This window comes from Pithys albifrons, chromosome 15 (assembly GCF_047495875.1).
Source record: "Pithys albifrons albifrons isolate INPA30051 chromosome 15, PitAlb_v1, whole genome shotgun sequence".
In the NCBI taxonomy this organism is placed as follows: domain Eukaryota; kingdom Metazoa; phylum Chordata; class Aves; order Passeriformes; family Thamnophilidae; genus Pithys; species Pithys albifrons.
This window is the reverse complement of record NC_092472.1, coordinates 12,674,246-12,962,603: the sequence shown is the minus strand read 5'-3', so window position 1 is coordinate 12,962,603 and position 288,358 is coordinate 12,674,246. Positions and strand designations below refer to the sequence as shown.

At 41.1% G+C, this 288,358-nt stretch overlaps 1 protein-coding gene across 5 annotated transcripts; it reads left to right on the top strand.

Annotated features, from left to right (window-relative positions):
* The first annotated feature begins 49,469 nt into the window (after positions 1–49,469).
* SGCD (sarcoglycan delta) lies at positions 49,470–267,594 on the top strand. Of its 5 annotated transcripts, none has more exons than XM_071570080.1 (8): positions 49,470–49,580; positions 123,347–123,532; positions 177,212–177,313; positions 197,504–197,591; positions 199,810–199,929; positions 214,612–214,684; positions 243,004–243,127; positions 267,519–267,594. In XM_071570080.1, the coding sequence occupies exons 2-8, from the start codon at positions 123,347–123,349 to the stop codon at positions 267,522–267,524; spliced, it is 699 nt and encodes a 232-aa protein (XP_071426181.1). In that variant the 5' UTR covers positions 49,470–49,580; the 3' UTR covers positions 267,525–267,594. The 5 variants fall into 5 exon arrangements, with proteins under 5 accessions (XP_071426181.1, XP_071426179.1, XP_071426180.1 ...); XM_071570078.1 differs by lacking the exon at positions 267,519–267,594 and adding an exon at positions 244,600–254,191 and having other exon boundaries at positions 49,470–49,575; XM_071570079.1 differs by lacking the exon at positions 267,519–267,594 and adding an exon at positions 244,600–254,191 and having other exon boundaries at positions 123,347–123,403.
* The last annotated feature ends 20,764 nt before the right edge of the window (positions 267,595–288,358 follow it).

Here is a 288,358-nt window from a genome sequence, read left to right as displayed (position 1 = left end):
CAAAGCAGCACACCTATAACACGAAATTCAAGCCTTTGGCTTTACACTTACCAGGTGTAGACCCGTTGTGAGACAGCACCATAAGTGCCTGTGACAGCAGAAGATGTCACTGAGGATGCAGTTGACTTGTGCTTGGTTTAACCAAAACTTGTAACCTCACAGTGAAGTCTGTGGTTTGTGAATCCAGCAGCCCACTGAGAATTAATGTCACTTCTGTTGATGTACGTTGGGTGTACCAGAGGAAAGAAGAGGAAGACTCAATTTTATGAGAAAATACATTATGAACCTGCTCATTAGAATGTTCCATAAACAAATTTGCTTTCTTTTGGTCATTTCCAGTGTGAAAGATAACTGCCTGGTGTGCAGATGTGGAGAGTGTGGGTTTGAGTCCCAGCTGCTGCACACCTGGAAAGTCTCTGTGTATGACAGGCCCAGCAAAAAGGGGTGAACTAGTGGTTTGCAGATCCATGCTTCTGCATCCATTTATCTTGAGGACTCCAGAGCTCCAAAGCTTGAGCAAATCAGGCTGAGGAGCTTGTAGATATAAGAGGCTTGGACAGGAGGAAAATATGTACAGTCAGGCTTTTACAATGGAAACCTGTGTTTCAAGGCAAACAAAAAGTTTCTGTTGCTGCTGTAGCCCCGACTGATACACAGTCAGTGATTTAAACTCTTTTTACAAAGGGAATCTATTGCTGTTCTGGATTGCAGTGGTTCTGAGTGCAGCAGTTTGCCTTCCTACATCGATATCAAGTTTTTCTCAGCTATTACCATCACCAGATCCTTGTCCTCACTTGATGATTTCTAGGCTGCTCATTCCTGTTCTCCAGCATGTGTGAGTTTTCTATTATTTGCTTGCTGAATGTAATCACTTGCAATTTCCCAGGTTGAAAAAATGAAGTTCTTTGAAAAAAACCGTAATGGAACATCCTCAGGTTGAAACGGGCCCTGAGCACAGCTGATGGCATAGGGACTTTAATTTGTTAAACGTCAGTGGTTTGATGGCAATTCAACATGACTGGTGATTGCCTGCATCGTGTTACTGCTGGAGCTGAAAGGGCTGTTTACCTTTGGAAGACAGAAATCTCAGCTGAGCAACACGGAGGGCAACCTCCTGTGACCTGCTAATTTTTTTTTCCCCCCAAAGACCCCCCAGTTGCTGAGGAGCACAAACCCCTGGAGAAAAAATTTGTCTTTGTGCATATGCTTGTTTATATATCAGTTACAGTAGGTCAGATCAGAAAAATGGTGTTTGGATCTAAATTTGCAAAAGAACACTTTATATCGGGAGCTTTCTTTGCTGCAAAGTCATTTCTAGTTTGACCAGTGGAAGATGTTTCCTTTTCAAGAGATTTCTCTCACATTTATCACCCCAATTTGACATAGCACTGAAATATTTCTCTTTATTTCTGATATTTGTTGTGGAACTTCTTAGATGTGTGAGTGGCCCTGTGCAAGTTGGAGAGCAATGTTTCAAAAAGAGAGAAAGCCATCTGGCTCTCATTAATTTGCCAAAATGATCAAAATGTTTCCTAAGAGAGACCATACATGTAGGGAAGATAGAGGCAGGGGCTCTTCCATTTGAAATAATGGTTTGGTGCAAGTGGATGCAAACTCACCTGCCTAAGAGTGATCACATTTCTAAAAATGACTTTAGGGTCCAAGGTCCTTAGATAACATCCGAATTGATGGTCTTTTATCCCTAAACTGCATTGCAGGCAGTCTCATATTATCTTCCTCCCACTGCCAGACAGGTAATTATGGAGGGAATATTTTTTTTATTAAAAAGGCAGCTCGGATCTTGCGTAGTATTTGAAGAAAGAAGTTAATAATTTAAAAAAAAAGATGTTTTTAGAAGTGCACATCTACAAGTAGAACAGCTGAAGCTGAGATGTGCCTACACTATGTTTGGGTCAGCAGCCCCAGAATTGCAGGCTCAGAAGCTGCACATGAATTTCTGTGTTTCTGATGTGTTGCCTCCCTTTTAACATTTGGCCTTTAGGCCTTGTCTTCTGGGCTTTTGTGTGTACAGAGCAATATCTGTTGAAATACTGGTGTGTTTGCTCTTACTGGAACCTGAGGAGTTCCAGGCTCCTCCAGCCTGTCGTGGCCCATCTGTGCTGGGGCAGGTCCATGGACATGACTCGTGTTGCTCTCGAAGCTGCTGGTGAATCCATCGAAGTGATTACCAGCTTGCTAAAGATGATTTTATAGACTCTGCAGCTGGTTTGTTTAAAACTAGATTACTGTCACATTTAGAAACATTTAGCACTGTTGGACCAATGAGGAATAATAATTTAAAGAGGCTGACTAGATTTAATCAGTTTTTGGGAGATGAGACTTAATCAAACATAAGAGGTTTAGAAGGCTGATAGAGCTAATGAATTTGAATATGTGAGACAGACCCTGCCTGAACCATAGCACATTTTCTCTGGCCATGGTTGGTTCATAATAATGAAGAATTTGCAAAAGTTACCAAGTCTATAGGTGTGAAGTCCATTGTGTGAGGAACCTTAGCAGGGGTGAAGGAAACTGTCTGAATTGAAACTCAAAGTAGACCTTGCATGAGATTTCTTTCAATATGGGAATTCAAAGAGTTAATTTTCAATATATTTTCATAATATGTAAGAAAACAGAACTGTGAAACTGTCTTGAAGAAGAAAGACATCCTGTGAATTATATCCTGCTCAGGTCCTGCATAGCTGCTCTTGATATAGACCTCCAGCATGTACTTACTGGAAAGCCCTGGCACGTGTTTTAACGTCCCTGGCCTTCTGCTTTCCATCTATAAATTGGATGTGCTAAACCTTTCCTACTCTTTTTTGTTTATTTTATGTGTTACAGCTAGAGAAGTGTTGACTTTATAAAGAAAGGCCAGCTGAGTTAGATGTTATGAAATGCTTGCTACAGCAATCTCTGCCCTCATACAAGCAGTCTTCCACCTTTAACTGACCCCTAAGTCCCCTCCTTTTTAGTGTTAGTCAAGGACAGGTATAGCATTAAGATTGAGGTTTGTGTGAAAAGTAATCTTTTTTGTAATTTATAAATTAGGAATGCTTTCAGTGAAAAAAAGTAACTATGTAAGCATATCATGTGGAATCTGTGCTTGTATCGTAGGAGCCTGACCCATTTCTTTGTGTTTTCAGTGAGAGCAAAATCCTGCCTGTCATTTCTTCAGCGAAGGCAGCAGTTGTAAATGGTTTTCTGTTTGTAGTGAATTAATTGTGAGAGATGCTGGTCTTTGCCCACCTCCTTCTGGCAGTGCTGGCACAGCTTTGCTGAGCTTTGGAGGGAGTTTTGTCTCATACCTTTCCTTAAAGAGAATCATGGAATCATAGGATGCTTTGGTTTGGAAAGGACCTTAAAAGTCATCTCATTACATCCCCTCTGCCATAGGCAGGGACACCTTCAGTAGAGCAAGTTGCTCAGAGCTCCATCCAGCCTCGAGCAGTTCCAGGCATGGGGCATCCACAACTTCTTTGGGTGAAGAGAAAGTGATGTGACAGCAGAAGGACCAAACCCTAAGATGTCCTTTTAAAACATTCAAAATTTGGGGTGCCTGAGATTTTTTTACTAGTGGCAAACACACTTTCAGCTAAAAAAGCTTGTGGGGAAATAGGAGGTAACTCCAAACTCATGCCTCAGTCAGGTCAGGCCTTCACACCGCTCAAAGAAGGGATAAACTGTTAACTGTTGACATCAAGGTCCCCTGTAAAAGACAAATATGCCACAGGAGCGCAACGAGGGGAATTGGATTGGGATAGGGATTTTTAATCAGCATCAGGCCTGACAGTGAGCTAACACCACAACTAGCTGGATGATTGAGAGTCCTGAAATGGTGAAATATTCCGTAAATGCCGTATTTTGTGTAATACTGGAGCAGTTGCTGAAGTTGTGGCTTTGCTTTTTTTCTAAACCAAGATCAGAAATGCCTTGTTCTATTCTGGCTTTTTGATATGCTTTTGTCAGTGCTCAGAAATGTTGAGGATCCTTGGTGACTTTTTTAAAATCACTGTGCTTATGTGAGAATCTTGGTTGCTGAAAACATCAGGAATTATAGAATGCTTTTTTTGTTGTTATTTCATCAGTAATATAAAGCCTTACTTGAAATTAAATCTTTGTTGTGCCATCCAGTGTTGAAAGCTGTCTCTTTTTCATATTTTAATCCAAGGTTACCATGGTCTTTGTGAATCATGAAGGGAGGTGTGGTATCCCTGCCTTGTACCTGCAGATTTGAGATGCAGAGATGTCTGTGGCCAGCTTATGTTCACTGAGGCGTTTGCAGTAAAACCAGACTTAGTTTAGTTTTAGCCAACAAAAGCTGCCTAGTAATTTTTAATTTTTTTTTTGGTATTCCGTCTATAGATGTTGAAAACAAAAGTACATCCAGATGCAACTGAATCCCTTTATCTTAGACCTCTGTCTTAGGATATAATGAAATGCATCCTAGACATGGTGCTCTTTCTCCACTGACTCCAGAAGGAGCCTCAATAATCACTTTGGATGGAACACTGAGAAACCTGGTCTAGTGGACAGTGTTCCTATTCATGGCTGGGGAGTTGAAACTAGGTGAGCTTTAGTGTCCCTTCCAATGCCAGGCATTCTGTGATTCCATGACTCTCCTGTAGATGGTAAAGGTGAGTGTCACAAGCCCCATCTCAAGGAGAATGGAGAACAGACTCCAGTTTCCTTGTGAGTTCCTGGTGAACATCACATTTTCCTTTTCTGTGCTCTGACAGTATAATAACATGCACATTTTATTACCAAAATTGTTTAAATGCTAGAGGTGTTGTTGAAACTTCCAAAGTCTTTCCTCTTTGAAGTCATGTTTTTGTCCCCAAAACACCCAGCTTTAGTCCTGCTTTGTATTTTGCCTCTGCAGTGTAAAAAAGGTGCCAGTTGTGTCAGTCTCATTTTGTTAGAAGCAGTGCACATGTTCATTTGTAGTTTCCTTCATGTTTCTAATGGCAGGCAGCATGCAGAGCTAATTAGTGGGCTACAGGAAGAAGTCACTGATGAGTACAGACTGAATATCTCCAGATAAAAAAAATCTATGAGTTTCCTGTTGAGTTTAAAGAACAGCCCTACTGAACCTTTGATGTGCAACCAGATGCAGTGTGTAGAAGCAACCAAATCAAGGGTTAGAGGGGATGAAATTAGTTTACTTCACTTTTATTTTCTTTGTATATACTTCCAGAAATCATTATTTCCTTGTGGGTAGCCAATCTAAATACAGAGGTGATTAATTTTTTGCTCCCTAGTTATAGAGATTGGTACAATAACTTTTATTATATCATTCAAGGTTTTCTTGAAGGGGGCAAACAGATTTGGACCTTCTTTATATTCAGCCTATCAACCTGTTTTGATGCCTTGCACATCCATTCCATGAAAGTTAGAGGTGGGTGCCCTTGATCTTTTCCACCAGATCTATTCCATGGCAAGTGTCTGCCTTTTCATTTTGGGGAATTCCAGTCTATTCTGCTTGGACAACTTTCATTTTTGCACGCATTGCAGTTTGTCACAGTTTCTCCACCTTAATCTCTGCCCAAATCCTTGTCCTGGTGTGGGGAAAGGAGGTTTATAAGGAACAGAAAGCTTGGGAAAAGAGATAGAAAGGTTTTCATTGTCAGGGCTTGTCTATACCGTTGCAAAGACTTCCTGAAGCTGTTGATTTGGTATTTGTTCCAGCCATCAAATCTGGAAGGATATCCCTAATTGGATGTATGATTTCAGGATATAAAGTGAACATGATTCAATACTCAATGAAGGAGAGCATCAATGTTACTCTTTCCAAACCTCAGTTTTTATATTTACATGAATTTGTACTCTAAAGAACTTGCCACCAGGATAACAAGTGGCCTCACAATTTGCCATGAACAGTGAGAAAGATTTGCTGTTGGATGCAGTTCAGCGGTGGGGCTTTGAGCTAATACTGGATTTCTCCTTCAGAGAGAATGTGTTTGCTGTATATCCTGCATTGACTAGTCATTATTGATATCTCCATCTTCCCCCTGCTCTCTCCTTGACTTTTTGGTAAGGTCATATGCCTGGGATTTACAGCTTTTTTTGTATATGGTGACTGTTGTAGCAAAGATGAATGGGAAGGAAAGCTCTGGTATGTTCTTCTGCCTGGAAATTTTCTCAAGGTTAGAGATCTCAGGTGACTTTTATTTTTACCTTTTCTGACAACAGCCTCTCAATATGAAATATAAACTGAACTGTAAGACTGGCAACTAAGTGGAGATAGACCTGAAAGAACTGGCATGGAGATACAAATTGCTTATTGTTTATAGTATTTGTCTACTTAAAGCCCACTTCTCTCTTGAGAGCTTGGCTTACTTAAAAAAGAATTGCTGCACTGAGAGAAGTTTCCTATATGGTAACAGTGTTATGGAAACATGTTGTGAAAGCAGTTGCCATGAAATTGAATTACAGGTGTTGTATTCTTCATTGCTTAAATTGCTCTATTATATCACAGGTCTCATCATTTTGTTTTGAACAAATAACTGCAATTTAGCAGGAGCCTAAGAGATGACAGTATTAGCAGTCAGGGGTTTTTTTAAGGCTTCCTTAATGATGGAAAATTGTTCATAGCCATCTAGCACATGAAGTCTTTGTAAAAATGCATGTGCAGTGAAAGGAAAAGGAAAACTATTTCCTCGTGACATGTTTTTCCCAAGTTTGTTCTTATGCTTTTCAATGTGTGAAAGAAACCCCTGTGGGTTTTTAGACTACTCAAGGCAATATGGGCATTCATATGTAACTTTGATAGAGTTCTGATATATCAAATTTTGGCAGATATTTCACTGTATCCACTTTCCATTGGCTGGAATTAAGTACATGTTGCTCAGCCCAAAATTTCCCAGGTTTTCATGGAATACTGTTTTAAAAGATCCTTCAGATTATTTTTTTTAAATAACTCAGTGCAGAAAGCATCATAATTCCAACAGAAAAGGGATGCTTGCAGGGATCTTGGATTTCAAAATTAACCTTGCTTCCTCTATGACCTACCTAGGTCTATATTATGCTACAAAAAGCACTCCAATCTGAAATTCAGAAGGAAAACCTGCTGTAACATAGGGCTCAGAACAAGCCTTATTAGTGTGTGCTGTTCCAACTTGTTACTAGTATAAAGATTTGCTAAGGTGTTACATATGTGTGTTGCTCCAGTTTCACAGAAAAAATGAGGTTAGAAAGGATAGTGAGAGGTCAGTTTGTCCATTCTCTTGCCTTCAGGCAGGACCTGTTCATCCAGATCCTGCTTTATTCTTGACAGATGGCTGTCTAATGTGTCCTTAAAATTCCTTAGTGATCAAAATTTGCTTACATGCTTTGAAGTGTCATTTGTGGAAAGGTAATTAAATCTGCTTGAATGGTCTTATTTTGCCCACGTTCCATTAGCAATTAGGATCAGTTTTCTAGCTTGTTTCCTTTGGGGTTTTTTTTTGTATACAGGCTTTGTGCGTGTGTATTTTTATTTTATTTTTCCCTCTCCTGCTCCTCTCCTGGTTTGAAGTGTGATTGTCCTACATTTGCTTTTACCCAGTGTATGTGTCAGACCTCTCATGCCCAACCCATTTGACAAGGTATTACTAAAGTCCCCTTATATTTCAGAAATTTCAATTTCATGGCAATCTTTAAGAAGAGGGAGGAAAAAAGAAGAGGGAGCAATTTTTGGAGTGAATTTTTTTGAATACATATTTTTGCTGATAAACCTTACATGGGTGCTTTGCTAAATCCTTTCCTCTTCTCATATGAAGTGTGATATGAGAAAATAAAACTGCTTCACAAAGTTCTATGAAAAATTAATGTTTAGTGTAATTTAGAAGATGGATCACTGAAGGGCATTTAAGTGTTATGTTTTGGGTTTTTTTCTGCAAATTTTATTTTAAGTGAAACCCAATATCTAGCAAGGACTGTTTCAGAAATTCAACAAAGTGCTGCTGGTACTAAAAGAAATAAGAGGAGAAATGAGGGGCACAGACTGCACAGCCTAATGAGGGGACATAAGCCTAACAATGCAAAATTGCAAATTGCACAGATTACAAAGCAATGTCCCTTGCATCCAGCTCTGCTTTTAGGACTCTTCAGAGCTGCAATGCCAGACCAGGATTCAGATGTGCTGGCAGCATCATGTGTCTGGTGCCACTCACAGCATCTGCAGTCTCTGTCTGACTCCAGCCAGTGCTGGCACATGATGAGTTGGTACCATGTGCTGATACAAAACTTCCGAGGCTTTGAACTGTGCTGCTGGATGAAGTTGCTGAGGGGAACCTAGGGAACAGCCTTGTGGGATAATGGGGAAAGGAGTGCTGTGGTGTAATACCAGAGATACAGATTCCCTTGGCCAGCACTCTCCTGATTCTCAGCTGTTGGAGTCAAACTGGTGCATAAGTGAGGGTACAACTTCAGCTTCTCCAGTGTGTGAGGGGAATGATGTCTGGGCTCCTGCCTGCAGCCAGGGAAGCATTTGGAGCAGCAGCTGCACTGCAGGGTAAGTGTCCTGTCCTGGGTAAAGTTGTGTTTGGTGGGACAGAAAACCCAGAGCCCAAAGTTGGAGATATTAGAAAAGTAAAAATGCACTTTTACAGAGGAGTGTTTACTTTCTCACTCCCTGCTCTTCCTGGCCCGTACCAGCTGCCAGCTGTGGTGTCAAGTTGATAAAATGTTAACGCAGCTCTAGCCAGGGCAATGAACTATAAATAAAAAGCAAAGAATGTTTGGGTTTTTTCCTTTGCTTTTGTGAAAAAATCAAGCAAAAGTGTAAAAATGTATTTTTCTCACTGGTGTCACATTGTATTCCTAAAATCTACCCATATGAGCATGTCTTGCCTTTAGGATGCTGGTTATTCCTGCTCCTTTAGTTTGTACAGGTCAAGGATGAAACACAGCCGTAGCTTTGGTTCTATCAATTTTGCTAATAATGAGGTACCTGATAGTCTTATGCAGCTTGTCTACCTTGGACATGTGATAGCCAGATATTTCTTCACTGATGGCTGACTTCTCATCTGAGTAAACTGGGATAATTCAGGGGAAGTGTTAGGTTTTTTTTCCTTTCAAAAAGAACAAAGCATTTTGCATTGAATGCAAAATCATTTGAGGTAAGTGATGAGATTACTCAATCAAAGCAGAATAAAAACTGGGAGAGATGTTATTCATTGTTTTATTTTTTCAAGCTGCTGACATGATGTGAGAGTTGCTAATGCAGTATGAAGTACTAATGATATGCAAAATTCCCTGATAACTACCTGGGAATTCTCATTCCATCAGCAACTTCTGTATTATCATAAATGAGACAGCTTGAAAGGCACTTGTTGCATTTTGTATTGCATGCAAAAGTCATTTACACTTCAAATGAACTGGCCTAGATTATTTTTGATGGGTTTTTTCTGCACAACTTTCATAAGCAATGGAACAATGCTGAATTACTACTCTATAACATTTAGCAATTCAAAAATCTTAGGGTGAGGAAACATGACAAATGAGCAGCCTGGTGCAAGCTGCTTAGCAGCTGGGATTGTGAAAACTGAGTTTCAGTGAGTCAGATCAGGATGTCTGATCACCTTTGAAAATTGACAAATGTTCAGATTTTAATTGTAATCTGCTTTTATGTTTCAATAACAGCTGGTACTGCTGAGCTCAGAGTGTGAATGTCTGTGAAATGTGTGTGTTTGTCTCTTGGGGACTCCCAGGCTCAACCCCAGCAGCCAGTTTCTACCTAGAGGGGTTGAGGAAACATCGTGGAGGATGGAGGAGGATATGTTTCATTCATGGACTCCAGAGAACACTGTAGTCACACTCACACACAGGGGTAGAGATGCAGTCACATCCAGTGATTGCTTTGGACACCAGGAGATTGCATTACTTAATATTTCCGGGTCAAGTTGTCTGAAGTAATGAGGGAGCTGTGCTGCCAACCATTGTGGTGGTACCTCCTGTAGCAGGAGCTGAAGGGCACGTGTTGGATGGCATGAAGTGTGCTGGCCAACCCCAGGCAGCAGTAGTCTTTCTCCATAAGGGTGCTGGAGGGTCTTCAGGCAGTCACTGCCACAGCAACAGCCAGCTGGAGTTTTCTGGAAATTGGTTGTTTCCCTCTCCAGAACATACTGGGAGGAAGCTGCTGTGCATCCAATTTGAATGGTCAGGTCATGACCTCAGGAGTGAAGTGGAGAGGGACGATGAGCACAGAGTTTGGTCTTCATCTAGGAGGCGAAAGAAAGCTTATAGAGTCTCTCCAAAGCTACAGTGCTCAATTGTCAGCTGTTTAAAACTGCTGCAGTACAGTATAACTGAGACTGAGGATCTGTCCACGTGACTTTATCTGTGCAATGTACAACAGGTGATGAAGTACAAATGCACATTGAGGTGATGTGGGCTGTAAGGATGAGGCAGGAATGTGCCTAAGAGCCTCCTAATCTGCAGTTTGTTCATTCCCTGCCATTTATCTCCCCATCGCCATTCCAGTATCTCTGTATTAATCTGGAGTATTCTCCATGCTGCATATGATGAATGTACAAAAGTCCAAAAAGGCCTGGAATGCTCATGGCTGCTGTGTTAAAGATAATTATACAGTGTTTCTAGCCCAGATGAAATCCTGGAAAGCATGAGTACAGCCTGGGATATATGCTCATGGTGCTAGGAGAGGTCAGCAGGAGGTAGATGCTCACAAACTAATTGGACTTCTGGGATTCTGTTTTAAGGAGTGCCTTCATCTAAAACGATGTACATACCCAGGATATGCTGCTCAGTTGTTTCCTAAACTGACAGTTGATTTAAGATAAGAGATGTTTTTATTTCACTGAAGCCCTTTTTCTCCAAGTCCAAAAAAGCCTGAAAACTATTATCTCATGGAAAAATACCTTGGGGTATGTGTGTGAAAAAGGTGATGCGTTCTGCAGTGCTGGCAGGGTCACCCTGCATGCCTCAGTCTTCTTTCTGAATGTTGTTTATGAAGGAGAAAAACTGACTTGAAATGCAAAGGATGTGAGCAACTGTGGGTTTTATCTAACACGGTACAAAGTGGCCCATCGTGAATTGAGTGAGGTGTTGCTACCTGGGGGAGGTACTTCATCCTCCCGGTGTGGCTGGAATGATATAAATGTTATGTGTTGACTTTTAATGAATATTCATCAGTTTGTGTGTGTGTGTGTGTGGAGGACTTTTATAGCCTGTCACTGCAGCCTTATCTTGGGCATTAGGGACAGAAGGCAGCTCCTATGTTTGGTGTCTGATGTTAGGCAGGGTAAAATACCTTACCCTGTGAGCCTGGAAGGGCCAGGGCTTGTGAGTATTGAAAGGGAGCCCTGCAGTGCTCAGAGAATACCAAACAGGGAGCACCCAAGGACAAACAAACATAGGAAAATAAAAAAGAATACTGAGTAGGCAGTAAATATTGTACTTCAGAGGCTTCTCTTCTCATCCCATAAATTTATGGCCTCAGTGCCTGCACTTTCCATCTCACATGCTGTTGTTCTGCACCTGCCTAGGTGATTGTGCCCTGATCTTTTTCATGGTTTATATTACTTGCATTCCAGATCATTGGGAGGCAAACCCCCCCAAAGTTGCTTCTTTTTTCCCCTCTGATGGTGTTACCCATCAATGTTACCCATTACTGTGATGGTTTCTACTCTAAAAGGCCCTTGGGTTCTTTCCAATGCTCTTCCATAAACACGTGGAAGGTTTTGAGATGTCAGGAGGCATTTGGGTCCTGCTGTCTTGGGCAATGCCCTCTCTTTTGGAAGCCTGCTGCTGTTCTCTGGACTTTACTATGTAAGATTTAATAGTCTGGCCTAAACTACTTGTAGGTATCCTGTACAGTGAGTGGGCAGAGGTGGCTGCAGATGCTGCGTCTGCTGAACACCATCTCTTTTTTCACTTTTGGACAGGACTGAAATACTGGTTGCAATAGTACAATTGGGGAAACAACTCCAACACCAAGGGGTCTCTGCTCTTCCCTTCCAGGCTTCACCTTTTCTAACACAAAGTACAGGGCAAAATACAGATTAAATTTAAAGCAGAAAGTTCATTTTGTAACAAGATCGCTCCACTGAATATTCCCAGAGCCCTGTGTAATGCAGCGTTACAGTATCCTTGTTGCCGAGAGGGAGGTGCTGGGGTGAAGAATGGAAGAATATAAAGCAAATTGCCTCCATAAAGCAGTTACTGAGGTGGATGAGCCAGATTTGTCTTGTCATACTTGGCCTGTTTATTTCAATAGGTTTTGCCTGTGACATTGCAGGGTAACTGCATTCCAGCTGATTACACCTTTTCTTTTTCTAATACCTTGTGTTTGCATAGAAATGTGCCTATTATTATTTTTTTTATTCTTTGTATTAACAACAAATCACTGTTTCTTTGTTAGGTGATAGTGAAGGCTTTATTTTTCCATGCTGAAAATCATCCAGCAGCTGTTTAAATGAAAAATCTGTTTTGTAAGAAAAACAGAACAAAACAAAAATTAGTAGTAGCTAAAAAAAAGTGTTCACAGCATCTGTTGTTTAACTGTATCCATGTTGCAATAACAGCAAACTGTAATAACATATCAGCATTCAACTCCATTAGGTTTTTTGCATATTACTTTATTATTCCTTCAAATGGGTTTTCCAAAGTTCGAAAGACAGTAATAATACTTAATAAATGAATAGACAAGTATATAAGCTTATTATAGTCATTTGCAAAGTCTGTTGGAGTTGTATAATTATTTTTAAAGTAAACAATTTGATACCAAATTGTAACACTTCCAGGAAAAAGGCATATGAGCACTGATTAGACTCACATCCATTCAGCCACTAAAGCTTAATTGCTCTTGGTTTGGTGTTTGAGCTCTCCATAAGTCACTCTTGTCATGCTGTTCAATTTGGGATCTGTGTCTTACTATTTTCTTATTTCTCACTTACACATGGCTATAGAGACCCAGAGGTATTGCCCATATGCAGCCATATGCTCTGTGAGTTATTATGGTTCAATATCATATCAGCCCCTGAGTTTAGGTTTAAACCTCTTTCAACTCTGCAAACTGGCCTAAGGTTGGCTTAAGTAAATGATCGAGGCAGCTCCTCAGGCACATTCCCAGACCACTCGCCCTGCTGTGGAAGGGCATCCTGTCGTGCTCATGGGTCTGACTCATCTCTTAAGTGCCCACACAGCCTCTGACAGTAATTTAGCTAATTAGCTGAAATATAACACCTGAACTTAGATGAACCCCTGTGTGCAGGTAAAGTCTGGGACTCCCAGGTTTTCGCAGTGCCTGCCAACATCAGTGTGTGCATGGTCTGACTGATCATACTTCTAATTTGTAAAGCAGAGTAGGAGACTACTCATTCTGTGTCTTCCACTTGCAAACAGTTGATTGTTGCTTATACCTATCTGCAGAAATATGCTCTCCACATAGATAATGCGGACACACAAACTGGTGTTCTGGTTTATTCTACAGCTGAGATGTGTTTTAATTTCTTTGGGTTTTATTTTTTTGTGTGTGTGGTGGGAAGATGACACGTCATGTATAAACGTCTCTGTGATCCACAGTATTAAATGTAAGGTCTGTTTATAAGTGCAGCTAATGAAATTGGGGACCGTGTGGCCTCAAACCATTTAAAATAATGGCATGAGCAATCTCACTCCATTACGTTTGAGTGGAAGCAGTTCATGCTAAAGTGCTGGTTCCCTGAGGAGCCAGGGAACCCTGATTGAATCTTACTTATAAAATGGCCAGTGAAGATAAGTTTGTTGCAGGGCAGGTGACAGCTCTGACTCAACAGAAACTGCAGTGCTCAAGGGAAGGGCTGCCTTGAGCTTGTTAATGCATTTTCCTTTCTGTTTCTTTCACTGCTATTTTGCAAGCTTTGCAGCAAAGGCATCTGCCCCGTGTTCATGTTTCCTGGAGACACTGAGGTGCAGCACCCACCTATGACCTGTGGTGCCAGTAGGGTCATGCTGGGTGATGCTGGTTTGCTCTGCTCTTGGGTGCAATGGCTTTGGGCTTTTGTCCTTTCAGCCATGTGGTTAAGAACAAATAGTTCTATGAGAAAGGTGGTTCTCTAGCATTAAAATCTCTGTCCTCTCTTCTGGCATACTTTTATCAGATTGATTTATATAAGTAGGAATTTTCTTGACTACTATAAGGCACCATGAGGTCCTTCTAGCCAAGGGATGGCCAGACCATTAAGGAGTAACCCTCCCTTTTTCTCATTTTATCCCTTTTTATGTTTCAAAGTACAGAAATTGTTGGGAGACACTGAACAAATGAGTTTTGACACAGGTTGATGTGCTGATGTGTATTTTGCTGCAATTTGTCCATCTGGAGCAGTGCCCATCACTGGTGGGTGTGTTATTTCTGTGAGGAGGCAGACCATCCCCTCGTGACAACTTGGCAAGGAGCACTGATTTTTTCACCACCACTGCTTATTTAGTATCGAGATGATAAGCCTGACCTCTCTTCAAGGTTCACTGTGGGTTCTAAGCCTACTTTCTGTTCCTGCAGAAAAAGCACTTGGGGACTACTTCAGCACCAACCACCAGCATAATACATCCCCGTTATTGCTGAGGGAAAATGAAACTGCTCTCAAAAAAACCTTTAATATTTGAATATTTATACATCTGACAAAAGTTGCAATGGCATGCATGTCAGGACAGGGCAGTATTGACTATAATCGTGAAGACTTGACTGAAGATACAGCACCCACAATTCAGTAGAATGCTACAGAAATGGGCTTGCAGTTACTGGCCTCTGTAGAGAGGAAACAGGACTCCTGCAAGACAAATAACAGTTCCCAAATGCTTATCTAGAAATAACACATTGAACAAAATAAACTTTATTCTTTCAATGGAACATTTCAGGCTGATGAGAAAACTTGGTGGTGTTTTAAGTGATGGAAAATAACTGGAGAAAGGGAAATTTGGGAGGGAGAGAGAGGAGTGGAGTTGGAGATGCAGATCTAGAAGAGAGGCAAAGAAGCTGCAGTTTCTTTCAGAATCCCTTCACCCCTCTTCCATCCCTGTGTGGTTGTGGGGTTGTGGACAAGAATATGATGTGGGAAGCACCTAATGGAGTAGTGATGTATGTCTGTTGGACCTGTGGACCCAGTGGATCATCCTGCCCTGTCTCATCACTGTAGTTGCTAAATTTGTGTTTTCTATAGTGACATTACGCAAGGCAGGTTCAGCCTTCACAGAAGCTCTGGCTGTTTTCATGTATAGTCTCCAGAAGTAACCCTGTGCTCATCCAAGCTCATCCTGAGACTACCTTTTATGTGCAGCTTTTCCCCAGCTTTCCCACAGTTTTACAGGCATACAATAATTTTACCAAAAGAAACATTGCTAATCCAAGAAATTCATAGTTAAGCTTAAGTACAACATAAACCTCGATTTTGCTGTTCTGTTCTGTCATATTGGGGAATTAATTTATGAGAAGTGAAGAGAAGGTAGGTGCTTCTCTCTCCTATGTAGCTTAGAAATGTATGGGTGAATGTAATGGTACATCTCCATTTCCTAGTGTTGGAGTGTGATGAGATTTTTTGAGAGTACTGAAGGGCTCCCACTCTAGTGTATTTTATTGAAAGTGGCATGTGAACAGTGTCCCACAAACATGGTTTGTAGAGCCTTGTATTTCATTGTCAAGCTGGAAGCTTTTAGGCTTGAGATTCCCTTTGCAATTTTGGGCAGGGAGAAGGAACACTTGGAAAAACTTTTTGTGTTCTGAGTGTAAGGGGTTGAAGTTTATTGGTTCAGTTAGCCTGACACACTCACTGGGATAAACCAGGATGGCACATGTTACATGTTGATGTATGGACACTATTACATTTGGATTCCATTTGAAAAATGTGATGGTTTTATGCATAATTGCAAATTATCTCATGATTTTATAATCAGCTCTGCCAGTGTAAAATGCAGTTAAACCCAGTGAAGTACAATATTTGTCCTCCTGTTAGATAGTGATTCATTTAATCACAGCTCTGATGAGGTGTTAATTTCTCTTCTCAGTTTGTTTCCAGTTTAGTTTCTACTGCCTTTGAAGATGTGATGGCTGCTGATTTAGGGGATCACTTAGTATTCCTGTCTTGTGAGAGGCATGGCAAAATACTGGGTAATATGAAGACTCTTGAAGCTATGATTCACTCCCTCAGATCATATTAGAATTTGGATTTCACTTGTGTAAGGACAATAATTATATATAAAATAGATTTCTGAACTGTGTCTAAGTTTGATGTGGCTTGGATCTGAGTTCTTCGTTCACACCTGTTCAAACTAATAAGTTTTGAGTTATTAATATTTTACTAATAACTTTCAAAGACATAGAAATATAATCCAGTATCCATATTACCTGCTACTGTCAATTTGAACATTTTTAATATTTAGCACACCGTGACACCAAATGGGCTTGGGAATTAGGACTGAAAAAAATTTAGTGTTTCTGTGTTTCTTCTCTTGGCTGTGCAGGTAGTTCTCCTCCAAGCCCCTGTGAATTTAAATATTAAGCCTAGGACAGATCCCAAGGCTTTCACTTTTACTATTTGTGTGAGGGCTTTGTTTTGACCTGATGGAACAGGCATAAATCAGGGCAGTAGTTTCCCATCACTGTCTTCCAGGTGAACTCACCTTTCAGGCTGTCCATAGTGTTCTGTGGTTTCCTCGTGTCTCACACTGCTTGTTTTCTGATCTTCCCTCTGTCCTTCCATTGCAACCATCTACTTTATTTTAATCTTCTTGACAGGACCCTCTTATCTGTTCTTGCCAAGCTCCATTTAACCCAGTCTGCCTTGAGCAGATTTGTCTTTCTGCCTTCTGATTTCTCTCCAGGGTATGCCACGAGCAGTCCCTGCTCTCCCATCATAACGTAATTTTTTGATTATTTTAGACTCTTGCATTTAAGGTCTGAGTTTTCCTGGAAATATGAAACCTGGACCTGGCCATGGGTGGGAAGCATTGACGTTTATCAATCCTTCACTGTTTGTCTAAATCCAGTCCTGGCCTCTGTCAATCTGAGACCTGGTCCTTTGCCTTTCAAGCAAAAAAAAAACCCCAAAAAAACTGCACCTCGTGCCTCCTACTGAATTTGCCCCTCTTGTTTCAAAGACCAGGCTGGCCACTGGCTCTGTTTGAGTGGTAAGAAATGATTTTGTAGAAGTGAATTATGGCAGGGCTGGTGGCCAGCAGCCTCTGTCTGCAGCCTCTTTTTTGGAGCATGCGAAGATTTATGGACAGCTCTAGCTGAGCACGCTGTTGTGTGCTGGCCCAGCTCACATGCAAGCATCTGAGTTAAAGATCTTTTTTAGCAACTGAAATAGATTCCTTGGGGAGCCTGAAGGGGTCAAAAAATTGGGGTTTTTCTTGTTTATTTTTTGTGGGTTTTTTTGAGCATCCAATGATACCATACACTTAAAAAGATGTGTGAAATTAGAGCATTAAAATTTTCTCTCTCATTTTTTTTTCAAAATTAAAGGGAAGAGACTGTTTTGTTTTGTCCCTTGTGGCTGAATCTTTCACAGCAAAGAATTGCACTTTCTCTTCTAATTCTTCTTATTTCACATATACCTTTAAATTATAATTTCCACCCTTTCTTGGTAAATAAAGAATTTTCATTTCAGAACATATTTGAATGCTATTTTAAAATAAAATTGATTTTCCATCTTTCTGTAATTAAATTGTGTGGTCAGAAGGAAATTGGATTGGAATAATAAACCTGGTGTGTTATTCCCTCTTCTTTCTGTGTATGTACTTAAAAAACAAAACTAAACCACAAACAAGATATGCCTGCAAAGGAAGCCATAGAGGCTGATGCAGCAAGGAATAAAGACTTTAATCTCTAATATAAATGAAGGGGACTTGTTTTTTTTTCTCTATTAACAGAGTGAGGTCACTCTGAGACCCTGGCACTGGAGTTGCTTCATGTGGTATAGATTTTGAAACTGCAGTGTGATTTCTCACTTTTTAATAAGCAGAAAATCGCAGGAGAACTTTCACAAATTAGCATCACTATCCAGTGACCTACTGAGGGGTGAAAAAGGAAGAAAACCCCATGAGAATAGGATGATTAATTGGTTGAGATATTATATATTGAAAGAAAATCCAACTTGGAGTCCTGTTAAAAGCATGTCTCAACTGGTAGCATCCACACTAGTATTTATTATGTTTATTACCACTGTAATGCATTAAAAGGAATATTATGGGCTGCTCTAGGTGTATTCTAGTAGCTGTTTCCATCTTTATTAGCATAAATATTAGCCATGAGGGAGCAAGCATAGTTTAAATTTCTCTTCATTCCCAACAAAGTGTGTAATTAGCCGAAGTTTATCCTTTGTTGAGGGAAAAGTACTGCACTTGGGCTTTTTTTCCCTTCCTCATTACGCAGCATTTGGCCAGAGGAGTGTGCTGTGGCCCACCAGCACTGGGGTGTTTTGCACATCATATTTTGCATATTCAGAGCTAACTAGAAATAATACCAAATTTTTGCCTCGGTGTGATCAGAATAACAGGCAGGTACACTGTAGTAAACCATCTGCTTTCATATATTATGAATGTAGGTTTTCTATTTCTCCATTTGTTCTCCTCAAAAAACAAACAAACAAAAAGAACCCAAACCAAAATGCAGAAAAAACAACCAACAATAAGAAAAAAAAAGAAATGGGTCAGTCCATAAGAATGTTCCTTCCCATGCAGCTCAGTGACTGTCCTGACTGAGTGGCTTAAGACTCCTGGATGTTTTGGGTTTCATTGCTTCTTCTTTTTCTTCCCCAGCCAGTTGCTTATTACTTTACCCTGAAAAACAAAGACTTTTTTGTTCAACATGTAAATTACATTAGGCTTGTCTCTGAGTTAACATTGGGTCTTGTTAGACATGTGATTTGAACGCGTCTTATGCGTGTGAAAATATGCCAAAATGTCTTGAGCTTGAAGAAAAAGATAAGCTTTCTGCAATTCAAATAATAGTGGGTACTTTGTGTGTCATATTGGTTCCCAATTTTCTTCAAAGAATTGTTCCTTATTGCTAGTTTTTGTTGTTTTGGTGACATAATGACACAGTTGGGAGCTGTAATTTCCAGCATTTGCTTTCAGAACAAACCATACAAAGGCGTTTTGGATGTTTAGCTGTGCTGTTTCAAGGTAGCTTTGACAGTGAGTTGATTCCAGCATCCACCGAGATGCCAGTGGGAGGCTGGGCAGGAGCTGGAGCCAGAACCAGAGAAGAGAGGGAGGGGTGGCTCAGAACTGGGCATACCTGTAGAGGATTTTTCAGCCTACACTGGTTCTCCCAGAGGATACAAAAACTACATGTTGCTCTGCTTCACTGAAAAATAGCCTGTGAAATGTGAAGATTAGGTTAAATGTGCCTTGTCAAATTAGAAAAGTGATTTAAAAATGGTAAATTTTGTTTTGAAATAAATTGGTGATTGTGTTCAGTTCCTCATCAGAAGTGGGAAGCAAAAATGGCAGTGACAGATCTTCAGGTGTGAAATACTTATTTTCCCTTTCAGTCCTTTTTAGGACCAATTCAGCAAAACACTCATTTACTTTTTCTTCAGCTTTAGCCCAGGTTAACTATGCCTTTCAGCAGACTCAAAAAAAGAGTTAAGCATATTCCTTGATCTTTATTGAAAAGTTTGTTTAATATGCTTTTTCTTAATTTAATTCTTTCCCCCTGTTTTGTCCAGGGGCAAACCTTTTGGTCCAGGGTATTCGCATGTTTTTCCGTAAGTTTTTTAATCCTTGCATTAAAACATTTATTTGAATTTATGTAAGGATTAAATAAATTAGCATAACCCATTTTCTTTGAGCATCCTGAGGTGCACAGGTGGCTCGAGCTAACACAGAGTAAAGCCACATGTGTACAAATAAACACTTGGCCAGGTACATTGAAATATTATCTCATTCTGTAAACGTGGGACATTGGTGATGTAACTGAAATGAGCAAAGGGGAACTTGTTTCCCCAAGAGAGCTGAGAGGCATCTCCTGCAGCTTTATGCAGTTTGGAGCTTGTCTTTATTTTTTTAATCTAAATTCAGTCCTGAGGGCGAGTGACTGGCAGCCAAATTAACATGATGGTCTCTAAAGGCTCTGAATAGATTTCAGCTCCTCTTTCCAATGATCTGTGCAGTAGTATTTACCTGTAGAACAATAGTTATGACACACACTTTTAATTGCAGTTTTAAAAAAAATATGTATTCTGGGTTTAAAATCCTGGATTTCAGTAGTGTTTTTGTTAAAGCAGTGAGTAATATCTGAGTAAAACTTGTCAGCAACACAGTAGTTCTTTTATTGGGAAGACAAGTGAAACATGCTGCTTATAGCAACACACCTTCTAGCTGAACAGGCATAGAAAGGGAATTAATTTGCTTCTGGAGAGGCAACGATCATCCCTTCCCTGTGTACTTATCCTGAACAAGGCAGGGAGCAAAGTTGGCTCTTGGAAACTCTTGTTCTGGGCTTGGCATTGACTGGCTGATGAACTGGCTGTAGGTCTGCCTTTTAATTCTGTTTTACCAGCTTGTTCTCAGTATAAGACAACAGCAACTGGGACGTCAGCCTGCAGACTGATGTACTGGTTGTGTATAGGCAGTTCTGAACCTGCCATAATCAGAAGTTCACTGCAATTAAAGTCCCATATGTTTAATGAGATGTAAGTAGGTAATATTGCCCAGTATTTTAGATAATACTCAAGATGTGAAAAGCTGCAGAAGGAATTAAAGGTAAAGCCAGTTATTCCTGCTGAGGACAGAGTGGTTGTTGAGGGAATGCAGCTGCATCCCGGTGGGGTGGGTACCAGTCCTTCCCTTGCCCTGCCCAACATTGCTGCAGACTCAGATCACACACTTGGGAAAGTGGCTATAACAGCAAGCTGTAAAAACAGCACAACTGTGATTCTCTGCCTCCCAGGGATCTGTGAGAATACATCTGTCAATGATCATGAGGTGCTTATGGATACACCAGTAACAGGGCCAAACAAGGCTCTTTGGGCAGTGAGGTGGGAGGGGGCTGAGAGCAGGGCCTGGAAAGTGACTTTTTTAAAAAGAGATGAAATTTGCACGTGGGAAGTTTGTACCCACACAACGAGCTCAAAATCGCTGCCCATCTCACCTGCCTAAATCTTTTCCTGCATAGGACAAGTGAAGCAGAATCAGTTTCTTCAGCACTCCCCTGTGTTTGTGATTCAAGGTAAAATCAAGCACTGAAGTTTACTGACTGCCTTGTGCTGCCTCTCATTCCCCTACCCACCACCTTGGATGTGCAGAGGAGCCAGTCTTTCTCTGTGAGAAATCTGAGTGTTAATAATTTCTGGCAAGTGTTGTGCTGAAGCAGACAATTTTGTAACGCCTGCCAGGCATGTTGAGCAGTTACACTGGACAGTGCAAGGAAAACACTTCATTCATGTTTGAATTCCTCGCCCCTCCGCAGCCTCCCAGGGCAGTGGTGTGAGCCAGGGCAGATCTGTTTCACATGCCTGCTTTCCCCTGGAAATGCCTCCAGTGATGGTCTGGCACGTGGCAGTGGCTGCTTATTTCTGTGACAATACAGCCTGGGTTGGCAATTTATTTTTTTTTACTTTTTTGAAGGTGATAATCTTGCCTCATGATTTGGCATCTGGTCCCTCAATGTCACTAGATTGATGGGAAGTGTGGGCCATGTATATTCAACTGGGTGTATTGAACATGTTTGTTTGCTAAATATAAACCTGGTTTGTTATTTTTTATTATTTTTTTTTAAATTAGGCCTTCTCTTCCTTCTTGCCCCTAGTATTTCTAACTATTGTTTTTCTCCAAAACATTTTTAAGTTGTTTTGCAAATGGATGTTAGAAATTAAATTGACTGGGAAAAAATGATTTATGATAAAGGAAAAGTGTTGACTGTGCTTTCAGTACTGTTCTATTTTAAAGTCACTGGGGAAAAGACAAGCAAGGTGGGCTAAAATTTCCATCATTTTCTTGTGGTATTTTTTCACTTCAGAAAAATTGGGTGGTTTATAACTAAGTCTCACTTGGAATTCCTGTTGCTTCCCTGATCCCCAGGGGGATTTCTTGAGTGTGTTGTCCATGCCGCATAAGGATCTCTCTTCCCTGACAGACATGAGATGTGTGAGAAATTAGTATCTGTGCCATGAGAATAGCATTAACTATGCTGCTTGAATCTAGGAAGACCTTTTTATATTCTTTAGGGATGGCATCTTAGAGATATACCCTATTGATTCACCTCTTAAATCTAAGCTACTCTGGGGTCAGCATGTAGGTGTGGGCTCTGGGATAACGAGCTGCTGTATCCCACTTAATCCACAGTAGCTCCCCATGGGTAAATGCGAGGTAGCTCAAGGCTGCTTAACTTAGGTTTATGAAAATATTTGTACTCACAAATATATTTTTAACATCAGGTTTTTCTAGGCCAACTCGCGTCAGTGGTTTATGGAACTGTTTTAGGTTTCCATTGAATTGTTTAAGTAGGATATAAACACCAAATCAGGTGTCTTTTAGTGTTTATGTTCCCAATGCAAAAGGATATTTTTGTAATAGTGATTTTTAAAAGTTGTTGAAAGCAGTGGAATAGTTCTGTTTTTAAAATGTAACATATTCTATGCAAGAAGATATCAACATAGTGCTGTTTAATGCTGTGTAAATATTTGTATATAAATAGAATAATCCTTTTAAATAAATAACTGAGGAGACTAGATTTATTTTGTGCAAAGATTGTGTATGTAATAGTTTTCACCTCCCAGTTCAGAAGTGCATTCAGGTTGTAATTTGATTTGCACAGCTCTGTATTGTGCAAGGGACAATGGCAGAGGAAGCAGCCAGCTCTACCCACTGTATGATAACAACACTTTGAACACTCACAGGTATTTTGCCAGTGACACTTTCCCTGTCTTCCCTTTTCCTTTTCTAATGGCTCTGTGATGGATATTATTACCCAGTTTGCAGAAGGACAGTGTGTGGCAGTTCACACTTCACTAAGAGGTTTCTAATGAAGTAGAAAAGCTGTAAAGTGAGATCGAATTTCACTAAAATTCAGCTAAATTAATTTTTTTAAATAATGAGATGTCTAGATGGACTGTACTCTAAAATTGATGCCCTTCAGAAATCTAGAATGAAATAGCATTTGTGTTTAATGATACTTAATTTTTATTTCTCTCTTTTTGTTTAAAACAAGTGAAAGTGACACATTGCTGTAATGTTTCCAGATTGCTGCATTATTCTCACAAGGTGGGAGGGCGCTTCGTATTTCCCCTGGCAGTTCTGAATAACCATTGCTAATGACTTAAATTAGAAACAATTTTCCCTAAATGCCTGTAGAAGTAAATCTGTGCAACAGAGGCACTTTTTGAGAGCAGGATCCAGCTTTCTGCACAAAGGTTCCCTATGGCCAAGCAGGATAATACAGGTGATTGATGTCTGAGCTGTTGTTCGGGTTTGTTAATTCTTCTCCTCCCTATAATTTCCTCTTGCTCCCACCTTATGTCATATGAGGTGGCAGTGAAACAGCTGTCCTAGGATCTAATATGAGATATTTTGTCAGCATATGGTGGTAGTCTTAACTTGGGCTGTGCTTTGAATACCAATAGCTTTTGCTGCTGCTGTGGAATACACGTGGTGAGATGACTGCTGGGCAAACACCGAGTGCTGCTTGAGAGAGACGTAGTGGAGCATATCCCAAAGGCAAAATCCAGCTGCCAGGGTGTTTCTTCTACTCTAAACCCAGCTGATTTCTTAAATGCATTCATCTATTTTTCTTGGTATTAGAGAGCAACTGCTAATAACGAAAATCAGGTCTGTAACATGAGCTTTGAAACAATTCACATCCTGAAAATGAAGTGCGAGCTGGAGTTGGTTGGCAGAGCAAAGCCCAGCAGTGTCTGGGCTGGTGAGTGGCAGAGGAGCCAACACAGAGGCAGCAGGACATGACAGAGATGGCTCTCACTGACTGGCTGTAAATGAAGTGGGTTATTGTTTAGTTGGCAGGTCCCACTGCTCTGCTGAGGTGTTCTCAAGTCCTTGTGCCCAGCATAATGATGCATCTATTTGAGGAATAGAAAGAATTTATGTGAATATCCAAGCAAAGCAACTGCTTGGAGAGCATTTAAATGAGCAAACTAAAGAAGAGTTATCTGGACTGGGATGTGACTGAAAGTTAGTTAGGAAGGGACAAAAGGTTATTGAGGAGCTGGAAGATAAGACACATGAAGATGTCAGTAAAGGCCTAAGTTGTTTGTTGGTGGTTTTTAAGTTTTTTTATTTTATTTTGCTGTTGTTCATATACCCCACTCTTTGACCAGTTAAGAGCTTGCTCTAAGTTATTTGAAGCCCACAATTGTTTGCATACTCACTGATTCACCTGTCTGTGAGGGGCAGAAACACCTATGTGCAGTCAGTTGTCCTCATGCAGCTGAATGGCTTTAGTGCTGCTCTTCTGGAGCTTCGACATGAAAGCTGCTTCATTTTCTTATACAATTTTAATGCTGCCTTCAGATATACACATATGGCTTCTTCCTGAAGCTCCTGCTTCTGCAGTTCTGAGGTAGTAGAAATCTGCACGGATTTGCTGCCTTCAGGGAGGTGATGTAATTAACATGACCTGAGATCTAGCCCTTAAGGGATTCTTAAAATTTTTAAGCCAATTTGAGTATAACTTTCAAGCCAGTGACAGATAAAATTAAATTCCTGCTTTAGGAAGGTGTTCTTTTTGTTCATCTTGTTTCCATATTCTTGTAATCCAGTTGTGCATGAGTTGGCACATCAGAATGAATCCCATAATGTTGATCATCTCTGGAAAGGAATGCTGTATGTTGACTAAGAGAAAATACTGAATTATTAAGTAGTTTTCTAAATATGTTGCCCGTCAGAATAAAATTAATGGGATGGCAGATGCAATTGTTACACTGAGGGTAAGACCTGAGATTTGTGGGTGGAATAGATATTACTTTCATGTACAACAACAGCGTGAGTTTATGAAATATTTCTGTTTAATAAAATCCTTGCTGAAGTCACCAGAATTTGGTGTTCCTTCATATGTGAATGCTTTGTTATCTTGCACTGAGTTTTTTCTCCAGAAAGAACCTAAATTTTATCTAAAGCACAACGTTCAGAATAGTTTTCTAATTTGTAAAGGCAAGCCCATGAAACACTTTTATTTTTGTAAAATATTTTAAAGGTGGGGATAAATAATCTTCTGTAAAAGGCATGTGTTAGAGGCTACAGATGATGTTGGTAATGGATGGAGGGTTTTGACCTGTCTGTGTCATAAGATATCTGGTTTTAATTAGCAAAATCAAGCTCGTCACTGGCCATTAAGACTCTGGATGCCATTTAGTGCCTACTGGAATTGCCATTTTGTTGGTCATATATTCTGTGGTGTCTCAGGACCATTACTCATTTGCTTACATTAATGCACAATTTCCATTCTGCTTATCCTTTAACCTTATTTAGAAACATCACGTTGTTAATGAGATTGCTTGGCAAGATGGTGTGTGGTGTTTGGAACTGCTCCTGGTTCTACTGGGAATCTCAACTGCCTGGCAGAGGCACTGCTGTAAAAAACAGACGATTAACCAGAATTAATTTACTTGCAAAGCTTAAGGTGAAGAAGAAATTTTTCTTTAGATCAAAGGCAAGAGCTGTCTTCATGTTTCCTTTGGTTTGCCTTTTCTGTGTAGGACCTGCTGTCTTCTGGGATCATTTGGGCATTTTCATCTGACTTCTTTCTGCTGATGTCTGTCTCCTCCGTGGGGCCCTTCCTGGTTCAGTCAGGGATCCTTGGTACTCACTTGCAATGTGCCACTGGGAGCGTTGTGTGGTGGCTGTTGTGGGATGGCAGAATGAGCATCCCTGCTCCAGAGAGGCCAAGACTGCTTGTTCCAGGCTTATCTTTCTGGAGCTTTGCATTCCAGCCATTACCCCTCAGCTCAAGCAAGCTTGCAGCTGACAGCTATGTTATTTTAAAAGCATGACTCTCCCCTATCCCCTTGCCAGGGTACTTTATGTACTGGTGTAATTATATCAAAGTACAGATATTTGATGGTAGGGAATAGCATCTGTAAATTCTCATTTGTTTGATGACAGAATGTTGGAAAGGCCTGACAGTGCCATGCTAATCATCGTATATATTTAATAAAAGTGGTTGTGTGGTGTCAACTGAACATTAAAATCATATTATTAAATATGGATCTGTGCAAGCTGCTAACTGCTTTTTATCAATTTATATAAACATGATGTAACATCTAATTGTATTAAATTTCAGTAAATTTAACAATTAATCTTCAGTTAATTAGTACTGCAATTTTGACAACCTATCATTTAGTGATTGCTGTAGATTCTTTGAAGCAGTCAAACCAAATGCTTGTGATTAATTAATTAATTTTCACTGCTTTTTGAGAGGATATGTTTCAAGGAAGCACCTTATAAGGCAGAAGCTGGAGAAATCATTTAAAGTGTGTGTGTAGTTAAATATTGCCCTGACCAGCTGATCTGGCATTGAAAGCATCATGCTGCATTACAAATACACGACTAGCTTTAGTTTTATTCTCTGAAACTTGTTGTTCACAGAGACTGTATGGCAAAAAAAGCCCATTCCTACTGCTTAGGGAATAAGTGCAGAGCTACAGAGTTGAAGAAAGCTTTATTAATCCCACCTCTGGTCCTTCAGCCTCATTGATTTTTGACATGGCTACTGGAAAACCACTGGCTTTTCCTTAATTCACTATTCCTTCAGCTTTTTTTTTTCCGACTCCCTGAGGCAGAAATGCTATGGGAGGAATTTGGTGAACATGAAAGAAACAGTAATTTAAATTATGGAGAAAAGGTAATAAATCACTGTTTTTAGTACTCAATCTGAACTTCATCTCATTTTTAGAAACTTTTTTCTATGTTGACAGAATTAAAGTATTAATTTGATTTTCAATTATTCTCTTTCAACTGTGCTTTATGTTTCTGCCTTAGGTTTTTATAGATTTTGTCACTTTAAAAAATGTGCTCTGAAGGGCAGGGTTTTAATTATCTGATTTCCTTTTCCATTTAAACTTCCAGACTGATTTTCTTCTAAAGATTATATCTACCATGCATTTGATTATTGGATGTAGATCAATCATATGGAGATATTTGTGTCTTGTGAATTACTCCTTGAACACTCGATGTGATGTAAATCGCTTTAGAAGTCCAGTTCTCTGTGACAGACAAAATGGGATGTCCCCACAAAGGAATTGCCCCTGCAGCACCTGCTGCAATGATTACAGTGATGGTTGATTAATCGTCTTACATTCTAGGTTGGTTCACATTCTGGACTTTTTGTTCCAGAATATATGGAAAATGAAACACCAGTTACATGTGATGTTAAGAGTTGATGAACTTGCAGCTGTTGCATCTGATACCAGAGGCAAGCACAGTTTGTGGAGATGGGAGATGGAGAGGAAAGAGCTGAGATACAGGATAATGCCATCTTAAGCTTAATAAAATACACTGGCTCTGAATATTTCAGTTCACCACCTGGCTGTTCTGCTTTGGAGGGTCCTGTGTGCTCATCATGCACACTGAGGGTCTGAGATACAGACTTGGCTTCTGTGTCCCTGACACTAATTCCACACACAATGAAAACTTCTTAATTAGGCCTGTTCCACAGGAGCACTTACTCTCCACTTATGCAATGAATTTTCTGTAAGTAAAAGTGTAGTACAATAATTGTGATGCATGATGGGCGTGTTTAGATAACCCTCCTATTATTTTAGGAAGTGCAGTACTTCAAAGAAAACTTATCCCAAGGTGTCCCTTAAACTTTTCTTTTGTGTTACCCTCTGGATTACTCTCCTATCTCCTTCCTTTGATATGTTAAACCAGTCATTTTTCCTACCAGGGCTCACTGCTCCTGCTTTATCCTTTTTTTTTTTTAAACTGTAATATAATTTTGTGGAGAGTTAATGCTTACCAGTCTTATTTTACTATTTGACAATTTCTGTGACCATTTTTCTTCTTTGAAATGAAAGTCTGCATACTCTTCTGACTGACTTTTGTGTTTACTAGTCTATTATGTTACTATTTTTAACAGTTCCTCTTTATTGCTATTTATTCTTCCTGAAAGAGCAGTGCTAATTTTTTACTTGGTTTGAGTTTGAGTTGTTTGAGTTCCTGACCAAAAGGTTTTGCTAGGCTCTCCTCCAGACACATACTTGCTAACTTTGAAACTTTAACCAGAATTAGTCAAATTTACCCCTGGTTCATGAAAGTATGACTCTTGTGGGAAACAAACGTTTGTTGGATTTTATACATGGTCACAAATTAAGCTTCTGGCTTTAGGAGCTTCTGTTTCTTGGCCAAAAGCGTCACCTGTCAGATTTCACCAAAGCTTGTGCAGCATATGAGATCTGACTTGTTTTCCATCAGCTATACAGCAAATGGTAAGGAATTAATTTACAACTCATTATTTAAGCCCTTTGAGCAATAGCTTTAAATATCCATCTACTGTTGTCTCAAAACTTAAGTACCCAGCTCTGCCACCCGCGCACAGTCCAGATGATGCAGATTCTGCAGGGCTGTGGTTGACTCATAAGTGAATTTTAAAATTCTAATTCTTTATCCCTTTTTTACTCAGTGTAAAGCTGATAAATTGGTTTTATTGTTTGTGCTTCAAATTTAGAAAAAGTCATATGGTTTAGCAGAAGCTTAATTATATTTACTGACAAGTTCAGTCAGCTCTTCCAGTGTTTTTTTTCCTCTCATAGCACTGCAGAAACATGGTGGCAGTACAGCTGAAAATATCCCTGCTCAGTTCCTTCCTGGCAGACAGTGTTGCCTGTATAATTACAGCAGTGCCAGTGCACTAATATAATACAGCTTTAGTCACCAGAGAAAAGAGGGAAGGAGGGAAAGCCCAGGTTTAGAAGTTCATTGCCATGAGGCCTTTCATGTCTCTGCAATGATCTCAGTGAGGTGCTGCTATTTGGCTCCCTTGGCTCTCTGCAGTTTTCCTTTTATGGTATTGGTGGCATTTACCTTCCTCTGTATTATTTTACTGATTTTGATCTTTACTGTGAGGGTAGTGAGGCTCTGGCACAGGTTGGCCAGAGAAGCTGTGGCTGCCCCATCCCTGGAAGTGTCCAAGGCCAGATTGGACCGGGAATTGAGTAACCTGGTCTCATGTGGGATGTCCCTGCCCATGGCAGGGAACTTGGAACTATATTATCTTTAAGGTTGTTTCCAACCCAAACCATTCTGGGGTTCTATAATACTGTATTTAACAATACTTTTCAGCTTGTTAGAACTGTACTGTGTCTTTGCCTGTGGGCACTTGAATAGCAATTAGCCGTATCAGTATGTAATGAGGTACTCTATATAGGTTGAAAGAAAAAGTCCTTCTTTTCCACTTATGTGTCTACAGAACATCAAATGAAATTCAAACCTCTTGGGTTACTGGTTTTTTTCGCCACTCTTGTGCTTTCTCTTGGTGTAAGTGAATCCTGGTGTCCAGGGATTATCACTCATGCTGATGGAATTGGGTATTTGTGGTGCATCAGGACAGGAATTCTCCACTGAATATCTCTTTGTAAAGCTGGCTTACCATCAGGAGCCAAAATTGGACAAGCCCTGAGCTTCAGGAATATCTTGAACTTTGCTGACTGACATTTTTTTGACTGGAGCTAGATCCAAGAGCCAGCTGTATTCAGAGGCAGGGAAAGTTTGCATCTGGAGATGGATTTCAAGTCTTATCTATGCTTGATTTTTTTCCAACTCCTCCTTGAGGTACCCTGTACTACTGTGCAGTTGCTCTGACAGGCAAGACAGAGATTTTGTAATTAGGAGCCTTCCATCATATGGTGTCCCTGCTGCGTTTCATCGCCAGCTGTCTTCCCGGGGCTGAGGAAGCTTTGCCTTTACCATGCTTCACACAGCATTAAACTGTGTAGAAAAGGCTAAATATTGTAGGCCAGATGCTGCTTTCCCTTTGCCTTTTATCAGCGTAGAGAGTAATTTCACTCCTGGGATGGCACTTTGCTCGTGTTAACTGGTGCGTGACTGCGAAGGGCTCTGGTTCCTCCTCAGTCCTCCTGGTCCTCTGGCACAGAGAGGACTGTTGGCAGAGGATTATTCCACTGTGAGCTGACTGTGTGGAACCACCTTCCCTTTTTTATTTTGATATCTTTTGGTGGACTTCATTCTCACTGCAACACAAAGGCTGGCAGAATACTTAGTGTTTTTTGTTTTATTTTTATTTTTCTTAATATTTTTTTAAAAAAATCAGGAATGACAATGACATCTTTTATCATTATCATGTACTTAGACTGGAGCTAACCTCTCTAATTATTTATCTAATAAAAGTGAAGTTTTCTGCAATGTCCACAACACCAAGAGATACTCTTTGAAGTCCTCCTCCCCATTTCCTTCTCCATTTCTATTTGGAGATGCTCCTTACCCACTTCTATCCTGCGAGGGAGGAATTTTTTGAGCCTGAAATGAAGAAGCAGCCCCTAAGGGGACTTTAATACAGAGAGGTTACAACTCAGACAATAATTTGGGTCAATTTAAATGGCATGTGGGTGTGGGTTTAAATAAATAGCTTTAACCTTTAGCTTACTGATGGAACTGAAAATAGATACAGGGTTGGGCACATTGGAAGAAATGTGCCATTGCTGCCAGCATTACTTTGAATAAATAGATCTCTCTTCAGGGCTGTCAAACCAGCACCTTTGCCAGTAAGAAGCAATATCATGTTTTTTCATTTTCTTTTTTTAACCAGCAGCCAAGTCTAAAAGAAGCTCTTACCTTTTTTGTGTGTATGTTTTTATTCACAGGCCTATACTTTGCAATTTTCTGGTCTCAACTGGACTTTTAATAACATTCATAAATCTTTGTAATTATTTAATTGCCCAATTACACCTGTATGTAGACTTTCCCTAAATATTATAATCTAAAGGCAAGAATTAGAGCATGTGTTGATCTTTACTCAATGTTTGCCACATTTCAGGCAGGAACTCTGTGAACTGCTTTTTTCCTCACCTACTATTTGTGGCTCAAGACCTAGAGAAGAGCTCATGGAATTATTTACTTGGTTTAAAGGCCAGAAAGTGAGGGTCATGCTCTAGTTTAGTGATGGTGTTCTGTAGTTTGAGCTCTGTCACCACTGTTGCCCCGATAGTAGATGTGGACTAGATATGATTTTGCATACCTTGCATCTACAGGAGGAGAGTAGAATTACCAGCAGAACTTTCAAACCAGCATACAAAGGTGTACCTGGTGAAGAAATATGAACTTCATCATTACTTTAAGCTCTTACCAATATGGAAGTCTCATCCAGAGTTTTGTAGGTATGTGGCAGGTACTCAAAGTCATTCACAAAGGGTTTGTTTAAAATCAACATTTGTAGTTAGTTGGTAGGAGAGGAAGAACAAGTTGTTCTTTTTCTGAGAAGGCTGAAAAACCTTTTTGAAAATCAAAACAAAGAAATGCGCAAAACAAATGTTATGGAATAGTTTTATTAACATATCAAAGCTGGTGGGCACTAAATAGCAGCATTGTAAATGTTTGTTGCATCCTATAGAACTAACAGTCAAGCAGCTGAATGCCCTCTCCCTTCAAAGCTGGAGCTGCATTTTCCTTGCAAAGGCCAGTAGCCTTAACAGCAGTGCATGTCTCCCACCCTTAGTAATGATGCAGCCCAGCAGCGTGGGAATTGCCTCAATAAATAAGATGCTGATAAAGAACTACCAGCTTAAGGTTTTGTAAAGGCAGTGAGATTTCTTGGTGGAGTGCAAAGCTATTTTCAGCTGCTGATTTGCTCCTGTAGCATAAATGTAGTCATGATAAAATATGCAGATAATGTTTCATAGTAACCATCTGATAGCTAATAATGGCAAAGAAAAATAGAGTCATAAGTTTGGTGTGGGCTGCAGTTTTAGTACCATTTCCTTCTGCAGGTTGTTACTACTGGCTGTACCTGCTGAGTAGCAGATACAGAGTTACACAGCATGCCAAGGACAAATAAATGCATTTTCACGTTTTATGTTTGCATAGGCTGTTGCCCCGTAACAAACAGGTTGCAGCCTTGTGTTCTGTAAGACAAGCTGCATTGTTGACCCTATGTAACTGTGTCACCCCATGACAGGATGAAGCTCTGTGGGAAGATATTTTGGCACACATTTCCATAATGAAACACCTTAAATTTACTTATGCAAAACAGATTGGAAGTGATTCACTAATGTGTGAGCAAATTTTGCGAGGATCCTCTTAGAAGAGCAGCACATTGGTCATGAGCTTGTGAAGTTTTGTGGGTGTGGGAGGAGCTGTGGAGTTGCCAAGGCTGGGGGACAGATTATGACTAGGTGCCACCAGGGACAAAAGCTCAAGAGCTGAAGTCCAGAGGGTTGGACCTGATTTCACAGCAATCAGACTATTCAACGTACAATGTAAGGACTGAAGGGGAGATGTTTGAGAGGTGGAGAAATTCTTCCTTTTCAGGTTATCTGCCAACTCTCTGATGAATCAAGATGGGGAAGAAAATATTCCAGGTGGTTTAATAGTTGTGCAACTGTTTGCAGAGGTTTGTCAAACCCTTCCCTGAAGATACTGCTTTTGCTGCTGTCTGATTCACGTTTATGGTCTAAACAGAGCAGTTGTCTGATCTGCTATGGCAAATTCCAAATTCTAAATGTCATATAGCATAAACCATAAGGACACAGTGATATACACTTTAAGGTGTTTAGCTTCCAGGCCCTAGACATTTTTGTAGTTTTACTTGCATCCCTTTGAGACTTCTGTACTGCTTATCAGTGTAGTATTCAAGGATCTGTACAACTGAGGAATACTGGCCACAGTGAGCTCTGCAGCCAGGCAGTGTGTTATCTTTAGCTGTAATTCTTGTATTATAAGTGGTTACAGTGAGTGTTCTCTTGCTAACAGCAACCTTAAACGTGCCCCTACATCTGTGTGTTCGTGTGTATCTGTGTGTACATGCAGGGGACAGTCTGCTGGGTGCATGTGCTTGAGCATGTACCTGTGCCTGCCTGTTCACAGATGGAGGGCAGTTTGTCTGATATATAACACGAGCAGGTGCAAATTTTCCGTTGTCTGTGGGGAATATAAATGCCTATGTCTGTGTGTGTAACTGTCACGAGTTAGCACAGAAAGGTGAATATTGCAGAGTGCCCTCAGGGAAGTGGTGCACCCTGCAGTGACAAAGCCTGTCCTGGCTACACCACCTGATGTGCAGAAATCATCAACCACTTGCCCTCTGACACTGAGCGCTGGGTTGGGGTGGGAAGGGTGAGTCTGGGGGGAGATGTTGGTTATTCATGTAACACTTTGTGTTAAGTAAGCACTTTCTTGTTCCTTCCTTTTGATTTTTTTTAGATACCCTAATTATGGATACAGTCTTGACAAGGATGATAAAGGGCCTCAGGGGTTATAAAACAGGAGGCAAGGTTAAGAAAATTATGTTTATATTCATTAGAATAGAAGAGATTAAGAGGGGTCATGACCAAGGTGTACAAAATCCAAAAGGTGTTGAAGAAAAAATTATACCACCAGAATATTCAAAAGGGAAACTCTGAAGATAGGGTAAGTGGAGGGCAGCCAGCATTTTGACTGGAATTGGCTGTGGGACATTTTTGCAAGGATATTGCTCTTGGTGAGGAAAATAACTTAGGCTGATCAGTTGGCTGTAGGGTGACAACTTATGACACAAATATACTGATGGCCAGAAGTATAGGATATATCATGTAGCTTCTTTTTGAAGTGTCTGAGCAGGTTGAGTTTGGGCAGAGGATACTGTATTAACAGAGGGATTGATTTTTTTGAGCTTTTTTGGAATATAAACTGGAGTGCAAAATGCTGGGAGAGGGAGCCCCATGCTTTCATATTGAATATGCTTTTGCAAACTTGTTATTTAAAGAACAGTGGTGTGGAGCTGAGGCTTTTGGGGGTTCTACTTCACAAAGACTAGGTAATTTTGGATCAGCAGCACAGCAAAGAAATAAGATGTCTGATTGTTTTTTTCCCTGTGTGCCCATTTCCCACTGCCAGGATAGCACCAGCCTCTCTGTGAGCCCCTCCATGTGAGGGTCCCATCTCTCTGTGCTGTTTATCTGAAACTCTTCATAGGGGTGAATTCACGATTCTCAGTGTCTGGTGGGTACTGTGTTTTCCACAATGTAAATGGCTACCTGAAGTGTAGGGCAGGGATAGACATGAAATAAATTGCTAGTTCTTGGCTCTGTTAAGTGACTGCAGTCCGAGAGGAGAAAACAGTTATTTTTAGACTATTTTTATTGAATTTGAAAATATTTTGTGAAGGAGATTGCAGTGATGATTTGAGAAAATGCATTTAACTCAGACTAAGGAGGGTGGCAGGCTCCAACCAAACTCTACAGATTCTTGAGATCCAGCCCAGAATTCTGTAAAGCTGGCATTGCTGAAGAGTTTAGTTTTCAGGCATATGTGGGATAGGTTGTTGGCTGTGTGTAGAGGACATGAGGGATGTGGGTCTAGAATACTTCCATTCTATCCTGTGATTATTCCCACAGTTAGTAATTGCCTGGAAATGTGGCTGTTTGCTATGTCACTTCTAATCACTGCATGTGATTACAAGGAGTAAGGAGGGAAAAATGGAGAGGCTTTTTGCTCAGCGTGTGCTGTTCAGTCAGCTGTGCATCACTGGGTGGGAGGTGGACATTGATATAGAAGGGTACATCATCTCTTCTGGAGCATCGCATACAGGAGGCATATTGTGGCTTTCAGAGCTCCTCTGCTTGGTTGCAGAGGGTGGTCCTCTTTTGGAGCTTTGTAACCAAGCCCCATCTGAAAGTCAGTACATCTATTGGTCTTAGTAAAATAAAAATCATAAGGAACTAGCATGGCTACACCAGGAGCTTTTCAGTAATGTGTTATGGTACAAACCTGACTAAACAAAGATGTGCGGCCGAGAACACCACCAGTGATGCAGCTACATAGGCTAAAATCAGAAGGACCTACAGGCAAAGTCAGAGCTATAAAGGCTTTTGAAATTACTTACAAAAGCACTGGAAGTAAGAGGAAGGGAGAGGTCCATCAGGAAGAAAGGGAAGTAAATAAATAGACTAGACAGAGAAGACAGAAATACCAAATGCCATTATTTTGCTCTGCTCTTCACTGAAAGGTTAATAACTGTGTCAGATCTGTAACAGCATTCCCTGTAACAAGGGGTTATGAGCAAAAGCAAGACCAAGATAAGGAGTATTTAGGGAACTGTGATATATTTGGGTCAGTGTGGCATTATAAAATATACCCACCAAGTTATTTACAACTCTCAGAAACTTATGGAGAATGGGGCAGTTGTCAGATTTTTGGAGGAAGGTTAACATAGTACCTGTCATCCAGGAGGACACTACAGGGGAAACAAGAGGTTTTTATATACCCGAAAAAATACAGAACAAAATATTGAACTTACCTGTAAGCACAAAGCTATGAGCAGCACATAAATGACATGCTTGAAGCCCAAACTAATCTGATTTCTTTTTCTGTTTGTGTGACTAATACAAAAGAGGAGAAAAGCAGAAGCACTTTATCTGGAGCCAGGTGTCTGATGCTTGTGTAAGCACCATGTTCTCATACCTGAGAGAAAGCTGAGGTCAGACTTGTGGCCATCAAACTCTTTGATTGATGGATGGGTAGATCTCTTTTAGCAGACCTGCATATTCCCAGATAGCAAAGATTTCACTACCCAAAAACTAGTGCTGGTTTTAACAAAATCTAAGAGCAACTTATTAATTTTTAACTCAAATGTTATTGGACATTTTAGCTATGGGATGTGAGAAATATCTGCCTTAATAATTTTGATTAATTTTTGTTTGATGGACCAGAAAGTACATTTCCCAAGTGTGGATGAGCCCCAGTCATTACAAATCAAACCCAACTGCACATACAGAATTGCTGTATAGGGACCACTGCTTCAGGAGAGCTCAGGGGATGTCACTGTGGACCCTGAACTGAAGGAGTGTTAAACAGAAGCTGCTGTGACACAGCGTTCCCAAGGATGTAGACAGCTCAAGAGGGAAGCAACAAAACCAGGATTAGTACCACTAGTGTTAGCCTGGGGTTTACTGTTTTGAGAAAATGCTGCAACTTTACTGAAGGCAAGAAACAGGGGAAAGTTGGATAGACAGTACTGGCACTTTTGTGACTATCTCAGAGCAGCTACTCAAAACTGAGTGATGGCCTCCTGCTAACAGACTCAAAGGTGTTCAAACAGGGAGAGAGCTACCTTGATAACAGAACCAAAATTTCAAACTCCGTGTGATGTAGAGAGATTTATGCACTGGTAAATCCAGTTAGGGTCCTGATTTAGAAAAACACTGAAGCATCTGCTTAACTTTACCTCTGACAGGTTTTAACTGGTGCTAAAAGCTCTTCCCTCAATGAATTGCTTTGCTGAATTGAGACCCAGTCAAGCATATGCTTCTGTTAGGGAAAGGATATTTGCAGTGCATAAATTCTTTGAAGGGGAAGAGGAATATACATTAGGATATTTTTAAATGTCTATTTTTATAAATGATTCCTTTGAGTGGAAAATGCATATATGGCAGAATACTTGTCTTTGCTCTCTCTCTTCACCATCTCTTTCCCCAGTGTATTTACTATGAAAGAGCTTTGCCGTGGGCAATAGCCTGTACTGCAGTGGAGTATCACATATGGAAAACTTATCTAACATCATACAAAAGTGTGATAGATGGGTGGAGGATGGGAAGGTAGAGGTACACCTTAAAAAAGTTTTCTTAAAGATAATTATTTTTCAACACTTCTTGGGCTTTTGCATAAAGATTGCAGAGTAGGCATTCCAGCAGCTTAGGCAAGCACTGGATTTATGCTCTGTAATAAATGCATCCATAGGGTGCTGCATTGTCGTAATGATAGTGAATGACAGTAAAATTAGGAGAATTAATAATGACCCAGCTGGAATAATTTAGCACTGTGATAACTAAACTCTAACCTAATACTCAATTTTCCTGCAGAACTATTTATGAAGCACATTGAGTGTGAGAGTCTGAGGGGAATCTTCTATAGAAAACAAAGTGAAACCCTAATCACAAACAAATGCTATAGCATGTCATTAAGAGGATTAAGTGGCTTGAAATTGATGTCTAAGGCATTTTGGTTGATTGTTGCTAAAAATACCACATGCTTGACAATTATCTTCTGTTTGCCATCCTCTCTCCTGCTAGTTGTCTGTCACGCAGTATTATCCTTGTTTACCACCACTGCCTCATACCAGGTCTTTATCTGTGAGGTTTGCTGCTTCACGCCAGACCTGATCTGGAATTTGCAGTCTGATGTGTTGGCATTGGTTGGTGCCAAACCATAAATACCTGGATAATAGCAAGGGAGAGGCCATACACTGGGCTGAAAACAAAATGGAACTGCACAAAACTTCTGGAGTTAAAATTCATTTCTTCTGTAGCTTTTTGAATAAAACCACTCAGGTTCTAGTTTAATTTTTTTTCTGTAAGAAATATTTCTTACATCGTAGCTAACAAACTTCTTAAAAAGATTTAAATGTCAGTGAAACATTGCACACATAAATGAGTTTTATATGAACTTGAACTCATACTAGCTTTCTGAATAATTAATATTTCTGACAGTTTGACAGTTTTTGAAGTTAGAAAAACTTCCTCCTGTGCCCTGCTTTGTGAGTCCTGGCTGTTGTCTCATTGGGCTGTGCTTTGTTGTAAGAGAGAGGTTGCAGATGTAATTTAGCATAGTCAGATATTTCTGGGGCAAAGCCTTAAAAGTGATGTTGTTTCTCAGTGAATGTTGCCATATACAGATCACCCTCTGGTCTGTTCAGAGTGTCTGACAGCCCATGGAGAAGTGTGTTGTACCAAACTCCTGGATACACAATAACCCAAAGCATGGGATATGGTGCCTTCCATGACTGTGTAATGTGTGTAGGTTGGTTGCAGCCCTGAGCACAGCAAGCAGCAAATTCCAATTCTAATTTAAATACAAAAATTAATGGGGAGTCTTGCGCTCTGTGCAAATGCCCATGTGGAAGTTTGCACATGGAGCCTGAGGGTAAGAGCCTTCATGTCCAGCCTGCAGCAACCTGCCATGCAACCCCCATGGTGTTTTGGATGTGTATCTGGAATAGCTCCAGCTTCAACCTGATTTAACATTTTCATGTGAAATATCAACCTTTGTTGTTTTGGGGGCATTGAATTAAACTGTCAGAAAAGGTATCTTCAGCATCACAGGTTGGATGTGTGTATTAGTAAATTCTTCTGACTCTTGCCATTTCTGTTTCTTGTATCCATACTGAGCTGCGTTTCTTTTGCATTTAGAGAAAATTGGCACTGACAAATACTGGTGTGTCTGCCCTGTTGGCAAAAGGATCAATATCCTGCTTAGTTTTAGAAAAAGTAAAGGTCTGTTGGATTATGATGGGAACTGCACATGGACAAAGAAACTCCAGGTTTTCAGTTATAAGTTTTGTTGCCTTTTTTTTTCTTGCCCCTTCATCAGTTTTATAATAACAACAACAACAACAATAAATAATGTCAAAACCAACAGCAATAATAATAAAAACACCTGTATATCCTGAATCCAGCCTTTTGAGCAGTGTGAAATGTTGCTATTTAAAGCCAGATGATGTTTCCCCAAGACAGAGTTTTGCATTTTGCATGTTGCTGTACTGCAGACAGAGGCAGAGGAGTTGCAAGAAAAATATGAAGGACAGCAAAGTTTTAAAATGGTTCAACCTATTCCTCCTCACATGACATAAGATGCCAAATCCACTGACCTGCTGCTTCTCTTTCTTGGATGCTCCTGTCCTTCCTTTGCAATGTAATTACAGCATGGTTGGAAATTAGACTGTAATCTGGACGTAATCATCCTGTTCTGAGGACATCCATATAAATAAATATTGAACATTCTAGTGATTGTCTCTCTGAGTGCTGTCTCAGGGCTGGCTCTTTTATTCACTTTGTCTTGTGACCCTGCAGACCAGTTATTAGTAGACCTCAGTTAAAGAGGGCTTTCACCCAAGCCTCAGGAAAAGTGAAGGTGACAGCAGTCCCTCCTTGTCTCCTGCTGATGGCCATGTTGCAGCAGCTCTGTAGTAATTCTGTCACTTGCTGGGAAAGTCACATATTTAAGGAACATAAACAGGAAGGGAAGGTGTGTGGTGCTGGGGTGGAAAGACATTGCCAAATGGAATTAGAATTTGTGTCTAGGCAGCAATCAAAATTAGCCTTTCATCATACATCAAGGTAATACACCAGTTGTTCTGTAAGTATTAGTAACTTCATTGTATTACTTTGAGGATGCATGCATAAACAAATTGAATAGATTTGTTATCCTGCAAATGGAAATAAAGCCAAAATATTAGTGAAGGTGGAGATTCCTTACTAATGTGTGTCGTGTAACAGCTCTGCTATTCAGGCTGTGAGATGGATTATTCTGAGTTACTGTTTCCCCTTTCAGTTGATTTAACCCAGTGTAATCCTACATTCAGGGTGAGTTTAGATGACCAGGCGAGATGCAGTCTTCATAAATTATCACAGACCAGTGAAAGTCCATCTCTTTGCTTAAAGGATTTTGGGTGCAAAACAGTAAAGGAGCTTGTTCTGAGTCAGAACTGGCATATTTATTAGGGAAAATAATCTTCCAAAAATACTGTATGTAACAGTCTATAAATGAAAGAAATGTTGTTGTATATCAGAGCAATCCATTAAACATGCACAACCTGCTGAGAGATACTACAGTATCACTTCTGTATAAATCAGTTTATAAACTCGTTTTTAATTTTTTGGCAGACTTATGAAGCCAATTACCCTGGTAATAAATATTCAGCTTTAATGGGCAAGTAAATAATTAATGTTATTGCCTTTGTAAATTTAGCTTTTCAGTTATAAATTAACATAATTAAAATAGTAATGTTTCAGTACGCATTTAACCAGCCACATCTAAATCATGCAATTAAACTGTAGGTTTTTCACATCAAATGAGCTGAGTTTATAATGATACAAACTGTGGGCATAAATTTGTTTTTTCTGGTCAGATTCATTACAAAAACATGAAGGAAAATATTCAGCAGTAGATGTAATCAAGTATATTTTTGAAGAACTATTAATATATACTTCAAATAGTTTTTGTTGTCCTTCCACAGTGAAATAGGAAGGAGAAAGCATCAGTCTCTGACACTGCAGTAATTGCCTGCGTATAATTGTAACGGCCACTATGAAATGGTTGTGACACCTCTTTGTTTGATCGATTGGATAACCACAATACACAGTATGGATCTGAAAAGGTAAAAATTACTCTGTAGTCATTAACTTTTATTAACTCCATTCTAACTTACACAAGCTGAGAATTTGATCATCTACTTTCCTTCTCTACTTTTCAGTTCATCAGACTGTATGAACTTGGGATTTTCTCTATTATTTTTTGACTGGGACTTCCACAAGAGTGTTTCAGTTTGTACAAGTGGTGTCAGTTGTGACTTTAAAAGACTGCTCTTCATTAGAAATGGGAAGAACGCAGAAGAAGCAACTCTAATGTTCACATACAGACATGTGGATGGAAATATAAACTCTGAAAATTTGGCTCTGGTCAGAGAAGTCCTGAAAGCTCCTACTGAAAACCGAGAGCTACAGACATTTCTAGTCTTGCAGTCTTCACAGATTATAATTTATCATGCGCTGAGCAGTCTATTTATAGCTCTTCAAAATGTTTCTAAGAGCAGCATTTTGTAAACTGCCAAAGGTTTGCAGATTTGTAATATGAAGAGTTCCTTGATGCATAAGCTTCCCCACATCCAAACCTTCTCACTGACATTTCTACGAGCTGTGATTTCAGTCCTTTCATGTCCCAGAACCCAGTGGGCAAATTTATCCCTGGCAAAAGCCCACTGAAGTCAGTGAAGTTACACCAGAGATAAATTCAGGTCAGTGAATTTTATTTTAGTGGTGTTCAAACTGTTTACAGTGCTATGCAGATAGATAGCTACAGGCTTGTTTTTGCAGTATCCAATTGTTTGAGCTTTAGTGAATGAAAAAAAAAAAGAAGGACCTTTGAGCTGAATTTGTGCTAATTGGCTTAAATATATGCAGAACTGCAGTATGGTTTAACAAAGATATTATTTTGGATTTAGAAGGACTTTAAAAAGAGTCAAAGCACGCTAAACTCTCATGCATGATATTTATGGGTTCATATTTCCAAAGAGATTTTAATTGAACACAATTACTTGCTGGCATGATGAACTGTGAGGGGGAGAGTGGGGATCCAACCACCTGATGGTACAGGCAGTTGACTTGTAAGCACTGCTCTGTGTGTCAGTGTGTTTGTAGAAGATCAGTGATAAGGCCAATTTCTGTCTCAATGCTGCCCTGCTAGGAATAGTTTCAATCTGTATTTCATTCCTGTACTTTGGCTGTGTCTTGATTTAGATGGTGTTCAGGAGCCTTGCGTGGTTTCTTTTCATGCCAAGCTCTGCCTGGGCTTGGTGACCTACTTCGTTCTGGTTGGGGTCTACTAATCCTAGGCTCCAAAGAGGGCAGCCTTGAGCCATGTCTGACAAGAACCCAGCATATTTTGTAACAAGGTTATTCTAAACTCCTTTATGTTTGATGGTCCCCTTTTAGGTGTTTCGGATTTCAGCACAAATCAAAAGATTGCTCTGAGACACCTGAGCACTTGAGACTGAAGGCAGTTCAGGCATTTGCTGTTCAGGCTGACTCTGCCAGGTGCTGTATTTCTTCTTCCTTCCTTAGGATTTAAAGCATGCCAAGGAAAGCAGCCTTTACCAAAGGGAGCAATGTAATGCTGCCTTGTTTTATGGGTGAATTAGAGTCTATCAGATAGTTTACTGACTTTTTGGAAAAGTCCAACAAACCTTCTCACTCTGAGGGCAGAGAACAGGAGGTGTTTGCATGGGTGAACTCAAGATCTTGCCCATGTGGAGTCTGAAAAGTGTTGTGTGTGTGTGCTCGGAAAGGGGAGAATACTTTAGGGAGGCTTTGATTTGGCATTGCAAATGCATTGCTGGCTGTGGACCAAAAGGCCAACTTTTGCGTCTTGCAAGGGTTCCTTTTTTCTTATGGTCCTTTTTAACTTGGTTCAGCTTCCTCCAAAATTCTGAAAATTCTCCTAGAAAGCTCCTCCCTGATTCTATGCCAGACCCCAGCACAATCTCTTGTGTGTCCTCCTGCTCTGCCCTATGTTTAGTGGTGACTGAAACTAAAGCACTTAAATTCTTCAGAGTTTTACCAGACTTTTCTGCTGGTTACCAGCTCAAGTTCTTCAAATACATGATCCATGTAGGAAAAATGACATTTTAGAAGTTACTGTTTTTCAAGTGTCATTGAATTTGATATACTTTCCAGGCTAATGTATCAGATGTCTTCACTGATAGAGGTGCCTTTCTGTCATTCATAGTCTTTGTTGACTCCTGCCTTTCCCTTGGGTTGTAAGAGTGTAGAACTAGAGCCAAGGATGTGACTTCAGAGTGACAGCACATTATACACAACAGATTTATCCAAACTTTTGGAAGTTTGCAAAATCACTAAACCCAATTGTTTTTCCTAATACAATTAAAGTTGGCTTAAAACATCAAAGGATAATCATGTTTAGACTCTCAGAAAATACTTCAGAGTTTGATGCTATGCATGGCTTTTAAAATCAAAAGTTTGAAAATAATAATGTGAATTTATAATGGAAAACCTTGCTAAGATTCTGGCTTGACAACTGACTGGCAACTGATTCCAGGTGCCACAGAATCCAATATACTTGTATTTTCTCTATCATTAGGTATACCAGCTTATCCCAATATGTTCCACAAAGATAAACAATAACATTACAGAGTTAAATAACTTTAGTGATAAGTAACTTAAGCAAAGGATGAAAGGCTGCTTCGCAATGACATTTAACAGTTGATGGAGAAATATGCATTTATTCATTAATTTTCCAACAGAAAATGAGTTAGAAGTGGCAGTAACACAAAGCAGAGTATCTCTGAACAAGGACAGTTTAGGACAGCAAAGGCATTTTGAGCCATCTTAATGCAAGTCAGTCACAAAACACTGATTCCAGTGAGAGCAGAGTGCAGCCAGTGCCAGAAATGTTGGGAAGTTTTATCCGAAGTGTTCAAAATAGAGAGGTCTTTAATAAAAAAAAAAACAAGCAAAAAGTTAAATTAAAAAACAAATGACAACAAAAAGAAAAGGAAAAAGGGAGGTGAAAGTGTGTCTGAAGGATACAGAGAAGTTAGTTTTGGGTGACAAAATACAAATGCAGTGAGTCCCAGTGAGATAATAGTGGTCAAGTTAATACCTTTGATACAGAGAAAGAGAAGTATAGTACGTATATAAAAAGCTTATGCTCTAGTGTCCTGATCCTGTAATAGGATCCATTTGTGTGCTATCAGCTGTGGTAAAGAGATCCAAAGGTATTTGAACCTTCTAGTAATAAATAGTGTTCTTCATCCTGGAATGTACCTGAACTATAGAATATCCCAGAGTAGACTAAGTGCACTTACTTTGCGTGGGTAGAAGTTTATTTTGGGATGGCTCAAATAATGTTTTTTTCCCTAGTTAATGCAATTTACTATGCATTGTTGCACATATTGATAAGTTTTGTTTTCCTTGTGCTGGGATTTTCGCAGCACGTCTCACCTCTGTGATTCTGTGGTTGCAGAGTGAAGTCCTAACCTTGAGCACACCCTGACAGAGATGTGGGAATGTTTGAGCCACAGGAGTGGAAGGGAGGCTGGAAAAGAGATGATCTGTCCCAACTTTTCCAAAACAGCTGACCCTGAAAAGGGGATAAAGAAACAGGATAAGGGAAAAGAAAGGCACTGACTTTGCCTAAGCAATGAGTTAAGGACTCTGTCATCCTAAATTTGGAAATGAAGCTTTTTAGTGAGCTGGGAAACAAGTTGGTGCTGGAGAAACATGCTTTGAATTTGCAACAGAGACACCTGACAGAGCCAGATACTCCCCACTCAATGTGAAAGTAAGGCTTGTAGCTTAACTGTGGTACTAAGGTGAGTGATGGGATTGTTTTCTAGTTAGTCTCCTTTTGAGTTCAAGTTAGAGGAAATCCAGTTAGATACTGTTCTATCAGCAAAGGCTGTGTCACACAGCTGCCTCTGGTACAAACCTGTCAGCTCTTGTTGGGAGAACTGGATTAATTTCATTACTCAGTTATTTTGATGAACTGACCAGTTCAGTGCAAGCTGTTTGCTACTCACTCTGTCCAGGAAGTGAGTTGAGTATTGCTTTTTTCCCCCCCACAAATGTGCTTCCAACCCTTTGAAAGCATTATTTGACAAGGACACATGCATTGCAATAACTTCATTATTGCTTTCAGTTGAACTGACAGAAGAAACAATAATCTCATGAAAAAGCTTCAGTACAAGGGCAGATGTAAATGTCTGAGCCTAAGGAGCCCAAGAGATCTTATTTTATAGTCTAACCAGACTGTAGTAGTAAGAGTAATAATAATAAAAACACTTAATGGTATAATGCAGTGTTGGCAGCTGGAGAGTTAGATAGTAGCCTGCAACTTAATGCTTTTGAACTTGAGAGGCAGCTTTGGTTAAAACATGCCTGCTGAAGAAATCATCTTATTTTGTTTGAAATTGGACGTATGTCCACTGCACTTCTTGGATTCATTTTCAGAAAGTATTTATTCTCATGCAACAGCAGTAAGACTTAGGCAGCGTTAAAGTGTTTCATAATATAACATTGATACTATTATGATGGGAACAGTCCCTACAACAAGCATGATTAACCACTCATTTCCTTTGTCCTGAATACCATTAGTTTGTATTTGGATGACAAAACCCAATGCTGATCTTCAGCAACATCACAGTATTTCATTATGTTATCAGTCAATGCATTCTTTAATTGAGTTAATTTCCTATCACATCACCAGCTCCTACCAGGTTTCTGATCATGGATGTTATCATTTGAATTGTAGTTTTCCTATTTCACTATTTGTTTTGTTGGCAGGGAAGGAAAAAAAAAAGCCTGCAAACAGCTGAGTGCCAGTAGCTGGAGATTTCTGGTTTATTTATGTTTTGTACTGAGCCATTGTGAATGATGAAGTATGTCTGGGACACGGCTGTGGGCAATGCTTTAAGTGTTATAGTTGGAAAGGTGCCAAAGTTACATTGCTACCAATTTTTTACCATTAGCCTTCTGGAAGGAGGGATTCAAAGTCTCATTTTATTCCCTTCTTCACCAGTGTCACCTTTACACTAAATTAATGTGAGATCTTTACCAGAGATGGAGCTGACAGGACAAGCTGTTGATCCCATAGCATTCTTGATGTGGCAGGAGTGGAGGAACAAATTGTATAAAATATAGGAGCTGACTTCCCTCAGGACCTGGGCTGTGAGGAGCCAGGAGCATCCTTTGAGATAACAGAGTACCTGTGCTTTTTGTGGTGGCATTGGACAAAGCCATGCTGTCCTGGAGCTCAGTAGGAAACAGCAAGCTTGATCCTGAGTATATGGCAAAAGCAGCAGTTGTTCCCTTCTCAGCTGTAAGGGGACTCATGTCCGAGGCTGTAATTAGAAGATATACCTGCTAATGAATTGCTATAATCCCCTGCTGTGTTCAGAGTCTGCTGTGGGATCTTTTTTCCTGCACTTGCAGAGGTGGGTGACCTTGTTAAATACTTAGCAGTAAAAATGTGTTTTCCCTTGCCTGTTTCACAGCCTTTCTTCTGGCTCTGCCAGTGGGCTTCTCTATATTAGTTAAAAATATTTAACTGAGTTTGGTTCTAGGGAAAGAGGGAAGTTTAGGGGACTATACATGAAGATGTTCCATATACCTGAATGTGTCATTCACGTCTGCATGGATGCACACATATATGGAATTTTGATTTCTTAATGGCCACACTAGCAGTAGAAAAAAAAAAGTAATTTAATATCTAAGCAAGGAGTTACGGTTTCAATTATCTTTAAGTCATCAGCCTTTTTAAATATTTAATCTTTTCTATGCCCAACTAATTTATTCAATTGCAGCTAGGTAGGTTGTAATTAATTTTTGATGAGGCAAACTAATACTAATTTGAATATCAACTACACTGCAATATTTGCTTGGAAATACATTGTTTAGCTTCTAGATACTTCTTTTTGCCCTTGAAGTTGCACATGCTCACCCTTATTGTCATATGTAGTCACAAGGCCCAAGCCGCGCCTTAGGATATATGACACAGAAATATAAGGATGACTGTGCTGGGTCAGAGAAGAGCCCAGACGGCTCCTGTCCTCACCCCAACAGTGGTTAATAGCTGATGCCTAAAGACAAATATGAAAACAATGATATAGAAAGGCTTCCAGAGAGAGAGAGTCTCCCAGCCTTCATTGATTTGTGGTCTGGAAGCAGCTCAAGATAGAAATGGTGTCTTCAGATTTAATATTTTATCTTCTTTGTTATATAAAAATTATATAGTTATTTTGTATAATTTATACTTTCCATCAGTAAAGGATTAAGACTCCTCCAAGGGAAACACTCCCTTTTTACTGGAAAAAATATCTTGTCTGCCTTTTCCAATTAATGAGAACATCCATATGCTGGCTTTTGTGACTGGAAGACAGATCTCATACCACTTAACTATGTTAACTGAATGTAAAAATCTGAAGTGGTGGGATAATGAAAGTAATTTGCAGTTTGTCAGCAGTTCCCTCCACATATCTGATCAAAGATGAGTGGGGGAGCACAACTTAAAAATATCAGAACAAAATTGTGGAATTTCTAGTACATGGGGCTTTTTTTGTAAGTTCAGACTTGAACTTCAGTTTTGTTTCAGGTAAGAATAGTGCCAGCTTCTGTAGCAGCTGCAGATTGAAATGGATAGTTTTTTTATCAGGGATCACAGAATCATAGAATGGTTTGGATTGTAAGGGACCTTAAAGATCACCTGCTTCCAATCCCCCACCCCCCACCAACTTCCACTAGACCAGGTTTCTCCAAGCCCCATCCAGACTGAACCAACATAAATTACAGCTACACGTTTCCTTGCATAAATTTTTGTGGCCTTTTACTTTACTCTGTAGCCTGAATGCAACGTGCATCATCTGAGTGTGGAGGAAGCAAGTCGTGTTCAGGCTGGAGCATCTGCACTTTGTTGCCTGCTGTAAATTCGACCAATAATTTAATTTCATTTTGTTGCCCCATCTCTGTTGCATCATGAGAGATAAGAATGGTGCATTTTGTTATGATTAAAGTTGTTTTCTCCTCCAAGTCTGCAGGTCCCATTATTTCTCATTCTTCACGTTACTTCATGTTCACAGTATTTTGTGCTTTCAGTCTGGATCAGGGAACTGCTTGGCAGCAAGAAGGAGGAGGATAGCTTTGTTTTTGTCTTCTCCAAGAGCTGGAAGTGAGTGCTTCTGCCTCTGCTGGAACCTGTGATGCACCCAGCAGTGCCAGAATTGGAAAGGCACAGGAACTCTGAGTACATGCATAGCAGCATATTAAGGCAACTTGCCAACGTCTTACCACAGAGATTTACCTCCGATGAGCACAGACAAGCTGTACTAAAGAAGAACTTTCAAAACCAAATCTTTTCTAACCTGAGACCAGGCTCCTGCACTCAGCTTGCAATAATGATCTAGTCCTATTACTGTTACTTCTCCTACTCAGCTGATGCTGTGGTTAATGCACAAAACTGTAGCACTGATTTTCTTTCTGACTATTCTGTGTTACAATTTACGAGTTGAAATGAAAAAGTAATTGTAACTGTGGTCTCCAGAGATAAAATCCCCTAAATGCAGTAGAATTAGGTCTTGCTGCTGCCTGCAGATCAAGCTACTGCAGCATCAGCCATTTCTATACCCATAAGTCATTCAGCAGCCATTTCAGCTGGCAGTCTGATTTTTCATGGTTAGCCTGGAAGAGGACAGAACTCTGAAGGTCCACTTTTGTCCTTCATGTCTGAGTCCAAGAGAAGCAGAAAGTCTGAAAGTGTGTACCAAGAAATGCAGGGCTGGGGTCTGCCATCCTGTTGTGGGTGTCCACAAGCTGTTCCACTTGTAGAGTCTTTAAGTGTGTCTTTAACATAAACCACTTATATGAGGCCCAGAAAAGTAGTTAGTGCTAAATAAAGCAAATATATTTGATCATTCTGATTTGTGTGACCATTCTTGCTATGAGGAGTTTTGGTGAAAAAAGGGGGAAAAAAAGGTATGTGTCTGTCTATTTATCTTATCCATCTATTTATCCATCTATCTGCACTGGGAGATAGCTGTTATTATGCACAGTTTCACATGCTAATCTCTGAAACCTTCCTTCTTGCAAGGCCAAAAGCTAATGTGTTTTCCAGATAGGTGTAACCTGTTTGTGAGTTCAGGACCTTTTGTGAAGATGTAATGGGATTTTGTGTATTTTGAGCTGCACAGGCTTTGTGCTGTGAAGGAGATCTGTGTATTTTTTTTTTCTGTGTGTTTTTTTGCATTCCTAGGCAAAGTTAGAATATGTTCATAGCTGCTGAGTTAATCTTAGAAAGGCATTTTTGAGCTTGTTTTAAGGACACAAACTATGTAGTCTGGATGTACCTGACATAGGGCGTTCTGATGCTGCTCTTTCCTCAGTCCTCACCTGTTCAAGTGGCTGTGCCTGGTTTTGCTTCATAGCCTGTGTTATGTGGGTGTGGGGAGGATGCTCCTTGTACTGTTTTCCCACGTTCCAGGAACTGGGATGAACATTTGAACTTCTCGTTGTTTTCTCTGAGGCAGCACTGCTGCCAGGTGATCATCTCCCCATCGCTGTTTTTTCACCTGGGTGTCTGCAGTGAGGCCCCGACATCTGTGTTCAGTGCCAGGGTCTGACCTCTTGAAAACGCTGAGCACATGTTGTAGTGATAGTGAGCTAGAAAATGTGCTGATGCTGAGCCCTCCGGGCCCAGACAACCCCAGAAGATTTACCTGTCTGGACAGTTGCACTGGAGGCAGAATACTGGGAACTGCTGTGTGCAGGGCAGACAATCACCACTTCCCATCTGCTGTAAGCTCCTAGAGCTTTGAATTCCTTGAGTAAGAGCCATTTCAATGTGCAAAGTATTAAGATTGAGGTGAAGTCTCTGCTTTTAATATGAAAGTCCTGTTATTCTTCAGAAACGCTATTATGAATTAAAATATTCCCTGTGGAGAAGTGCATTACTTACTTTTGTATTATGATATTTTTATATTATGACCGGAATAAAAAACAGCTAGGCTGTCTTTCATTTCCTAGTCTAGGGACACTGTATAAGTACTGTAAAGCAAGAATAGCTCTGCACCACAGTTGTTGAATTCAACGATTGCCCTCTGAAGGTGCCACATATGATGGATTGTCACAGACTTTCTGTCCTGCCTTGACATTTCATTCCTATCCAGTGTTGTCTTGTGTTCTGCTCTGAATCTGCCAAACAACTGACCCTAGAATTTAACGCCACACCTTCTTCTCTTTCCTTTTTCTGTGCAGCATCTTCTGCAGCTGAGACTCTGAAATACTGGAGGACACCTCATCTTCCTCAGGGACACAGACAAGGGAGAGCTGGAACCTTTGTGGGGCTCAGAAAGGAATTGCAGTTGGTGGTCACCTGAGGAACTTACCTTCACACCAATGTTGCTCTGAAACAAGTTGTGTCCAACATTCAGCTTTGGTAAGGTATGTATTTTTCCCCCTGCTTTTGTATTTTTACTCTTTTGTGTCTCCATATGGGGAGAATAGACCATTAGCAGCCTTTGTGTTTATTGCTGTATATATACCATGCTTGCACTGTGTCTGTAAATAACCTTTGCTGTCCCTGAATCTGGAAAGCGTTCATCAGGATTGAAGTGTTTTTATAGTCTTGGTCTTGAGGGGGTGCACATTTATTATGAAATGTTTTATTGAACAAAATGCTTGCTGATGGTTGTGTGTTGCTGTTGGTGATCTATACTTGGTGATAGGCATGCACATTTTGAAAGCCCCACTTGTTGTGGTGCACTAATGTCTGCAATTCCGAGGGTCAGAGATTAAAAAAAAAATTAAGTAGCCATTTTTAATTCAGCCCTGTGCTTTCCTTTGTGCTTTGTATATTCTTGTTGTTTGTCAAAGATGGAGATACCACTTTCAATTTCTTATATAATCGTATGTCCCCTGTTTTGTGGAGCACTTGAAATTTTTGCCTGTGTGGAGGTTTTCATATCCACATAAACATTTCCTTGGCTGTGCTGGAATTGTGACAAAGCAATATGCAATTGTCTTTTAACAATAAATTGTAGGCCAGGACTTTAGGAGTGTACTGCTGATGAAGATTATGCTATATAAGCTTTTAGGGTAATACAGTCTCTGATTCTCTGGCTTCTTTTATCTAGGTCAAGTTATTCCTGGGAAGGCAAAGTTTGCTGATTAAAAAAAAAACCAAACAAATTTAAAGCAATGACTCCCACATCACAGTAGAATGGTATCAGATGAGACTATCCGTTTCCATTTAACACATGGGTATTGACTTCTCTTATACAACTGAGCCAGCAGTATAATCTTGTTGAGAAAAGTACAGCAGCAATGTAACACCTGCACTTTGTGGTAGTGGAGGAGGGGCTAAAAACAAGGCAAGACTTTCTTAAAAACCTCTAAGAAAACATGATGCATCCAGATGAGTGTGTACTAGTTCTCCTGCTTTTGATCTGGTTGCACCAGTCATGTTACCTCTGGAAACTGTAGACTCAAACTCTCACATTTCAGCAGAGCTCTGCCTGTCTCCAGCTATTGCAGGGAAAAGTTGGTGGGAATAGCTTAAATTAGATGCTTAACTTTTAAATGTTGAGGATCAAGAAAGGTCAGTTCCAACCACAGCATATGCTGTTAATTTGTGCAGGCTTTTCAGGAAAACAACACGGTTGTCAGGGAGAGGTTCCCATCATTAAACCACTGCAGTGTTTGTTCCGGTTGTGTCTCTGCTCTGGTTTCTACAAGAAGAGATTGTTAAACATTGCTCTTGCCTTTTTATCCTCTTCACTTTTGTTTATTTCCAAGCTACTGCTCCTGTGATTATACCACTTAAAAGGGAAGGTTGTAGGAGAGGTATTTCATAATCAAGAATGCTTCTTGACTCTTACATAGAAAAATGTTGTGCTGTTATAATGTAAAAATGACAGCAATTTTGTTTATTCTTTGATTGATTTTGAGATTTGTAAGTTGAAACTTAATGAGGATATGAATTTTCCTGGGTATGCAGGAGGCCCGAGGGCATTTGAGTATCCACTCCAGAGATGCCGATTGCTGGTGTGACTGTGGTGATGCCCTTTCCTTGGATAGGGTGGTGATTAGATGAACTCCCCACATCCTTCCCACCTGAATCAGTCCAGCTCTCAGTCTAAAGTTCACATCTTATTCTGCAGCATGAGATTGTGCAGAACTTTGCAGAACTTCACCGTTTCGGAGAACAAAGAGCACTTTCCATAGAGTTGATTTACTATTATTTAGGCATTAAACGCTCAGTTGGACTTTGGTTATATTTTTGCATTTTGCTTTGTGACCATCAGATCTAAAAACTTAGTTCTTATTTGTGGAAACTTAATGTTTAAGAAGAACATTGCAGACTGAGAAGATTGTGCTAAAGGACAAAGATTTGACCAAACTGTTGTTGTTCACTTAAGTAGCTGAGACCCTTCATGAATTCTGTTCGTCTTGAGGACTTGTGATTACAAGAATACTTGACTACCATCAACTTTATCTGTTCTCACAACACCCTTGTTAGACAGAAGTGCTACTTATCCCCATTTTATAAATGGTGAATAAGAAACAAGTCAATTCCAGGTCACTTTTAGGTGGCAAGCATCTATTCTGATTTGCATGTAATCAAAGTGCAGAAGGTTCATCCGATACCTGCAGCTGGAGGCACACAGGTAGTCTTGGCTGAGCATCTGAGTCTGTAGTGCAAAGCACAAGATTTGGAGATCACTACTCCAATCCAAGCCAGTTCTTCCATGTGTCCTGCTTGCTCAGGTAGAGAGGTTTTTAATTGTTTACAGTAACCCTAAATGACATCAGGACTCAACCATTTGCTCCATATCTCTACTGGAAACTGAAACATCTGTTCTAATAATGTGAGCTGAACTTATTCATCTTTGCAGCAGAGTGTTTGCTCATGTGAGACAAGCAGATTCCCTTTTAGCAGCACTTCTGCAATTGTGGTGATGGTAATCTTATTGTACAAGGAATTATTTTAAATGGATCTTCAGATAACATGCAGAGTAATATTTTTTTCTGAAATTGCTCATTTTTGGATTAGCAGAATCTGGTTAGTAAAATGCACTGTTCTACTGAAAAGGTATATTTAATAAATATGTAAGAGAAAAATTTTAAATAGCCATTAAACATAGTTAATAAAATTTTCCAATTCTACTTGCAAGATAAAAACCTGTTCATTTAATGTGTTTTATGAGTCTCGTAGCAATTAATTGTCTTCATTACATGAACATAAATCCTCAATATAATTCACCTCTTTCAGAGTAATTACTGTGGAAATTTTCCCTTTGCTTTGTTTAGACTGTAATATTATTTCTCTTTTCTAAAAGTTGACTCTCAGCATCACATTTTTTGCCTTTTCCAGATGTTCTGTGAATCAGTTCCACTTAACAAAATCCCTTTGCATTACAGGGCAGTGCAGAGGTGGTATTGCAGCTGTGATGCTCTCATGAGGTGAAGCAGAGACTTACTTTGCATAGCCAAGCCCTGCTTGACCTATAGCAGAGCAGTGAGCAGGTGGTGTTCTCTCACTTCCTGTATTATGTGTTCTGATGGAAATTTTTTTTTCTTTTCAATTTTTTTCTTTTTTTTCTTGTGGGATTTCGTTTATTAAATCTGAAATAAACACTGATTTATATATCTGTGGGTTTGGCTGTCAAAGCAAGACCATTGTGCAACTTTTCAATGACTTGCTGAGGGGTGCAGGTCTACTGGCTGTGCCTGCAAATGTGTCAGTAAAATTGTCTTCTGATATTGTTGAGGGAAAAGTTCAACTGGAGCATCACAGGATTCTTGAATTCCCAGAGTTAAAATCAAAGTTTTATTTTGAGTAAAGCCTTGATTCTTCTTGGTTGAATTTTGCACACCAAACAGGGAAACAGGACAACATGTTGGATCACGTTTTACAGATGTTTTATTATTAGTGAGCATGGTGAGCTTGTTTGCATGAGTAACATTTATGCAAATGTTTTCTAGTGTTTCTCTGAACTGTTTTGCCAGGATGATGAAATAAGCACCTATTATGTTTGCATGTTTTGTTGCAAGATCAGCAGACTGGCTGTTAATGTATCAATTCCCTTGATGACACCACTTCTGCAACCCTATTCACTCAGCTTCTCCTGACAGGGCTTTTATTGAATCCATCAACCTGACACATATCAAAGCACAATTTCTGATAACAAATATCTTGTTGTAAAATGAATTAAAAAGCTGATAGCAGCAGCAGAACTGAGTTGAATTTCTGAAGGAAAATAAGGAACTCCAAAACTAACATGAGATTCTTAAGATATCAATCACAGACCAGTAATATAATAGTCCTTTACCTTGAAGTACTGAGAATTCAATGGGTTTGCCCAAGTTGTATAAATGGCCTTGCTCCTGGGCTGTCAGCCTGTGGCTCTGCCTTCTGAGCTCTGATGTTCGTAGTGGTGCTTCAGATGATGAAGTAGTGGTTTATTTTCTTCTGGAGACCTTTGCCCTGCAAGGACCAACAACCTCCTTGTAATTACTTTGCACTCTGGTCTTTTAGAGGTTTGGAGACTGAGGAGTGGAAAATGCTGCCTCTGAGTAGAGCACACCTTCTTTCTCTCAGAAGACAAATCAGTCTGGAGCCCCTTGTCCTCTGCTGAACTGCTGCCTGGCAGCCCATGGACCACATGTCAGGCAGAGTCCAGTCGGGGCGGAAAAGGGCTCATGTTTCTTCTGGGCTGCAGATGTTTGGAAATTAGTTGGCTCAAAACCTTTGTCTGAGAACACATTTTCTCTGTCTCCTTACAACCTTCTCCTATCTGTCTTGCTTTCTTCATCCTGTTTTTCTTTCCCCTTTAGTTTTGCATCTTTTAGATGACAAGCAGCTTCAGGCAGGGCTGCCTTTGTGGTGGTAATAATCTCACTATGCTCAGGCTTGCTTACCTCTGATTTTTGGCTAGCACACACTGTAAAATACTAGCTAATAATAATCTTACTTTTTGCTCTGTGGCATGTCTGCTCTTTGGCTAAGTATCCACTGATGGTTTGCAGTGTAGCAGAGGAAGAGGAGAGTTCATTGAATTATGAACTACAGTCCTGCCATATAGTTAAGGCAGTTCTGCATTCCAAGCTTTACATCCAGCTGTGCAGAAAAAAAAAAAAAGAGAGAGAGAGAAATACTGCATTTCCTTCTGCAAATAGTGGGAATGTTGCCAGAACAAAGCTTAGTGGAGAATGTCTCATATGGGACTGATCACTCAGGATGCTCTGGAGCTTTTACTGCTCTGCTTGCAGCTGTGACACCACCTAGAGAGTAGTTTTTACCTTCTGTTGGACAAATATTACCTTAATTGTGCATCCAAGTTGATAAAGATAGGGAAGTCACTCATGTCCCCTATGCAGTCAGGGAGCAACATTTCATGTTTCAAAATGTGAAAATAGTGGTGACTTGATAATGTTCCGGTTCAGGTGAGCTGCAGCTTGTCATATTTTCATCCTTCAGGATGACATATTTATTTCATAATAATCCTCAAAAACTGGCCTCTTGCATGGTGGGGGGAGAGTTTGATGGGCACTGGGTAGCACTGGGAATATAATTACCTAAAGAAGTAATTCTGTCTCTGCACAACCCCTGTCTTCAGGATCACTGAAGTAATTGCTGGAAGCCCCAGCACTGGGTGTACTTCAGAAGCTTTCTGGTCTCGTAATTGAAGACTGGGTCCTACTAACTTAAGCTGAGCACTGCAGAGCCAGAACAGCCCAATCTAAGTGCCAAAGATACCCTTCCTTAGGGAGCTCTTTAGGATGCATGAAAGAGCCTGAACGAAATCAGAGCTTGGAGAGCCCTGACAAATTTGTAAGTGACTATTTGAGGCTGAGCTAAAGAAGTGAGTATTTGGTGTGACTTCTCAGTGAAGCCTTTGCTTAGTTCAGAGGGTATTGAATGGTACAATGGAAACAGTCTTGGAAAGCCACAACGGTACCAGGTGTGAAGTGTTATGGAGATACTTTGCTCTATAATATTTTCCAAGGAAGATGGTTTTGGCTCATCAATTTTCAGTCAAGGTACCAGAAGTCTCCACTTGGTACATTTTTATTATGAAATATATTGTCACAGTTGTTGACTAATTTGAAAGTTAATTGAGGGGTGGTGCTCCAAGAAATATCTAGGATTTTGCAAAGGGCCAAATTGCTGCCTAGTGAAAGTCACTGACTCAAATCATAATAACGTGGCTTCTGTTTTCCTGAGCTCTACCGTCTGATTGACACAAATGCTACTTTCTTTCTAGTGCTGTCATGCTGACTTTTTGCAGCTAGGGAACTGTATTTGGAAGCGCAAACCTGTTCTAAATGTTTAGATGTGCTGCAAATAATTATGAATGTCTAATGAAGGGAAATTAAAACATACTGAAAGTGTTTGGAAATAAGAGAGAATGTGTGCAGCCAAGCGTTAGCTGTGAATGGAGAGTTCTTGTTGGCATCAGTTAATGGGAACTCTCCAGCTTGTAGTTTCTGTGGTGAATATATAGAAAACAGCAAAAACTAAAAGGCAGGATCACTGGAGGTGAATGGGAGGGGAAATGGCTGCCTTTCATTTCTAGGAGAAAAGGGACAGTGAAGTGAGCAGCATTTTTGATGCTGGGCTGACACCCCTGTCTTTGCCTCTAAGTTAGTGGGAAGGAGCTGGCAGAGACCCTGCTGGCACTGCCTCCTCTGAGAAAGGTCTTATTCCTTTACCACAGCAAATGCCATCTGTGGTTCTCTCCTGAATGGCCAGTTGATAACATGGAGAAATTTTTAAGTTTCTTTTTTTCCCCTCCCTCTACTATATGGGGTAAGCAGAGCTCCATTTATATCTTGCCAGACAAGGTTGGTGCCTTTCACATTAGTGACTGGATGCCTTTTCGTCCACCTGTGGAAGTGGCCCCTTACCTTTGCAGAGATTCCCCTCTTCCTTTCTTCCCAATGCTTTTCTGCTTTCCACTCTCAATGTTGTGACAGAAGGAACACTTCAGTTTTGCATTAGATATAGGATAACGACTTGGACTGGGGAAACCACCAAGCTGATGTGCCCTCAGTCTGTGTTGTGATGGTGCCATCATCACACGGAACCAAAGCATTCCAGGTAAAGACTTTAAAAGCCAACATGAGGCTGAGGACTGGTCCATTTCCCTGGCAGATCTCACATTTCTGTCAGGTCCCAGATATTCTCAGCTTCTCTCCTTCTGCCCCAGTGACACTCTAGTGGGTCTGCACCAGCATGTTGGGGTAGAGGAAATATAAATAAAGAGAATTCAGGAAGTTTTTACAGACCCCTTTGCATTTTATCTATCAAATTGGGTGCTGACTGCCACTGCAGCTGAAGGATAACACCTTCCAAAGTGTTAGTGAGTTTATGACTGAAGTAGGAGGGTTGTAAGTCTTTCTCTGCACTGTTGTGCTACCCTCAGGGATGACACCAAAGCACAGAGGAACACTGGAACTTTCCTCTGGAATGCTCTTAAAAGAAAAACATGGAAAAACAACAATAAAAAAAAAAGTCTTTCTCCTTGTTGGCAACCTCTCCCTGGCTTGGGAGCATGGGAAGGGGGATGGGCAGCCCTGCACTCTGCTCGCTTTCTGTCTGGGAGGAATTTCTAGTTGTTAATGATTAATTCAAACGTTTCTTGTCATGAGTACAGTGTGCACAGAGTGATAAATCTGTGGTGGGTTAGAGGTGGAGGTTGCTCAATGCTGACAATTAGTTTGAGCCACAGGCTTTGCTTTCATTGGCATTTTCATGGCATTAACCTGGACCTTGTCAATTAAAATCCAGACACATTTTGATGAGGGACATCTTCTTATAATGATAATTGTAATAATATCACTTTTCTTCATTTAAAACCTGTCAAACAGGCCATGTTTCCTGGAAAATAACTGCCCAATTTTTACATTGCCTAAATAAGTAGGAAGTATCTTTCGGTTTTTTGAGTTGACATTTCATCACCAATGACTAAAAGCATATGAGGCCAGAGCTGTTAATCTTTGAACACTTACCAACTTCAGTCAGGGTAATTTGGCTTTATCTGCTAAAATAAGCAGGTTTATTAGCCTTCACTTGGGAGGCTAATAAACATTTGATAATTGCCTGAAGTCGTTGATGGGGATTTATACTATTAAGCTCTTCTAACTATTTGACAGCGTAGCTCCAGAGCATGTCCTGGGCAGTGATCCATTTCTGAAGCTCACCTGTTCATTAGGTGGGGGAGGAAGCTTTGTGTAAAGGTTGATTAAGGAACTTCTCTGAGATGCACAAGAAGTCTGCAGTTGAATAAACCCCAGAAGCCCTGTGTCTGATCTTGTATATAAACTGCAGTAGTGTTTTTTAATGTGTTTATGTGTCTGTTAATGCTACATTTAGAATCTCTTTCAGGCCATAAAAATGAGTATTTAATAGTTGGAATGGGAGTGATATATCAGGTACTAACTGGAAAGACATTGGGGTCTTTGTTTAGCATGACATGAAAAATAAAAAAGTGAAAATCATGTTTAATTTGGCATGGAAAAATACTTTTATTTTTCTGAGTGAGGAGCAAAAAGGTATGTCAAGTGAGACTGTCTAGATCTTACCAGGTCTTTGATCTGAGCTTATCTATATAGGTGGAAAATGCTGCACCTTTTATTTAGATGTTCTCTGGATCACTGGCCTGAAGTCAGATCACATATATTTTTCCTTTATTTATAATCTCATTTCTTTAAAATTAGGTTCTTCAAATGGTCAGCCCTTTTGTATTTAAAAACTTCATCAGTATTACAAACTTTCTTCTTCTCTGGTCCTTTTCTGAGAGATGTAGAAGAAGGAATTCTAATTATTTATGAGCACCTCTAGTTAATGCCATAATGTAAATAACAATAACCCACTTTATTTCTATAGCAACTGGAATAATGTCATCAGTTGCTCATAGTTCAAAATTCAGGGCGTAGCATAGACTCTGAGTAGGAAATCCAGGCACAAAATATTGCACTGAAAAAAGATTGAGGAATGATAACTGAGAAGTAAATGGACTTAGGCTGCTCTGACTGTGTTCTAGAAGTTTATAGTTGTGCTTTTAGTAAATGCAAAGAGTAATCCACCTCATGCTCTGGTAGGGCCCTTCTTTTCCCTTTCCAGTATGAACTGGCAATCCTGTAATCTGCATTCTTGTACATACAGAAATTTCACTTACAACAGCATAACTTGAAGGCTGGAAATACTGTCTGATATTTTTCCAGTGAGCCTTTATCAACTTAGCAGTGTATCCCACTGCTCTCATGTTTTTTAAGAGTGCATTATAAGCATTAGGGGTGATCAATAAAACCTGACCTACCTTTGCAAGTTAAATAGGCCTGATTTGAAACTACCAGACTTAAAGAGATTAAGATTTGCCAACAGTGATTTAAGGGCAGGCGAGATCCATTTACATGCCATTTCTTTCCCCTCTTTTGAGGTTTGAATTGCATCGGGAAATCTGTCATATTGCATGTTGAAGCATGGCAGCTAACACTTTATTGAGCATGTCTTTTTGTAGGAGCTGCCTTTGTGCCCTGCATTTCACTATCCCTTACTGAAAACATAATGCAATTAATAGATATGGAACAAGCCTGACTGTGTAAAGTGAAGTCTCTGAACTTGAAATTTAAACAGTATTTTCTATTTGTTGTTTTTGGTCTCTGGGAGATATCCAAGGGGAAAAAAGGAATGTACAATAAACAAATAAACAAAGGGACACTAAATAATAATTAAAAATATGTCTGTTGTATAACCCTTTGAGGACAGTGTGAAAGTGGAGGTTGGAAGTCCCCACAATGCAGGTCTGTCTGGGCACAAGGAAGGGCTATATTGGTGCTGTAGAGCAGTATTTTATTTCCCCATCTCATGACTTTTAAGCATTTCATTTAAGAACCTGAAAGCCATTTAGAAATGTCTTGTGTCGTGAAAGACAGCTTTGGTTATACAAATGAAATACTTCATTGCCTTAAAGTTAGTCTGAAAGGTGTTATAATAAGTAGGTGATTGAGTCAAATGCACTGAAATAAAACCTTCTGTCAGGAATGCTGTATCCTGCAGATGTTATCTCTGTTACAAAAAACTGGTTTAGGATGTTTAAAATTTTATATGGGATTCATTTGTCCAACTGTCTGTCTGATGGGCTAGTTTTGATTCATGTGGTATGTAGTGTGATGCCTCTGGAGATTCCAGCAGAGACTGGGAATTGTACGTGCATTTACTGATGGCATGTCTCTGTTTCACAAGATAATTATGTACCCAGCTGCTCTTCCTCTCCTCTCTATGGTTCATATTTAGAGTAAGAGGTGTGTGGACTCAGTAAAAGCCATCAGAAGGCACTGTTGCTCAGGTATTGATGTATGCCTCTATTCTTTTATGTGGAGTTTGTGTGTATTAATTTAAACTTTAAGCTTTTGTTGCATGCATGCTCATACTCTGTAGGGCTAGCTATTAATAAGGATTATTATTAATGAGCCATTTTGTACATAAATGGTTTTATGTCTTTATGACCCTACTTTGAGACCTACTATGCTCAGTGCTGGATAGCGACGTTGTACATGAGAGTCCTTGGCCCAAAGAGCTTTTGTGTTAAAAATCGAAGTATTGTGGGAGAACAAGACACAATTGCCAGCAAATGTGGATGCAACAGATGGAGCTCAGCGGTGGAGATGAAGGATGTGCAGAGCTTCATGTGTTGTGGGGCATTGATGATCAAAACTCCTCTTTGTTGTGGTGCCTGTACAAGGCTCACAGCAATCAGGGATTTGGTTTGCTGAGACTAACTCCTGCCTTGTTAACTACTGCTTCTTGATTATTTCTGTCTCTATCCATCTGCTGCCTCTTTGGTGTTAGAGCTGCAAATTCCTTAGGGTTCAAACAGCTTTTTCTTTTAGTGTTTGTGCAGTAGTGAATTCAGTGGAGTTCTGGCCCTGGCTTAATGCTGGTAGCTGTTAGCAGTGGCATTTACACATGGAAATAAGGCATTAGGAAAACAATTATTTTCACGTTATGATTATCTTTATTTGCATTGCAACATCCTCTGAATCTTTGAGACTGAAAAAATTATTTAAATTAAAATACATGATTAAAATTATTATAATAATGTTCTCTACCACAAATAGTTCCATGCAGGAAATGCAATTTTTTTGCAGTATGCGGTTGTTTATATATGTGTCTGTATTTGTCTGGCAGACAGATTTACTCCTACAGCCTCTGGCTGTTGCTTTCCTAGGTGCTTATTCATGTTTAATATAGCCCTCCCACGTATTTGCATACATAAATACACACTTATTTATAATAACACCTGTTTGCATCTTTTAATTATAGATTGACCCTGAGGCTGTTGGCTTTGGGGTTTGTGCAGCCGCAGGTAGGTGGTTGTTACATATTATTCTTCTTTCCCAAGACCTGAGCCTGCTTCACACTGACCTGCCAGCTGAAGTTTCCCCTTCTGGCACCACGCCACAGCTAAGTGCCTTTCAGCGTGTTCTCGGCTATAATCCTGAGCTGATTTCTGGGATGCAATTCACTGCTATGGTTATCATATCAAAAGGGGAGTGATTTACATTTCCTGCACGTCTCCGTGTTGCCAGCCTTGGAGAATGCTGCAGAGAGAAAGTTAATGTAGTTTGATAAAATAACAAAAGTGAACCTATTTACAGTGTTCCTTCTTACGCTGTGGAGAAATTTGATACAGACACAAAGTTGGCACTAAGTACAAATTTAGGCTGTGCACAGAGATTAATTCTGGGGTTTTATTTGGCTCCCAGGGAAAAAAAAAACAAACCAGAAAGGTTGTCCCTAAAGGCGGAATATGTACACCCGCCTTTGTGCACCATAAAGTATATTTTTATCTTGATTTCTTATTGTGTTGCCCCTTAAGGACTCTCTTCTCCTGATATTCATCCAGAGTGGCTCTGCACAACATATTATCTTTCTTTTTTATCTGACCTCCTCAGCCCTCTATGGTTTCCTCACTGAAAAGGCATTGAGCAGCCACACCAGCATCATTTGTACAAAGTGAAACACTTTATGTTGAAATATGTTAAGCACGTTCATACTGGAAATGCCATAGGACTGGCAGGGCTGCAGTGTTTGCTGCTGCTGCGCTTTCAGCTGCCGGTATTTGTATGCAGGAGCAGAGGCGGTGGTGGCTTTGCATTCATTTCCTGTGTATCAATTACTTATTAGTAATCCACAAGCCCAATTAAGGAGCTGGACGTAGGATGTAATGCTGAGAGTGTGGTTGTGCCTCTCTCAGTTTGAGTCTGGAGAGGGAAGGGATGTATCTGGTGGAGGGGACTGAACTGGTCATGTTTCTTATCTCTCAGACAGATTCCTGCAGTCTTGTCTAACTTTGACTTAATTTCCTATATTTTATGAGCATCTTTCTTGGACGTGTTGACTGTGCTGCAATGGGGAGTTTTGTAAAACAGGCACTCAATGAAAACAGAGTAGGCAAAATGGTCTTGGATTTACTGCACCTTGTCTTTGTCATTTGAGGTTTTGATATTGTCTACTTACAGCTGCAAATGCAAAAGTATATACTAGTTTCATAAGCCTTCCAGGACTGGCAACAGCCCCTCTGCAGGGTTTGTAGTCCCAGGTCAGATTTTTTTAGGAATTAGTGGTAAGAGGTCACCAAAATTCACCTTCAGGTTCTTCAGGACAGGGTATGCTTTCTCTCCCATTTTATTTTCCTTTTCTTCCTCTCACCTCAGCAAATAAGTATCTTTGTTCATGCCTACATTTTACCTGGCTTTGAAAGCCTTGAAGCTTTGTGTAGTTCTCCCTTAGCTTTAGCTAGTCTTTTAAAAGCGGATCATAAGGTTTGGCCACACCAGGAAAATATCATCATGTCACCTTGATTAGTTTGTGTGCCTGACCTCCTCTTCCTCCTAACTTTGACTATTGCTTCTTGTCATCTTTGATTTCATCTTTTTTTCTGTTTTCCCCTCTTTCTCTTTACTGTCTGTGAAGATTTGCACTACCTGATGCTATCACCTCACCACACTGTTTGAATCTTAATGCAAGTGCCCTGGGATGAGATGACACTCACCCTTCAAACTGATACATCTCTTCTAATGTATCATGTCCAAAGAGAAGACTGTTTCTGGATCCTGGAAATTAAACCCAACATGTGAACATGTTGCTTTATCCAGACAAATGTATACTTCAGTGGAAATCGGACTGCAGCATGGCTGGCATACAGCAGGTCAGGGCACTTCCCTGCATAACTCATCCCTGATGAAAAGGGAAGCTCTGCATCTTTCTGTCCCTCTCGCTCTTTTTTCCCCTATTCTATATTTTTTTAAGAACTGATTTCCTTAGGGAGTTGTTAATGTTCAGGGCTTTTTACCCTGACATTTTGGACAATGATGTGACAACACAAGTGCATTTATTACTCTTCTGCTGGAAGCTGACTAAATCTAAGGACTTGATGGATAATGGCCACATTTTCCAGCAGCGCCTGATGTACATGTGAGAAGAATGACTGAGTGACCTGCGTATAAAACCAAACTATATCAGGCATGAAGTCTGAGCACAGAACCCAGAGAGAAGACTGAGAACATGAGCCTTTCATCATGAGGTTCTTATTTTTCTCCACTTTGTTGGTAGAAATCTGGTGCTCTCTGTGTAGCAGTAGTGCAGGTTGTGGTGTGGGAATGCATAATCTCCTTTGTGGGAAGGGAAGGCAATGGGCAGCAGGCTTGTATGGTATGGGGTGCTTTGGCAAAGGGAGGCTGCACACCTGAAAATAGAGCATCACTTCACCCTTGGCTGCTAAAGAAAGCTGATTCTCCTCTGCTTTGAGTAGTCAATTTACACCTGTGAAAATTGAATGTAAAACAACACTGGCTGGAGCTTGCATTTGATGCTGCTGTGGGGGCCCTTCAGGGAGAAGGGGAGAGAACTGGAAGCTATTGGGGATGGCTGGCCTCTGAACCTGAAAGGCAGAGGCCATTTGAGCATCACGTCCCACCAGAGTGCTCTACCCTGGCAGGTGAGGTGTACTGGTATAGGATTCTGTGTGTTTGGTGTTTTGCTGGATGCTGTAGACCTTTTGCTGAAGCTGATACTGGTCTGGTTGATCTTTCACAGCATAGGCTTGGCCAGAGGGTTGGGAAGGAATGGGGGTTACAGTGGGGCAGGGCTGGGGTGCTCTCCCCTCCCAGCACATCACTTAGGCATGATCTCCCTGTCCATTAGCTCAAGTGTTCTTCCATTTCCTCTCCTGCAAGACCACTATAAGAAATGATCAAGGACTCAAATAGCTTTCACAGAGCTGGAGAAGGAAGAGTGTAAGGAGGAATGTAAGATAACCACATTTTGCACCAGGAATACAAGTGTGCAGGGAGAGGATGGATGGCAGCTCTGCCCTCAGCTGTATCATTCTAATGAGCAGAACATCAGACTCCTGTGGAAGGGTGGGAGTCCCCAAACCTTTTTTCTGCTGCAATGCTCTGGGATATAATGACAATACATATTTTTAATGTCTTTCTTTAATAATTATTAGATGGACTTGTAGGCTCAGAGAGTGGCTTACAGGTGAGATTTCTGTGACACAGTGAAGTCCATTGAACTCTTGATGTTGTAGCAGCCCAAGCTATAGTGTTGCATGAGAAGTCTCCTCCAAGCAGACTAATGCTCAGTTTTCACAGAGGACACACTCATAAATGTTTGAGAACAAACAGGAAGTTGCAGTGTGCCAATAGAAATAACAGAATGGAAAAAACAAATCCCAGCTTGAGTATCTGTTTCTGGAACATATTTTCTGTGAAAAATTCACTGACCTCTCTGTGATTCAGATTTTCCATCTTTCCAGGGGTACTCCCTCACCCTTACCTGGTATTTGAGGAAGACTAGTACCCTCTGTAGCACTGCCTGCTGTCATACTTTTCTTCAGTTTGTATAAGGCAGCAATGTCCGCAAAGCTTCTTTTTCTCTACCTAGTGTAGGTTATAATTGCAATAACATTTACTTTAAGTGAAATAGAATAATAGAATACTGTAGTTGTGGTTGGCATCTGCGAATAATCAAAGAACAAGAAAAAATCACATACGGTTTCAAAGAACCGTGAAAAATTCAGAAATATTCTCCAAAGAAATTAGGATATCCCATGTACCATATTATAGAGCACCTTGCCAAGTAATTTGTGGCTGTAACAAGGAGGTTGATAAACGTCCCCACTGTCACAGCATTAAAATCTAATTGCACCTGGATTTATTTGATTATCTCCAACACAGCTGTCATGTTGCCCCTTTGAAAAAATAATCTGACACCACATGCACAAACTTCAAAAGGTTGGGTTTGGTTTTTTTCTGGAAACAGGCAAAATTATTTTCAAGCAATCTGTGGTATGTTTGCGAAACTGATTGGAATATATTGCACTGAACTGGGGACCTGTTGCTTCCATATCCCAAGTTAAGTGATTATTCAGATTTCTTGTCAGACTTGGGCATTACCACACCAGGACTCCTGCCAGTATTTTGTACTTACTACCTTCATATGTAAGAGTATTATTTATTAGCTGTGGCTGGAGAAGGGGCTCTGTGTTCTCAGGATTTAGTTCTCTCTCTCACTGCAAGAATGGTGTCCTTAGAGACCTCACTGTGGCTCCTGTTGTGCCCCCTGTAAAATGGGAGCAGTGACATTGTCCTTTCATATTGTTTGTGTTGCGTGTTCCATCCTGGAACAATGTGTTGCTTCTGTTTAAAATGGGCCCATTTTCCAGAAAAGAAAGGAATACCAGAATAGTAAAAATAGGTTATTTTCTGAGCTTTTAACAAGCACAGACTCACTTTCTAAATAACAGAATATAGTTCTTCCTTTAACTGGAGATATTTTCAACCTCTCTTGGTCCTTAGAATAGTCCCTGATTGATAAGGAGGATTTTCAAAATGTTCATCACACGCTTCTCTGTGACTTTTGGTAGGAGTTCAGCGGCTGATTTCCCTTTGTGGCTTTACCATTAATCTCTCCTTGACCTTATCTCCCAGTCAGGTACATGTGCTATACATGCAGCTCTCCTGGTTCCAGCATGGTGGCCATGGATAGTCCCAACCCTGGCACCAGCATGGTTTTAAGGCTCAATAAACCATTCTGGGCTGCTCAGGAGTGTTACACTTGAGGTCTTTTGGTGGCAGAGGAGCAAAAAGGGCTCAATTTTAGGTTCAGTTGCCATTCCACACTCCTGCAAGAGTTGAAATGAGATTTTTACAATGGCCAAAATGGATGTAAAATGAACACTTCAGAACTTTGTGAACCTTCAAAAGGCTGAGTATTTGGTCAAATACTTTCTGAATGATCTTCTGCTTAGCATGTAGGAGGTATGGCTGCCAGGGGTCAGCTCAGAGCAGCGTGAGGGTAGTGTTGTATCAGGACTTTGGCCTCACAGTCTGGTCCAGGGCTAGTGGGGATGGGGAATGGGCAGAGAGCACAAGGTCTCCCCTGGGTCTGTATTCACTCAGCTTTTGGAGCCTGCTGGGCACAGCCCAAACATCACTCTTACCTTGGTGCAGGGAGAGATTGCAGATGGCAAAGATTTGGAGAGATTGGTTTAGTTTGAAAACAAATCTTCCTCTCTCCTCCAAATAATTCATGTTTATTTTTGAAGGAGGAAAAGCAATCAGCCAGCTAAAAACAGCATAGTGATGACAAGTTGGTGATGCCTAGCTTTTTCCAGAAGGCTTCCTTGTGTGTAGTACAAAGTGTTTCTGTTTGTGCAAATGAATTACTAAAAAAGAAAACAGATCATAGTCTTTTGGAAGCCATACTGAGACTGAAACAGGCAACGAGGGAAGGAGGAAAATACCCCAAAATGGTGGAAAATAGTGCATGGTGTCATCCTGGAGGGACTCAGTTGCTTGCAGGGGATCAGAAGAGGGGTTTACTTGGCGATCAGAGTTGGTCTTCAACCAACTAGCCTGCCTTCTTTGAAGCTGGAAGGTAGGAAGAAGGTTCTTCTGTCTTTTCTGGAGGTAAAGATGGAATTGAGCACTGTTGGTATGAACAACCCCCTGCATGGATCATGCAGGTGCATATGCAGGGGGAGAGGGAGTGTGAAACGCAGCAGGGCACCAGCTGGCAGACATGGTGATAGTCCTGTAAATGGAAATGTTTGCAAGTGAGAAAAGATGAATGTGTGTATGTGCTTGTAGAATCCTTGTTATCTTGTTATCTTGGATCTTTAGGGACAAAATAGCCACTCATGCATGGAGAGTAAACAGACAGTATGTATAAATAATGTGTGGAAGAGCAGCTTCTGAATACAATTTCCATCATTATTTAAAAACCAGCTACTTAGAGCAAATTATTATAATTCCAGTGACATTAACTAATCCATCAGTAATTAGGATGGGAAATGGGAATATATTCCACGGAAATGATCTTGATATTTCACCCATCCAATTGTACAGTAGTCTTCTTGAAGAATAAGCTGTCATTTGCCCAGAGTTTTTTGGAAGGTGATAATTTAGTTGATTTAAAAAAATAATCAAGAAAATTACCCTGGAGAACTCCATGTTGGGTTTAGAACACTAAGGTTAGAATAATGTAATTAATAGTACTTCTGCTGCCTTTATTGTATCTTTTCTTAGTGTGGGTGATTATGTAAATAGTTATAATAATTCCATCTTTTCTTGGCATCAGTGGGCTCAGTCCTTCTCCAATTTCAGTGAAGACACATGGCTGCTATTTTACCATGGATGGTTTGGCTGCTCCCTTCGGAGAGCTCTTCTCTGGCATTTCAGCCTTTCAAAAGCACTTAACTAACAGGAACTTAAATGTATTTAGTAGACCACTGGCCTGCTGAGAAGCAGCTGGGGGAGCTGGGGGTGTTTATCCTGAAGAAAAGGTGGCTAAGGGGAACCTTATTATTGGCTGCAACTGCCTGAAAAGAGGTTGGGGGTGTTGGTCTGTTCTAGGCAACAGGCAATAAGATGAAAGGAAAAGGCCTCAAATTGCACCACTAGAGATTCAGGATGGAAATTAGGAGAAATTTCTTCACCAAAAGTATTGTCAAGCACTGGAACAGGCCAGCCCGTCACCATCCCTGGAGGTATCTAGAAGATGTGTAGACATGGCATTTGGGGACATGGGTTAATGGTGGACTTTGCAGTGCTGGGTAAATGGATGGACTCAATGATCTCAAAGGCCTTTTCCAACTTAAAAGGTCCTATGATCTTTAAAGGTGTAGGCATGCTCTTCCTGGATTTGAAGGAGAGATTATTTATTGGATGGGTTTTAAGTCTAAATTGTAGAGAAATGTCTGTGTGCTTGTGTTTATAGTCTTTGTAAATGACTTTGCATGCTGGAGAAATACACTGTTTTGAGAGGAAAAAAATTAAAAATAATATGTTTCTACCTTGTCTGACAAGTGCTGGCAACACACTTATCATTGTTTAGGTAATTAAAAGTTATATGAAGTAACCCCACTTATTTCTCATCAAAATAGCCATTTTGCCCTTATGCTTTTGAGCATGTTTGACCAACATTAGGGAAATGGTTTAAATTACAGTTATGAAAACATGAGCAGCTGCAGCCTTGATGTCAAGTCTCCTCTGGCATCCATCACTAAGGACTGTTTCACATTGCCTGGAATACCTGCTTTTAAGTAAATACAGGTTGCCAAAATAACCATGTAGGTGTGCTGGGAGAAATGGTTTGTGAGACCACATGAAATGAGGAGTAGAGTTCCCAATGCTGAGATCTTTAAACCTTGCCCCTTCTAATCTGCCAAACCCTGTAGCTGTGACTTGTATTTTTTATCTACTTTTAAACATGCCAGAGGTATCAGCTCCTCTGTGCAGGAAAGTGTCCTTTTCATACCAGTTTCAGTATTTTGCACAGAACCTGGTAATCAAGTGAGTTTGTTCCTTGGCTTTGCTCTCTATGGGGAGTAGATTAAGATCATCAGACGCATTTCACTAGAAGCCTAAAACAAGTTTAAATATCTGTTTTGGAGAAGAAAGGCAAATGCAATTCCTACCTTACATTGTGTGCCCCTATTGAGGTAGGTCATTTTCAGTGAAAAACTCTCTCACTAACCTTTAAATTTTTTTTTTCTGTAATTCTAGTTCTGCTGAAGGGTAGAGCTGTGTACAGTAATTGAATCGGTGGTGCATGCAGACTGAAATTTTGCAGGATGAAATTACGGGGCTATAATAGATTGGCTCTGTTTTCCTTTTTTTCCCCCTTTCTTGTATCTTTTTCCTCTTTGCTTTTCCTTCTTTTATTTCTTGATGTTGGAATTATTATCTGAAAAGGTTGAGTGGTTCAATGAGAAAAGCTGAAATTGTGATTAAGGAAAATTTGGATTTTTTTTTTTAACTCCTTACATCTTGGTGCCCTGGTCATCTCTGCTGTCTACATTAGGTTGTAGCAACACGCCTTACTTTTCCTTCACCCCAGTCTATGGGAATGTGTCCTACATATTTTCAGCTATAACATGAGTTATTTCAAATGACTTATTCCTCTTGCTAGAATATCAGGGAAATACAACATTGAACAAGACTGTGCTTTCTTTTTTATTTTGTTTTTTTCCCTTTTTTGCCTTTTCTGTTGGCTGTTCTCTCATACCTTTCCTAAGTCACAAATCATAATGCCATACAAGACAGTTTCCAGGAAGCCCAGAATTGAATTCCCAACTCCTAAAGCAACATAAACTGCTTTCTCAACACCAGATCAGTTATGGATGTTGGGTCAAGGGTTTCTCTGGGTGAATAAGAATCACATCTCAGACAACCTAGTGCCTCAGACAGAGCAGAGCCCAGTGAGAAAGCACCCAGGAGATGATTCTTGGTGGAGCTATGGCCAGAGCACATGGCTTAGGATTGCAAGCAAAGCAATGGGTTTATTATTATTATTATTGTCGTTGTTATTGCTATTGTTATTATTACAACAAAAGATCATGCTATGCTTTGTATTTGGAGTGGAGGTGGCTACACAAAAAAAACCCCAAAAAAACAGAACCCAAACAAAACCTAAAAAAAAAAAAAGCTGTGATCAGATTCTCTTCATGCAGCAAATAACCCATAAAAGCCCTGAATACTGAATAGTCATGTGAAAAAGAGAGAAAACAATCACAGCTGCTTGTTCCTTGATGATATGTGCTGAACTGCATCTCACCTGACATTTTGGCTTGTCAAAGTGTTCACTTGCACCTCTCTGAACTCTTTCATCTCCAGGCTCTGAGGGCTGTCCTGCATCAGTCCTTTTGGCCATCCATCCCCTTGCCTTTGCACTGTGTTGATCCAGCCTTTCCAGGGTTGTCCTTTGCTGCCACTGGCAATAAATCCCAGTGTACAAAGCAGGAAGGTTTGCGCAGAGCCTGCTTTCAATTCTACTATGAAAAGCAAATTCAACCATGAGATGTTTTTTTCCCCAGTATGTGCTGGGAGTCTGCATTAGGATTTAGAAATAGGACTGAAAGTTTTAGATCCAGATGAGCAGCCCTCCGTTCATTAGTGAATGCCTTTTATTTAGCAGTAAATAAATAAATAAAAAATCCTTCCTTTCTGGTCTTTTTGCCTCATATGCCTGTGTCACAGCCTTTTTCCATATAATTAATCAACTCATATTTCTCATGCAGTTCTACTTGTCAGCAGGGATTAAAGCCTGACAGTATTTAATCATCTTATATCTCATAGAAAACTAACAATCTCCCTTTGCTTCCTCTTCCCTCCGTTCTCTTTCATTTCTTTGGCTTTTTTGGGTGTGTAGCACAGTGTCTGCTCTGCCTGTCTGAAGTTTTTATACAGGGAGTGACAGGTATAAAATTTCTTTTCTTGGCTTTTTATTTCTGTGACCCATGTAATTCCCTCATTGCTGTGACATTTTGGGTGTACTGTGACCTACCCTGTTAACTCAAAGGCCCACCAGACACTGAGGCTGTAGAGTAGATATTGAATCATGTTTTACTAGTACTTGTTACTCTGGGTCTGTTTAGCAGTTTCTTTTGAATATACATGGCCAGCTTGGGCACTGACATGGATTCATTTTATTAATTTAGGTATCTCATGAAAATTATGGATCTCAGCGTTTGACCTACTCACAGAGATCCCCTTTGTAATCAAGAGATGAAAACAGATCCTTCCTTTAGGTACAATCCTTCTATTTCAAGGTATAAATCTCAGTGGATGGATGACTCATCTCCTGGAAGGGCTTCTTTGTCTCCATTGACTGTAACAGATACTTATATAACTCATCCAAAAAGATATGTTTTCATTATAGATGTAGAGTGAGATGAATAACATGATGAGTCTTAAGTCGTTGCCACTGCCACAGGTCTGTCCATCTCTGTGCTACTGTGGGATGGGGTGGGGTGGGAGACCAACAGGGGAGCTGTCCATGGTCCCACTCTCCTGGATGTGGAGCAGCTCCAGGGGACTGTCCCTGCTGAGCGCCGTGAAACACACAGAGGGAAGAACCTGAGGGGTTGGCTCTCTGTGGAGAAAATGCTCTGTCTCTTTTTGTTGCCATTTTCCCAGAGTATAGATTGCTAATTCTTCAGAGTTAAGTCAAAACAATCACTGTCTTAATTTTATTAGACACCCTTTGTAGCAGGAATGATGTCAGATATTATAAGGTCTGTAGATCGAATGGATTGAATGTATTCTGTTTCATTTGAATTTGCAGGTTAAGTGGTGTTGACCCTGGATAGCTTTTATATGGGAGATTGCCAAGAAATCCCAAGTACCATCAATGCAAACAGTATTTTGCTCGCCCCACTCCAAATATCATGCCAATGAAACATGTTTGCCTTCTCCTGCTTTGCTGCCATTGCAGTATTGATGGATGAAAATTGGTGGAGGAGAGGAGAGAGGGAGAAGAAGACACTTAGAACAATTAAAAAAGCAAATTATTTTCATGTCTTAGGTAAATGTTTTCTGGCTGCAGAAGAAAGTCCTATTTATAACAGGGTTCAGATACTGAGAGAGTTCATAGAAGGCAGTGGTGTAAAACCTTTGGTGGATGCTGTTGAACTCTAGAATATTGTTTTTTTCCAAATTCAGTAAAGAAGACTTTACCTTCACTGATTCTTACTGTAGGAGGCAGCTTATCGTCTTTGGCCTCTTTTAAAACCAAATGGTGGATGGAATGTTTGGTTACAGTTTTGATAACAAAAGTAAAAGAATAAATCACAATCATTGCTGAGAACTAGGTGTTTTTCTTGGTTGACTAAAGTAGTATAGTGGTGCAGTGATAACAAAAATAACAAACAGATCAAAAGACAGTGAAGAATGTAATATTTTCTGGTTTCTTTTAGTTCTGGTGTGGGCAATTTCAGGGCATCAAACTGAAAATCCATACCTAAAAGCAACCAAGTGGCTCTTAAATGGAATTAGCACGTGCCAGGAATCCCAGGGACAAATGTTTTTTTGTGTTGTATGGGCTGTCAAACTAATGATCAGAATAGCACTTTTTGGCCTCAAACCTTTTTGATCAATACAGATGGTTCATTTTTCTTCTAGAATTGAATTGAATGGATGTTTCTATTTTATGGGAAATAGCAAAACCAGCAAGTTAAGGTAGAAGCTAACAACAGTACCAGAATTTGGTGCTTTTTTAACGGAAGGATTTATGAGGTTTAAGCCTTGAGTTATTAAAAAAAAGGAGCACAAGCAGTGGTTTTTTTCAAGCACATTTTCCAAAGAAATGGAGGTAGAAAAATGCAGAATAAAAATTAGGAAGTGATAAATGCAGACATCACTTAATGAAGAAAATTAATTCCACAAGCAGAGCGATACAGAAAGGAAACATCCGTTACTGAGGAAGGGGCATTGAGGCAAAGGACATTTGTCATCTCAAGTGACAATTAGATGAGCTCCAAACAGAGCAGGGTAAGGAAAGTAAAAATATGCAAGGGAAGAAAATGAGGCGAGGAGAATTGAAGGAATACAGAGCAGGCTTTTGCAGGTCTGTTGGCCTGATTTATGCTTTTACATTCTTCTTAGCATACAAACATCTCTGAAATGAAGAACCTCTTTTGCTCTTATTACTGTACAGTCCTGTGACCACCATGTCAGGTGAATGTGCTTGGCAGCAGAACCTGAAAGCAGCTGTGGGACTGAGCAGAAGGTGGTTGAGGAGCTGAAAGGTGAACCATGTTGGATGCCTTGCTCTCTGCCTGCTTTCCAAAGGGCTGTGGACAAGGCGGCAGCAGCCAAGGGAGCTTTTGTAGTTTTACAGAAAGTCAAACTTGGCCCAGTTCAAGATTCACTTAGAGCCCTTGGGGCTAGACTCCTGCAAAAAAACTTTTCAGGACTGCAAGTCATGGACTTTCATATTCTTTTGGAGTTAATATACTTGTGATTTTTTTTGCATATGAAGTGGTAGAAAACTTAGTTATTTAACATTTAGTCATTTGTCCTTATCTTTTATTCTGCCTATCTTATTAAAAAATAACAAAACAAAAACACCAATACCCCAAACTTACAAAAAAATTACCAAAAATAGTTTCTTTGGGCACATGCAGAAGGATATATTCAGTCTTGAAGTCAGCAAATGCAAATTATTATTGAATTGTAGTAGAAGGATTACAGGGAAGACCTATGTGGTGGTGTTAGGCAGGAGAGCTTCCATTTTTCTGACAAGCGACAACTTCATGGTCTCTTCTCTATCTAACAACTCTAATTAAAAAAAATAATCTTTTTGAGATACTAGACTGGAGTTGTTCTCCTTTTTGTGATACACACCATAGGGAAAGATTCTATGGTCTGTGGCTCTGCTGTTTCAATCCTCTTCATACATCATTTATTTCAAATTAGTGAGACTTAGCAGGAATCCAGAAATTTGCTTCTGCTCCAGCATCAGGGCTAACAGAGAGAAAAATGGAGCAAAACCACAAGGACAACTAAGAGTCTGGATAGCATTGGTTAAATGAGGTTGCTATGTCCAGGTAATACATTTATCTCCACTTCCCCGTTACCTGTACCAGCTCTGTGACCAGACATATAGTAAGAGTGTGCTTACATGGAAGCTGCCTTAATTTGGGGCAGTAAGGAGAGTATTTTCAGCCCTGTGGGTTCTTGTAGCTGCCTGGAGCTGTGCTGGGTTACAGACACCTCCTGGGGATCTGCTTACTGGCATTCTGTGTCATGCCAGGAGCTGCCTGAACAAGGCGTTAATTATACATTACTGTGCATTCCTGGTTCAGATTAATTTATGAGCTTAATCCTTCAGTTTGGTTATGCAATTTGCTCCATGAAATATCACTTGCATTCTCTCTATTAATGAAAACCCACAAATAATCCCCATGCCCTAAGCACCTGTCCTGAATATCTACCGTGTTCATAAGTGCCGCTTGCAGAATTATTTTGTCTGGTTAATGTTTGATTTCATATTTATTCTAATTGCTAGTGTTGCTATTTTAGAAGTTGATAACCCATTGGTGGATATTCTGGTTTAATCCTTTTTGCCATTTCCTAGCAAGCTCCAGGTCGCCTGTTTTACAAACCCATTCCGAGTTTCCACACAGACACAACTGTTCACTGGGGCTGGCCCCTGCTTCCATATGGAGCACATTAATCACAATTTAGCTATGTAAACACAAACTTGGATTTTATGCTGCATACAGTTGCTCAGTTGAGGTTGAATGAAAGATTTCATTATAGTAAGTCATATAAACACACCTGAGACTCTGAATACAATGTAACATGGCTCTCTGTTCTGTAGAATACATCAGGTTGCTAATTAAAAGTCTGCTCTTATGGTTGATGCTCATTTCTTTTTATGAAGCCCTGGAATGCTGTTAAGCAGGTCTGGAATGGTGGTGTGGAGTTTATTGTTTTTTCTTAAAATTGTTTCCTGCCTATTCTGTCTCTGATTTCATTGTGTTGACGAGTCACTCTTTGCTTTTCATTTATGGTTTCCATAGAGTAAATCTGCAAGTATTGTTTATAGTTGAAATGTTCTCAATTGTATATTTTTTGAACAGCTTGGATTTAATAGCTAGCTTATGTTTGGAATAAACAAGTGGGAAAAAAAAGTAAAGGGCTACAAATCAACAAATGGAAAATAAAAACAAAGTCTTTTGAGAAATAAGTAACAAAACTATATACCTCCTAACCCAGAAAATTCATCAATCCTTTTGTCCATGTGTATGCTCATGTTATTTTGCTTTGATCTGTGTGTAGTTCAGGGACTTTCATGCTTACTCTAGGTGGAACTATCAATAGAGTTATTACAACAGGACAGCAGAAACTCAGTCTGTCTCAAGTATTCAACTCTGAGGCTTTTTTTCAAAAATATTGCCAATAAATAAGCTGCAGCATGTTACTTGGGCATAAAGTTAACCTGATTTAAGAAAGACAGGTATAAGTATAGATTAAAGAACATTTTGGGTTGCAAAAGCAACACTTATAGCAACTAAGAAAATTAAAAAGAATAGAAATATTTCATTTTTAGAAAATTACATGGTCTTTAACACTTCAAGTTAGGAAGAGGATTTCCCAGGGAACTGGTTACCTGATGCCTTCAGCATTTCCAGCCTCATCTTCTGCACCACATGACTTACATTGTGAGCTGAGTGCTCTTGCTTTGTCAAGCACAACTGTAGCCTTCAGTGTACAGCATGCTTGTGTTGAAACATATGTGTTGGCCAAGCTCTTGACTTTAAAGTTGGAGAAAAAGTAGATTCAACTCTGTGCTGTCCTTCTGGATTGATAATGTTAGGAGAGCGCAAGGTGCCCTCAATTATTACTGATGCTGATGGTGCAAGCAGAGTCCAAACACACCATAGGAACAGGAATGTATGTTTACAGGGAAGAGGGAGGTCATTCTGTCCCTTATAGAGAATTACTAATGAAGAACAGCGTAGGAATTCTATGTATATGAATACACAATTTCTGATATGTCTTTCTATGCTGGTACCTTCTATATAATCTGCTGTGACCAAGAGAGGCTCCTTTCTGCTGTACTCCCAACATTTACACTCCCTTCCACCCCAGTCACTTTTAGTAATTTTAAAGTGCAAGCACATGAAAAACCTAGTTTTGATCAATAGTTTTTATTGTAAAATCTATAAAGAACACAGTCCCTTTATACAACTCAAAACAAATAATTTAGACGACAAGCCTTGATGCAACTTCTGTTTAAGCTTGGCTGGAGGATGATGCTCTACCATGCAAAGTGGAGTTGTATCACATTGACATTTAAATATCATCATAGGAGTAGATGGCTGAGAGTCCAACAAGAGCCACAAGTGACTAAGTTGCTGGCAGAAGAGCTGATGGGAAGGACTGCAGTGATTGCAAATGAGGCCTGACCAGGAGGTAATGTGATTAGTGTTCTCTAAGAGCAAAGTACGTTGCAGAAATTAAATGAAGCCTGGAGTGAGGTGGAGGTGGGGGACAAATCTCATCATTCCTCCAGTTTTATCTCATAAGAGCTTTATCACTTTCAGTTGTGGGTTGTTGGTTTTTTAGTGTTTTTTTTTCCCCCAGCATTGTGCTGAGAGTGTTTGAGAGTTATTGTGAGATTTGAAAGAATGCTGAGTTTTTGATCTTGTCATGACTGAAAGTACTTTATAAACGTCAGAGTTGGTGTGTGAAAATCTGGGACAGCGCTTGGCTGCTGTGCTTGCGAGAGCTCAGCTAATGAGGCCACCAGAGATCTGACTGCTGAGCTGCCCTGTCGTGGTGGCCCTGCCGCTCGAGCCCCATGCTCACCAAGCTTTCTGGAGAGAGAGGAGGTGCCTGATGTGTCATGGCAAACAAACAGCCATCCATAGTCAATAATAAGGTTTTGCATCCCCATCATGCTTGGCAATGTCTACACAGGTGGAGATTTCCATAGTGTGCTTCAGTGTTTTTTCCCATTTCTGTCCTGACTCTCAAGACATGGAGGTGAGGTCTTGAGGTCTTGTTAGTTGTATGACCTGTCCTATGCATCCAAACTTCATCAGAGCAGGGTGAGATGACCAGAGCAAGGTATCTGGAGGGGCCATGTGGGGATGGCAGTTGTGGCAAAAGCTTTGTTAGACTTGTGGAGGTTTTAATCCAAGTTTAGCCACACAAGCAATGTGATGTGGGGAACATCTCACTTCAGCAGACACCAAAAAGGTGAAGTGCCTGGAGCCAGATGAGATGTAGTAAGTTTTTCTGGACAATTTTTCTGAAATTTCATAAGCAACTCTTTTAATGCTCCCAAAGGAGTGTGCTTTTTTAAGAGCATTGATTTAAAATTTTCACAATCTGCTTAAGAGGAACAGGAGAGTTGTTAGAGGAGATCTCACCAGCTGCCACTCACATGCCTGAATAACTGATTTGCTTTGGAGTCTGGCAAAACTATATTGTTGAAGGTATTGAACAAAGATAGTAACTTTTTCCTGGTATACCACAGACATATATTGATGGCTAGTTTCTTTCTTCCAATCTGCAGCTCTGACTTAGCCAAGCAGTATCCTCGTTCAACAGCATACAGAAGCCCAAGTCTTAACTTGGCACACAAATAATTTCCTTGAGCTAAAGAAAACTTCACATATGCTTTAATTTATCTGCTTAAAAAGGCTTGGGGCTGAATTGTGGTCAATGAGGACTCACCTGTCCCACAGACATGGTGCTACCTGAACCTCTGCCAACATCTGTCTCTACTGATATGGAGAAACTCAGAAGAAAAAGCCTATGTTTGAAGTGAGAATAAAGAGTCCTCTACTATAATGCAATTCAGGTGTACAGATTGGGAAAAGATTTTTCTGTTGGCCCAGAATGTCACTTTAACCTGCCTAGAAATTGGGTGCTCATGTTCTTCAGTGATTTTGGACGTGGTGGGTGTCAAACTCTGTTACTGAACTATATTTTCCTCAAGACCAGAGCAGGACTGTCTCAAATGCTTACTGTGCAAGGTGTAGGTGTGTTTTAGACAGGAGGTTTGCTCTAGAGGCAGCAATACAAATGGGGTTGTGTCTCAAACATCAGCCTGTGAACCATGACAGTGGTCATGTAACTCTTGGTAGATCTATTGAAATGTCTAGAGATCACACTGTAAGACAAAAATATTTAATATCAGTGAAATACACATAAACCAGCAAGAATAATTTTACTAATTAAATAATTGGGCATCCCTCCTGACTTTGTCCTGTCCTGCTTGATCTGTCTATCTTACTTCATGTAAGTTAGCATGATCTGAAGTACAGAAACAGGATTAGATTTTGGTTTATTGTATAAAATTGAGTGTCTGGCTGGCTCATCAATTAAATGGTGGTGCATGGCTTTGTTTTGGCATTTCATGCCTGTTGACTTGGAGCCCTTTAACACCACATCCATTTAATAGGTGTAATTTAGGGTAGTATCTGCTGAGAGAGAATTCAGGCCTCACCTGAAATCTGTTTGCTGGCCTTTGCTGGGCATATTTGTTGAGTTGGGGTTTTGATGACTGAAAACAAAAGCCACAGTATTTAGGCAACAGCAGCCCTATTAAACCATTGCAGTCTGACATTGTCGTTCTGGAATCCCTAGAGGACCAAGAATTTGGGGAGACAAATGGGATTCAATCACTTTGGCACTTGCTCTTATGTCTCTCGTGGTAAAGGAGCACTCAAACAATGATTTAGAATTTATTTCCTCTACAAAATGGATCTTTGATCCCAAGGCAATAAACAGTAAAAGAGCAAGCAGCAAAGAATCAAATATTACAGAAGCTCATGTTCAAACAAAACCTGAGATTTCTATTGGGAATTCTGTATGGCTTTTCAGCAGGAGAATCTTAGATGCATCAAACACTTGCAGTATGATATTTTTAACAATTACAAGTCCAAATATGTGCAATTACTGACAGTAGGACTTCTGTCAGGAATGACTGCACCAAGTTTAATTTAATGTACTCAGCCTTGTAATTGTTTTTTTTAATCTTGCTCTGCCAAATGACAACTTTTTTTTTCTTCATAGTTTTTATGTTTTATATCCTTTACAAATCTCATGTTTAAGACAGTTTTGTTTTGCAACATCTCTGAAATGCTGGCTTATTAGCAAGCCAGTCCATGCCAGATTATTTTAATATTGATAGACTGTATAAACAGTTGAGATAAAGATGCATTCCTTGTGCTGTTTTGTTAAGGTTTAGTGGGACTAAATCACAAAACATTGCTTTGCTTGGAAATTGAATTGAAAAGATCCATCTACACTAGGATTACTTGTTTGGAGAAAGCTGGTCTTGCATTCTGAAGATTTTGGTTGTTTTTACTTGCAGTTTGGGTGCCTGAACAATACCATGCAAATTTGAGCTGCCTCAGTGCTCCAGCACTCTGCTGAACTGGGATCTTACTTACAAAGAATATTTTCATTTTTGCTTCTCACTGCTCTGTCTTTGTCATAAATAGGAGATAGGAAAGCAAACTTGAATTTAGAGTTATATATAACATTAATTTTCTGTGCAATGTAACCAACTAGACCTGCTGGTGATAAATGAAGCTGGTGCCTATGTGTTTTTACTTAATCTTTGGAGGCTGCACGATTATAAGGGTTAGTCCTGCAGACAGGATTATTTTTGTTTTTCTGGTTTTTACTTGCATTGCACTGAAACACTTGGATGTGCATTCAGGATATTACTTATTTCATTCTGGCACTTTTAATATGAAACTTGCCAGATGTTTATCCTGGGCTTGATAGATGATTACCTCTGGGATGTGAGCAGCCAGCGTGCCATGGATCCGTGCTGGGGTGGTGGAAGTGCCTCTCAGCCTCGTGCACCTGGACCTCCACCAGCTTGTGGTTGCTTATGGGGGATTACAGAAAGTAAGTAGCAAAAACAGGCCTTCTGACAGGATTTTTGAAGACAGTCCTTTGGTCTGCACTTTCTTTGGAAATTTTGTAGGGTTTTGTCAGGCAAATCAGGTTGATCACTACTGACTGTGACTTCTTTTGTAAAACAGATTACAGGGTATTTCAGCATGTAGCATGTTACAGTGCTTGAAGTTAGCTGACTAATGATCTGCATAATCTTATATATACGCCTTAGCAGAGATACTGTTATGCACCTTTAGCTTTAATTACTCAATACATAACTCTCTGTATTCTCGGTCATTAAAAAAAGTAAAAATTCACTGTGATAAAAAATTCAATGACTGCTTCTGAAATGTGGAATAAGAAGAAAAATTGTGGGAGAGACTTTGCCGGCTGCGTTTCAGATTTAGGAAAAGTCTGGCTCATTGTCTTTCATGCTGTATGTCAGCCCTCTGACATTAATCCTTTATGTCTTCTGGCAAGTATTTCACATTCAAGAAGGCTTATATGCCTGGGGAAAAAAAAAGAGAAAGAACAAGAAGAAAAGACAATTGGAATGACACAGGTTAAACTAATAGAGCCTATGGTTTAGAGAAGGTATGGAAGTGTGTTTACATTTCCCATGTGCTGGTGATTCCTGCCTGGACCATGGCCCATTGGATCAATATTTCTGTTCTTTAGTGGGTTTCCCTTGTGCATCTCCCACTCGTGTGCCTGCAGTGGGCACATCCAAGCCCTGGATGCCTCTGCACATCCCTTGTTGTGGCTGGGACAGCTCAAGAACTTTGTGATGGGAATAGACAACCCAGTATGCCTTCTTTTTCTGTGCTTCATCCTCACAGACTGCTCATGCCTTTAGAAATTGTGGAAACTCCCTGGCTGCAAACTGGTAGTCCAGGGATAATAAACCTGGCTCAGAGACTGCTCCTTCCTGCAGCTTTGAGAAGAGATGCAGGTGAGATGGGCAAGAACCTGCCTGACTTGGCCTGCAAAGAACTTGAGCCTTGGCCCTGATCTTGCTGGGATTTTTTTTTAAACTCTGAGACTTTGATATTGTTATCTGCTGGAGTAATTTTCTGTGCTCCATAATATTACTTTACAGCAGCCAGGAATATGTGCTTCCTTGTAGCACAGACACTCAGTTTATCCACTCTCCTTCATCTGGTAACTGCCCACTGTGGTTCTTGTGTGGAAGAAAAAGGTGGAGGAATTCCTTGACGGAGGAATTCACATCCACACTGAGAAATATGAATTGCTGTTTGAACTGTGGCTGATGTATTTGGAAGACCCATCTCGAACACCAGAACCTGTTATGTATAGGTGCTGCATCTCAGTGGCAGAAGCTTTGTTGAATCTTCAGGAGATGGTTTGCCCAGAAGGGCTTTAAAAAAAGGCTTTCTTGCTTTTTTTGGCAAAAGAACAATGTTTTTTCATTAAAAAAAAAGAAAAAAAGGAAAAAAGGGTAAAAAAAAAGGGCTCATGGTCTCATTTTGAGTCCTAAAATGCAGGTGTTGATTTCATGAATATAGACCATGACCAACTTCAATAAGTTCTTCAGTGTACATTGACTTTATTCTTCAGTTGCTCAGTTGTTAAGGGACAGAGTTTTTTAAAGCAAAGCAAGATTGTGTGTTTTGACTGATTGTATCCAGTGGTGCTGTGGGCTCTCAGGAGGCATAAAGAATTCCCAAATTGGTTGACATTCTGGTATGTGTTAGTATTTAGCTGTTACAAGTTAGTTACTGTGTGTCATTGCAGAAAAGTGCAAGACCCTCAGTCTTTACTTGGATATAAAAGTCTCCAAGAAACACAGACTGCACTTTTTCTAAGCTGTAGGTCCATCCCCCCAGTGTGTATTTCTGTGTGAATTATAATCAAAGTCTAAGAACTGGCCGGTGTTTTGCTACCTGCTGGTGACAGCTTTTGGCTTTTTTGGAAATATTTTAGCTTCACACATAACATAGCTGCCGATGTGATTCAGAGCTTTTGGAAGCAGAGCTTCTTCTTGTATTTGTTATTTGCTTAGCAGAGCTTTGACTTTATGGCTATGTATTTCAGAATCTTTTATGCCAGGGTATCATTTATATTTCAGAGATACGGGAAGGCACCTTGGAGCTTGCTACATGTCTTGATTGTTTTTTAACCTTAGCCCAGTGTGATATTCTCTCTAAAGAATACTCTCACGTAATCCTGCAGGGAAGAATAAAGGTAGCACAGTTGCCTGGCATTAAAACTGTAAATCAGAAGTACATAATGGCAGGTCTGAGAAATGTACTAAAAATAATAATAAGACAGGCTTGTTTCTGAACAGCAAATGCCATTAAACTTTGCTTTGAATTCTGACTTCCATCTAAAATCTGCACCTACAACCCACAGTTGTGTGTTGAGGGGCTGTTTGCTGTTTTGTACTTCAGAGGAGCTTAACTTTATGTGCTAGCCCAGATGTGGCTCTCCTTGGGGCTATTCCTTGGCCAGGCTGCAGGCAGAAGTTTCTGAGAGCCCAAAAAGAAATATAAAGCTGAAAAACTGTCTAACACTGCCTCGTGGGCATTTCCTGTGAGAAAAGCTGGGACTGGGGAGGGACGATAGCCCATTTTGTATGACTGCAAACAGGACGCTGTTTTTACAAGCTGGAAAGCTTGATGCAGTCTGAGCTGCTTCTCAAGCCCAGCTTACATGGACAAGTGTGGTTGTGAAGTGATTACAATGAGGATTTCTGAAGGAAAGCTTAGCAGTGGGGATTTCTCAAGGATTTTGGAAACCCTGTGTATAGTTCTGATTTCCCTCTAGAGGTCTTTCTCAGATTCTGTATCACCCTGTCAGGTACAAAGATATTTTGGAGAGAGATTATGCTCATCCTCATCCAGGTCAGGATGCTCACCTGAGCCTAAGCAGGGCAATTATGGTGGGAACTTGGTGTAACCTTCCCTGGGTGCTGGAGAGTGGGGAGAGAGATGTCCTGGGGGAAGGGAGGTGGACTCCACATTCCATTATACTTTAAGGTGGTACCATTTGTTTAGTTGGAAGAGACATAAATGTTTCATTAGTGGTGAATAGATGTGGTTTGTATGTAGAAATAAAAATCCCTGGGAGTGATGGTGTGACGCCTCTCAGTTTCAGGTGGAAAGCTACACACACACACATCTTGCCTTTTCCTCTTTGACTTGAGTGTTGAAGTGTTCCAAGTCCATGGCCATTTTGAGATGAAAAGGCAAGAAAATGAACAGAGCAGATTCTGGAAATGATAATAACATAGTATGGCCTTAAAAAATTCAGTGCTAACTAGAGTGATAGGGAGGAGAGCTGCCCCAGCAAGACTCAAAGGCCAGCTGGCTAATTTAGCCATGAGCCTAATCAACTGGCTCTAATTACCATGTAAGGAATAAGTGTCTAAAAACTGCTTTTTAAGTTTGTCTCTATCTCTTTTGTCAGCTGCTCAGCAGTGTATGATGATCTAAATCCAGGAGACCGTGTTGGCTTGTTGGGACAGCCCAGGCCAACCTCTAACCTATATATGCTTCATTTCCATGTGAATATAATTAGGAGGTGGCCACGAATAATGGATTGCATTTATTTCTCTAGGAAATTGAGTCGAAAATGCCACGTGTTGAGCAGCTTCCACCCATGCTGCAAGAGGGGGGCTTTGCTGACAGAGCAGCTCATGGCATAGAGGTTTTAATTGCCATCCCAAGCTGATGAGTCACAGGCTTCTTTCTTTCCATTCCCTTTTCCTTGGCAGATCCTGGATGTCCTGTTGACAACTGAAGCCCAACAGCCTCAAGCTCTTTATCTATCCTTCAGAATCCTCCCAGCCTCCTCCTTTTCCCACTGATGTTGACAGCTCCACCACCACACCGTGTCCCCACAGGCTCACAGCAGTGGTGTCACTTCTCACTTTTCCCCATCTCTGAGGTTTTGTGAAATGCTTCTGCTTTTCCTGTGCAACATCTCTTGAAAGTATTTTCTCTCCTGCATTTCTGCAACTGACACTAACTACGGCATCCACCCCTGTGGCTTTTCTAACTCTTTGCATTGTCTCTCCATATGTAAAGTTGCAACCTGCATTTCTGTCCCCTTTCCACACTTCCCCACACCATGAACTGGTGCTGGGGGAGGGGACAAACAAGTGGTAAGGAAAAAGAGAACTGATTTTAATTTCAGAAGACCACAATGCTCTTGTTATGCCCAGAAGAGAACAGGCTTTTGTATTAATACAAACATGAGATTCCTTGAGTTCTTCAAGCTTTTGTTTCACTTCGGTGATAGAGACTGCTAAGTTGGGGGTTTTTTTAACAAAATACAGGAGATAGGGAAATGTGAGTTGCTCTTAGTTTGTCTGAATTTCACAAATGGATATTGATGCCAGCTGGGGGGTTGAAAGGTTTGTGTAAATGAATCAATTATTTTTTGAGATATTTAAGTGTAAAAAAAATCACCTGGGAGTATTTCTGCCCTCAATTACACATATAAGACATATTCAAATAGCCGTAGTATATTCAGTTCAAATCCGACCTTATTCCTACAGCCTTAGGCCACCATTTTTATGTCAAGGATTTCCCAGGGAGGAATATGCATCATGCTCAGTGTAATGTCTGCAGAGGAAATGCACAGCTTCTGAGGTGCATTTATTTGCAGCTCTTGGTCAACCATAATTTGCATAATAACAACCATATTACAGTCTTGCATGGGTTTGCATTAGATAGCAGGTGTTGTTTATTTAGAAGTATCTAAACACATTTTTTATATAAATGAGAGACACAGAAATCAGCTTTTTGTGTTTCATAGGGTTGCCAGGGTAGCAGTAGCAAAATATAGCAAATCAACAGTGAGATCTGCAAGAACGAATACAGACTATGCCCAGAGGCTGTGGAAGGCACTGAGACATATTTCAGGTTTTATCAGGAATGAGGCAAACATTTCCAAGACCCTGAAAGAGCTTCTGGCTTTGCAATGAACTTCCATAAAGTAGTGTAATTAAAAGTTACATTCTGCTTGAACCTTTTTTTACACTCAGTAATCAAACACCATAATCAGAATGAATTATTGTATTTGTATTCTGCCATCCACTGAAAAAGACACGTTGCTTTGCTTATAGCCTGATCTTGATTTATTGCGTCCAATTTCAGAGACTGGCACAAAAAAAGTGAGTCGGATTCCTGCAGGTCCTGTTGCATTGAGGCAGTGAAACCTTTAAGCTGCATGTGCTTTTTTTGTGTGCCTCTTGTTGTTTAGAGCAAACTTCCAGTTTGTTTTTTAAAGCTGCTTGGAATATGCAGACAAGATGAAGGTTAAGCCAAGGAAGGGTTGATCAGGACATAGATGTGCACAGGGCACTGAGGTTGGCAGCTTCAACTCTGTGACCTCCAGGTGCTATGAATGAAACCATGGGATTAGTAACAAGGCACTTGCTGAGCTGCCAAGTCTCCTGTAACAAGACAGAGAGATGGAAACAGCATTTCTGCTCAGAGTAACAAAATCAATCCTTGAAGCATAGTATTTCTGGCTGATGGCAAATAATGGAGCTGCAAAATGATTTCTGCATAGGAGTGTACTGTTTGGCTGTGCTGCAAACTATTTTCCATACTCGTTTCAATATACAGCTGGGATGTGATGACCATAAATTATTTTGTTTGGTATATGTAGGAGTTTTCTGAGAAACAGGAAAACAGAAATAGAAATCCAAAGCTAATGTTTTCATGTAGAAATTCTGCTTTTAAGAAAAAGTAAGTTGTGCCTAATCTAGCAAACTTCTAGGATATCTGGTAAAGCATCAAGCCAACTCTGTCCTTTCTAAAGGACACACTGTGGCATATTCTGGCATTCATCAGTATCTAGAAATTACCAGAAAGATGTAGACAGTAGTCTGCTTTCAAGTGTTTTTCAATAGATGTATGATGTTCAAATTAAAATAAACCATTTTTAAAAGTGGCAAATATGCTGCAACTGTTGGAAATATATGAGAGTAATAGTCTGCAGCAGGCACTACAAATACTTGGCAAAATAAACTTAGTGTTGGGCTGCGGCTGATGATTTTGTGATTAACAGTTGCCAGTTGTTTGAATAAAGGTCACTTTTCCATCACAGTCTGCCAGACCTTTGTGGAGAATTTTCTTACTTGGTTCTGAACTTTTTATTCACCCTGATTTCTGTTGAAAGCAGTCTGGATAGCTAAATTCATACATCAAATCCTAAAACTGCAGGTCAGATCCAAAGAGCTGGGACTCCAGTAGAGAAGAGGGAGTTTTTGAAGAGGATAGAGAGCTTTCTTGGGTTGTCTTTCTCCATGATCCTCCCTCACACCTAACCACAACCTCCATGAGCAGAGGTTTGCATCTGTAGCTCCCTCTCTGATCAGTTTAGCACAGGTTAATCATCTCCAGATCTCAAAATAGGCAGCTGCCTGACTTTTGGTCATGCCAGCTGTTTAGCTGGTGCCTCTTTTCTTTTGTTCTTTGTCACCTTAGCCTGCCTAGTTTGTCAAGTTGAAGCTCCTCTGGGGAGGTACAGATTAAACTTACTGGATGCTCTGCCCAGGGGCTGTGATTTGTTTGTCCCTGTGTGTTTATTAAATGGAAAATTGCCTCACTCTTCTCACCATGTGCAATGCCCACATACTTCATCTTCTGCCAACATTTCAAATGCTGGGACTTGGCGAGCACACCCAGCTTCTTAAAATGTAGGCCTTAGAGGCAAAAGTTTTTTGAAACTAACAGGTGCCTCTGAACTTTGATTTAAACTTGTAACTGTCACCAGGGTTTTGACAGATGGGTAATGAAAGATCAAGACAAATGCTGGTAGGAGTCTTTTGAGATGTGCTGCTATTAGCATTTGCTCTGAGCACATTTTAAAGAGAACAGAAGACTAACAATTTAATGTCTGTTAGTCATCTCACACTGGAGAACTTCTGCCAGAGGAGGTGAAATGTCTAACTCAGAATTGATGACAGGGGATTGGTAATAAAGAAGAGGGAAAGGGAGGCACCAAAAGATTAGCTATAGCACTGAACCAGGAAGAGAATAGAAACCAAGAAAGAGATCAAGTCTGACTTCTCAGATATGGAGCTAGTCCAGTTAAAACTGTGCTTTCTGGGGTATGGGCTACAAAAAACCACCTGTAATGAAGTGTCTGCTGGGTGTGGTATTAGCTGGAGATGCATGGGGTGCAGTGGTGGAAATAAGATGTTTCTTAGAATGACTGTTAATGTTGTCAGTGGAGAGTGGTACAGAATAATGCAGATAAGCTTCTTAAGTCACCCCTGGATGGCAGCTTAGTTGCACCTCTGCTTGCCCTGGATCTGGCTTCTACATATTCTTTGATATAATACTTCTGCAAGGACTCAGAGTGTGATAGTTTAGCATGCTCCGGTAGCCCCATATTCTGTAAGTAATGAAGTGCCAGTGAAGCCAGAGGGATTGTCTTTTGAGGAGGGAATTGCTTCACACAACCAGCTCTTTTCTGCTGTTGGATTTCATTGCATTTCTCTTCCATAGCACTGAGATGTTTCATAAGCTGCTAAACTCTGGCTCTAAACAAGCCAAGTAATTTCTCTTTGTGCCAATCTGTGTGTGTCACCGATAACGTAAATCCTCATGTGCCACAGTGATCTGTGCCCAGATGTGGGAGGGAATGAGCCAAGGGATTGATAATGTGTAGTGCTCTACTTTTTCCCCTTGAAAAACCTGAAGTGCCCCGTTTCCTCAGAGAATGGAAAGGAAGGGACAGAGAGACTGTGCTAAATCCTATGCTCCTCCTCTCCATATCCTGCCAGAGACGCTTCGGAAAACCCTTAGGAAGAGAAGGCTGCCCAAAGTGACACTGACTTGTGCTGCTGCTGTATGGGAGTCCTCTGCTCCCAGGAGAGCACATGGGCCTCTCCACTGAATCCCCCTTTTGCCTTCCATGAGCTTTTGTGTCTTTAAAAGACCCAAAACAAGAATAAATTTAGTGATAATAATTTTGCAAAAGACTCAGACTTTTCAGTTCACTTCTTCAGCATTTCCTGGCATCTACCAGTGTATTTTCTAACAGTGTGTCTGTCATAAAATAACAGATCAGGGTGTGAAAACCTTCAGACCCTGGGAAAAGTGTTGGAGGTTGCAGGGTCCCTTCTTTGGGGCTATCAGCATAATTCAGAGCTAGCAACACCCACAGATTAATGGCCCTTTTATTGATTCTGAATTGACTTCCTTAATTAAGGAGAGTGCCACTTGGTTGCATGATTGCTTTTTTCATTTTCAAATTATTAAAGCCAAAGCTTGGAAGTTAAATCCTTTGCTGTGTATAAGCTCTTCCTTGGAAAATATTCTGATGTATTTAACCGACGTCCTTGCCTAAACTTTAAATTTTCTTACACAGTTTAGATTAATTGGTGTGACTATTTTGATATAAAGTGCACTGAGACAACTTGCAGCATCTGGGGCTGCAGAGGCAGCAAGGGGCCCCATCTCTGTGGGATATTGTGATAGAGATGCTTTCCTCAGAGGAACCAAAATAACTGGCAACTTGGAGAAAAACGTTCCCTTTTCACACAGCTTGTCAATATGTTAAGTGCTCTGGAGACAGTGCTTTTGTGCTACTGCAGACATTAAATCCTGTACATTTCATGGGCTGTGACAGTCCTGTTTTCAAATGTTTTAAGCATTGATTGTACTCAGGGTGACGTACCTGGTGGTGGAAACTCTGCTGAAGGGGTAATGGTTATGCTAAAAAGAAGAGGGTGAAGTATTTTCCTTCAAAATACTGTGGTCCTTCCCTCAGGTTTTTCTTTGCACAGATGCTTAAACTGTAGAATTAACACAGAGATTGGGAAAGGGAAAATAAAAAACATAGTTAAGTATTTTAAAAATCCCACATCATTTTCCCCAACTCTTCCCACCAAATCTGAGGTGGTGCCAGTTTGGGTTGATTCTTATATGGGGTTTTCCTCTCCTTTTCCACTTGACCAAGCCCACAAGGAAAGAGGTTATGTTCAAATGAATGCTGTTAGTCCTCAGGCTGCAAAGCTGATGGGGATTTTGTTCCTTTGAAAGGTTTTGTCCAAACTGAAAGGGAAAAAATGCAGGAATAGTCTACAGACTGCTCTCACTTGCTGGCACCCCTTATGCAGCAATAGGAAAGACAGAAAACTGCCATTCTGGCAGCGTGAAGGAGGAGTTTCTTGGGGCAAAGTTGTGGCTTGGGATAAACACAGTGCTCTGCAAAGCTGTTTTTCAGGGAAGCAAGAAAAAAAATGAAAAATCAAGAAAAAGTTCTGTCATTGCATATCTTCTCTTGGCATCTCTGAGCATGCAGTTCCCCAAGGACCTCCAACTCACATGGAGTAAGACTTGCTTTTGCTCCCCTTCTTCCTCCATCCTGTTGCTGTTGGCATCCACTTGCCTCTTGTGTTGGATCTTTCATGTGCTCCAATTGCTCAGTACAAATAATTGGTATGGGAGAAGCACAGTGCAGGATAAAGCTGTCCAGGGTCACCTTCCAATATATTGTTGTTGCCTTAGAGACTGTGACTAAGGAGAGTAACTTGTGGGTTTGTAGGATAACATGGAGCAAGTTGGGTGTTCTAGTTAACTGGAAAGTTTTAGGAATGCCATCACTGCAGGTGATGTGAAATTAGGTGGTTTTTTTGCTCTTCCCATCTGCAGGATTTAATGTCAGAACAGCAATTTACTCTCTGGGGACAGATCAGGTGCAATCCCTGCTGCTTACTCTTAGTCAGAAGCAAATCACAATATTCCTGCTTTTAAAATAAAAAGCACCCTGCAAATGTATTATTCATTTTTAAGAGGTAAATGTTGGAGCTAAAGAAATAGTCAGTCCAAAGACATTCAGATGTATTTCCATACATAATAGCTTTCTGAGTGTGTGTATACATATGTTCTTCACAGTAAATATATATTCCAGTTAAATTTTATTTGTATAGTCATAATCAGGCTCTTGTGGTAACAGGTGATTTGCTTCTTTATTGGTTTGAGCTCTAGTAGGGTAAGAAAAAAAAGGATTTGATTTTCACTGAGTGCAAGTTTGTGTAGCCCTACGTTGTTATTTTCGACTCAGTAGTCCAGTATGAGTGTGATGACTAAGCCAGAGAAGGAACAGGTAAGGTGACCTTCCTTGGCTTTTTTCACAGGAGTGTGTTCAGGAAAGCTGGGACTGGATGCCCAGAGTTAACTGGCATTTAACTCAGTTTGAAGAGGATGAGAGCTGCCAAAAGATGCCCAGTGGCTGCAGTGACCTTTGGCAACATCTCAGAAGTGCAGCCATGATTCTAACAAGCCCAGTTCTACTTTTTGGGTTTTTGAGGCTACTCTGTCACCAGCTCAGAATTCTGCCATAAACTTGCCAAAAATCCTTGTGGAAGTGTTTTTGTTTTTTTGTTTTTTTTGTTGTTTTTTTTTTTTTATTCTGCTGATACCTTGTAGAAAGCATCGTTCAATCCACATGTGTGACAAAAGTTCCTTGGGGTTATACTGCATTGATGGCACAGTCCATCCCAGTGCAGCATCTTCCATAGGAGATGCAGCAAGGCCAGTCTGTGTCTGAGAGATTTATGCAGAGAAAACTATGTGGAAATGTAACTGGCCCAAGAATCCTCAAGATGAAAACAAATCTCAACTGAAGACAGCATAACTGGCTCTTTAAAAAAAAAATTAAAGGATTTATCTTTTCCATATTTATATCTTTTCACAAACTTAGCTGTATCAGACACAAGTGAAGGTCTTTACTTTGCTGAAGTTGTAAGGAAAGACATTTGTATGGGTACCAATATGTACCTATTGGGTATAATGCAGTAAGAATGTGTCTTTTGCCCTCCCTGGTGGCTGAGCCGTAAAAGACAATCAGCCTTCTACAGCTGCTAGCCAAAAATTGCACCTTTGGGGTAAACAAGAGAAACTCTTGCTTTTAGGTTTTAATTCCATAAATTATTGAGATGCTTCAATAAATCTATGTGAATTTGGTAAAGCACTTAAAAATAACTTTGCCTTTAGGCACATTAATGAGCCTTAAGAATATATCTCATAAAGCAGATGTGGCTTTATGAGTCCAGGTTAAAGAGTTTTCACCCTCTTCTTCCAGAAGCATGGTACAAAATGTCTCTCAGGCAGATCTCTCTTCTCAGACACTGTAGGTGTGCTGGGTTGACCTTGCAGCACTGTCCCCCATCCTTGCTGCTCTCTGGCCTGATGGAACACCCTCTAATTTGCTTTGTTCATAGAGAGGTTATGCCTGGAGGTCCTGGGTTATGAAATGCATAAGAAACATTGTACCAGCCTGGACAAAGTACAAAATGTTCCTACTTCATCTGTCAATGGTAGTGGATGCTGACACACCAGCAATAAGCAGGATAGATGAAGTGATCCATCCCAGCCCATATGCTCCTCATTTCCGACAGTCTGTAGTGCACAAAGACTTTCTGAGCCAGCAATTGTATTTAGATCACCATGGACCTGCCCTCTAAGAATGTGTTTAACTCCCTTTGAAAACCATTTAAACTTTTCAATAGTTCATGAGCTTGCAAAATATCCGCTGGGATGATAGTTTTGCTAATTACAGTAGTTGCTACATTTGAAACCCGTGCAGTTGCTTTTGTAGCTGGCCAGAGATTTGAGGCTGTAAGCAGGTAGGAGAAGTGCAGGAGTTTGCCATCTGCTCATGCTGAAGTCTGTTGTTTTGGGTAAGTGGCTGTCCATTGCATTAATGGCCCCTCATAGTAGGCACAATACCTGGCGGTACTGGCATACATTTTTTGCTAATAGAAAATATCGTAGTGTAAGTACCATGTTCTAATTGCATTGGCCGATTTCCATCACAAGCATTAATTCAGGGTAATGCTGTTTGGAACCTCAATGAATTGCTGACATGAGATTTGCCAGCTGCTGGAGGTGCTGCCGCTCGCCTCGTGTCGGCTGTGCTGTTCTTGTAGGAGCAGTGCAAGGGCTGAACTGCAGCAATGTGTCTAAACATTTAAAAATAGCAAACAGAATATTTTTATGAGTGGAGCCAGGGTAGGAAGAAGCAGTGCCAGCTTGCACTGGGAAAGAGAGCAAGACAGAGGGGTTTCAACTTTTATCCAGAGCTGGATCAGTTTTAGAGCAAGGTGATGCCGGTTCTTGTGTAAGCTGTGCAAACCCCAGCAGATCTGGTGTGTCCCACTAACATCAAAAGTGGCAGAGCTTGGAAGGAGGGATGATTTACAATCAAACAACAGCAATTAAACTAGGGATACAAATTACTTTATAATGAGACTGAGCCAAGGCCACATGTCAATGAATTAGGGTTCTAGTTCATGTATAATCATAAATCTTCAGTGTGAAGGTTATAAAACTCTTTTCACCAATATTTGTCTGCCTGAAAAATCTATGAAGCATTAGCAGCAGCTTGAAGCTATGAAGAGGAACCACTCAGCTTCATTTACATGTAAAATATATACAGTACAAGCCACAAAAAGATCTCTTGATGTTTTCCCATGGTATAAATATTTGATGTTGTTTAGATTCCTTTCCTGTTCTTTTATGGAGGGTTTTCTACTCAATTAGGCTTGGGTGGAAACACATTTTCTGCCCAGTGTTGTACCAGAATCATGGAGAATGATCAAAATGAACAGATTTAAAAATCAAATTTGTTATTGCAAATGAGATTTATAGATATTTTCTCTTTGGGGAATATGTTACTTTATTGATTTCTTCAAAATAACAAATAGTGATACGGACTATTAGAAGTTGTAAGGTGGTGAATCCAATTTCTGGCAATTTTATTATTCCATCACTCCGAAAAGAATTTGTTCAGCTAATTCTTGTGATTGCTGGTATGGACTAAAGGTGAAGGCCTCTGTACCTTGATGGGTGAATCGACATCTTCATTCCTTACACCATAATAGAAGGGACAGTACAAAATACTCTCTAAAGAATGTTTTGGGAGTTTTTAATGGAAAAGGAGTCTTGTGATTGCCTGATTTTCAGATACTGAAGAGCATCTTTACTGGGTCCAACAGTTGGGCTGCCCTGAAACTTCTGAAGAAACATACCTGATGCAATGTTTCAATGCTCAGTCCTGAGCTGTGCATACTTAGTACTATAGCTGGAGTGGAGTCCTTCTAATTTGTACATTTTATTGAAGGCAGAATACCATAGTTACTACCTGATAGAAACCCTGCTTTCATGGCCATAATTAAATGATTTTAATATATATATCATATTTATGCAATGCATGGAAGAAAGAAATTCCTGAATGTGTGGTGCAGTCAAAACCAGCTGTGCAATGGTGCGAGTCAGGTTCATGAGTTTCTACATATTCTTGTAATGAGCCAGTAGACTCCAGAAAAAAATCCCATTGCAAAGAAATACAAATAAAAACAGAAAGGAGTGGAAATCACTGATACCTACTAATTATATCTAAATAATGATGATTCCAGTAAGAAACATACAACTATTTCTGGCATCATCATTTTCACTACAGCAAAACAACACTTTAACAGCATTCCTAATCAGCATATGCAACAAAACAGAACCTCGGCTCAGTGCTACTTCACTTGATGGGGTTTTTTCGTACAGTGTTTCATAAATATCTTTAGGAAGTGAATCTGATGATAATAATTATGCTGCTGTATGCAGCTAAAGACTTCTCCCAGAATAACAAATAACCTGCTAGAAAAATCTCTAGGAGCTCCCCATGCCTGCCTACACTAATAATACAGTAGTGCTTTGTGTGTACATAGCCTTTTTAAAGGCACTTTCATGATAATTATCTAATTAAGTCTTACAATTCTCTTTGAAAGTAAGTAAGTATGATTATACTTATTTTATGCAGGTGGAAACTGAAAAATAAAGGCTTGATATAATTTTATCCAGTGTTCTTTGGCCTTGCCTGACCTTCTCCGACATTGATTAGATTGACTAGAGGGTTAACATGGGAGCACAGGCACCCAGAATTCCTCTTTAGGTAGCAGAAGCAGCAGGACTCTCCAGAAGGTGATTTAATCCACCTGAGCTCTGCTAGAATCTACCCTGGGATAACTCCTGGGAAGACTATCATGTTATGTCTGAGCTCACTGTCACTGCTGCCTAAAATATTGGGGGGGGAGGGGGAGGGAGGGGCAGAGAACTCAAAGTCAAATCAATAAAGCTCCCAAACTTGTTTCTAGCAGAGGTCCAGTGTCCAAGTTATCTGTAGCATCCTTCTAGGTTTTTTAAGGTCTCAACATTTGTAGGATCCACTTGCATTGCAGGTGATCTGCTGGGTTTTAGGAATGAAGCCACAACAAGGGTTTTTCAGAGGCCTGTGGCAGGATTCCTCATTCACCTGCAACATTATAGGGTTACATCTTGAGTCCTAATGTGCAGTGGAATGAGGAGGTGGGAAGAGAGAATTCTCTCACTACTTGTTCTCAGGAGTGCCAACATTTCTGTGCTGTCAGCAGGGATCTGGCCGTGAGCAGCAAAGGATCTCTACGGGTGCCATAGACCCCTGGGCTAACTTCAGCACACGTAGGGTGTCTCTTTTTCAGCCAGGCATCTCAGGCAGTGTTGTATTATGTATTTGGTGGCACAAAATTTGGCAGGGAGAAGTATCTCTAACCCTCCTACTCCTGCCTGGAAGGCAGTGCCTGCCGTAACCAGCTTGCTGCAATGTTTGCAGTGTTTTGAAACAACTTGTGTAAGCATCTGTGAAAGTGTTATGTGTATAGTTACTGATTAAGCTTCCAAATGAGTAAAAAAACCCATAGGAACAGAAATGCTTACATAAGAAAGGAAATATGTTTGGTAGATGATAGTTTATAGTTATGTCTCCTTAATGAAGTGGTCTGCAACCTTTCATGGGTCACAGGTGTGTGATGCTGAAGGAGCAAACACCACAGGCAGTACCAGCCTTTGCCCTTCTTACTGTTTTGGTGGAAACTTCCTGATTGCCCATGGTTCCTGGTAGCACTGAAAGATCTCACAGGCAAAGAACAGGCTGTGGGCCAGTGCCTTAATAGCTGTATTTGCTCTGATGTTCCTGTACAAATCCAATAAATAATTTATGAAGTGATTGAGGCTCATAGAGCTTTCTTTGGTGCTTGCAATGATTCAGACATCACTTTTATCTTTTCTAAGTCCTAACACACAGTTAGGGAGCGACTTCACTTCTTCACGGGAAGCCAAACTGCTGGAAATTTAAAGCTTGGCTGCTTAAGCATAACTTATAACCAACTTAATCGAGCTGTGATTGACCTGAGAAAGTGCAGTGATGGAGGAGATCCAGTCATGTCCATGCATAACTAGGGAGAACCACTGCAGCTGGCAGCAATTCCCTTGGCATGGAGGAGTCAAGCTGTGAGCAGTGGTGGCCCCATGCACCGAGCTGTCCCTACTGGAGTCCCCATCCCCTCCAGCAGTTTGAGGCAATAGCGATTTCAGCTGCAACTACTAAATCTACCTGTGGAGGTGAATTGGTGCCTTTCACTGCTCTCGACTGTTACAGCAGTGCTACCAAGAGAAGTGTGCTGTGATCGAATGGGAGGAAAGCTACTCATTAAAATTGCGCATTCCATAAAGAAATGGTGCATTTAACAGCTCTGCCTGAACCTGCCAAATGTGTTTATTTATTTTTGTCCATATTGAATTGTTTCCAATAATGAAAAAGCAAATATTGTAATAAAGTTATGTGTCAGAAAAGTAGGCAAGTCTTATAGGAGGGACCTCTTTAAGGGGTTATTTGTATTTGCTGTTCCTCTGGAAACCTCAAAGGATGCATGCGTTAAGCTGAAAAGAGAGCAGAGCTTTTCGGTTTCCTTTCAAGTGCTGGCTGGAGGGGAAACCACAAGGACTTTCCTCTTATGTTGACTGATGTAATGATGTGCTGTACTATTGAGTTTCCAGGTCTAACTGACATGGATCAATTATTTGAGTTTGATGGGCCACCTGTTAGGAAACTTCTGTGGTATTTATAAAAGACCTGGCAGAGTTCTCCTGGCAGGAGATACTTTTATATTCACTCCTGTGAAAGTGCTGTTCAGGTTGACTTATAAAATGAATCAATGCCATGCTGGCAATGGGATGCTATTTGGGTTTTCAAGTTCCACAGTATGACTTCCTCAGTGTGTAGTGCTGGACAGATAATTAACTTAAAGTATGTGCCAGAGCTTGAGACCAATTATATGTTGCACATAAAGGCTTCTTTGTGTGAGAAACACTTGAATATGTGTCAATACAGGATAAATGTATTGCAGGGTATCATCTGGAGCTCATGGGTGGCAGTATCAGTTGTATTTTTGCAATAACTTTTGCCAGCTTTTATCAACACATATCCCACGGGAAATATCATCCCTACTGCTCAGCAGCAAACTACTTTGTTGCTCAGGAGCACTGGAGGAATGCCTTGCTCCTGCAGAGCCCTGGCTGCATGTGCTGCTCCTTTACAGGTGTCTCCTTACCAGTCATTGGGTGCAGAAGAGGAAGGTGCAGCACAATTCTTTCTTAGCAAAGGAGATGGGTTTGTTTCTGTTTAGTTATGCCTTCTGTGTGGTTAGTGAGATGAGCCAGGAGAAAAAAGTGTGAAATTTTTCTTATACATGTTTTGGTAAGGTTGTGTTTAATAGCTGGGACAGAATTTTTTATAGTTACCCAACATGTGAGACATCTACAGTTTCTTCCAGCACTGAAATTCTTCAGCACTTTTCTTGCTATTACCAGAATTTGATGGACATTCTTTTCCCACAGGGTTTTTCTGACAACAGCATAAGAATATTTTAAATATTTTACTTGGAAACATCTTATTGCTTTAACCAAAAGAGACATCCCTTTGGGATTAGTTTCATTAATTTAAATAAAAGTTTTTAGTTGTTGTGTTTTGGTTTTTTGTTGACTAAGAAAATAGTCTTAAAGTATACAGTGATTTTTGTGAATGTGCCTGCTTTGTGCTTTCTGTCCTTTGAACATTCGTTCATGTAAAATACTGTGTTTTGATTTCTGTGAGCAACCTTATGTCTGGTAGATTCCTTTTTCAGGGTATCTTCCTGTGCAAGGCACAGTGACAGGTGTGGAAAAATCTTTGAATTTTTCAATTCTTTCATTAAATGGAATCTTTGCACTCCTGAAGGTGCAGCATGTGGAGATCAGACTGCTTTGAAACACAGAATTGGAAACATTTATAGGGTTAGGTGGTTTTTTTTAGCTTGTTCAACTTTGCTTCAAAGAAATTGAAGCAGTGTATATAATGTATGTATTGCTGGTTATTTGTTATTTTCCTGGGGGAATAAAAGAGTGTGACCAGATTCCATTTTGGCTGTTAAATCAGTGCAGCCCTGAAACCACGTTAGTATTCCTGACATTTCATCAAAGCACTGATTTGGCAGCTCTTGACATTTGGATCAGTGACTAAACTTGTTTTCTTGTTGATAGCAAGTCATCCACAGTTAGAGCAAAATATGGCTCCTAGACCTGACAGATCTTCCTTTGCCTTGAAAGTAAATCCTAACATTACAAGGTCATTTGAGAGCTCTCACTGGGAAAAAGATTTTGCTCTTAACCCTTGTCTGGGTCAGTGCTTCTTTACATTTCCACGGTCTACTTGAGGATCTGAAAGCACTTTATAAATATTAGATAGTATTAGATAATATTTTTGCTGAGTTTTATAAAACAGCATTTCCTTCATTCCATACTTCAGGCTTGCAGTAGTTAAGTGACTTGCCCAAAGGAGTCTATAGTAGAGCTCTGGATAAAATTTATGTTGATACGAGTTTGGCTTTTCTGTACTGTGGTACTTTATTCAAAGGATGTATTAACTGGCTCTACTGATTGCAAGTTAAAATAGGATATAATACACTTTATAAACAAGTTCAGGAACTGACAGGAGGGAGAGAAAATTATTATTTAAACTAGAGCAAAGTACATAATTTTTTCCAGGACAAGGCAGAAAGGATAAGAACATCCAGCTGCTCCCTTTGCCTCCCTAACACTGGGGCTGAATGCAGGAATAAGTAGGATCCTGGTTAGTTATGGACATTAAATGATGTTATAATCCCTTTTTGCAAGACCAAGTAGTCCTATCCAGACATGTCTGGAGAGTCTGAGGAGTGACATTTCATGGTTACACTACTAAATTCCTATTTTTCTGTACAAAGGCAGAAAAAGTCCCTATAAAAGCTAGCTTTATTAATGGTGTGATTCTAATCTCACATACAATTGTCTACATAATAGTTGTATTCTATGTACTCTGTTCTCCTGGCTTCACCTTAATCAGCCTCCTTATTGATGCTTGATTGGCAATTTTGTGATGTGGGATGGAATTTAGCTCAGCAGTGGATCCTTGACCTGGAGTGACTGGTTCCTCTCAGCATGAATGTATTTTTTCTGTAATATATCACTTTTGCATCAGCAATTCTCTACATGACCTCCTTGCTTTTGATTTCTTATTTGCAATATCAGCTTTTTCAGACAAAAATCAATGATGAGCAGTATAATTAATTTTTACATGTTTTAATTAAGTTTCATCTGCTCCAATGCTTTTCACTATCTTAGCATGCTCTCGTGCTGATACCAAACATTACAATGAAAAAACCTGTTGATTAAATAAAATATTATTTAAAAAGTCCCCTACAAGTTGTTAAAGTAATTAAAGTTCAGTGATGCAAAGTGAATATGCCAGATACTGAACAAAGAAATGTCAGGTAGGGCAAGGTATTTAAAAGGTCTCAGGTTTTGTCAGCCCTCCAATGGTTTGTGTGTCACATCATCATCTATCTGACATCTGATGCCATTATGAATAGCTGTAAGGCAGTGCAGTGGTGAGGTCTGTGGTCCCTAAGATGCTTCTGCAGGTCTGTATGAAGGTACACGCTGGGAGTGTGCTGAAGGGACAGAGGGGCACTCAGAGGGGAAGAGGAAGCTGAAGGGGATTTAATCTTTCTGGGCCATTTCCTTGGATCAGTTGTTTCTTTGCTCTGGGAGCTGAGTCTGGGTAGAGGGACACAGCACTGCTCCATGTGCAGTGTGACTAGTGCTGCTGGATTCCCTGTGCAGGGTAGAAAGTCTCACTTTCATGGGACACCAAACTGGAACTTGTCTGGTAGAAGATACTGTTATCCCAGTCATAAAACCAAAGGACACATTGATATCTTCACAAGCTGAATTTGCAAGTTAAACTGAGATCACTGGTATTAATATGGGATGATACAGAAAGCTTTGAATTCTTGGCAAATTTTGAAACCCTGCTTTGCAGAAAAATACAATATTTAACCTGTTACTAGATAGGAAAGGAATTGATGGTGCCTTAGCTCTGCCAGGGTTTTATTTTTAGAGGAATTCATCTTGTTCTATTTCATTGGTAAATTAATCTGTTCATTGGGTTCTTGGGTAGAAGACAGACATTGCTTGCTGTTGGCTGCTTAATAATACCCTGTAGTTTTGATTGACAGTGGAATGTGCATTGAAAAGCAGCTGGAAATGTCTGCCAACTAGTTCAGAAACTGGTGAGGAATCTCTGCCTCCTGTAGTAGCTGCTTGCTACGCTAACCTAGACCACGTGAGAGGTTGGTAGATGGATGGAGAGCAAAAGCAAGCCGCTATCACCCTGTATTGAACAGTCAGAAATGAGACGTTTAAACTGTGCCACAGCTACTTGCAGCAAACACTGGGCTCCTGCTCAAAATCTGAGGGTTAAGCATGAAGAGCTTGTGTTTCTGTGTAAGGCATTAATTGGGATTTCTCTCTGCTGGAGTACCTGTGAGGATGCTTTTACTGTGTTAACTTGAGATTCTTATCATGTGTTGGGCTTTTATGTGTGGCTTTTATAACTGATGCTCAGTATTTCCGTAAATTGTACAAGATTCCAAGTCATGAAGGTAAAGGCACTTTCAGTGACTTTAGGGGGTGGGAACGATGGGGGAACAGGGGAAAGAATGATGAACACATTTAGTTGAAAGCTGTGAGCTATAAATGGAAAAAATATTGAACATTAATGATACTGTGTGACGTTGGAAGCCATTAAAAATGACTGGGGAAACAGTTTGTGCAGGGACAAGCTGGTGCTTTCAAGGCTATGTGCAGCCATGTGGTATTTGCCTTGTCTTCATCTTCCATCTTCTTTGCCCATGATATTCTGCTGTTGCATCACTGTTCTGTCTCCTCTTGGTCTCACCAGTGTTGTGGGGGAGAAGGAGGATGAAGAGGCTGTCAAAACTGTACAATTTTTCCCAGCAGTCGCCATTTCCTTTCTTTGTGAGTTTCATCCCAGGACAGTGGTGAAACCAGGACATTTTTGCAGTTTTCTGTGTTTGCTGAGGAGCTGTGAGGCAGTGACTGGTGAGAAAATAACAGAGGCTGATGGACATGTAAACCTGGGGGGAGGTTTAGTGAATGTCACCAGCTCAGAGGACTTGCCCAGACCAAGGCAATACAAGCAGTGACCCCTTCTTTGGTGAGCATTACTCCGAGGTTTGTTGCCAAAAGGGAACAGGAGAGGGGGAATATGTCCATTTTTTTAGGATGCTGTCTGTAGGTCTGGTGCAGCAGGGAAAGGAGAATGAGAGCTGTGGGGGCAACCCAGAGACAAATTCCATGAGGTGCTCTTTGCAGCCAAATCACAGCTCTCCTTTTTAAAACCTTTAAATAAAGTGCCATACAAAATAAACAGGATTCTCCATTCAAAACAAGGAGTGTAGCTTACAAAGTGATTTAAATAACTGTTCTTTCAGAAATGTCTGTGCAACATGACTTGACTGATTTACCTTATAATGGCTCAAAGCCAAGAGCGTAATGAAATTGTGAGCAGAAGAAATTACTCTAGTGCTTTTTCCCTTTTGCTATCTGCTGATTTATTGGAAATGCCTTTCATTCAAGTAACTGTCCTATTAACCCATGTGCTGCCAGAACCCTGGGAACGATAAGAGAGGCAAAACAGAGGCAGTGACTGTTCTGTAAGACAGAGGAGAGTCAACAGGTTTAAGCATTGTCACACGGTGTGTTTGCAATTTTGGAAGCAGGGGAAAAAAGTTTACAGTTTCAAGCACAGCTGTTACTCTGGGAAGCTGGAAGCTAATTGATAGCTAATAAAAAAATTGTGATGGCATGTCTCAGCTCCTCTGACATGGGCTATTTAAATCCTACACTTGTATTGCAGTAATAATGAGATATTCCTCCCTGATATTGATTCTCTGCCCAGTTTGGGACTGCCTGTGCATCCCCTCTCTGCAGTTCAGGAACGTGGATTTGGATCTTCATGACTGAATTTCATGAGTGGCTACATCCTGCTAATGTCAGACTGTGACTTACAGCAGTAGAGATGAGACTGAGAACCAGCATCACATTAGCGTGGCCCTTGTGGTACCCTATGACTGTTATCTTGCAGAAAGCAAAGGACAGAAGGAGGGGATCTCAGAGCTGGCAGGGAGGCTTTGCTGTAGCACTCTTGGTTCCAGCTCCTGATACAAAAGCCTGGCTGCCTGCAATCCTTTTTGTGAGAGACAAAAATAAATTGCTGCTGTTGAACATTTTATTTTCACTCACAGAATATTCATCCAAGGAGCAAAGGAAGCACCAGGGGAGTGTGATGAGGGCACGTTTTTTCTTAACAAGCCAGTAGGAAATAATGCCAGAATCACACACAGGAAAAGATTCCTGACAACATGGAAATTTCTCTTTGTGCATTGCCAACTCACTCCAGCTCAGTGCAATTCCTCTCACCTTGAATCAACAGCAGCTCCTAGCACTGCTGCAATTTCTTAATCAGTAGCTATTCAATACAGCTTCATCATTTGAACCTTTCCATTGTAGACAGACAGAGTGTGGCAGCTAAATAGCTTTTGTTTCTGCTCTTCTGGAAGAACAGAAAGAGACAAATACTGGCAGAATTTCTGGATAGTGCCTCTCTTGGTAGCTGTAAATAGTTCTGAAAGCTATGAAATTCTTTTGAGGGAATAAAAAAAAAGTAAAGTTGGTGGAAAGAGGTGTTGCTTATCTGAATACATTTATACAGAAAATTAGATTCTTTCCAGTGGTGAGAATTTCTGGAATGTTTTCCTGAAGAGATATTAGAGAGTATAAGTCTAACAAATTTTGTTAGTTTGGGGTAAGTTTAGGTACTGGACGAAATTAAATTGTGTCTGAAAGACCAAATACCACATCTATCTAGATGATGTTCCTTTTGAAATGGAAGTGTTCTGTAGTCTCTCAAAATGGTTCTGGTCCACATTGTGCCCTGCTGGTTTCAGATATTGCTTTGTGTGTCTCCCACTTTCTGCATCAGCAGATGGTCACTGTGTCCACGGCACTGTGTCCAGTGGCAGATTTTGCAGCTGCATCTGTTTCTCACTGGTTCGAGTCTAAACAGGCATTTGCTATTTTTTTTCTGGTGGGTGTCCAAAAAGAACATTGAAGTATGCCAGTAATAATCTAGCCTTGGGTTTAAAAAGTGCATGTGCAAAAGGAAAGGGTCATGGCCACCGTTTCCTGTTTCTTGTCTTAGTTACATAAGTTTTAGGGTCCTGTGCTGCTTAGAGGATTCTTCTGTAAAATGATACCTTCATTTTTTTTAGTACATTTTGTTATGCCTACACTACAGAACAAATAGAATTTCATGTGTTCGATGTCCTACTGATTTCATGACTTTCTGCTTCCGTGTAAAGGGTGTTTGAGAATCCACAAAAATGTAAAGAAAGCAACTCCCAAAACATGAAGCCTTCACAAGCAATGTGAAAATGGTATTCCAAGAGGCTGTGAACTTTGCAAAAGGAAATGAACTCTGAGACTACAGCTGGTGATTGCAGGACAGAATTCAGATCACATTTAGAAACTTGTTTGCAGGAGTTGAGGAATGAAGGTAGACATGAAGCAAGGGTTGGATTAGCAATTGCAAGAGGTTTTGCCAAAGTGGTCCAGCTGCTACAGTCTGTACCTGCAAGATGAAAGTGTAGAGTGTTACTCCAAGCCTGAGTGCTCTGGGGAGTAAAAGGGTGAACTGTCAGGGGAAAGGCACAGAGAGAAATCAAAGCGTCGCTGACCATGCAAGTCTTGATGTGACAGAATTCAGTAGAAGTTTTCTATCCCGTTTGCAGTCTCCAAAAGATGAGAATACACAGATGTTCTTGGTTCTCTGAAATAACACAGAAACACTCTTGATGCTGCCTTTGGGGCTCATTTGTTTTAGCTTTGTGTCTTAGCACAAAAGACATGGCTGGGAAGACGTAAGGGAGGAGGAGCTCTAGGAGGAGGGAACGCAGGGAGCTCATCCTCCGTGGCGATGGAAATCTTTCTCCTAGATAAACAACAGTATTGTTAAGGTTTGGCACAAGTCCTTGGGGTGTGTTTTGAAGCTGGCTATAAATCTGGGTCCACTTGGAACAAGAAGAAGAGTATAAACCTCTTTACAGTTACCAGACAATCCTTGGAAACTGGTCTCTACATACAGGTAAGGGCTGGGGTTAAGTTGACAGTGTAGCCACTTACAAAGCTCACTGAGCTTGGACTCACTGATCAAGACAGTCAGGGCAGGTTGAAGAATCCCTAAGACAATGTGGAATTTGACACAAATAAAGGTGTGATTTTTATCTTGCATAAGAGAGCATCAGCTTGCAGGAGAAGAATAATGATAGTTTGAAGTTGTGTAGATACATGTTGTTCCTCAAAGTTGTATTGGAGGGGGAATTTTAAAAGCTTTTTCTGCAGCCTTGCCAATTAGAAGGAGTGATAAATATTTGCATTCATGCATGCCCTGAAATCCTTTCTTTGAGAAAATAGAAAAGGCAGAACAAGTTTTGGAATTAGGTGCTTGCTAAAAAAATAAAGACTTGGGGATCTGCACAGCTACTTACTCAGTCCTTGTTGTATTTGTTGTTTCTTTGACACTTCTTTCTGCTACTTCCACTGATGTCTGGTAGATGGCATTAGCGTATAACAAATTTCTGAAGTTCTTTTCTTATTGGAGGGGGTTTATTTTTCATCCATTTTACAGATAATGTTGTCTTTTTCTGGCTAAGCTTTGAAACACTTTTCCCCCTCAGTATTTCAGTTATGTTTTGACTAAATGCTTATTTTATTCAACATGCCTTTTTTCCTCCTCCTTGTGCCACATAATTATTATTTCTTCTAGAGGGCATCAATCACCAAGAAAGAAAAACTTGATATCTTCAGCCGAGTCTGAATTTAGAAGCTCTGTTATATTGTGCACTGTTTATGTGCAGTGCCATATTTATTTCATATTCTTCAGGCTTCAAAATGGGGACAGTATTCTGAAGGAGGAAGAAAAATTTCTCGCACAGAGAGAAAAGATGATCAGATACTCAGAGTAGTAAATAGAGGTGTTTATATGTAGGGTTGAAGACATATTGGACTGCTCTGGAGAGATGGTAGAAAGGAGCTCCATAAATACACTTTGTCTTTTTTAGCACACATAAGCATTTTTAGCCAATTTTATGCACTCACAAGAAAATTAATAGGACTTCCATGACACAAGAGCCATTTTGCATAGGGAAAACAGTCAATTGTTCACCAGCTCCTAGGGATTTTCTTTATCTGGACCAGGAGATGGAAGTTTCATCCACAAGTAAACTTTGGCAATAGGATTTATGAGTCTACCAGTAGCTTTAGCTTCACCAGTGCTCCCTCATTAAGACAGCTTTTGTGCTGAGATATACATATTCATCCTTGCTTTCAGCTTCAAGCAGCAGATAACATTTTGAGCAAACATTTGGCTGAATGCTGATTGAAAGTAATTTGGAGCAGTGGACTACTCTTTCTCTGCCCCGCCCCCATTCTTCCCATCATGCTAACAAGACTTATTTCCTTCATAATTAACCAGGCTTCCAACAAAAATCACCGGTTCCATAATTGGTTTCTTCTCAGAACAAGCCAAAGCCCATAATTCTCCAAGCTTTGCATTACAGTAGCGGAAGGGAAAAGTGAAGTGCTAGGGAACAGGTTTTAGGCAAAGTAATGAAATAATTCTCAAGTTACCTCTTTATGAGGATCACCCTTTCCAGATCAGATGTGGTTGAAGGCAAAGAATTAAAGAATGATAGAGATATCTTGAGATTAATTTTGTATAAAGAATATACAGATGCAAAACATGATAAACACCAGGTTTTGTTGAATCTATCTAATTATGAGAAAATGATCAGCATAATTTCCTTGCATTTTCAACCACATTTCCTTGAGATTGAAGTATTTAAAGCAATTATAAAGAAATGCCAGCACATAATTGTGACAAATTTTATCTTTAAGGAATCCTTGGGTTTGTCTTTCTATAGAAATGCAAACAATTTCGGATAGGCAGGGATAAGCTCTCTCTGGGTCCTGGTGTAAGAGGCATTATTGTGGTGCAGACTTGCCAGCCCTTACTCTACAAGCACAGTTCCAGCCTTTGTGCCTGGACTGCCTGTTCACACCTTGTGCTGTGTTCTTCAGCTGGAGAGTTTGGGCCTTGCCTTCACAGCTTTAAGGTTGGAAAAAGATTAAATGGGCAACCTGGCTTACTTAATTTTGAAAGTCAGTAAAAAAAGAGGAGAAAGTATAAGGCTGATCTGTTTCTGGTGCTCATTTCATGGAGTCACTGAAGCAGGATTTTATTGAAATATTTTATTCATGGGTTACTCCAGTTGTCTGTGGATAGAATTGCATGTAATTTGAGTTATATCAAATGCTCATGTAAGCATCTATTATGGAAAGTACTTAAAACATGACCTGTGCTCAAGTGCTTTGCTTGCACAAGGTCTGCAGTCTGCTGGGTGCGTCCCCAGACCCTGGACACTTGGGTTACACCTTCAGTAGCTCAGTGCAGCTGGGCATCCCAACCACAGCTGCACCAATCCTGCACAAGCTGACGTGGTCATCTGCTCCTTGGCAAGAGTCAAGGTTTGTTCAGCCTTTGTAAGACTGGTGTGGCAAATGCCTTTACCCCAGTTCTGAAGCGAGTTCAAGGTTCACTGCACCATTAGAGAATTGATGGGCCCCAGTGAAAATCTCTCATCATAAGGGCCTTAGAAGTCCTTTACAGATATTTGTGAAGCTTAAGTGTCTGTTGAAGATTTGCTACTCACTGCGCTGCAGTGAATAAAGAGATGAACACACATACTCTGGTAGCCATCTTTCTTCCTCCTTTTTTTTTCTTTTTTTTTTTTTTTTAAAACATGTTGATTTGGAGAGCATTTGTCTGAGAGATGTTTCAATGTCTGCAAGCATTGCTTGCTGCAAAACACATGGCCAGCTTGAGTGTACAGCAGATGGGGAAAGTGTGTGGGTGTATCCCTGTCCTTTTGCCCGCAACAACTTGTAACTTTGAGCATTAAGGTGTTGTTTCTCTTAGGCAGACAGCAGCAGGGCTTCTGAAACCTCTCAAGGATGGACTAATTTCACATTGGGATCACCATCTGTCTGAAACACGTGCTGATCTGCTGCAGCACAGCAGTATTTCCTTGGTTTCCCAGGCTGTAGCAGATGGAGGTGTCCTTGCTGGAGTTTCTCTGAATCTTCCCAGTTTATTTCCCTTCTCTCTCCCATTCCATCTTTATGGTGGTTTTCTACTATTATCTGAAGGCAGGTTGTCTTACAACTGTTATTACACCTTTCCTTGGCCTCTGTCATACCTTACAGTTACCAAAATAGTGCTGATTGTGAACTGCTATCCAGTATAAAAATAGCATGTTGTTGTAATGTAGAGCATTAAAATTCATGGACTGTAGCCTGGCTGTTTCTTGCACTTTCTGGACAGGCCTGTTAACCTTTGAGAGATTTGCCATGGAGATCTTGCTGCACAATAATAAAAACAGGTAAGTAACAGGGAGCCCCACTGGGAGAAAGTTTATGTGTTTGGATGATGAACCCATAAAACTTTGAGACTGTTCCAGACTGTGCTCCCAACACGTGCATTCCCACACCTGCTCTCCTTTAAAGCCTAATAACTGCCTGGGTGATTTAGGTTAAAAGAAAGGCACTGGCTTTGCTGTTGTGCTTCAGGGAGATCCGTTTAACTTCTGTGTGGCAGTCAGGATGGAGACTTCTGTACTACCATGCTAAGTTCCTCACAATTTTCTGTGATGATGATAAATAGCTGCAAGGGTGAGAGGAGGAGGCTGATGCAAACATAGGACAGTGCTGCTCCAGTAGAGCAGTGTGTTGAGAAACAGGTGCTACAGAATTCACATCTAACCCCACTGTTACAATACATCCCTTGTTACTTAAATATCACTCTACTTAAATATATATGTAAGTTTTCACAGGCAATTAAGTGTTCTGCATTGATTTCTTTCATGCTGATATCCTGTAAGGCAGGGGTTACAAAAATACCAAGCCATTTATAAGAACCATAGAATCATTGAATATCCTGAGTTGGGTGACCCACAAGGATCATTAAGGTCCACATCCTGGCCCTGTGCAGGAGAGCCCCAAGAATCCCACCATGTGCCTGAGAGCATTGTCCAAGAGCTTTTTGATCTCTGTCAATCTTGGTGCTGTGGCCACAAACGCCAGGGAGCCTGTTCCAGTGTCTGACCACCTTCTGGGTGAAGAACTTTTTCCTACTGTCCAACCTAAACCTCCCCTGAGACAACTTCAGACCATTCCCTCAGATCCCATCACTGGTCACCATAGAGAAGAGATCAGTGCCTGCCCCTCCTCTTCCACTGATGAGGAAGCTGCAGACTGTGATGAGACCTCCCCTCAGTCTCCTCTTCTACAGGCTGAACAAACCAAGTGACCTCAGCCACTCCCTGTATGACTTCCCCTGTCATCTTTGCATTTGAGAACAGGTTTTGTGGGAAAGGGATTTAATTTTTCACTTTGCTTGTGTTCTGCCATTGTGGATGCAGAATTTACTCCAGCTTAAGTGTGTCCCTAACCCACAGAAATGAAGGCAGGGCAGGTCTGGACGATGAGAATAAGCCACATGGGCACCTCAGAAGAAAGAAAAAGTAAACTTGCTTTAATTAATTTAATTTAATTACCAGCTAGTGATTTCATAGAGTTAAACTGTAATTGAATATTTATCTCTGAGTGAGAGATAACAAGAAAACTGTGCTACTCTTTGAAAATCATGCACATGAACTTTTGCCATCATTTTTGAAGAAAAGCAGGGCAGGTAAAGTCCCTCACATTTTAGAATGGAACATCTCACTTCCCTTCTTGACAACTACTTTGCTCAAAGAGAAAGTCTGGATGAAAGACACAAAGTGCTTCTCTCTTCTTTTCTCTCCTTGCCCTCTCTCTCCTTTTGTGATGCTCATTGGACAGTATCAGGAAATCCAGAAGGGTATTTTTAGCCTGAGCGAATGGAGAATTTAGGGCAGAAATGATGTTAACATTAATCACAGCAGTGATGAAATTTCACTTCAAAATATACAAATGTGGCAAGGTTTTCCCTGTGTCCTACTAATGAAAAAAATATCCTGAGGCTGCCAAACCACAGGATACTTTTACTTATGCAGAGGACTCGAGCAATGAGTCATTTTTCTGCCATGTAGAAACAAATATTGCAAGAACTTCTTTCCATTCCTCTACTTCTGCAGTGAAGATTTCTGCAGTGTGGTGCTTGTGGAGGCTGCTGGGGTCACTGTGCTCACGAGTAATCCAAGAACCTAACTATAAGGTTGTAGGATAAAAACATAGTGCCAAGGACCATATCGTATGTTAGCTCTCCATTTTGTGGAGGAAAGGACAGGACATTTGTTTCTCTTTCATAGTTATGGGACCAAACACTTTTACAGTAATCCTTAACATAAATCTTTGTCTCAGAGAGAGATTTGAAAGCAGCAGCAGCCCTCCATGACACAGCAGGGAGGGTTGAGCCATATGAGCTGCTGAATTAGGTAAATATTTGGGAGAGGACCGAAGACCAGGTGCAAATGGTCTCATCAACTTTCTTGGACCTTGCAGCCCCTATGGGTGCTGTTGAACACACAGGAAAACTCCATAGCCCAGGCTCCAAAAGCTGATTAGGTATGGGAAAGCACAAGGAATCCTCTCAGAAATTGGGAATAAAGGGATTTCCCAATTAAATGGCTTTTCCCCTTGGTGACATCCTGCCAATAACTGAAGGAGAAACACTGAGATTGAGAGGTCCTTGAGTACATCTCTTCAAATAAATCCAACTCTGGAATTTTTGCACAATGGCCTTTTCATGGTCCTTGGAGTAAATATCCTGATCAATAGGGCTCTGCCATATTCAGTTCATATTCAGCAAAGGTCAGGCATGACTACTGACATATAAACATGTGTTTCTTTCTCAAACCATTGCATCTTTTTTCCTTCCCTCTGGCTCACACAATCTCAGTGTAGCTTAATTTTCCTATCAACTTGCTTTTTAAACCTTTCCCCTCATTCTGTGTTGAAACTCAAAATATGTATCTGTACATGTGTGCATTTGTTTATACATAAGCATAATCATAATCATTCTTTGCTGCAGCTCCAAGTGTCTGCATATTGTCAGGAGCTGCTTTATGAAGAGCATATAGTTCACCACCTCTTGCAGAATATAAGTAGAGAGAAAGAATTTGCAAAATTTGGCAAAAGATTGCTCACCATTTTAATTACCAGAACTGCTGTTTCCTTGCTGCTTATTCTTGAGTGGATTTGTACATCAGGTTTTAAAACCATTGAATAGTTTGGATTGGCAGGGACCTTTAAAGGCCATCTGGTCCAGTGCCCCTGCACTGAGCAGGGACATCTTCAACTAGTTCAGGTTGCTCAAAGACCCATCCAACCTGGCCTTAAATGTTTCCAGGGATGGGGCATCCATCACCCTTCTGGAAAACCTGTTCCAGTGCCTCTCCAGCCTCACTGTAAAAATGTATTCAACCATATGTAGTCTGATCTGGATTTATCTAGTTTTAGCTTGATGGTGAGTGGCCGATGTTGTCATGGGAAGGGGAGGGCAAGAGTTCTCCTTGGGTTCAGGTATTATGGATGAAGGTCACTGCTGCTCATCTCGGGAGTCTAACAGGGCAATGCAAAAGCCTCACTTTCCAGAATATCACACCTTGTTAAAACAGATGGCAATGTCCAGGGCTGTTGACGGACTGACAGTCTGCCTTGTTAGTGTTCTGCAAGTCCTGCTAATTGCTTTGTGAAAATACAGATCTGCCGCCTACAAAAATTCTTCTGTAGAGCCAAGTTTGGGTGCATAGGGTGGTGTTAAACTTCGTGATATAATAGGATACCTAAGTGTAAGAACAAGCAGAGCTTCTTTCTTGACAGAACAAAAATAACTGGGAGTGGAAAGGAAAAGACTGTGATGAGCACGGGCTCCTGAACAGCTCTGCCTAACCATCAACCGTGCTCTGCATCAGATGTAAGCAGCATGGCATATCTGTACTCAAAAAATCTGCACCACAATAGACCTAGCAGAGAAACTGAATTGCTCCCCCAGAAAACAATAATTGCAGACTGAGGTGGTGATGTCTCTGCACTGGGGCATATATCTACCCACAGCTCTGTGTCTTGAACCTGATTTCTGAAAGAACGAAGGGTGAGGCTGCTCAGATAAGAGTAATAGATTTGGATGGTGTTAAGACTTTAATGGAAGAACAGTTACTGGCCTGGCCAACTGAATATTTGCTCCTATATCCATATGGAATTAATCTTTGCAGTTGTTTTTTTTCCTTGCATTTCTCTTTCCAGAGGATTAGAAGTCAGGGATGTGGCAGGTCTTTGCCTGATAACAACCATCTTTCTCTGTTGTCATGCTGCAAATGAAGAGGTTCTATTGTTTGTAAATGAAGACCTTTCCGATTATTGATATATGACCTCTGGATGGGGAGTATGACACATGCTGGCTGGAAGAACAGGGCTCTGTAATAGTAATATTGCCTTGAAATTACAGCCCACATAGTTGAGAATTATTCAGGATAATTACATTAATGTTGCCAGAGAAATGAAAAGGAACACTTTCCATTTTACCTATTAAAAAGCTCTGCTGGCCTTAAATTATTTCTGAGGAGAGCCTGAAAGTGGCTGAAATCATCAGACTAATTACAAAGCAGTGGTTGGGCTGGAGGGCTGGGCTGGATGAGGTCCTCACTGTGGTTCTTTGTCCGATGGGTACACAGTGCTGCAGCTTTTGTGGGAAAAGGGGCACAGCACAGAGGTTTCAGATTAGGAACAGTGCATCCTGCAAATGGTCTCAGGGACTCTGCAGAGAAGACTAAGGAGAAAAGAGTCATTAGGAGAAGGTTACTCTGAATGTAGGTGTTAGACATTGACCTGTGCAAAGTTAAGCATGAGCCTACTGTGGTTTTGGCACGTTGGATACTTCCATCCTTCATCCTCCCTTGTCTACAACTCTCCTGTGGAAGGTCTCTGCCTTTGGTGATGACTTTTTGACACTTTGATCCTTATAGCAGCAGCAGAGATGTGGATGTTTCTGAAGTTCAGACCTTGAGCAGCAGCTCTCTGGGTCTGGCCTCTCATAAAAGCTCAGTCCTTCACCTGAACTCACACTGTTTTCAGCTTTGTGCAAGCAACACTGACTCCTGCCCTGACCTGCCAATGCCCAGCTCACCTGCAAAACTGCCATGAAACCTGGACTTTTTGTTGTGCTTTCTTCCATTTGTTTGTGCTGTTGTACTGTTTGCTTACTCCAGAGGAATATAAGGGGAAATTTAGTACTCAGATCTAAATGACTCAGTGTCGTGTGAGTAGAGGCCTCCACTTCAGGGTCACCTCTGCCATTACTGAGGCTTCTCATCTGCATGAAAATCCATCCTTGGACACCTGTCTGCGAGGGCAACCACAGCAGGATTAGCTCTGCCCCTCTTTCTCTTTAGTTTCCAGGAATTAGCAGATCTTGCATCTCATAACCAGACCTATATTTATACTTCTTACTAAAGTGTAGCCATATTTATCTCCTCTGAAGAAACTAGAGCAGTGGGTGAGGATGTGGGCATTGTAGGTCTGGCTGTTTCCAGCACACGGTTGTGTACACACATGCACAGACACCTGCACAGACACGTGCACAAACACACACACACATTCTTTTTAATTTTCTCCCATTTCCTTTTCACTTGTCCAACAAGCCCATCTCAGCCCTGTGTGTGATTACCTGATGCCCTGTGTGCCTTCAGCATTTGCAGCTGCGGCACTTAAATAGGATTTTGGTGTCTCTGCCATCAAATCAGACCTTTGCTCCGTGCACACACACGGGGATGAGTTTTCTCCCTTCAGTGAAACATTCTGCTCCTGCATCTACTGCCGTTAGCTACACGATTTTGGGGAACCCCTTCCTCTCCTCCTTTTCTCATTACATTGCCCTCCATCCTCTCTGGATGCTCAGGGCTGGGTGAATCCATCAGGAGTACCAACTGCTGCCTTCCCTCCACTTGCTATTCCTGATCCAAAATAGTTAACTTTCTTATCTGTCAGCTCCCTTAATTCTGTATTTAAGGAGATGGAACTGAAATGAGTCTTGGCTTCTCTCTTTACACAGGAGTACTCAAGAGATCTCTTTAAGAGTCCAAGTCTGAGAGAGATTTAAAATAATAATAATTAGGTAGATGATTCCTTTCAGTTGAGACTTTAAAAATATTTAAATGTTTATATTTATTCTGTTGTGATATTTCAAGCAATTTAATGGATTGAAAAAGAGTGTTTTGGAAGGAAAGCTCAAACAAGGGATTACTTAAATATCTCATTCAGATATTAAAATTTTCATTTTGACTTCTTCCTCCACTCCAGGTGCACACACACCTGCGTTTACATGCTGATTCTTTCTGCACATGGTTTGCCTGATTTCTTTAGGAAGGTTTGGGGAATGTCTCAGTGAGTCCCTGGAAATTTGCACAGCATCAAAATCCCAAGTGGCATTTCTTATGCAAATTGATATTATTTGTAAAATGAAATTAGTTTTGCATATTGATAATTCAACAGTAAACACTAAATAAATTTTATCTGCTTTTATAAAACACTGGATGTCAAAATGCAGAACAGGTATAAATGGTAAAGAAGGATCTTTCATTCCTATCTTTTAAGTTTCTTGTTTCTTTGTGTAGGAATTCATGGATCCAGGTGGATTGGATCTCCCACACAAAATGGAAGTCCCTATGTGTTGCAGTCTCCAGCTGCAAAGATATTGAAGCTTTGAGGGGGGTTAATTTGTTTTCATCTTCCCAAAGAGCTCTACTAGGTTTTTTTAATCCTCATAACCCTGCCAGTTCTGAGAAATAATAGCAGTTACGCAGATAGTTATGTCAACATCAACTTAAGGTTTATGCTTGCAAGGTTCATATATTTTTGGTAGTGGTGGCACTAATACGAATGATAGCTCAATAACAGAAAAATAGAACAGTCCCTGAGCCACAGTTCTGATGCTTGAAGCATCTTTAAACCCTGTACCCAAATGAGAAGGAGATAAAAACAACCTACTCAAAGTGGCTTAGCTTGAAGGAGCATTTTATGTGTTACTTGATGACAAAATAGTGAGGCATTAATGCAGTTTACAGTAAGACACCCCTGAAGTTATCAGTGAGGTTGGTGTGATGCCTGACAGATTTAATGTAAATATTTATAGACTTGGCCTAGTAATTATGCCAATGGAAAAAATGCAGTATTAATGCTGTCACCTCCCCACGTCTCTACCTGCCAGCATGCTACTAGCTCACAAAAATATTCTGAAGATAGAAAGTATCACATAAACATAAGAGATGGTTTAGATTTTTAATAAGGGATTAAGTTATCTCCAGCGGCGGTTTCCAGCCTGTGGTCCACAGATGTATGGGAGGCCTGTGGACTATTCCCAAGGGAACTGTGAAAAATTACAAGTAAAGAGAGTTTTTTGTAAGGTACATAGAAATCTCTCTCTGTGAAATGATCACAGGGGTATGCACCACCTTTGTCAAATATTTAGGGGTCCACATGGAGAGAAAAATTTGAAAACCACTGATTTACCATATTTGTGCAAAGAACTGAGAAATTTCAAAGTAACATACTGCCGTGTTTTAAATGATTTGACTATTGGTCCTGCCACAGCCAGACTGCCTTGAAAAGTCCTGGACCACAAAGCACTAAAGCATGTGCTTAACTCACAACACATGTCGATCCACTGAAGTTACTGCCTATCCCATACATAACTGGTTTGAAGAATAAAGGCCATGGGGAAATTTAAGACAGAAGGCATGGACTTGCAAACAGCTCTGCAGATGCCTGATTGTCTTGTACAACCGAAAATCTAATTATGTGAATCTGCAGTTCATATTTTTCTGTTTCATTTTATTTATACCAAGAGACTCCAAAGGTTTTAGGCGCCGTTGGTTTCAGCTGTTACTGGTTGCCAACCCAAAGAGTTATCATTGCTGTGGCAGCTCGTTTAGGAGACTCTCTCTTAGCTGTATGGATAGCTCTCCTAATTTGTGATCCAGAAGTATGTGGTTTCTGTTCTGGCTCAAACAGACTCCTCACAAGCTGTGCAAATAGAAATGAAATGTTGTCACCAGTGGTTGTTGTGTGTGCGGCTTGTGTGCATGACTTTTTTTGAAAGTCTGGAAAACTGAGGCAAAATGACCATGTGGTTCATACTGTCCTGTCTTCTACAAAATAGTATCATAGTACACATCCATCACCACTGAGGCCAGCTGAGGGGCTGATTCAGGTTGCCCACATCTGGCCTGTGCACATTGCCAGGGCACATGGGCAGTATTGCTGACTGACGTGGTTCTGGGCAGGAGGAGAAAAAGCATTTTGGTAGGAGAGCAGAGTGCAGGAGAGAGCCACTCATGGCATACTCACAGCAGCTCTCAGAACAGATTGGATGGGTGAAGAACTGCAGGCTTTCCATACAGGAAGCCCATATGGGTTTTGTGAGATCTCACTGCTGGTAGGTGAAAGGCAGATCTCATATCCCTGTGGTTAAATGAGTCCTTGCTATGGACCAAACCCACAGCCCCTGGAAGGCAGCAGCATTCCTGCTGCCTCCAAAGAGCGCTGGATCAGATCATACGTAGGGCTCTCAGTTACTTCTAGTCATTGCTGCATTTATCTCTTGTAAACATTCACCTGGCCACCACACCTCTGGAAATCACAGAACAGAATAACCCGAGAGAAGTAGAGTGCATAGAGTGCACAGTTTGAAAAGGAACATTAGGAGGGGAAAATATCTCTCTCTCACTTTAAACTGTCTCTTTTCTATATTGTTACCTTGACAACTCTGCTGCTGTGTTTCATCTTTGGTGGGACTTAGCTGTGGTGGAATAAGGGGGACATCCATGTGCGTTTCCACATCTACTCCAGCTCTGCTTCACAGGCACATGCCAGGGGCAGGGCACCCCGAGCTGCAGAGCCCACGTTTGCTGCCTTGACCCATGGTGCTGTCTGGAAATGATTACAGATATTAAGAACTGGGACCCATTCTGATAAAAGGTATAACATTACATCTTCTATTTCTTTTCCTTAAGCCAATGCCAGAGCAATGTTAATGCTCTCTTTAAAGAGATGCAAGGTGCTTAAAATATTTTAAGGGTTAGGACCGCTGGAAAGCAGAGAGGGATGAAAGTACTCAAAAATAGTTGTATTATTTTTAGTATGAGCAGATACAGGAGTATGTGTCAAGATTAGGATACAGTTCTGATGTGCTGAACTGAGTCTAGAGATGCTAAAAATATGCTTTCTTTTCTCATAGTTTTAGAAGAGACAGGAGTAAAGGTAAGAGGAGACTAGTGGTGAACTGAAATTTTAATTCCTTGCTTGTTGGGGTTTGGCAAAGCTGGTTGTTAACCTGGGTGCCCATGACCCGCGGATCTTAGCAAAACACAGGAGGCAGGATGAGGTGTTATCCATGGCAATGGGGTCCCTCCCACCCCCATTTTGCTTTTCCAAAAGAAAATCGTCACAACCATAATACTTTTATTCTTTTTAGCTGAAATGGCTGGCTGTATAGCTGCAAAGGCAAGACCGGCAGACTCTGGAGCTGAGTGTGGATGGGGGTGTCTGTGTCTGAATGTGTGCACGGAGAAGGGGGCTTTTAATGCAAAACACATGTGTTTTCAATTGCTCTCTGGAGCCAGCCCAGTAGCTGTAACTTGGTCTGACAAAGCCCTATTGAAGTACAGACAGTGTGGTTTCAAAGCAGTTAGAAAAAGAACGGGAATGCTGTTCAGGAAATTCTTCAGGCATGGGCAGGGACTTGGCTGCAATTCTGCTGTTGGAAAATCTGACAGGGGCAGCTCATGAGCACAGGCCAGGCCTCGTGCTGCTCCAAACGCTGTGCTGCATCTTCCCCAGCCTCCCGCACCCTCCGGGTGCTCATCCACCACCCAGGGAGAGGTAAGAGCTGCCGTGCTCCATCCTGCTGCACTTGGGGGGATTTTGTCATTCTCTTGTGCTCGTGCAAAGGGGCTTCTTGCTTTCAGACTGTTGTTTAGAGCAAAAAAAGTCAAGAATGGGAGGGAAGTTGTGGGCATATTTGTGAAGGTTTGGGAACAGTTTGAGGTTGGGTGGTGGTTTCTGGCTAAATTTGTGTCGATAGTAATGCTGCAGGCAAAGCAACGCCCGCACTGTGTCTCTGGCTGAGGGAATGCTGTACCCAAATAATCCCAAACTTTTTCATTTTGGGGAATAAGTATGTATATAACCTGAAGCCACTGAAAGATTGACTCTGTACCATGTGGCACTCACAGACGTGAATGAAAAATGCGCTTTGGTCATGATAAATACATTTATAAGTACACTGAATTGCAGTTGTTTAATGAGTTGAAAGCATGTTTGTCTGGAGGTTGTTTGGCAATTCCTGGTACAGGGAGCTTGTGAAGAGAGGCAGTAACTCAGTAATAATCATTGCCTTGTGATTTCTCTACATATTTTTTCCTGCATTTTATAAAGCATGACCAAACTGCAACAGACAGCACAATCAGAAGCCATATAGAGCAGATTAGAAGGAAAAACATTAATTTAGGGGCTGTTCTATCTGCAACTTCTCTTCTGATTTGCTTTTCTTTCCCCAAATAACTTGAGAAACATTTATGATGAAAAAACTCACTCTCTCTTTAGAAGTCTGCCAGATTTAGGAAATGTTCTCTCATCCTTTTAGTTGCAGCATTAAAGCTTGTCTTGCCTTTGCAGAGATATCAGCACCTTATATGGCAGGCTTGGGCTCGGGAGTTCGGGAACGTGCGTTCGTCAAGGGATGGAGGTGTCAGGAGGAGTCCGCCTCGCGTCGCTTCACAAACTTCCTTGCCTTTGCCAGTGCCTCTTCCTTGGATTTTAAGAGCAATGCTATTTGATGTGTTGAAAATGCTTTTCATCTATGTTTTGTGGTGGTGGTAGAGCTTTTTCAACAAGGAATGAATTAAGGGTATTAAATTATACAGTGGGACAGCGCTAAGCGTTTCCGAGTGGTTCATGGGAGTAGACCCACGGTTTGCTTTGATGGCGGGACTGCACATACAGGGCTCAAACATTCATCTTGGCAATCCAAAAAATTCAGTGACAAAGAGAGGTTCCTCCCCAAAGGGCATCAGATTCAATATGTGGCAGGGCCAGAGCTTACTCCCACTAATGCTGCTGAAGCGTGCTGAGTTAGTGTGGGCCAAGTGAGGATTTTGTGGGTTTGGAGAGCAGGAAGGGCATCCTACAAGAGACATGATTGTATTGTGGCTTCCTGGAGGCTGATGGGGGCAAAGGGAATGAGAGGAAGGACAGAGATGAGCTGTGGAAGGGAGAGACATGTGATGAAAATGTGATGAGCTTGATAAGCTCAAAGTTTGCTTTGCATAAAATACACCTGCAGTGAAAATGCTGTGTTAAATGCAGGTCTCAAATGATCTGGACTGCTTGAGCCTTCACAGGCTGCCATCTTACCCTGCAGACTTGGAGCTCTATTGCTTTTCTCAGCAGCTGTTAATTTAGGCACCCAGTCAGCCTATTATCTTCTTCACTGCTAGTTATAAGCTTCTTTAAAAAAAGGATAAAATAAAATTCAAGTTCCTGCCTCTGATCATGCAGCATCCCACTTCTCAAATCTGATCATCAGCACTGAAGAGCCGGAGAGAGGAAGAGACTGGAATATGTTTGTTTTAACCAGTAGCAGGCAGGGCTGCACTGATGTGCCTGGCTCTGTGGAGGTGCTCCAGACCCAGGGGTGTGTGCAGGTGTTTGATCAGGTATGGGACCAGTCTGGATCATGGGATGTCCCAAGTATCCCACTGACCTGTTTGCTGTACCCACTCCTGATTGGACCCCAGTGGAGATACTGGTGTGTGGGTGTGAGCGCAGGAAGGGCAGGGGAGGCTCTTCGCAATGCCCTGGGCTGGGTTTGGTCCAGGGAGTTGATGTTTCCTCCCTAAATCTGGCAGCTGCTCCTGACCCTCCCTCTGCCAGAAGTGAACTTTCTGCAGCTCCACCTGGGTCAAATATTCAAGCTTTACTTTGAAACCAGGAGAACTGAAGGGTGTGTGCATGTGTGGACAAAGACCAGAGGCTCTGTCGATTTTGGAAACTGTAGATAAGAGAGCCGTTAGCACACCCTAATATGTGTATTCCCTCTCCTGGTCCTTCCCAGGAGCAAACCAGAATGCAAATGTGTCTGTGTGAAAGAACAAACAGATAAGTAGAGAAGGCACAGCATGTAGAGGGAAGATGGTGGAGGGAAGATGCGGTAGAACAAGTTTTGACTCGTATGAGCAGGATCACTGCAGAGACTGTACTCTGGATCCTGCCACATGCTCAAGCCCACAGTTCCCAATTTGTGCCATGCTGGTTGGATTCCAGCTGTATCCATATTACAGGCCTGCTTTGCACATTTCTACAAGCCATGTCTCTTTTCTTGGTACTGTGGGGTGAGAGTGTGTTGGGGCAGAAGTCTGTGAAGTATCACCTCCTGCAGCTTGCTCTCTGATTCAGGCTCAGTTGATTATATCCCTCGTTCTGTTCCCAGAGCCTCCTGCAGTCACACCTGCTGCTGGCTATTTTGGTGTAGTTCTTATATTTGTTCACCCTGTTTTGAGACACACTGGTGGGAAAGAGCTTTTATAAACTTGGCACCAGTGGACAGAGGCTTGTGATTGCTTCACATCCTCTGAGTGGTGCAAAGGAACAGGCGTGCGAATGCAGCAGCGCTGCTGTGGTGTTTGCATGCAGTGTGAACATATTGCAACAAATTATGGGGCATTTTGTGAAAGACATTCTCTGGTGACTGGCTCAATACATAAAAGAACTCACTGCAGAAGCTTTTTCTTCCATGCTAACTTTCTTTTTTCTTCTTAATTCTGAAAAAGTATTGAGAAAAGGTAACTATCAAGAAAAAAGTAAAAAATTTAGAAGAGACTCTCATAAATAAGAAAGCAGACGTGTTTCTCTCCTTGGAGAAGAGAAGCAAAAGTAAAATCACACTGCTCACAGACTCTTGCAGCATAATAAAATACCATTTTTTATTTTGGGGATACTATTCAGAGATGGAGCTACCTGTTACTTTGGTTTGTTCTGGTGGACTCTAATAGGTTTAAAGTTTTACTGTAAGTACTCCTTGAATGCAGAAAAGTGACAGGGCAGAGTAGAAGTCCCATGTTCAGCTTATTGGTTGAGTCCATCTGCTCAAAGATACTGTTTTATAAGCTGAGGTTTTTGCAATGGACTCATCCTGAAGCACATTTATTGTTGAAATGCTGTCAGCCTTGGCAACTGGGGAAATTACTTGAGCTTTCAAGATGTTAGAGGTAGGGGGTACCCTGGAGCATTCAGAGATCTGGATGAGAGATGCTTTACCAGCAGATGAATCCCCAAGGTCCCCGCAACTGCCTGTGCTGAGTGAGTCCAACTTCCACAAGATACAAGAGATGGGGTGGGAAAAGAGATATTTTCCAGTGCAGTGTTTCCAGTGTTTTCCAGACCATGCCCCGATGGACTGTGCAGACTCAGAAAAGCTTATTGATGTGCCTATGTTTGCCAGAATCTAGATATTTGAAGAATACTACATGTGATGTACTCCACTGATAGTAATTAGTCATAAAAGAACAGAACCTTCCTTAGGATATTTCCTTTTACTTTTTGTCTCTCTGGTCATGTATCACATAGTGCTGATACCTGAGAAGTGAGCAATGAGTGATGATGGTCTTCCCAACTCATGGGAGAACTGCTCCCCACGTGGAGGGGTGGGAGCTGTTGGCAGAAGCAGAGGGACAAGTACAGAATGAAGATTTCAGCTTTGCAAACACCAGTGGCAGTGACAGAGGCCATATTGGCACAGCCATCAGGGTAGAAGAGGTCAGTTAGTTTCATGGCTTTAGATGATCCTGGAGAAAAGTGCTGTGAAATTTAACTATCCCAGAAAGTATTTCATCCCTTGTGCTGTTCCCCAGTACTCAACCCTTGCTGGCCAAGCTGCAAGTGATAAGTCATTTTCCAGAGCCTGATCCTTTTTAAGGAGATCTGGGCTGGGGTCTGACCCATGTGCGGGCCCATAAATCAATTTTGGGCCATGAAATGGTAGATTAACAGACCTGGGGGTGTCAAACTTGAAAAAATTTTATGGGGAGCAGAGATGTAAAATGTCTTGTTGATGGATGGCTCAAAACACTCTTCTACATGCCAAGTTTTATTCTCAGTCATGCTCCAGAAATGTCTGTTCTTTTGAACCTGGTGGATACTGTGCACTTAAAAGACAGAGAAATTAAAGAGGATGAATCTGCTGAGCATTTACAGCTAGTGAATACAAGTACATTGCCTTCCAGTGATATGGCAGAGTGCACCTCTGAGGGTTTTTAGGGTTTGTTTTTTTCTTTCCTTGTTTCAGCCCAAAAGAAAAGGTTTCTGTTCCAGAAAACAAAGAGAAGGAGAAGAGGATGTTCGTGATACGGACATAAAGAGAGGGCAAATGTGGGAGATGTAGGTCCAAGACCCAAGGGAATTTGAACCCCTCTCTCATCTCCAGAAACACGTACCCATCATGATATGCTTCAGGTTAGCCTGGGGTCAGATGCTCTTTGTTTTTCTGATGAAGCTGTTATGCCTTGGTTTTATGCAAGCAGGCAGGAGGGGAGATGCTGTGTCGGCTGTGCAAGGCTCAGGGGCATTCAGTCCCTGCTGCAGTGAGCTGTTTCCATGAGCTCTAGGTCATTTTCAGCAGCAAAATTTCAAGAGGATTCTTAAGACAGAAGCTGCCTTCTCAGATTGCATCCCCTTTCAGTTTAAAATTGTTCTGTTATTAAACATACATCATTTAAGTGCTGATCAAATAAATGCCCATGGCAGAGAAACCTTTTTGATTCCTTGTGTGGTATCTCACCCTGCTTATGGCCCTCACTAAGCCTACAAAGCCAGCATGGACAGGGAATGTTACAGCACCAGTGTTTGCATGGGAAAGGTGTTAATTCATCGCTGGGCATGTAAAACACTTTCCTGCCTGATGAATCATTAATGTGGGTTGCACACCCTGAGTGAGAAACTTTCTGCCAGGGCAGGAGGACATGGTGGAAGGACGGAGAGAGGGAAGGAATAAAGATTAGCCTTAACTGGTGAGGTCTGGCAGCGTTTTTGGAAGCTCAGTCCTGGTTCTGGTTTGCGGTGCCTTTCAGCTGAGCCTGAAGGAAAGTGCTGAAGCTTCTCTGCAGAAGTACTCGGTGAGCCGCCTGTGCAGATCAGCAGATGTTGTGACAGGGCACTTCCAGTGGTCTTAAAAAAGCAAATAAATCTCTCTTGTCATGGGCCATATCTCTAAGGCATGCTAAAGCAAAAGGATGAATAGCTTTTCTAAGTGGACTGAATTTTGTCTCCGACCTTGTTTGCTGTATTTATATATAAGGACTCAGTGTACAGCTCTTGTGCAAAAACTTACTCCTCCCTTTTTTTCTTTTCTTTTTTTTTTTGAGCAGCACAAAGAGTTTCTTGAAGAATTACCCAGGTTCCAGGCTACTTTTGTAGTCATGGTTGTGTTGTCTGTGGCAAAACTGCAAAGATTTGACATGCTGCATTTTTTGTGTTGTAGATGGGATTGTCCATGCACTAGTCCAATGCTGTGCCCTTATGTCTTTAAGCCTTCTCAGGTCAGGCTGACAGTTTTAGGTTTCTTTTGGAAGGTGTACTTCTCCCCTCCGATTTCTATATTTGTTTCAGTATTATATTTTCTCTGCTGTTATGAAATTAGGTCGTAGTTCCTAATATTTTCCTGAAGAAGAAAATCCTAGTAAGCAGCAGCAGCCTTTCCCCTTAGTTCAGTAATTGAAAGCAAGTGCAGCCACTGGATGTTCTTTCACAGCAATACTTTTTTCCTGGTGCCTTAATTCTTTTTAATGTTTGAGTCAGGAAGAATTGCCAAAATGTAAATTATGACTAGCATACTTCTCCCTCCCACACAGTACTGATTATTGATAGCGGATATAGCTGGTTCCACATGTAGTTGCCTTGCAGACCTTCTTATTCTGCTCATTTGTTTAACACACTTCAGCACTCTGGGTCCATAATTTTGTCTTGTCTTCCTGAAGAACTATAAACATGAGCATTTTTTGGGGGGAGGGGGGAGGGAAGTGGGGCAGCATTTACAATTCAGGGAGGAAACACTAGCTCGAAATTATATATTGTTTTAAATGTGGCTGTGTGAGAGTTTGTATAGAAAGAACATGCTATCTACAATTGCTGTGTTATTGTCTTATTATAACTTGATCCTGTATTACTAAGTCTTGCTCATCACCCATAGTACTTTAGTTGCTCTGTCTCTACTAGGGCAGCTGTGAGCTAAATATTTTATCAGAACTAGAGATACTCTCAAAACCAGGCTGCTGCATGGATGCAAGTTGGTCTTGGTGGTTGTGTTCTGTTGCTATAAATTCTTTTGATGTATTTAAAGTTTTGCCCCAACTGGATATATCTATTTTCTCCATCCTAGACATGGCAAGTAAAAAAAAGGAGCAAGAGCAGGAAAGAGATAAAGTGAATAAACAGGTTTTGCAATAAAGAGGTATTTTTAGCTGGGTATTTCATATTGTTTCTCCTTTGTCGAACTTCTTCCATGGTTTGAGAGTGTTAGCAACGCAATTTATTCATTTTCTCCAAGGGAGAGGCTGCATTTAGTATGTGCTCTCCAGGATACCCTGTTAAAATATTAGGCAATAAAATCCTTGACTGTACAGTAGTTGCAGTTATAATTTCCCCCAGGTAGTGGAAACTCTGTAATTTATTGTTGTGTAAGTTTTCCCTTTGTACAGATCACAGTGGTCGTAGCAGCGTATAAAGGTCTGTTTCTCTCTCAAGTCTGTGTGTTTGTTGGTGACCCAGCTCCTCTCCCTGATGAGCATCTCATTTCTACCATTGCCTCATTCTCACCTAGCAAATCACACTCCCATAGGGGAACTCACATTGCTCCCTCCTGTGATGTAATTTTTGTAATTCACTGCATACAAATGTCAGTGCCAGATACCGAGGAAGATGCTCATGCTGTGGAATTAGTAGTGCAAGAACACATTTGGTGGGTTCTTACCTTTCTAGAGTCTAAAATGCAAAAAACTCAGCCAACTGTGTGTGACTAGAGACAATATCCTTAGTCTGTGCATCAGAAAAAGTCTGAAATTACCCTGTGGAAGCCTGTGAAAGTGTCTTTCCAGAACCTGAATGTGAAGGATGAGAACATGAATACTTGTGTGGCACTTGTGTGCCACTTGGGTGGCACCAAATACCTCCACAAATCAAGTGCACACAGTTGTAGGGAGGTGGCTGTAATCCAGACCTCTGTCCCAGCTGGTTGTGATGCTCTTTAAAAGCATCCCTTTCTTGGTGGGGGCAGTTATATTTCAGACTGCCCTGAGCCAGACAGGTACCAGGGTACAGGAGGGGGTTGGTGTTCACCTTGAGTAGGTCTAAAGCAGTTCTTCCTGGGGATGCTGACACGCTGCTTTCCTCAGCACTAGCTTGCTTTCTTTCCCTCTTTTCATAGTTCTGGCCTCTGCTGTATAAGCAGGCTCACCCTCTCAGGATATCAGAGTTCTTGTTAAACCAGCATAGACACTTGAGAATAATTTGTTAGGGATGTGGCAACTTGAGAAACTCATGCTTCACAGTAACTTATTTAGGAAAGGCTGGGGTGTGTGAAGGGGAAAGGCAAACATTTCCCCTTTGCCTTTTTTCTTTGGCTGGAAGGAATGATTTTGCTTGAGATGATTTTTTTTTTTAAATTAAACCTCTGAGAAGTCATATTGCGTCTTCCAAACAAACTGCTGAACTCGACTGCTTTTACCAAATGCATGCAAAATTTTCCCCTCAGGATCCTTAGAGGCCCTGGAGTGCCTGCCTTGCAAAACCTGGGGCGGTGAACAGAGTCACTCCGGAGTGATTTCTGTAGGATACCTTTAGACAGCGTGCTTACGTGTATTTATACATATATATATACATATATATATATAAAAAAAACACGTAAAATTCTCTTTTGTTATGTTACCGCATACAGTGAGCAGAAGGAGAAATAGTGCAGAACTAAGGTATCCAAAGAGCTACTGCCCAGCTGGTAAACTCTGAAAAAGAAAAAAAACCTCTGAGAGACACAGACACAAAGAGTTTTTATCATCAGCTTTCTCTTGCCATTGAATACACGTGGTGATTTCTTTGTGGTCGTTTCAGATGCCTCAGGAACAGTACGCGCACCGGAGCACCATGCAGACCTCAGAAGGACCCCAGGTATACAAAGTGGGGATTTATGGCTGGAGGAAGAGATGCCTCTATTTCTTTGTGCTGCTCCTAATGATTTTAATCCTGGTGAACCTTGCTATGACCATCTGGATTCTGAAGGTTATGAACTTCACAATTGTAAGTAGGGGTTACCCTGAAAGGTCTGGGGATGATGAGGGAGGGTGGTGGTCTTTCCACTGAGCATGACTTCACACACAGCTTCAATAATGGGGTGTTTAGGAGCTATGGATAATCCTTATTACAGGGAGGAGCAAATTTATTCAATGATCTTCCCTTTTTGCTGGAGATGTCTGTAGTGTTGCCAAGCTGAGAAGTCAGCTCAGCATTGAAAATCACATTCTTTGTACCTGTTATATATGTACATATACATGTATATATATATAAACAATATACACAACTCTTCCCCAGTTTTCAATAATGAAATGTTTTAAAATTAATGAAATAGGTTATTTTGAACTGAGGTGTGGGAATGAGTGTACCAGCAAGGTGGGTTTCAGCCTTTCTATTAGACTTTTTCCGCTTTTCTCCACAACTGGGAAGGTGAGAAACTTGATTTGCTTTTTGAGGGGAAAATTCATGTTGTTCCATAATTATGTGGTTCTGGAAGCTTCATGAAGAGAAAATTCACAGGGTAGCTCCCTAGGTATGGTACTTAGGTGAAGCATGTCCTTATCCTTGTCACACTGTGCTTGGTCCACATCAGTCCTGCCTGGCCAGAGGTAGCCTTCCAGAAGTCACTAGAAAAATATCGGGCAGCAGCAGTAGGAGGTAGATTGCAGTGGGGCAGATGATGCCTTCTGGGCCCAGAGTACTCTGCATCACTTAAAGTCTGTTCAAACTCCTTTTGAGATCCTAAGAGGTGCCTTGACCTTGAATTGCCTTTTTACAGAGTGAGCTTCACCTCCTCTGCTCAAACACACTGAGTCAGGACATGATGAAGGGGTTTGCAAGCCTTTATAGATGACTTAGGTTTAGGTCTTAGTTTTTCAATAGATAATTTGGCCAAGCAGAGTGAAAATGAAATGGTTGGTCCCTTCTTCAAAGCAGTCTTTTCCACCTTGCTCAGATGGGGATATTTTAAAATCATCTGAGTCTTCAGGAAAAACTAAGTTTGTGGCTTTAATCCTGGATTTACTTCATGAGAGAGCTGTAAGGCTAAATTCCCCTACACAACTTTCAAGGACTTTCCCAGCCAGGCCCTGATATGAGCTGCATGTTTGAACTCTCATGGCATTTCTTTCTCTGCCTTGCTCTTGTGCAGTCCTGAACAGCTGTCTCCAGCATTATGTCATTAATGGGCCATGAGAATTTGAATAAACAATCTCTAGTTTACTGTATCCAGCAAATAAAATGCTGTGTCAGGGGAACGTGTAGTGTTCATTTGCTGTAACCAGGAGACTGTCAAGGTGTAGAGAAGGTTGCAATGCATGTGTGCTTAGGGAGCAAGCAATTATAAAGCAGTAATCCACAAAAAGCTCCTGTGAGTGGACAAAGAGTGACCAAACTGGAGCAATTAATGCTTAACCACACTAATATTTCATCTTGTGAAATTGATGCCATTTTGTTACCCATTTCATGCTGAACTATGGTCTTTAGATTAATTTTATTTGAAAAACAGATGTTTTTAAGGTTCTGAAAGAGTTGGTCATATGCTCATCATACAGGAATGGTGTGGGTACCAGCCCAGGAACATAATAGAATTTTGAAGTATCACTTTTCAGGAATACGACTTTATTTCTTTGTAATAACATAACTTCAACTACATCAGCCATGTGGTTTTTTGCCATTTTTTTGTGGTCAGTCAACTCTCTACATATTGCTTGAGGAGTCAGATAAACTTCTCTGCTCTTTCGTGATGCATTGCATTTTGCAGGCCATGTGTTGGAGTGCCTTCTCCTAGGGATATATACAGAAACCTCCCACTTCCAGCAGCTTTTCTCACTAGGAGATACACTGACTTTTGGGGGGATACATTGGTCTTCAGTTTCTTGTCTGATTCTGTTTCCTGACTTGCCCTCTGATTACTGGGGATTATTCCAGGGTAAAGTATATTTGTACAAGGTTTTAGTTAATTCATGTCTACTAATGCTGGTAGGTGATAGCATTTGGTGATAAAACACAGTCAGTTATGCTGAGTCCTGCAGTGGGAACAGCTTTATGGCTCTAGGCAAGGCCAAACTAAGTCAGAGTGCGTGTCTCTGACACAGCCAGTTGGAAATAAATATAAGAACTGGGCATGTAAAATGTGATCCTTGCCCCAGTATGCACCCATTCATCTCCTGATCTCCTGCTGCTTCTGCAGCCTCACCAGCTGCTTTGGATCCTGCTCTGCAATCCCTCCTGCACCATTCCCTGAGGCTGAGAAAACCACTTTGCTAAGTGAATTTTTAGAGGCAGACTTTTATCTCTAAATAACAAATATAGGAGAATTATCAAATGAGCAGATGCATATATGGAAAAATCTTTAATTTGTTCCTGTTCTGATAAGAGGACCTGAGAGCCCTTGTGGGACAGGGGAATGATCTGAGTAGTCAGTAAGCAATAGCTGCTGCTTAACAGGTCTGAGTTACCCCAATGCTTGCAGAGCAGAAAGAAGGGCCAAATTTGTGTTTCTGTTCTTCTGAAATATGTAGCATTTCCAGTATCTTCCCACTGCTGAGCTATCCTTCCAGAACCTGAGTCTGTTCAACTCCACAGCACTATCCTAGCACTTACCAGAATTTAATGATGCTCATTATAGCCAATAAGTGCTCACAGTATTTTAATGAGCACAGCAAACCTGCTCAAGAAAGCTTGGAGGTGTTTTAAATGCTGATAGTGGGGAGTGGAGAAAGGGGAGGAGATGAAGCAAGACAATCTCAGGTAAAAAAAAAACCTCTCATGCAGGTTGTAGCAATGTCCATCTATTCCACTTCCAGCCCTGACCTCTCTTTCTCTCTCCTTTACGTGCCCTGCTGGCTTGTGGTTCAGGGGACAACTCCTGTGAAATCAAGCCATAAGCTTCCAATCAGTGGCTTTTAACTAGCAAGGCATCACTAATTTATTCTAGGTTTTGCTTTTATCTGAACATTCAAGGCTTAAACACATTTATGTTTGGCTGTTGCCTTTTACACGGTGCTGTCAAAGCAGTGTCACGCTTGTGTGGGGACAGCTGGTCACTGTCTCCTCTGTCTTCTGGCACAATCATTCATTTCTTGTGTAGCATTTGATACTCAATTTGTTTTAAATGCCTTTGTCAGGCACAGGCTGTATGAAAAAGAGGCCTTGAGGGGACCTCAAATATCATCTGCCTGTCCCACAACTGGTTCCCATATCCAGGTCCATTTACCGTGTTCATTTACATCAGGACTGTGCTGCTCTGGGACTGCGGGAAGCTCCTGGAAGGTTGCTACCTCTAAACCTCGCTTGGATTTTTAAGCCAAACCATGGAATGAATCTGGATTGAAGCCACCAATTTGGGTTGAAACCCAAATCTACCCTGAAGATGGCCTAACCTAACTGAGGTAGAAACCACCATCAGCTTAATTTCCTGATGAAATACTGGTACAGGGAACTCTATTCAGGTCTTGGATAAGCCTGATAGTACTGTGTGGTTTGCATATACTGGGTTTGGGGAGAAGATGTTAATGCTTGTGGGCTGTGTGTGTGACTCAGCCACTCAATCTGCAGGCTGTGGATGCGTCCTGCTGCCTCTCCGGTGTGTTGGAGGACTCAGCCTCCAGCTGTGTTGCGCTCACCCTCAAGCTGCACAGAGCTTGGCTGAGGTGGGCACAGCCCCTTCAAGGGTTCTTATGTGTCAATATAATTATAAGGCTGGAACCAGGGCTCTTAAACCTTTCCTCTTTATGATGATGGGGCTCTTTAGCAGCAGGATTGCCCATGGCTGGGCATATTAGCACGTGCATATTTTATGCTGTCCAACAACAATGTGCTGGGGATCTCTATTTCAGCTATTACTAGTGAGCTTAAAACTTTTTTTAAAAGCTTCGTCTTGTATTAGTTTCTGAATATTACAAGAAAAGACATGCTTATATAAACATGGCAAACCAATATCCTTATTTTAAGCAAGAGAAGGCTAGAAAGCTCATGTAATGGGCAATGACACTGCATTGACCTCGTTCCACCAGGGTAGCACACAATGCCTGGTATTTTAAATTGTGTTAGGAGTTTGAAGCACTACTCATTAGTACCCCTTAGGCAGCAGGCAGAGCTCTAAACAGGAGAGATGAGAACTGTGTCCTGTTGTGGATGTATTTAAATGTCAAACACTCATCTATTTGTCAGCCCATCAAACCAATTTGGACCCTTTGCTTTCCCTTTGCCCTTCCCTGGTATTTCTATCCGTTACTTCTGTTACATGTTTTGGATTGTATTGCTTTGGGACAGAAGTTGTTTGCATACAGCTTTCTGTAGTCCTAGTTAGTGGCAGGTTCTACTAGACTGTAAACTGTAATAGATGGAAAAATAGAATTTTCCCCCTAATCAGCCTACAAGGCTTGAAATTCCTGGAGAACTATTTTCTAAGAATCATATAAAGTGAAGGCTTCTGATTAGTTTTTGTATGGAAAATATTCTGCATCTTGGTATTCAGGAGTGCCTTTGTGAGCGAAACTCAACATATTCCTCCAAACTGGGAGAGCACCATCCATGGGAGTATTTAAAAGATGTGTAGTTGTGGTGCTTAGGGACAGGGTTTAGAGTGGACTTGGCAGTGCTGGGGTAACAGCTGGACTCAATGATCTCAGAGGTCTTTTCTGATCAAAATAATTCCATAATTCTATGTGCTGCTTTCAGGTCTGTACAAGTCTGTGCCAACTTGTGCCACCTGTGTGTGTGTCTTCAAGGAAATGCAGTGTGGAAATGGGCAGGCAGTGACCTCACTCATTCCACCTTCCTTAGGGTGCAGAGAGGGGGATTTTCCCCTCCTGGCCCATCAGGCTGAGGCTGGAGAGCCCCAAACCACACCACGTGCCAGCTCTGTGTTCTCCTTCCATAACCACATGACATTTTTGGAAGGTTTACTGTTGGAAACTGCCTTTGGCTCACCAGCCTTAAAACTTGCATGTTCTCCATGAGGTTCAGCCATATTTTATTATTTTAATTGACCAGGAACAAATGACTGCAATTGTTCAGATTTTCCTTTTTTTGCCTCAGGCTGTGTTCATAGCTGAAGGGTTCTGTTTTAGCATCATTGAATGAAATGTTGGCAATTTAGAGAGACGAAATGCTGCTGTAAGTGGCACAAATGCCATAAATATCATTATTATCTTGCATTCTTTATTAAAAGTTGATAAGAAAAATGAGCTTTTAAAATTTGATTATGAACAGTTATTTCCAATACAATTACTCCCTCTTGTGTGTAAACTACCTGCCACATTTCAATTACAGGAAAACAGTGGGGTAATAACACAGCAGTAAAGATGGATTAGAGTTAGGAAAGCTCATTGGCCCAACAGGCAGGATTTTTCTATTAATGATTTAAAGGAATAGATTTTCTTCCAAGTTGTTTTGGTTTTGGTTGTTTTGTTGTTTTTTGTTTTTTTTTTTAAATTAGAGATTACCTCAGAAGAAAATGACTGTACTGTTTATATTCCCTTTACATGATTTCTCCGGGGTCTCTTTAGGTGCAATGGTAAGGCTAAAATGGTAAAGAAATTGGATTGGTTTTTCAGGTTCTGCTTTGCAGTGCAACTGTATTCAGTCAGATGAAATCCATTGGAGTTAGAATTAATATTACTACATCCTTAGGAGTGAAGTTCTTTTTCTCTCTCTCACTCTTCCCCTTGCACACTCACACACATGAAATTGTGCACTCTCCCACCCTAATTCATGTTGCTTTTTCTATGAAACAAGTAATTGTTCTGAGACTGCCTGCATGACCCAAGAGCTTTTTGTATTTCCCTTCTTTCCTCACTCACATGGACTACATCTTCTGATATAAAGATGTTAATCTTGTAGTTGTTTGACAACACCAGCAATACTGTGAGTGATTGTACTATTAAGTGAGGAAGTTTCTCTGGATGAAATCCTTACTGACTGGAATTTAGCTGGAATCTTGGCACTGACATCAGTGAATCAAGCTCTTCACTGTAATGCTTTTTATTTGCAGGGTTTTTTACAGAAATTTCTAATTTATTTCCTCTAGAATGACAAAACTTTTCTTTTGCTCTTTTTTAGAAATCTGAATTTCATTCCTGGAGTGTTTGTGTTTCTTTGTGTAAAGCAACTGGGATTGTTTATTTTTTTAAAGATACATATAGTACTTTTTTTGCCTTTACTTATTTGGAGTTTAGAATAATATATTCAGTTTTAATTGGTTATTATGTGAAACTCCTGGAAGTTTGACCCCTGCATTGTTGCATCCTCCAAAGTGTCAAGCATTTGGTAGTGGTGACTTGCTGAATTATAGTGCATCAGTTTCTTCTAGTGCTACACCTTTGAAACGCCAATCTCTGATAATATTTCATTTTTATTATCCTAATAACCACATTTTCTCAGCCAGCACAAGCATATAAACTTTCTTCTTCCTTGTTACTGAAAGCTCCCCATATTTTTACCTCACTGTGTCTATCCTCTGCTGAACCATTGAGTTTTTCAGAGGCCTGCCATGGCATTGGATATGCTGATAGATTATGCCATGGAAGCAAAAGAAATAGTGAAATACTAAGTCTTCTACTAGTACCACTAAACCAAGCTGCAAATGCTGCACTGCAATCACTTAGGTAATTCTTTATCTTTGACAATGGCACAAGGCAGTCTGGGGTGTACAGTGCTATGATGGCAGATGGCCCTTTTCTTTCAAATGTTTTGGGTTGGGCTTCGTTTAGAATTGAGGCTTATGTGATTGTGCTTTCATATCAATGCTCAGGCACCCAGCTCTCAGTTCTCAGATGTTTCTGAGCCACTGTTCATACTCAAGCCATCCAAGCAGAAGTATGCATCCAGGAGAAAGGCATGTCTCAAGCATATTTAGTTTCTGCATTTTTCAGAGGCAAAACAAAATGGTCTTTTTTATTAGCATCTCTATTGTGAAAGAAACTGCTGCATAAGCTCTGTACTTACTACTCACTGCAAGTGAGAGGTACTGTAAATGTCCCCATACCACAGAAAAGTTTTGTTGGACACCAGAGAATTCAGTTGTGGCATCCAGATACCTCAGGACCCAGGATCTCTTGGTTTTTACTGCTGATTTGAAAGAAGCTGTTGAAAACTCAGGAAATACTCATCTCCTCATACTTGCAGTTCGTTGCAGGCAAACCATCATCTGGCATATGCTGTATGGGCCAGGCTGTTGAGCCTCAATAACTGGTCTTGTGTTTATCCACAGCAGGAAAATACCTCATTGCATCGAGAATATGTGTTGGCTTTGTTTGGTCCTTCCAAGAACAGAGGGATACAAATAGATGGAGAAGGGGGAGAGTGGTAGGGATTTGGGTGGTTTGCAATGTGAGGTTGATCATTGGTCTCTGGAATAACATTTCGTTTCCAGGCATTTCTGCCTGTGAGCAGAGAGGGAACTGTCTGCTGTTGCCCCACGACCCCACTGTGATGTGGGGAGCACAATGAGAAGTGTTAACAGCCTGGGAGGAGCTGCTCACTGTGATATAGGGAACAGCAGTGAGGGCATGGGTGGGCTGTGCAAGGGGTGAGTCATAAACTCTTGATCCCAGATCCTGCCTCCTGCCACCTTCCTCCAGAAGGGATTGTTCTCAGCTTCTCTTTCATCTGAAGAAATAAGATATTTCATATTAACATTCATCTCAGTGCCAACAAAAGATCTTCAGACTAGCAGTTCTGAAGCAGAGAGAGATTTGTCTCTTAGAGAACATGTAAAAGGTATTATTATAAATGTGCAGAAGAACAAAAACAAGCTTGCTGCTAAAATGTCGATAATCAGTGATTCCTCTGAATAGCTTACAATCTGATCCCTCCCCATATTCTCACAGTACAGTAGGAGAAATGATTTAATTTAGGAATCCACACACAATTGACAGGCCATGCTGAGCTGTAGAGTAAGTTTTCCACTGCTGCTTCTCATGTTCCTTGGGTTCTTTTTTTCCTTCTAAGCTTCCCAACATCCCTCCTGAACTCTGCACAGCAGAGAGCAATGACCTTGTGGGCTTTCAAAACCCAGCAGCTACTGCTGTAACAAAAATACAATTCTTCTGAAGCACCTCTTCTGCATGGTTGCCTTTAGGCTGAGGTGCTGTTTGGAGTAGCCTCCATGCCTCCTTCCACTTGTCCTGGAACTGCAAAGCCATCAGCTTTTCCAGAAAATGTTTCATGGCGTTTGATCTCAAACTCCTGCTATTTGCACCCTGCATTGGAGCACAATCCATGGAAAGGGAAGGGAGGACTGTGAATGACTGAGGAAAGCATGAAGTGCTGAGCAGCAAAAGCCTTCTGCTCTGGGTGAAGCCCCACTGCTGTCTGTTTGCTGGCACAAGCTCATCTTTGGCTACACAGAAAGAGTAAGAGAGGAGTGTCCTATTCTGCCCATACTTGTGCATTTACTCGGTTTACCTTCTGAAACTGTCAGAGCCTGCTGTGACGACTGATAGTTTTGAGGACAGAACTACAGCCCTGTGGTTGTGCAGAGTCTCTTTCCCCTCCTGCAGATGCTGTATTATCCCTTCTCCATTCACCCACTCCCATGCCTGATTTGATAGATGTATTTAAAATAAGTGCTGCTATTTCCTGTGCCTGTTCTTCCAGAGCTCTGCAATTGAGATGAGCTTGAATATATCATTTGCATTCATCATAGCTTGAGGTTTAGTTCTGGTCATTTCCACTTGAGTTGCACCTTCCCCATTAACCATCCTGCCTCCGCTGCTGTGGTCAACAGCAAGATGGACTGAGGTAATTATTTGTATTGAGGCCTGAGTTTCTATGGAATTACACTCCAGTGGACTTGCATGAAGGACAACCTGTTAACACTGAAATGATGTGGTTGCAAACAGACTTAGAGAAGAGGAATAGATTTGTGCAGGTAATTCAGCCTTGACCTCTCGAATTCTCATTACTTCGCATTCGCCCAGCACTACTGCCCACCTCTTCCCTTTTTAAATGAGATCCAGTAGCTAACAGAGAAATTATGGCAATCCACTATATGAAATTTGTGATTATTTGCATTTAATTAAAGGCTTCTTTTGGGAAAATGAAGGGCAGCTTAACCTCAGAGAAGCCTCTACATCTCCAGTAATTGCTTCTAATTGAAGTCTTTAGAGTTTCTACCCCACCACAGGAAAAGGAAAAAAACCAAAACAACCCAAACCTGAAAAGTTTACTCCCGCACACAGGGTCGCTGAAAATTATTTTATCCTTATGCAATTAAGGTGACTGAGGGTTCTCACAAATGATTCTTCAATGTGGGTTAATCAGGTAAAATTAAAGTTAAATTACTGCAAAGTCCGCTTTGTGGTGGGTTTATGAGAAGTCCAAGGGCACAGCCTATGCTCCTGAGCTGCTGTGCTGTGTGACAGTGTTGCTCACAGAGGGATGCAGGGGTGCAGGTGCCTAAGTCCTCCTGATGGTTTAGTTTCCATCACAGGTTTCTGGTTCTGTACAGTTCTTGTTGACCTCCAATGGTACTTTGCTTATTATTGGCTAAACCTTTTGGCTTGGTGTGTTCTGTGAAACTCAGAGAAGGGACTTTGCCAGCTGGAGCTGTTTGGGGCTGAGCAGCAGTGCCGCCTCTGGGGCTGGGAACATCTCAGACATCTTCCTGCACAAGTGTTTGGAACCAGCCCTGCTCCTCTGACCGAGGGGCTGCAGTGCTGGGCTGATGCAGAGGTGGGTGGTGCTGGAGGGGTCTGGAGTGCCACACCTGGGGAGGAGCGTGGCCCCTCATGATAAAGCCACCACCTCCAGCTCAAGCATACGGCACTTCAGTTACCCATTTTGCCTAATTACAACTATCAGCATTTTGTGCAGGTTCTGGCAGTGATGTCTCTCTGCTTGCACCCTTCAGCTCTTTTATAATCCCCTCCTTGTATTACGGATCTGAGAACAAGCGTGACAAAAAAAAGTGTGTATGTTGTAGCAGCAGACATGGCCATTTTCTACTGTTCACTCTTCCCACTGAAGATACCAATGTTGAAAAACAGGAGAGGGTTCTGCTTTCTTGCATTCCCATCCTGTTTGTTACCACTTTGTATCCCATAAGTCAGTGGGAATGTGCGTCTGATTTCTGCTATTTATTATCCTGAAGGTTCTCTTTAATGCACACTGAAACACATAAAATGTGTAGATGGACTGAAATATTTCAGAGTGACCTCCAAAAGGGCAATGAGTAAATTGTCAGAAATGGAAACATCATTGTTTGTCAGCAGTAGATTTGTCATATTTTTTTGAAGTTGCAGCTACAGGTGAACACATGACAACTTTTGTGACCTGCCTCTGTTAATTCTTCACAAAAACAGTCTTGGAAAAGCACACCTCTTCATTTTAGGGGGAAAAAAATTGCTTTAGTTCTTTATGCGGAGTCCTGAAGTACTTGTACTTCGTGTAGGTGCAAGTCATATAGACGTGTGTAGGTGCTGATTTTGATTCAGGTTATTTAGTAGGGTGGCATTGTTTCTGACAACAAATATTCCATCTTTCAAAACAGGACATTAAGGAATTTTTTTAATGGGAAACTGGAGATGAAATGCCTTTTGTAGTCTGTATTTTCTCTGTATACTGGAAGGGGAATTCCTGCTAATTACGTATTTGTACACACACAGCATTTCTGAAGCAGGCACTTATTTACGGGGAGATATCATCAACAGAGATTGATGGAAGTGTTGCAGCAAAGCCTTGAGCTTTGTGAAGGGGAGGAACTTCAGCCTGAGGAGCTGATGGCTGGGTTATGGGAAGAGAGATCCCAGCAGTTCTGCTGTGGTTTTACAGAAAACTGCTTTGTCTAGAAGGGAGAACCATTCAGTTCACCAGCAAGTAGAGATTAAAAGACAAAATTCATCTTTATTTGAAGTTGCATTTCAAGACCTATTGACCAAAGATATTTGTTAGTATCAGGATTCAGTATTGTTTGTGGCCCAAGAGGAACACTGTATGTTTGAAGGCTGATGTAATTCCTTTCTTCCCAGTGGAGCTGTATTTACTGCCATTACACCTTTTGTCTATTAGGAAGCTTTTCTGCAGAACAGTTTGCCTTGTCAGCTGTTTTATATGGAGTTGAGAATGAGGAGTTTTTAAATATTCAGGGCTAAAATAACAATTTCCTGGGTAAGGAGGCTAAGGCCAGTAGAGACCCTGTTGTTCTTGTGATGTCAGAAGCCCTGCAGGGCAACAAGAGCTGGGGCATCCTCTGCTACCTTCTCACAGGAGGTCATTTCCCATCCTCCCAGCTGCCATCCAGAGCAGTTCACTGTAACTCATAAAGAATTTGGACTCACCAAAATGGCATTACGAGATTTCCTTACAGGAGCAGTCTGCATAAGGGAATGGCTTCCCACTTGAGGGCAGAAATCTGTGCTGCAGGTGGGGTCAGAGCCTGAGGCTGGGAAGGTACTTAATTTCTACTTTTGCCTGTAGAGTATGTTGAATAAACATGGAGTAGCCAGTCATTAGAAGCATGGCTCAGTTCTCTTACAGAGATGTCAAGACGTGGCATCTCTTTGGGATTACACAGGTATAAAGGAGAAAAGAGCAGATTGGCAGCATACAGCTCCAGAAGAAAGGCTGCAAAGAACAGGGCTTTAAACTTTGAAATATAGATTATATCTGGGCAAGTGGAAGGAAGAGTCTCTCCTGGTTTCAAGATTTTTTGGAACTTTTTTTCCCCCTCATAAGCAGCAGAAGAGACTCTTGCTTTTGGGTTGGTAATAATCTACAGGGTGACATGTGAAATGGATTTCACTCACCTCTTAAGTTTGTCAGTTTAAAACAAATGCATAGGTGCTGTGAGGATTTATTCAGTACAAAACACATTCAAGGACCCAAGAGAGCTCTATGGACAGAAATAGCTGGAAACAGCTACAAATCCATGCTGTGAAGTCTTGCTGAAGCAGGTTTCCAGCTTTGGAAACATGGCACAGGAACTTTGGAATGGTGGACAATTACACCCCAGTAAATAAGAGTAAACTAATCTGTTGTACTCATTTCTTTCTTTCCTCTTCCTCACTGCATGTTTTCCTGTTCTTAAAATTAATCCATCCCATAAGAAATGTGAAGCTCTATGGCTGAACTGGCTGCTCACTCACAATTATCACTGATGCTCATATTGGAGGAGCTGGCTGAAATGCTCGCTGAGAAAAAGTGTAGCGAGATGATGAGATCCATGGTGAGGAAATGACCACCATTCATCCAAAATGTTTTCAGTAACAGCATTGGGAAGGGAATACACTGGTGCAATCTGTAGTTCTTTTTTCTGTTTTAAAGGTCTCTAATGAGCCATGTGTGCAATGCATTTCACCCTGGGAAATCCCACTGAAATCTGGCACTTGCATTTCATTTCTTACACTGCTATATTTAGGGCAGAAAGCAGATCTCCCAGCATGGCTCCTTCTGGCTTATAGAATCCCTGCAAATTGTCTTAGTAATATACACTAATCGGTTACCAAAGCTGCCAGCTTCCTGTGAAAATCCTTTAAAACGATGGAAGGTGGAAGCAGAGCAGGTGCCCACATATTCCAGCTGCAGTCACGTGGCAGTAACCAGGCATCGTGTCTGTGCCATGGGGATGAGGGACAGATGACTTTGATGGATGTGATATGGTCTTCCTTACTGGAGGCTGTTGCTCAATCAATGTCTTTCTCCACCTCCTTTTTTCCTATGGCTATGGAGTCCAAGCAGGATTGCCTCTATTTAGTTTCAATGAGCAAATTAGATGTTTTTAAAAACCCACAGTTGAAAGTAGTCTCAGAGTGTACCTATTCCCTTCCTCATCATCCCCCTCTATTTGCTAGTAAAAGCAACAAGCAGTCTGATATATTTATTTTTAATAAGTTCTCAACCTTCTTGACCTCAGTTCCATGAAAAATCATTCACAACCATGCCAAGTCAGGCATTCAACAGCATCTTGATATAAGTGAAGGAATGAACCTTTCTGTTCAATACAATCTTTTTCCTGTGCCGATGCCTGCCAGCCCAGCTGTACCCAAATTTCTACAGCTGAAGTGACAGAGTGGTCCATGCCATAGAGAAATGTGGTGGCATGGATGTTTTTAAATTACGGGGAGAAGAGAGAAGTAATACATGTCAGTATTAGCAGTGTAAGGTAAGAATATGGTATTTTTATGTTCTGTTTTTTTGAGATGTATTTCAGGTATTTCCCACCCTTTCCAGTCTTGTCTATATAGAAGAAAGAAAAAAAAATCTTTAAAACTTAAGAGTATAGCAATCACTACAGTTTGGTAGAAATTATATTCAAAATCTACTAAATTAAGCAGAGAACTTGTCCATCCCAGCAGTTTTCTGTTATCTTTCACAGTTCTTTGATAGGGATGTAAATTTCTGTAATCACTCAGAAAGATGGCTGGATATTTTTTTCTATTAAATTCTGAAGGGCTTAAACCTTTTCTGGCTTACCTTTGCTATTTTTCATGTTTATATACCACAGTATAATGCATCAGCATTTTTATATGTTTCCCATATAAAAATGAGCCATGCTTATAGAGGCTGTCAGACTTTCTATTCCACAGAATAACTGAAGCATCACTGCAAGTTGACACCAACCTAAAAATCACGTATAGTTGCTGAAATGTCTTATTTTATGGCCCTGTTGCTATTTAATAGCTAAGCTGTGCCCTTTTCTTAATTTACTGTTGCTATCCAGAAGTACATTGGTGTCTGGGGATGCTGCTGCAGAGTCCTGGGGTAGCTCTGCTTCTTTTGTGGGTGCCCTGATCAGCAAAGCTGCATGTTAGCTGAGGAACTGGCCAAGCTGTGATAATTAACTGGGGAGGCAAGCAGGGATAAGGAGACTGACCAACCTACACTGCTTTAACCTTCTTTCAGCATGTTTCTCCTACCAGGAATTGAAATATAAAATTACTCTTTTTCTCTCTTCTCTGTATTTAGCCTCAGGAGATTTCAGATAGGTTTTGGCTATTACAAACACAGTAAATGCCTAGCTGGAAGCTATCTGGTGTTCATAACCTTAAGCTATTTAGGAAATCAGAAAAGTTGAATGGATGTTTTTTTTTGCTGGGGTTTTTTTTGTTTGTTTGGGGTTTTTTGTTTGCCTTTTTTTTAAGAGAATAGCTCCAAGAGCAGAAGGCGCTGCCTGCCTTTCAGATAAATTCCACTCAGGATGATAAATTATGTCTGAACTGAACCAAAATGCTCCTAATGGCCCTAGTCAAAAGGCCTATTACAGGATGTCTAACTCACTTAAATTCCTTTTGGCTTTAAATTGTTAATGATTACATGTTTTAGGGCTAAAGTGATATGCACTTAAAGGACACTTTGCTTAAGGTTAGCCAAACTGAGCACCTGAACTGAGGTATACAGAATTTACTTGAGTGACTTTCAGGTGAAGGAATCAGGATATTGTCTCTACAGGTGGGTAATTTTGCAGGAATATTTGCAGGACACCAGAAAGGTTTGTGAAAAAGGAAGCAGAGGAACATTTTGGAGCATAGAGGAACAGCAGCTTTTCCTTGGCCTGGTGGTTTTTAAATCGCACTTCTGATATTGCAGAGAGAAAATTTAGTTGTCTTTCAGTATGAGATTTGGAGAAGTAAACTATCTGATGATATCAAGGGTGTTTTCTCAAAGGAACAGCTGGTCAGTTATAAGTCTCCAGTCCTGTACTGACTTGTGTAGTTACCTGGTTTTAAGCATGGTTTTGCTGCAACGAGAGTGCTAAATCTGTCAAGTAATCACAAAGGTTTGGACTCCTGTCCAGTTCTGTGCTGCTGACCAGTGAGCGATGCCACATGCTTAGGATGTGAAATTATGTCCTAGATATCGCTTCAGCTTTATCAGCTGTAGGAACTTCTCAATTTCTTATGTTTGTAATGTCTACTGACAGTGACTCACAGAAATTTCCAAGTCACTTCGCATTGTATTGGCTCTTGTGGGATCTGCTCATGTGGCTGTTAACGTCTGCTGGTCCAGTTTGGCTTTCATTAGGCTCATGGATGAGTTATTGGAATTTAGGTTTGCCTCCTAATCCATTCCCTTGATTGTTATCAGCACACAGATTCAGTAATTACACACGCTTCTGCTCAGGCAAAATCAGATGTGACCTGACGATCCTGTGTCTGTGATCAGACTCACACACACCTTCCTCCAGCCAGGGCATTGGTTCAGGGCCAACAAACAGCACACCCAGAAGCAGATGTCAAGCAGAAATAACAGGACTGGCCCCATAGTAAAGCCTATGTCCGTGCACATACAAGTGGGTTTGCTTGCAGAAAAAGCTGAAAGAGCACATTTTCCAAAATATCTACATTGCTCCTTGGGTTGTACAGGCAGCTTCCAGGCATCAAGGGCTGTAACAGTGCCATCTTCTGTCATTTTTATTGCAGAATAAAGGACATAGTTTTCATAAATTTCAAAATACGCTTTTTTCCTTTGTCTTTTGCTCTCTTGATGATGCTGCTCCTCACTGGGGATTTTAAGCAAATATTGTTCCAAGCTTGTTTGGGATGCTGTTAATGGGAATTCCTGGCCCAGTGCATAGCAGACGTCTGGTTCCTTTAGAATGTTTCTATTCCCCACTGTGTCACTTCCCCTTTGATATCTGATGAGTCAGCAGGTCCTTAATTGCTGTTCCTCTTAGCAGGGAGTTCTCTCATTCAATACGTTAAATATTTGATTGCTCCAGGTCTCCAGATAGTGCAGAGCACACAGGAGGATTTACAGCTCCTGACACAAAGCCTGCTTCCCTTCCAGACTGCAAATTTGGGAGCTCAGCCTGAGGCCATGCCTGGGAAACATTGCCTGGAGCCTGGAGGGGCCAGAGAGATCTGAGCAGGCCAGGTGGCTCAGGCTTCTGGGAGTGGGTTTGGAATGGCAAGACTTGCTCCAGGAGGGTCTGCACATTGTCTGGGAGATCAGGAGGTGAATGTGGCTATAAGCTCTGCTCTCAGCTGCTCCCAGAACTCCTTTCTGCTCTTTTTTAAAGAAGCAATGTAGACATACCCACTGGGATACTCCTGTGCTTGCTGGATTGTGGAGTGTCCCTTCAGGGACTGAGTAAGATGGGCTATTATAGCAATAAAATGATCTTCTGGTATCTTTCCTGAATGTTATGCATGTATTTCATACTCAGTGAGCTGAAATAAGGGCATTTTTAATAGTGTTTTCCAAGTACTTTAGATGAATGCACTGTATAGGGACAATCTGAGTGCATAAGGAAACCTGGCTTCCAGGTGAGGCTGTTACTGGCATAGCCCTTGGGCAGAATTGGATCTTCAGCCTTGCAAATGGCTCCTTGAGTGGAGAAATCGAGTTCAGCATCCACAATCATGCAATAAACGCTCGTGAAAAGCTGGGACTTGCTGATTGTCAATGCCTCCGCGCCTTGGGGAGGTATCGCTCCACATGGGGCTGCGTAGGAGTGTGCAGAGTCTCACATCGTGGCAAAGCCTGAACAGTCTTGAGGATTGTCAGCAGTGTAGGCTTGAGGCAGTAGCTGCAATGCAGTCTGTGGAGGAGAATATCCCAAATGTACCTCTCTACATCTGCCTTTGGGCTTCCTGTTCCTCTGAAGTCTCACTGCCTCTGTGTTTCTAGTGGAGCATGGAGTTGTGTTAGTAGTAGTATATAGAGCAACACCATGAAATGCAGACAGCCATGTGCACTTCACACACACATTTCACTCAGTTTTCTGGTGAGTGGCACTGGAGAGAACGAAGACCTTGACCAGAATAATGGGGAAAAGAAGAGCTCTAGAGCCTCACTTTGTTAATCCTACTGGCCTGGTCCTAACATAAGAGAAGCTGCTACAATGCACATGCTCAAGCAATAGAATGAAAAAAATTGCACAAGTTTTCCTCCCACTGAGTCAAAGAGAAGCAATCTCACCCCCACTGAAATGAAATAAATGTAGCTGCTATTAGAGCAGAGCAGTGAACACCAGAACTATCATTTTGTAGAGCAGACCCCTTAAACAGACCTTCAGATTAAGAAAAATAGGTGCAGAATAAAATTCTGTCCTGAAGCAAAGTTGGCAGTACTGCAACACTGAGACAGAGGAACCCTGTGAATAGATATGTGGTGTTTTCCCACATTATTCAGAGTGCCCACTTGCTGAGCAAGTGGAGCAGAAAGTTCTCGGCAGATGAGGAATGGGCAGAGAACAGTACATCTGTGTGGAGCCTTGACTTCCGCCAGGCCATTAATATCAGAGATGTTTATGACCTTCCAGTCAAGCAAGGGAGAATAACTCATCAACAGTCAGGTTCAATCCAGCTAATGTTTCCAGGATTAAATGCTTACTTGCAGGCTAGATCCGATTGCCAGTTTTATGGCGAACCCTTTCTGTCCTTACTATTCTCAGTCCGCTGCCTGCTGCAGGTTTTGAGCTCCTCGGCATAAGTTATGGCATTGTATGCAAAGAGAAAACTGACAAGAAATGTGGGAGAGCTTGAAAGTCATCGCTTGCACTGAGCAGTGCAGAGAATTCCCACTATGATGCCTGGTGAAAGCCATGCTTCACCTCAATATCTGCATTCAGCAGATACCCTCGAGGTGAGACAGTTGCCCTTGTGTCCCTTCAGCCACATCCAGCTCTCCAGCAGCTCAATGCCAGTGGTCCTGCCAGGACTATGTTATGTCACTGGTGGGGCAGCTGATTAGTGAAGACAACCCTACAGAGCCTTCAGGGATGAGTTTGGCTGTTGTTGACCCATGGCACTGCAAGGCTTTATTTTTGAAGCATGCCTTTTACAGGTTTGGCTATATCTTCATTAATGGAAACCACTTGTGTCCAGCCCTGCCTAAGATAATTGAGCACACAAGGAAAGCTTGGTGACTGCTAACTTTAACCATAAGCCAAAGCTACAGATTTTTATAGCAGTAATACCTACTGTGTTCTAGATTGGAAAATCAGGGAGTTTGCCAGCATACACAAACATCCTGGCTCTCAGGAATGGAATTGTAATGGAGGTGAGCTGAGTCACCTACTCAGTGCTCATGTCGGGGAAGATTTCCATAGAGCCAGTTTACCTGTCTCCTGTTGATAAAAATAATTGGAATTATTGGACCTTCAAAGCCATGGAGAAAGTAATGGATGACCAGCTGCCCTTCAAATGAAAAAGTAATCTGTGGAATAATTGCTGCCACTCAGCCCGAGCCCAGCTGTGAAATATTAATGGGTTGCTTGATCAGTCTATACAGAGCTCTCAATCATCCTCCTAGAGAGCAGCACAAACCCAGCAAACAGCTTGGGGTTTGTGGTCAGACAAATTATTGACAGGGGCAAAATAAGATGTTCTAATGTGGTATTTGCTATAAGCAAGTAACACTTGTTGGGTGCTAATGGAAAACTTTCTCTTAATATTTATAAGTTCAGAATGATCTGTCTTACTCCTCTCCCGGCACCCACCATCTCTTTCACAGGGGACAAGCAGCAACAGCCTTGTGCCTGCAGAGCTGTGGACGGTGCTGCTGTAACACCCGGCAGCAAGTGACAGTCTCAGAAAAAAACCCCCATTGAACAGAAGGCTTGTTATATTTAACAGTAACCTGTGTGCCCCAGAGCTCAGGAGCACTGATGGGAAGCGAACTGCCACCCTGATGCAGCAATGGGCTGCGCTTCAGGCATGTGAACACTCCCGTTCGCTTCAGAGAGACTTTGCATAAGCTTAAGCACTTTGTGAGATAAGTCTACTGAGTAGGAGTTCATAAATAAAAAGAGAAAGATCTGCACTAGATTTCTCTTTCAAAGCCCTTGAACTTAAGGGAAGTTCAGCTTCAAAACAGGAAGCCAACCAGAGAGTGAGCACAGGCTGCTTTGATTAGGAGTGCTGATCGTCCCATGAGATATGGGCCTCATGCTGCATTTGTTAATAGGAATGATCATTTCTTTGGTGTCTCTTCTCTGTCTACCTCCTCCTAGTCCCAGCAGATCTGTGCATCTCAGTTTCCATCCTCCCACGTTGCCTAGATGTAGGAACAGGACAGTGCCAAACCTCAGAAAAATCTGGTTTGTCTCTGAAGAGGGTTTCAGCTTTGTGGTTGGGGTCTGCCTTCATTATGTGCTGCAGAAGAGGAAACAAATGAAATATGAGCATGAAAGAGGATCTGCGGGTAATCTAGCGAGGGTAAGGGAAAGCTCTTCCCAATTTTGTGGGACTGTCAAGTAAGCAAATGGAGAAAGTGGATCAGAACCATGACTTGTCCTCCGTTGGTTCTGTCTGCCCTAAAAGTCAGGGAAAAACGTTCCCTACATAATGTGAAGGTCTGTGACTGAGTGGGCTCTATGGGCACAGACAGTTCTTTCTTTGGACAGTGCCTGTGTAGGATGTACAGCCTTAATAAATGAACACTCAGCAGTAAGACACAAGAAGGTATCAAACCTGTCTGTGTCCCCTAGCTGGGTGTGAGGCAACTGTTTCTGTTACCAACCTGTTTTCATGTCTAATAGCAAGGAGGAGGTGAATTCCTTCTGAATAGCCAAGAGAGAGTATTAGGATTCTTCAGAAAACAATTTGGGGCATCTAAGTTGTGTTTCTGCACTGAATGTCACATCAACTTCAGAAACTTCTGTTTAAAACAAGGAAATGAGAGATTTGGATCTCTGTAATCTTCGTACTCTACAGCTCTGTATGTGGATGATTTTTGACTCCCTGACAACCAAGTGGCCCAGCCATCATACTGGGTAGTGCTGGGCTTCCCCTTCTTCCTGCAGTTCCACAGCTGTCCTTTTGTGTAAGCTCACATCATTCTCTGGCCCTTTTGTCTCTTTCCAAATCCCTTGCAGATTGCTACTACGAGATTTTTTTGGAAGGGACTGCTTTTGTATAATAAAGCACCTTATTTTATTAGGTTGTAATATTTATGTATCATAGCAAGCCTGGGCTCAGATTTCAGTATTAAACAGTAGACTTCATCCTCAGTAGTCTCTTTGACTGTGGAACGAGTAGTACAACACAGAAAACTTTACTCTTCTGGGCAACATGGCCTGGAGTAGCAAAGTCTTCCAGTGTTTGCAGGCAATGTCAGAGAGCCTGTTGAGCCACATGTTTAAGATGATTGCTGTAGGTATTATTGCATTATAAATAGCAGCTAATAATAGTAGAATAACAGCAAGGTTCTCAGCTGATGTAAATTGGAAACTGTAATTCCGTAGAAGTTAATGGAGCTCAACTGATTTACACTAGTTGCCTGTCTGGCCCCTAGCAAATGATTCTAAATCTGATAAAATTAAATGAGATTCAAAGCTTTCTCACATAAGAGAATATTAAACTCTATCTCTGCTGTCAGATTTTTGCACGGCTGTCAGGCTTTGTAGCTAGGGCTTTAGGATCATGTTTTAAGTTCTTGATTTTATTATTTGATATTTTTTCACTTCTCTCTCCTTTATTTTGTTTAGTTGGTTAAATCTTTACTTCCCAAAAAGGAGAATTAGAAAAATCACTCATTTTGATGCATCATTAGGTGCCATTTGTTGGTATTCACAAGTTGTTGGCAGAGATCTTAAAGCCACTGAGATTTGTGCCCTGTAATTTCAGTTTAAAATGCAAATAGACATTGAAAACATCTGTTCAGCATCCGTGCTGGAGAGGTCTGCAGCCTGAGTGTTTTTTCCTTGTCCTCAGTAAAGTACTGTATATTTTATGTAATATGACCACCTCTGGCCTATAAATTACAAAAAAGCAGGTCTTCAAACATGGTGAAGGTAAAACTGAGTGTTGGATTAGTTCATGACAAGCTGTGGGCTGATGTGGAGCATGGATAAACAAGCAGACTGGTCCTAGGGAGGGTACACAGTGGTCAGAAGTGACAAGTAGATTTGGGAGAAGTTCACCCTTTGAGGATTTCTTGCTTGTCTCTTATCTGGCATAAAGGTACAAATCAAGGTTCCTTCCCTCAGTTCTGCTGCAAAGATCCAGACTGGCTTGCACAGTTTGGATAGCAGGCTTTGGAAATCCCGGCTGCTTTGACAGAACTGGGTCGAGGGCTGGCTGGGTGCCCTGCGTGGGGTGCACCGAGAGCTGCTGTGTGTGGGTGTGAGGTGAAGGCTTTGCAGGCGCTCGGCTTTGCGCAGAGCAGCACATCTGACCGCAGCGTCTGTTTGGGGAGTATATTTAGATTTGCTGGGTCTGAAACAGAAACCTAATCTAGCGATTGCCCCAAGAGTCCCTGTGGAGCAGTACCTGTGTGTCTGAATCAGAACTAAGTCACTCGAAATGTAAAGCTTTGCTGTGGAACTTCCCTGAGGAATAAAACGACTGGAAACAGCCACAGGCAGGATCTCTAAACAAGTCCCAGGACTCAGACTACTCAGATGAGTGGAAAGCACCTCTCACTTGCATCTATGCTGCTGTGAATACTTTGCAGCATCTTCCACAGATGTTGATGTGAGATAAACCACTAGAAGTTTGTTTGAAAACAAGCGTAAAGCTCAAACCATAGATTTGTTTTCTTTAGTGCATTGCTTCGTGCTGAAGTCTCCACTGAAGCAGAAGGTAAATGAAATCATCAACATAATCTCTGCTGAATTTGATTAAAAAGTTAATATATGTTTAAAAATTCATGGCACAGACCCACATTTGCTCATGCAGACATGCAGGGTGCCATCAGACTGCCTATGTTTGCTGTAGGAAACCAGCACTAAAAGTTGCATCCATCCTTTTTTTGAATTAGAAGATCTTGGTGAGGGTTTTTTTAGCCATAAAGTTTCTCCCTGAAGTTATCTTTCCAGTCAGTCCATTGTACAAACAGCTTCCTATTGTGTCATTTCTATTGGATTCATTCATAAAGCTGAAATCTCAGGGTAGACTTGAAAGAATAATACATAGCCTGATTCACATATATTTTTCCTAATTCTGGTAGTGAGCTCAGAAAATCTATATTCTTTGAAAATACCAAGCATTAGACTTCCTAAGGCATAAAAAAATCCCTGGTGTGTATCTTGCTGTAAATCAGAAGTGGCATCTCTGTGCTGGTGTGGCTCCTTTGGTGGTGGAGTGGGCTTCACACTTGGGTCCAAACAGCCGTTGCAGGATGAACTGTGTTTCTCTTAAGACCCTCTTAATGCTGTGGTTTGTTGGTGAGTAAAGTTCATAATTGCTGCAAGTAAACTTAGAGTAAACAGCAATAAAATATGTGTATATAAAAGAAAATTTCATCTGCAAGCCTAATGGAAAATGAACCCTGCGTGGGTCCCTAGAAATTATATGTTACTGGGTTTTGTAAGACTAAGCAAAAATGCAGCAGCGCTGCATGCTCAGATCGTTGAATTACTGTGTGTGAATAAGGGTAACAGGATTTGGACAACACTGCGAGGGAGACAGGGAAATTAATTTTCTTGGTGTGCTGCCTGTAACTTTCAAACAATTCTGGGAGACTCCTGATAAGGGCCGATGAGACTTGTTCTGGGAACAAAATGATGTTAACCAATCTGTGAGTAAACTCCGGCTCGGCACTCCACTTGTCATTATTCAATCTGTCCTGACGAATAACACAGATAAAAGGATGCTCTAGTCCCATGATGCAGAGGACTGACACACAGAGTGAATCATAATCAAGCCAGGGACTCATTTTTTCCCTTTTTTTTTTTGTTATTTTTTTTTCAGGTAAGAGAAGCAGTTACCAGCTTTTAAACAACATCATAAATTATTTGTTCTCTTTTGGCAAAAATGCTTATTTGCATCTCATAGCAAAAATCATCTGGGCTTTGGAGAAATTATTTAAGGCTTGTTTTAGAGTGTGTTGTTCTGTTTTGCTTATCCAAGCTCTGGGCCAAGTGTAATTTGCTTGATATTAATTAGTCCAGAGTCGTGAAATGGGTATACTGAGCCAAACTGTTTTTGTGCTGTATTACTCAGTTTTAAAAAATGAATACACAAATGCCCAAATCTCTCTCTTGTCTTGTATTTCAGGTCAACTGAGTCCAAAGTTTTTCTTTGTATGATATAATTTCCTTATTGTTAAATATACTAAATTTATTAATTTAGCCGTTGCCTTTACTTATTGCATACATTTTAATAAATGTATTTTTAGACCTGTGTGTAATAAAGGTATTACAAAGAATGCTTTTAGGACTTTTAATGCCACTCCAAAGACAGAAGAAACACTATTCTTCTTATTCCAGCTACAATACAAGGTCTCCTCTACCATCTTCCTGAAGGAAAGTAGTAAGAAGAGAAGTCAAAGCATAACCCTTAGAAATCTGAGAACAGGCAACCTTGGGCATCCTTATGTCCTGGTGGTGTTCCCCAGGCTGGCTTTGGTCATCAGCTCTTGCTTCCCTCAGCCATTGCCCTGAACCCCATTGTGCAGCCCTCAGCTCTTCTGAGCTGATCCTGTTGAAATAAGATATTCCATTAAGGAACGCATTAAGGAAGACATTGGCTTCTTTTTCCTGTGATTGTATATTAATTCGTCTAGACCAAAGACATAAATATTTGATTTTCATGGAGTTACCACATTAACAAAACTGTGCAGAGTTCACTTCTGTTTCATTTGTTGCAATAAACTAAGGCAATTTTAATTCATAAACAACAGTTTTTTATTCTATTGGCATGGCTTAAAAACACATTTAAAATCCTGTTACTTGAGGTCTATAAACAAAATATAGTTCTTTTATCTAATTTATGTTGTCAAGAGCAAAGTAATTTACATAAGAGGGTTGATAGACTATCGGGAACAGCTATACTTTGAGAGAAAAGCCTATTAGATCTTAATCCATCTGATAAGCATATTACTTCCACCAAAGCTGAACTGCTTTCGTATTCTGTATAAATAATTCCATTTAGTGTAATTGATTATTTTACAGCAGGAACCAAGATAGATATTGTTGGAGGAGAATCAGCCTATTAGTCATGTTTTGGAGGTTGTTCTGGAGAAGACGGATTTCGATAAGCTCGAGCCAGTCTGAGCGATTTGTGGAGTAGATCACCAGCCAAGTTGTCATTGTGCAGCTTCTGTTCGCTCTCAAATATCGGCTGAGCTGTTGTAGTTTGGTACAAGATAATAGCAGTAGCTGCACACAGAAACCAACTTCAAAGTGATGTAGCGAGCTGTCATCATGCCTTGGTCTGGACCCGTGTTATACCTTGGGGAAGTGTTAGACAATCCGTGCAGAAAAGCTGGAAAAGGCAACATTGGTTTTGTTTCTGCAAAAGTGTGATTTATGGGTGCTGCAAATGCCAGAACACGTCAGGAATAGCTGGTCCCTGCCTCGGGAACTCGGTGGGTACTCCAGCAGCTGGCTGCTCACCTGTGGTGCAGCAGGATTTGGGGGAGAGTCATCCAGGGCAGAAATGGCCTCGCTGCAGTGCAGCTGAACTTACTTTATGTGATTTTTATGGTGTAATGAACAGATCAGCATGGAACAACATTTGTCTATCTGTTTTGCTTTGCTCCTTCCTTCTTGTCCCTGCTTTTTGGTTTGTTTTTTTTTTTCCTTGCCTTAGTATAACTTTTTTCCCCTGGCTGCATGATTACACATTCGCCTTTTGTTTATTGCACTCCCGCAGCAAATGGAATCACACACTTCTCAGTGAAATGTGTTTCTGCCAAAGAGCATGAAGCCCTGTTTGTGTGTGAGGACTTCTAAAGGTTCTGTTTGACAGAGCAGGCTGTGGTTAAGCATTAGTATAATCCTTGCGTGGGGACATTTCAAGGTTATAGAAATCCAGAATTGGTTTTCACACTCAATATTTAAACTTCAGCAATGGGAACAACTGTTGTCTTCAGCTTGGTGGGCTGTTGGCTTCATCATGGTGGGAGAAAATAATTTGAAAAGGTGGTTTTCCTTGAGGGAATGCTAAACATGTTTTTACTTGTAGTTTAAATATGCTTTTGCCTTTCCAATTCAAGCTATATATTCATGGAAGGTTACAGAGTGCCGAAGGGCCCTCCATCATGACATGTTAGCCCCTCAAAGCAGTTCTGAAATACAGATGTAGCCCTGATGAAGTAGTAAAATCTTTTTACTAGCTCTTTTTAAACAGATGAAGAATTAGAATTTGATGCATAACATTTCTTTAGAAAAGTAAGTTTGAGGGTTTTATTTGCATAAACTCCAAAAGGCTTCCAGAGCAGAATGAAAGTAGATGTAATAGTCCATTAAGAGCTAGAGAAAGGAAAATAATATGATATAGTTGAAGGGTTTGAAATAGGATTTTCTTTCTTTTTCTTGGCAATGCTAGGTGTTGTGCTGCCCACAGGCTCAGCAGTGCTTGAGACTGAGGCTTATATTTCAGGTAGGTTCAGTTAGTTACTGTAAAGACATTGAATGAGCTTCCCCTGTGACTGTGGCAGCAGATCAGACCCTTCTAATGAGCAAAACGTGGCTCTGGAGAAATACTCCTGAGTTAAGATACTCATCTGAGTGCTAACTGGGAGTTGGCTCATGAGCAACCCATAAGCTCTTTGCAGAACATCTTGTCAAACCATTATCTTGCCCTATTTAAAAAAAAAAGGTGCAAATGGTTCTTGTATATGTAGGAGTGACTCTGTCCCATCTCCCCCTGTACATGCCATGCTGCAGAACATGTTTTGGAATCATGGCATACATGGAATTGTAACAAGCTGGTCTTTGGCTGTGGGTTATTCTCCACCAGCCAGATTTTGGGGCTGAGCACAAGAGACCCTGGTTTATGCTCCAACCTGAACTGTAAAGTGAATCTCATTGCTGAATTCATTCTTCTTGCTCTGCTGCTGTCTCTGAAATGCACTTTTTTCTTTCTTTGTGTATTTTTTAAATGAAGCAAGTTAAACATCAGATACGAGTTCACATTTGCAGCTAGTGATATGAAAATGATGTTTAATGAATTTGTATCGGAAAAATACTTGAATGAAGGTACAGTCTAGGCTTTTTTTGAAAGTTGGGGTTTTTTTATATTGCAACCTAAACATGAAAATTTACCTTACAGAGATTGCTAAGAAATAAAGGGAAATTAATATATGAGTGGGATGTTTTATATGTGTTGTAGTCCTGCCTAAGGTCCAGACTGGTTTTCCTTGTACCTTAGATTTTGAACTGTGGCTTTCAAGGAGTGGGTAAGTTTGCCTCATCTACAGCCAAGCTTTTGTGCTCTATCTTGCAAGGAAGGGAAAAGATGATGAAGTGACTCGGATAAGTAGTCATGGATTTATAAGAACACATCAATGGATTTGATTGGAATGGATAGGGAATCAAATATCAATTAAAGGCTGATTATTTCTTCCACAAATTGATTTCAGATTTTGGCAGCATTTAGGAATTGTTCTGCCAGGTAAAATGAGCTTAGCAATGTTAAAAACAGGCAAAAATATAGTCATCATCCTTTGGTGCAAACTTAAATGCCTGAAGTGAAACATGAGAACAAATCACACCTTTGCCATCTTGTGCTCATTTTCTTCCTTTTTTTTCTTTCAATTTTAGACATATTTTCTTTCAACTTGTTTGTTAAAATGTAAGACATGGGTTTGAATGTGGATCTTTCTTCTTTTATACATGTGGTCACTATGTTTAAGTGCACATCTCTCTGTGTGAATCACAAAAGGGTTCATTATCAAGTTCCAAAAACATGTGTCTCTATTATATCACCTCATTGAGGGATTGTCAGTCCCACAGATTGTCTGATGTCTCTGACTGTTGTGGGAAGGACAAAAGCGAGAAGCTTGAATTGCAACCAGGAGGAAGAGGTGAGGATCAGGAGCTTTGGTACTGAATGCCTTGTGCAAACTTTGAGGCTTCCTGCAATTCAGGGTGAATTGAAAATACTCTGTGCAGCTGAAAATGAGATCTTTTATACCCAGAGAAATGAATACACTAAATTTGAAAGGGATTAATAACTCCAATGTGCTTATAAAGAAAGAAAGTGAAAATATTTACTTTTGAAAGTATGGGAACTGAGGAGTACTGTTAGTAGGGAAGGAGAGGTCACCAGTGAGAGTGAGAACATGTAAATATTATCCAGCAGCTCTATAAAGGAGGGAAGTTAAACATGCCTTTGGAGATGGGTAATTGTTAAATACTCTCAACTGCTTTATAAAAACTATGAAAGGTTTTTCTTTCAGGAAGGAAGGAGGACAGACTACTTTGTAAAGTTGCCTAAAAGCAAGGACTACAATCTGGTGTGCAACACTATGCCTTTGTGTGGCCTAGAAGATCTTCTTTTGTATGACAAGAGTCAAAATCTAACCCAGCAAAAAAACCCCATATTCTGAATAAATATGTTTATGACTGAAGTGAGCAAGGACTAGAAATTTTGAACTGTAAAATATGGCTTAGACATTTGGTCAGCTTGGAAATAAGACTTTGGGCAACCTGGGAATCTCAGCAAGGCAACAGTGCCAGTGTGCCCCCTGCCCCAGCCTGCCTGCCCCAGGCTCTGCTTGCAATCCTTTTGGCGTGTTTTGTGATGTCATGGTAAGTTATCACTGCTGCCATTAGATGCAAGTGCTGAAGCCAAACGTAACTATTACTGTTGTTCATCCAGATCAACTGTAAATAAGGAATATTTTTGTAGTGTACAGAATAAAAGCAAGTGAATTCCAAAGTCAAATGTTTTGGTTAGTTGTGTAAAGGGAGGAGAAATGGGCATATTTATGAAGGGCACATAACATCCCTCTTGTCAGAGGTAGGAGGTGGGTGAATGGATCTGTTCCCAGCTTTGTGAATTATGGTGAGCTAGTGATAGAGTGAAGGAAATCTTTTCTTTACATGCCCTACTGCTGGTAAAGCCCAACTGAGGCACAGTCTGGATGTGCCTCAGCAAAGCCTCAAGATGTATCTTCAAGAATTACCATGTGAGAGCAAAGTCCAAAGAACAGGCTGTGCAGGTGGATAGCACTTGTCCACCACAAATGCAAGATAATTCTGTTTAACTGCAGAATACTTGTTACAGTTACCCAACTATTACCACACATTATAAATATGAACAGGCACAATAAAATGCCTCAGCAGACCCTCACCAGTGCCTTTGGCTGTGATGACTTAGCCATGTGCCCAGGTCTTTATTGCACAGACATAGACATGGATTTATCTAGCTGCAAACACCCATCACTTACACATCCTGTCTGATTTTCTCTCAAAAATTTTAGACTGCAACCTTTGAAAAGGGACAGTCAGAACTATCAATTATTTAATAAAGATAAAAGCCTTTTGGGGACAGGGATAATAATGAAAGTAATTACTAATGGAGTTTTGGCAGATTCAGTGTACTCACCAGATGATGTGAGATTTAGCTCTTCCCCTTGTCAGTATTGGTAGTGAAATATTTGGATGTTTCTTTCAGTGGTATCTGTCAGACTCTCCCTTATACTTTCCACATAGCCACTCACCTCAAGCAGTCCATGAATAAGGAAGAAAGAAAAAAAATAGTATCTCATTTTAAAGGCCTGACTATATTCCTGCAGTATCCTCGGGGTTTTGACAGCACCTTTAAGGCCCAACTCCTCTTACTTAATAAATTCTGGGTGTAAAACTTCGCTTATACACATCATATTAAAACAAGTTTGGAACATTAAGTTTAAGAGGAGTCCCTTCTACTAGCTCATTTTTCACTAACTTTCTTTGCAGCAGAAACGTACATCACATAAGTGTGGAATGAAAGTTTTTGCCCTGTGGCAACGGGAAATGACTTTTACTACTCTTAACTTCAGAAGTGAGGCTATAATAGGAGGAAAAATGAATATCAATGTCGCAGAACAACCAAAATAATATTGAAGTGCTTTTTTAGTGGTACATTTCTGATACATGCCTTGATACAAGGGAGCCAGCACCTCAGCTGTGCACCTGGGGCTGTGCCCTGTTGTTCTCAAGCGCAGTTGCTTATCAGCTATGAGCATATAGCATAAGGCTTTGTGTTCAGTGGGGTGAAAGGGAGTGTGCTGGAGTGCTTAGCTCTGTTAGGGATGTAAAAGATTTTTTTTCTTTGCTAAAGGCCATTGGAGAAAAGAGAAGAATGATTTTTGTGTGTTCGGGAGGAGCATGGGTGTGAGAGAAAGCTGTGTTAAATGCAATGACATTATTGTAGTTGCAGCAATGCATGTAATGTTTAAGCTGTAAGTTCATTTTCATAAATTGTGTTCATGTGACCTTTTTTGCTTTCTATTCTTTGTGGACATATTTGAATTAAGATAGCACTGAGCCTCATCAAGAATGTGGAGAAATCCTGCACCTCCTGCAGGGCTCCTAAGCGAGCTGTGCTGCCCAGGGCCCCTTTCCATTGCTGCTCCCTGCCTTTCTCTGCTTTGCATTTGGCAGTAAATACCCTTTGGCCAGGCTGGACTGGAGCACTAGTTTGAGCTGTGTCGAGCTAGCCGTGGGCAGTGACTTTAAGGGGTACGTTGCCCCAGGCCAAGATTCAGCTGTGTTGGCACAGCCACATCCCACTTACGCTTAAATCCCTCTGGGCTGCCAGAGAGGTCTAAGAGTTTACAGCACCCGCTGAGTCCTGACCCAAGTTTTTAATGATGCTTCCTTTCATTATACATTACATTTCTTCTTGACTTATGCCCCATGGTATATATTATTGATCTCTTCTCTTGACTTCGCTGACCGTATAGTGATTTGTCTTCTCTTGCTTTCCTGACCACTTGCAGAGCATATCATTATTAGCTCCTTGTCTCCCCTTCTTTTTCTTTTCATGTTCCTGTCCTTCCTTTTTTCTCTTACCATTGTCTCATTCAATAACTCACTCTCTTCACGGTGTCCTGACTTGCCAAAATCAACATGATAGAACAACCCTTTTGCAATATGTAGGGATGAAATTAAATTCTTCTGTTTCACAACTAACTTGAATAAGCTACTTTTCATACAAAATTGATTTTTCTCTTTCTGGTGACTGATGCTAGAGTCTTAGCTTTTCCCAGATTTAACTTTTACATGGCCTTGGGCACCTGCAGTTTCCTTACGTGGCGTACACTTCCCAGGCCCTTTGTTGGGAGTGGGGGTGATTGCTGTTACTCTTGCCCAGCCCACATCTCCTCAGCTTCTCTGGTGTGAGCTGCTGGCTCGTGGAGCTTCTCAGTGCTCCTCTGGGGTTCCTCCAGTTCAGGAAACTCCACCATATACCACAGTCCCCTATTTCACTGCAGAACACACCTGAACTGGAGCCGATCACTTCAGCGATCGCAGAGGATTTAATAAAGTTTGTACTCATTTTAATGACTATTTTAAGACACGCAGCATCCATGTTTCCTCTTGAGAAATTTCCAAAAGTCTCAGTGAGGCTACTGTATACTTTCATCAAATTTTGGAGAACATTTCATTGCCCAACCAAACATAGTGCAGTATACAGTAGTTCTAAGGTGTTACCACCCAAAACTCCAGTCCGTAACAGAAACTGTATCTCAGTCAACCTTATCCAGCCACCTCCATGTCTGTCAGCTCATATGTCTCAAAGATGTTCAGCCAAGTTCCCACTGAGATCTTCAACAATGTTCTAGACTACCTCAGATTACTTTGATTAACAGTGTAATGAATTTAATTAAAATATATTAACGTCACATCAGGCTTTGAGCTGTGATTTTAAGAAATCAAGGGGGAATCAAACTGCCAACATTTCTCAAAATATGTCTCAGAAAGTTGGAAGATATAATGAAAAGTAATTAGAAGTACAAACAGAAAATGCAGTGATGTTACCACTGCTGGGATAGGTCATTGGTTTAAAGAAATCAAGAATGTTACACATGTGATGTGAAATTTCCTTTGCCAGTTTTCAGGTATTCAAAGAGAGAGTTCAGTTAGCACATCCCACGGGAGGTATCTGACTTGGGCAGGATGAATTGCTCTTTGGTAACTGCTTTCTATTTTTCTTGGCTACAGAGTTAATCTGAGCACCTCACTGAGATGGCGCACCCAATGCTTTGGTGACTCATGTCTTATGAAGGTGTAATATGGTTCTAAGTTTGAAAGGACAAGAGCACAGGAAACAAAATGTAACTCCCAGACTGAGGGCAAAATGTCATCCAAGTGATTTGGGCTGTGAGTGTCCCATTACTTATCCAGGTAAAGAGAAAAGCATAAGAAAGTATGAAACAGCCTGATCTGATGCTGATTTCTAAGCTGAAATTTCACAGTTGTCATTAAAATGCTGCTGTTCTCTCTGCTCTGTGCATTCAGGTTGATTTATGATGCCAAGGTTTTTGTTTCAAATGGTCCTAAGTCTTCAGATTTTCCTCAGTTTTTTGCAAACTTCAGTGCTATTGAGTGTTTAGTGTCATTATGGACACACAGAAAAGCCAAATCCCAATCCAGGCCGCTTTGACGTTTCACAGCAGTTTTGCTGCTGACTTTGCTTTGATCACACAGATTCTGTGATTTCAGAGATTAAGAGATTTAGGTTTACGAGGTGTGACTTGTCAGTTTGCATTCAATGGGCTCTTCTAAAAGTCACAGAGGTGCCTACAGTGAGCCATTTATACTGCTGGGAATGTCCCAGATGAGCTTCCTTGGATATTAATTCCAGACTAAGTAGTTCACACCTGATTTGGAAAAAAATTACCAGCTGGTAGCAAACCAATCCCTTCACCATGAACCATCTGCACAGCACTGAGAAATGAACTATGGTATTGCCAGTTGTAATTTGAGAGCTTGGGAGCAGCAAACTGAACACAGTTATATGAATATTATGATCCTGGAACTCTGTTATCTTCTAGGTGCATCCATATCGATAAGTGGTTATTATTCTGTTCTGGTTGGCTGACATTTATGGGTTTCAGGATTTAGGCTGTGGTTTTCAGTTCAGTTAAATCAGATGTCTGCAAATAAGCATCTGTTATGTTTAAGTTTCCCAAAGCCTTTCTTTCAAACCTGTTATTTTCTCTGAATCAAATGCTTAGCTCAGCAGAGCCTGAAAATGAAAACAAACTCCAAATGGTCTCCACAGGATATTTTGTGAAAAAATCTCTTTGAAAAGATAAGAACAAGTCATGACTGGGATAAATGCATATATTGATGTTTATTATTTAACTAGAACTTTCTAAATTCAAGTAGTTATAGACTGCTACATTTTACTGCAGCAGCCTTGAATTTTAGTTTAGGTTCTTCACTAGTCAGGAGGATAAATGATGGGAGAGAAGACCACATTACTGTGCTTTTCCATCTCCAGATTCCTTGCAGGTTGGGAAGGGAGTGTTTCTCATCTGCTGCAGGTGGGTGATGTCTGGCTGGGGATGTCCATGGTGCTGCCTCTGCATCACCTCACAGACCCTCAGTGCCTTTCAGCCATGCCAGAATGACAGTTCCTTCTTGTTGGAGCATCCTGTCTTGGTTTAGTCAAGGATGGTCTCAAAAAATGATGCTCTACCCTTTCTGCCTCAGTTCTCTCTCATAGTCATTCAGCTACTGGGAACTGGGGGAAAAGTAGTCAGTGGTGATGCTGAAAAAATCAAATGGACCCTCAATAAAAATCCCCAGAGGCACTTTCTCACCCCATGCAGATGTTGGTTTTCTTATAATGCCATACATAAAATAACATGGAAGCTTTTTAATATTTTGAAGGGTTTCTAGAAGAGGACAGAGGAAGAGATATTATCATTGAAGAATGACATCTAGTCATGAAAATTCTAATAGTGAAAGAACAAAGCAGGTGAAATCAAAAAGTTATAACAGCTGGAGAGTTTGTGATAAATATTGTTGTATAGTGTCTTCACTGGCACAGGTTTTCCAAGGCCTCACATACCAGATTTGCAGTGCAGACTTCAATAATTATCACCAAAGATTTGAGCTGTAGATCTTTCCTGTGCTTATTCAGTAAAAAAATTCAGTCACATTTTTATCTCTACATTAGATGGAATCGAAACTGATGATTGATGAGTGCAATCCTGGCAAGTTAATTGAATTGTGTCAGTATCTGGTTTAGATGTTTTTTTAATATAGTGTATTTAAAAATTATTTAATTTTCTCTTGAAAATTATTTGAATTTATTTATTTATTTATTCAGTGTCTTAGAGGTGGATTGGAGTTGTCTGTATGAGAGGCCAGACAGGAAAGAAGCAACGTGATATCATCATGCAAATAATCAATAGTAGTTGCAGTATTAGCAGAGTCTATTGAATTGTCTTCAAGGGCCTTCTCAATTATCTCTGCAAACTGAATTAGCAAGATGGTTTCACTAAGTTTTTGGGTTTTTAGTGGCAGCTGCCTACCCAATTATATATATTCATTAGTTCCACTATGATTTCATTAACCGATGTACATTGAGTGCCTGTTAAGCAACTTGTGCTGATGTTCCTAGACAAGTAGTGATGCATCTTCTGGTGAGCTCACTTACCAGCTCATTGTTCTGAATAAACTGGGATTTATGTATATTTTTAGTTTGTCTTTACTTGTGAGCACTACCAGCTGAAGGATAAATGTAAGAAGGTAATTAAGCTGGTTACTTTAATTATTTTTTGTTTCAACTGTCTCAGAACCACAAACCTGGCCAACCAGGCAAATGAGCATTAATGAATGAAGCCACATAATTAAAACATCTGTCACTGTCCTACCAGGTCGATTGAAAGCTTGGATTGGCTGCGCCCTCCGAGCGCGACGATTGCTGTGGAAAGCCAAATAAGCCAGAGTTAATGTTCTCCTAATCCTTTGCCTGTTGAGTTGACAGTGATGGGTAGCAAACATGCACCAATGAGCATTAATGAAGTCACTTTTAGATTGGTTCAGCACAGGTTTTTCAGGCTAATTAGGTACACAAAAATGTTAATTTAATCAAAGGAACATGTATTCATTAAAGAAGGTGCGGAAGATAACTGAAGTGGAGAATTAGCTCAGTCAAGAGGTAGACTATAACTCCTGACTAAATTGTCCAGATTATAAAAGGAATTATGTATTTATGTACAATTTATTTATTTTATTTTATTTTTTTCTTTTTTAAAGTACAAATATATGCTTTTATTTATGTGTGTCAGTGGATTTATACCAGGAATCAAAACTATCTCCCCGTAGTCGTGTATTTTGGTGAGGGGAGTGGGGAGTTTAGAACTCAGCAAGAGAAAGCAGGGAGTGAACAAGATGTTCTTTGTGCATTCCAGATGGCATAAAACACACTATCACATCATTGCTCAAATGAGCTCCTTACCTTCTTATTTCATGAGACTTTACTGAGCAGTGATACAGCATGGCTGTGTTTGACTTTGCTTGGTCTTCCTTGGGACGTGACTAATGTGCAAGTCACAAATTTTTTTCATACCATAGCCTGATGGAGATGCGTTGAGTATCATTTTGGTGCAGGTCAGGCAAAAGCAAGAAAGAAAGATTTTCAACTGTTAAGAAGCAAAATATAGTGCAGAGTGTATTTCCTTATCAGATTGTATCTCATCTAAATCCAATAAAAAGGAAAGATGAGTCTCTATGATCACTTGGATTCTGTAGCTTAGAAAATAATTAAAACATTTATAAGAGTTATTTCATATTTTAACATCCTCCCACCCCACACACTATTTAGATTTTGGATTTAGATAAGAAATGTGAACAACAGTTTATATTTGGAGATTTAGACCATTTGGGTGCATTTTTAATATTGTCCTTATCCTGAAACTCACTGTCTGCCTGTAGGTCTCTCCATCCCACCACGCAGAGAAGTTGATGCTGATTGATGCAGCATTTCCCAGAACACGATAGTGTCTGTAATTGTACAACGACACGTGATGACCCATGAGAAAAACATCTGGGAACGACAGATGTAGGTGCAGTCTCAGTGTTTCACACAGCCTGTTCTGAGGGATCGGCCAGAGCAAACATTATTTAAGACATAAATATTTTAAATAATTATGTATAATTGTGTAGTGCTTTAAGTGAAAGAATAATTATCACCTATTACTGTGGTAGGTGGTATTTGTGTTATTTCTCTTAATGGCTGGAAGATTTTTGTCTTATTCCTTCTGAGAGCATGAAGTGTGTTCAGTGGGTGCTCCAGGTCAATTATATACTTCTACATAGAATGTGTGGTTGGTTGGTTGATTGGTTGGTTGGTTGGTTGGGAACATGGCTGGAGAGTAGGAATATCAGCACGTGTTGGCATTCGTGGATTAGTTTTGTTTATATCATAATTTTCAGCATAATGGTTAATGAGACTATTTTAATTCTTTTAATGTCTGTTGTGCTGTGAAGGCAAGTTAACGATTATCTGTTTTATTGTTTGTTTGTTTAGTCCATGGTTGCTGGGATTGGTCTTCTAGGACAGCAGATGGTAGAAAGAAGATTGAGGTAGAAATTAAGGTTTCTTGTTATAACTAACAGTTTTTATGGATTGCAATAGAAGTTTCATTTCTGTGGTTAAACAGCATAAACAGTTTTCATTAGCATCTAAATTTAACATAATTTTCAGGAACATGCAAGTTCTGGTAAACTGAAGATGATGATTGATACTGATCTAACAATGAAGGAAGAAACAATTAAAATGCTGAAAGTTAAATTTGGGAAAGAGAGATGAAGATGAAGCTTTTTAATTTAGGATAACTGAATCAACAGTGTGCATGACTTTGGAAATGTAAAATACATTTTTTTAAATGCTTATGAATAAATTATGCAGCTGTACTGTGAGGTGTTAACAGAGCCCATGTAATTGGGACACATGGGCAAAGCAGTCCTGGAGAGCTCTCTGAAAGAATCCAAACTGGCTTCTTGCTTCATATAATGAAACATGTAGATGTTCTGACCCAACCATGGCATGTGGGCCTTTTCAGATTAATAAAGAACATCATTTTAAGAAAGGGAATATTGATTGTTTGAGTTTTAGCTAAAGGCACCTAAAAAATTTGGCTGTAGCTCCTGATTCTTTGCAGGTTCATGTACATGCCATATGTTGCATGTGGGAGCAGAGTCTGTGATATTGGGTCAACCCCCACTGCCTCACTTGGGGGAAGTTAATGGAAATTTGTTCCCCTGGGAACTGCACCAAGAAGTCATCTACACTGTGGGGGAAGGTGTGTACTGCATGGCTCTGAGGCTCTGTCAGAGTAGATTGGGTTTTTCTTTCTGTTTTAGGGGATCAAAGATGTAGAAAATGTTTTGAGAAGACAGATGTCATTTAGCCCCTGCTTCCCAAGGCTCTGTCATGGAGCACAGAGGGTGCTTGTTGGCCATGTACAGCTGGAAATTTTCCCTTCTTTTATGTTGATATTAGAGATTGGCAAGAGCTGATCATGATGAGAGCCTTGTGTTAGATTCACTGTGAGTTGTTATTGCTTTTTGGCTGCTGTAGTAGTGCCAGTCGGATGTTCTGCAGCTCAGCACAGCCCTGTAGTGGCCTCTCCTTGGCTTGGCTCTTCCACTTGGCATTGGAGGTGCCATAATTCATTACTGTACCAGGGAGGAGGAAGGGGGGAAGAAAGTCAGTTGGCAAAAGGGAGTCCTAGGATCCATTACATCAGGAGGTCAGTGGGTGTAAAGGATAAAGCATGGCCTTCATGACTGATGCTCATCCCAGGTCTCCAAGTTAGGACTTCTCTGCAGCTCAGTGAGGCTTCTCTGTGTGCTCACTGCAGAGAGACACCCTGCAAGGGAGGCAGAGTAGCAGGGGCTGCAGCCCATTCTGCAGCATTCAGGATTATCTCCTGCCTCAAGGTCTTCACCTCATTGCTGTAGCCATGCCTCACTTCTCTGCAGCTTCTCTGCAATGTGGCCCAGGGAAGGGAAAAGCACTGTATTTCTTGTGATTTCTGTCTCTTCAGCGAGCAGAAGCAGATAGCTCATTTTGCCATGGTTTAATGACTGATATCAGAGCAGCTGATCTTATGGTTCTGTGAGTCTGTGATTCCAGAAACAAATCTGCTGATACAACCAGAATGGGTTTTATTCTCAGAATGACAAGGACCATAACTGGGAGCGCTACAAGCTGCTCTGCCAAAATTTGGGTAGGCTCTTCCACGCATACACATCCAAAACCCAGTTTCTTTGAAGTTGAGAACTTCAACTAGTTTGCATATTTTGCAAAGCTTCTCTCTTGTCATGGGCTGAGGAATATTAGGAGGAAATGAGTGCTTATCATATCTTTACTTAGTTGAAGTTGTGGTAAAGTTCTTCTCTGGGGCAAAGAGCATTTCGTGGAGTGAATGTTCGATGGGGAACTGCTGAGATGGGATTCCCCCCTCACATCCCCAGGTCACAGCAGATGATTTAGAATGCTGTTTGGATATAACAACTTTAAATTTTTTCAATTATTCATTTTTAATCTGATATAAGTGCCCAGGAGGGGTTCCATTAGCTTCAGGAGGAAATATTGAGTAGAAATATATTCAAATGGCATTTACCAGTTTGAAAAACATTTATTGCTACATCGTTGTCTTCGGTCTTAGTTCTAATTCTTGTTTTCTTACCTTTAATGTGGAGATGATCTTAAGTTAAAAGTAAATTTTCCAGTAGTGTGTTTTTTTATGAAGTTGCACCTTAAGGTCATTGCCTTACCTTCTGTCTTCTTTTTAAATACTATGAACATATGGATCACTTTAATTCTTTTAAATATGTTTCAGTGTTGCAGAGGGATGGCAGTATATTACTTGATTGTTTCTGTGCTTTCTTTTTCAGAAAGCTTTAGTTTCTTGCTGTGATGACTGTCTGAGGTCTTTGTCAATTGTTCCTCACTATTGTTTATTGGAATTGCTGTAGTTTGTGAAAAGAAAGGCTTTGGCTATGCTGTTTTTCTGTTAGCAGGAGCCAAAAAAATCAGAACAGGTGAAATGGTAAGTACTGGTTTGAAATTTCTACAGAAAGACTGTTAAAAAACTCTTAAAAACATTTGAAAATGAAGAGAAAGGAACCCTAAAATTTACAAAATATCCATCATCATATAAGCATCATTCTGAGATAATCAGGTCAGATAAACTGTTCTTTCCATTTAAACAAAAGGGTTATATAAAAATCTTAGGACATGGAACATCTTTGACCAAGTGCTGTAATAATAAAAGTAATAATAATCAAATGTGCTTTATTGCAAGTGAGAAATGTTATCACTCCAATTACCTATATAGGAGATTTGAAAGAATAGTAATAGGAAACAATTTAAGTGTAGCTGTGAAGTTATTATTTGAAAACTAGATGTAATCAGTTACCAACAATACTCAGTACAGCTTAATTAAGGGCTGAAGTACATGAATTCTCTAGGGGGTCTGTCTGCACTAGTGTTCAGGGGCATACTATAACTCAAGGTAATTGAATAGCAATTAACTTGAGTTAATGAACGTGCATTCTTGGGAAGACACACAACAGTTAATGGATCAGCGTGGAATGAACCACAATTAAACACACACCCGTTTGTTTTGCTGAACAAGCATCTACTGAATGTCCACACTAGAATACATAAGGCTATTAATTAATTTGAATTAAGAGGCATTCATCTTTACTCCCATACCAACTGAAAGACACTCTGTAGATAATCCAAGGACAGCTGTTGATGTTTCATGGCTGTGCCTATTAAGATACTGCCCCTATTAACCATGGCACGAGCTTTTGTTAACTACGGGTCTTTAAAACAATGTGAGCAATAAACTGGGCTTGGAAGTCTATGAGGTGGAATTCATGTTACATTAGAGAACTAATTGAACTAATGTGGAGACTGGCTTTCTCCAAAATCTCAGGCAACATGGAGGAGAAAGGCCATTTCAGCAACGCCATCCCCACTCTCTGCTTTCATATGTTTCAGAGGCGAATACTTGAATGCACACAGCAACCAACTAATAAGTCAGTGCATTTGTCAGCTTAAAGAAAACCTGGTTGTCAATTGTTTTCTCTTTGTTCAGAAAAGAAAAGGCAATTTTATACCAAAATTCCTTGAGTGATTGTAGGGACAGATAAGATGTTTCTTGGAACTTGAAGAACACAAATATTTGAATGCAGTCCCAGATGCAGATAAGAGCCAAAAACTTGGAGCGCTAACAGATTTAAGTAACTCTTTTGGAAAGATTTATAGGGAGCTTTACAAGACACTAATAATATACAAATTCAGAGGAAGGCTTAGGAAGTACATGTATAAATAAGTTGTTTGCATTATCCAAAAGTTAAGCAAATAAAGTTGTATTTTTCTGTGATTTAGGAATCTCTGCCTTACTCTATCAAATAAGTTCTTTAGAAACCATCATAAGATCCAGCAGAAAAAAAAGAAGCATTAAAAATCAGATGCTTTGCAGGAAAAAAAATTGCTTTTGATGACATAGAAAAGTGAAGTTCATTCAGTGTAAATGAGAAACTGCTGCAAGATTCCTCTCAAAGTCTGGGGCACCCACAGACTGGGCTTGTTTGTTCAATGGCAGCTGCATTTACTCTTCATAGCCTTTTTTAAGTAAAATGTAGTTTCACTGGAAAAGGATGGTGGGTAATGAAATGATGACAAGAGACCTGTGGGAAATGAAATAGCTGAAGGCTCATATGGGTAAATTTGTACTCTACAATGCAGTTTTGTGTCAGGAGCCACAAGGTCACTTATTTAGAGCTCAGTGAAGTGTTGCAGCAATGGATTTTCAGCTCCTGTACACTGGGTATTTCTGAGGGTACTGGGCTGAGCCGTGCAGGTGGACTTGTGTTGGATGGGGAGGAGGGTTGGCAAGGCTGCCCATGTGGTGTGCAGGGGAGGTCTGCAGAAAAATGGAGGCTTTGGAGATGCTGAGCCCTGTTGACTCTATGGACATGTTGGAGCAACAGTGTCACCCTTCCCACCCATCGCCCAGCCCTTTCCCTTTCTGCAATACCCGTTGCCCAAGCCCTTGGGATGTGTCCTCTGAATTCACCCTGGAGAGCCTGAGATCGCTGTGTGGCCATGGGACAGGTGTGCCAGTGGGCCATGAGAGGGCCACCTTTTGCATACAATTTTCAACACCTTTGCAGAGCTTCTGTGACAAATTCCAGCCAAAAGGATCCATCCAAAAGTCCAGAAGTTTGGACTCTGTTCATCTTGAGACATAAGTTATGGTGGGGGGAAAAAAATATTAGCAGTCCTCTTTCTATTCAGAGTAAACAAAGCAGTTAAGAGGTGGCAGAGTTTTGTTGAAGATGACTTGGGTCCTCTTTGCACACCCTTTGGTACTTTAACCTGTTTAAAATGGGCTAAAGGAAAGGCTCCAAATGAAATTCTGCGATAAATTAATGCAATTAGTGTGTTTCATTTCAGCTACCTGCAAATCATTCAGGGAGCTGTCTTGAAGGAGACAAATTAATTACTAATAAGAATTTTATACCCTGCTATTTTCTCTGTTTACTGATGTTACTTTCCATCACGTTTCCAGAAATACTTAGTCTGGTATTTAACAAGTGAAGCTATTATTATCTTAAATTACATAAGGTTTTCTTCCCCCATGATTGTGATTGAGGAGGAAAAAAACCAAAAAGCCACAAAGCTTTAGCAGGATTTTAACAAACTCATCGCAATTTCATAGTCGATGTGGAAGAGTGGACCAAGCTGAGAAAAAAAAAATTGAGATCAGGGAAATGCTGAATGAGAGATATCTTTGAGTTGGCGAGATTTTATTTTTGGCTTTCCATAGTTTTACTATAAATTTTAGTATTTTTATGAAATATCTACTCTAGACGTATCAGTGAGCTTTGAAAGTATAGGTTGTTAATGGATTTGCAGCTGAATCCCAATTTTCTTTTTATTTGTTTTTTTGAGTAGCAGAAGTACTCCCTGTGCCTATATAATTAGTGGTTTAATGTTTGTTTTCCTTCAGTTGAGTCTGCCTTTTGAGATATTCTTTTAGTTCTTTCATCATTTCACAGAAATTAAAATTCTGCCCAGAATAACTCAAGCTATCCATAAGTTACAGGCAGAGGATTTTCAGCTCCCAAACAGATCTTTTCAAGCTTACTCTTAAAAACGCTCTTTAAAGTTACAAAGACTTCTACTGCCACTTCATAAGAACTTTGAGGTTTTTCTTGCTTTTTCTTTTCTTTTGGAAAGGATGTTGTTGACCATGAGAAAATGCTTAAATAAGTTTTTCATTTAATGGAAATATCCTGTACTTAGGTAATGTGTTTTAACAAATTCTAGGACTTCTGACAAAGTCATGCAACATTTTGACCTGCAGCCTTTGCTGCTTGCATTTGGTAATGAATGCTGTAAATAAACATTATGACATAACCTCTAAGCATTTGAGGAACAAACATGGTTTTCTCAGGAATGTCTCCCAGAGCCAACAGAAACTTGGAACATTAATTAAAATAAGAAATTCTTGTCAGACATTTCCTGACTCAGAAATTGTTTGATGAAGCAGCAGACATAGCCTAGGAGTGTACTCAGATGAGGTGGTCCCATTCCCCATATTAGACATTTTAGGTATTCCTTGAGGATTTCCTAGGGATACAAGATGTATTGCACTGATTGCCAAGACTGCTGAAGTCTTTAAGGCCCCACCAATAACTGAAAGGAAGAAACTGGATTTTGTTTTCTTTATTAAACCTTTAATAGGCCATGATATGTAGCCATAGCTATAAATTCTGCATTTCTCACAGAGTCAACAAGGGCAAATTTGAAATAACCAATTAAAATAATTAACTATAATATTTGCATTAGTACCTCTGCCTCAATAACATGTCACTGACCACACTTAGTATAGTTACTCTCATTAATAGTTCCATTCAAGGAAGATATTTATAGGTGCATTATTTTACCCAAGTACATGAGGATTTCACAAGGTATCTGATGGCTGGCATTGAGTAATACATTCAAAAGCATATCCCTCATAATCCATCTCAATTCTTGGTTTATTACCTTTGCAACTTCATAGCAGTTTTGTCAATAAGATATTGCTTCTAGCAGTTTGAGTTTATTCTTACATTAATATCCCAAATTTATCCTAAGGTTCTAAATTTCCTCTGGTCACTAAAATGTCCCACTGAGCCATTTAAGCTTCCTGGAAGTACATTTTTTATCAGTAGCCTGGGAAAAATATTTTTTGCCCTATATCCCTGAGTGTTTTGAGATTAAATTTATTAACGTCAAGTAGGTCAGTGATGAAAACCAAAACAAGAGAGAGAAATCTTGTTTGGGATTTAGGTGGAGGGGAAGGGAAGGAAGTAACAGTGTTGCAGAGCTCAACCCCATTGTCACAGCCACATCCCAGACAAAGCTGCTGATGCGTGGCCTCAGTGCAGAGAGGGACTGAAATCTCGTGGATTCAGGCAGACTGAAGACAGGATGTGGATGTTCACCAAAGGATAGCCAAAAGGAAATACAAATGTTAGCCAGGTTTTGCTCTGTGCTCTTTGCTCTTTTAATGGACAAAACTGCCTTTCCTGGCAATTTCAGTCCCTAACCAAGTGCAGCTGTTGGTGATTATTAACCCCATTAAAGAGCCAGTGGTTCTTTTTTTCCAAAGAAAAATCTTATCCAGGCAGCAATAAGCATAGACTGCCAAAATGGGCAAAAAACTATAAAAGTCTAGGTTCCCCTCAGGGCCCTGTCTGGACCATGATGAAGAGCTGAGTAGCCTCTTGCTGACAGCCCAACTCTGCCTGCAGAGAGATGTGTGGAGGAGCATCCCAGTGCACTCCCAGCCACCAACACTCAATGATGGAAATAATTTCACCAAGTTCATTAATTTAAAATTATTTTAAAGTAGCGTGATGCTGTCTCCCATCTGCCTGCCTGCAAGCATGCCGAGAAACAGCCAGGGTTGCCCTGTGGAACTAGGCAGCTGCTCCCTGCAAGGGCTGCAACTTCCTCCTGCAGATGGTTTGTTTATTTTCTTTGCAGAGGTCCCAGGGAGCATAACCAGGGGCTTCTGCCAAAGTTTGCAGACACCCACTGGAGAGTATAAAGTGTTTAAACTGATGGCCTTACATGTTCTGCTCGCCCTTGCTTGTTTTGCCTGGCTGGAGGGAGTGAGCAACACTTCTGACTCATGTTGCTGTTGCTGCAAAACTGTGCCCTGGAGCAGCTCATATCACAAATGCATGTGGCCTGGAAAAAGGTTGAAAGTTGTTTCATGACAAAGGGAATCCAGATCTGAGACACTTAGTATTTATTTTGAAAGATTTTATTATTTAGATGATTTTGAAGCTAGTGAAAAAAAAAATTAAAAGCTGAGTTGAGGTTACATATAGCAGATAAAAAAATAAATAATTGTGCAGGTTGTGAGTCACTGCATTTGTTTCTGGTTGTGTCATATTTTAAGAAGGAGCAGAAGGAGGAAATGCTAATATCCCCAAATAAGGCATATTTCTGTAATGAAGGGGCACACAGTGCTGTGTTCTGTAAAGGCCAAAGCATGGTAGGACCAATCACTTTCCTGTGGCTTTGAGACTCTGTTTAAAAAAGTGGTTTAAAAAGCTGCTGTGTCTTGCTCTGTTGTCACTTGCCAGTGCCAGCTGTATATTTTTGCATGCAATTCTTGGCTATTTCAGGTAACCGCCTGACTTTCACACGCATAGTATTGTATTCCTGACTTCCAAGAGAATCTCTTGGCATCTGGCAAAAGTCCCCTATGACTCAGTAAACACCCACTCAGTAAATAATTTGAAATTTAAAACACCCCACGCATCAATTCTGGATACAGAAAAAATGCCTTATTGCCTTTATTTTCCTAAAAAGTAAACAGTAAGAAGATTCTCTCAAAGTCTTCTGGTTGGTTTGCAGCTCAAATGTATAAACTGCCATAATGATAATTTTGGATATTACATCAGGAAGTGTTGTCTTGCAGGAGGCTTCTGGATTTGGGTTGATGGCCAGCAAGTTCCTACTTCCCCTGCTGTATCATCAACATTGTTTTTATTCTGGTAAACACTTTTGAATTTGCATTTAAAAGTTGTGAGGAAGACAAGGGGCATTAAGCATAATGCACCTTCTGGCAAGGAGGTAGAGGAATGCAAACTGCAGGGAGATGAGAGAGTATCTGGAGTCTGAATTGTTGGCAATTGAAAGTTGCTAAAATTAACCTGTTGTTTCTTATGAGCAGGATATTTATAGTTTCTTAGCTGCAGTGCTGTGACACAACAAGGTGCTAGCGAGAAACCTTGGTAGTTCTTCCCTCAGTACACCTTTCTCTTGTGGCTGCTGGTGGATGCCTGACCTTGTGCTTCAGTTTCCCTTTTGAGGGTGTACATGTGTGTGCCCATGCACACAGTGCAGCGCCTGTCATGTATCTGTGTGAGAGCATCTATAACGTGTGTTAGACAGCTGAATACATTAGAGTTTGGGGAGGAAATTAAATGCTACTTATCCTCTGCTCCTCCACAGCTGCTCCTGGGCAGTTGCAGCCTGTCACAAAGCATTAGGGCAAGCCTAATGTTTTTGGCTGGGCATCCATGCCACGCCAACAAGGCACGCTGGGCGCACACTGGGGTTCCCTCCACATGCCGTGATTTACTGCAGCACCCTGCACACTCTGCCTGAGGGGCTCCCACTGCAGCCTCACAGCCATCGGCTGTTGCAGAAGCCCCACACTGCCCGTTCCCTGGAAGTGTCCAAGGCCAGGCTGGACAGGGCTCTGAGCAACCTGGTCTAGTGGAAGGTGTCCCTGCCCATGTCAGGAGTGTTGAAATGAGATGACCTTTAAGATCCCTTCCAGCCCAAACCATTCTTTTATTCTGTGATTTCCTCTGCTTGCTCTAGGGCCAGGTACCAGGTAGGTGTAAATTGATGGAGCTATTTGAAATAAAAGGATGTACTCCACAGATCAGATCTCATTCTTTGCCCACCATTTGTGATGGCAAGGGACCCTAAACATACCCGTATATTTTCCTCTCTGAATAATTATTTGCTGGCAATTGTTCAAAAAGCAATAGATGGAATATACTTATTTCAGCCTCTCTGGGAGCAGTACTTTCAGTTCTCTCATTTCTTTGCCATCCCCAGAGCCTTCCTTGCTAACAACAATGTCATAGACATGCTGTATATAGGTCTGGAAGACAGTTTAAATTATTTTTCAGTATGTTCTGATAGTGAAAGAGCAAAATCATATATTTTTGTGACAAATACAGCTTTAAAAATTTCAGTAGTAGTTCTTTGTCCATAAGGGCAGTCACTTAACAACATGACTATGTATTCCCCTTAATACAGAGAATTTGATTTTAAACTAAATTTCTTTTTGCCTACCTGTGCAAATAAATTGAATGTGGTCAATTCCTATTTCATATAGAAAGTATGTCTTGATTAAAACAAAAGTCATTAAAATAATCTCTGAAATCACTCCATGTCGGTATAGTTGGAACCACGTTATTTAAGTATACTTTATTTCATGATATCTATTTATTAGTTTGCCTGGCAACCCATTTGTTTTCCGTTTGAATCCTGTTGCACATCACTGGGGTCTAAGTTTATTGCAGCCATCTATAGGCAGCCAGAAAACATTCCTAAGACACCTTGGAGGAGCTCCACAGCAGCTGGTAAGAAGCACTTCCAGGGAGTGATTTGGGGCTAGGTGGACTCCATTGCCATTTTCTCTCTGCTGACTGCAGAATAGCACAGGGTGATTAAGTACAGGCTCATCAGTTAAATGCCTGGTATTAGCTGAGCTGGAGCTCAGAAGTGATTAAGTGAGGTGCATTGAAAATATTTCTCCCTGTCCACCCCGTTTTCTCCTGGCTTTTGGAAACAGAGCAGATAATAGTGGAGGAGCGTAAATGAAGCAACTGAAAATACAGATTCGCATCGTGATTACCCTGCCTTGGAGGCTGATGTTGCCATAGCAGCGAGTTTATCACACAGGTGTGGTGGGTTTGGAGAAGGTCAGTGCAACAGGCACCTCCACTGAGTTTTCCATAGCTTGTAAATCCCCCTGTGGAGATGGAATCATGAAATGTGCCCTATGGGTGCGACCTTGAGAGAGTGGTCGCAGCCCTGGTGGGTCTCTTTTCACCTGTGTCTTCTTGTATCTTGAGTGTCAGTGTGGATCTTGAATAGGATTGAAACAAGACTGTGTCTTCCTGAGCCTTATTTCTTTGCACAGACCTGGTGTTATACTCTAATTAATCCCCCGAGTTCTTTTGGCATGTCCACATCAGACACAAATGACCCAATAATTGGCCCCATTTTCAAGAGCTCACCTTCAGAAGCACCACAGGAGACTTGGTACTTTCCTTTTCATGCTGTCAGGCCTTAATCTGCAACTTCATTGCTGGCTGGGGAAACTGCTAAATACTGGATTAGTCAGAAAAATCTTACTTCAGAGTTTAAATACAGAACACAAAAGGGATCCTCTAAGACAGAAAGGAAAAAAAAATGCCGCCTTCTTTCTGGAAACTTCTTCCAACACTAAAGATGAGTGAATTGAATCAGCCTTGGTGTAATTTGGGGAAGTGATGCCACAGAGGACATTGTGTCCAAGATCTTTATAGTTTGAAAATAGAAGTGTTTGTTCTATCCTTCATTTGGTGATTGACAGACTGTCACAATTAAGGAGTATTAGGCCATAATTTGCAAAACCTGTTTCTGCAACCTCTGCACCAGTGGATTTATGTGCTGATTTTATTATTAAATCACTTCATTAGAAGACTGCTTGTTCCTATAAGAATCTTTTTTTCCACTTCTGAATGAGCACAAATTTCTGCAGGATGGGTCTTTTCCCTTCTAGTTAGCATAATTATTGTAATGAGCTAGACTAAAAGAGATGGAGAATTCAAGGGACACATTGGAATGTATATTGATGATAAGATGTGAAACCTTACTATTTGCGTTGGAGCAAAACAGCAGAAAAGTGCTCAGGAGAACATGGCTCGTTTTATACGGCTCCAGTGCCAAAGTGCTCTGTAACAAGGAATTGGAGGCGTGAAAGCCAAGTTTCGATCTCTTCCCTGCTGCACCTATGGAAAGGGAAATTATTACCCTAGAGAGGAATTCTGCATATGATGGCACAGTTGTACTAACAATGCTGGCATTCATAATCATTTCCCCAAAAGGTCTGCTAATCTTTTTCCCTGCAAAAATGTACTCTCAGATGGGGTGGCTTTTTTCATAGAAATCCTGGTTTTGTTTGCCACACATGATCATACTTTGAGTGAACTCACTAGCACTTTGCTTTGGAAAGAAATACCTCCTGCCTAAAGTAATTTCAGCAATATGCAGTAAATCTAGAGCTGAGCTTCCTTCAATCTCTGGCTGAAGGATTTGTTTAGAAATAGTTCCAACACTAGTTTGGAATTCTTTCAAGAAGGGATGAGATTTAGTTGCCTCGGTCAGTTGTAACTTATTTGAAACAGTAATTGGAAAACCACATTTGATCTTGTTCTTCCCGCTCATTAAGACTTTTCTCCTTCCACTAAAGCCAATTCATCAGTGCCTTTTGCTTTCTGTCAGAGCTTCATAGGGCTCTTTAAGTAACCTTTGTCATAAATGGAGTTGGCTCTGGTGAACACTTGGAACTGATAGAGGGGAAAGGTGTTATGGGAATGTGCACCTGGAAGACATCCCTAATGCCATCCTGGCATGTGAGCCCAATGGGAATGAAATCAAGATTTTCTGCTCATTGCTGTAACTGAGATGTCCTTTCGGTTCTTGTGCTCTTCTCATTGTATGCTTTCTTCTTGTCTTCTGCCTCTTGTGCAGTCGTGTGGAGGAACTCACAGAACCAGGAGTTGCCACTAGAAAGGAAGGGCTCTGAGCTTTGCATGAGCTTTGTTTGGGCTGAATTTAACATAAATCATAATGGTCTGCATTTCCTGCAGTTGCACAAAAATTCTTCATAAGGTAGAAGCCAAGTGACTTTTCTGTAGCTATCTAATCACTTCATACCTGTGGAAGGAACTAAAAGTGCCCTACATAGCTCATACAACTTTAACATCAACTTCAGAGGTCTTTTTTCCAGTGGGTGACTCCCACAGCTGGTCTTTTTTCATTCAGCTCCCTATGACTGATGACTGCAGCACCAGAGATTATTTAGAGGTGTCTTCTCACAGAGTGGTCACCAGGTTCTGGATGGAGCCTTCTGCAGGGAGCCACTTGCTAGTTTGCAATTTATAATGTTGTTCAAGTGCACCAAATAGCTGCAAAGATTCTAGCTGTACTTCATCTGTGTCTCCCTCCTTCCCTGGAGAGAGAATATATACCATCTTGCAGTGATGCAGGGCACTTGGGGTCACCTTCCTTCACCCAGCAAGGTCTCAGCACAGCAAATCCTGCGCTGCGCCTGTCGCCTTTAAACACAAATGCTACCAGTGAGACATTTGACAGGGACATCTGAAGTCAATAAGCATAGAAAGAGGGATATCAATGCCAGTGTGGAGAGCTCATAGTGCAATTCACAGCATAAGCCTGGATTCATGCACACAGGGATATGATTTTATAGCCTGTTTAATGTTACACTGGCTTGTTTTTCTCTGCTGTCCACATAAGCCTGAGTCTGTACATGAGGTCCAAAAGCAAGGTCTTATGCCAGAGGGAAGAAGCTGTCACGTTGTCTCCTTATGTTGGAGTATAAGTTGCTCTGGACTGTGCTGTGTAACCAGACCTAACTTTATGGTACTGGTTCTGCTGGTAGGTGTTTAGGCTCTTCTGGCTTCCATAGGAAGAAATGCTGCTGATCCACAGCTGAAGGCTGGGATCTTATTATGATGACAAATTAACTGAAGCAAATGAGGAGAAGGAGTGAGGGAACATCCAATTAGAGCAAGTAGGTGTTTGAGGCCGTGAAGAACTGGCAACAATATATTCTGTAGACTTCCCTTAAATCTGAGGAACCTGGAAACACTTAATGTCAAGTCAGAGAACAGCACAGAAGTCTTCCCAGGAGGGTAAGAAAAAAACAGGTCACTTGCAGTTGCTGTGGGTTTTTTCCTAACTTCTGATGTATTGAGCTGTGTAATAACTTTCACATATCTGGAAGCAATGCAGAGCCCAGCAATCAATAATACAAGCAACGATAATCAGGTGTTTCAGCCATCTGACATGAGCAGTCTCCAAAGATAATTCTCTCCCACAGGACATTGCTGAACATAACTTCAGTTTATTCCTAGCAAAAAAGTAAACGCTTACCTGCTGTGCAGACAAACCTTGCCAACAGTTTTCCTTCTGAAAACTGGAAAGGGATGGAGGTGCAGGAAAAACCATGGGGAAACACCTGCTGGTGCTGCTGGTGGCCAGCAGGCAGCTGGAGCAGTCTGTGTTCTCCATCAATAGTGTCCTTAAAATCCTTAGAAAGACGTCAATAAACAGCAAATTTGTCCCTATGTTCAGAAATTTCAGAACAGAGGAAGCACAGAAGAGTTTGAGGGTGGATTTATTGTTTGTGACAGGCAAAGCATCCTGGCACTAAGGGACACAGTGAATATATGTCATCATCACCTTGGTTCTTTACTAAATTAAGCTGCAGTGAGCCCAGACAGGTCTGATAAAGCTGCCCATTAATGGCAGAGAGCACTGCAAATTACCCCTCCAATGTGTCAGCAGCTCAGATTGGTGTGACCCACCCCACTTCCAGGTATTTGTCATAGAACTATAGAAAGGTTTGAGTTGGGAGGGACCTTAAAAATCATTAATTCCAATCCCCCTGCCATGGGCACGGGTACCTTCCACTACACCAGGTTGCTCAAAGATGGCCTTGAACACTGCCAGAGTTGGGGCAGCCACAGTTTCACTGAGCAACCTGTGCCAGGGCCTCACCACCCTCACAGGGATGAATTTCTTCCTAACATCTCATCTGAACCTACCATCTCTCACTTTAAAGCCTTTACCATAGCAGTTATACATGTCTGAGTAGGCTGGCTTTTATTTTTCTTACTCTGATAACTGAATCTCCCTGCTACCAGCCATACACTTAAAAAAAAAAGTAACCTTCAGCTGTTAAAATAAAACCAAACTGGGCTTTAGCCACGTATATGGCCACATTGCTAACCAAAGCAGAGAGGAGCCTTGGTGATCAGACAGCATCAATGCTGGGCTGTTGCCCTAACACTAATACCATAATTCATAATTGTTTGTAAAAATTAATTGCTTCTCAGGATACTGAAAAACCAAATTCCCTTCTCAGCATCATCAAAATGACATTTATGTTATTCAGGATTTTTGTCCTCTTTCAACACAGAGCAGTCAGCAATAGCACATAAATTTTTATGGCTGTCCAGTACAAGGTGTTGTGTAAAAGGATAGAGGGCATAGATGATATAATTGACATGAAAGTTTTTGCCATGTCCTGCCAAAAAGCAGAATAATTCAAAGCGGGTGGTAATGAAAAGTTCCTGACTCTGTGCCTCCTGTTTGGAGCTTTCCTCCTGAGAGCTCCCACAAAGCTGACTTGTGCTTGCACAATAAAGTAATTCACTCTGGTGAGGAGTCTATTAATAAAAATGAGAGAAACAATGATTGTCATATGGCAGAGTATCAAATAATCAATACTGGGTTTTTTTATACTTTTTCACAAGCAGTAGAGTGGCAGATAGGGATATATATATACCAATCACAGACACAATGTTTAATAAAACATTTTGGTCTTTGTCACTCCAGGCAGTTTTCTGCTACATTTTATAGGTCACAGTCCATGAAATTTCATAGGAACTTTCATATATATTCTCTGTAGAAGAATATGACATTTATTTGTTATTAAGTCTTATAATTTAGGGAGGATGAAGATACTTTATCCAAAACAACTTGTGAAATAGTCTTTCATACAGTGATTTCTCTCAAATGTATTTGGATTTTGGGACCTCTATATAATTCTACAAGCTTCTTATTTTTTTAATGGGAAATAATAGATGAATATGATTTTATAATAATTGTACAATCAGAGGCCATGATACTCGTTAAACTCAGGTTACAACCTTTGCTTGTTTTTTCACCCTCTGACCCAGACTGTCACTACAAAAAGCTGTCAGCTTTAATCATGAGAAACATGAGCAGCAGAGACTTAGTCATGGTAAGTCAGTGCTAAGCTTTGCATCTGCTCCCAAATCCCAGGGAGGTCATGAGAAGATGTCTGGTGGGTGCAGCTTTTATTAATTTTTCCAGCCACAGGAGGAGGGAAAGGTGGGTGGGGACTGGAGGTTGAGAAGGATCAAAGATTGAGAAGAAAACATGGGGAAGCAGCTCTTTTTCTCCAGCCCAGTGAGTTTGTAAGACAATGCACCAGCTTTAATTAATCAAATGTGTTCTTGATGTTTTGATTGTAGGAAATTGTCCCATAGGCCTGATACCTCTTTTGGGGCATACAGGACCTGCTGGTTGTGAGCTGAATGCCCCATATGTGTGTTTTTCATATGTAATCATACATATCATTACAATAGAACACAGTGGTGAGCCATCAAAAATTCAGGTTTGGCACAGCTTGGTGGTGACTTGACAAGTCCCTTTTTATCTATAGGTCCACATTACTGGTAAAATATCACTCCACTTCAGCTCAGGAGCAAGCCCTGGAAGTGGTCAGCCTTGCATATTCCAGAGATGGTCATTCTTGCAGCTGTATGGGGCACGTATCAGCTCACCTGACCTCCAGCTTTTCTTAATAAAACTGAAGAAGACAGTTATGTGAAAGCCCTCAGGGCTTGTAACCTTACTGAAATATCTATCTTGGGGAAAAAAACCTGCAGGGTTTTTTTTACAGCCCAAAACGTATGAGGATCTGCAAAGAGCTGTAATAATTCCTGCTCAATCAAATCCCAAAGCGTACCTCTATCAAAATTTAATCTGGGTTTTTTGGTGCATAATCACATTTCACTCATTTTCCTTCATCCATTTGCTTGAAATAAATGAACTCCTTCTGTGCTCCCACCAAGCTAGAATTCATGTCAATATTTTTCACCCAGGCCAAGGAATGTAGCCAGTGGCATTTTATGAGCCATCTCTCATTCCCTCCCTCAAGGATCAGTAGCATTTTCAGCATGTGTCTCTCAAGTTTGCTTGCAGCTTTCACTTCAAAATGAGATGGCAGTGGTCACTTTTTCACCCAGCATCACCTTTGCTCATAAGGCACCACACTCTGCCAAGAACAATTTTAACTTGGCAAGGACCTACCTGGGAATGGTTCTTCTTGGAATGGGAGAACCTCTGGCCAGTGACCAGTGTCGCTGCTGAGCTGTGCCATGTCTTTGATTTTTATTACTTCAAAATCATGCCTTTTGGCACTAGTTCATGGAAGTCTCTCTGGGTTAGCCATTCTGGTGCTGGAGGTGCAGTCAAAATGGGAGAAGTGGACAGATGTGGTTTATTTTTTTGCAAATGGATTAGAAAGTGGGCAAGATGTATATCCAAATGCATGCAGTTTTCCTGGATTTTCCAGGTTCCTCTTGATCTTCTTAGGGCTTCTACCCAACTGCATTCCTCTTTCCTATAAAATCCCTGAAACAGCCACTAGTTAGGCACTGAGGTGCTAGAGTTATTCTCCAATCCTAGTGATTCAGCCAATTTTATGCTAAAAGGTATTCTTCAGACCATCTCTTTCTCAGAAAAAAACACTAATTTACCTCAATCCTTGCCAATTTTGATAATCACTCTGAATCTTACAAACAATACCTTGCATTAAATGTGGTTTTGATTATAGATGTACCTGTGCAATTCCCTACCTACACCATGTTTCTTATGCACACACCTTTCTAAGCAATTATAGCCTAAATGAAGCTAAATCCCTCATCTTAGTAAAAGAACTTTCATGTGTCAAAGGTGAAATATGTTTTGGTACAGTTCTGCTTTGTGGCAGTGTTTCCATATCTGATCATGTTAAAAAAATAAGAAAAACTTGTATAAAAATATTTCTTTTCCTGTTGTGATTTGTCAGATCTTTCATTACATTTTGCACACACATAACTAAACAGTTTCTAAAGAGAAAGGACTATTTGTAGTCATTTGTTGGAGGCCAAGATTTTTGTTATGGAGGTACAAGGAGGGGTGGAACTGGGGAGCTTGGGAGGGCTGGGAAAGGGGTGAGGACTGAGAGCTACAACTATGGAACTCAGAGTCAGCCGAAGTGAATGTTACACCCATGACTTAATGCCGAGCCAATGGTCTTTGCAGTGGTTGGTGGAAGGGCATAAGAATGACTCATAAGACCCAAATATTTGGATGTAGATGTTTGGATTGCTGGGCTGTGCTTGGGATGTGCAAGGAGCAGAGAAAGTGCTCCAATCCTGAGCTGATCATTGAGGGAGAGAAAATTCAGAAGTTAGCTCAGGACTTGAGAGCAGCCTGTTGGAAATAGACTCCTGTTTATCATTACTTCTCTCAGAGCAAATATTTGCATAAGTGTATATTGCAATAAAGCTGTGCAGCACCTTAATGGTATTGAAAGCACAGAAAATACTGTGACATTTGAAACTAATCAACATGTTTCCGTGTCTTTTTGTTGTAAGGGCTGATAGCCCTAAAGAAATCCCACAAAAGAGTCCATGTTTTGCAGAGATTTCCCCAAATAACAAGGGTGAAGTTCCCTAGCACATCTGATTGCCATACTGCTACATAGCCAAATCTTATTTTCTCGATTCAGTGGAATTAATCACACATTCTCTATATGGAGTTTGGCAGAATTAATCACAGTCTTTATATGATTTGCTATGAATGAGGAGGTACATTACTACACAGGCAGACGGTGAATATTACAGTGAATAGTTTCCTGTTAACACAGAACATTGCTGCGTCTCTGTGAGTAGAGAATGATTTAGCTTAAAGGAACATCTTTCATCTGTGTAAATGGTTTACTGGGGGGCATTGCAGATTGTTCTGAATAGACTTTCTTTTTCATAGAAACTGAGCGACAAGGATAGCACAAGTAATTGCATTCTCTAGTGCCTCCCAGTGCTATACATGTTATCTTCCATGGAAAAAAATTAGCTATTGGCAGCCTGGTGAATTTAGTAATTGTAACTAATGGGGTTATTTCTTTTTGTCTGTCTTTTAGGATGGAATGGGGAACCTGAGAATCACCGAAAAGGGTCTGAAGCTTGAGGGAGATTCAGAATTCTTGAAACCTCTTTACGCCAAAGAAATCCGGTCAAGACCAGTAAGTTTTTGGGAAATGCATAAGCATGTTTCTGTAGCCCTAACAGAAAGAAACCATGAAGTGGCAGGGTGATGTGGTTATTAGATAAATTATTTTGGCCATTGGCTGCTCTATACAAATGCAATTTGGGGAGTAAGGCAGTGGTGGGTACCTTTGAGGACTTTGTTCAGGTACAGTATCCCCTGGGTAGTTGCAAAGTTCATATACTTGGGTTTGGTTTGTGTGAGTCACAGTTAAAACACTTCCAGGACTTCGGAGGTTTCGCTGTCTTTGCCTTTCTTTGAGATCTATCATAAAAAACCTTCAACCGAATGACCTAATATTTCTGCTAGGTAAGAAAGGAGGGATTAGAGGCAGAGAGTTGGCAGATAATTCTGAAATCCACCTCTCTTTTAACTAGTTACACCTTTTCTGCAGAAAGCATAGGTGATGCCTTGACCCAAGGGCCTGAACTGTTGTGTCTTGGCACAATGGAACCCATATTATGTGCTCATGTTGGTTTAATTATGTGCAGTTAAAATTCAACACTGCTAGGAGTGACTGCTTGACAAAAGTGGCAAGAATGTTAACAACTGAAAATGAGAAAGAACCCAAGTATGATTGAAATAGCATTTTCATAGCAGCACTTCATTGACTGTTGGTGACTTTTGCTCTTTCTAATGCAATCCTGTTTGCCCTGAGCAGCTTTGAAATAACTGAAATGACTACAGAAATTTTCCAGGATCCTTGTCAGAAGATACCATCTGTCTTGTTTCCTGATCTAAAGTGTTAATTTGAGTCAGATACCAACCTTCCATTTTGATAACAATGGCAGATAGCTAATTAAATAAACTTAACATCCTTTCATCTTAGCATTTCAGTGCTCTTGTAGGAATTGGAACTTGTAGCAGAATGAACACAACAGCCAATACAATATCCGATTTAATTATTGAAGGTTGTAACCTCTGGAAGATGGCTAGGAATTGATTGGAACAAGCATAATCATTTAGGAAGAAAACTTAATAAGAAAACCTTCATATCTATAAATGTTTTCATCCTTGAATTAAAACTGAACCACAAAACCTTACATGTCATACGCTATTTAACATAAAATGTGTGGGAACCAGGTGCAGCACTTGGCTTGATAAATAGACTGACAAATCCTTACTTACATTTCTTTTTCTCTAGTTACATTGATGGAAATAATATTGGATTACTAAGAGAACTGAGCACTACTTCTTGCTATTGGGGAGTTTACTGTTTTCATATCGTCATATTGATCTACATTTTCAATACTTCAGGCAGTACAAAAGGTGTCCCCTTCCTAAGGTTGTGAAAATAATTTCCACACAACTGACAGATTACTGAATGCAAGGAACAAGCCTGCATATGTTCCTTCATTTATCCCCTATGCTGGATTACTTTTACTGTTAGTGGAGCAGGATCTAGCTGCCAGCCAGAAGGTCTGTCTACAGTCTGGTGAGCTGAAGCATCCCTGCAGGCTTCAGGAGATGAGTCCTGGGAACTGTGTTAACTATATAGTTACACAAACCATGCGTATATTTTGTCTGACTTTTCACTAGAATAAACTGGAATAGCCTGTGCCAACTTTGAGGCTGCTCATAACTCAGGAATTACTGCTGGGCTTGGGGCAGCAAGAGTGAGCCTATTGTTTCAGACAACTCCTGATTTCTTGTCCTTGTATGGGAATTTGACCTCTTGAAAGCAAGTTAAAAGGTTGTGGTCAATCAAAGGATTATAGACTATTTTAAAATATTCCTAAATAATCAACACTACATCTTTTTAAAGAACAGTAGTATGACCCAGGGTTGTCTTGGAGGGAAGTGTGCTAGCAGTTCCTGAACCTGATGAATGTTGTTAAAATAATGTGCTAAACTCAGCACTCAGTAACAGCTGAACATCCATATTAATCCCATAGTCATCTTCTCTGGGTGTTCAGAAGTGCATAATGCAGCTTTAAATATGTGAAGCATAACAGAAACAATATGATAAATAACAGTAAAGAGCATCCCAGAAATAATCTTACAGAGACAATTTTTCATATGTTTAATTAAACAACCTAAGAGTTGTGTACAGTAATAAATAATGGTTTCATATAGTCTCCAAAAACTTTCAGAGTCTGGTTATTTATAGAGGAGTTTAATTTTATTTAAAAAAAAAAACACACAGCAAATTTAACTTCAGTATTCTTCTGTGTAGGGGACGAATGGCTGTTGGTGCTGCCTGGGAAGGGCAGGGGAAGAATCCCTTTTTGTATTAGGGGCTGCAGTTCCATCATCTCAGTGAAGTGGGTTTTCCCACTCATGTCCCTCTGTGATGCTGCTCCCCACACTGCCCTGCTGTGGGCAGAGCTGAGCAATCCCTGCTGAAATATCTCCAAAACATGAATTGTGATTATTCTTGAAAGTCTGGATTTGTCACTGGTGCCTCTTCTCTGCCACATCTCTTAAGTCCCAGGAAGGTGGTAATTACAATTATACACAGACTTGCTTTTCTAGGATCCGTGCCTTCTGCTGTAACAATTGTTTTGGATTTCCACTTAAAAGTGGATTTCTTTTCAAATTAATTTGGCTGGAAGGGAAGATCAAGGTTTAGAGTGGAGGAAAAGCCCTAATATGTCATTCCATGAGACTGGCTGTAGAAAAACCTCTGCAATCAATGACAATCCAACAAAGGCATCTTTTTGAAAGTCCCTTCAAAAATGCCAGCAGAAGGATTGGACTGTTGTGGTTCAGTCCCAGGCTGGAGAAGTGGCCATTAAAATCCCTGATATGAACTGGCTTCTTCAAGCTGCTGCCAGCTGGTTTCTTTCTGCATCACAGCTGACACCCCCAGACTTGCTTTCCTTTTCCCTCACCCATTTAAGAGTGACCCTCTGTCTTTATACAGAGATGAGGATCTCTGGTCCTGCTGTTTCCCAATCCTAGTCCTTGCTCAGTAATACTGGTTTATAGTATGGATTGGGAGTCTGTTTTCAAGTATCAGAGCTTGCAAATAAATGTAGCTTTGTTATTGCATGAGGCTAAAGTTTATCCAGAGGTTAATGAAAAATAACTGGTGGTAGTGGTGTTTGCACTCCTGTAGTCTTGTTTTAAAAAGAGATGAGATAGATGAGTTCCCTTTTCTAGGAGTGTTCAGAGAATCTTAAACTCCCAGCAGAACATATTGCACACCAAACAGTATTTTCCATGCCACTTGCATGGAACATGAGCATCTTGCTGCCTTTAATTAAGAAGTTAACTGGACCATGAAGTGTTGCTTGTGTAAATAAAAGTGATTTGTACTTAGTCAAGAAGGTGCATTAGGAATTCTCATATTTCTTTTCTTGCAGATAAATTACGGAGATTATTAAAAATTGGAAGGGTCGTCTATAAACCCATCTGTAGCTCAGCTGTACTGTCACTCTCAAAATGTAGCTGTCTTTCTAACTGTTGCAATTTATTGTGGACTATCATGTGAACCATCTGCTTGCTTATAAATCAGACCAACTTTGACTGAAAGTTGCACGCAGCAGCACAAATTGTTAATTTTATGTGCTGGAAAGCAATAGTAACAGTTTAGGGGGCTTCAGTCTTCATTGCCTTAATTGGAATAGAAATTTAAAACTGGAAATTTTCCTGCCTGTGTTGAGAGGAGCTGCTAAGAAGCAGGTTGCTAGAAATTTAGAGTGAGCCCAGATTCAGCTTCCTTAGTGCAGCTGGGGTGTTTTGAAGCTTGCCACGTCCAGGTCTGTAAGTAACTCAAAAGGAGCAAGACAGAGAACAAGCTATGTGCATTTTCCATTCTGATAACAACAGAAATAAAATCCCGTGCTGTGATAACACAGGAAAATCCAGTGAATTACTTCTCTCAGGAGCTATGTGACAACCAATGAGATGATAATCTCAGCTTTAGGAAGCAGAGAAAGACATTGCCATGATAGGATTAGGAGGGGTTTGCCCTTTCAATGTTCATTTCAAGTACATAGATAGAAAAAATGAACCTTGGTTTGCAAATGTTTACACCTGGACTTAATTTTTTCTTATCCTGAATCCTTATAAAGACAAGAATATGGATTTGCCTGATAACTTTGACTTTGCTTCAGTATAAAGCACTTGACTGAGGTCCTGCCCACTGAGGTCTCTTGCAGACTCTCCTGTTAATGGGTCTGGGAACACAGAACTAAACATGGGCACCAACCTTGCCTGTTGGGTCTCTTCTACCTGGAGGAGTTTTAAGGTCTGTTGTTGCACAGGTGTAAGAGGTGGCAAAAATCATTGGACAGATTTTGAGGAGATTTTCAAGTGTCTTTTAGAAGGTATCTTTTATTGTATTTAGATGGTCTCATGTTGAAGGTCTGCTTTCCATTATTTTTAATCAACTGGGAAAAGAAAAAGAGCTTAAAAGAAAAATCCTGTACATCAGAGGAGAAGAAACAAAAAAATGAAAACCCTGAGGCAAAGGACTGTATCTTTTTTGTTATTTCCCTTTCTTTGGGGGATGTCAGAGGTCCCTGTCCTGCTCATTGTGGCAATGAGTGTCTCTCTAAAAGGAGCATGCTTACTCAGATCATTGGAGCAAACCTGCCCTCATTTGAAGCCACATGAAATAACTAGTGACTCCAGCAGAAGAAGGACTGGGACTGTCATTAACACTTGGCTGGGATTCTGCAAGGGCATCTGTTTGGTCTAAAATATTCACAGTTGTGAATTAGGGCTGATAACTGTTATTCCCTTTACTGGTGTTTAGTAAGTTCTCATCAGCATAAAAGCTAGACTAGCAAGTGCATAAAATATGCTTCTCTGTCCTTTACGTTTTCCCCAGCCAGTATTTGAATGATAGAAATTTTAAAGGAAGCTTTTAAGAGTGATAAATAATTATTTTGCCAATGTACTTGTCTCACAATGTTCAGATCTGGAAGAAGAGTGCTATAATTTTAAAGCACAGAAGCACTTCTGTAATGGACCTATTCTTTTGTATTATTTGCTCTGCAGGTCTACCTGCCTCCAAGCTAAAAATACACACTGAAAAACAATAAGCCATGTATTTGGATTAAACACTGACATGTGCCCACAGTGGGGCATACCTGCCTCATAGCCATAAATACATATTTATAAGCAATCTAACATACTAATTTGGATAAAAAGGCAATGCAGATGGCAAGATAATTGCAACTTTATATGAGGCTCAAACTGTGTAGTAGAAATGTAGCTTTCAGATAGATAGCATGAAAGAAGGCTGCCTTTTTTTTTTTTTTGTGGAAGAAGGCAAAATTATTCCTTTTCTTCCTTTGTCAAAGTTTACAGAGAAATAAATGGATATTAAATTAGTTCCTGATGATTTGATCTAGCAAAGTGCTTTCTCACTGAAACCATCACAGGGTGGAAATGAAGTTTGTCTCACTATGCTGCCATCACTCAGCAGTCCCTGGGTGCTCCCACCACCTCTTCAAGCCACTGTTCCTCCCAACATTTCACTATTCCTTCAGTGAATGGTTCTTCAAAGAGGAGAGGAGTCGTCTTCTTTGCATGTTATGACTCATATGAGCCAGTGAGAGCTCCTGTCAGCTCATGGAGGTGTTGGTCTCCTGGCATTGGCCTCGGGGGCCTTTCAGCTGCCACTGTAGCTTCAGGTGGAAAATCTCTCACTACCTGAGATCAACTCCTGAAGCACAATACATCCTCTGACTGCATCTTCATAGCTTGCTCCTTCTTAGTTGATTTTTTGTTCAGATGTTAAGATACTGTTTAAAAGCTCTAATAATTTGGGGGGAGCAGGTGTGGAAACAGGGACAAGGTTGCTCTTGATGACATAGCCAACAGAAATTAGCTTCTTGCAGCCATGCCTGGCCATTCCCTATCCTCCCTATGGGGCTTGTCGAGCATTCCTTGTGGCCACACTCCAGATACCTTGTTAGATTCCATGCCAGTGTGCTTTTGCTATAAATGTGTCTCTCACTTTGGTCAGTTTGACTCTTGCTTGCCCGACAGTGATCAGCAGAGAGGAGTGCTGGCAGTCAGCAGGGGACACACTAAAAGAGCAAGTTGCAAAAAGCATCATTTTGGAAGAAGTGTCTTCACCTGATGTACAGATATTGCTGCCATCGCCATCCAAAGCAGATTTGAGTCTGCATGCAACAGTAGACTGTGGGGGCCCAGTGGGATTTATAAAATTGATATGCTCTCCTATAATAAATTTCATTCTTAAGCCATGAAATCCAGAGAGCCTACTTCAGGCTGAACCTTGGCTGCCCCAGCGCTTTGGGGGCAGTTAGTGGCTCTGTGATATTTCCAGTGTGCTGAAAAGGTGAAAGTTAAGTAAATTTTACAGCAACTGTGAAAACATTTCCTTTTACCGTCATAGAAGAATTGGTCAGAAGTCTCTCAGCTTTGAATTTTGAAGGGAATTTTGTTGGCTGGCTAAAGGATTATGTCCAATAACACCAGAGATAAGTCTTGTTCTGCCTATTTCTGGTTGGTTGTGCAAGGAGCTGATGTTGCCTGTCACATAATGAGAGTGCAACAGAGAACCAAAGTATCCCACCAGCTACCAAATAAGTGTGTCCCAAAGAAGTTCAGAAAGGAAGCTCTGGCATAAACAAACTTTCTGAAATAACACCACAAGTTGCATTTCAAAGCAAAATCTCATGGAGGCTACCTATGGCATTTAGAAAAGGATTTCATTAGATGTTGCTAACTTGTCATAAGCTTTCTTAAATGGAAGGGTAATGGCTTATAACATTTGTAAGCTTTTTAATTTCATGCAATATGAGCAGTGTAATCAACACCTATTAAAGCCAATCAGCTGTGCCAAGTGGGCTACCTACCTCAGCTTTTGTCTATATTTGCATTATGGGTACATCTCTGAACTAACCCTGGGAACAACAGGTTTGGGCTTTCTTATCCTGACATCAGTGGAGATTTTGTGTCCAGAAAACCCAATATGGTTATTGCAGAAATACCTGAACCCATAAGCCGGAAACCCACTTTATAGTCTGTGGTTTTCACCCTCTAATGAGGGCATTTGAGCTCTGGAGGTGATGCATACCAGTTAACAGGTCCAGAGCAAACAAGGAAGGAAGTAGAGAATTTCCCAAATGGTCTCTCAATGTGTTTTACTTTTTCCCTTTGACAGGTGAAATTTCTCTGTTTGAACTGGTTCTGTAAGGAGAGAGAAACTATTCAGAACTTGTCTTTGTTTTGCTGTTCTGATCTGATTCCCACCTCCTCTTCATTTTAAACTCTTACAGCTGGACTCTGTGGTCATAAAAACAAGTGATAGGCATCACAGCTCAAAGTGAGCTCTGGGTTAAAACTGGGTGCTCTGTGTGCTCTGACCTTTGGCTTTGCATTTTTGCCATGACCCCAGAAATTGCTTGTATTTCAGCTGTGAAAATGAGGACAGTGGGGCACGAAAAACATGTGATTGTGTGGGCTGCATTTCTCTCTCAGAAGTGGAAAGGCCTTGAGTTTAAGGATTTACCATCACTGCTGAGAATCAGGATTCTGGCTGGTTTGGAAAGACAAAAACAAATTCCTAATACTAAAAATAAAAAAAATGAAACTTCATATAGTATAGGTAGGAGGAACATAGAGACAAATAGGCAAAGGAAACATTAAAGACAAATGGAAAGATTCAATTATAAAGAAAAAAAAGGTTTTTCTCATCTTTCCCAGAAGCCTTAAGAGTAGAGCTTTGTGTCTTCTTACTACAGGACAGCAAACACTTCTGCAACTCTTCTGCTGATCAAAACTATTTTGGCAGGAAAGTTATCTGTTTTATAAGGCATGAGTTGACAAGACAAGTTGTGCTGTCATTACGAAGTGCAGACACACACAACTGGTTTTACAGACAGCTCAGTTTGTATGTTTTTTTGATTTGCAACAGGAAAGGAAAGGAAGGCTTTCCAGGTTTCATTTGCTAGTTGCAATGTCAGTAATAAGAGTCTCTCTAATTGTTTTATTTCTAAATGACAGATGTTGTATTTGGAGAAAGAAGAACACAGGGAAAAGCAAGGACAACTCTAAATTTGCTCCTTTTCTTTTAGAACAAATTGGTTGCAGGTCAGGCTGACTTGCTGCTTTTGAAAGAAAAAAAAATACTATTTCTTTGGCTGTTAACATCTTCCTGGTTGGAATATCTCTGTTTCTGATTTCTGTTTGAGGCTGTGTCTGGCCATCAACTCCCAGCGGCAGGAAAGAGCAGTCCCACAACAACATTAGTGGCACATTATTGGAGTGCAGAACACTACTGTGCATGTGTGTGATAAACATGGCTGTAACTCCAGTCAATGAGCTAGGCATATACAGTAAAAATTTGTTATTCTTGGGGAGGAGGTGGAAGAAATCAGTTTCTGTGGTGTCCATATTTTTTTTGTTGTTATTTTTTTTCCAATTTTGATTGCAGGTTTTCAGTATAAAATATTATATGTCCATTGATTTCCTCCTGATGTGCTGTAATTCTGAGTCCAGTGAAATTTTTAGGTTTCTTCCAGGCTGGCCTTAAAATTTTCTGAGGCAGTTTGTATGAAGTACTAGCAGGGAGTGTGGTCCTCATTTCCCTCTGAAAGGGAGTGACCTATGGAAAAGAAAGAAAACTCAAGGTGTTTCAGCTCACAGTATGCCTTCCTTTTTCATCCATCAAGCACAATCCTTGTTTGCCATCCTTACATAAAACAGCGGGATATTCCTGACTTTCAAGCCCTAATTTTTACCCTGAGCAGGAGTAGAGCTAAAGCCTCCATGGCTTTTGCCTTAGCACCTCTGAGGTTCCCCAGAGAGCATAATCTGTACAGTGCTGTTGTCATCCAGCTTCCCCCAGAAACATCCCTTCTAAGGATAGAGACACATCCTCCTTTGGAAAATTATTCTCTGTCTACAAAGGAAGGTTTAGTTTAAAGTTTATTTCAAATACAGCACTGTTGTAATTTCATTTATAAATCACGGTCTGTTTATGAAAATGGTGAGTAAATACATGCTAAGATTTTCACTGTATCTTAGTTGGTGTAGGTTACCTTGTTGGATTCTTAATTAGTAATCTAAAACTAGGCAATTAAAATTGATTTTATGACCTAGCTTTTTCCTTTCTCTTTCTTTCCAGCTACAGCTTGATATTCTTATTTCTCTCTTGATTTAGATGAGGGGTTGATTTGTCATGGGGCATCTAATGAATAAAGTGGTAAATGTGTGAGTTCTATTTCTCTGTAAGAAACCAGCAGCTGCTGCAAAAGATTACCTGTGGCACCGTGAATGGGTGGTTACTGACTCAGGGAGAAGCTTGCTGTTCACTGAATCACTCCTATTCCTCTTCACAGTGCCTGGAAAGTTTTCTTTTCCAAGTATGAGTGCAAACTGAGACTTCTTGGATATAATCTGACAGGACTGCAGCCCAAGGCAGCCCAGCTGAAGAGTGCATTTTTCCAAAGAGATAAATAAAATTACAGACAGTGGGTTGATTGAGGGGAGAAGAGAGGTCACTTGTCTGGCAGAACAGCAGGGCTTTTCAGTTCTTTAGCCAAAAGCTGTTATCTTTCTTTTGATTAGATTGATCAGTAAGAGTGTGAACAAGTCATTATTTTTTAAATTCCTGATTTTTTTCTAGGTGTATTTTGCAGGTTTGAAGTACCAAGTGGGCACAGCTGTTCATTACCTTAGAGCAGTTGGTGTTGTCCTTTAGGCAGATTCACTGTTGTGTTGTACACACAGGTGAAGCCACACAGTGAATCACCAAATACTTCATAATCCAAACATACACTAATTGCTGTAAAAGGTCAAAAGTACATGTTCAGCTGAAGTTGATTTAGGGACTTGGTGTCCATGGCTGGGAGGCAACAAGTTGGTGGGATGAGCCTGAACATGTTTCCTCTAACACCATCTGTGGTTGCATGTTCAGAGCCTGTATCCTCCAGGTTTTTTTGCCAAACATCCTTCACTCTTTAAATGAAGTAAAGTCTGCATGGTGCAGTGGCATGTATGTTGTCACTGCTGCTGGCTTGAGAAGCACCTTTGATTGCATGTCTACTGTTGCTTCATGGCAAAATATTTTTTCTGTATTCTGCTACCTCTTGAAATCCCCAGCTCCTCCTGCAAACTGACCTTTGCTATATGTTTTCTTAAGATCGCAACGGTTATTTATAAATGATGAGTCTTGATGCTGGTACACAGTTGGGAGAGCAGGAGGCTTTTTGTTTCTTTCTGCAACATTATCTATTATGCAGCACTCTGGGAAGCATAGCTTAGGTGAAGTAGAAGAAATGGGAACATACAGGTAGGACCCTTTCTGGACTCTTTACTAGTAGGAGCTACTGGTTGGGTGTTTTCACTGATGAGGTTTTTTTCCTCCAGAGTTTTGAAAGAACTTCAGGAACAAAAAATACCAGGAGGCAAATACCTTCTGTTAAAAACAGGAGACAACCACACAGGATGAGCTACCCTGCTGATTGCCAAAGAGTAATCGGGGTCCTTGGCTTTTGCATTCCTCCCTGTGCTCTGTTTTACCTTCACACATCCCAGTCTCTTTGGTTGCTTTTGCCATTACTCACCATTTCCCCAAACAACTTTTCTGTCTTCTTCCAGGCATGGAAAAAGCATCTGCTGCTTTTTCTGTGAGCTTGACATCTCTTGAAATACCACTCCCCAGCTCCCCAGTGATGCTGGTTAGGGATGTATTTTTGCTCATGGGCCCTGTACCACAGCAACACCCTGTGTTCTCCCCTCTCTTCACCCTGAAGCAGATACTCAGGAGTGTCTGCTGACTGGCAGCTGCAAAATACAGTCAAATCCCAACACAAAACAGCCTGCTCCCGCTCATGCAGTTGTCCTGCTGATCAGAACTTTGCTCCTGTGCTCTCTCTGTAGGTGCATGTGTTCAGTGTAGCAAAGTCCAGCACGATTTAGCATCTTTCCTCCAGATTGGCCCAATTCCATGTCACACGCTTAGCTGCATCTGTCATTTTACCTGCTCAAGTGTACCTTTTCCTTGGCTGTTGGACATTCAGCCTCTCCAAGGCAGAGGGAGGTTTGCAGTTCTTCGTCTCTGAGACAGTTCCTGTCTGACAGTAACTCACACGTGAACTGTTCCGGCACTGCAGGTCAGAGCGTGGCCCCTCTGCTTATTCTTGTGAGGAAGACTCTGTCTAGTCATGTAGACTGTCAGAGCATCCTTCTTAAAGCCAAGTATTGATCATTTCAGCAGAAGAAACAAAGTGGTTAGATAACAGCAATTAAAAAACAGTTTGTGCTAGTGTTTCTGTGACTCTATAACACTGTATCATAATTAGAGCAAATCAAATTACTTTGGTATCAGTGGTACAGTTGTAAATGTAGGCCCAACCTTTCTTTTCCATCCTTCCCATTTTCCCCAATATGCCCCTACAAAACTGAGTATATTTCTACAATAAATATTCCCACAACAAGCCCTAAATATGGTTTTCATCAATCATTTTATAGCTGCTTCAAACCTGCCATGCTGTATATGCATTTACAGCAGCTCAGGAAAAAAATGCAGAAAAAACACATATAAAACCAAGAATATAAATAGAAAAGCTGCATTTTCTGTCACCACCAGTGGTCAGATGATCTTTCTTTGTGTCTTGTACAGTGGCAAGTTCTCAGTCTTCAATAAATAAATAATTACAGATCCAGGAAATGAGATTATTACTCCCATGAAGCTGTTGGAAAGGAAAGCACTCTGTGCCCTTCAAACCTGCTTCCTGATGCACAGCTCTGTATTTGCCTATGGAGCACAGCAGTCCTGAAGGATGGGGCTCATAAAGAAGAGCCTTAAAATTGCAACAGGAGCCCAGAAACAGAAACTCTTTGATTTCAGGAACATGTCCAGGCTGAACCTTGTCATTTCACAGGCCAGATGCTTTGGAGAGAACTCCACTGGGTAATCACAGAAGTGAGGATAGCTGCCTGTGTCCTGCCTCCAGCCCTCACCGTGCTGTAATATAGTTGCTTTTGCAGTGTAATTGCTTTCTCTGCAGGGCTTCTTCCTATTGATTCTGCTTGTGTGGATTTAAATGGTTTGCGGGTTGTAACTAGACTCGAGTTGGTCTGTGACTCCTCTCCTCTGTGCTGGCAGCTCACGTGGCTGTTCTGAGCGACTTCAATGATGTCTAGATAGCATCACTCCCTGGCCTGCACGTATATATTTGATTGGAAAAGAGAGGCTGGATCAGATAAGTTCAGAACTTTAATAAATACGTGTATTTTGTTTGGTGACACTTGTTCAATTTGAGTCTTTTTCCCAGGAAGCAGCTTGTGTTGTGTCATTTTTTCAGTGTGCTGTGTAAATGCTCTGCATCGTCGAGGCTGGTGCCATCCCATAGCAGTGCCATCTGCTCGCTCACAAAGTGCTTTCTGCGTAGATAAAAAATGTGAGGTGTTACTCATAATTAGGAAAATCACATGCTGTGATCTGTGATTGATTTGATTCCTGTTGCTGGCTACCTTGCGCATGTCTATGTGTCCATAAGTATTGTCTACATATCAGCATATGGATGTAGATGAATCAGAGACTCATGAATTCTTTTTCCCAATACAGACATATGGAAATGTTTTCCCTTCTTCTTATTAGCAGCAACTGAATTTCAGAAACACCAGGGGCCTCTGCTGGGATCTCTGCCTGTGTTTTGTGCTGTACATGCATACCTAAGTTGGCATGGCCATTTATAATCTAATACAAGAAGTAAGCGATCCATGACATGCAGCAAAGGAAAGCTATAATTTCAAAGCAATGTTCAGAGATAGCCATGTTATTAGCCTTCTTAGAGAAAAATATCTGGATATATAACTTGCTGTTATGCAGTGCAGTAACAGAATGTCTGAAAGGAGCTGTGAGCATTGCAGAACCCAAGTGTCTGCTGAATCTGACTTCTGGAATATATGGCTGTTCTTTTCTTAGGATTAAGAGTATGTGCTCTGAAATGTGTATTCACCTCACTAACTGACTGAGATCCTAATTGTTTCTGGTTGTGGTATGGTCCAAGTAATGCTGATGGTGAGGGAAAGTTACTCAGAAATTAGTCATTCTATATAATTTTGATATTGTCTTTCAATGTCTTTTTATGGATAGTGAGGTATGATTTACCAGTGGTTTTAAAAGATGTTTAAGGCAGGCAGTAGGGATACCCGAAAGGCCATAAAAATGAAAACACATGAACAGAGGTCTACACGCTTGACTGGAGTAAAAGTTATGAGCGGTGGAGTAGCTATATAGTTGGATGATTTAGAATATTTTAAGCCTCAGCAGACTTCTTTTCTTTTCTCTCCCTCTCTCCTGTGCCTACCTACAGTGTGTTTACTTCAGCAGGAGATCTGTCACCACTGGACTGTGATCATAACTAGGACAGCCCAAGGCAGAAAATAGGCTATAACTTAGCACAAATCCATAGTCCCACTGCTACAACACCTCCTATAGACAGGGATCAGATTGGAGCGAGCTGCCACTGGGCAGCAGCTGCAGTTTGGTATTTCTGCAGTAGAATTCAAGTAAATTGAAATGGTTAGTGAATACTTGGTTGATTTTTATCATGGAAGGGGGGGATCAATGTGCTGTGAACCCAGGACTGCCCTTCTCCTGTTTTATAGTATTAGAACTGCTTGAGTCCAGCTTTGTTTGTACAGGAGAGAGCTGTTCCCCAGCAATGCCAAGCTAATCATCAACACACATTTGATTGACTCTGGGGTAACACCTTTGGGTGAACTCTGAGTGCAGTGAAGTGCTTGAAGCATTTTCAGAATTATTTGGTCATTTTACAAGTTGTGCTGTTCTCTTCATTTCAGCTGTCTGAGGGTGTCTTGTGAGCTGAAAATGCTTTAATGCATTAGTCTCTTTTCCAAAGCCAGTAATGATCAGTTCAGTCCTACCAACACAGAAAGTTTTGTGAATGTGCAGCAAGCAGCCTTCAAATTTTACAAATCCCAATTTCCCACCCCTGTGGATACTGAATGGAACTCCAACATGCACAACTGCATTTTATTTTTATGTGTATGTCTGTTGGTTTCATCATGTCATCTGTGGTTTTCCTTGTATTTTAAGTCAGTGAAGTGGAAAAGAACAGCAAAGAAGTCAAGGCAGTGTAATGTCTTGCAGGGTTTTTTTGGTGTTGTTTTTAATGTCAGCAGTCTTGGTGTAATTTAATTTTCAGAAGAGTCTCAGTTGCAAAGCAGCTGATTAGGCATCTTGAAGAAGCAGCCACTCTCTCAAAGTACTGTGTTCATGAGATTATTACAGGTATTCTTCTAAAGAGAGAAACCCCTAGATTGCCAGAAATAAATCACTTTGAAGGATTCAAACCCCCTTGGGTAGCCTTGCAAAAGCAGAGCCCAGTCATTTATATCTCACATCACAGACCTGCCTTCTTTCCACTTTAAAAAGAAGAGTAAGAGATATAATTGCTTTAATGGAGCAAAGAGAAATTTATCTTTTGTTTCTTTTATTACTAAAATGAACTTCAAGAAGTGCCATAAAGGAGGGAGGGTTGTGGTATTGGACATAAAACTCCAACATGCACAATCTATGCCATTAAAATATGTCACACTGGGGGGGACACAGTATTTTCTCATCTTCCTGGTACTGTATAATGTACCCTTTTGAAGTGAAGGTGACTGTACCTTGTTTGCATAGAAGAAGGAATTTGAATTTGTTTGTTTGTTTGTTAGTTTTAAGCATTTGAATGCTTAATAAAGTGTGTGAAGTCAGAAGGCAGAACAGTAACTCAGCTCATGCTACTACATTCATGCCTTCGAGTGCCCCTTGCAGGTCAGAGCTGTATCGGCTCCGTTACTGATCCAGGTTACATGTCCTGGGCTCATTACACTTGTGAAAAGAGTTTGTTTTCTGGAAAAGAGAATGCTGACTACATTTTGTTATGTCTGCACTGGACCTGTTGCCTCCTTCCTATAAGCAGCCATTTATAGACAACAAATATAAATGTGGCATTTTGTAGCATTTGTTTTAATCTGTTTGTTACCAATTCCATTCACGGTTGGCTTTCATTCTGTTATGATAAGCTTACACTGTTGAAGAAGTTTTTCTAAAAAAGGGTTTTAGTTACATGAACATTATGTTTCAACTATTTGAAAGACAAAATCAAGATCCAAAGAGACTCGGGGATTAAACAACAAAAAGTATGTTTAAATCATATTAAGGGCTATTTTCAATCTAGCACCTGGGGATTTAGCTACATGCCTTAATTTTTTGTGCCAGGAGGCTCTGGGTAAAACCCTGTTCCTGCTGTGGGGAGCTTGATCAGAGACAGTAATGCTTAGCTTGCAAGTTTAGCCTTAAGTCTACATTTTCTGTTAGTGGAAACGAAGACTGGAATCCAAGCACAATCTTAAGGATGGGGTTCACTAGATACTCCCAAGTTTGCCTTCTTCACAGACAAAGATAGATGCTGTCCAGTGGTTCATGTTTGCTCTCCTGGAGGTTAACAGTGTCTGTACAGTGTTCTGGTGAGATTTGCTGAGACTGGTGGTGGTGCCTGTTTCTTGATCCCTGCAGCATCTGTTAGAGTTCTGATCAGTTTTTCCCTCTAAACTCTTCATTTTACGTGGGCAACCCTGAGATTTTCCTGCATCAGACACTCTCTAAAGGAGTTTCTGTTCCCAAGGCAGGAGCTGGGAGGAAGAAATGCACTTGGGGTCAGATCTTGTTTTTTTGATGTGTACTCACAGCATATTCTGGAGACTTTTGTGATTAGGAAACTCTGCATTGAGTGAGATATTACTGGTGCTTCCCTTTGAAAGATAAGCAAGTCATATGGGAACATGCAAAACTGGGTCAGGAATACTAATTTAAGCATATCTGTGTCAACTGACAAAAAATGACACAGTAAAGGTTACAAAGTCAGCTTTCCTGGTAGCTAAGGGGACATGCCTGACACATGCACTACTGGGCAACATACAGTGCTGTGTCCCCAGGAGTGTGTGCTGTGGAGTTAGGACACACAGGTGATGCCTTTGTGGCTTTTCATTAGAGGTCTATCATTCTCAATGAAGGACATTTCAGGTGCCCCAAAATTATTTCTTTGTCTCTTGGTTACTGGGCAACAAATACTTGCCACTCCAGACTAGACAAAACTGAGAAATGACCTTGTGCATCTCTGAATTGTCCCTACCAATGGAAAATGCATTTCAGGGGAGTATCATTGCTGTTATTACTGTTATCACATTTAGCTGCTAGTGTAGTAGCACTGGTTGGACTTCAAGAAAGGAATGTATTTGTTATAACCCACATAAATACTTCCACTCTTTCAGCTGCTCCTTAGAACAGCACTCAGGGGTGCAGACGGGTGAATGTGGCTGTAGGCCAAGTGAAGGAGAGATTTTGCTGGCCGTTTGCTTTATAGAAATCAGGCTTTTACCCTCTGACAATCCACCTGTGTAGAGACCATTGTTTGCTTTCTGTAATGTCAGTGAGAAGTAGAATTGAGCAGGAAAATGGTGCTGCGAGTGACTTATCCATAGACTGCTCCTTGCCAACCTGGATTATGCTTTAATATTTTATTTTTCCCATTACTTTGTCAGCCTGCAGGAAATTCACCATTTCCATTATTTCCACAAGCTTCACTTGCACTTACTCCGTGAAGTCTTTGAATTCTTAAGATAAAATCAAAGCTACTCCTTTTGACCATCCAAATTACAAACACACTGACTGTGAAGCATTATTTTTAAATTGCCTGTTAAAATTTAAAAGGATTTCCAAGTATCTTTAATAAGTCCCTATAACAGTCTTAGGACATCTGTTAAAGTATTGAATTTCCCTAAAGTCAGCACTGGTTGGGATTGCTTCAGCTGCAAATGAAGGTTGTCAGTCAAAGTGCTTTTTCCTCTTTCAGTCTCTGATCTGGGAGTTTTTAGCATCTCTTCCAAAGTGAGGCAAAGAAAGACAGCTAGTGAGCTGTTTGGGCTTGCGTTGCCATGTGTTTAACCTCACAAACAGTGAGTTGATACCTTTGTGAAGTCTTCTGTGTTTTACTGGATACCTCGCCGCTTAGTGAGGAGCCAAGTTATACAGTTTTGACATATTTTTGCACTCCTCATGTTCTTTATTCTGCAACATGTGTCCAGTATTTTACCATATTGAGTAGCTGTGGCAAATGCTTTTGTGTGTCTACAAATACTTGAAATATTGTTAAGGCACTGGGTCTGCTAATGAGGGACTCAGGTAAGAAGCAAAACGATGTATTTACTCTGTAGGATTTCCTGAGGAGATGAATGGTAGGTTCATGGTGGATTGGAAGTAGATAAGCAGCCTGAAGAGTCCTTAAAAGATGTACTTGTTTATTTCATGCTGATATTCTAACTCCAGGTCTGTCAAGGGTTATGACAGTTTATGAAAATATTGCTTCACTACATAACTATTTTTATTGAGGTGATGAAGCCATATTGATCTAGTTTTCCACTTGCTCATGTGCATCAGAATACTTCATTTTGTGTCATGATAACATGAGAATGTAAGAGAAGGGAAAGGTTTTGCTTTTCAGTTTCAATTCCTAACTGGTTCTAAATGTTTTAAATTTTTTTTCGGTGGGATTGAAAGAAGCTGCATCATCACCAAGCTTGCAACAGATGAAACATTTTTTAAATGTTCAGTGTTTAAAAGATGTCAGTGTTATTTCCTTTGTAAACAGAAGATGATGGACAGAAAGTTGCAAAAAATTCTGCAAAAGGGAGTAATTTTTTCAATTCTTTTTCATTCCTTAATGGAAAAAGAATTATGGAAATGAGAGCAGGCATTGCATTAAGTGCTTGAAATGTTCCTTCCCTGCAGACCAATAAAAACATAACTCTTCCATTAGGGAAATTTAGTTTTTTGAAGGCTGTGTGAAACTGAGTTCTGAATCAGTGAATGAGATGACTACACTGGGGTGAGCATTTTGAGGTCTGATGATTTCTTTTGAGTCTTTTGTATGTGGATACCAGCTCTTAATGTGTCTTGTACGTCTTCTTCAGAGCAACTTTCTCTGTGACTCTCTTCATATTAACCACTTGACTTGTAATATTTCTGTAGTGCAATCTCCTCTTATGCAGAGCAGTAACAGTTTCAAAGTCATGGGGTTTGATGATTTCTCCTACCTGAATTTGGAGTGGGTGGTTTCCTGGCCTTTTCAAAACACTTTAGCTATTTGCATAACTCCATAAACAAGAGTCATATAGTGCAAGTCAAAAATGACACTTCCCTGTGCTTCATATGGCATGTTTATAGTAGTTATAGTCTCACCTATGACTATAGATTATGAAGACTTTAGTTCTCTACCTTTAAAGCTGTGAAATGAATATGCAGCAGTAAACTGCTATTAGTAGGGATGTTCACGTTAGGCTCCTGAGCAGTGAGTATTCAAGTGAAGGCATTTTTTTTTCTGTGCTGTTAATCATAAAATACTAATAATCAACATTAATTTCTAGAAGTTCTAGAAAATCACAAATAAAAATTAAAGAGGAGGAAAACCATTACCACTGATCCTTACTTCTAACTTATTAATCATAATTCAGTTTCATACACTGTATTACATAAGTCAAACACATTGGAGAGATAAAGAAGAATGATTTTGCCTCATTTAGTGTGTAAGACAGAGACACCAAGAGTTTCTGAAACTTGTACAAGGTTTGTAAGTAAATTATTAATTGGAATTCTTTCCTTTTGTTGTTTTTGTTTAGTTGTAAATAATCTGAATGTAGTGAAAAGGGTCTAGTTATAACTGAACACATAAATCCTGTTTCCCCCTTTCTTACTGAAGGGCTGATCTCCTGAGCACCTGCTTCCAAAACAGATAAGGCAGCAAATGTAGTTGTTGTGAATATTTGGTCATATGTGAGGCTTGGTTTTACTTTAGTTTTTTGAGGTTTGTTTTCTGCAAACACCCCTGGGAATCGTTTGTCCATCACTGGAGTGTTCCTGGAACCTCCAGTCCATCACAGTACTCCCATGAGTCATTTCTGTGCTCCGGTTACAATCTATATGCAGACAACCTTCTGACATGATCCAGAGAAAATGGCATCCATGAAAATATTAATTGTGTTCCTTACAAATCCAGGAGGCAAGGAGAACATGCCTGACTTACACAATTCTCTAGCCCCATCCTGATTATTCATTCCTGGTGGAAAGATCTTGAAATGCTGAAAAAAGACATTGGTAGAAAAAGAACATAGACATAAAATTTTCAACTCCTTGCTGATTCTCTTGCTATTTTATCTCCTCTGCCTATCCTGTGGCTTAGTCAGTTGATGAATTTGATCAGCTGCCTGCTTTAGACATTACAAAGAGATACTGGCAGTGAATTTCCACCTTGCACATTAGATTTTTGGCTGATTTAAGTTGGGGTCACCCTCTGCTAGTGCTGTGGGTGGCTAATAGCCCCTGAGAAACCAGCCGTGCAGGCTGGAGCTGCCTGAAGAAAACATGAGTTCCCTGGTGCCTTTGATGTGTTTGCACACAGAAGGAGCCAGATGGTTGTAGCTGTGGGTTTCCTTTGGCTTTGCTCTGCAGGAGAAGTACCCAAGATGGATGTTGCCAGGTAGCTGTGTGGCTCCTCTGTGCTAACAGCTGCTCTGGCTCTACTCTCAGAGGTGTAGTGAAAGCATAAAACTGAAAAATTGGGAAAGACTTTGCGTCTTGTGTTCTGTAGACCCAGTGGGATTTGTCTGGTCCCAGGGTGATGGTCTGCAATGTGATGGTGATATGTGCCAGATGGTTCATAGGTGCTTTGCTCTACAAGTTAATCAGGTTTTCTCCTTCCCAGCTCTTGGGCATGGCCTGGCTACGTGGCCCTGTGATAGACAGACAGAGTCACCCACTGGACTCATCAGAAGCTTTAATGTTGCAGATTTGACTCTGAAATGCACTGCTGCATTCAGGCACCCACCCCAAACATCTTCAGGAAGCTTAGGTCAGGTCTCTTATCACCTGCACATAAAAAACAGACTGTTTTTTTACCAGCAACAAAGCCAACTGTCCCTAAAACAAGGCTGATCTCTGGGACACTGTCTGGGCCAAAGGTGTGGTGTGCACTCTGGTTTTATCCTGGACAATAAGAATTACTTCAGGGTAGTCTGAATTACTGCAGGACAGCCTGCACCCCAACCACACACCCAACCTTTGGGTCACTACCCCAGTGCTGGGTGAAGCTCCAGGTGCCTCTGGCAGGCTGGTCTCAGGAAACCATCCCCATCTCATGTCCTTGGTCTTGTACTTTTGTTCCAGGGCAACCCACTGTACTTCCAGTCTGCCAGAAATGTCACAGTGAACATCCTCAACGAGAAGACGAAAGTCCTCACTCGCCTTGTAACAGGTAAGGAGGTGGAAAGGAAGGTTTCTTGCTTGGAAGGATTAAGGAGGAATGAAAGTGGATGGGTTGTGGGATGCTGTGCTGGCTTCAGACAGTGCTTAGGAGGGAAGCCCACGTTTCTTGTGAAGTACAAATGAAAACTTCGCTCTACTTTGTGAAAACAAAGCTAGAGACATGAAAGCTGTGCTGGAGAGGCAACTGGCTGGTGCTGTCTGATAACGAAGCAGACCATTGTTTTCATTTGAAAGCCAATGCAGAGACAGAAATGTTAGTTGTATGACTTCAGGGTCAAGAAGAACATATGCAGGCTGACATTTCTGTTGTAACAAGCACAGGTTTTCCTAAGACGCTTATAACTTACCTGAAATCTTTGGAACTCAGGAGATCAACTGTGGCTGAGTTGCAACATTTTGCAATTTAGAGTCCTTCTGGAGGTGAAGAATGTCCTTGTGTTCCCAAACATGAGTGTGTTTGATGGGAGAATGGGTGTTTCATAAATCCCCAATGCACAGCAGCCTTTGAATGAATGCATGTGTAATTTGGGTTGAAAGAGACTAATACATTATATATGGTAATACAATATATATATGATATGGGGTAGGTATATATTTATTGAGATTTATCCATGGAGTATTGCTGAATGGCAGAACCAGTAATTCATAAACATGTTTCTACATTGAGATTGGGTTGTTTGGTTTGCTTATATAACATCTTGGCCTCTAGTCACAGTATTAAATAATTAAATATGCAGCTTCAGTGAGCAATTGTTTAGGCAGAATGCGTGAAAATTGCCTGGAGGAATGGAATAAATTCAACCCCAAGCTCCCTTATTCTCACATTCAGAATGAACATGTTGAGTTTGTTGGTTCGCCATATATTTTCAATAGGGTATTTGGTTCACTTAAGCACCTCCATATCACGATAGCTTGGGAGGACACACTTAGTGATGATTTTCTGGTTTTTGAGCTTTTTCTGCATTTGGCAGCAGCTTTGGTTTCAGAGTGGAGCAAAGATGTGATCCCATGTAGCTCATGCTGCAGTGATGAGCAGGGAGGTAGTTAATAAGCAAGCTACAAATAAAACTTCAAGTACTGGATTTTCTCAGAAAGGCTGCAAGAGTTTTTAAGCGTTTCCAGGGATCTCAGCATGGCCTCACTTCCCTGTGGTGAGAACCACACAGCTAATCTGTGTGTCCCGATGCCAATACAGGTGATCTGTGCAGGGAAATGCTCGGTAGAGATGGAGTTTGAAGCTGCCTATAAGAAAATACTGGCTTTTGGGTCTTATTTCTCTTGTCTTTTGAGAAATGAGACTAGTGTTGAAAATGGCCAGAATTAATGCAAAGTCCAATTGCCTGCTATGTGCAGGGTTATTATTCCAGGGAGTCTGTGGTTTGAACAGAGTTGGCAGGGCTTTTAGATGGTGATTTGTCCGAAGTTTAGCCTAGGTCAGTAACTGAGGGCTCTGCTCTTTGCAGCCTTTGAGCCACAAACCTGCACAGAATTGCTATTCAGGCAGCTGATGTTTATCAGGCTCCACAACAAAACGTATTGCCAGAGGCTCTCCAGCACTGCAGGGCACAGCAGCCTGCAGGAAAAGCACCAGAATCGAAATAAGATCTACGAAGGAAAGTTTTACTTGTCCAAAAACTTTGTGCAATGTGAGAGGCTGCCATTTTTCTGGGCCTGCTCATGTTTGGAGTGGTCTAAAAGAAAACATTTGCTCCTGTGGTGATATTTGTGTTTTTATTTTTTTTTAATTGGACTGTGCATGACACTGGTAGAATTTTAAACCAGATGATTTAACAGGCAGAAAAACAGGAATCTTTCACACTGCAACATCAGTCCAAACAAAATGGGCTCTGGAGATTTTCATGCCTCTTACTGCTACACCAATATTCTCAACGCAAGGCTGGGTATATTCATTACTTCCCATTACTTGCTTTTTGTAAAAACTTCCCAGCTATGCCAAGTTTAATGGTGATTTTATGACACACATAAGCATTAAAAAACCCCACACCATAAGTAGAAATAATTGAGAGGTACTTATTTGGGTAGAAAACTACCCTTTCCTAATGATATGTAAAAGCACAGACCTCCTGTTTGGTGTCTCAGATCCAGGTTGTATCTGCAGAGCTATTAGGACAATCTCAGCAAATTGGTTTATGAAATGTATGATTTTCTTACACTTTTCTCTAAAAGGTTTTGATTTTTCCCTCTAGGTCCCCAAGCAGTGGAAGCACACAGCCAAAAATTCGAGGTGAAAACCCTCTCTGGAAAATTGTTGTTTTCTGCAGATGACAATGAAGTGGTGGTTGGAGCAGAGAGATTGAGAGTCTTAGGTAAGAGATTGTTCATTAAATCACAGTTTTAATATGCACCTCTTCACATGTTAGCATAGTTTTGCCTGACTTTCCGTCCAACTTGTTTAAAGCTACTTTTGGAGATAAAACCTTGTCTGTCTTTATTGCTTTGAATCTTCTCCAAGCAGCTAATGGCCAGGACTTTCTATCTGACAGGTTTCTTAACTTCCACAGTGTGTTATTTCGCCTCCAGAAAAAATCTCCCCTGGAAGTGGTTTACTTCACTGGCTTAGTGAAGTAGGTTTAAAACCAGTTCTGGAAACTGAACCACTTTATCTCTTGGATCTGGGATGAGGGACAGCAAGGGATAGTTCTAAGGATGTGTCTGTGTCTGCAGTCACTGTGCAAAGCGAAACTTTTTGGTTCCACCACTTTCACCTGCTCCTCCTTCATTCTAAAACAAACATCAAGAGGGAAACCTGCAGTGAAAAATCAAAATTAATTAGGACCCCACATTAGTTCTCTGAAGAGTTTGTTGGCCTTTCTATTTGCTGTCTTTCCTTAGCCCCCTGCCAAAGCACATTGTGCATCTCTGAAATGTCTTCAGCTGTGTTGTGAAAAGGGATAAGTGTCCTGTGCATGGGAGAAAAGGCCAATCTTAACCACTGCCTCCACTTCCCATCTGCCTTTTGAGACACACAGAGCATCTTGAGCTTTCCTTTTGCCTGTGCAGGATCTGCATCCACAGCCATCCTGCCTGCCAGGCTTTACATGGGTGTTTCCCAGTGGAAAACTGGGAATATATTTTGGATCTGGCGCTGGGGCATCCTCTCTTTTTTGTGTGTGTTTTTTTTTAATTGGAGAAACAAAACAGTTGTGTAATTGTAGATTTTAAAACTTATTTGATAATTATATGAAATTACCTGTCTGCAGCTTGAATTTTTGTGTTTTCCAGTTCAATCCGTGCTCTTGGGTTTGTCTTATATGTGCTCAGGAATGTTTTCACACGGGACCAGACTGGGTGTCTTAGTGTTGCTGGCAGTTACACAACAGCACCGCTGGTCTCTGTGGATGCGCCAATATCTGTTTGCTAATGAATGATTTGGATGCATCTGTTCATTCCAAACTGTTCCTTACTTCTCTAGTAAGCTCCTAAAACAGATCAATGAAGGAACATAGAATTATATATATATATATGTAGTATTGTTAATTAATATTACTTCTACATATTACTTAGTGTATTATTAGTATACTATGTATAATCTAAATGGGACTTTCTATCCAGTCCTTAACATTTTTATGCCTTATGTCCTATGCTAGACAGTTTCTGTTTGTAGACAGGCCAGGTGTAGCTCTTTGCAGGTCTCTGGTGTTACACCCTGGATTAGTTCAGTCACCAGCTGTAAAAAGTTAAGTGAGTTTTATACAATAAATGTTGAGCTTCACAAAATTAATAGTATATTTTTTAGCTTAAAGCTTTGAAAATGTCCATTCAAGAGTCTTGCAGTGTTACAGAGCTGGGGGACATTTGTCACAACCCATGTTCTACCACAAATCTCTCTTCACGCTGCACCATTCAGAGCTAATTCATGGTGCAATCTTTGTGCAGGGTAGATGGAGGCAGGAAGCAACAGTTTTTAAGTGTTTTCTTGGAGACCTTAAAATAAGAGAGAATTACATCATTGGTTTAAAAAACCAAACAACCAAAAACAACCAACACACAAAAAAAAAAACCACCCAAAACCCACAAAAAAACCCAGAAACATTTCCTTGCAAGTTGCAAGCATTCCTTTTCAGATTACATACTTGCAAAATTATTGATTTTCAGATACTTTGTGCTTTCAGGAAATGAGGATTTAATTTTGATAGCTATTTTCAGTTTCTGCCTTGTTTTACTCTCCAGAATGATACTGCTGATCACTGTAGTGCACTTTAATTTTTATCTCCAACTGAGTGTTTCTTGAGGTTTCTTTGGCTTTTGCAGATTTATCAGAAAAGTTAGAGTGATACTGCTGGTGATGTTACATGGCAAGTATTCCGATGACCTTGAGCTGAAATGCTTTCAGAGTTCATACTTGGCTTTGTTTTTCCCCAGTTTTGCTTCCCCAATCTAATTTTATCTCCAAAAGTGTTTGCCATGGCTGTTTGCCATGCTGGGAAGTGTTATACCATATGTTCGTATTTCTTCCAGTGTTTTTGTCTGCACTGGAGGCCAGTCTGACTTGTAGTACATAGAGAAATTCCTTTGATCATTTTTCTGGTGTTTGGGATCTCAGGTGCTGTTGGTGTGTGTCTGCCTGCACCCATCTACACCATGTAAATAATCTGAACTTGTTCTTGCTCTTGCTGAACACGTACTTCTTGTACAGGGAAGTGTATGTCAGCAATCTGGCATGAAAGGCATCTCCCACAGGTCAGAGCAGCAGTTCTTGTGGTGAGCTTTGAATCTTGCTAGTGACACTAACTTTTTTCTTTGTATGGTCTTCAAAGTTTATTCTGAAAGTTTGTGCTACAAACTAATGCTGAATCCTTGTGTGAGAAAAGAGGTGCTTTCCTGTTTTGAAATGAACTCTGCTCTGGGTTGCTAGAGGATTTTTCAACACTAGCAAGGCTTGAAAAAGGGAGAAATACACAGAATTATGCATTTAAAACTAATGCAAGTAGTACATGTGCTGACATTCATGGTGCTTCAGAAAGTTGCTCAGCATGGACAGAGTAGATTAACAAATGAAAGTGCTCTTTATTTGGTTTGTATTCAGAGGAATTATTTCTGATTTATAAGCATTAAAAGACACAAAAGACAGAGTTGGTTGCCCCTGCTTTTCATGCATGATGAAATTTAGAGTGCTTCAGTGATTTTATTTGATTTAGTGAGTCCAGTCAAACCAGTCATCATAGGAGAGACTGAAGATGACAGGAACTTCTGTTTGAGGAGAAGGGCAGCCCTTTGAGCCCTTTGGCTGCAGTGAGCTCTGACAACATCTACCCAGTCTTTTCCAGGCACAAAGGGGTTCCCTCCGTCTTGCTCAAAGCTCAGCCACTGCCTTTGTCCAGACGACTCTGGTCAGCAGTGCACTTCTGCAAACATCACAGAGACAAAACTCCTGCCTCACTGGAGAGCCCTGTGGGCTCACAAACACGTGCATTCTGCATAGGGCAGATAAATGAGCTGGTCTTAATTGAATTCATATGTACATGGTTCAGCAGTGCTCCTTCCCCCCTCCTCCCTCCCTCCAGAACCAAAACGTGTTCAGACTGCCTGAAAAATAGTATATAAGAAATACTGTTCCGTTAAAAGAGTATTGAAAAATAACTTTGATATGTATTAATTACAATTTCATTTAATAGCTTATTGAACATTATAGCATTTATAAATAAAAGACAATCATAAAGCATTATTCTGACTGTTAATTAGCTCTATTTATTCTCCAGATTAGTTTTTAAATATGCCCTCTAGATGCCACTTGATACTAATTAACAGTGTTACATTATTATCTCTATAGAAAGCCATTTTTAATTAAATCTAAAGCAATTTAAATTAGCATGAGTTTTTACAGAAATTAAACTCTGGTCAGATGCTTAATTTAGCTTTATAAGACAACATCTGATGACATGCCAGTGTCAGTTCTCCCAAGAGCCTTGACATCTTTTTTTGAGATTATTTTTTGAAGTTTGTTTTCAGGGAAACTTGCCAATATACTCCAGTGTTTAATATTTATGATGCATTTAACCAATTTTTTTAGAGACTAAATATTGATAGGAATCCACATGCATTGCAGTGAGCTGATATAAAGCCACAAAAGATGTGTCCCTGCAGCTTACAGGCTCTGGAAGTCCCTGGGTTTGAGTGTGGAGGAAGGTTTGCGTGGGAGGTGGGATTGCATGGCCTGGGTGCTGTCCCATTACAAATCAACCACGCTTTTTAACCACTGTTAAGATTACCCGCTTGCTTTGCAGTAAGGATAGGATTAATCACAAACCCACAAGGTCTCTTTTCTAGAATAGAACAATACAGGGATTGCTCCCACTTGGGGTCCCTAGAAAATGTGCCTCTCACTTAGACATTTAGATTAACATGGCACCAGCTTTTCTTCTAATGGAACCTAATGATAAAAATTTGGCTAAATCACTTCCCTGTGGTAAATCCTAACTAAACCAGCTGTATTTGGAGTGGGGTAGGATGCCTTTCATCTCCAGAATAAAGCCTGCAGGAGCAGTGTGACCCACCTGCCATGCATGGCAGCCCTCCCCAGCACTGTGGCTGATTAAAATGTACCTTTGATCTCACCAACCCTTCCATGCCCTGCCTTCAAATAATTAGGCAGTAGCTCCATTTCTGGCTTGTAGCTTTTTTCCACTGTAGCATATTCCCTCTGGGCAATGAACCGTGTGGAGCATGTCAATGCTGACCACAAGTTAGACTTTCTGGAATGTTAGTTTGGGAACAATTTTTCTTCTAGTTTCTCTCCAGCTGCCTGGGAATGCACCTGGAAAGAGGAGTCAGCTGTTGAAACGTTACTGGAAATTTATTAATAAGTTTGGAGTAATTAAATCCAAGGCACATTTCCAGCATTTTATTTATGACCTGTATGTTAAGGACTTTGGGGGGTTTAGTAGAGGAACACCAATAATAAAATCAACATTGCCCAAGCTTATAGTCAATGAGATCACTGCATGTACCAACATGACAAGGGAGAGTGGCTTTACACTGAAAGAGAATAGGTGTAGGTTAGATAGTAGGAAGAAAATCTTTACTGTGAGGGTGGTGAGGCAGTGGAACAAAAAGTTGAGTCTGCCCCATTCCTGGAAGTGTTCAAGGCCAGGCTGGATGGGGCTCTGAGCAACACAGACTGGTAGAAGGTGTTGCTGCCTGTGGAGGGGTTGGAACAAGATGATCTTCAAGGTCCCATCCAACCCAAACCCTTCTATGATTCTATGACTATCTTGCAGAGAGGTCTTTTAAATGGGAAAGTTGGGGCTGAAATTTTCTGTTGTTGCAGGCAGAGGGAGGAACCTGCTCTGCATTTGCAGAATGTGAAGTGCTGGGCTTGGTTACCCATGGAAAAAAAAAGCATTTGCAGTGTCCTTTACTTTGGACAAGAGGAGAACATGGATTTATGTGGATGTGCTGAACTAATACACCTGTGTAAGTGGGCCCAGCTGTCTCTAAAGCTTCACATCTCCAAACATTTTCAGTGAGCCTTGTATTAGCTTGATCTGGGAGGAGTTCTGTGGAGCTGTGGCTGCAGTGCCAGCCTGGTTAGAGGGGACTGCTCACATTTCCTCCATATTACACTTATAGTGGCTTCTTGGCATGTTTTTTCCAGCTTATGCTTGCTGCAATAGTTACAGAAGAGTACCTTTAATGACTGTAAGAGTAGTTAGTTTTCATTAAAATATTCCATAAAGCTATTTGACTGGTATCAATCATTTCAGAGGGTGGTGTAAGCAAGAAATTAAACAGTTGCCAGGAATTGCTACCCATTTTTACAGCATGCACCCTTCTTCAGAAGACATTATTTATGGTTCAGGACATGCACTGTTGCCCTTTACAGCAGCCATTACAATTACAAAATGGCATTTTGCTGATGTGTTTGTGGCAGAGGGAACAACTTTGGTAGCCAAGTGTTGAAATCAGGCCTGACCCAGAGAGAAAACAGAGTTTTCTGGTCTCACCAGTGAGTCTGCTGCAACTTTATGCCTGAGGATTAATGCCAAGCTGGAATATTTGCAGTGTGGATTTTGTGTGCTTTCCTGAAAAGCACATCCTTACTACAGGTCTGTAAGTAGCTTTTTCAAAGGAAAAATGGCGCTACAATACATATTTATTAGGAAATTGAAACATTTTCCTACGGTGATCCTTTTTCTTTACAAAGGCTGTGGAGAAGAAGGTGCCCCTAACCAAAGCTGACTCTGTGCTGTTGAGGTGTGGATGGGGGACCTCACTGGGATACCTTGCTGTCCTTATGGAAACAGACACTGTTCCATCAGGCTGAGGTCACAGGCCTTTCCCAGTTCACCCAGGTGCAAATGAGTGCCTGCTTGTTTAGGCTGCTTCAAAGGCATCAGTGGCTCCAGAACTCTCTTCTGTGCTCTCAGGCAGAGAAAAGAGAGTGCTACAGCTGGCTGCTCACCAGGCTTGGACAGGCATTTGACCTTTTGCTGAAGATGTATGAACTTCTCTAGGAAGCAGCTACGAATATTTAGTAATGCACTGCCCATAGGTAATTAGTCAGTAACACTAATGCACTCCCGGAGCAATTGCCAAGCTGTCGTGTAGTCGTTGGTCCCGTGGAAAAGAGACAGGGAATAAAATGAGGAAAGTAGGGAATTGTGCTGACAAATGAAGTTACCAGATTTTAGCACTGGCACTAGCAAGACTGGAAACAGCTTCCACTGTCTGTAGCATTCAGTCGTGGCAGCAGAGTTCTGTCAGATTTCTTTGCACTCACTGCAGAGCTGTGATGATGGAAAAAAATTACGTTTAGCAAAATTAGGGAGTTTGGGGTGGGGGTGGGGGGCAAAAACATATGTTTCCTATCCATGGTTAAAGCTACAAGAAAATTCTTTTTTTGCTCTCAGTTAGAAACTGTGCTATTGCTGTATCCATGTAGAAGTCAGGTGTCACAAAGTGATTTAACCTATAATCAGCAGTGATAGAGAAATAGAAAGCTATATAGAAGAAAAGAACTGATTTGGTTGAATTGTTTTGGGTCACAGAGGTTGAGCTGGGATTTTTGAATATTTTCTTCCAAATAAAGTTTTCCTCATATTCTGCAAGGGAAGAAATTAAAATTACACATTATTGAATGAATATTTCTGATAACTCTGCTACCTTGAGGGCAAGAAGTGTAGACACTGTTGTTCATTCTTTTTAGTGGCAAATCCAACTAACATTGCACTCCTTTTTCAAAATCTACTCACCCAGATTGCAAACTTGCCTTTTCTTGGTGAGAACAATTTGTGTTGGGAGGGAAGATATACTGAGGAGTTTTCCTTTTGTTTGCTTTTACTTTAAAGTACATTCCAGGGAAAAGGATAGCATTTATGTAAAGTGTATAGGCTTTGAGTCTAGGCTGAAATGTGTGTTCAGATTGCGTTACCTTAATCCTGTTTAAGGAAAAAGAAGAATCATCCACCGTCAGATTAATATTGATTAAATGTCACAAGGATTATGAAAGAAGCATACTGTACACTGAAATCAAGTTTAAAAGTATGGCAGATTTATATTTTATTTCCTAAGTGTCTTCCCCAGCTGATCTGTTTGAAGCTCACAGAATATTCTCCTTGATAAATTTCCACTGTGTATTCCTACTTCAGGTGCCCTCCTGAGTTTCTTTGCAACTTTGCACAAGAATGTCAAGAGCAGCTTCAAAGGAAATCAGTGATGACATTGCTATTGTTGAGCTGCAGAAAAAGTGTTAAAGGACCCCAAAACTAGCCAAGAAGGAAATATCTAGAGGTCAGCATAAGCTGTAGCAAACTTTCTTTGTATGTCTTTTCTCAGTTTGGATGTGAGCCCGCCTGTTCTTTTCTGTTATTCTCTTTATATTTCTCAGACATTCAGCCTCTGAAGTGAGGCTGCTGAAGATGGTGTGTCTAAGGCACATACATCACTAATGAGCCATGTGCTCATCTTAGAGCTTGCAGTTCTTCTTATTGTTTGCAAGTTTTCCAGCTTAAAACCAGGCCCCATTGATTTCTTGGGACTGTGAGTCAGAGAACTGTTTCTCCTCCACCCGGCAGGGCTGATGGAACTGGAGTCACAAGGAGTTCCTGTCTGGCCTAACTCAGCCACAACCCAGTTGAGCCGAAGGGTTGGGTAATGCCCATGTGTGTACAGTGCCAAGACCACATCCAAAAAATTTTAAATAATTTCTATTGCGGTTTTATTACAAATGCTTTGCCGATGCTGCACATATTTCATTATTGCCATTATTACTCATGATTTCTTGGTTGCCTGTAAAAGAACAGCTCCCCAACACTTAGACAACAAAGGCAGACAGACAGACCTTTGCAATGAACTATTTTTATACAATCTTAGAAAGAAACATGAATGAAGCTTTATGGCTTTTGTTCAGTGCACTGGCTTAACCTAACTAGGCTATTATTGTTGGGCCCTGAAATGGAGCTCTTATTGATTTCAGATTTGATGGGATTCAAGGGGAGCAACAGCAATTACTATGTTCACCCATTTGAAAACATAAATTAGGGATGAATAAGGCTTTTAAAGTGAGGAATTAAAAGAAGCAGTCGCAAATAATTTCTACCTGTATCGTATTGGATTTACTTCCTGGGCATCTGTTTGCACAGACAGTCTTCTGAGTGTGTCATGTATTACCCTGATGAGACCTACAGAGGAGAGAACCTCATCAGATGGGTGTTTTCATGAACAAATTTCTGAATGTGTGCTGATCAATAATAGTGGGAATAGAGGTAGTTTATGGAGATCACCACCACATTACACATTGCCTCTTGACTTGAGCTTGAAAAAATCACAGCAAATCCTTCTCCTCCCCCCTCATGTGCACAGTACCACATAAGATATGCTTAAGCCAACTTTGTCACCATGTTTGTCAGAGGGCTCTGAAACCCCAACTTCATTAGAAAGCAGTGATATACAACACTAAAGACACGCTGCAGGTCTGGAATTATTACTAAAATAATACACAGAGTTGGAAAGAAATGTGTTGTCTAGTAAGAAAAATGGAAGGTATGGAATAGCTAACCAGGTGCATCTGCACCTGAGCGGAAACCTGATTTCTCTTTGCGTTCTGTTCACCCCCAACTGCTGTTCAGCTGATTTTCACCTACCCTTGACAGCAGGAGCTTCAGTCAGTCTAAAAATACCTCTTATCTCATTGCATTTGGGCTCTTCTCCTTTCTCTTCCAGCTGATAGCAGGGGAAGACCAGAGCAAGTTTTGTGCAAGTTTTGTCAACAGTGTCTTGCCATGATGGCTGGAGCCAAGTTCTGACCAGAGGGAGCAGGGATGACCCTTGCCTTTGCACCAGGGAAGGTGCCAGGATAGTGCCATGCAACTCAAGTACTTTGGCAGCACACAAACAAAGCAATAGGCAGCTTGAAAAGCTGAAATGTTGATGCCCACATTCCTCTGGTTGGATCTGTTGCTGGTTAAGATGCACGTTCCTGCTGAGATTTGTTCCGATCTTCTGGCATTTGTAGCTCCTCCATTCCCCATGGAGCTGCTGGGATCCAGCCAGCATGGAGCTTACACCAGCATCTTTACCTTGGTGGGGTATAAGCAATTTCTCAGTCTTTTCTCATAAAGCTCATGAGATTGATCAACCAGCTCCACATCTTGACAAGGAGGGCTGATGCTTCCAAAGGCACTGGGTGACAGGAGGCTGCACATACAGAACATGATGTGTGTGTTTTGTTTCAAGGCAAAACAGGGATAAAAAACCTCTTTATTTTATGCCATGTCTTGGATTCATGTTATAGAGCAAGATAATTGCCAGGCAGAAGCTCTGCAGAAGAAAGGACAGTGTCTTCCTGTGTAAGAGCTGGAGCTGTTCATAAGCACTGGAGGCTCCTACAACAGGTACAGAATGGGAAGAGGGAGGTGAGAGGAGATCCAGAAGCTCCAGAAGATTACTTGTAGTCATCAAAACCACAACCAGGCTTGTCTCCTGGATGAGGCAGCAGAATTCTAGAAACCACTACAGCCAGAGAAATTACAAACAGACTTGTTTACATAGTCTTTCTTTCGAGTCTCACATAAAAAAAAAAAAGAGAGAGAGAAAGAAACAAAAAAGAAATCCCCAAACCCTGAAATTGAACTGTAAATATTCTCTTGCCATAAGATTCTTGATTTTTGTTCTTGAATGAAGTGAACACATGCAGGGGTCTCTGACATTTGTGGCCTCACACCTTATGCATTAGAAGGGGGGGGGGGGGGGGGAAAGGCAAAACCTCCAAATAGTCTTTGCATGAATCTTTATGATGATTCAAAATACTTTAGGTAGATCCTGTCATATGCTTTATAAGTTTGTGACTGATTGTGTGGAATTAAGTTACTGGGCAGAGAACCAGCTAATGGAAACACATTGATGAAATGATTTTTGAGGGACATTAAATGGAACTTAAAATAAAGCTGAAATGGCTTTATGGATTTTTTGGTCAAACTGTTTATGAACATTTATCGGTGGTAAATTACACAGTGTCAGAAGAGGGAATCAGTAGGTATGGCTTTAATAGAAGTCACCCTGATATAATACTGTGAGAAAGAATAATTTATTGCCTAGGGATGTACAGTATGTTTAAATACTAATGATATTATTGTTTTCTTCTGTCTTTGACTGTTTATAGATAAGTTACCCTTAGCAGCAGCAGAGAGCCTCATATAATGAGAAAATATTTTCAGTACTTTGCAATGAAATAGAAATTTTCTATTAGGCATTTGTCATGGTAGATAGAAAATGTTTTAATAACAGATAATTCAGGAAGCAGAAGCTGTGTTGTACAATAATAAGTGCAATTTACCTTCACTTTATACTCCATAAAAGTGAAGGAAGGATGTAGTACTTTGATTGAAAAGGGAGGTTGTAGCGGCCGATGCTTGAACTGGTGGAGCTGCATGTTGATACTGTTTGCTGAAACCCATCATTCCTCAGGTAGAGCACAGTGAAAATAAAACTAGAGGAGTGCAAGACTAGAAGGCAATTGCTGGTCTTGCAAATATTGTCCCTTGGTTTTGAGACACCGCGTCTCACAGTCTGGAATTTGTCAAATCTGTTAGATTGTCCGTCCCATCTAACTGAAAAACTGCTCCCATTTTACTCCTGTTTTGGCTAGAAAACACTTACTTTTCCTTCCAAATATATTTGGTACCAGTTTAATGCCACTTACTCTCATATCAACATTGGCTTATAGCCAGCAGTTCTTTTTCCTTCATGTTATTTATCCACCTAATGTATTAATGCACAGCATGCGTATCCTTCCCTAGCCCTCACTGCTAAGCTACAAAGGCAAGTCCTTCCAGGCTTCTTTTGTAGGATAGACTTTTCCTTTTGTGCTGTCATGACAGTATTTCCTTTCTGTACACGCTCCTCACTGGGGATGAACTGGAGAGGCACATAATAGTTCAAGGACTCACTGATGATTCTTAAAATAATGTGATTTTTTTATCATGTTCCTGTTAGACTTCCCTCACGCCTTTCAGTTTAATGTCATGTTTGCCTTCCCTTTGGCTCCTGTGAATCATGAGTAGCATTCAGCTTTTATTCAGGGTTATTCCCATCCTGGAAGCATGGAGAAGAAATTTTTACTCTTTCTAAGCACGTGACTTTGAACTTCATATTTTTAATCATTTTTTTCTCCATGACATCCCAATTCTCCTCCACAGAGCCAGAATGGCCCAATTCAGTGTCAGCTGCACATTTCCCTCAAACTTTCCTTCTTTTTTTTGCCAAAGCCTTTAGTAACAGTTGGCCTCAATGATCTTAAAGGTCTTTTCCAAAATAAATGACTCCATGATTCTAAAACCACTAAATGAGGTCACTTCCTCCAGCCTTCGCTTCCAACTCCATCCAGCACTGATGTTATCATGCTGGGGACTTCCACAGCGGCCAAAGGCAGACTTTGACACAAATGTCCAGTGGAGTTGAATTAGTCCAGGGCAGTTGTTTCCTCAGGAGCTGCCAATGCCCCAGGCAGAGACTGAGACTCTCCAGCACAGAAAGGAGGGGGGCCAGGGGGAGGGGGCACATTAGATGTCTACAAAATTTCCAGTAGCACAAAAAGAAGAGAATGGTTCTTTACCAAAATCATCAGGCAGCACAGTGTAACCAAAGGAAGAACTTCTCCAGAGTATTTAATTCATCTATCAGCCCCCTGCTACAGAAATGGGAATGCTTAAAATGAGAATTAGGGGAGGTGAGGAAAGTTTAGCAGTGTCTCTGCACTGGCTGCGTGACAGCCAATCAAGGAGTCCCTCAGCTGCTGACAGCCAGAGCCAAGGGAGGGATGTCTCAGTCCTGGTCCCTCAGCATCCCCTCATGGCTGATGTCCTACTCCATGACAGGGACAGGTGGCCCTTTGGGAAAGTTTTAAAGGAAAGTAATAAGAAATGATATTGTCAGGGCAGGAAGCCTTGTCAAGGCAGGCAGTGTTCACTTCTAATTCAGATCAAAGAAGAGTAAAAAAAAGGTTTGGAAATCTCATTCCTTTTCCTAGTGGATAAAGGACTCTTTCATGGATCTGTGGATAAAGGAGACAGGAAAAGAGGGTTTAAGAACTGTGTAGGGAAAAGAAAACAAGGAGATGGAGGAGGGAAATAGTTAGCTCTTTTATTTTCAGCCTTGCTGAAATAACTGCATTGGAGTTTCACTAACCTTGTTTCCAAAGTTACTTCCTGCATTTAAACTAAATAATGAAAGCCTGGAAAACCCCAAGTTTAGAAAGTAGCTAAAGTTTCTCCTTATTTTGCAGGCATTTCTGGTTATGTGCAGTTCATTATTCTGGGCTTTGCATGACTTAAGTGTCTGACTTAGGTGTGTAAAAATGAATTAAAATTCCCAGGATAAAGTCACCATATGGATGGAAAGGGTACAAGAATATCTATGTGCATCTCTCCAGCTATACCTCCTTATCTTTCTTCCCTCAAAAATCACTGTTTTATTATGCAGAAATGTGCAGGTTCCATCTTTTGCTATGTTTCATTGCAAAGCCAAGAGCCAAGGTGATCACATAGATAAGCAGAGACTTGAATCACTTGGGAACTGTTGAGTGGTGACAGATCTGAAAGTGATAACCTTCATGGCTGGCAAGTTACAGCTGCTTATGACAACTTGTAACAACGAAGGCTTATAGTAAAGCTAAGAGCTAAATATCAGTATTGTGCCATAGGATCAACTACAATACCCAAATATAAAGATTCAAACTTTAGACTGTGTTTATCATCTTTGAGTTTACCTTGGTTTTCTGTAGGTTAACAAGAGTTGGGCTTTTGTGTATAAATGTTACAGTGCTTTTTTCCGTTCTGTTGTTTTTTTCCTTTAACACAGCAGGACAGCTCAGTTATTTATTTCAGTGCAAAGAAAGTGTAGCCTTATTGAAGCCATAGGTGCTTCTCCGTTACAGCAGAAGTTACAACAGGGTGTTGTCTTAATATATTTTGCATCATTTTCAGAACGTTTGTTATTCCACAGTGGTGACTTCCAGACTGCTCATAGGTAGCCATTATAATAGCACATGTCACAAGAGGTCTCAAATTGTATACATAAAAGTTCTCATCAGATCTGTAGATCGCACAAAGAGTTTTATCAAAAAAAATTAAAGAAAGACAAAAATGCCAATGATGCTGTCTGCATGCTGACACTGAAATTGCTGTGATGGCTGCAGATAATGAATGGCTAATTGTTCACAATGAATCTGAAGACAAGACCACAGGTTTAAATTTAAGAATATAGGTCATACGTGCTTGTTGGCCTAGCAGCTGTGTATTGGAGAACATGGGCATTAATTTCTAGTACACTCTGTGTGTAAAGCAGTTAGTACCACTTTTAGCTGTGTTTTCACTGGAAGTTTCAGTGGGAGCAGGAATGTGATGCTCTGCAGCATAGAGAACCAGTGACAGCCCTTGGGGACTCCGGTGTTCCAACAGAGTATTTTTAAAGTGGAACAGGTTCAGAAAAGAGCCATGAGAATTCCAGAGAACTTGCTTCACCACAATTGATTCAGAAAGCCCACACTTTTGAGAGAATCAGAGCAGGTTGGGGTGGTTGGGTCACCGTTGGTGTCTAGCTACAGAGGATGGAGACTCTACTGATGTGGGGTTGATTGGCTGGCACACACAAGAAGATTTAGTGGCTGAGAGATGAAGGGAGATCAATTCAGATTAGACTCACATTTCAGTGAGAACAGTTAGTGGAAAGGCTTATGAGAGGATGGCAGACAGTATGAGGAGAGCATGTCTTTCTAGGGAAGAGAGACAGCATGATTCAATCACAAAAAATGGACCCAGTTTAGGGATGGCTATGCAGGTGGCCAGGAAGAGGATTGCAGTGCCAGAAACTTAGGCAGGCTGTTCATAGTATCCAGCAGTTTACAGTTCATGATCTGAAGAAAGTCAGCAAATGGGGGGAGTGCTGCTTCCCCACCATCTTTGACAGAAGGAGGAAATGAGCAGAAGTTAAATGACTTCTGGGTCACATATTAAACTGGTGGCCAGGCTGAGACTGGAGCAGAGTCTACTTGTGCTGCACTGCATCAGGTGGACACATCCCTCCTTTTTCCCCAGGCAGGATCCCAGCCTGATCCAGGATGCATTTTCAGTGATAGAGCCAAAATTTTCTTTTCTCCTTTGAGTATCTCTGAGAGCCCAGCAAAAGAAATAATGTTGTCACAGGCATCCAGGTTCATTAATGAGGGATGCAGCTGGATTAGATTTCTGGTTAGCAAAGGGTATCTTTTCTAAGCTCCCTGCATCACTTGGGTCAGCAAATTCTTCCCACAGTTGGGGTGCAAGCAGCTGCTTCTCTAGCCAGAAGTGTAGCTTACAGGCAAATCCCAGTTGTAATCAAGAAAATCAATTGCAGATGATCAAGGTCTGGATCTTCTGGGGACAGAAGGGATGTGCAAGAGAGAAATGGGATCAGGCAATGGGTTAAATTGCACTTAGATATGATTTTACAATCACTCCCCTGATAACAGCTTATAATGTTTACAATTTGTCTTCTGTTTTGTTTTGTGATTTCAGGAGCAGAAGGCACAGTGTTCCCTAAATCTATAGAAACTCCCAATGTCAGGGCAGACCCCTTCAAGGAACTAAGGTAAACTTTGGAATACACTTTAATGGTAACTCAGTGGAGCCTTGTTGGCGTTGTGCATTTTGCTGGGCATCATTTCTACTTTTGCATAAGAGCTTGGGGATTCACTATGAAAGGCATAATGAAGAGGATGCCATGGAAGAGAAGGGACTTGACATATTTACATGTCATATGACTGAGTTAAAGGCAATCACAGGTTGTGAGAGCATCGTTTCTCTTCTGTAACATGCTCTGTGTACCTTGGGCTCATGATTTGGAGAACAGAGTCTTCTTTTTCTGGTTGTGCAGGGAGGTACTGAAGTCTGTGCTGGGTCACAGTGAGTAGCAGCAGGCAAAAGGATAATGCTCTCCAGTATTATCTGTCTTGCAGAAATGCAAACCCTCCCTGGCCTACACAGGGTGTAGCTCTGCATGTATGTAACTGCTGACTCTTGCAGAGGTGCCACTTGCTGACAGCAATGTGCCAGGAGGGAATAAACAGCACAGCTCCTGGGAACCAGCTCTGCCTCAAGCTATTGCTGGGTATTATATTTATTTTATTAGAAAAACAAAAAAGTGTGTCACTACAGGTTAGTTTGGATGACTAGATGACTAGTCTCTGAAAAGAGACTAACCATATGGCCTAATAAATTATTGACTGAATCTCCTGATATCTCCTGACCAAGAGAGCTGTAGGGGTTTGCCTCAATACTCTAATTATCCTTTCTTATAAAAAGAGAGAGAGAAAAACTTGAAAAAACTCTCCAGAAGGATGTCTTGTTCTCAGATCTTGGGTTACAAACTCCTTTGCTGGGAACTGCTGGGGATGAAGCAATCTTCAGGCAGCTGAAGTTGTGCATGAGCGCTGCAGATTTACTGCAGATGCACAAGGGTGGGAGAGCACCTCTTATAAACTCTCCCTGCTCTGATACCAGGGATAGTTATGGACCAGCTAGATCATCGTGGAAGATGAAGAATAGCCTGTCTGTCTTCCCCGGGGTCTACCTCTATCTTTTAGTTTCTTTCAGGAAACCTCTAATTGTTCCCATTTTGCACTCTGGGGATCATATGTCAGACAGCAAGTGTGGTGGTATAATTCAGTTTGTTATGAAAGTTTGTTCCCTTTCTCCATGCAGTGACTTTAACCCTGCCTTGTGGTTTTCTCAATTTTTATACACTTCCTTTAAAAAAAGAGGAAACAGAGTCTTTGCTCAGCTTGACATGCAGCTGCCAGGACAGCTCCAAGGTTTGCTGTGGTAGAAGGAGCCCTGTGATGGCAGGGAGGAGCAGGGCAGGGCACACATACCCTCCATTCCTCTGGGCAGAGCCAAGCAAATGAAGGCATCAGTGAGTGGGTGGATTTCTAGGTGAAGTCCAGGTGACAAAGACTTTCTGGCACAGCCCATGTTTACTGACATTTTCAGGGGGGAAAAAAAGAAAAAAGACAAGATCATGGTTAGAATATCTGATAGCATCTCCATAACTTGCAAAGCCAGGTTCTGTTTTGGATAGTGCAAAAGAGATGCAAGATTTAGATCTAAGTTTGTGGTTACTTAAGACTTTTCTAAAGATGGAAGGGGAAAATAATCCAAATAAGTGTAGGATGTCACATTAGAGGGGACAAATGTGAATTAAAATGGCCTTAATCCTATTGAGTATGCTTGTGTTCCAAAGAAAATTAGGCTAAATGAAATTGAGATGAATTAATGGCAGTATCTATGCAAGGGGTTGATTCAGCATATTTGATTTGCTTTAAATTAATGTTTTTATTTTACTATGTAGAGAGCTGTTAGGTAACTGACTTCTTTTGAAATTAGTGAACTGGATGAAAAAAATCCTGTAAAAATCTGTTGGTGTCTCTTGTCATTTTTTGTTTGTTTGTTTGGTTGGTTGTTTTTTAAAGGAAGATTTTTGAAAAGAATTTACCTTGGAAAAAGTCCCCCAGGGTCCTAAAATATTTTGTGGGCTTCCGATGATTTTATCTTGGCAAAAATAAATGTTTTTCCACCACCTTGAGAAGAAAAGAGCCAGTGGTTGTACTGTGTAGAGAAAGCAAGGCTTCCCAAGAACAAATGCTCTATTCCTCCCCAAATCAAGAACTGTCAATCTGCCTCAAATTGTTGGATCACTGGCTGCTTCGTAGGGGAAATGGTGCCTTTTGGGGGCAGTACAGAGTTAATAGCGAAAATAATCTTACTCTGAGGGGAGATTTTTTGGTTCCTTCCTATTTTGATAGCAGTGTGTGTGCCTAAGGTGTCCTTTTTGCCTATTTAAAAAGATGCTGCAGTGAAATGGCACTGATGAGATGGCAGCCTATGGGTCCCGAGCTGTCAGACATTGCTGGGAAAGCAGCATTGAAAATGCACACTCAGTAGCTGGCTTGACTCTAAAAGACCTTTTTCTGTAATAAATAGTGCAAACTTTCTTTCCTCCTTGGGCTGAAGTTCTCAGGTGGAAAGTGCACATTCAGCTGCTGCAAACACCACCAGCCTCCATCGCTCTTCCCAGACCACACAGTTACAATTAGTTACGTGATTTATCCATTTACTCTTTTCAGCTCCGTACTGATTCTGGCTTTTTTGTTAGACTCCAAAATAAGGTGGCATCCACTCTTGCTATTGTAGAGAGAAGACCAACCGCTCCTGTCACCATTGGGAGTCAGGACACCTGAGTGTCTTCCTTCCCTTCCTCTGCTCCTTAACAGGTAGTCTGATTTCCCTGCTGTTGTGCCAGTCATCTCTGTTTCTTTCCTTCTTTTCCTCCCATCTCCCAAAGGCCTTCAGTCATGCTCATGTGTCACGACAACTGGCACACTCCAAATGACAGCACACTTGTTCTCAGCAGACTTTGTCCCCATTTAGCTGACAAATATCTTCAGTTAATAATTCAGCTGTTAGTAAATCAGTGGCTCTACAAGGTGGTCACTGTCCTGGTGGGTCAGAGTCCTTTTTAAAATACTTTTGTCTGCAGTGGTTTAGATGGAGACAATTCCAGTGGGAATATGGACATAGCCTTTTTCTGCATGCTAAGCCCATTACGAGGCTGCAAGAATTGTCTTGGTGCTTCATTGAGCCATGTCTGGACTTTGCTGATGAGTCTTCTCAGGAGGTTCTCTCCCCTGCTGCAGACAGACTCATGTGTCCTAAAACAATCCATTTCTTTGTGCCCTGTGGTGGAGATGCCAGAGCTCATAAATGTCTTGTTTAGTGCAAGGTGTAAAAAACAGTTCATGTTTCCTGTCTGGGCTGTAGAATATTCTTTAATAGTGACCTAAAAAGTAGAGATGGTTGACACATTATTTTATATACTTCTGTGAACATTTTCATGTCTTTACTTATGTAAAGTAATTTTAGACACCCAAATGTTTTGGTTGTTGTTCATTGGGTTCTGAAGTGGTGAAAAACAGTAAAAAGGAGAGCAAACAAATTCAAATTATTTTCAAATACTTGGAATGTTTAACATTGCCACTCCGTATCATCCCAAAATAGTTTCAGGAGAGGGCTTAGGAGATTTGTTTGGACATTGAAATATTTGTGCTCATCTGCATTGACTCTTTTTAAAGCAGCCTGGTGTCTTTGACATATGTTAATGTGATTGCTTATGTATAAAAGTTGAATTCAATATGACCTTTTCTCACTGGATTATTTTAGTAGCACCCAAGTAACTTGTCAAGAGCCTGCCTTGAGAGGCTCTCCTTGACACTGGCAGGAATCACCTGCCTTTTTCTATTTATCTTCTTCCAAAAAGCAGATATATGCCAAAGAGGCTAACAGAAGTTGTCCATCAAACACAAAATCAGCACTCTTCAGAGGTGAGAAATAAAGACTGGACAATGAATAAAGAAGAAGGGAAATAGTTTGAGGGGAGAGGATTGAAAGGTAGTGGGGGGCTGTGTTAGTGCATCCACCCTGTCCCCCAGCTGAGGGCCAGTGTAAGTACCTCCCCAAAGCCCAGGTCATGCTGGGCAGGGGCACCTGCAGCATGGAAACCTGCTTTAGGGTATTTTTGTTCTCAGAGTTAAATAAAAAGAAATCAAACAGCATGAAATTCATTCCATGAGGGGTAAGCACACACCTGGAATTCATCCACAGATACTGTAGGTTAAAAATGCAGTAAATCGCTCATCCAAAGCCAGGAGAAACCAAGGGATGACTGGTTTTTTCTGTAATGCACAAATACATTTAAGGGAGAATTAATCCCTCGGGCTTAAAGGGGTAATTCTTGACCAAAGTTAATTATGAACCACTGAAAGTACAAAATGGCAGATGAAATGTGCTTGCAGCTTGGTTTTATTAGTGCAATTCTACCTTACAACGTACAGTACTGAAGTATCCAAATAGGCCAAGAGAGACCTATTATAACAAAAAAACAATTTAAATGCAGTGCTCGGCTAACGTAACGATGCTCACTTTGAAAAACAATAATTCTTATCAGATTAAGGTTTCTCTCCACTGTGTTCCACAAGGCAGCATAGAAAAGTAGGAACACAAATAATGTTCCTGTCTAAAACCCATTACATTAATAAAGATTACAAGAAGAAAAATTAGAGGAAATGCAAAAAATGAATGGTATGAAAGAGGAAGTTTTTGGTTAGAAGGGAAAGTCATTTATAAAGACTAGTGATACTGAAACACTGTTCAGTTCACAGCAAACACTTGTGGATTCCTGTGAGGTGTAAGCAATGGGGAAATGGACAATGTACCTTTGTATCTAGCTGGTGTTATTTTCTGATTTGCCACAATGGATGCAATTTTGTTCTTGGTGTCCTTTCCTTCCCTGTTTGCAGAAGGTGAAGCTTAGATTTGGATGAGCTTCTCAGGAGGCACATGCCTGGGAGATGGCAGAGGTGTTGACAGAGCTTTGTTGATTTATCCCAGATGGATAAATCATGGTCCTGCCCTGTCCACAGTGCTGCTAATAGCATCTGTCCCTGGACAGGCAGATCTTCTTCACAGAGGACTAATGGACAGTGAAGACAAGCTTGGCAGGAAGGGGAGATTGACAGGAAGGTGTTTTGAACACAGTATATTGCTGAAGTAAAAAATGCGATGGGCTTAAACTGGGGAAAAAGAGGCAAAGCAGTTGGAATTGGTGGTCAAGCAGCCTGGAGGGTGTGAGTGGGTCTTCCCAGAGGCCCTCCGGTCCCCTGTGCTGCTGGCATGCGTGGGTGCAAGAGCCTGCATATTCCATCAGGGCTGTGGGGCCCCTCAACTGACAACAGGAGTAGGGGAAGGGAAGAAAAGGGCAGATTTCTAAAGGAAATGCTGCCAAACAGCATTGTTTATGGGGTAGAGAGCAGTGGAAATATCCCTCTCATTTCCAAATTATGTAGGAAGATACAAAAGATTCCTCTGCTTCTGCATGTAATTAAGCAGCATAATTGCAACTGGAGCAATGGCGCCAGACAGAGACCAGTTTAACTTTTCCTGAGCCCTGAATAAAACTCGAACAGCTGGCTTCATTATTCTCTCTCTGCATTTATTCTATAGGGGTTTCCTTACGCAAACAAAGTCTTTTCCTGGGAGATATTTATCGTCAGTCCTGGCTGTTATCTTAGACTGAATACCTTTCTTGTATACAAGATCTGTATCCTGCCTAGGTGCGTTGTGCCCAGGTTTGTCATTAGCTTTCAACAGCAGAACATCACTTGCTCCATAATCAGAGCATTCATCTAACCTTCGAGTGCTGCTCACAAAGGTGTGTGAGCCAGAAGTCCTCCGGGACCTGAGAGAAACCCCATCAGTGTGAGCAATCTGTACAGTCAGACATGCACATGTAGCCATTTGAATCACAAAAAAGTGAGCTTTTTTTGCCTTTTTTAACTCTCTGTGCAGCACACCGCTAACCTTGAGTAGAAAATAGATGCTAATAAATGCGAGGTCTTAAAAATGTGAATTATAGCCATTTCACACTCCATGGCAGACTCACACTGGTGAAATGGCTTAATACTTAATTACAATGCTTGTCCTTCTCTCAAGTGCAGATGACATTCCTGAGACAGATTTTGCAATGACATCTGTGGAAATAAGTTGTGAAACTAATTAGTTATTCATATAATACAGAATATTGACTGTACACTGATTAAAAGGATGTGGTGACACATCTAACATGATGTATCTGTCTAGTAGGTTAGTCTGAGGTGGTATTTTTGGAAGGTCTTACAGAAAATATGAAAGTACCCTTTAGCCTCTAAATGCAGATTTTTATAGAAAATATTGCCTTTCATTTACATTTTGATAATGATTAAAGAGGACTGCCATGTCCCCAAGTGCCATACCTTACTGCTTGTGCCCTGGCAGGAAAACCTGGTCTGCAGCTCCAAGGATCATTTTTGAGGTGTCAACTGTAAGAAGGTCTGCAGGTTATTGACAGACTACAGCCTTAAGTGCCCTAAAAACAGTCATTAAAAACTACCCAGAAAGATGGGCAGGCAAACCATTTTGAGTTTTTTTTCAGTGCAATTTGGGCAACGTGTTTTCCTTGCAGCAGAGTCTGGCTGGTGCTGCTGTTCCATAGAGGGGTTGGGAGATGCTGCACCAGGAATCAGTTGATGTGCTGCTCTGGGATACTGCATTTGTCATGCTCTGAGAGGCTCAAAAACTATTCTTTTATCATAACATTTGTACTTGAGATAGAGCTATTTGTACCAAGGATATTGAGCATGAAATACAGAAGTAAATAGAAAGTTGGCAAGGAAAGCACCTTACCCACCTATCACTGTGATCCCAATCCTTTGCAAATACTGTGATGTTTAGGATGTAATCATGTTCAAAATGACTGAATAGCTCAGACGAGAAGGAGATTTTCCTTTGAACACTGTTCTTATCTGAAAGAAATGAGAGGAATGTAATCCACTGAGCACCATGTTTGCTTTTGGGTAGAAAAATATATGGTTTTCTTTAATATTTCTGTCTATCTCTTTATTCGTCCCTCCAGCTGTGTATCACATATTTCTAACGCCCCAAGTGAAGAGTAAAGCAGGCAAAATAAAAATCTTTGCCTTGTTCAGCACTCAGTACCTGCTTTTAAGAAGGACTATCTCCCTGCTAAGACTTCCCGCGCGAGCCTGGGATATGTCTTGCAAACTGAGCTCCCTCTTCCCATTGTGCTGAGGCCAGCACAGGAACCACAGCTGGGGTTTCTCCTGCTGAACTGGAGCAGTTAAGTCCTTCAAAGTGAGGATTTAACATGGTCTTCTTGTTAACCTGGTACAAAAGAGGGCAGGGCAGTTTAGACGCTTTCCTGCCCAAGAGAGGACTTCCTCAGGGTTTTGTTTCCTACTGCCCTTTGCTGGTGCTGGAGGTTTTGGCTGGATCACAGCAATAATACTTATTTGTTAGTTTGAGTGAGGTACTTGGAGCTATACAAGTCCACTGTGATTAGAAAGGACAGTTTTGCAAATACACTAATTGTACTTTATGCTGTAGTCAGGAATCAATAACTGTTACATAACCTTATTAAAGAGAGGAGAAAAATGTCTCCATAACTACAATGGGATCCTTTCTTCTGAAAGCAGTAGTTTGCATGCTTATTAAGAGAAATCATAAATATTCACTGTTCCTACAGAATCTTTATTCTGAATTTGTTTTATGTGGAATAGAGTTGTTTCTCTAGGCCAAACATGCATGGCTATGTCCTTTTGTCGTGAATTGATTTTATCTCCTTAATGTGCTGTGGCTGCTGCTGCTCCACTCCTCATGTGTATTCTGCAGTATGGATTTATCCCATGGGTTATTGTGGCACTTCTGGGTGTTTTGAATTGTAGTAATTTCTGACCAAGCAGTGTAGCTGAATTCATACTAAAGGAATGTCCCTCCCAGGTCTCAAGTGGTGTTTGTACTCAGCTCTGCACATGGCTCATGAGAGCCCCTTTCTAAAAATGACTCAGCAGTCAAACCTGGTCCCTCTTTGCAGACAACCATTAGTTCCCCCCTGGTGTCTCCTTCATCTCGAATGATAAGAATATGTTCTCAGTGTGTGAGCATTAGCTGTGTGCTGCCCTGCACCTTCTGGGCTCAGCAGTGAGTTGTCTCAGCAGTGCTGCACTGGAGAAGTTCGGTGACCTATCTTGCACCTTGTGCAGGCTCATGTTCCATGAAGGGAGGAAATGGAAGTGCAGAAGCTTCTTGTGCTGGCAGCACAGGCAGAAGCTGGCAAGTGGTTCCTCTTTCTTGTCTCCATCTTAGGAAAGTTGGGACTTCACTGCCACATTTTCAGGTTCTCCTGGCACTGAAGCTGAGAGTCACCTGCTCTGCTTCCCAGCTGAATTGGCAATGGAGTGACTCACTGGAAAAAAGGAGCATTTTTTTGAGGCCAGACTTGTGAAAGCACTGTATTAAAGGTGAAGCATTGCTGGTTTGAATGCTAGCCACCATTTCAGCCGTCAGCAGAGGTGGCTGCTATAAATGCATAGCCCAGTACATACACACAGCTTTGCTGGCAAGTAAAATAATGCCCTGTTTCACTTCAGCTCTGCAAGGACATTGTGTCCTTGGATAGAAAGCCAAACTTAAAAGAATGTAATTCACATGATGTCATGTGGCGTCAGGGCTGTGCAGGAGATGAGGAAGCAGAAATGTGATTATAATCCAGTAATAATCAAAAGCAGATGACTGGCTTCAATAAAGGCTGAACAACACACCTAGAAATGCAGTTCAGTTCTCCAGAGAGGAGCAGCAAATCCCCCAAGGTGTGGGCAGTAGGTGCAAAAGGAGAGGAGCTTTGCCCTGGGTTAGGGCAAAGGGGTTTCAGGATCTTGGGACCCTCTTGGCACTTGTTCCTCCAACTGAAACTCAGCTGCAATTCCATGTTTCTCATGTTGAGTTGACCTCGGTTTGTGAGTTATCTCCTGTTTTTCACGATACAGAAAGAAAAACACATTCTCTGCCTCTGCCTGGTTTCATGTCATTAAGGAAGGCTGTTGGAAGGCTGGCTGAGGACATGTTATAAAGTGGCACAGGGGAATCAAGCAAGTAAACTAAAAAATCCCAAACTTAGGCCATCAAGGATCATAAAGGAGGTTGTAAAGCAGAGGGGAAATGGCCTCCTGGTGAGTCTGACAACAGCTGAGAGGGCTGGATAATGAGGAGATGTGCTGCTGTAAGATGCTCCCTGCCAGTGAACTCGGTGAAAATCTGCTTATATTTGATATAAGAAGGGCAAAAAGCAAGACACAAAAGGTTTACACTGCTAGTGCTGAACTGTGTGGCAGTGATAAAAATATGTCATGTCCTGCCCACTTCCTTAAGAATTAGCATTTTAAAAGATAGATAAAGAAATAAAGTAAAATGTCAATTTAGGGTTTTTTATTAAGGATTTGCTGTCTTAACCTTAATGAAGGAGTAATAAATATAAATGGATATTAATGGAAGCTTATTAAAGCTGTTCATTTTGATAGGAAATATGCAGTATCTTCTCCTGCAATGCCAGAGGTTAAAGATTATTATTGCTTCCTAAGGTTTCAGAAATTAAATTCTGTCTCTTGTGACCCAAAAGGTGTGATTGAAAATGTGTGCATGTGAAATGATTTGTAATAAATTCATATTGCAATAAAATTCTCTTTAGAAAAACAGCATATCTTACAAGAATCAGCTGAGAAGCTCTGTCTAAAGAGGGAAGATTTTTTATAAGCCATTTTGGAAACTCAAATGCTGCCAAGAGGATCACCCAGAAAGCACACAGGAATTTGTGAAAACCTTCTGAGCTTTTGGCCAGAGGTTGAGACCCAGAGTTTCCTGGGTTAAAAATGAGTTAATTTTAACAGGCTTTTTTCTGGTTTATGCACATATAATAAATTACAAATGGCATTTCTGAAAGAGCCTTTTAGGGTACAGAAATTAAGTCCTTCGTAACTGGTGTTTTTTTCTTTCTAAGGCCTCCAAACCTCTCAGTACCAGATAATCAATTCTTGTTCCCCTGCAGCAGAAGGATCTGTGCTCAAAGCACAGGGGAAAAAGCCAATCCCAACCATATGATGCCAGGAGATTTGGGAAATGAATCCCTGCTCCTTGCTGAATCCAAAACCCATAGGTGAATATCCTACCACAGGCATTGGCTTAATTCACTAATACCTTTTGACAAACAGAAGCTTTGGCCATGTGGGATAACCATTATGGTGTCGGTGTTACCATTAATAGGCTAAATTCTGTAGGCATTTCTTTGCTTTTATTCCAGGAACAGTTCCCATGAAGTCATAAGGTAACAAAGGCCTCACACAGCACATTGTGCCCCTTGGTCACTACTGTATAACTCGCTTCAACATAAATGGGTATTAATGGAAGGTTATTGAAGCTGTTCATTTTGATAGAAAATATGAAGTATCTTCTCCTGCAATGCCAGAGGTTAAAGACTATTATTGCTTCCTAAGGTTTCTGAGATTAAATTCTCTCTTTTATGACCGGAAAGATATGTTTGCAAATGTGTGCTTATAACCACAATGTATGTAACCACACTGTGTGTTTCTATGGGAACTGCACATCTGGGTGCACGCCAGGTCCTTCATTCAGCCCTGGGTTCTGGTAGATGCCTTAGCATGGGCCTTGGCCCATCTGTACCCCTGTATACTTTCATAAATGCTCAGTTTTATCTATATGGGATCAAACTGATTGTATCAAGAAGAGAGTAATTTGTCATTTATTTCCTCACCATTAGTTCATGCCTAATCCTTTGCAAAAAAACCAACAAAATCTTAGTGAAAACATCAAGGGCAATACTGCTAAAGAGATGAAAAACGGAACACTAAACCTCTCCTAGTACTTTCCTGTTCTTTCCTGCTTAGCATGTGACAGATTTTTTAAACCACCCACTAAATACATTGATTTTATGGGTTCTCAGTTGAACAGTAGGGCACCATTTAATCTCTCCATCCATTGGCATTGTGCTGAACAGTGAGAGAGGACCAAGCAATGAATTTGTCAGAAGGCTTTGCAGAGCTCTGAGGTACACAGCATTCAAACAACATCACACCAGGAATCTAAATCTAGGAGTCTAGAGGTTAGTTACAGATAGAAAGAATAAATCAAGCAATAAAGGATGCCTATAAAAATAGGATGCTGCCTTTCAAATGAAGACACTTCAGAGTTCATCATAAACCTCTGACATATATTCAGTCACTCTGCTTGCTGTCACAATCTGAAATATATTTCAAGGTGCCTGCATATTTTATGCTGTAACCTCTAATAAATACATGCACATTTTCAATGATGTTGCATCATACCTTGTGAGCTGATGTGACTTGAAAGGGAATTGCTGTCAGTGGAATGGGAGCTCTGCAGGCAAAGGTGCTCAGATGCACATTAAAAGTGTTTCTCTGACTCACGCAGTATGTCAAATTGTCTGTGCAATACCAAAGAGAGTGCTGGTTTCATAATCATCTTTTTGAGAAAGATTTCCTCTAGCTGGATCCCAGCTCCTTGTTTCTAAGTGAGGCAAAGAAGCTTCCATCTCCCCTGTGTCTGGGTTTCCTAGGCCAGGCTTTGGTAGGTTACAGCACTGACTAACGTGCCAGTGGGACTGTTCCTCAGTAAACAATTCTACAGGAAAATAAATGATTTTTTGTTTCAATTTCCAGAGGGAAAAAATATTGATATAAACAAAAGCAACATCTTTGGCTGAACTTTTACTTAGAGTGATGAATAGCAAAATTAGCCCTCAAGAAGCAGACTGAAATTTCAGCAGAGCCTCTGAATATTTACCTATAATGATTGTCTTGCTCCTCAAATGGGGCTTATGGCTTTCGTGAAAGAACAACTGCAGACTTTTGTAGGACCAATACTTAACATTGACCATCCCTTAATTTTTAGTATCAGTCAGGAATTAATGGTGTGGCTTGATTTATGGAGCTATCCAGGGCACTTCTGCAGAGCTTCTTTCTTTTCAGAGATAAGTATTCTGGGAAGCTTCTAGTGTATGTGTTATCCATCAGGACCCATCAGCCACTCCCTATATGGTTTGCTGCAGTCAGAAAAAATGCAAAATTATTCTTAAAAGTGTGATTTTCTACAGTTCAAGAAGTGCATCTTCTGAAAGATTAACGGTGAAGCAGAGCAGGCAATAATTATTATTAATCTGTATTTCCAAAAGTAACTGAAGACATTTGAGTACCTGAGAGATTAAGTTTTTTAATCCTTGATTTTTCAGATTCCATACCTAATAAATATCAGGGGGTCACAAGATGCTAATTTTTAAAAAGAATGTTGAACAATTCTGGCATTTTCTACTTGACTGGAGAAAGAAAAATAGAGGAACCAAACTTATAAAAAATAAAACAGCTGATGCTTTAAGTGCTTGTGGTCACTATAAGAATGTGCAGACTTTGCAAATCTGGCTCAACTACTTGAAAACTGATGGGGTCTTCTTTCAGTGGAAGGCTAAGGCATGGAGAAGAGATCAGGATAATCAGTTATCCCATGAGAACAGTACAGTGTCTCCCTGTGGCATGCCACTAAAATTCTCATAAAAGACCATGTAATCTTGACTTCAAAATATGTCAGCATTACCCTGCTTTTTTAACAGACATCTGCAACTATATGCAGTAAGGGAGAAGTGATGCCTTGAACTTGTTCTTTTATGGGCTTATCTGTCTTTTGACATTAAAGTTACCATGATGCCAAAGTCTGAAGAGTTTAATTTATGTAAATTGGAGACTTTGGAGAGCGTACAAAGTGTAGATTCAGTGTTGTTTTCCATCTCAGTAATTACTGATTTATCCTGGATGGTAGAAGAGCTATATTCTGTTCCAAATCTAAATATACTCAGGGAGATGGTGAAGTTGTTGTGGTTTCAAAGGTTGTAACTTTGATTTATCGATCTATTGGCAATGCTGGATTTGCCCAGGTGTAAATTCCATTCTCCTGTGATGGGGGAGGCCCTGATTGCTGGGGGTTAATGAAGCTGTGTGTGCCTGGGTGGGCAGAGCACTCACCATGCTGTGCTACTGAGCAAGTCACTCAGAAACACTCTGCCAGCTTTGCATTAGCACAGCCCAGCTTTTCCTGCTGTGCCCTCTGCTAATATAAATATTCCCGAGCTGCTGTTATATATACTCAGGTCACGGGCCTGAGTGGTATAACAGTATGAGGTTTCTGTGTTCTTCCTGAAATGCTACTATTTTTTATATCAAAATATGAGAGTTTAGAGAATTATTTGAATTCGCTTTCTGTATTCACAGCACAGAGCACAGGGAGAGCGAGAGCTGGATGTCAGAGTCCCAGAACAAGCTGCATTCCTTTCCCTGAGTCCATCCACCAGGGTCTCACCCTTTTGGAGTGGGTTGCCAAAGGTTTCCACCCCAAGGCCTCGGTGCATAGTGCAGAGCAGTATAGCAATAAATGTGCTGGCTTTGGCACTGAAGGTAACAGGCAGCTTTGCGTGGGATGATTTACTCTCCCATGTTATGTGTTGCTCCAGGTAGTGTTCACAGCACCAGCGTGACAGGCCCAATAGTAGCTTTGACATCTCCAGCAGCAGAAAAGACTGGTAAAATCGCCTCAGAAGAGCTCCCAGTCTCACTTGCCAAGCCTAGTGCCTAAAGTGTAGCCTAGTTCTCTCTCTCAGTGGAAAGCAAATAGAAAAATCATTTTCGCAGTGCCCAGCAATGTTTATCTTCCAGGTTGGCTGGCCTGCAGTGACATTAGTGTCCCCAGAGCTTCTGAACTTAATCATTTCCAGTTGCTACTTGCCTGCTTGAAGTGGACCTAGTCTACCCTCCACTGTGTTCCTCCTGCCAGTCACTATGGGAACAGCAATCAAAGCTCATATTTATGGCTCTGTAGATGTCCAAGGTCACAGAGCACAGGTCTAGTGGGAACAATTAAAACAGACCTGTCCAGTTATATCTCTTTAAGCTCTCCCCACATTACACCTCTAACTAGAGCAGTAAAGTTAAAGCAGCATGACTGTCAGGATGCAGCTACTTTTTAGAAGATATCCTTTAGAGAGATAAAGATACTCAGGATACTGTAAAAGCATACTAGGAGTGAAGTCAGCATCACTGGATTAAACCTGCCCCCAGGTTTGACTCCTCATTCCAGCTTCCAGAGCTAAGCTCTGCTGAGCCAGCTGTGCCCAGTAGCCTTGGGCAGGAGTTCCCACTGGAGGAGCTCAGCTCTCTGCAGTCAGCTCCTACCTCACCCACCATGGATGCTGCTGGGATGAAGTTTGAACTCTTCTGAAGTGGCAGAGTATGTTTATTCTGGTTTGAGGGGTTGTGTGGTTTCGGTAGTTTTGCCCTGACAGGTCCTTTACTGTGTCAACACCTATAAACTAAAAATTGCAAATGTGCATTTTTAGAGTAACAGCAAATGTTGTTTACACCTGGTGACTTGCTCTATAGCAGAACACAGGAAAAAAAGGGGACTGCAGAAATAATTGAAATAAGATGGAGGGAAGCCACAGTGAACTTAATATCTGAGGAACAGAGAAGTAATTCTTTGGCGATTTCCAGGTTTTGTAAGAGACAGCTGTCTATCCCTGTTTAAGCCAGGGTCATGTTGTATTGAGGGACCTGTGTAATGGGAATCATGATACCATAGTCCATGTTTTATAGAGTCTGGGGATAAAATAGGCTCCTTTCCTTGAGCATTAATGTGGTTTGTTACATAAGAATGAAAACCATTTAGGTCAGAAGATCCAGCAGCAGATACTATCTGAAGGTGAGATAGAGTTACCTCCTTTACATGCAATGGGTACAGAAAGATGCAACATCAGAATTTTAGAAACAGGCCAGCAGGCACATAAGTATCTTTACAAAGCCCCAGGATTTTTCAATGGTCCTTTTATATTAAATATAGTCCCTTCCAATTCACAGCTAATTGAGTTTGGGTAACCAGGTTATGTTTGGCTAATATTTTCTTACATAAGATTAGTTCTTCAGTGCTATAGACAAAGCAAGTTTTTACTGTGCATAATGCTGTGTAGACAAAGCTGTGTCCCAAGCAAACAGAAAAGACAAAAGGAGAGCAGGCATTATGTGCTGAAATGGGCTCTCTGGTGGTGTGCAGAGGGGCAGGGCTGAGGCAGGAGAAAACCCAGGTGGAGTCCCAGGCCACTGCATCTCCACCACTTCTAAATTGCTTTGAAGTACAAATATTCTCTGCCACAAAATACTGGGATGCTGGATGGTGCATGGACATGAGAATGTGTTTTAGAACAAAACATCCTGTAGCTTCCATTTTGAAGCTTTGGTCTGGCAGGATTAAACAATTCCCTGGCAAGCAGATGTACAGCCATGGGTTGTGATTGTGGGTTCTTCACCTTTCACTCTTCAATTTTGGATCCAGCTTGAAGTTGCATTTTGATGTCTGAAAAACCTTAAAGTCTGATTGTGAAAAATGAAAGAAAACATTGGAAACATCTGTATGTTAGAAAGGGGAAATGGGAAGTAATCAACTTTGTGTGCCTCCTCCCTACTGAGGGAATTTCTATGAAGGAAATTTTCTACTGTATTTCTGAGACAGATATGTAGATTTTCTGAGCTCTGTGGCAGGCTTGATATTCAGTGTCAAAACAAGAGATCTTTTAGGCTGAGTCATTCCTGTGCTTTATCCCAGCATGACACTGGGTGACAGTGGCAAGTGAGTAGTTGTACTGGCTTGAACTGGAATGTCCAGCCTTGAATGTGGCTCCTCAGCATGGTGTGTGGGTGTGACACAAATGTTCTCATTTCCTTGGGGCCACAAAGTGGGGACTGGATTCGCTGTTCTGGAATTGGAATTAACTACTCTTGGCTGCTGGGACATGGGGGTGTTCCGAGGAATGCTGAGATTTGGTGTTCCCTGTACTTGGGGGTGACAGGCCAGCCTTGGCACGTTGCACTTCTCTGCTTTGGGGAGCAGGTGACATTTGCAAACCTGGCAGATTGGCAGCTTTGAATGGTAGAAATCAAGACATCTCATATGCTTTGCTTCAAAGAACAGAAACACATCAGCATTTTAAAGAGCAGGGAGGTGTCTTAACTCCCCCCCTGCCTGGCTCAGTGGTGGCTTTGGTTACTGACACAGAGGAAGGCCATGGTAGTAATTTTCACTGGAAAGGTTCTAGAAGTAGTGGCCACCCATAGGAAATTGTCCAGATTCCACATGCACTGGATAAACCTAAACAGAGTTAAGTTCTTGCCTATTCTATTTTTCCTTTCTGTTACCAACCAAGCAGACAATCAATAGTGTTACCATCACTGCTGAGAGATACCATGAGGGCCCAGGCAATTCAGAAAAAGTGAGGAATTCTAGGAGAAAAAAAAACACCTTGAAGCTTTGATTGGTTTTGGTTTTGAAGACCATAAAACCCCCTACAATTAATATTTTCTCTTGCAATGCTTCTTCATTATTATTATTTTGTTTGGTTATGCAAAGGAAGGATTAAGGTTGATTTTAAGGTCCAGACTCCTTTCTCCCAAGGTAACTCCACTGACTTCTTTTAATGGCAGTACTTGGGAAGTCAGTGGAGTGAGCTCTGTGTACCTGAGGACATTCCCACCACATGAGACCATCTGTTGAAGTTCCTTGTGGGGGCAATGGCTCACAGCCATGTTCTGCAGCAGAGGGGGCAGTCTGCTATGAGTAATTTTTCAGATGAGTTGGCTTGGGTACTAGGAGAAATCAGCAGAAAAGAGTTGCCTGTATCACTTTGCTGTGTTGGGGACAGTTACTCTTCCTGGGCTGTGCTGAGCCATCCCCACCACTGCTGCACTGCAATGGACCCAGGAACCACTGAATGCACTCACACATGGTCACAAAGGCTGTTCATCAGGTAGCTGGAAATTGAACTCCAGTGCTTCAGCCACAAAGCCACTTCTTCTACCTGCCTGCTTTTTTAAAATCAAAATAAAATAGAGTAAAATGAAATGAAAATCCCAGCCAAAAATCTGTTTCTATGAAGTGGTTATGCCTCTGAGTGGTACAGTGGCATTTCTGACATCCATTCTTTCTTTTTCAATCTATTTCATTTCACCTCCATTTGACCTCTTCCATTAGCAACTAGAATTGTCTCTTTGTTATCTGCTAAAGAGACATACAAGGGAGGCTATTACAGGCAAAACACAGACTTGCTCAAGGAAAGATGGAAGTAACCTTGTGAAAGTCAAGAAATGTTGAACATATTCTCACTTTTCTGTGGTTGCCCCAAGGAACAGGAGAGCATATTTCTATACCTTAAAACAAGCAAGGTCAGCTGCCTACAGCTTGGATGTCAGCAACAGCACCATGGCACATAATAGCACAAGGAGAGCCAAATGAAGGAATAAGAGCTTCTTGAGACATGCACCTGTGAGCAGCAGGGTTTCAGAGCTCCCAGTTCCCACCAGGTGAAGCAGGGCAGGCATATCCCTCCCCTAGGCAGAGGTGTGTTCCTGCCCATAGGGTCATCTCCCAGCATGTGGTGAATTGCCACCACCAGGCTCAGTCTCTTGTCATTAGGAAAAATACCATATAGCATATCTCACTTGACAGATTGTCAAACCTTACCTGAAAATGCATGTTTTAATCAGGACTGATTGTATGCAAAAGGTAAAAAGAAAACAGTTTTGGTTTTAGCTGAAGATAAATTGATGCTAAGAATTTGAAAACATTCTATTCCCTGCATTAAAGGACTGCCTTTAGAGACATCTCTGTAATCTCCTTTTCAGCAAGTTGGGCTTATTTTTTTTCCCGATCTCTTTCTCTCTCTCTCTGCTCCTTTCCTCTCTCCACCCACCTACACAATTCCTTTATTTTCTTCTCTGTACCATTTCCCAACCTATTTTCTTTTGCATATTTGAAAGCAAGTATTAGTTAGAAATCTCAAATACCTGTAAGATTTTCCATTCTACGCTATCAAAAAGCTTTGAGTCTGACTTCTTCAAATACTTCTCACCCATCCCATTGCCCTTCCAAACTCCTCTGTGCTGAAAAAGTAACCAGTCACAAGGACGAGCATTGGCCCCTCTCGCAGTCTTCGTCCTTCATGGTCTTGCCTGTTCCTTGGGTTTGTCTTAGTGTTCCTCCAAAGCTATGAACGAGGGGTCTGGAGGGTGAAACACATCCCTAACTCTGAGCAGGAGCCCAGCACATTTGTAAAGAAGGTGGTGCAGTATTGTTGTGTGATGATGGGCTGGATTTGAGGAGTTTGCATCATTTCTGTGACCTTTTACATGCAGACATACAACCATATTGCTGGTGTAAATTGTGACTGTGAAAGAGGCCACAACTTCGGCATATGCATCCCTCTATATTTACAATTTATGCATATTTACCATTTTTAAGTATACTGGGGTTAGAAAATCGTACATCTTCTGCATAAAAATGAAAAGTAACTGAAAACCTGTTATATGCTCTGTATAGTTCTGATCAGAGAGGGGAAAATGACTACAGATTTGTGGTTGACAGGCTTCAGAAAAGGTTCAACAGAGTGTGAAAATTGATATTTAGCAAATAACAATTCAGCCTTCATTTATTGTGAAGCTGCTTGAAATAAACAGCAGGTTTTAAACAAAATGTTTGGTCAGTTGTTACACTGGATGTTGCTTGTCTCATTACTGCAGTTAATTAAAAGGAGGGAAAATAAGTCAAAGCCAGAGTCAATAAGTTTGTTAATAAAGATTTAATTTGGTGGAATCATTATAAATTGACTGTACAATGAATGGATGTGCCACAGGAATGTGAGTGTCTGAAGGTCTATAAATGGGTTTTCAGAAATAGCCATCAGGTTGTAGCCAATTTGTCATGCTAAATAAGCTCTTCAAATCCAGTTAGACAAGTGTGTGCATGTTTCCAAAGGGATCACCACTGAGTATATGATGCCTACGGACACACCTTTTTTTTCCAGCAGGTTTTTTATTCTACCATTTCAAATCCTTTTTACCTTTGTTATCTCTATATTTCTCATCGTAAGTGATTTACTATTAATGTCAGTCTTTTTAAAAGGAATAAAATAAACCAGAGGAAAAGAGAAAAAGTAAATCATCACTGTAGAAAGCACTGTAGGCTGAATCTGTGAGCCATCCATATGAGATTTTAATTCGCTTGGCCCTTTTCCTTTATGTGTGACCAAATAGTAGGTAAAAATCCCATGACAGACAAACTTCAAAAAGAATTTTAAAATTAGAATCTAGATCTACATTTCTTCTCTTCATCAAGCAGTTCTGATGCAGAAGATTGCACACAAAGTACTGATGAGAATGAGTGCAATATTTGCATAGCACTGCACCCCTGCTAGTAATCCTCTCAGTCAAGTACTCTGGGTTATCCCAGGAAAGTGATTTCTCTGTCAGTGATGACATGCTGGTCTGCTCTGCAGGATTATTTAATACCCTGAAGAACAGAACAGTATTATTTAAAAATTACATAATTTCTCCTTCTTCCAAATTAGAGCAGAAGGCAAACAGTGAGAGTAATGGAGAGTTGGTCCAAGTTGACCTGGTGGCCAGTAATGTCTAGGTTAATGAATACTGTATGGCTTAATCTAGCAAGTTTTAGCTGACTCAAGTATCTATCTTTACATCCAGTTTTATAATTTTAGGCCAACTCAGGTGGCTTTTCTACTCCTGCAGCCTTCCAGAAAGCAGTATAGTATAAACATCAGGAAAAAGCTGATTGCAGCTCGAACTGTTCCCTCCAGGACACCACTGTTCTCCCTGCTCCAGTGGTTCAGGGTTGCCAGGAGTTTCTGTGGCCCCACAGGCCTCCTCTGTGTTGTGTTCATCTCCTCCAAGTTCATGATGGCAGCACTTCGTTAAGCACTGGGTAGTAAATGGTGTCAGTGGCCCTGAGGAAGACCCACAATACTTGATTTCATTTCTTTTTCTCCTCCCTGGCACAGTGACAGTGTATCAAGATAATACCGAGTCTTAGCAGCCTCTTCTGTAATTCTGCTTGAAAGGGTTTCTTCCAATTTGTGCCTTTTAATTAGAAGCTTTCAACCTGTAATTAGAAACTTACACCAGCCCAACCTTTGTTTCATAAGAAATGCATTTGTGGTTTAGGCAATTATGGTAACATGAAAAGTAATTATTTTTCTCCATGTGCAAAATTAACATGGTCATTAATACACCCAACAAGAGGAGGATTTTATTTTCTTTTGATTTATTTTAATTTATTGCAATAAGTTATATAAAAAACTGCATCAGGTAAGCAAAAGAATAGGTGGTTTAGGTGATAGATCAGGCATATCTTGCTCCAAGACTGTTAGTTTGCCATACTGGAGTGTAGAGAAGCTGTGGTCAGTGGGATCAGAGGTACAGCCATGCTGCAGCTCCAAGCCCTCTGGTTAGCCATGAAGGAATTTCCAAAACATTACTTAAGCAGTTTTGACCCAGACTATGTTAACTTTTGACAAGAGACATTTAGTGTTCAGGTTATTGTAATAAAATTAATTACGGGCTCTTAAGAGCCAACTAGGGGCATCAACTGCAGCACTGTGCCTTAGTTAGAGCTCAGCCTGCTCTGTGATTATGTCATTTATTGTCCCACTTCTGGCCATGACAAGAGAGAGGCCACCTGTCCTTTGGTTTCCTCCAACCCGAGCTTGACTCTCTGCTACTATACAGTGTCTCATGTGGCTGTTTACTGTCAGAGATTATCCCAGAATGTTTTGAATTGGAAGGGACCTTCAAAATCATCTCATTCCAACCCAACTGCCATGGGCACAGAACCTTCCACTAGACCAGGTTGCTCAAAGCCCCATCCAATGTGGCCCTTCTATGTCAGACTACAGGGTTATCCTCTCAGTCTCACCCACAACTGCTGTGGTTTTATTAACTGTGCCCCTGCTCTCAGGTGTGATCAGCAGTGCACAGCAGCTCTGTACTGCTCAGGATGTGGATCCCAGACACTCAGAGTCTTCCTCTGGCCACAGTCAGGCGCTGTGACATGGAGGTTTCCCACCACATCGCACGTGGGTGACTCTGGGTGTCCCAGCTTGTCAATTAAGGCTGAAAGATGGAGCATCCCAGGATGGAGAGAATCCTGTAGCCAGCTCACTGCTCATGTTTGTCAGGCACAGTAGGGCTTCAGAGCAAGATCAATCTACTCACAGTCCACCAGGTGAGAAGGTGAAGTTGCAGTCATCTCTGCACTTCATATAGGAATAATTCTTTTAGCATCCCTGAATCCCTTCCCTAGCCACCTAAACACATTATCTTCTTTAACCACATGTGTATTTACCACACATCATGTTTGACTATCTCCTAATTTCTATGATAATTTCCTTCCTTGATTTATAAGCAACGGAATTTTTTAATTATCTAGATGATTTTAATTTTCTCAGCCATACCTCCACTTCATTAAACATTAATCTTGTACCTTTTTCTTAGACAGTCTCTGCCCTTCATCACTTCCCCAATTCATAATGAAACTAGATCTCAACAGTATTACACAGTCATTTTTCTCCCTCAATTAATTTGATATCTCCTGTTTGATCCCAAACAAATATTTAGGACAACATTGCAAAACAACCTCTCATTCAGCAATTCCCGTGCTGTAGCATGGTAGGCAATCCATTGTATTTTGACTTGTCCATGTTTTTTTAGTTTTGCTGCTTTTTAGTACTCTGAATAACCTCAGCTATGCAAAGGTGCTGGAAGTCTACAACAAGGAATTTGCAGTGTGGTGGAAGGAACCATAGGCTTGATCTTTTCCTCTTGATGAGGAATGGCATTTTTTTGGAGGTAAACTGAAAGCTGGTTCTCACCTGCTTGATGCTACAAGCTGGCACCACACCTACAAACACCTCTGGTTCCTCATTTATCTAGACCCTCTCAAGGGTAGTTTGTGTTACTTTCTCAAATCCTTTTTATCTTTCTCTTGACTCAACTGTGTATAAAATCTCTTCAGTATCTGTGTTGCCCAAATACAGAGAAGAAAAGTCATTGCACCCCTTGCCATTTGAACCAGAGTTATCTCTAGCTCAATTACTAAACTGTAATTTCCAATAAAGCATCATTAGACCTCTGCACCTGTCAGGTCTCTGACAGATTTAACTGGATTTTACTTAGGAATTAGCCATAGTTTGTGGATGATAACTGAAAGAATTTCCCTTCATTGTTCACATTGGGAATTACACGAGGCTTTGGACTCCCAACCATAACAATCTGTTTCAGAGTATGGCTGCACTGGAATTGTCACTTATTAGATTTGCAGAATAAACACTGGAGACCAAATGGTGATACACACTGTCAAACTAACCAGTATTTACAGCGATAGGCAGGATTTGCAATTGGATGACATGATAATAATATATCCTTGTTTACTTCTGTAATTAATGTTCCTAAAGAAAATACCCTGGAAACTTTCCATAAGCAAGATTTATTTCTGTTGATTGAGACTGTAATCAGATGTCCCTATTCAAACAGTAATTGGCGTGCTTCATTAACATGTAATTGAAAACAAGATTTATGTCAAGGCTAGGCAAGAAATAACAGCGATACATATTTTCTTATTAGTGATTATCTCTTCTGTAAGCTCTCAGAGTACTTGCTCCATTTTTATTGGACCATTTAGGTCATATTTGCTCAAAATCATGGTGTCTCGGGAAAAGACATTGAGCGTTTTCCACTTTTGATTTTAACCTCTCATTCTGATGTACCAAGGCCAGCTCCATTTTTTCTCTTTCCTGTTTTATATTAGACTCACTGCTCTTGCCATATTTTAGCCTTTGTTGTTCTCATAAAATGGCAATACCAGTAGGAGGAAAATCTACTGATGAAGGGCAGATCTTAGGGCAGAGTTTTCTGCTCTTTGAGAGTTGACAAGACCTTACTTGAACTTACATTCAGATGAGGGTTTCACCAGGTGAGTCCAGGCTCAACATGTAGTTCCTCCTCCCAAACTTTTTTCTGTTCTAATGCAAGCAAAAGTAAGACAAATTATTTAATAATAATAATAAAAAAATTGAAGCATTCTAGAAATAGAAATTAAGCATGGTTTCTTTGCAATTCAGTAAAACCTAGTTAACTTACAGTTCATAGGGAAAAAAGCATTGTGGTTTATTCTGTGAGTAGACATATATAAGATAAAACACAAGTAATGAATTCAGAATTATGAGTCACTGCAAATGGGTGATCCCATTGATTTCATTGAAACAAGGGAGTTAAAACTGAAAACAAATTTCAGCCCAAGATACTGGTTCATTACCGGCAAATTGATGGAGCTCCATGTTTACTTGCCAGCATAATTTACCAATTGTATGAGATGTAAGCAGGCACAGTGGTAACATTGGCTAATTTTATGCTCAACGTGAATCTTAGAGCTGGTCAGATGGATACCATAAGAAATAATTAGAGTCATTAGAAGTAATGGGCTACAGCTGCAGTAATACATGCTCTATTCTCAGTCCAGAGGTTTCTAAGCAAAATTAAATTAGCTCCTGTTACCACACTGCTGCATCATATGCTCCTCACCTCCTCAGTGTAAATCTCTCTATCCATTTCCATACTGCAAGCAATGTTTGTGCCCCACACTGAAAAATCCCCTTGTGGGGTCAAGAAATTCTGAACACATTAACTGCTTTCACATGTTGAGGATCATCTCTCTCCTCTGCTGCAGCCTTTGCAGCCACAGTTTGCAAGTCCAGTTTGCAACAGTGCTGGAACTGGGCAATTTTTTCTCCCTGAACTATTTGCTTTAAATTTTACTTTCTAACAAAATTATGTCCACTTTATTGGACGCACACCAGCAGCCCCCAGCTGCTGATACTGCCTTCACATCTTTAATACCCTTTTTCTCCCCAAATTCAAAAGGCTGTTCATAACACTCATAAAAAATGCTGCATTATCATGGAGGGGTGAGGGGAGGGACAAAAAGTAAATAGATCCCATGGTACTGGAGTGATTAATGTGACTGTTTATGATGAAGGAAATGAAAACGAGAAATCTGGGTAAGTAATGATCTTTCCAAGTGAATGACTTTCACTGGAACCATAATACAAACTCATATGCTGACCTCCTTTAAATTATTGCTAAAGTTTCCAAAGCAAAGCAGGGATGACACTGAAAATTCTTCTCCCTTGTTGATTCCCAAGAGCACAGAATTTCCAGCAATAGCAGGAGAGGAGTACGCTGCAAGATGCACACATGCCATCACCTCTGTTTAAAATGGGAGATGCTTTGGTAATAGATTTGAGGAGAAGGGCTTAAGAGTCATGTTTAGCACTGTCCATTAAGCCTGGTCAGCTGGAGCAAGGCTTCCCCTGCATACATCATCCCCCACAATGACACACACACCAAGTGTGCTCAGTGGGAGGAACAGGACTAACAGTATTTTTCATGAAGGTATGACCTAATACTGCAGCTTTGGAAAGATCAGTTATCCATCTGCCAGCCACCTCTCTCTGGCAATGGTACTTCCCTGGCCTCAGTTATTACAGTACATAACTGCTACACAGCCAAAAATGTATTTATCTTTTTGTCCTCCCTATGGAGTTGGAAAGAGCTATTGCCTGTGTTGCAGAATTAAGAACTGAGATTAAGGGTCAGATTTGTTACGGCATTTAGTTGCTCAGTGAGATTTTCAAAAGCACTTAACATCCATTGTAATAACTGGAACCTGGGAACTGGATAGTTCTGAAAATCCTGTTACTTTTGTCTTTTCTTTTAAAATTTTGGATTTTCATGACACTCTGGGATTCATAGGAGTGGTTCCCATGTTGTGGGTAGTCACCCAGACTGTGGAACATCTCTTCATCCCCCTACTAGGCGACTGTAGGTGGAACAGGAAACATTGTATGGCAGTAGCTTATCTCAGTCCTGAATTCAGCAAGCTGTAACTCTGTGGATAGCAGTGAATTTACCTGTCTTGTCCAGCTCTGTGAGAGAGGTCAAAATCCAGTCCTGCAAATACTGGAGCAAAAATAAGCACACCCATGGTCAATAAAAAGGGCTTATGTGCCAATTGCTGGGACAGAAAATTCAAGAGCAGGAGCAAATAATGAAACAATCTATATTCATGCAGCCACCTTTCCAGCCTACTGCTCTAAGTACAGGCTTACACCTAACTGGGAGATGGGAATCCTACTAAAAGCTTCAGAGTATCACACTGGAAAACAAATGTTGATTTTGAACAAATTATCTGTTCATCGCTAAATCATTTTCCTTCATTATTAGTCTCCAAATTGGTTCTGCTCTGGAAGGCAGAATTAGATTTAAAAGCAGAGTGTTTCTTAAACATTTGCTTCAAATGAAAGTATTCAGTAAACATTGTTCAACCTCCCAGTACATAAGCTTCTCAACTGCTTTCTCTGGCTTTGCATAGATTTTGCAGCTCCTGGTTTATGGACAAGTGTTTCAGGGATTCATTTGGGATATCAGAAAATAATCAAATTAAATCTCTTACAATCATATGCCCCTCAAATGCCAAGGAAACAATTTTTCAAGACCTTTCTGTCCTCCTTTACAGTAGCCTAAATTGGGACAGAAGTCCCATGCAAACAGATGGACTTAAACCAGTATCAAAAAAAGGAAGTGAGAGGAGAGTGAGACTTCAAAGAAGTACCAAACCCTGTAGGCTGCAGCACAAATTTTTCATTATTGGATGAGCTACACTTTGCTGTTATGTTACTTGCACTCATTTCTGTAGTTTTAAGGTTCTAAAAAAATCCTTGAGCTTCAGAATTATATTTTTAGTATTAAAGGGTTGGGTTTGGGCTGATTCAGTGTGTCAGCAAGATTGCAGCTGTCTAAACTAGTGATTTAGGATGATGAGGTGGGGGTCTGCTCAGCGAGGTGGGTGATGAAGCAGCAGCAAAGTCCCAGCATTGTGTGCTTGTCCCGTCATGCCATGGGCTGTCAGGAGGTGCTTCAGAGGGTTCTTTGTGCCTCCATGAGGCAAGAAGCTCTTCGTGAATTAGAATGTGTCTAAAATCCACGGGTTTTCATCAGTGCTGATATTCTGCCTCTTGGTTTTCATCAGGTAGAAGAGGGAGAATAACTCCATCACTTTGTTAGATATGATGACAAGAGAATAAAGCCTTGGGACAATGTAATCTAATACACTCCAGATCCTTGGTAGCTTATTCAGAGCACAAATTTAACTCAATTTTATGTTTAGGAAACCTGTGTACACAGGGAAAGATATGCAAGGTCCTCTATTCATCCTCCCCCCACTATGGGAAGACATTGACTGATTTCCCAGCTCTCCACACTCTCCAGTAAAGGTGTATGACTGGGATGCTGCTCCAGTACAGAGCAGGAATTAAATGCCGCTAATGCTACTGCTGCTGCTGCAACAAATGAGCATGATTTTACTGTGATGCCTGAACACTTACAAGATTTATTTCTCAGTGGGTAGAAGAGCTACAAGATTAACACAGGAACAAATACATTGAGACAGCCAGGATATCAAAGAAATTGGAGAGTCACTAAGATCATGGAGAGCTGAAGAGTCACCTGGCCACATTCTTAGTAATTATTTTATCCTCAGATTAGCTCAGCTATCTTGAGGTTTGGACACATCCTCTGTTGAATTTAGCTACAGTGACTTAAGACATAACTGGTTCCAGCTCTCTGCTGCTCCTCCAGAGGATCCTGCTGTGGAGCAGAGGCAGCAGGAGGAAATGTGTGCCTGCATCCCAGCCACTGCAGCATAGATCCTGGGACGTAGTGCAAGCAGAGGGTCCTTCATTTTCCAGGGTAAACATCAGTCTGTGAGGTACATCATTAAGGATGAGATCATACTGTATCCCTAGGCAGAACTCTCCAGGGAAAATGTGGGTCAAACACTGTGTTAAGTCACCCTAACGAAAGCCACCATAGTTCATGTGCCAGAGCCCTACAACTGTGCACTGGCTTTCTACCATGAAGTAATTGTAATTGATTCTGGAAAGACAGCTGTTGCAATTGGGAGGTCAGAGGTAATCATATCCCAGGTAGCACCATTTAATGGCAATCACTCTGCAAGCTTTTTCTCCTCCACACAATCTGTAGTTCGATCAGGCAGGAAAAAAGTAAGAGCAGTCTTACCCTTAGGTTCCTGATACAGGAACTGGCTGAGGGGTGATACCTGTAGAAGGGATCAGGAGAAGGTTTACATAAAATGTAGCTTCCTTGCAGAGAACAAAAAGCAGCTCCAAAGCATTGTGCAGAGGCTGCTAACCATGAGACCATGCTCATTCCTTGAGCTGTATATGCCTCATTTGTTCTCTGAAATTTAGATTTAGTTAAGTCATGCAGGAAATTATGGATGAGTTTGGGGTCTTGAGGGAAAGGTGTTCAAACAGCAGCAATATGAAAACACCAAAAGGAGGGAAAGTCATAACTTGAAAAGTGCCACACAGAGGGAGCTGTGCCTTTGCTTTATTGAACTGTTGGCTGCAATAAATACAGCTGAATTCCCTCAGTCTCCCATAATGTTGTCTCAGCACCAGCAGGAGTCCATTTAAGAATACACTTACTTATACAAATGATTATATATAGGTAGAGCAGAAAAGCAGCTGAAGCAAGCAAACCCTGAAAGCTGCCCTAGTGAACTGGGGGTGGTGCTGGGCTGCCCTTTGCTCAGTGCTGACAACCCAAAGCAGAGGAGCTTCTGTTCCTGCTTCACCTGGGGAGATCATAGTCTGGTATGGTGCCATAAATAAATGGTGATAAAACCAACTAAGAGGCTATTCCCAAAGAGGAAGAATTGTTGTTTTATTATCATTTTCAATACAGAAAGTAATAAGAGACAGTATGATAAAGAAGAGTAGAGTCAAGTGTAATACAAGACCTAACAATGGATAATCAACAAGGAAGACTGAACCTTGTACTTCTGCATCTTACAGCATTAACCCCAATTGCCTGAAGTAAAAAGTGTGGCTGTGTTACAGTTCTGTAACAGGGTTTTCAGGTCCCTGGGCAGTATATCCATGGTTAGGAGGGGTTGAAGCACTGCAAAGCACATGGTCATGAGCAGTGTGATGTGAGCCCAGGCAGAGACCATGAATTTTGGGGTCTTCAACCTGGTTGTTTTCATCTATGTCATTGTGTCTTTAAAGCCTTTAGAACCTCTCTTTGTAGGAAGTCAGGAGAATTAATTTATTTCATTTTGAACAGTGGTTTGAGGAGGAAAAGCACTTGCATTCTCTGTGTAGGTAGACAGCTTTGCTGATATCTGATTGGCATTGATTAGTTAGAAATGTCTAGAAATAAGAGCAAGCTGATCATGGGAGCAGCTTTTTTGCACCTTATGTCTTGATCCAACGTAGCAAAGTTGACATAAAATGTTACTAGGTCAGATTTGTCATGTGTTTTACCACACTGTGCATGAATTCTTCCCTCTGACTAAAGCAGGCATGGATCTGAGCATCAGGAGGTCCTAAGGTGCTGTGCAAAGGAAGATAACAGCCTGAAACTGAGCAAGAACATTGAGCCCAGCGGGCTCTGTAACCCATCTCTGTTACAGGCTGGAGTCGCCCACGCGCGCGCTGGTGATGGAGGCTCCAAAAGGCATCGAGATCAACGCCGAGGCCGGCAGCCTGAAAGCCACGTGCAGGACAGAGCTCAGGCTGGAATCCAAAGATGGAGAGGTAAGTGAAGGACATCAAGCCCTGCAGCAAAACCAAATCTAGACCCAATCTCCTGCATCTCTGTAGACTTCTGGGTTACTGAGCTGCTGTATTTGAAATGATGGTGTGAAAGCCCAGGTGCAACAGCCTTTCCTAATTTCATTTCTGCTATGATTGAACACATCACATGCAAATGAGACTCACTCTGTGGCAAGGGCTGATTCATTATTTTTAAAGTGCATGGATAATAGCATCTGTTGTTCCAGCAGATTTATGCAGCTGTAAAATACACAGAGCTCCTAAATTCTTTGTTTCCTTGTCACTTAAAACAAGATTTACTTTGCCAACATAATTAAATCTTTTATCATACATTTTTCTATAAGAAGAGCTTAATTCACTGGTATTGATCTGGAAAGCTTTTGTAGTAGATGTTTCATTTTGGAAATAAAGGACACATTGGGAAATACAGGTTGTTACACTGGGGAAACTTCCAAAGGGGAAGAGAAAATAGCTAAAACTGATAACAGAGAGTGTAAGTAAAACACGTGTTGAATTAAGATGCTTCTGGTGTCACAAAAATAAATGGGCACATGGTTGTCATTCCCTCCTCCTGCCACAAGAGTGGAAGACACCAAAGGATGTGGCTGAGGAGCTCCCACAGGGGAACGCATCAAGAGCCTCATCAGGAGGAACTGCCCATGGAACGCAAACCCTGGCAAGAGGGCTCCAAAATAAGTTAATGTCTTCCTATCTTAGTGTCAGTGGTGATAAATAGAATGGTATTTTTATTGCTGTTATTTCTAAACATTTGCATTTTAAGACATTCCAAATCTTTCAGGAGATTAGGTGATTGGATAGTAAAACTAGAGATTCTTACTGTAATTGCAAATCTTGTCAGTTGCGTGTGTTATTCTGGTGTTCAAGTTACCTGACTGTGTTCTTGGTGATGTCAAAGCACTTCCCTGTAGCTGCCATGTATTTAAAAGCTGCCACATGTTCACCTTACATTGTTTTATAAGGAGAAATTTAGATCTGTTACAGCACTTAAGTTATTTTTAATATGCATGAAAGCGTTACGTGTACACATAAAATATACATAAAAGTCAGTGTTCTGAGCCTGCAAGTGTAGCTGGCAGTGGGATCACAGTGACAGAAATCATTGTGGAGGAGCAGGGTTAGGGTGGGGTACCTGGCAGTGAGGTACCTCTGGTTTGGTAACCCAAACATGGAGTGCCCTGGGAAGCCACAAGCCAAGAAAAATACAGTGGGTAGATTAACAGAAACAAACTGCAGGTTGTAGGTGACTTATGGTAAAGGCAGATAATGTGCTCACTCGGATTTGTATCAGGCTTTCCCATCTTAATACGCTTGCCTACCCAGTTTTTGTAGCAGCTGAGTTGACTGAAGGAATGTTCTTTAAACACAATGTCAAAAAATAACAGCTCTCCATTAATTCTCTCTCTTTTTCTCTCTCTCCCCACCTCTGACTTCAGATAACGTTGAATTCTGCAAAAATCAAACTACCTAACTTGCCTCAAGGATCTTCCTCTTCTTCAGGGTCCAGGCAAAAAATCTACGAGCTCTGTGTGTGTCCCAATGGGAGGTTATTCCTGTCTCAGGCAGGCAGTAGCTCGACCTGCCAGATAAATACAAGCGTCTGCCTTTGAGAGACAATTTGCAGTGGGGCATCGCAGGCAGCACAAAAGCCAGTTCTGGTCTCACAGATCGCAGCTGCCAACTATTTTTACTAGAACACAGAAAGCCTATCAAAGACTTTTTTTGTGTGTGCGCGCGCGTGTGTGTGAATATATATATAAAAATATATATATAAAAATATATATATCCTCTGTGTAAAATGATGTTTCAGTACAAGGAATCCCAGGGTGACCCTGTTACATTTGTGTAGCATTTCTCTTTCCCACACCAAAATTTACTAGTACAATCTGCTGAATTGGATCTGATGCCCCCCTTGACCCTTCTGTATTAATACAGAGTCATGATCACCCCTCCTTTTTGATCATGTTCTCAGAGTAATGGGATTACTGGCTGGGCAAGACCCTGGAACCCACATAGACCCACCAACATGCAAATGGAAGAGATGCATCTCTGATTATTTTTGCACCATTAAATCGGTGGCATGAAAAAAAATAAACTAACAAAATAGTCAGATGTGCTGTACTGATCACCTACAGTGATCCAAGATACCTGAGGTTAAAGCATGGCTTCCTGTTGGGAGAGATGGATGCACTTGGGCAGTAGGAAAGTCCACATCTTGCTGGAATAATCCATGTATTTTTCTGAAGAGGTTCAACACTTGCCTGTACAAGGCTAGGGATGCTTTGTGCTATTCCGATGTGCTCTAGCACTAACCTGGTCATCCCTATGCTATCAAAACTGCTGTTATATTTAGTCATTGGGAGAAAAAAATCATGGAAGTTGGACTAAATAGAAAAGTTCTAAACCTCCTTAGTTAACAGGTGTCCTGAATCACCCTACAAACATTCCATTAGCAACTTTAATTCTGAACATATTTGGCATGAAGATGTGAAGATTTAAGATTTGGACATTGTCTAAATGCCCATAGAAACACAGAAAATTACTTATCCTACCCTTAGAAACTGAGAAAATGATACAAATTAGGTGTATAGTATAGATGTTATGCCAGAAATTTTTCTATCTTTCTTTTCAGGATATACAGTCCAAGGCCACTTAGATTTGGTGGAGACTGCAAATATCAGAGATGCTGACAATGAAACAGAATTTTTTAAGAATTTATAAAGATTGTGACAAAGCCAGATGACTGGAAATCAAGGGCTTTGGATGCTAGAATTTGATCCCCCAAAACTGTGAATCTTTTCATGTTTGCATTTTTCCTTATTTTGAAGTCTAGGAGTCACTTACAGGCAGTATAAAACATGAAATCTGATCTGGTAACATTCCTTCCATTGTTCAAATTTTGGAAAACAATGAGAAGAGCCCAGATCATTGAATTCTGACCCATAATTGCATCCACATGCATGTAGAAATTTTTGGAAAGCAAGTACACTAATTATGGCAAAAGTTTCCAAGTCGCAGTAAACCTCATGAGGACAGCAGGGCATTTAAGCCACTGAGATGCTTTTGAAATATTACCTCATGTGCAAATAAGACAGATCTGTGCCCATTCCTACTGATATCTAACCAAAGCTGGTATTTTTCAAGTGATCTTCAGCATAAAACGTAGCTGACAGAAATCTTTAGGAATAATTTTGCCCATTCCTTTTTTACAGCTTTTCACGTATTTTCTTGTGGTCTGGAGAGTACCAGGGTGTGATTTTTTTATTTTTTTTTGTAAATGAACAAGTCTGGCTTAATCTCCAACTGACTGGACTCAAAGAGAAAAGTTCTGTGGAGTTTAGAATAGATATGTTGCTGCCTAACAGAGCAGCACTGCTATTAAATTTATTCCCAAAAGAGGATTGAATAATTTACTTTTATTTCAGTAATGCTTTCCAGTGAATTAATCAATTCAAACTATTTGTTAATGAATGATTCCTGTAATTATTATGTCTTGAGTCATTGTTTGAATGCAAAGGGTCACCCAGGATAACAATTGTATTGGGACACAGGACTATACCATCTCTGTTCAAAGAGGGGAATTGTGCCTATGCCTTAAGTCAATGCACTCAGCAAGGAGAAGCACATCATATTTATCTTGTTATTAAAACTAGTTTATTTGGGGGGAGGGGGGAGACAGGAGGGTGTCTTGGGAACTGGTTGTGCAACTTAAAACAGATATTGATGAAATACATTAAGATTGTAGGGGCACCTAGAATGATACAGACTTTTTTTTTACCATGTTAAATATAGCAAAAGACTCTGTATGTTACCTCTGGGACCACGACTGAAGTCCCATTCATAGTTCTACATCTACTGTAGATTTTTTTTCTGTTTCATTCAATAGTGATCACAAACCTCATAGCAAGCATGACCCAATTCATAAACAAATCCTGTGTGAGCACTTGTGAAGACATGCTGCAGGAAGAGTTTCCTGTACAGAAAATGAGTGACATTAAATTTTCCATCCCTGCACATATTAATGCTGATGAGGAAGGCAGGGCTGAACACAGGGACTGACCCAGCAGAGATGCTGCATCCTGATTCCTGTGCTCTGCTCCGGAGACATTGCTGGCTCAATCCTCAGCCCCATGCACCCTCTGGCTGCTTGGATGAGGATTTCCATCCCAACAAAATAATTTTGAGTAGCTGGTTTTCTCAGCTGGGACTATTGAATGAGGCTATCACCTTCTTGTATGACAAAGACCATGAGACTGCTAAGGACACTTAACCATTTATTTTGGTATGAATTTCTGCTGGGAAGCTGTTCGGAAACAACCATAACATCTGTGTCATCACTGCAGATGCTTCTCTGATGTGAACAAAGGGTACCTTAATTATGTCTACTCAAAGGAATTCTAGTTATTTCAATATATTTTTACATCATGATTTCATCTTTAAAAGCATAAAATTAGATATTGTGTTGCTAGACAGATTGAACCCCTGTAGAGACTTGTAGATGATTTGAGCCCCACTTGAGTTTTAAGACAATGGTTTGGGTGATGCTGCCTGTGCTTGAGTTGGCCACATGATTAGTCCCTGCTCTTCAGTGAGTGGCAAACACAAATCAAGCTGGGCAGAGAATGGAACCGGAGCAGCCCTGAGGAGAAGAACTTGGGTTCTTGGTTGACAAGAAGCTCAACGTGACCTGCAATGTACACTGGCAGCCCAGAAAGCTGACTCTGTCCTGGGCTGCATCAAAAAGGCCAGTAGGTCAAGGAAGGGGATTCTCAACTCCTGTTTGACCCCACCTGGAGTCCAGAGGAGGCTACAAAGATGCTGAGAGGGCTAGAACACCTCTGCTATGGGGACAGGCTGAAAGACCTGGGAGTGTTCATCCTGGAGACCTTAGAACCCTTTTCAGTGCCTAAAGGGGCTACAAGAGAGCTGGAGAGGGACTTTTTCAAGGTCAGAGAGTAATAGGACAAGGAGGAATGACTTCAAACTAATATACGGGAGGTTTAGATGAAATATTAGGAAGAAATTCTTTATTGTGAGGGTGGTGAGGTCCTGGAACAGAGAGGCTGTGGCTGTTCCATCCCTGGAGTGTTCAAGGTCAGGTTGGATGGGGCCTGGAGCAACCTGGTCTAGTGGAAAGTGTCCCTGCCCATGGCAGAGGGGTTGGAATGAGGGGATCTTTAAGGTCCCTTCCACTCCAAAGTATTATATGATTCTTTGAAATCAGAGCAAACAGGACTGTGTGTCTCAGATCCCAGGGGTAAAACCAGGCATTTTAACAGGCATTTTTTAAAAAAAGCAGCACTCAAACACATCCAGCTATCTCACACTCCACAGTTTGTTGTTGGGGGCTGTTGTGGAGTGACTGACTCACCTGTTGGATGAGACAAATGCATGAGAGTGAGTCCCTTTGTCTCCTGCCTTGCCCAGAAATCCCTCACAGTTGCTGTACCTGTGTGGGTTGTTTTTTCCCTGAACCCATTTAAAGCAGATCTTCCCTGACTGGAATTTCATCCATTTGTGCTACCTACCATTGATAAAATGCCAAAACCAAACAGGGGTTTTTGTGTTTCATTGTGAATCAGGCCTGCAGTTTAGTTCAGTTGAGCATTTGCTTTTTGGGAAAGGGGGTTATCTCAGAATGGGGTTTAGTTTTACCTCCCAATGCTAAGGCAAAACTGGATGTGAATTTGTTTTTGCTGAGGTCAGTGGAAGAGATGTCAATGACTTCATGGCCTGAGCTGGGACAGGAGTTGGGTAGGTGACAACTGAGGGCACTGAGGGCAATGGGAACACTGCCAGCCCTTTAGGCTGCTGTAGGGCCAAACCAGAATCTGCATTGCAGCTGTGAGCACTAAACCCCTGTTGAAATGCTAATTAAGGGACTGTGACACTCATGTCAGTGTACCTTAGGCAACCATGCAGTATTCATAAATGCACTTATGTATTTATTGTAGCTCTTAAATTTATAGGACTTCAGGACCTTGTCCAATTTGCTGTAAATGTGACACTTTATGTAAAGGGTCAGGAGAATGACAGTGAGTGCTCACCCGTGACCAGTACCTTATCCATAGACAGTGTATGACTCTTCTGCTGTCATAGCCGAGTTAGAATGGTTCTTCTAAAGAAAAAAGGCTTTGCCATTAGCAAAAGCAGAGTTCCTAATAATGACTATATCACTGTAGCTACTCTGCCACGCTTTTTTGTGGAATTTTCTTGGGCTTTTGGGGATTTTTACACTTTTTGAACTGTATTACCCAGTAGTCAGTGAAATGGGTAGCTAAAAGGTACAAAGAACTGTTTATAGGAAAGGAAGTCATCAAAAAGGGAAGACAGTAACTGCTACAATATGTATAAGGCCTCTCTTAAGTATTCATTTGTAGAAAATTAAGTATGTGGAAGTGATTTGTATTTCGTTATCTCAGTCATGTGCTGTCAAACAGCTGTATTTTAAGAGAGTTTCTTTTTCTCCTTTTTACGTTGCACAAACAAAAAAGTTGAAGGCATAAGACTAAAAATACATTCTGCAATATACAGTATGGCAAAATGATGGCCAATTAAAAAACCCTCCCTAGAAATTGCTCCGAGGTTAAAGAGAGATTCCTGTGGAACTTGTGAAGATGTCAGGTTATTTCACATCATATCTAGTTTGCAAATACAAATGCTTTTAATGAAAATTATCTTTTGTTGTCATAAGACGCTCACACGTGTACACAAATACACATATTCACATACACTTGTTTACAACAAAAACCAATTTTTTTTATATTTGTTGGCTTTAAGTTTCAGATTGCAAAAGAGAGTGAGACAAAGACCAAAGACTTCAAGATATCCATCCCTCTCTGGTTGCCCTCATGCCTGAAATGCATTAACTTTAATGGTGCTCTCTTTTTAACTGGGCAGAAAAAATATAAGTGTATCATAAAGCTGCATTTGAGAGAGTAAAGTGACAGGAAGGCTCTAACTTCGTTAACAGAGAGAGGAGGAAATAATGTGAAAAACCTTGAAATGTGTGCTGAGGACAAGGTTATCTGAAATTTGAAATGTGAAGAAATAGCCCAGAACACCAAAAGACATCATCCTTGGCTGAAAGTAAAAATAAACTGAGTAAATGGTGCTGGCTGTTCACTTACCTGCACTTGAGCATTAGCAGACCAGGAGTTCCAGTGGCTGCTCAGTGAAGAAGAGTAACTGCTGTAACGATTTCATTTTAGAAGTACATACAGTAAAAACAAAAACCAAAAAAAAAAAAGTCAAAGGCTGTGCTCCTTTTTATGGCTGACATTTTAAAATTTGAAATGTCATCATGCAGAATTCACCCCAGCAAGCACAGGGCATCTTCCTGCCAAGCTTTGCCAAGCCCTGCATTGGTGCTTTTTGAATGTGGAAATACTAGCCTTTTTATTGTCCTGGCTGTTGAGGAACATGATCCTGGCAAGTGTTCCATTTTAAACTTTTACCTCAGTTCTGAAGTTGCTGTGTAATGTTTTGGTAGCTTGTGTCCTGCTGTACCTGTAGCTGTGTGCACTGACCAGCAGCCCTTGAATCTGCATTGTGTCCCATCTCAGTCTCACAGACCCCCAAATCCCAAAACCTGCATGTAGCAGTGGCACTGTGGTGAAATTTGGGACTTTGGAGTAAAATCTGAGTGCAGTTGCTGTTTGCACAGCTCATGTAGCCAAGGGTACGGCTCTGAGTGGAGCAGGGTTAAACACTGATGTGTTGCTGAGGTTATTCAACTAAGAGTGGAGTGAATTAAACAGGGCAGGTAGGAGGGAAAGGGAAGAAACGAGGAGAGACATCACCGTAATCACAGTAATGCAGCCATCTTCTCTGTCTCTTTACACTATTATACTTTAAATTAATAACATCCATTTTACTAAATACAGTAGCAATTATGCTTGATCTTTCATAGTGCACAGTGGAATTACTGTCACTGAAACCACTTACAGCCTGGGCTGTTCAAGATTGCTGGGGTGTTGTTTCCATCCACAATAACCACAGTGGCTTGGGGCTTGGATGGAAATTATTGTAAATAGCTTGTATTTAGAAAGCTTTTAAGTCTGCTGTGGTTGAGAAGCCCATGGTTATGCTCATACAGCCCTGAGGGCTTATCATTTCATCCTCTCTTGTCCTGCCACTTGAATTGTATTGTGCCCTTGTGGAAAGCAACACACTGTATAAAGAATTCAGGAAAAGATGGATATTTAAACCTGCAGGATTTTTATCCAAAACAGAGAATAAAATATAATCATGGTGCACCACTGAGATTTCCCATCCAGGTCACTTTAAACTAGAGGTGCAAGTCCCTTAAAAATTAATTTGTACAAGTGTAATTCCTGCAAAAGGCTTAACAGTGGTATCACTCCCAGGAAATGTTTCACCTTATTGCAGCTGGGAGCCATGGTGTGGCTGGGATTTTCTGCCACCATTCAGCAGTGATTGGCTGCCTGTTCTGAGGAAGCCAGATTTCCACTGAGGCAACTCATCTCCGTGGATTGTGCTGTTGTTAGTTTTCAATTGGTACCAAAAAAATGGAAGGATACATCCACTGTGAAGTGATATGTAATTGTATGTTTGCCTCACATTTAGTTGGTTAAAACTTTCTGCCAGGAAGAGAAAATACGAGAAGGAGAAATGTGTCTGAAAATGTTACATTTACATTGTGCTACCAAATGCTTCAGATAAAAACATTCAGCTTTAGTTAAACAGTCTTTTCTTCTAAGATTAAAAGTACTCCTTGGAGCCTTTAATCAGGTCCTCCCCAAATGGAAAGTCTTACCATTTCTAACATATTTGCCATTATAGGAACAGGCCCATTGCAAAGCACAGGTCATGTGCATCTTTGCATGTAACAGGAATTTTAAATTGCGTTGTACTCTCATATTTTTCCCCATTCAAAGGCTTAAATGCCAATAGGAGATAAAGCACTCCAAAATCTGCTACTGCTAAATGCATTATCACTTTCTAAAGCAATGTAGTTTCTTTGGTCTTTTAAAAATTTCCTCATAATGGAGTCCTTGAAACATCTTCAGGCAGGCTCACACTGGAGAGGAAAAGAATAATTATTTGGGGGTGGTGCTATTTTTGTTGAAGCTTGGATTGTAGTTGAAAAAAATTTTCTCCCACACGTGCTTAGCTGCAAACACCACCATCCCCCAGCACTATGGCTAGATCTCTCCAGGGTGGCTGCCTTAGAGCAGGGAGTTGCCTTCTAGTCTAAACCACAGACTGATAATTTTGTCTTCGTCTAGGTCTTCCTCTGGGCTTGTGCACTTCATATCTGTGCTGTCATGGATGCAACAGATAATAAAACACTTCAGCAGTTTTAGTGGTTTTAGAGATGATACAAATGATACGTATCTGCAGTGTGAGGGGTATAAATAATGCTGGTAGTTGTTGGGTGCTGCTCTAGCAAGCCTTTGACCACCCTCAGAGCAGTAACTGCTTAAAGTGCAGCCGAGTAGCTCTTAAAGCCACCTCTGCTTTGTCCCATTAAAACCTGTGCAGCATCTGAGGGGATGCCCTTGGGAGGGTTCCCAGTACTCTGCCTCCACTCAGGAAGGCTGCAGGGTGGGAGAGGCTGATGGGTGGCTCTGCCCTTTCTTCTTTATCTCATCCCATTGCCAGCTTTTCTGTGCTAAAAAAGGCAAGACATGGTGCCTGCCTTGGTGTACTGGTCTGGAGCAGTGCAACATGGCCATTCACAGCATAGAAATTTGGCTCTGCAGCTTCTGTAAATCAGGAGTTGGCTCCATTTTACTCCCCAAGAGCCTACACTGCCTGAGGATTTGGCCTTGAGGGTTTAGCACCTTTGGGGAGATCAAAAAGAAGAGTATGGCTGCCCAGTCTAACCTACAGCCTGTGTGTTCGTGGTGGCAGTGGGGGACATGGGTCCCTCTGGGGTTTCCATATCACATGGGCTGAGATAAAGAACTGTGCCAAGTCCTGCCATTGCTGCCAGCTCAAGATGCTTGGTGACAACAGTGGCATGGTCACCCAGCTTCATTCCAGCCATCACCATGCTGGATTTCAGCTGGTGAGTTGGTGGGTCGTGTGAAGCAGAAGGTCTCTCTGGACAGGCAGAGGGTCTGCTGGTCCTGTTGGCAATAGGGAAGGGTTGCAGAGGGCAGGAGCTGCTGGAGGAATTCACTTTCTTTTCCCTTTATGTGGGTTATCTGAGTGAGCACAGAAGTTAAGGTGAACAAATCCTGCCCTTGCTCAGCAAAGTAAGAAGGTGCCAGAAACCTCATAAAGGGCAGATCTGAGCAATTATTGTCCTCTATATTTATTGGAGAAGGGCTAAGTTGACAGCATTCACATCTGGATTCTTCCCTACGTCAGAGCTTTTCCTGAGCTGTGCCCCAGGTCTTGGTCGGGATCTGCAGTGTGCAGTAGTTGGGGTGCAGGGGAGGAATTGATGTGCTGAATCTGATTCAGATCCATTTGAGTTTTGGTTTAGGGCTTGCTTTTTTTTTGCCCACTCCTTACTTGAATTAGTTTCCTTGTGAGCAAATGCCAATAGAGTTGTCAAGATTCACCCCAAAAATGCTCCATGTAGGTAGAGCCAACAGAGAAACAACATTCAGTGTGAGTCGAAGCAAACCCCTGTTCATTTACAGCAGTAGCATAGGAGGCATGGCCCATATGCTATAGCAGTTTTCATCCGTGATGGTAAAACACCTTGTCTGACCTCTACTCTGAAAACCACCAATGACCTTGTTCATGTAAACAGGACAAAATAAGTTTAAAGTCTTATCACAGTTCTCATTAAGAAATTCAGATTTGTTTGGCTTTTTTCTTTTTAATTTATGTATGTGTGTGATTGTGTGGGAAAATATAAAGCTTTTTTGTATCAAATAACATCAATCCTTGCACACTCTATGCAAAATTTTGTAAGCATTGCAATAATGCTATGAATTACACAAGGAACTATTTTAACTTTATTACACTTTCTGTATAAAAAAAAAAAGTTTGTATTTAAATGATTTCAACTGCAATCTTGTAAAATATATTAATAAAATAATGATTGTTAAGAAGGAAAGATATGTTGAGGGTTTTTGTTTGTTTGAGTGTCCGTAACATGAGTTTGACCTCAACCTTTTGTGAGTCTGTAGGATATAGATCTGTCTGTATGTCCATAGAATATACCAGACTGGATCACAATAGTAATCCATTTCACAGGATCAAGTAACTGAATATTCAAACCTAAATGCTGTATAGAATGGAATGAGAATTTCTGTGAATGGTTGTCTGAGGAAAACCTGTTGACAACAAAACAAAAGACCTTGTCTTTTGGGTGCAGTTGAGTCTTGCTTAGTTTTGCAGAATTTGTCCTGGCATTAGACACAGCCAAGATGTATTGCAAGCATTGAGGTCCTGCCTGAGCACCACAAACCTCTCAAAGAGCATCACTTTCTGGTTGAAGGAACCTGCTGCTGCTTGTGCTCCAAACCAGCAGGAATTCAGGATTTTCCAAGAGGTACCAGAGGCAGGTGGATGCATACAGAAATGAGCCCTCACCTGCACACTGTAGGGAGCAAGAGCTCCAGTCTGCCTGTCAAAAAATGATAATTCAATAAAATTACCAAAACAACCACAACAAAAAACCCCCTAGTATCCTGGACCAACTCACAGAATGGCTCTTGGAAACCTCTGTCTGCTTTAACGAGCCATGAGTTTTATTTTAATTGGCCAACTAATCAGCTGCTCATGGGTGACTCTGCACGTGCCAGGCAATTGCTTTTGAGGGCATTTTGCAGGAGCTGGGTTTTAAATCTGAATTTGTTCACCCTGGATTTTGTCAGTAAATGAGAGCATTGGTTGAGGCTCATTATCTGAACAAATAGCAAAAATTCAATCCAGCTGAAAAGATGTGTGTGCCTTCCCAGTGCATGGAAGGAATAAGCCTAGTCCTTGCTGCTGGGACACAGCCAGAATCTGGCCTGCAGGAACACTTGTTTACCAGTTTGCAGGGACTACTGGTTACGAGGCTCCAAATAAGTTCCCTCAGTACTGTTGGGTGGACACGCACAGTCTTTTTGTTGCTCACTGGGTTTTGCCCTGTTTGCACTTAAAAAAAAAAACACAACAACAACAACAACAGCAACAACAACGACAACAAAAAAACAGAGAAAGACACCTTTCAGCTGAACATCAGCTGCAGTTCTTGGCCTGAATTTGGAATTTCTAGTAAACTGACAATGAAATAATTCATGAATTAACCCCCATTAAGAAACACTTGGCAGGAGCTTCCCAGCATCCACATGAGATGCAGCTCTGAGTAGCTGCAGAGGCAGCACCAGCACTGTCACAGCAGCCAATGTTCGGGTCCTTCCCCAGCACTGGAAAATTCCTCATCACCTGCCTCAGATTGTGATGGGATTTAAGGAGTGAGTAGTTCTGTAACAGCCTGAACAGCAACATATTTGCAGTGCTCTCATGCTAGAAATGCTAATTTTTTTCAGCATTTTTAAAGCCTGGGAATCTGTAGTTTAAAAAAAAAATTGTCTTTCAAAATAAATGCCTGGGAGAATTATCAAAAATAATAATACTCACAGTAATAATTACCCAAATTCCCAAGTATCTTGTCTTTCACTGTTTAAGAAGTAATTCCCAATTTTTTCTTGCTTCCTTTCTACCCCTACAGGTAATTCACTCTTTCTTTTTATCATCCTACATAGCAAATAGGAAAGATGAACCAACCAAAAAAGAATTACCTAGTAAAGAATCATTAAGATAAAATGAGTCCATTTCATACTGTGTAAAATGAAAACAACTTCAAGAGTTTAAAATTTTATGTGCAGCCAGGTTTTCATATTTTTCATGAGTCCAGTACAGACAAGTTGCTGCTGCTGAAGTTCAGTTGTTAAATCAGTGATTATTTTTATTTTTATGAACAGTGTCCAGAAATCAGTGAGAAGTATCTATTTTCAACAATTTTTCTCCAGTGCTATGACCTTGATTCTTCTCTCCTTAAACTGAACAGAAAAATCTTCCTCAATTTAGTGATGAAGGTTCAGACCTAAATAGCTCCAGTGCCAAATGTATCCCAGAGGAAAATTATATGGCCTCGTTTAATAGAGAAAAATCAAGAAGTCAGGCCAGCAGCTAGAACTTGGCTCTTTTCTGGTGTCATTTCAAGATAAAAAGCAGAGTGTAAGTAGTCTTTAAGTATGTGGTTCACACTATCAGTCTATTGTAATATACATCACTGATAGGATCTGCACTTATTAAAATTGGGGTTTGTGAATAGCCCTTCACATAACAGTTCTGCTTCAGGCCATCACACAACCAGGCCTGTGTATTATCAGCTCTGGTATTTTCCCCTTCACACCTACACGGGCTTTTTCTTTACCCTGTTTCTAGGCTCTGCTTTCAATCTCCCAAGCAGCACAGCAATGCAACAGAAAGCACCCACTGCCTCCTCACTGAGGAATGCACAAGACCATTTGCTTTGCTCCATTCAGTGGGTGCATGTAGGGAGGGGAAAGGCACAAAACACCCTTGATATCTCTGGAATAACCTCATTTGACTGGGTTTTCTCTTCCCCTCTCTGTAGCACACTGCTTCAGGGCAGAGCTGTCAGCAGCCAAGGCTCCCCCTTGGAGCCCCCATTCCCTCCTCTTCTTCCTCCACTCTGCCTTGACTCAGCAGTGCTGGGCTAATGGCTGGACTCATTTTTGGGGGCTTTTTCCAGCCTCAGTGGTGCTATGATAGCCTGTTCTTGTGCCACCCTCTGACTCCTACTGTGAAACAGAAATATTTTAGATGACCCACAAGTACACAGAGGACTGTAAGACCACAGTGCTGCTCAGTATTTCAGCACCTTTTCAAACAACAAATATATCCATATTACCTGGCCTAAACTCTACCTGCAACTCGAGTTCAGCAGCTGAGAGCTCCAAGACAGCCAAAGACTGCTGAACACAACTGATTTTACTCACTGAATGTGAGTTTTATGTGTGCTTTGCCAGATTGGTGGACTAGAAAACCAACAAGCAAAAGATAAGACAAAAAGCCCTTTTTACATATTTTTTCATATTTACATGGGATTTAATGCTCTTTTGAAAACAAATCAAATAGGTCCCAGAGCTAAAATAAGCAGTGTTAAAGCTGACAGTGGCCCCAGAGAGATCCATGTTTGCTGTAATACCCACCCAAAAAACACAACCTGCCTTTGCAAACCAGAGTGATGAAAAATGTCTCATTGCTTTCCAGTATCACCCAGCTTAAGAATAGTAAGTGACTGATTGGGAAGTGTGAGAGAGAAAGAGAGTGTGTGTGTGTGTGTGTGTGTGTGTGTGTGTGTGTGTGTGTGTGTGTGTGTGTGTGTGTGTGTGTAGGGGGGAAGATACATTTCTGAATAAGGTGTTATTTTTCTGTCACTTGTAACTACTCCCAAAAGCATGTGGGTATTACAATATTACAATCGCAAAACAGTTTTTGCAACACAATAATCCTGAACCATAATAACAAAATTTGAAAATAACTGTCATCTGCTAGAAAGCATTAAAACATCTATAGTGGAAGCATCAGGCAGTGAATGCTATGGAAGCTCTGCACACACACATGATTAACACAGAAAAAAGAAAGGAGAAAAGCACTGTCGCTTCCAAGAAAATCCACAACCTACCACCTACACGATGAACTTTTAAGCACAGAGTGCAACGTCCAATGAATTATTTATGAATTAATTTCCAATGAACAGTTTAGCAGTCAAAGGAAACACAAACAGGCAGCGCAGCCCTGCCTGGGGTGACGGCAGGGGACATGGGAGTGCTGTTCCTGTGGCAAGAAGACATTTAGCAGTGTGCATGATGAGTTGCACACTAATAAAGTTTAAGACAAGAATCCAAATCCTTGCAAATGCGAAACTGGTGCACTAATACCCCAACATAGCCTGTGACCCCACTTGCACACTGCAGTGGCACATGCCATCACTCTGGCAGTACCAGGTCACAGGCAATTTGCCCCTTCCACACTGGATTTCTGCTAGCCTGAAATACAAGTACAGGGAGCTGCTGCATAAGGCTAATGATGGAACAATGAAATCAGGATATATAAAGGCCACATCCCACTTTTAAATGAATTTTTTTTATAACCAGGCTGTAAAAGGGCTGTCCCTGCTAATACTGAAATGGGGTCTGCACTGAGACCACTGAGTGGTCTTTAGTGTGGCATTAAAGCAATGCTTCTGTGGGTCTTTTTTTTCCTCCTGTGATGAGATTCCTCATTTGTCTGCAGCTGCAGCCAAGCCACAGTCCTGCTGCTGGCCACTGTGCTGTGTGCCAGGCTCTCAGGCTAACACACTGCTGTGCGCCTTCTCCCTGCGACACAAACGTGGATCATTGGCACAAAGAAACAAGGGTGGGTACTTGAATTGCGTTCTGTAGCTCCTGAGGCAGAGACAAGGGAGGTGTTGGAGCTAACAGGGAATAGAGGTAGGAGAGGCTTGGGAGAACCCAAAAGCAGAGCAAACAGATTGGCCTGGACCAGACTGTTCTGGACTTGCTGCAGCTCCTGTGGCTTTGCCAGGCACAAGCTGTGCTGGGTCACAGTTGCTTGTGCAAATAGACCAGCAGGCACCTCTAAGCACAGCTCTTGGCTGCTGCAGTTTGAAGAGCTTATAAATGCGGGAGTTTTTTTCATTAATTTCCAAAGCAACACCAGAGTCCTGCCTGGTTCCAGGAGAGGGGCTGAGAGTGCTGCTTCCCTTAAAATACGACCTGCTGAGCATGGTTAACTCACTTCTAACACTGATTTTTATAATGGTCACCTCTCTAAGATTTATGATTGCAGCTACCCTTAACCCTGACTGTGCCCCTGTCCAGAAGCCCAGTGTGGCAGTCCGTGCCAGCAGGTGCCTGATGCCTAAGGATTTTAGTGGATATTTTGTAGATTTTTGGAATTATATAAGTTACATGGATTTTTTCCTGGGTTGCTCACATATTGGGTTATATTGGAATTTACTGAAACATTTTCTCATTCATTTGTTCTTAAGCTGTCTCAAGGACATGCTGTTTTGAAGAAGCCACCTGCAAGATAGTTTGAATACAAAACACAAGAAGGTCTAGAGGCCCCAGATCTTCTCCAAGGGGCAGTTCAGAAGACCTCTATTGGTGGGGCACCAGGGGAAATGAGAATCATGGTTGGTCATAGATATCTCATGCTAATGGCTGGAGAAGTTATAAAAACTGCAACATCCCTGGCCACGTGTGTGCATGTGGGTGTGTGTATGTGCAGACCTTTGGTGCGCACCTTAGAAGCTTCTAATAAAGGTATACCATCTGTCTTTCTCCATTAGTATTTTTATTGAGTGTCTATTTTCACAGGAATTTAGGCAACACTCCATTGACTTCTGGACCTGAAACCCCTTCCACATCCATCAAATCAAACACTTGAGTGAGACAAACCTGATAAGCACAACGTGCCAAGGAGAAATCTGGTTTTTTGCATTTTTGCAGGACAAGGACACTGCACATAGAACTTGTATCACAAAGAGGTGGGAATATGGTGAGCCAGATGGAAGCTGTCAGGGCCCATGTGTCCAGAGGTGAGAGGCACCAGCATTCTATAGTGACTGATGGATCTTGATTGTCATTTTTTTCCCCTCTCACACATGAAGACCTTTGTAGCACCTAACAAGTGTCTGTCTGGGGTTTGGAGATGTCATTTGTTACTGACGTAAGAGCTGCCTCCATTAGCCATGACATTTTAGACATACCCACTGCCATACCTAATTCTTTCTTCAAGAAGATGATGGACGAGAGCAAAAATGACAGCAGAAATATTGAAAGCTCTGCAACCCTAGAGTAAGTTCAAGAAATTCCTACTGAAATCAGTAGGTGTTCTGTCAACATATAGATTTTCACTCACATTTTTAGGAGATAGAACAGCCAGCTTGAAGCTAAAGGGCCAAAGTTTGGTATGATGTGAATGACAATTTGGATCCAAAATCGTACAAACTGTAGGCTGATTTTGCTCAGGAGGACTGATGTGGGCTAATCCCTTCCTGAGAAATACAAGGCCAAAACAGCCACAAGGGCCAAAAGAAGAAGGCTGAAAATAAATAAATTAATTAATAATAGCAGTAAGTATCATCACAATCTGAGAGCTACTGCCCTCAGAATATTTTCATTCCTGCTTTGTGTGAGAACTGCCAGAAGGACTTTAAAATAAGCCTTGGAAGGTGCAGGAATGGAGATGTCAGGCAGTTCAGGGTAAACAATTCAATAAATTACAGTGAGTTATTTGCAATTAAAAAACATTTATAAGCTGATAAATTGCATTAACATTGCATGGCCTATATAAAGTGACCCCTAATTGCATATTAAAGAAGGACCTGTCTTTTTATGTTTTCATCTCACCATATAAAAAATAATTAGGCGAGGAGCATGTTGCCCAGCCCGGCAGGCTGAGAGCTCTCATGCACATCTGACAGCCCTTTGGGTGCAGCAGAAAGCTGGATGCAACAGGAAAAAATGCAGTATGCTTGGGACCATGGGGAAACTGAGTTCCTCCATCAGATGCAGAGCTGATCTGATGCTGCAATGACTTTGGTGTCATGTGCACCAGAAGTCACTGCCAAGCTGTTATAAAGTTACATGAACTCCAGCAAACACCTGCATCTGACCTGAGCACAATTACTCACTTCATTTATGAGAACAGTCAGGACTTCAGCAAATTGTTATTTTATTGTTGACATCTACACCTGAACAAAAATGTTGAAAACTATAATGACAAGGCTGCAAATCCAGAAACACTCTGGCAAATCTAGAAGCAATTGCTCTTTGGTTGGATCTAGAAAAGAATATACTCCCTGGAGGATATCACAAGGGAGTGACACTGGAATTGTCCTGGCTTATTTGGGTTTGCTCTGTGCAGAGATTAAGTCCTATGTAATGATGTTGTAAAATGCTCAGTTGGTTGTAGTTAGATAAATGACCAATTTGAAATGATCCTTGCTGAACTGCAAAATCTAGCAGGCAGTGATTTCTCACCTCGGGATTTTCTACACTCTCGAGATTTCTCACTCTTGGAATTTATCACATCCATGAGAAATTAAACATGGTGCATTGCTCTGGTGGCAGTTTCTCTGGCTTCCCTCAACACCAGAAGCCAAGTGGAGTCTCCTGGGGTAGTTTGCATGCAATGGAAAAGACGCAAAAGCCAACAGTTTTCACTAAAAAAAAACACCAAAACCCCAGACCAAATCTGGATAAAGTTTAACACAGTGCCTTGCTTACATGAACTGCGCAGAAACTCAGGAACACAGCACAGGAAAAGCAGTCATCCTCCACCCAAACACCAGCAGACAAACCTCTTGCTTAGCACAAGTCAGGCTATGACTCAGGGACGTACATCCTCTTGGCATGGCCTTGCCCAAGCAGCAGCACCCCTGGGCTGGTGCTGCACAGACATCCCTGCCCTGCCCTGCTCCTCCCTGTGAGTAATGACAACTCAGAGCCAGAGTGGAGAACTACAAGTCTTTAATGTAACAACAGTCAACTAACAAGCACTAGGAAGCTTGCTGTGACAAGAAAAAGGCCTATCTGCACTAGACTGCTAACAATTAACTTTAACTTGCCTTTTCCAGGGAATACTGTTTCAGTTAGAGCCTTTTAGGAAGCTGACAACTCCAGTAAAAATGCCTTCAAATGGGAAGGCTTAAGCAAAAAGATGGCTGTAAAAATAGTGGTGAAACCTTATTTCCTGATCCAGAAGTGCCAAGGATAGGACTGATTTCAGTGGGAACATCCACGTTCTCAAGGAGAGGCATATGCTTGTGCAGTGGCCACTGGCAAGGCTGCCCAAGCAGCTCCCTCTTGGGCAGGCACAGCCATGCCAGCGGGAGCAGGATGGGCTTTCTGTTCTTCAGCAGGAGACAGATTTGGAGGGGCATTTTAAACATGCAGCAATGAGAAGAATTCCTGGAGGAATTAAAGCTGTTCCTTTTTCTGGCTCTGAAGCTGCTGTTCAGGACTTCACCCAGATTTCAGATAGAAGGTTGTTCTGCCTAGAGTGAGAGCTTAAAAGTGTCAGAAGAAAAAGAAGGTCCCTTCAGCTATGCCAGTTATTTTAAAGACAAGGTGTGCTGGCAGAGTCGGGAGCATATGGAAGTCAGAGACGAGGCTGGAAAAGCCCTTTCTTCCACTTAGGTTTGAGACCATTCTAAGGCACTTCAGTTATTACTTGGGAAAAAGCTGCACAAATCATAGAGGAGCTGTTGGTAATTCACTCATTGGAGCACAAGCTCTGCCATTGGCATCATTTGGATGTTTAAAGCCCTTGGCTCTAATTGTTGCATGACCATGCTTGAATAAACAGTACTAGGATTACAGTCATTGAGGAAAATGGGATGGACTATGTCCCAGTCTGCCTGAGAGGAGAAGCTAGTTCTGGCTCTGCTGGGTGAGGGAGCTGGCAGCAAAAGCCTCTGACATCCTGACAGCTCTCTGCAATGATTTCCCTCAAGATGAGAGGGCTGATTAGGTGCAAAGGGAGAGGCTAAAGCAGACTGAAGCATCCTTTATGTGTATGCTCCAACTTTATGTAGCTTAAACTGATGGACTTGCAGTAAGTTCTGCAGGAGGGTGTGGGAAGCCAAGGACATCTCTGTCCCCCACAGAAGGGAGCAAGTCTTCAGAAGACCAGGAATATTTCCCACTCATCCAAAGAAATAACAGGCTGGGAGTCTGACAAGAGCAAGATTGTGCAACCAAGATACTCTATTCTCATACAATTTGCCTCTCACCCTGTGATATTCATCATCTATAATGTGTTCAGTGAACCCCAGGTATGTGGCTGAGCCCTGTAACAGGAAAAGTCACAGTCAGTGCTTGGAGGACCAGCCTTCCAGGAATTTATCTTTGTAGAAAAGCAAGTTTTGAGCCTTTGGAAGAAACACTGACTACTGCTAATTATCAATCACTTGAAGCCATGGACATCTGCTGCTGCATGGCAGATGTAAAGACAGTGTCAAAATGGGGCCAAAGGGTTGGAAGACAAGCATATATCTCCATTGTGATGAGAACTGGTATTCTGCCTGGCTAGTCCATCTTCTTTCATGTACAGAAAGATAAATCATATGGAGTGGCCCCTTGAAAAGACAGTTCTTCCCTTCCTCTCCAATACTGAGAGTCAAAAGTTAAAGAGCAGATAGAACACATATAGGACTGATGCTGTGTTGGAGCAACATCAGACATCAATCCACCTCTAGCTTGCATTTTTTTTTTCTTTTCTGGCCAGATGGAGGATTCCCTGTGCCCTTGTGTTGGGGAGAAGTGAGAAAGCAGAGTCAACAACACTACTATCCCTGAAATATCAACTTCTCAAGAAGTGGGATTCCGGCATTCAGACTTTGCTCATTCCAAAGGAGGGAAAATGATTTCACAATGGAGCAGCAGTAGGACAAACCAGCTATTTTTAACGTGGTTCTTGGGGAGAATTGAACACAAGTTTGAACTTATATCCTGAGTTGAAGAAACCTGGGACTTTTCCCAGAATATAGACTATCTGGGGAGATGAATCCAAAGTCATGGATGCAGAAGATGCTGGATGCAAGATTGCTTTGTTCTGCCTTTCTTTATCAAATGTTACTGTACTACTTCTGGTTTCTCCCTGGAGCACCTCCCAAGGTGGGAGCCTGACCCTGAGTAACAAATGCAGTTGTGCTTTGCATGCTGGGTGATGAGATGCCAGACACAGGGAACACCTGGCAGGCAATGTTCTCAGGGTCTCTGGTAATTACCAATGTTTGCTTAGCAAATAGCTGTCAAAATGCCTCAGTGTACCAACTTTTCTAGGACCACATTCTATTTCCTAGGTCTTTAGCTGGCAAAAGATTGACGGAGGTATTCCTCTGGTTTTTTTTTCCTCTAACTGGCAGAAGTTTGGAAATCTCAGTTTGACATCGCCTGCAGTAGATTCTGCAGCCATCAGGTCAGACACCTCTGAGATGCAAGAAGTTGCTTTTCAAAATCATAAAGGCAAGAAGAAACATGAATTTAATGTGGAAGCAGCATTTTTCCACCCCCTGGCTAGACACGAAACCACTGTGAAAAGCAGCAGAGAGAGATAACGTCTGGTTGCACAGATACTAATCCTGAGGCTCATCTGAGTGAGTTCACCTTGCTTAGCCCAAGAATTTAGAGAGAACTGAGTAACCTCCAAGGCAGACTTAACATCTGACATATAGTTAGGTAGGACTAAAAAGCTGAACTCCTCCATTGAGGGCTCTGAAACTTCCTGTCCATGCCAATCCCTCGCACTTGTCTATCAGAGCAGCCACTGGCTGGCACAGACCTGGAGGAGCTTCCTTGTAGGGGGAACATTAATATTCAGCAAAGTGCCATTACTTCTGGCTTCTCACTGCAGAGTGGAAGTCAGGCCAAACTTGCAAATTTTCAGTCTTATGATAAATTTAGGAAGAGTAAACTATTTGAGGAAGATTGACTTTGATACAAATTCATCAGGCCAGGGTCCAGGAAACCTTGTGCTCAGAACAGTTCTGTATAAGCCATTTAGTATGTCTGTTCTGGGATTAATAAATTTCTTGTGAGATTCTTCTCTTACACTTAGTGAAATAATTAGCACAAAGGAGCTTCAGAAAACCTGAATGCTGAACCCTTTCCTAGCTCTAGTCCAGTACCTGTCATATTAGGAGAAATGCACACTTTCAGTCCTCTTGCAGGGGTCAACACAGAACCCTTTTATTTGCATCCTACCTGATTACTACATAATGCAGAAGTTGTTTATCTAAAAGTCTTAGAAAAATAGAAGTTGAGGAAGAGAAGAAATGAAACAGAGCCCATATGGCATCACTAGAAGATACCTGCAGCAGTTATCTTTTGCTAAATTCTTGCAGCTTATATTGAGTTTTTAGACACTTATGAAGGGACAATCTGCTTCCCACCATGTCTGTCTATAGGCTTTTATACTGTAGTCTCCCTGAAACTTATAAAAGAAACCTATATTTACCCAGAACAATTATAAAAGGAATGATTCCCGATACCACAGAAGCTCACATTGTCAGATCATATAATTTTCATTGTCAGATATAACCCATCAAACAGTGACTTTAATTTCTATACACTGCTTAAAAAAAAAAACAAACAAAAAAAAAAAAGGTGATCCCTCTTATAAAAGTGAACTTTGATTTGTGAAAACTTATGCAGGTTGCTTTAACATACAGGTCGGTACTTCCTTTTTCTGGATGAAATCGGTATCTCAGCACTGAACGAAGCTTTTGATCTGCTGTGCAGCTCTACAAAACCAAAGCATTTCATTATTCCCTCTGGAGGTTCCTAAACAAATGCAGTTGCAGATCATCACAATTCAGCACACTGTTGCATTTCAGTGCAAGTGGCAGTTTAATGGATGAACAGCTTAAAAGCTGTTGTAAGCAAATGCTCTCACAAGCATCAGTTTTGTAGGCTCTGCTCTGTAGAATAACCTGTTAGCAAGAGCTGCAAAACTTTGTCAGCCAGTGTATGTGGTGCTGAGTAAATAACAGATGGAAGATCCTAGTTCTGGAAGTAGGAGTGAAGGGACAAGATGGAGCAGCTGTTGTCCTAGAGGGCTGAGATACCTTTTTTTCTGAGGACACCAGTGAAGGAATGTTGTGGTCTGAGGTGCTAATCAGCTCCCTTTAAACTGTCAAGAGAGATTCACACACTGTTTGGGAATACTGCCTAAGTCCCAGTCTGAGGGGATTATCTAGATTTTGGTAGGCATACAGTGACTGCCTTTACTGTGTATAAAGCACTTTGATTTCATCTTTGGGCACGTCAGCCCAGTTCCCTCATGGACACAGTAATTTACCTGAGATATAGCTCAGAGAATAAAGTTCATATCGACTTTGGCCTGTCATAGAATGATCACAGGTTTAATCATTTAAACTCCCTAATCACTGGCTTCAGATGTTTTTAAAAAAGAAGAGAAAAATCACAGTCAAGAACAGTTTTGTTAATCTTACTTGATTGTTAGCTGGGTAAAAATATAGAAGGGAATTTTAAAAATCAGTTTCTGTCCTCTGTAATTAGTGCCTGGGGAACAGATCTTCAGCAAATATTCATAGCAATGAAACATTTATAGACATGCTGCCTAGGTTTACCTACAGATTTTCTAGCCATGTTTCAGAACTGGTATCCAGGTCTCATTAGGCTACTCAGAAAACACATGACCTGTACATCTTTAGAAGTATCACATAAAAAATGCTTTCAAATCATATAGCAGATGTGGTAGAAATGTATATTGTCTATAGTTTCAGTAATAAGTAAGATTTCATAACCAGGATCACAATTTATTGCTGCAAAATTTCTGTTGACTTCGAAGAAAACAGAATTTGGATCTCTGAAGCATTAGTACAGTAAATGCAAGCATTTCTGCCAGCAAGCACCTCTCTAGGCAGAACACTTCCAAAACTATGTAATTTAGTATTTGGTTCAAAAGAAAGCCACAGGTAAAAATCCTCCTGACTTATAAAATACATTTAACTGAACCAATCTGTCATCTATGCATCCTGCTTTATCTAACCAGTCTCTCTATTAGCTCTCATCACCATGGTATCTGAACTTCTGCTGCTGGAGGTGTTATTCCAATTATTTTAGTGTAGCTGCTGACATGTAACTGAGAGCAAAATGTGAGCTTCTGTTAGGAAAATAATGCTCCAATTAGTTGCTCCTTTTTTGTCTAACAATGTAGAAAGTTACACTGGGAAGGATTGTTTCCAGAGCTTGGTCCTTGGAGTAGTCTCTCCTCCTTTCTGTTATTGTTGCCTCTGTGATGTTGACACAGAAGTTTGGCAGTCCCCAGTCTGAATCACAACTCAGAGCTCAAGCTATTTATGATAGTCAATACTAATCAAATACCTCCTATGTACAGTAGCCACTGCTCAGCTGAATTTCTTGCTTCTCCTGTGCTGACCCAATCTCTGTAGGAGCCAGAGAAAGCATCTTTCTTATGCATCCTGACTCCTAATTGAAACTGAAAACTCCTGAGAAGGAGAGCTGTAAATATACAGCAAGTCTGAAGAAACTGCTGTTTTGTGATCACGAACAAACTGCTTATTTCTCAGCAGTTCTCAGGGATTGGGAATACATTTCATGACTGACAAAATATTTCATCCAGACATAGCATAAGAAAGAATTATAAACAACTTTGGAGACTGTTCCCAAGTTAAATCTTTGTGTATCTCCTAGCCTAAAAACCAGATATCTTGCTTAAGGTTGGGATAATCAGCACTTCAAGCTTTTCACTGTGGACACTCCTATCCCGCCAGCAGTTGCAGTAACTTGTCAAGCTGGAAAGCAGCAGCTGGAAACCACCTTGTTCCATTTCAGCTCTTGTTTTCCAGAAATGAACCAAGGAGATCACAGGACTGAAGAGCAATGCCTCACCCAGCTCCAACCAGACTTTCTCCTTGACTTACAGCCTGTCTGATGGTGAACACACTCTGCTGCCTTCTCCATGCTCAACCAACAGCCCATGCTCCAAGGGAGGAGTGGATCTGACCTGGGGCACAAAATTTGAGGCATCTTAAAGCAACCTGACTATGAAGACAAGTTGTAAAAGTGCTAAAAAGTCTATGTCAAGCAATTGCCACTAACTAACCTTAGGTTTTGGGGTTTTTTTAAAGAAAAGGTTTTCCTTTTCTCTGCAGGTTAAAATGCCTTTCCATGACAAACCAGCACTTTGTACATGGATGTGCACAAAGACACACACTGGTACTGTACCTCTACGTCTGAGATCCACCTATGAGAAACCACCTGCAGATTTTCCAGTCAGACTCTCATCTGAAGAGTAAATAAAATCCATGAGAGGTAGGATTCAGCCTGACCACTGTGAGCTGTCTGGACAGCACCAGGGAAGAGTACAATCATTATTCCTGCTCTAACAGAGCCAATTTGAAATGCATCCCTGACCATCCCACAATCCAGGTTCCCAGTGCCCTCTTGGGGCAGCACCTGTCAGTAGTCCCATATCATAAACCTTCATATAAGATGGTAAAGAGGATCACAGGAAAAGAAGACTTAATTCTGCTGACAGCATGAGCTGCACTTGCAGAGTCTTAGGTATTGGCCATGCCTGCTCTGAGACCATCACTCATGAGGGGAGACAGCAAACACCACTGATGTTCCATGGTTGTTACTGTTTCATCCCACTTACTGCAGTTTCTCACTTAAACATGACTGTTTCTGCTGAGCAGTAAAGTACCTACAGCAGAACCAATTCTGTTTAATGTGCCATCTGAAAAAGAAACTGCTTTGAAGCTTTGTAGATCATCACAAGCAGTAGAAAGGATTAGCTGATGGGTTTTGTGAATGAGATGGATTAGGAGATGTACTGGATGCAGCTTTACTGGCTTACAACAGGCTGGCGCTTCAGAACAACCAGTTCTTTCTTTATATAAAAAAAAACAAACAATCAATCAATCAACAAACTCAGAACATGTGAGGGCTAAATCCTTATTCTATCACAGGCAGCAACAGACATCCCTTTCCCTTAATTCTCACCTGGTATGGCAGAATCTGGGTTGACTTGTGCAACACTGAGCTCATAATTACTTTGCTGATAATAATATTATTAAAATTCAGTGTGTGCTAAGGGAAACAGCAGCCCCCTTTCTACAATGAGATCCAGCCCAGACCCTCACAGCATTCAAAGCTTTCAAGATATTTTGAGGTTAACTAAGACATTTTGATTCTCTAATAAAAACCCTCTCCCATAGCTCTCAGAAGGGGGACAAACTGCCCAGGTTTTTATACCACGATCCATGGAGGAATCTCATCAGGATATTCTGCTGTCTCAAACCATCCTCTGGAGTATAAGCACAGGGTATTGGGTATTGGCTGCCTGAACTATGTTAATATTGATGAAAAGTCATTTATTTCTCAAACTTGAAGAACAAAAGCATCCCTCACAGGACTGGGGGATTTTGGTGTCCAGAAAGTGATGATTTTACACATATATCAGCCAAGATTTGACTTGTTGAAGGAAGGTGCCTGTTCTATTAATGAACTGGCTGCCTGAACAACTTTTAACATACAAAGGTCAGATATCTCTCGTAGGCATGAAGCTTCTTCAATAAATAATGAGCAGGAAAAAGTGACAAAATCTTCTAAGAATCTGTGAAGCCAAAGTGAAGGATCAAGGGTTTTGCTGATCGGAATCTCTTTCCACAGTTGCCTTTTTGGTTAAAAATAAGCGTGACTGACCTTGGAACCCTTCTTAAGAAACTTTCTTCTTTGGGAAGTCACCTTCAAATTGGCAAGCGCTGAAGCTTCAATGTTCTTTCTGTAGTAACATCACCACCACCACCTCCCTCCCTCAACTGTAATTAAATTCTGATTACAACTTTAAACAGCTGAAAGGGAAATCATATATTTTGGTTATTTCTACCGTTCCTTTGGTAGCTCTGAACATGTGGGATGATTTAGTTTTTAAACTACTGTGATTTAACTTTTTCCCCAGTTAGAGAAAAGTATGAAACCAATGGCATTTCAGATCTGCAAAAGTTTCATTGTCATCACCACTGTTATGTGAATACAAGTGGAGCAAGACCCCAGACCATAAATTCTGCTTTACTTTATGCACTATGGGAAGCAGTTCCACTCTTCCAGACTATGGAACCTATCACCACACTTTTTTTATTATTTTTATTTTTGTAGGAGGTAAGAAACTTTCCTTTTGGGTAAACTGTGGGTGTTTTTTCTGACAGCCTCTGTGTCTTGCACATTTGTACCATACTTAAGGTAGATAAAAGTACAAATATTTTGCATAATTACATGGATGTTAACATTCATAGTGCCTATGGCATCAGTTCTAATTTAGTGAAGTGAATCAGTTCCTTTTCTAACAATTCACTGCTGTGCCAAACAGAAAGGCTACATCGTGCTTGGCTGTTACCACACTTGAACATTAGCAATTCTAATTGCAAAACTCTTTTAAGTGTTACTCTACTGGAAAAAAAATCATCTTTTTAAAAATATAGAAGTTTCTCCTCAAATCTCAGCTTTGACATAATACAGGCAGAAACTGCAATAGCAGAAGCAAGTTATGATCATGGGTGAAGGTGCAAAACTTGCCATATCTTTCTCTCCACATCACTGCCCTGTCTCATTGTTTGTTTTACCTGGTCACAGATGGTATGTGCTGTTAATTTAGACCACATTAATACCAGGACATGCTACCAGAGCAGAAAGTGGTTTACAGACTTTTCACCTCAACTAATAATTGAGGCAGCAGAGCAGACTCCTAGAAAGTAGGTGGAAAATGCCTAGAAAGCAGTAGAAGTTCTTGAAAGTGTTAAGAAAATTCCTTGAAAAAAAAAGAGGAAATTCTTACCAGGTTTGGTGGGAATTCCTAGAAATCTAATGCTAAATGCCTGGAAAGCACCATGTTAGTTCTTAGAAAGTGGTGGGGAAATTTCAAGAAAGTATCAATAAAATTCCTAGAAAACCACAATTAATTTTTAATTCACTTAATCTGTTAGTTTAATTTTCTAAAAAAAACCAACAAAGATGAAAAGCAGCAATTGACAGGATGAGAGGAAACTTCCTAGACAGATTCTAGCCCAAGGAATTACTGGAAAACAGCATATTAATTCCTAGGAAGATTCAGATTGAGGAATTCCTGGAAAATCAGGGATACTGCCCTAAAACTTCTAATGCAAAGATACCTGAAAGCAACTTAAAAGACACAAGGATTTTTTTAGAAAGGTTTTGGACATGAGGATTCCTGTTAAGCTGTCAGAAATGCCTAGAAAAGATTTAGATTGAGGAATTACTAGAAATCCATGGAAGGATTTAGAGAGAGGAGCTAAATCAGAACATTTCTCAAAAGCCATGGGAAATCCCTAGTCCATTTGTCTTGGAGATATTTGTCCTCAGGCATAGCACAACTCTGTTCTCACAGTATGTTACAGCCACTCAAACACTGCAGGGGAAAGCAGCACCAGCAAAAGGACAACTATCCTGGATGAGGGAAGGATGGTCATCCTACAGGAGGGAACAACACTGCATCAGGCTCTGTGGGATCCACTAAATATTTGCAAATTTTGTGTTGAAAAACATCGGGTAAGGCAGTGCAATCCTTATAAACAGCCATTTGGGGAAGGAGAGTACAGAGCTGTCTGAGAGGATTTTGTTGCTGCTTACATTAAATTAATTCAAGAAGCCCTTTACAGCAGCTCAAGCAGAAGAGAAAAGACCCACTCATCAGAACTTATCCTTTGTGGAGAGCCCGTCTAATTCCTAATGAGGTTTCACTGTGTCGTGCAGCTAAACAAATTCCCAAAAAGCCTTGGCAGAGGACAGGCTCCTTGAGAGCATGAGCTCCAGCACCAGGGTGCCGATGAGCCACCCCACCTAATTATGCCAATAATTCAAAAGGCAGCACTGGGCACAGCCGGGCATCCCGGGAGTCAGACAGGTTACTGCTGTGGGTGCAGAAAATTTTAATCTCTTCACTCTCTTATTCTGCTCTTCTGTATTTTTGTCTCTGTTCTTCCCTTTTTCTTTTTTTTTCCTCTTTTTTTATTTATTTTTGTTTGGTTTGGTTTGTGCTTTTTGGTTTTTCTCATTTGTTTTCTCTTTTATGTAAGCAAGCCAGAAATTTTGAGTGAATGCAGTCAGGATGGGGTGGTAAAAGGGTGTGAGGGTGGTTTTATGGCACCAGTATGCCTGAAGTCACGCAAGATCTGCCTTAAGCCTGGTGCAATTTAGTACAATCTTGAAGTCACCTCTATGGGTCATCTGGGAGCTGTTAGGAAACAGCTCTGGCCTGGACACACCAACTCTACCTCCGAATTGCTTTCTGTCACATCTGGCCACTACAATCAACACCTTCACCTTGATGATTCCTCTTATTCTAGCAGAACATCCAAGCTGCTGATGAAGAAAGAATCAGAAACCACTCAAAAAGCCCAAAGACTTGTGTCTGCCAGGTCCTGAGCAAGTCTGATGGAAAGAGGAAGGGATAATCCCATCCAGCACCACCTGCTCTCTGCCACCACTCCACACCCTGTCTCTGTCTCAAGTGCCTCACATCACTTTGATTTTATGCTTCCTGTGTCACACCCTGTGGATAGGGGTTTGGTTTCTGCAAGGGGGGAATTTGTCTATATTCACATATAAATTGAAAATGTATTAAGCCTGTCAGTTATCCTGGTTTATGTACATATTTTATTTCTGCTTCATATTCAGGTCTTTCACAGCCACAATATTGTGTGTTCCTTATATGAAAATTAATAAAAAAAAATTGGATCATCATGAAAGGCTTCATTTCCTTAAGCTAGCAGTGGTGAGAAAAAATTCCATCTGCTTTATGTCACCTCAGTTTCAATCAGTCGAAAGTAAATTTCCATCAACTCAATCCATATACTTTTCCTCTCTGTTTACTCTTCCTGTACTGCATAGAATGAAGCTAAAGTGCAGGAAGACTTTTATGGGCTTTTTAGATTAGTGCACATGGTGTACGAAAACAAGAAATGCATCTTGCTTGCACCCTCCTGTTACTGCCCAGAGTAGCCACTGGATAGCATTCCACATGCCTTATTTCCCACCTGGATTTATGTTACTTCTATTCACAGCCTTTGAAATTTACTTTTGTTCTTTCCCTCAGACTAAAAAAAAAAACAAAAACACAACTATTCTGCCTGTTGTTGTTACTTAAATACTGTGACTGGGTCACCTCTTAATATTCCATTGGATAAAACACCCAAATATTTTAGTTTCCTCAGACCAGTATTTATGCCTTCAAGTTTCATTGTTACTTTTTAAACCACTGTGATTTGATGGACAGTTTTGGCCAGGTGGAACCAACCCTAACACTGTGTTCCCCTGCTGGCTTATTTGGGATGGTGCAGAGACCCCACCACCTCCCTCCTCCTACCTGATAATTGTGTTTGCTCCTCTAACGGCTGCACAGTTCCTTCCTCCCATTACGCCAACACAGCTCACAAGGCAAAACAAAGCTTCACCTGGATTTTAAGAAATGGAAGAAACCTTGCTGCTCAGATTCTGCCTGGGCAAACTGACCTTAACCGCCCCATAGACATCACCCATGTGATGAACCCTGGGAATGTTCCACATTGCACCTCCAGTACATCAGACTGGAGGAGAGGAAGCACCGCTGTGGTGCTGAGAGGAAATTCTCATTATGTCCTTAGCTAAGGGAGGACAGCCCTGCTGGCATATATTCTGGGGGACTGGTGCTGTGGGGAGCTGCTCCTCCAAGCCAGGGTGCCAGGGATGGGCATTAAATGTGAAAGGGCCCCCAGCACAGAGCCTGGAGTGCCAGGCTGCTGCTGCAGTGTCAGCTGCATGGCCAGTCGTGAAGTCCAAGGCAGCCAAGCACACACTGTGTTTGTGCAAACACTGTGGAATTCATTTGCTTTCTTCGCCCCAAGCTCACTGTTTTTTGCCAAAAAGACTTTTCTGATTTCTCTCCACGCCTCTCCCCCATAGCCATTACATGAAAGTTATTTGCTCTCAGTAATTGAGAAGGGATGGGCAGGGCAAGCAAGCCACTCACATTTTGTTCAAAATCCTTTTTGTGCCCTTCTGGTTTAGTTAAATTTGGTCAGACTTTTCTGCTGCCCTTTGGACCATAGCAAATAACTCATCACTTCAGATTTGGGACGGTGAAAAGAAAAGGAACAGGAGTGCCACCTGCAGCAGAAAGACTAAAATGTAGGTCTCCTCCAGCCTCAGGGATCCAGGTCTGCCAGTTGAGTATCAAGCAGGAATTTTCATTTGGTCTGTATATTGCTCTGACTTTCAGGGAAACCATCCTGTGCAAAGACAGCAAACTCGGTGATTTTTAAGTCTGGGAATCTCTGCAGTGTTATTTTCCTATATCACTTGCTGAATGAAGGCAGATGATGGTTTGGCTTGGAAGAGACCCTAAAGATCATCCTGAAAGCATTACTTCCTGCCACCACTCTGCAGCCAGTAGCAGATGGCAAGTGAGAAGAGTCCCAGAAGCTTCAGTCCCTGCAGCTGGATCATCCCTTCTTCCGGCAACTGTGGGGAAATGATGGGCTTTCAGTGACTCTGCAAAGACCATCATTGCTGAATAACTTCTCAGTGGAGCTAAAATGAATGTAACTACAAGCAAACCTTCCCATAATACTGTCCCTGCCAGTTCCTCTCCCGCTAGAGACCTCCAGTGCTCACACCTGGTTTTCCCATTGTCTCTAGGTCTCAGGTGACTTTTTTCCATGAAGTTCTTTTTGTTGTCCAGCCAGAGAAGAAGGGTTGAGATTAAGACCCAACACTGGTCCTCCTATATTGGCCAGTGTGACTGCAACTTCTGGCCAAGACTTTCAGAAGGTTAAGTATGGAATGCACACGGATCTGCTACTGCCCTGAATCTTGTTTAATGTCACTTTGCTGATGTTAATCTTCTAATATAGTGAGAAAGACTTACACAGTTAACACCTTAGTTATGTTTTCAATCAATCAGCAGGCAATTAATGGACAATCACTATTGTACTCTGCAGTAATAAGTAGCACAGAACAATCAAAACACATCCACAGTGAGAAAAGATACCAGCCTGACCAGTTTTTACATATAGCCCTTTTTTCTCCTTTTTTTCTAAATATAACAGTGAGAAAACGTCTGAGTTGCCCAATACATCCCAGACAGCCCGTCTCTGGCCACAGGCTTTGCCACAAGACATGGTCAAAGACAGGATCCACATGTGCTATTACACAAGATTACCACAGGCAGCCACTATGAAATAGTCCATGGGGTTCCCCTACCTGATCACAGGCCTCCTGCACAGGACACTTCAGAGACAGCTTTCCCCTGGCATTGAGGCTACAGACAAGTGAGCTGTAAAGACTCAACTCAGTTTTATTTACAGGGCAGCACAAACTCTGTTGCTCCATTTGGGAAAGATTGGAAAGCTCTCACAGAGCATCTCCATAGAGCAAATCCCTTGGGTATGTGGCATAGAGCAGCATGCAGGACAGTGTCTTCTGGGAGGTAGATGCTCTGATCTGGTCACACAGGCAGGATTAAGGACATATGCACAAAAAGAGTATACCAATTTATTGCCAAAAAGGAGGGGGTTGAAAAAGCAACAGTAAGTTTCTGTAAAAAGTCTTCTATCAGAAAAATCCCATTTCATTTAAATTCAGACCTTCTGTGGACATTTGTTTGCTAAAGATTTTTCATTAAAGAACACAAGCCATCCAATAAGCATCTGGGTAACATCTGTCTTCTGGTCTGAAAATGCCAAGATGGAGCACTTCAACCACTTCAGCAGCAACGTGGCATGGATTTTCATTCCAGTATTTACTTTGCAATATGGAAAATATCAGCTGTGTCAACTGCCCAACCAAAAAAAACCCATAATACAAAAACAGAGCTTTGTGGAGCATGAACTGCACTCTTTAAATCTCATTTTGAAACAGGGTGAGTATTCCAAAACCAAGTAATTTTCCAAGTTTGACAATCCCACCTTAGCCCGTGCTCCAAACACAAGGAGCAAAACCGTCTTACTGAGACACGATCACTGCCTGAAGGACACAGATCTTGTCTAACCACCAGTCTAGTTCAGGTTCACAGAAGATCCAAACAGACATAAGCCATTACAAACTCACTGAGGTCAATAATGCAGTGCTTTCTTAGCCTGGCCTGAAAGAGGAGGTCAGAAACAGGGAATCCAAGAGGACATAGAGTCCTTTTTTTCTTTTATTGCAACACCTAATACACCAGCATTTGATGGGTGATGACATAGCCTGCTGTCAAAAGCCTCCTTCATCTTGTTCCAATGAACCTGTAATTAGAAACCTTTCCATAATAGCCAGTCAAAAAACTACTGCACATGAAACTTTTTATTTTTCTTTTGTTTCAGAAGTCCCTATTCAGATTATGGCCCCTTTTTAACATCCTGGAAGACTCAGGCTATACAGCTGGGTCCCTAAGTTGACCCTTTCAGTCTTTAACATGCCTTTCAAGCAAGTGTATGACTTTAAATGTGCCTTCCCCCAGAAGCAATTCAAATAGAAAATTGCCTTACCTACTTCACACAGGTGCAGAAAGGAAGACAGCAAAAAAAAAAAAAACTAAAATATTGCAGAAAAGAAAAATACAAGTATGTCAATGAAATGAAAAACCAACACCAAAGTCATTGCAGATTAGTGGAGCACATCTGCAAAGCTGATTTTTCTCTGAAAACTTGTAAGCAAGCTTATGAATCCCAGCTAGGCTGGAATAGGGATCTGAATCCTGTTCCACACCAGCTCCTCCCAGGGAGGAGGTGCTCGGCAGGAGTAGGATGAAGGCTGGTGGCCACTGCAGGGGAGGCATTCATGGGCCTTTTAGTAGTTTTTGTTCTTGAGTTGTAGCGTACAGATGCTGTGACAGGAGACTGCAAGAAACCCAAATCCCTCAGCTATGCAAGCAGAAATCCAGCATAAAAGGAATGTGCCATGCTCTGGTGTTTATGAACAGCATCATGAGTGGGAAGCTCTTAGCAGAGGAGCAAGTAGACATAATCCCTATCCTGTAAAGACAGAACAGGACCATGCACTGGCTCCTCCAAGCCCACTTGGACCCCTCTGATTTCCCATTAAACAGAACTTCCCTCTGGCATCAATGACTCAGTTAAACCTGCAAAACAGAGGATCTGGCCCTAGGCAGGGGAAACAAGCCAAAAACCAACAGAAACATCAGAATGCCCTTCCAGCAGAAATTAAATCTCTGTCCCTCACCTCTTATCAAGTTTAATTATCTTGATGGGATGAAGAAGAAACACTGGGATGGGTCTGGCAGCCTCCTGTTGGAGTCTATTCTCTTTTCTCTCCTCACTGAGTGTGAAATGCTGAAAGACCAGTGCAGTTTAGGTACGAACTGGAGCCCAGTGTTGGCACAGGGCAGTCCATGCCCTGCATTTCAGCATTCTGAAGCTGATTGCAGCCCTTAGTCCTGAGCTCTGGCTGCTTCCTGAACTCATTACAGAGGGTTCCTGGGCCCGAGCATGCTTGTGAATTATTCAAGAGGATAGGTGGGCTCTGGAGCAAACAAATAGAGGCATCAATAAGTGACCTTGAGCAGAGGCAATGTCACCCGGGGAGAGATCACTGCAGGCTCTGTGTCCCTTATATATGGATATTAAAAAGATTAAAACAGAATAAATAATGCCTTTCCCACCAGTCTCCTTGACTTCATATGTTGACAATTCTCCTCCCAGCAAGATACACTGCAGAAAGCAGGAGCTTTTCATTTGCTGACTGCAGCAACAGCAAACAAAATTTTAGTCAGGATAAAAAAACAGGGAGTTTTATATCTGCAATCCATAAGCAACTGTTATTCTACAATCTAAAATATAGTCTTTAATTAGTACTAATCTAGTTAGTCCCCTAGAACTAAGACGTAAGTTTGCTATAAATCTTTCAAATGCTCCTGAAAAAAAAATGCTACTGATTTTCCCATGTAAGCCATCATTCTCAGCTGAGTCATTACAAAGTGGATGTAATCTGAGGAGTCAATGCTGCTCTTTCAAGGGTTGGCCAAGCACACATTTATCTTTTGTTACAGAAGACAGTGGAGAAGTAGGTGGAACAGATGCACTTATACAGACTTTGCTGACAGAAAATGGCAAACTAGTCTCTCTGACTTTGGGATTGTTCTGTGCTTCTTTCAGAATCTTTGTTTTGACCAAAGTTATAAGAGGGTTCAGTGTCACAGTCATAAATATCAGTAAAATAACTCCTTGCTGGACCCTCTCTTTTTTCTTGTTATTCATGTATTTTTCTTGGATGCCTTTACCTTTCACAGTGCTAAAATGCCCCCCTCTGTTCACATTAAATAGCTACACCCTGGAGCTGAGACTCAAATTATCTCACAATACCCACCTAAAGAGATTTAAATCAAGCAAAATGTATTGGAGGCTTTTATTCTGTGTGCAAGGGAGCTGGATACTGAACTACCAATAACATCAAAGTGGAGCCTCAAGTTAATCAGGAATTGGAAGAAGTGAAAGGTTCTTGATTAGAAAATTTATTGTAAGGTTCCCACATGAATTAAACTTGCAGATTGAGAAAACAGACTTAGCTTACCCAAAATAAAGGAGTTTGCATTTGCCTGGTGTAGTCCAGCTGCAGCACTGACTGTTGGAAACACAGCAAAAGAGTGTCACCTATTGGCCAAACTTTTGCAAGGAACTGCTCTATCCCTCCCTTTCTCCCCTGTCATCACCCCTAGCATTCCTGTGTTACACCCTATCCTCTTCTTCTCAATACAAACCAAAAGACACTGTTCTTCCTTTCACAGATTCAGCTTTTTATTTCCATCTCTGAGATGGTGCTTGTACATCTGAAATCAAAACAACCTTTATTTTATTTTCTCCTCCATTCTGTGTGTCACATAGTCTAAGTGTCTGTGTCACACAAAGCTCAACTCCACAGGCTCAACCTCTGTGGCACTGACAGTGCATTCACGGGCCGGAAAATTCCACCTCTGGGCATCCAAAGTGGGCGAGTTCCAGCCCATTTCAGCTGTTATGGTTTAGTGCAAGACACTCCTTGACCCCTCAGTGGATTTCTCTCCCCTCCTCATGAGCACTCTCTTCTAATAGATTAGTGGCTGTTGTTGCATTGAAATCTGAATTATATGAGTCAGCACAGCCTTCTTTTCCTCACACCTGTCACACAAGGGTATGACAACAGCTCCAAAGAAAGGTATGAAAGTTCCTCAGACCTCAAAGGCTGGATAACCAACCCCGTTCCAGCAAACTTTCCTTCTAACCTCCCTTATCTAAAATTGATTTATGCCCAGAAAGGCAAGAATTCATCCCTTCAGAATGGAGGAAAAGCAAAGACAGAGCCAAATCTACCTTCACCGACCCAGCAACACACAGGGAATTGGCAATTCTGTGATTGCAGAGTGAGATCTGAGGGGTTCTGTTGCCTGATAATCCCTTACCTGAATGGAAGGGCAATGAAGCTGTGCTGCGACAGAACCCAAATGTGTTCCCATTTCCTTGGTGCAGCCTTTGCTGCAGGTAGTTTTTGCAGCAATCTAAATATTAAATACTTCAGCAGCCTGTTCCCAGGAGGAGGTCAGATCTGGAGGCGAATGGAGCCACTGAATTAATCCAATCAATGTTTCATAACGAATGAAAAATTTGCAAATATAAATCCCATACATAGCTTCTGAAGCAATGCTTTCATTCTTCTGTGTCCAGAAACTATATCTTATTTCTGCAGACAATGGCTTTAGATGAAAAGCAATATTTTTTGCCCTTGTTTGGAGGTCACTAAACCCATGAAATTCACCCAGCTATACCAGCAGAAAGCAAGAATCTCACAACCCTCCTGTGATCTAAGGGCTAAATTATGCTTTCTTTATTCAGCAAGACTCTGCTCCTTTGACCAACTTCTCATTAACCCAACCTCTGGTACTCTTGTTTTGGACAAGAAAACACACAAAGGTTAGAAAAATCGCTGGGCAGAGATTTTCTTTTCATTTATATTCATTTGCAGACCTACAGAGCAACAGCATGATCAGGGCTCATTAGCAACACAGTTAGCAACATCAGGAAGATTGAGAAGGTCAGGGAGCCATAGAGGCCGAGACAGGGACTATGAGACCCTTCTTTGAGTGCCCACCTGCCAATCTGATGGGTTCCAAGACAGCTCTTCCTATCACATACTCTCAGTAATCCACTTCCTTCCCACTTCCACCCTTGCCAAGTGCTACACCTCATGACTTTCCTATTTTAATCACTTAGTCCTATTTTCCAGCACATTTATCATCTCATTAACAGTAAATGCCTTTATTAAGTTTAATATGAAATCCAGCACTAAGCTGTTCAAATAGATTTTTTGAGGCATACACAGGTTTCCTTCATCCCTCCTCCAATCTTGTAGCATCCATATTCAAATCATTCTTGGATATATTCATGTAATTGGCTGGTCTCAATATTTAATTAACTGTATTTGTATGGAATCTCAATTTGCTTATAAGAAAGTAATATTTCATGTAGTTTAATGTTCACCTGCCTTTTCATGGAGACAGATGAAACGGCCCCTGATTAATTTTATCCATTAGTTCTCTAATAATTTGAATCGTGAAGAAGGCAGAAAGGAAAAGTGCCTAGTCCCTTCTCACATCTATTTTGGGGTTCCAGAAAGTGGGTCAAGAACATAAATATTTTCTTCTTTTGTGATCTCTGACCTGGACCCTGCTGGCCTGCCCTGACCCTTGTCAGGAAAACTAGCCTTGCAGTGAGAGACCAAAGGGCTTCCATTTATTTGATTTCACCAAGAGAAGGTTAAGAGGTCTCCAAAGTATCCACATGATTTTCTATTAAGAGAGAGCTCTTTAATCTATCAGACAAGAGTAGGATAAGACCCAGTGGCTGGAAGTTGAAACTGGATCAATCCAAGTTAAGTATGGGGAGTCATTTTCTAATTATTATTTTTCTACAAACCAAAGAGAGTAATTAACTATGAGAACATCTTCCATTTGTGCCTGATAGATTTTCTATCACAGGAAGTATTTGAACTGCACACTGTGGACACATCCAGCTCAATCACAAGGGGGCAAACAGAAGGGAGAAGGTGAGCTGTGCTCCCAAAGGTGCCACTGACAAGACAAACCCAGGATGCTGGTTCCATTCTCGTGCCAATGGCTTTTTTAAAAAGTATCTAAAAAGAACTGAGCCAGATGAAAAAAAAAAAAGGACAAAACAATTTAGGATTTAGGAAAATAAGAGGGACATTTCAAATGTTAGATTTGCTTACTGAAAAAGTCAAGGCATTGGAAGCAAGTGTTTTCATAGGGGAGAAGCATTGGTGCTGGGTCAAGAAAGGCATGGTAAGAAACTACAGCTGTGATTTGGATGCAGTCAAACCAGAAAGGAAGCAAGGAGCATCCTGGTAAAGTTCCCAAGCAGAAAAGACTGCCTTGCTGGAAGATGGTTTAGTCAAGATCTTATATTTCTAATAGAAGAATTGAGTCAAAGCTCATCTTACTGCAGCAGGGACAGGCACACAGCAGATGCCATCCATAACCCTGGAAACAAGAATAGCATTAGCTGAGAGGTCAGTCCTGGTACATCAACACCAGCATCACTCTCCAAGGTTCAGTCCTTCTCAGATGAATGGGAGCCAAAGTCTGAACAGGGGTGGCAGAAATTGTCCCTCTGGACAATCATAGCTCATTTCCATTCAGGTTAGGATACTGTACTGCTGAGGTCCATATGCTTGTTAAGGTGGAAAATAAAAAGAATTAGGAATTTAAAGGGGTTTAGTCCTCCTAAAAAGACTTGAGTGAGTTATTTGCAAGACCTCTGTGTTACCAGACACAGAGAGCCCATAGAGGTGTTTCCGAGTAACATGCAGTACCAGCAGCCAAGTCTCCCCAAAACTCTGCTGTGATATCTCTCCAACAGCTTTTCCATCCAGCAGTCGGATGGGGTAGTTGTTGGCACAGCTGTGTTACTGAAGTCCTGGAATTCAGGTACTGCCATGTCTTCAAAACTTCACAGAATCACAGACTATGCTGAATTGGAAGCTGAAATGGTGTGCTGGCCAAGCAAGGAAGGAGTTACACAGCAGAGTCCAGCTGCCTTTTGTTGTTATTATTGTAAAAAACCAAGGAAATGAGTGGAATTGCTGCAATTGAAGGAGTTTACAGGATCTCCTAATTGATGGAAGGCAATACTAGACATGTTGTTGTTGTTGCTCAGGCAATCCAGCAAATGAAGGTGATGAGAAGTCCCAAGAGGGGACTGTAAGTGTGCATCTGCTATGCATTTCAGGAAGGGCCGGTTGGATGAGAGACACCCTGAAGGGATGTAGCTGAGATGGAGAAAGCAGCCTGCTGAGAGGAGTTGCTGTTGCTGCTTTGAGCACTGGAGATGGTACAGCCCAGCTGTTCTAAGGAGATTAGAAACTAAACCGAAGTGCTCTGCAGTCCCTTGCAACATCACTTTTACAAGCCTGGGAATGTGGAAGAAACCTTTCATCACTGCTGGGGTTGATACACATTCTCTGACATTTTAAAATATTAAAGTCCCATCACAACCGATGAGATGCAGCAAGTGGGTCACACCCAGAGAGATGTGGAGCAGTCCCTCTTCAGAGGGATCAGGCGCTGGGAAAGACAAGGGCTGTGCAAGCGGGAGCTGGAGGATATACTCACCTGTGCCTGTGCCAGCAGTGCCAGCTCACCCCTAAGCCAGTTGGAGTGGGAGCACAGCACTGGCTTTGCTGTTTGCTGCAGCCACTGGCTTTCACTAAAATGCAAGAACAGCTTGCTGATTTATTCCCATATTCTTAGAGACAAGTATGTGGGATGTGGTGGGCTTTGGAAAGTTAAAAGAATTCCTATTTGGATTAAAATAACACCTAAGACCTCTAATCAATAATCAGGTCCCACCCTTCCTTAGAGGGAGGAGAATGTCCAGCTTGAAATGTTTAGGCAAAAAACATATAGATAAGAGAAAGAATAGGCAGAAGTCTGGCCCTACTACATTGGATCTGTGTGGCCCTTGTCTGGGTACATATTCTCTCGCAGAGCTCCCTAAACATCCCATGTATTTCACTTCAGTGGTTGAACAGCAGCCTAAAGCTATATGAGAGCAAAGGGAGCTCTCTGCTTTCTGTTATTCTATGGAAATTCCCAAGGAATAACACCATAAATAGGGTTTGAATCACTTTGAAAGTCAGAGGAAACAAGAGCAATTCCTGATAACATTTTGCAGGTAGTAAAATGGAAATAAAAGAGAAGACACAAAAGAGTTAATTTTGGATTCAGGCAGAACATGACCAGCTAATTGACCAGTAGGATGTTGGCATTATTAATAAAAATATTGAGGTACCATCACTAAATGAACAGACAGAGAGGAGTCAAACATGCCAACAGATACCTCCAAATACCAGAGTCAGGAGACAGCTAAATAATGTATTGTAATATCAAATACACACTGGTGAGCCAGTGCTGCAACATGGAATGAAAATGAATCAATAGAAAGTAATGAGAGAGAATAATACCTGGATTAGTGAGGACAGAGATGGATTTCTGATCCAGGATTTTCCCCAAAAGATGGTTATGTGTTCTAAGAACTATAAATCTTTAATCAGTTCGTCAAGTAGCTCAGCTGTTTCTTTGTGCATACACCCAGGGCCAGATGAAAGTACCTTCTGCATCTGAAATTTAGGCACAGCACTTTCTGAGGTGGAGTAAAGGTGCTTGGCTACTGGAGTGGATCCAGATCCTGGAGTGAAGGGCCTGGAAGAGGGGCATTGCACGGGGATTAGTAGCTGCCTTGGAAATGATCCACCCAAAGCTGAACCACCAACAGGAATGATCTATCTGCAATCTCCTTAAGAAGCAAAGGGGTCAGGGGATCTATGAGGTTACAAGGTGCTTGCTAAGACAATCACAGAGGGAAAAGGACTTTATTCCTGGTCCAAAAGCTTGTGTACTTGATTGAATGGAAAATGTAAAGCAATGGTGAGGCATAAGGCCCAGAGCCCAGGCCACCCTATTCACTGGATCCTGCTCTTTCTGGTGATGTTTCCTCTCTCTCTCAAACCACTAGGACCCAAATCTCTATTTTTTTCTGCAGTGTCCTAGCTCCAGACAGTGCAGAAAAGTGTCCCTTCTCCAGAGCAGCCACTGGTTTGCACACTCTTGGGGGGAAAGTGGTTTAGTCTCCCTCAGAGAAGTGGAAATGAATTCCTGGTTTTCAATGCAGGAGCACATTTTATAACTCACAGATTACTTTATAAAGAAGAGATTTTGTGCTCAGCACCTCTCCTTGCTCTAGCCATGTCTTAAAATAAAGCAGCAGCAATTGGATTTTATAAGAAAGTCTGTATGAAGGCAAGACCACCCTGGGAGCACGAGGCAGGCTGAGCCCCTTGGAGGTGACAGCCAGCTCTGTGCCTCACCCCTGGGTCTCCAAGTGGTGCAAGGGTGGTGCAGCAGGAGGAAAGCAGCTGAGTCCCCAAACTGTGGATTTTATTAACCCTAAACTAGAATTACCAAGAAGTAAAACTTTCTGGTGTTTGGGTGGATTTAGCATGGTAGATTTTGGTATCAGGTGCATGAGGAGGAAGCAAAGAAAAATTTGGATCTCAGTTTTTACCCTATTTTGACCTCACTTGTACCTCAGATAAGGGTTTTTTTAGAAAAACTCTCTGAATTCAGGGGATTTATCTCTCATTTCCAAATGGAACAGACTTTGCTGAAAATGGCATGGATTTTACCAGGTCAATACAATTTATGATGAAATAGATGATGTTTAAATCTAGTTCTACATAAATAGCCCCAGCAGGAAGCAGTGGAGCCTGCTGAAAGGAAAAAAAAAGAAAAAGGAAAAAAATAATTAATCCATCTGCATCAGAAAATGTAACATCAGCCAAGGAGATCTCAAATCCTTCCTGCAGAGGGTAGGAAAGGGAACACACTGCACATGCCAGCGTTTGTGTGGGCAGACTCAGTGACTACACTTCTAAAAGGCTTCATACACCCTTTCCTGAAGTGAGGGTCATGTTCAGTGCCAATATTATACACAGCAGACCACAGTTTGGAAAGTGAACTTGCAAATCATGAAGCAGAGGGGTAAATCTGTCAAGTGTCTGCAGGGTGGCAGGAGGTGTGGGTTAGGCACCAACCTGCTCTGCAGTGACCGTGCCCCAGTGTACTGGACCCAAAATCCAGACTGCTAGAGGAGAGAGAGAGAAGGTGCAATAGCAGTGAGGGAATACATACATTTGTGGGAAGAGAGGAAATCATTTACCCCAAGATGCCTTCAGTCAAAGCCCCACAGGGCTTTCACAGTGAGCACCTTGCACTCACTCTGCTCTGTGGCAGGAGATGGCCCATCATTACCAAGCAGATTTATGACCATCCAAACCCCCCTCAGATCTCTGTTCCTTGAACTTGCATATCTTTCAAGAAAAAACAGGGAAGAAACTAGGTTGAAAGCCGGGCTTTACTGCCTTGAGCCAAGATTCACATGATACCTTTTAACAGCCTTTCCTTCCCTAGTTTTCAATTAACTGCTCTACACTGAAGATTGCAATCTGTCAGCTCATGCAAAGAGTAAATCCTTTCCTAGAGCTTTTAAAACTATTTTCTTGGGCTCCTGACTGCAGAGGGCTTTGAATAAACTGTTTCCAAGGAGGAAAAGGAAAATCAAGTGAATGGCTTGTTGCAGTCAGCAGTATTTCTGCCGGGATATGTGCACTGCTGCTCTGCTCTGGGGAGGAGGAGCTGTCACATCACAGTGGACAGGATTCAGACAGAGTCATCACTTCATGTTTCTTTGGGGTAGATGGAAATTTCTCAAGACTAAAAGTAGGAGGTAGAAAGGCAGCTACCTACATCTCATGCACAATTTGAGAGAGGAGAGACAAGAAGGGACTACAGAATTTTTCCAATTTGTTTCAAGGCAAAAAGATTCTGAAACAGCAAAGGGGAACTGAAATGCTTTAGTAAAACCTGACACTTCTAATTTTTCAGGTGATGACGAAATGGAGGTGATATTTGAAAAGGATGCCTGATATTCCAGGAATTTGTCTGAAAACTAGATGTTGCTGTACTCCAGTAACCAAGATCTCAAACAAATTGGTGAGAAATACAGGGTTTAAAGAGAATCCTCCACTCTGGAGACATGAAATGAGCAAATTAGAAACCTTTTAAAAATCATAAAACTGGGTAAACTGTTAGAAGTGCTCACAGGTCAACTGAATTATGTTAGCAGTTTGCAAGAGACCTAAAAAAATGGTAACTGGATATTAGGAACAGGGTTTTGGTTTGGGTTTGATTTTTTTTTTTAATTTAAGAACTATATCAGTTTCCTCGCATATATATATAGTACACAACCTTTCAGACATGACATCCCAGATTAATTTTTAATTCTCTCATAAAGGGGCAAAGAGGAATAAATAAATAATGGCTGAGAAAGCAGAACAAAGCAGTCGCAGAATCACTGTTGCCTCTGCAAAAAATAACCCTGTAGAGAATAAACTTTCAAACCCAAACCTAAAAAGGGAGGTTCACCAAGGCTGCAGCCACAGCACTATTCCCTGCATCCAGCCTTGCAGAGACACAGCTCTGAAGTCTGCTCAAAGGAAAATTGCAGTGTTAAAATCTGGTAATTTTTACCATTTCTATTATTGATTGCTTCCACATAAGGAAAGGTACTACAAAGTCACTTTGGAAGTAGCCTTTAAAGTACCTTCAAGACTTCCTGGTGTTTAAATGGTCATTTCCCTCACCAAGAGATGCTGCTCAGACCACTGAACTGGGGCAAGGCAGTCTCAGCACCCCTCTCATTGCAGATCAACATTTGTTGTTCATTTCCCTGTGAAAGGAAGCTTTAGAAAGGTCTCTGAAAGGGTGGAAACGGAATAAGAAAGGGAAACCATTGCCCCATCAGCACAAGGGGCACGGACAAATATATGCATGTGTGTATATATATATACACATATATTCTTAGATATTTATGTATGTCCAAAAGAGGGGAAAAATGCAGAAAGGGACATATATATATGCTTTGCTGTAAATTGCAGTAATTTATTTGCATACTCGCAAACACACACATACAAATATATGTGCATCTCACCATTTTGCTGCAATTTCTCCCCTCCTCAGGACTTTTCCCTGTCCAACAAGAGGGACCGGAACCCTCTCATGTCCCGCACTCCTCCAGCACTGTGGCTCTAACCTGCCACAAACCCTTTGCTGCATTTTACACAACTTCATTGGTCTGACCTTCCAACTGGTTAACAGCCCTTACCAGCAAATAAAAGCCTCCAGCAGCAGATGAGCACAGTGATTGAGAAAGCCATAAAAACTGAAAGGAGAAAGCTGTCTGTACTTAAAACAATCCTCAACTCCTGCTCCCCAGCAGACTCCCCCAGTAAATACAGAGAACTAGCGGGTTTATTACCCCCCCTCCCCTTTGATTGTATGTCATCATTACAGCATTGTTTTCCCACATGCCAATTCCTTTTTAGCTCCCACTTGCAATAAAAAAACAGAGATTTGGGTTCTTTTTAAAGATTAATGGACACAGATGCCCTCATACTCTAAACTTGTGGAGAGGCTGAATATTACTCCTGAAATTTCAAATTCAAGGCCCTGACAGTTATCTGAAGTCAACAATGTCATGAATTACAGTAGGACTGCATGGAGGGAAGGGCTTGGCAATGAGTAGAAATGGAGCCTGTTGAAGAACAATTCTTCATAAAGAAACACGAGAATTAACAACCATTTTAGGTGAAAACAACAAACAACAAAAGTAACAGTTTCCTCTGAAGTTTTCAGAAGAAAAAATTGAATGGTGTAGAATGTCTTGAGACTAAATTAGTCTGTGCTTTATTTTGAGGATAAGTAGGAAGCAATGCCCAAACCAAAGCATGAAATCATTGCTCTAGCACCACAGTTTGTTCACATGGGAGCAAAGCATATTTTGGGGGTTGATTTGGAGGTGCATGGGCTGGAGTGGTTAGGACATGCAGGATGATGGTGGGAAGCCACGTGCCCAGTTCTGTGCACAGGCTGCAAGGATCGACACATCCCTGGTTTCATGGATCACCACAGGAGACACAGTGATGAACCAGTTCCCAGCAAGAGGAGCCAAAGAGAGGGGAAAAAAGGTCTTTTGGCTCAAGGGTAAACAAAATAAAAAATAAACAAACAAACAACCCAGAAACTTGGTTACTTTCTTTTGCTGGTGGGAGACAGTTTGTAAGCAAGGGTTGATTTCTGTTTGGCTCTTCCAGCCCCAGGAGGATTGGTGGTTTCCCTTGGCCCTCAGTGAATCCCTCATTGCTGTAAAATGTCCATGCCAAGGCTTGCTATGGATCTATAAGGTCTACAGAGCCATCCCGTGGTGCTCCCTCAGCTGTCAGGCAAGGCACAGGCTGACAATTTATGAAGAAACACAACTAGGTCTAGTAAGTCATGCTACTCACAAGTTTTGATGGACAAGTGCGCAACTCCAGGGTGACACAAGGACCTCATAGGGCACCCTCATGTCCCCAGAGCTGGGGTTTGGTTTCAGTGCTGGCCACATGCCTGGCCAATTCCCAGGACAGGACTACTTACTGGCATCATCTTGGAGGGAGGGACAAGTGAAAGTAAATTTGTGACCTTCACTACAAGCCCATGTGGTCTGTCAGGACACAAAAGAAGAAACACAGCCCCATGGAGCAGCAG

Coding starts and splice junctions, on each gene's coding strand:
- SGCD (XM_071570078.1), top strand. CDS start 123,347: ATGCCTCAGGAACAGTACGCGCACCGGAGCACCATGCAGACCTCAGAA. Junction 197,592..199,809: donor CCTCACTCGCCTTGTAACAG/GTAAGGAGGTGG, acceptor TTTTCCCTCTAG/GTCCCCAAGCAGTGGAAGCA. Junction 214,685..243,003: donor GACCCCTTCAAGGAACTAAG/GTAAACTTTGGA, acceptor TCTCTGTTACAG/GCTGGAGTCGCCCACGCGCG.